This window comes from Cryptomeria japonica, chromosome 8, assembly GCF_030272615.1.
Source record: "Cryptomeria japonica chromosome 8, Sugi_1.0, whole genome shotgun sequence".
Lineage (NCBI taxonomy): Eukaryota > Viridiplantae > Streptophyta > Pinopsida > Cupressales > Cupressaceae > Cryptomeria > Cryptomeria japonica.
The window spans coordinates 328,845,878-329,134,235 of NC_081412.1; the positions used below are offsets into that span (position 1 = coordinate 328,845,878).

The window sequence follows — 288,358 nt, forward strand, 5'->3', positions numbered from 1 at the left end:
CTGTTACAACATTTCATGAGAAGGCATACAAGAATAGAAATGTTATTGCTAAAAGCTGGTTGATTAAACCTCAAAGAGGCGGTTCTCGCTTACGAAATCCTTGAATAGAGATCATGTGAAACCCTACATTAGGGATTTGATAGTTTTATTGCATAAGGTTAAGGGAGCGGCTGATTCTTATTTGTTCGTGGAATGGATGTATCATTTCATCCAAGTCATCTTAGAAGGAGCCTGCTACATTGATTGGGGAGAGGTTATTGCATAACCGCTCGGGGATCAATTGAAACAAGCTCGGTTCGGGGATAAGGATTTCTACATGTCTTCATATCTTATATATTGTCTGGTATGCACAAAAGAATGGCAAGGAGTACCTCGAGCCCCAGTGTTTTAAGGAATTCGGGTTTTTGAATTCTATCCCTGGTTTCAGAGTGAAAAGGCTTTGGAAAACTATAGGCGGGTTCATGATGTTTTACTAGAAGAATGTTTACAGAATTGACAAGAAATCTGGAAAGAAGGATTTCTAAAGGGGCTCAACTATTAATCAAAGTATATGGGAGCTACTATATTCAATATTCCCACTTCACTTACGTTCGGGTGGGTGGTTTTGAGGAGGAACCCATGAAATTGCCTTGGTATGTTTTTGATTGTTTTGTGTTAGCATAGCTTTGTAGACAATTGGCCCATGTGATTAAAAAGTATGCAGATTTAAGTGATCATGAAGCCCTCTTTCCCCTTGAATTAGGTTCTTTTTCTTGCAAGTCATTTGCAGATGTAACCAGTGTTGGAGTTGATCTAAAGAATTTCAATTTTGGTTTCTATCAAGCTAGAAATAATTTTGATAATAAACTCTTTGTTTTTCAGACCTTTAAATTAGGAAAAAGTTATGCTCCTTCTGCCCATTTGGAAGATTTTTGGGAGGACTGTAAAGATGAGTTTGAAGTCAGGTTAAGAGACTATGGCAGATTGAGGATCCAACAGTTTATTGATTCGAAGCTGGAGGTGAATGTTGAGGGGGTTACAGATCATGACGAAGACGTCCTTGATCTTGAATTTGATAGAATCAAATCAAAGCCTTTATATGAGATAAGTTGGTTTGAGTATGAAAAGGATGACATCGATGTCAGGGCAATAATCGTGATTCAAAGAACCGTACATTGGCTTTCTAGAATGAGACGATTGGATGCTCAGAGTTCAGAATCACAAATGATTAAACAAGTTGCTTCTAGGGCTCCTGATGCTAACATTTCTGAAAATATTTGTCTTGCAGAAATAGAAACAAAAACCAAGAAATCTTCTCACCATAAGAAACCCACCCCTACAACTAAAGAGGCTATCAGATTACCTGTTTCTGTTTGTGTGACTAGATCAAGGGCCAAAACTGGTATGAGCAAACTGCAGGTCGCAGAACAGTTTATTGATCTAGACCCGAGCGAAGAAGGTGAGACGGATAAGTTGCCAGAAGAAAGTAACTTGTCAAAGATGGATCACTTCGAGGATAATATTGATCTGGATTTTGTTGAAAACCTTGACACTTCTCTTGGTTTTAAAGAACAGACTCGAGAGAAGTCTTTAATCCTAAAGGATTCTGTTGTTAGTTCTCCCCAATGGCTAGTGTCTTTTGTAAACAAAAGGAAAAATATTGTTCCCATCGCCTTACCAATCGGCGATGTTGTCAGTAAGTATGTGACGAAAACACCTCAGCCAAAAAAGGCAAAGGCAATGACAAGGTTAGGGATTGATGATAAAACAGGTAAATGGATGGCAGAGGTTGCGAAGCCAAAGGTTGATGGAGAAGCATTTGAGCTTTCTGTCGATAGTTACCACATGGAGAAAGTAGAGCTTGGAGTTGCTGACAGGGATACAAATAACCATCACTTTGAAGTTTCTACGAAACACATGCTAACCCGATCACAAAAGGACGGGAAGGATAAGAAGGAGTTGAAACAGAGGATTAGAGTGCTAGCAGATTACATTGATGCGATCAGCGGTGTATCTTCTTCTTCTAAGTTGTTAGCTCAAGCTTCCCAATCTTTTGATCCCACATCACCTGCCAGTCAAAAGTTATTGAGTCGGATCCAAAGAGGAAAGGCCATCGCAACTGTTTTTGACGATTGGGTGAATGGAGTCATTAATGACGGTTGCAAATTTATTCGAGAATCCAAAAAAGTGCTTGATGAAACCTCATTGTTAATAGAAGACATTCAGTCACAGGTTAAAATGTGGGAGAGTGAAGAAACCAAATGGACGTCTGCCTCTTTACAGATTTATGAAATTCAAAGGTATGGAGTGGCTAAGTTTCTAACTGAAAAATCACTTAAAGCAGTTGATGAATCACTCATGTTCATAGGTAAGCGCAATATTGATTGGAGGAATGCAACACTCAAGACAGGATGTGTGGAATTCAGCAAGTGGGAGAAAGAATTAAAGGGAATATGTCAGAATTTGGCAACTGAATTAAGACATATTCATACCACTTATGTCTGGGGCAATGGCCAAGTAGAAAAGACCATGAATGTGTTTTTAAAACTTTTATGTGATGCTATGAACGAAGTTAAGAAGAATGCAACACCCACGAGAGTTGATTTCACAAAGGTTGCCAGAGTTGAAGTTGTATTATACATTTACATAGACCAGTTACCTAACTACGTGGATAAAATCAAGAAGATTCGGCTAGAGAAAGAGGCGTGGAAACAGAGGATGACATCTGTTAAAATTCCCAGTGTTCCATCTTTACAGGAGTTTGTCGCGACGTACAAGGAATGGAAGGTGGCGCTGAATGTGAATGTCGAGGATGGCGCAACTCAAAGATCCCCAATGCCTAGTTAGGATTTGTTTTCATTTTTGAGGACGTGTCCTCTTTTATCTCGATAAAAGACTTTTTTGGTTATTTACAGTTATATTTTCAAACTGTTTCTGCTGGTAATTGTTTGCCACAGAAAATTACTCCATAAGGGTAAAATAAACAATTGATGTTATTTAAGGAATGTTTTGAAATTGAAGAGGGGTTCGGATGTTTGGAGAAATCCAGAAGGTTTTGGGTTTATTACTATTTGTTGTATGTTTCTTTCAGAAAGATAATCATGTTGAATCGTTATTTATCTTTGAATGAATGAAGAAAACAGATATTGGTCGAAAGACTTGAATCTGTGTGTTCAATCCTGAAAAATTTGCCTCTTTGTGGGTTTAATTATCAGTGAATCATATCTGTTTATGTGAATGATTTATCTGAGAAAGAATATTATCTAGCAATATTGATTTGCCAATTCCTTGTTTATGTGAAGTCTGAAATATGTGAAATTGTGTTTTCATGATCAACGGAAATATTTGTGTATGTTATGTTCATTGCATGTTTATGAATGAATGTATTGCCTTACTACTTTCTGCTTAAAAGTGGGCACAAATTTATATTGAATAATTCATTGAATATTATATAAGGGAGTTGTACTTGTTTTTAAATTCAGAGGGAATAGAACAACTGTGTTTTTCCCAATTTGTTAGTTTACAATTGTGACTTTGTGAGGGCATGGAGTTTAATTGAATAAAAATTAAAGAAGCATAATATGTTAACTAACATATTTTTTGGCGACTCTATTGGGGAAACGAAACTGATTATTGTCTTTGCATAAGACAATCGCCTTTTACATTTCTATGAAATGCTAGAAAATGGTGTTACCTCCTGAAGGTTTCTTACCAGTGCTACAACCAAATCTTAATTGGATACAAGAAGAGCAGGGTAATATTATTTCTGAGTTAGACACATTGTCTTGGAGGAGTAGGCGTAGCCGAGCTGAGTATGTGTGGATTAGTCTATTTCTTGAAGAAGAGGAAGGACAAGCAAATCATCCAGTGTTAGTGCTTGAGAGGGTAGTGGTTCTGAGGGTCTTCTTTGTACAAAATCTTATTCTTCAGAATCAAAATCATAGACGCTTGATGCCATGAGTTCTTTTTAAGATTGATTCCTCATAGGATTTTGTTGTTTACACTAGAATCTAGACCTTATACTCATTCACATAGGAGAGAAGGTTGGGTGGATCCCATCTTTCAAGAATTACAAAACTTTCATTTTTCAAATCCCTCTCCCTTGCGTAGATCTAGGAGTACACCTACATCTCCTCCTCCAAAGCAAGCCACATCTCCAATTTTCCAAGCTTTAACCTTGCATGGTACAGTTTTGCCCGTTGTAATAAACTTTCAACAAGTAACTCACCAAATGGCTAATAATTTGTGGGGAGCTGCAGTGGGACCTTTGAATCTTGCAGCAAATAACAAACTTCCTAAAGGGGTGAGGGATGTATTACCCAAGTTTAGTGGAGATGGTAAAATTTCATTTGATGAACATTTGAATGCCTTTAATGTGGCATGTGGGATATTAGCCGTGCAACATGAGGATGTAGTTGTGAGATTGTTTGTTCAAACACTAGTTGATGGTGTAGCTGACTAGTTCTACCACTTGCCACATGGTGTAATAACAACATGGGATGATATTAAAACTCGGTTCGAAAACAAATATAGGACTGCAAAGGATGATCATACCTTGTTAGTCCAATTAACTCAAATGAAGAAATAAATACATGAACCAATGAGAATTTGTGGCCAAATACAACAAATTAATTCAGAAGATTCCTGTTGCCAAAAGACCAAATGATGAGAACCAAAAGACTTTCTTTCTGAATGCAATGCCCCCAGATATAGGTTTTCATCTTAGAAGAAGTCTCGTAGCAAATTTGACAGCGGCATAGAATGGAGCAATAAGTTTAGAGGATGACTTAATAACTACTAGAAAATGGAAGAAAGATGTACAAACTCCCAACATGCAACCATCCACATCCTCAGACCCTGTGATACAATGCCTTATGAATGATGTAATTGCTCTTAAAAGACAATTACCAAAGACTAATCCAACATACCAACAACGAGAGAGCTTCTGGAGTGCCTAGCGACTCTAGAACTTACTTCCTTGAATATGATTCAGATTCTGAACGAGGAGGTGATATATTGTTACTTTGGAGGACCCCTCTTGTGCTATTTTGACGAGGAATCAGAAGCCAACTAAGACACCGTTTAGAACGGTTTCTTCTATCGACTCAGCCCATGAAAAAGAGAAGTTGACTCAAAAGACTCTTGAGGATCCTAAGTCTTCCAATGTTAAAATTCTTCCGAGAGGTTCTTCTCCTTCTACTTCCCTGTCTTCTTCATTTGATATTGTTGAATTTTGTAAAGCATCTACTATTCAGATATCTCCTACAGAATATTTGAGATTAAATCCAAAGAAGCTAGATAAGTTGGTTAAATATGTTAGGGATGGGAGTCAGGAATACACCAATGACCAAAAACTTGTTTTAGAAAGTTATGTGAGTACTGAGTTACCTTTTCATGATTATAGTTCACAAGATGAATCCAGTTCTGCTCAGGGAATTTTAGGTGAACCTTCTCAAGCTTGTGAAGACAAACCCAATCCTTTCTATGTCTCACTACTTCTCAATGGTCATAAACTGAGCAACTATATTATTGATTCAGGTGCCTCTGATAACATTATGCCTTCATCTATAGCTAAAGCTTTATGGTTGACCTTGACTAAAAATTTTGGGAGATGCTACTCAATGGATGGTAAACATGTTCCGCTCATGGGTCAAGTTAAAGACGCTCAAGTTGTGTTGGCAATGTATCCTCATAAAAGGTTGAAATTAACAATATTAGTAGCTGATATACCCGCCAGCTGTGGTATGCTTCTTAGTAGAACATTTTGTAAAGATCTTGGAGGAGAAATTAAGATGGATTGGTCTGAGGCAGTTATCCCAGTTGGTAAAAAGCGAGTTAAGTTGGAGCCTAAGGTCAAGAACAAATTTACAGCCTTCCCTTCAGATAATCCAGAGGCTCAGATATTGTTTGAGGAGACTGAGTTTGGAAATTATCTCATTCTTTCAGCTGATGAGAAAAAGGAGAAGGAGTCAGATATTACTAATGATGGCCTATGGACCATGGAGTTTGATGGAAGTTGTGCTAGCTCCGGTTCGGGTGCAGGTGTGGTTCTGATTTCTTCACAAGGTGATATTATTTCTTTTTCTTTTGAATTGGATTTTAAGAATACCAATAATACAGCAGAATATGAAGCATTATTATTGGGTATTTCAGAGGCTAAAAATAAGGGTATTAAGTTGTGAAGAGAGAAGGGCGACGTTGAGGTAATACTGAAGCAAGTTAGAAATGTATTTTTAGTTAAGAATGAAAGATTGAAACACTACAGGAATAGGGTGTGGGATGAAATAGAATTCTTTGATGCCTTTTCAATCGAAGTCGTACCTAGGGAACAAAATACCAAAGCTGATTCTCTAGCTGTTTCCGCCTCACTTTTATTGCCTCATCCAGATTTTAAGGAAGATACATATAGGGTGGAGATGATTTACCGACCAAGTGTTCTTGACAACGTTCAGAACTGGCAAGTTTTTGAGGGAGATGCACAGATAAGGGATTTTCTGGAGTGTGCACGATCTTTTATTCACTCTTTTTTTGAAGGTTATGAGGATGTGTGTAAAGAATTTAGTCCTGATCCTAAGATTGAAGTAGACAAAGATGTTATACAGCTTAAGGGAAATAAGATCCCAAAAGGCATGGTCATTCTTGAGAGGTTTTTCTCTCAGAATGATGTGTTTATTGGTAGTAAGAAGATTCCGAATAAAGAAGATGGAAAAGGAGAATGTGAGAAAGTGAACATTGGGAGTGAGGAAGATCCGAAATGGATCACTATTGGTAAATGTTGCACTCTGGAGGAAAAATGTAAACTTATAGAACTTCTTAGGGAGTATATTGATGTATTCACCTGGCGTTATGATGACTTAAAGGAGTTTAGAAATGGGCGTTTTCGACATCAGATTCCTTTGAAGCCTGATGCTACTCCTTTTAGACAAAAGTTGAGAAATTTCAATCCAATGGTTGCTGAGGCGATTTTCAAGGAGGTTGATAAAATGCAAAAGGAAAGGATAATTTATCCTATAAATCATTCCACATGGGTGGCGAACATAGTTCTAGTAAGGAAAACGAATGGTGAGCTTAGAATTTGTGTAGATTTGAGGAACTTGAATCAAGAAGGTTTAAAGGACAATTATGCTCTGCCCAATATGGATCATATCTTGCAGACTGTTGCTGGTTCATAAATGATGTCAATGCTGGATGGGTTTTCTGGCTACAACCAGATTGGATTTGATAAACAGGAGCAACATAAGACTGCATTCATAACCCCATGGGGAACTTTTGCATACAATAGAATGCCTTTTGGTCTAATTAATGCAGGTGCAACTTTTTAAAGGGCACTGGATTCTTCTTTCAGAGATTTCAGAGACAGGGTCATAGTGATTTATTTAGATGATCTGACACTATTTTCAAAAGAAAGGAAGAATCATCTTAGAGATTTGAGAGCAGTCCTTCAACGTTACAGAGATCATGGAATTTCTTTGAACCTGAAGAAGTCAGTTTTCTGTGTTACAGAGGGAAAATTGTTGGGGCATATAGTTTCAAAAGAAGGAATTAAGATTGATCCTGAATGGGTTAAGCCGATTCAGAAGCTCAATTTTCCGTCAAACCGGAATGGGTAAGATCATTTTTCGGGCAAGTAAATTTCTTAAGAAGAATTGTTCCTGACTTCACATAAACTACTAAGCACATTGTTGGGTTGATGAGTGAAAAACATCCTTTCAAATGGACTGAAGAGGCTAGGGAAGTATTTGAAAGAGTTAAAAGTTCAGTTATTGAGGCTCCTACTCTTATCAATCCAAATTTTTAAAAAGATTTTATTGTGTATTGCTATGTATCTGAGCACACAATGTATGGGATCCTATTGCAAAAAGATGATGCAGGAGTTGAACCACCTATTGCATTTATGAGCGTTCCTCTCAAGAAATACGACCTTAATTATTCACTTTCTGAGAAGCAAGCTTTCACAGTTGTTAAGGTTGTGAAGCAATTCAAATATTACATTCAGCACTCTCATTCTATTGTATTTGTTCTAGATACTGCGGTTAAGAGCATCTTAACCCAACAAGAAGTTGGACTCAATAAGAGGGCTACATGGGTGACCAAAATTCAAGAGTATGATCTAGACATATGTCCTACAAAATTGGTGAGAGGTCAAGGATTGTGCAAATTGATTGCAGAGAACAAGGTAGAAACAGAGGAAGAATTTCGATTAACCTTATTTGTTGGTTTACAAGACACCTGGTTTTCTGATGTAGCATATTATTTGACTTATGGTAGCTGTCCAGGGCATCTCTCTGCTAAAGAGAAAAGGAATCTTAAACTTAAGGCAGAAAAATTTGTAATCTAGCAGGATATTTTGTATAAGAAGGGCTTAGATGGTACTTATTTGCGATGTGTAGATAAAGAGCAACAATAAAAGTTATTGCACGCATCTCATAATGAGGCCTGCAGTGGACATTTTTCCTCAACTGTTATTGCATTTAAAATTCTCCGAAGTTGTTTCTATTGGCCTGGCATGTTCAGGGATGCATATAGATGGGTTGCGGAATGTGAAAAATGTAAGATGTTTACTGGGAGACCTCAATTAGCGGCTCTTCCTTTGAAGCCAGTTGTTGTAGAGGAACCTTTTAAGCAATGGGGTCTTGATTTTATTGGTTCAGTGAATCTTTCGTCAAGTGCAGGGCATTCATACATATTGATAGCAACTGATTATTTTACCAAATGGGTCGAGGCTATACCAACCAAGAGAACAACCACAGAGGTGGTTTGTGATTTTCTGAAGAACAACATATTGGTTCGTTTTGGTGTGCCACAAAGAATAGTGACAGATAATGCTTCATATTTTACTTCTCAGGAGTTAATGATGTTTTGTTATGATCATGGCATATCCCTAGTACATTCATCTTATTATTATCCACAGGGAAACGGTCAGGCCGAGTCGAGTAACAAAAACTTGGTCAATATAATGAAAAAATTGGTTGATGAGAATACAAAAACCTGGCATAAACATCTCTATGAAGCTTTGTGGGCTGATCGCATAACTCCAAAGAGAGCAATTGGTATGGCATCTTTTGAATTAGTATATGGGATTGGGGCTCAAGTGGCGCTGCCATTGAAATTGGTTGCTTCCAGACTTCAGACTATGATTGAGGATCAGTTCTTCAAGGATTCTATTGAGAAGCGGATTATGTATCTCACCAAGCTAGAGGAGGAAAGAGAAGAACTAGTTGACAGAATAACTCTACATCAAGCTCGTGTCAAACAGATATTTGACAAAAAGGCAAGGCCTCGAAAGTTCATGGAGGGTGACGAGGTCCTTTTGTGGGATAAGCATAGGGAGTCGAAAGGTGCACATGGCAAATTTGATTCTCTATGGAAGGACCCCTTAAAGATTCATCACGTATTAGGCTCGAATACTTTCAAGCTCTCATATTTTGATGGTATGATCTTGCCCTTGTCATACAATGGGCAAGATCTCAAGCTTTATAGGTTCTGAAGCTATTCGTCCTTTGTATATATTTTTTGTTGTTTCGTTTTGTTTTTGTCTTGTTTTTGTGTCCGTTTATCCCTTCCTTAGTTTCAGTTATGCGGAACCAGAGTTTGGAGTTCTCTGTATTTAAGGCATGAAATCCAGTCCCCAGTCAAAGCCAATGTTGGAAAGAGTTTGCCTATATCCTAGGTTTTGTCGTCATCTTTCAATTTTTGTGTTCTAGTTCATGTCATGATCAAGGTTCATTTTGGGCAACTTAGTTCTATGGTAATTTGTATCCTCGTCTTTAAATGTAAGGTCGGCAGTTTGTAAAATGTGTACCTTATTGAACTTATGTGAACCTATTTGAACCAGCATGAACTGCCTTATACTTTTTGTTTTCTTTCAAGTCGGTTATTTCTCCTTTCTTTTCAATATATTTGGGAGTCTTTCTTGATAAATACATAAGCATGCTTGAACATGTGTGAACTGACTTGAACCTTTGTGTTCAATGGGTTCGTGGGGTTCAATAAGGGAATGTTATGATTCATTTTGAACGCCCAAGACTCTTCTTTCAAAGACAACAGCTGGCGCCGACTTTTTCAAGGTACATGATTGGATGTTTGTAATCATGGAAAGTTAAGTTAATGACATGCATCAAAACAATTGCAATGAGTGGAATGAGTGAGGTGACGGAAGTTAAGAGATTGCATTTAATGCTTGTCATATCAAAATCTTCGGCATGTGTGAGGCTAATTTGTTTCTCAATGAATTTAAATTTGATATATGGCACCATTATAATTGATGATTTTACCAACAGCTCAGTCAGTTTTTGATAAGGCGCTGGAGGTGGCGAGAGGTAAACTTTTTCTGCAAGCATAGGGATTTCAAGAATTTGTTGACACAAGGTGAGTTCCGTTCTTTTGTTTTCCTGTTGGCTTTTACTTTTGGTTTTGTTTTCCTGCTTGAGGAATTGTATTTTAATGGCTAAGTTAGTGAAAGTGAAGTCTACATTTCATTTATTCAGAAATGTTGCTAGTCAGGAATGTGTGCATCCTGAATTTAGTGACACTACCCTAAGAGATTTTGACATGGGGGACCTCTTAGAGAGGTTAAAAAGTCAAATGTCGAAACCATTCATGACTGAGATAGCAAATAGTGGTTTGGTGGAAGTTGCAGCCTTTCCTTTAGAGATCATTTGTCCTGAATTGGTGAGGGAATGCATCAATAGGTTTGATATTAGACACCAGTGTATAAGGAAAGATGATGGCCAGGTCTTCTTAACAGTGAACTGAGAAACAATCGTCTCAGTATTTAGAATTCCTAAGAGGGATGCATACTCTGAATTTACCCCTTCTCTCTCTGTTACAAGATTTCATGAGAAGGCAGACAAGCATAGAAATATTATTGCTAAAAGCTAGTTGATTAAACCTCACAGAGACGGTTCTCGCTTACCGAAATCCTTGAATAGAGATCATGTGAAACCCTACATTAGGGATTTGCTAGTTCTGTTGCATAAGGTTAAGGGAGTGGTTGATTCTTATCTGTTCGCGGAATGGATGTATCATTTCATCCAAGTCATCTTAGAAGGACCCTGCTACATTGATTGGGGAGAGGTTATTGCAGAAGCGCTCCAGGATCAATTGAAACAAGCGCGGTACGGAGAAAAGGATTTCTACATGTCTTTGTATCTTATATATTGTCTGGCATGCACAAAAGAATGGCAAGGAGTACCTCGAGCCCAAGTGTTTGAAGAATTTGGGTTTTTGAATTCTATCCTTGTTTTCAAAGTGAAAAGGCTTTGGAAAACTATAGGCGAGTTCATGATGTTTTTACTGGAGGAATGTTTGTAGAATTGACAAGAAATCTAGAAAGAAGGATTTCTGAAGAGGCTCAACAATTAATCAAAGTATACGAGAGCTACTATATTCAGTATTCCCACTTCACTTACCTTCGGGTGGGTGGTTTTCAGGAGGAACCCATGAAATTGCCTCGGTATGCTTTTGATTGTTTTGTGTTAGCAAAGCTTTGTAGACAATTGGCCTATTTGATTAAAAAGTATGCAGATTTAAGTGATCGTGAAGCCCTCTTTCCCCTTGAATTAGGTTCTTTTCTTGCAAGTCATTTGCAAATGCAGCCAGTGTTGGAGTTGATTTAAAAATTTTCAATTTTGGTTTCTATCAAGCTAGAAATAGTTTTGATAATAAACTCTTTGTTGTTCAGACCTTTAAATTAGGAAAAAGTTATGCTCATTCTGCCCATATGGAAGATTTTTGAGAGAACTGTAAAGATGAATTTGAAGTTAGGTTAAGAGACTATAGCAGATTGAGGATCCAACAAATTATTGATTGGAAGCTGGAGGTGAATGTTGAGGGGGTTACAAATCATGACGAAGACGTCCTTGATCCTAAATTTGATAGAATGAAACCAAAGCCCTTAGATGAGATAAGTTGGTTTGAGTATGAAAAGGATGACATCGATGTCAGGGCAATAACCGTGATTCAAAGAACCGTACATTGGCTTTCTAGAATGAGACGATTGGATGCTCAGAGTTCAGAATCACAAATGATTAAACAAGTTGTTTCTAGGGCTTCTGATGCTAACATTTCTGAAAATATTTGTCTTGCAGGAACAGAAAACAAAAACCAAGAAATCTTATCACCATAAGAAACCCACCTCTACAGCTAAAGAGGCTATCAAATCACCTATTTTTGTTCGTGTGACTAGATCAAGGGCCAAAACTAGTATGAGCGAACTGCAGGTCGCAGAACACTTTATTGATCTAGACCCGAGCGAAGGTGAGAAGGATAAGTTGCCAAAAGAAAGTAACTTGTCAAAGATGGATCACTTCGAGAATAATATTGATCTTGATTATGCTGAAAACCTTGACACTTCTCTTGGTTTTAAAGAACAGACTCAGGAGAAGGCTTTAACCCTAAAGGATTCTGTTGTTAGTTCTCCCCAATGGCAGATAACAATCACTTTGAAGTTTCTGCGAAATGCATGCTAGCTCGATCGCAAAAGGATGGGAAGGATAAGGAGTTGAAACAGACAATTAGAGTGCTGGCGGATTACACTGATGCGATCAGCGATGTATCTTCTTCTCCTAAGCCATTAGCTCAAGCTTCCCAATCTTTTGATCCCACATCACCTGCCAGTCAAAATTTATTGAGTTAGATCCAAAGGAGAAAGGCCATCGCAGCTTGTTTTGACGATTGGGTGAATGGAGTCATTAATGATGGTTGCAAATTTATTCGAGAATCCATAAAAGTGTTGGATGAAACCTCACTGTTAATAGCAGACGTTCGGTCACAGGTTAAAATGTGGGAGAGTGAAGAAACCAAATGGACGTCTACCTCTTTACAGATTTATGAAATTCAAAGGTATGGAGTGGCTAAGTTTCTGACTGAAAAATCACTTAAAACAATTGATGAATCACTCCTGTTCATTGGTAAGCGCAATATTTATTGGAGGAATGCAACACTCAAGACAGGATGTGTGGAATTCATCAAGTGGGAGAAAGAATTAAAGGGATTATGTCAAAATTTGGCAACTGAATTAAGACATATTCATACCACTTATGTTTGGGGCGATGGCCAAGTAGAAAAGACCATGAATGTGGGTGTAAAACTTTTATGTGATGCTATGAACGAAGTTAAGAAGAATGCAGCACCCACGACAGCTGATTTCACAAAGGTTGCCAGAGTTGAAGCTATATTATACATTTACGCAAATCAGTTACCTAACTATGTGGATAAAATCAAGAAGATCCGGCTAGAGAAAGAGGCGTGGAAACAAAGGATGACGTATGTTAAAATTCCCAGTGTTCCATCTTTACAAGAGTTCGTCGTGACGTACAAGGAATGGAAGGCGACGTTGAATGTGAATGTCGAGGATGGTGCAACTCAAAGATCCCCAACGCCTAGTTAGGATTTGTTTTCATTTCTGAGGACGTGTCCTCTTTTATCTTGCTCAAAAGACTTTTTTTGTTATTTACAATTATATTTTCAAATTGTTTCTATTGGTAATTGTTTACTACGGAAAATTACTCCGTAAGGGTAAAAAAAACAATTGATGTTATTTAAGGAATGTTTTGAAATTGAAGAGGGGTTCGGATTTTTGGAGAAATCCAGAAGGTTTTGGGTTTATTATTGTTTGTTGTATGTTTCTTTCAGAAAGATAATCATGTTGAATCGTTATTTATCTTTGAATGAATGAAGAAAACAAATATTGGTCGAAAGACTTGAATCTGTGTGTTCAATCTTGAGAATTTGCCTCTTTGTGGGTTTAATTATCACTGAATCATATCTGTTTATGTGAATGATTTATCTGAGAAAGAACATTATCTAGCAATACCGTTTGGCCAATTCCTTGTTTATGTGAAGTCTGAAATCTGTGAAACTGTGTTTTCATGATCAACGGAAATATTTACGTATGTTATGTTCATTGCATGTTTATGAATGAATGTATTGCCTTACTACTTTCTGGTTAAAAGTGGGCACAAATTTATATTGAATAATTCATTGAATATTATATAAGGGAGTTGTACTTGTTTTAAAATTCAAAGGGAAAAGAACAACTGTGTTTTTCCCAATTTGTTAGTTTACAATTGTGACTTCATGAGGGCATGGAGTTTAATTGAATAAAAATCAAAGAAGCATAATATGTTAACTAACAGTTACGAAGAGGAATGAAAAATGTTTTGTTATCCTTCCCTCTCCCCCTTCTCCTTTTGATGACTTAGAGGGCTACTAAGATTGACTTATTGAATAAGTCTCCTTAGGGCTACTACTAGTGAATGTGTCCACCAATTGTATTGTTTCTTTTGATCCATTTGAGAAGGAATCTCCCCTCCCTCCTCTAGAGATAGATTTGTAGTAGACAGATCAAGTTCCTTACCTTCCATTACTTCATTTTGCGTGTCTAGAGGATCATTTGATAGGCTCTCCATATAATGTTCAATTCTCAAGATTTTCTCCTTATCTTGATCTTGTAAAGCAATATACGTGCCACCAACAATGTCTAAAGCAATATCAAAAGACTCAAGTGGGTTATCAAAGGAGCCAGGAGCTAAGCTAATGTTGTTAATAAGGTTTTCTTTTAAATGGTTACCCTTTGACATCAATCAACTTTTTTGTTTTCTTTATTGGTTCATTAAAATGTTGGGTATAACTTTAGGATTTGTGCATTGAGTGGTGACATGTCCAAGTTTTTTATAGTTTTAATAGAAAACACTTGATTTATCATACATAATAGGTTGATTTCATTTTCTAAGCTTAGATTATAGAGTTATAAAAGTTGAGAGTTTTAAACACATCAACAGTAACACAAAATCTGGCATAAACTAACTTGGCTTTCTCCTTTGTCACTTTATTCGTGGCAATGAAGTTTTTGAAAGAATTAATTACCTAGGAAAAGATTTCCTCATCCCAAAAATCTTGCAAGAGGCCAAGCATCGTAACCCAAAAAGGTGCAACTTTGTTCAAATTTGCCTTTGGGTCAAAACCCAACTTCCATCTACAAAGAGAGGATTCTTTCCATAGAGCCACAATCCTCAAGCTAACACCTAAAGAAGGTCTTCCTAAGAAGTAAATTTGTAGAGGAACATTCCTCCTGCCATTGCACTCACAATCATGCTACTTTTGTTTCTTCCTAAGTCCTAATCATCATTTTTGATCTTGAGGAGGTTGTTTTAAGTCACCGTGATGATGGATAGAGATAAAGTATGCTAGAATGGAAAACTCAAACTCTCATTTAGCATAGTCTTTGAAATCTAAATAGAGAACCTCCAAACTTAGAATTTATGAAACCTTTGTAACTTCCAACACATGGTATGCACATGAGGGATAAAGAGGGAGAACACTTATTGCAAACTATTGCCATTTTGAGTCACTTAGTATTAATTAATCATTTTTTAATATGGTTCCAATGGTTGTTGAATTTTGGGTCTTAATCCTCTCTTTTCTTTCTTTTTTTCATGAGGTTGTTTTGAGTTGTTATGTCACATTATCCCTTATAAGGACTTGTTCATATCTAAAAGGTTAACATAGAGTTTTTCAAGGTCGAAATATGACATACAAAGGGTGCAATTTCAAGTGATGACAGATGATCACAAATACTTGGATTGTTGAGTAGCCACATTCGTCAATACATTAGATTTTCATGAGGAGGTTCTTATCAATTAGGAAAGTATTTGATGTAAATTGGAGAGATGTTCCATAGAAGTAGAGATGAAGATTTAGTAACTCATGATGTGTGATATTCTCATATTTGAGTTTGAATCTAAGTGTAAAGCCTTAGAACGAAACAATTGAGTTTTCTTTCATAGTATGGAATTTATTTTTAGATCTTGCAAATGAAAGTGACAAACTAATGAAAAATCCTAAAATACTCCATGAAGATAGTAGAGATGACTCTCATGGAGATGAAGAAGCTTATAGTCTAGGAATTACATCAACCTCTATTGAGCATCATTGGCCAACTATAGCCTTAACTCTATGCAAGAGTGATTCAGCAAAATACAAGGGACTAAACCTTGTACATCTTCGGAATTGGTTACTCCAATTGGGACAAACTTGGAGAGTGTATCCATCATTTACAATATTAGTGATCACCGACCAATACAAAACATAGTAGAATGTTGTATAATGTCTTATATAAAACTATATCGCGCTAAAGAAAAACATATGTGCACCTTACAATGGCACTCTACATATGATAGAAATGTAGTGTAGAAGGTGGAAGCACTATACAACATATACAAACCATTGCAGAAAGTAGTAGTTATCACTGCTTGTACACTTGCCATCTCTAGTTTCTCCTCATTCAACAATGCAAGGTTGCCTGCATCTCTCATTTTGCCTCTTCCATGGTTTTTTCACACTGACAAGGAATGCATGCAATATGATATTTGAGGTGATTGATGTCTCCATTAAACTTCTAGCAATAGAGAAATCTCACTATCCTAGGCCAGTCCAAGTGACATTTTTCCAAGCAATGTCATGGCTTCTAACAAGAAAACTTGCACTTACTGATGCAGAAGTAGATGCCATTGTACTAATGTGCAGCATATTTCAATACAAATAAATAATATTCAAAAGAATGATTTAAACACTAAAAATAAAGTAAAATTTACATAAAATACATTTCAGACATAATTGAATAGCAGTAAAATTACCCTAAACCGTAAACCTTACATACAAAACGCATTAAAATAAATAAATAAAGGAAAAATAAAACCAACAATTTCATTCATAAAAAACTAGCATAAATCAGCAATAAAAATTATTGAACTTGGATTCACTGCATGTAATATTGTAAATCATGTTTAGAAACCTAATATAAACAGTTTAGAAAGAATTTACATGCCTGGAAGAAGAACTAGCCTAAAAGCCTGAAATTCTTCTAATTTGCTAAAACTCACTCCAATTCACTTGAGAACATTCAAATGTTGTGAGAACTTCACAAGTGGGCATCTAGGGCTTAAAAAGAACAGCCTGTGTTTTTTCTGCGTTTTCCAAGTACTCATGTATAGAGCACATATGGCGAGTTTTTTGGCTGATTCACCCAATACTCAAGTACTCACACAATTTAGGCCCTAAAACTCATCAAAAGCTGCAACAGAAACCCAGAAACCCACAACTTTGCACTGTAGAGACTCGATGTATTAAAAACCCACACTCAGCAAGTTTTCCATCTATGATACAAACTAGACAGAAGGCCTCAACCATATGTAAGCCAACGTAAATAACTTGAAACAATTTGAAATGGCTTTGTGCAACTCTTTGTACCAATCAAATATATTATATCGTATAGTCATGAGCTTTAGCCCAACTGCATATTCTTAGTCACTTTCTGATTGCACTGGAAAAAGGCATGATTTTTTATACAAAAAATAATAGAAACAAAATTGACATTTGAATTTTTTTTAAATATAGTGCTATTGAGGGTGATGGTTTATAGTGTGGGAACTGGGAAGTAATCACGTATCTGGTATTGCCCTTTTGTAGAACCTAATAAAGCTATTGAAGTTTGTCTTTGTTTCAATGTGCTTTATGGATTCATAAATTACATTGGCAATCACAAGGCAAGGGGATCCATAGACCAGTAAAAAAAATCTATTTATGTTTTTCTCCAGAACAAGTTTCTCCACAGAAAGCAAGAAATTGTGAAACTAATTTTCAAAGAGCTGGCATGTGTACAATACTAGGACCACACGGTAACATAAATTGGATTATGCATAAATTTGGCAAATAAATGTGTACCAAAAGGAAAACTGAATTTATAAAGCTTCAACATTTAGTAATAAACTATTGACACTTGGTAACTTTATGGAAGACCTGAAAAGTTGAAAGAAACACCACAAAATCCAAGACATGCAAAAGTACGTCAACCATTACTAGGGACCTGCATAATTTCTGTTCTTTTTAACATATATCAGTCTTTCCTAAATCTAGAGATATAAATATAGAAAAATGGATAAAACACAATAAAACTCCTTCATGCCAAAATATGTATGAAATAACGTGCACATGCAGAGTCCCAGATGAAGAGAACAATCAGTTGCCAATTTCTTCTTGTATAGCATATATTGGAATAAACAGATAAAAGAGTGAAAAAACTGTAAACATAATCCAACTCCATCCAACCAAAATCTATATGAAGTTAAGTCATAATTCCATGTGGAAAGATATTATCCGTTTCCAATTCCTTAGAACTTTTATTAATTATAATGTTGCATTCCTGGATAAAACTTGAGTTTTTTCAGTTCGTGAGCATGAAGACAAAAATGAAATTTCTAACATAATTATTTAGTTCTCGATTTTTTTAAACCTAAGCCTGATTCTGCTAAACACCAGTTAATGCAACAACTTATTTTGGTGGACATTACCTCTATAAAACCAAATGATTGTATCTCTTGGGAATGTTTGTAGAAGATATTACGTACAAAATTTGAAGCAAGTGATCACATATCACAAACACAAACTGAGTCTTGCCAATGACATTATACGACTATCAATTATGGAATGTCAATATCAAGATTTGGTACAAATACTGCACCAGTGATGAGAAGTATGGCCCAGCATAAACTTAAATAGCTTTATAAGAATGGCTTATCAGCAATATCAACACTTCAAACTTCAGTTGTGCTATGACGAGAAGATGTGATCGTACAACTTTCCTTTGGATGATAGCTTACACTGGTTACCTACATGGCATAAATAGTAAGGTGCACATGTATGAAGTGACTACCTAACATCTTGCCTTCATAGAAAAGACTAAAATGCCTTGGAAATGCTTAGCATTCAACTACATAAGTTTTCACCACCTACAGAAAAATTATTGTGATAGAGCCTCTGATTTTTTTTTTTAAATCACTATAAAATAAGTGGGTGTTCAAATATAAACAAAAAGAATGTTCGTTTGTTTTCGTCTTTATATAATCTAATCACAATTCATCAACAGTTCCAATTCACTAGCATTCCACCTACCATTTAAATAGCAAAAGGTGACCCTGGTAGAGATGTGTGAAGGGTTAACTTTCCTAATAATAAACTACCAGCTACTTGACTCTGTTTGTCCCAGAATCATGATAGATGTACCTTAAAGAAAGTGAAAAATATCACAACACAGAACTGATTCTTTGCCAATAACAATAAAAGAATACCAATAGTGGAATGTCAATTTTGAGATTTGATAAAAATGCCACACCAATGCAGAGAAGTATGCCATTACTGATCAGAAGTATGGCATATCAGCAGATATCAGCATTTCCAAACTCGAATTGTGCTATCAACAGAGGATGTGATCATACAACTTTCTTTTGGATGATAGCTTACACTGGTTACCTACATGCCAGAAACAGTAAGATGCATGTGTATTAAGAGGCTGCACAATTATTGCCTTAAACCACATAAAAAGACAAAATGCCTTGGAAATCCTTAACATTCAAATACATAAGTTATCACCACTTACTGAAAAAAAATTATGATGAAGGACCTGTGGTAAAAAGACAAAGAAAATCACTACGAAATAGGTAGTTGTACTAGTAAGAACAAAAGAAAGCTGAATTGTTTTCTATTGGGCAAGTTTCTTGGTTTTTTCTTATGTGATCCATCATAATTCATCAACAGCTTAAATTCATTAGCATTACCCCTACCATTTTTCTAGCTATAGTGCCCCTGGCAGAGATTTGTAAAGGGTAACTTTCCTAATTATAAATTATCAGCTACTTGAGTCTGTCGGTTCCAGAATCATGGATAGATGTACCTTAACCTGCTTATAGTCACACAATCAAGCTTTCACTTGCATTGCTAACTTCTGGCCTGAACTAAATTTCTGAAACTCATTCATTTACCATATATTTTTTGAATTTATCCAGAAATACATTATCCCCATCACCTTTTCTCAAAAACACAAGAAATAAAGCAACAAAAGATTAGGTATGCCAATTGGTTTTGTGATGGAGAATGGCTGCAATTTTTAGTGCATAGTTTCTTTCATGTACATTCAAATCCTTAAAATTTCCATTCTGACGAGCTCTTAATACTGATTGAATTAAGTACTTCATAGAATAAAAATTGCATGTCACTAGATATTTCAACTAAGACATAGCAATTTAGATATCGCCACCACCACAGAACTTCTGTGCTATGTGATGGGGATGTCCATTGCCATTCAAATAGTCTAGGACTTTGAAACAACCATATGTTCATAGGAAATAAGCCACCAAAGAAAATAAGGATTATTATATTTATTCCTGCTTCCCCTGGCACAGTAAGCTCTATCATTGTATTTTGCCATGTTCACATTCCTCAACATCATCTTTAAGCACTAAGAAAAATGTGCCATTTAGTCTTTTCTACCTGTTTTGCACTTACCAATAAACCAAGTTTACTCTAAGAAAAGATTTTAGGAAGCATCAACCCCAGATTTTCAATTTAAATCACCAAATTTCATCTGTCGAGCTTAAGATAAACTTCTTTTTGTCAAGCCTCCTTGCTTTATTCAATTAGCTAAACATTTTTTCATATTCTGATCTATGATATTCGGAAAGCCTAAACAATGCTTGGCAGTTGGGACAAGCATCAAAACAGGAGAACAAATACATATATTTACTTCATGGTCAGAGATCATTAGAAGGTTCGATATCATAATATATCCATACTAAGATAGTCTCTGAACATTACCTGTCAAGACTATTATACTAGGATGCAAAGCTAACTGGATTATGAAAATTAACTGTCAATTGAAAAAAATAAGGATGCATACCCCAGTATAAAGAAGAAAAGAGATGTCTAAAAGGGTATGATATGTTATGTCAAAGGAGATACGAATTGCAAGCCCCATCTTCTTGAAAGAAGCATAGGAAAAGAGGATGCATATCCATAAAAGATATTTTTTCTCAAGATGTCATCTTGGTACACTCTCCATTGGATATTTCGTATCTCTATTGGCAAGTGCTTGAATAATGTCACACTTAGCTACAGATGTGAGCATTTTCCCAAATTTTATCCAATTTTGTAGAATGACATCAGCTTGGTCAATGGGGAACCCAATCCCTTTACCGCTAGTTTTTGAATTTATCAATGAAAATTGATAAATAACTTCAAATTAGTGATATTTTTATTTATGCAGCCATTTGAACAACAAAAACCATATCAACTCCAACCCACCTCCAACCAAGGGCAAGATGTACAAAGTTTCCAACAACATATGATGCCAAGTTGTCTTTACCAGCTGCATATAAATTTCGTCTAATTGAACCTGGAAGCAGTTTTTTCGCTCCCACACAGAACTAACTGGTGATTTAGGAGGATTCACAAAACAAGGCATCTAAAATAACACACAGGCCATCCTCCTGGCTTGCAGCAACTATGGAGCTACTTCTTGTGTCTGTGGTACATGAGAGCACCTCCCAAATGCTCTAAGGAACTCAAAGATCCATATCCTCTCTCCAAACATGCTCCAGCAGCACTGTAACACACCTTGCAAAGAGACAGACACTTCTATGACGAAGCTGGTTCAACCAATCAAACTATGATTTCTACTAGGGGTCCAATACACGTTATAACAAAATCACACCACCAACCCACAAATATACCTCCACATCATCTTGAGAGTGATTATGTAGACTTCGAACAAAATACTCAGTACAGCAACCAAATTGGCATCCACAATTCTTGCAGCATGCCAAGTAATCAGGAATATGTCAGCCATCGGTTACATTCAATAAAACATGATGGTAGCATTAATGTTTTGAAGCTTAGGATTGATATATACTGATTCAACCCCTCCCCATCCCTCCCCCCCTTATCCCTTTCAATATATGTGTGCATAACACTGAGAACGAAATAAATTCATCAAACTTCTATTAGCCCAACAAAGACAACTTAATTTTTGCCAAACAGCCAGACATACCCAGCATCATCATACAATTAGCAAATCCAAGGGAAAAGGGGGCGGTTCAAACTCCAAACACCAAACTATAAAACATCAAATACCTCCATACTGAAACCCCAAAATGTGAAACTCTGTTGAAGCACAATGGTAATTCTTGAATGAAATAATACCAACTCCAGCTAGGGATTGTCTTCCAAATACAAAGCTAGAAATCAAATGTGGGTTTTCATCCCCAAAACAATTTAGGAAGAAGATGGAAGTTCAATTCAATAGCATAACCATATGAAAAATCTTCAGCGTGTCTTACAAATGAGCCCACATCCTCCTTATATAGCTTTTTAAGAGCTATTTTCGGAAAAGGTGTTTTTCTTTTTTTTGTTGCTTTTTCAAAAAAAAAGTCTTTTTCTTTTCACTACTTTTGTGAAAAGTGTTTTTTCCCTTTCTGCTTTTTTGTTACTTTTTTGAAAAAGCATTTTTTGTTTTTAGCTGCTTTTCAAATAAAATGCTTTTCTAGTTTCCTTTTGGAGGGAATAAACAAATTTAAAAATATAATAATTCACTCTATTTCCCTGACAAAGACCTTTTTTGAAATAATAACATTTCATGTGCAAAGGCCCCCCTTAACTAGGGGTCTAACTTTTAAAACACTTCATTTTCTTTCCCACGAGCTATTACACCAAGTAGTCCTATTAATTCTCAACATTAGACCACATTAGTGAAATCTTAATTAATTATTCAATAACTCGCCCAAGTTGCAAAAAGCACTGAAACTGAATCAGAATAAAACTTTGATTGCATTAGGAAGATACTGAAGATATAGTATGATGATCAGGGCAACCGGGTGACTTACTTAAAAAAGGCGTACTCTCCAAGAAGTTTGAACAACCCGGGAGTCCAAAAACACTTCTAAAAGTATCATAGTGACCCATAATACCAATGGAGCTCAATGCCAAAAATAGAAACCCAGAAATACAGAACCTGTATCCTCTAAGAAGTTTGGAGTTCTCCCTAGCACACCTAGAAGCTTACGAGAAAACTCAAAAAATTGGCCCAAAGCTCACAAAACAATATTGCTAAAAATGGGCACATTACAATCTTCCCTCTCTAGAATCGCTTGCCCTCAAGCAATTGCCAACCTTAATCAACCAAAGCAGTCTTGGATCATCAAAAAAAATTCATGATTCCCAAACCAACCTAGGAGGTTTGTAACTCCTGCTTGATTTGGATCGCCATCAACGAAAAGCTCCATCACTCTTCCTACCCAAGAAGCAACAATTCTTTGCAAGTTATCGGCAAGCCCCTTGGAGATTGGCTTCTCATTACTATAATTCCATTGCACCATTTGGATAGTTTCAAGAAAAATTACTACTATCCCTTTCAATTTTAACCTCTTGAACTCCGGCATGGTAGTCACAATTGTACGGTGATCTGTTGCCCAAACCACATGCAAGCTGAAGGTAAGAAATAATGAATATTTGGTGCCTAAATTCACAACCAACCCCGAACTTGGTGATTGGAAATACTCATTCCCTTCATGTGTAACCAAAAACTGATTGTTTCAAGTGCCTGAATGGTCTACAAATGCATGAATCTACAACTGTTCAAGTCTGAAATCAGCAACTTACAATCTGATTTTTTAAAATTCATCACCCAAAAAGAACTGCTGCAACTCTAAAAATCCTCAACCAAAATGAAAAATCTGATCATTTTTGTAGCTGAAAACACCTTTTCAAGAGTCACCAACTTAGTAGAACTCCAAATTTTGCTTAAAATCTCCCTCCAATCCACTTGTAAGAACACAAATAGACTCATAAGTTGGCTATATGGAAAGGTAAAAGCAGCATTAATTTTGCATTTTTGGTCCATAACCTCCCATGGTATACCTATCATCATTTGTCTCCAATAATCCATGTTGATCCTTGACATACATACTTACCCTAAAAGTAGCTCCACCATGCTAATGCTACGCTACTCTAATCATCATATGAATTTCATCTGAAGGGCATTTTGTGATGCTTGAAGTCTCAACACTATATCTCTCCACCCCATCATCCTCTAAATCAAAAAAGTAGTCTCCTTGAGGTCAACCCACAAGGTCAACCATCATTACATCAAAGATCTTGGGTGGTTCTTTAAGCAAATCAACTAGTACCACCTCATGACTAAATACCACACCTGGATCCCATATCTTATTATTGTCATCATTTGTGTAATCAAAACAAGAAGTGCTCCATCATCCAACTCAAAGAGTGGATTATCAAAAGATGACTCTACATCGATCTCAAACAATGGGTTATCAACAAGATGAAGATCATCTTTATCCATTAACCAATCCTCTTGCTGATCTAAACTTTCATTTTCTGATTTCTTTGTAAAATATTTTAGATCAAAATCATCTTGAATTCTATCAAGTTCATCAATCACTTGTCTGATTTCCTCAGCTCTTTCTGCATTCTCTTGCTCCCTAAATTGTTTGGCAACATAAAGCTGATTTTCTGCTTCTAGGAGAGTCTTTTGGACACTTTCTAATGAGATCTTTGTGGATTTAAGCTCAATGGTGAGCTCACCAACTTCCTTCTCTTTTCTTCCCAATGCATCAAGAGTATCTTCTGCAAACTTGAAGGCATGATCCTTATTTGAAAGTAAGTGCAGATAATCTGACTTCATTGTTTCCAAAGCCTTTTTAACTGTTTGCAATTGTGCATGGCTCCTCCATCCATGCCCTTTTGTCTCTTCTTAACTTGGGCCTTCCAAATGAGATCTTCGATGAATTTGTGGTGCCATCAACTCTTGATAAAACTTGAACAACTTCCTCTTCTATAACCAGTAATTGATTCTTCAAACCCTGCATTTCTTTATGCCTTGGATTCAAATCAGCAAAGTCACTTGGCTTATCACACAATAAAGGCTCATGTGTTACTTCTTCAATTCTGAAAAGACTTCACTTTCAATTTGTTCTAAATTAAACAAACTTGAGCTAAAGCCAAAATCAGCTCATTCATCAACAATAGTCCTCTCCATTGATTCTGTTTGGAATTCATCACGGTAGATACCTAACATAGGCAGAATCCACTAAATGTCTAAACTCTCATTATTAAGTGTTGATGCATAATAGCTTCGGCAAGATAAGACATCTCTAACTATTCATGTTGTTTGTAACTAGGCAAAGATGGGTTCGGATTGCCTTAAGGCAACATCCAAACCCATATAGGACTGGGTCCTATCCTAAAGGGGTAACGTGCCCCCAAGATTGAGCCCAGCCCTATACCTCCACACCACCCTAAATACTCCATGCCACAATAAAGAAATTGGCGCCAAAAGAAGGAGGCCGACTTGGATTTAATAAAGGCTAAGGACTCATATAAATAAAGTCATCTTGCAAATACAATTCAATCATTCATGCATTCAGCGAACTAGCTCTGCAAGTAAAAGGTGCGAATTTATACAAGGATTGTGCGAACTTGTTCAAGAGGACATAGGCCTTTTTTGGTGCAGACTTGAAGTGCTTAGAAGTGCAGATCTGTCATACAAAAGAGATCAGATCTGAAAAGGAAGCTAAGTATTGTATTTGTGCTATTAAGAGAGAATATATAATCTGACCTGTGGGTCTTTAATGCTAGGTTTTTCCTCCTTGGAGGTTTTCCCAGGGTATTTGTGTTGGTCTCTTGTTTACTTGTTTCATTTCTGAGTTTACTGAATTATGGTTTACTAAAATGTTACAAATCTGATTAACAAACTAGGGCATAATTAAAAGACATAAATCTGATTACTGATCTAGGGCACAAAAACTTACATGGTATCAGAGCTAAGGTGTCACTAACTTCAGATTTTAGTAAATTATTTGTTGCATATAGCTGCTATTTGTTTTCAGATTAAAATATCAGGTTTGAGGGCTGAAGATAGACTTGATGGAGCCCTTGATTTTGCTGCTTGAAAAGTCCGTATTCTATTGATCCTTTAAGAGAATGATCTGCTGAAATTCATGGAAGAAGAAAGGCTGTCCCTTCTAGAAGATGCTGAAGAGCTGAAGCAGTTCAAGAAAGACTCCCTCAAGGCTAGGAAGATCATAATTGAATCCGTCAAGAATTATCTTGTCACTTTCATATCAAAATTTGCATCTGCCAGGGAAATGATCAAACACTTGGAAGGGATGTATGAAGTCAACAACCTCAGCAGAGCTCTTGCTCTAAGACAGCAGCTTCTTCACATGAAAATGAAAGAAGAAGACTCAATCATAGCCTACTTCATGAAGATCAATGAACTAAAGGACAAGCTAAGTACTCTTGATTGCCAAATTTCGGATAAAGATCTTGTTATGATTGCATTAAATGGTCTACCTGATGAATGGGAACCATTCATTTGTAGCATTGGTGGAAGAGCTGATCGTCCCAACTTTGAGCGTCTTCAATCTGATTGCATCGAAGAGGAATCTCGAATTGAGGTAAGAGGAAAACTCAAGAACTCTCACAAAGATAATCATGTTCTCTTAGCTAAATCTAGGAAAGGTGGACATTGGACGAAAGAAAAGAGAAGCAAAGATTTTAGATCCTCCTCCTATGATCCAAGGAAGAAGTCAAGAGATTCCTCTCACATTCGTTGCTTCCAATGTGATAAGTATGGTCACTATGCCAGAGATTGTCAGAATGATCCAAAGGAAAGGGAAGTCAATTTAAATGAAGTTGCCGAACAAAGTGAGGATTATCTTCTTATCTCTGCTCTATCCAGCAATGTTCCTACGGACAGTAATACGTGGATACTTGACAGTGGTGCCTCCAGACACATCTCAGGTTTTCGTGAGCATCTTTCAGATCTGATTGAAAAGGACACCAACCTTCATGTGGTAATCAGTGATGATGCTCGATACTCGGTAAAAGGTTCTGGTACTACCTCTTTAAAACTAGATTCTGGTATTTCCTTACAACTTTGTGATATTCTCTTTGTACCTGGTATTAAAAGAAATCTTATTTCCATTTCTGCCTTAGAAGATAAGGGTTTGCAAATAGCATTTTCTGAAGGGAAAGTACTCGCTTGGTCTAAGAAATCTAATTTCAAAACTGCTCGTGTTATTGGAAATAGATGTGATAGTTTATATAAGCTTGCAGCTAATCCAATTCAAGCTCTCATTCATGAGGCCCCTGAATCATGCGAGCTATGGCATAGAAGACTTGGACATCTACACTTTCAAGCTCTTCCCACTCTCGGTAAAATGATTAAAGGTATGCCTAAACTTAGTTTATCTCATGATGATGCTTGTAAAGGTTGTGCAATGGGTAAGAATGTAAAGAATCCTTTTCATAAAAGCGATAGTAAGGCTAAATAAAAGTTAGAACTTATTCATTCAGATTTATGTGGTCCTATGTCTGTAGCATCTCCTAGCGGTTTCCTGTATTATGTTATCTTCATAGATGATTTCTCTAGGAAAACATGGATCTACTTTCTTAAATCTAAAGAGTCTGAAGAAGTCCTAAACAGATTTAAAGAATTCAAAGCCTTAATTGAAAACACTACAGGAAATCGAATTAAATGTTTAAAGTCTGACAATGGAGGTGAATACACCTCAGGTAGTTTCTATGTCTTATGTGTTAAGGCAGGAATTAAGAGGGAGTTCTGTGTTCCCTACAATCCTTAGCAAAATGGAGTTGCTGAAAGAAAGAACAAGACCATTGTTGAAGCTGCAAGAGCCATGATCCATGATCAAGACCTGCAACCTTTTCTATGGGCGGAAGCATCCAAAACAGCAGTTTATATTCAGAATAGATGTCCTCATCGTGCCCTAAAGGATGTAACTCTTGAAGAAGCCTTTACAGGAATCAAACCTAACATCAGCCACTTAAGGATATTCGCGAGTCTGATGTATGTTCATGTGCCTAAAGAAAAACGAACCAAGTTGGATCCATCTGGAAATAAAGGCATCTTAGTGGGATACAACGAATCTTCCAAAGCCTTCGGGATCTACATTTCAGGTCAAAGGTATGTTGAGGTAAGTAGAGATGTAACTTTTGAAGAAGATATTGCTTTCAAAAGATCTAATGGTTCATTATTTGACAATAATGATATGGTTATTGAAAATCAAGATTCAATAGTTGATGCTAACCCTGAGATACAGGAGGAGTCTAATGACCTTCCGGATCAGGAAGTTCAAAATGACCCAACAGAACCCATGCACTCTACCGATATACCTCAGGATATTGTGGTCTCCAAGAAGAGACCACTTTGGGTTAGAAACACGATTCAAGATGCTAAAGGATTTGCTGCTCCCAGAGGAACCTTTAAAGATAGCAAGAGATTCCAAAATCACGCCAACTACATTTCTGTGATGTGTAATATCGAGTCTGAACCTCACAATGTCGAAGAAGCTATGTCCCATCATGCTTGGAAATCAGCCATGGATGAAGAGTATGGGTCTATCATCAAGAATGATGTCTGGGCCATTGTACCCAGACCCAAAGGTAAGTCTGTTGTTTCCTCTAAATGGTTGTTTAAAATTAAGCATAATGCTGATGGTAGTATTGAAAAATACAAAGCTAGGTTTGTAGCTCGTGGTTTTTCTCAAAAGGAAGGAATAGATTATGAAGAAACTTTTGCTCATGTTGCTAGATATACTTCTATTAGATCTATAATAGCTATTTCTACAACCAAAGGTTGAGAACTGCATCAAATGGACATTAAGACAACCTTCCTCAATGGTGTTATTGAGGAGGAAGTCTATATTGAGCAACCAGAAGGTTATGTAATCCATAAAAGAGATTCTCACGTTTGCAGGTTGAAGAAAGCCTTATATGGGCTCAAACAAGCTCCTCAGGCTTGGTACGAAAGAATTGATAAGTACTTACTAAGCTTAGGATTTCGTAAGAATGATGTTGATGCTAACATTTACTTAAAGATTTATAATGATGATATGCTTATTTTGGTTTTGTATGTGGATGATTTATTTCTCACTGGTGAAAATAAATTAATCATAAGATGTAAGAAAGAATTAGCCTCAGAATTTGAAATGAAGGATTTAGGACTAATGCATTACTTCCTAGGGTTAGAAGTATGGCAAAAATCCAATGAAATTTTTCTAAGTCAAGGAAAATATACTATTGATATTCTGAAAAGATTTAGAATGATGGATTGTAAACCCATGCATACTCCTATGGAATCTAACTTAAAGAAGTTAAGTGTTTCTGCAACTAACTCTGATTTTGCAGATCCATCTGAGTACAGGCAGCTGATTGGATCATTAATGTATCTAGTCAATACAAGGCCAGATATCTGTTATGCTGTGAATGCCCTCAGTCAGTTCATGAGCTTGCCTAAACTTGTTCACCTGGTGGCTGCCAAGCACATCCTAAGATACCTACGTCGCACTATTGGTTATGGGCTGAAGTATTCTCTTAACACTTCAATCTTCTTGGAAGGCTATTCAGATTCAGATTGGGCAGGAAGTGTCAAGGATAGGAAAAGTACTTCGGGTATCTGCTTCAACTTGGGTTCTGCAGTGATCTCTTGGGCATGTAGAAAGCAATCTTCCGTATAGCATTGAGCACCGCAGAAGCTGAGTACATTGCAGCATCTGTTGCATCCAGAGAAGCAATGTGGCTTCGCAAACTCCTTGTTGGATTATTTGGTCAAGCTAGTGGTCCTACCACCATTCATTGTGATAATCAAAGCTGTATAAAGATGTCAATAAATCCTGTGTTCCATGACCGGTCCAAACATGTGGAAACGCACTATCACTTCATTCAGGATATGGTGCAAAGAGGCGCCATTCAACTAAAGTGCATCAGCACGGATGAACAGGTTGCGGACATCCTTACCAAACCTTTATCCAGAGTGAAGTTCGAATACTTCAGAGACAGACTTGGTATTGTGGAAAACGGAACCCTGATTGAGAGGGAGCTCCAACCTCAATGACTCTATTTGCAGCACTTTGATCATTCTTTGCTTGTGTGCTAGATGGAAAATTGTAATTATGTAAAGACCCACTTGTGTATTACACTTTCTATGCTTGTGTGCTAGAACCATCCTATGCTTGTGTGCTAGGTGGAAGATGTAATTCTATGCTTGTGTGCTAGATCCATTCTATGCTTGTGTGCTAGATGGAACTCTAAAGGTTCAGATTATGTATTCTCTTCTTCCCTAGTTAAGAGGGAGTGTTGTTTGTAACTAGGCAAAGATGGGTTCGGATTGCCTTAAGGCAACATCCGAACCCATATAGGACTGGGTCCTATCCTAAAGGGGTAACGTGCCCCCAAGATTGAGCCCAGCCCTATACCTCCATGCAACAATTAAGAAATTGGCGCCAAAAGAAGGAGGCCGACTTGGATTTAATAAAGGCTAAGGACTCATAAATAAAGTCATCTTGCAAATACAATTCAATCATTCATGCATTCAGCGAACTAGCTCTGCAAGTAAAAGGTGCGAATTTATACAAGGATTGTGCGAACTTGTTCAAGAGGACATAGGCCTTTTTTGGTGCAGACTTGAAGTGCTTAGAAGTGCAGATCTGTCATACAAAAGAGATCAGATCTGAAAAGGAAGCTAAGTATTGTATTTGTGCTATTAAGAGAGAATATATAATCTGACCTGTGGGTCTTTAATGTTGGGTTTTTCCTCCTTGGAGGTTTTCCCAGGGTATTTGTGTTGGTCTCTTGTTTACTTGTTTCATTTCTGAGTTTACTGAATTATGGTTTACTAAAATGTTACAAATCTGATTAACAAACTAGGGCATAATTAAAAGACATAAATCTGATTACTCATCTAGGGCACAAAAACTTACAATTCCTTTATCTGATATTTATAAATGCTCTCCTTAATTCTGTTATAACTTCCTTCATTTATGAAACTAATTATGTACTTACTATCATCTGATAGTACCGATAATGAATCGGGGTATTTTTTGTTGTAACCCCGATCCATTATCGGGCTATCATTTGATAGTCCAGATTTGCATATGATTATCGGGCTTCATAAAGAAATGATTATCGGGCTATAACATATTTTGATTGCCACCGATTATAATCGGATTAACACATTTAGTTATCGGACTTAACACAATTGTTTATCATCGATTATAATCCGGTTACTGCATTTGTTTATCTGTCAAAACAAACTTGTTTATTACCGATTACAATCGGTTGCATCATGCATTGCCACCGATTCATTATCGGTGATTGCACATTGTTTATATTACCAACCGAATGATATCTTGCAAATGAAACCGATTAGGATCGGTTAAGAAGAGGCACCAACCAAGGGATATCTTGGTCAATCATGTCCAAAGGACATGACTGATCAAGGTATCTCTTGATCGGTCCCCCTTCATTGGTATATATACACCGATAGAACATTGTGGGAGATGCATAGAAATTCATTAATGTTCTCTCTCCATCTGCAGCAAAGCAAAATCAGAAATATTATATTGTGAATCAACAAAGAAATAATAATACATTACATTGCATATATATATAACATGTTCTTCAAATTGTAAATTGAATATACATTTACATTAAGGGGATGTAAATGTTCATTATTAATCGTTGTTTCGAAAGCAACCACATCCTCAAAATCAGCATTCTCATTTTGAAACAACCTATGTTTAGCCTCCCCTTTTGTAACAGGTGCTTCATATAGCTCTTCAATTACTCTTCCAATGGTAACAATATGAGACTCAAATCCTTCAAAAAGATCATTCTAGAGATCGTCAATACATAAGTCTTGAAATAAACTTTTATATTCTTCAAAAGAAATCTCAGAAGGTTCTTCATTTTCAATTTCAGTCTAATTTTTTTTATGCTCTACAGTCGTAATTTCTTTCTCCACCTCAAACGGAAAATAAGGTTTCAATTTTTCTTTACATTGGTTCAATCCCTTTCACCAAACTATGTGCAGCTCTAGAAGTGTTTGTTCTTGCCTCAATCCAACCAGCAAAGTAGATAAAAATTGCGCCTTAGGTCAGCTACCACAATCAAGGACATAGATATAGAGTTTCAAAGCCTTTGAAAATGAAGATACATGTGTGACCTTTCATCTCCCTTTTGGAAATGGAAGAGATATGGTGTAACTTTTCATCTCTCTTTTGTGAGTTTTCTTGGAAGGAGAGACAAAATAAGAAAAGACAAAGTAGGGCATCCACTTCTATTAGATGTTGTTTTTGTCCTCTTAACTTTCAAAGACAATAACTTTTACATACAGGCCTAAAATAGCATCCAAGAGAAGTGGATGCCCAAAAAGAGTGCAAGAATATTAAGATTTTGCTGCAAAAAAGTACAGAAAGCAGATCCATTTTCTAGATAAATTAAATGACAAGAAAATTGAATTGAATTGTTTCCATTTTAAACATTAAATAAATAGCATTACAAATTGAAGGAAAAAAAAAATTCATAGCCTAAAGAAATAAACTTAATAGCAGTAAAAAATGATCAAATAAAATCAGTGAACTGAATGGTTCGCAAACATGCTTAAACAAGTAAATGTTGTTGGCATTTGATGTTCCGGTGATGCTCCGGTGAAGATTGGTAGTCTCTGATGATTGTAGATGCTTAGGAGTTTTCATTGATGGCAACTCAGCCTGTTGATTTGATCCGGTATGAAGTTTTGGTTAACTGGTAATCTGGAGTATGTCTTCCATGATCAGTTTGCCCAGTGAAGCTCAATGTACAGGTTTGAGAGCACTTTTCTTTTTTGGTGAAGCAGATTTTGGTTTTTGTGAGCAGGGTTGATTGGTTAAGTATTAGAAGCCTGTTATCATGCAAATCTACCCTCCAGTATTGATTCTGTCACTTATTTGAAGATCCGGTATCCGGTAGAGGAGCAAAGAAGAGTATTCTTCATGTTTGATGATGCAGTGTGTGTCTGGATTGTTTAAGTTAATTCCGGTGGTTGGAATCGTGTTTGGGAGTTATGTGAGACCTATAGGAAGCATGTGATTATGTGTTTTGGGTCCGGTACCTAGATTTTTGAAAAGATTGAAGCCCACTTGCAGCTACACGTTTCATGTTGTGTGTTATGCAACTTTTGGAAGCCGACCTGTGGGAGATTAATCTTGTTGATCCATATATATATATAAGACCGATTTGGATGATGCATTTAGTGTGTGGTGTGATGTGTTAGACCATTTTGGAGCGATTGAGCACAGTTTCACGTGCACATTTTGATCTTGGTTGATCCGATGAGAAGTTGCAGAGCAGATACGCAGATCAGTTGCAACAAATCATTTTGCACTTAACCGGAACTGATTTTTGGCATAGTCAGATGCTATTTTCCAGTTCACTACTTGTTGCAACCAGTTCATAATCAATTGTAAGGCAGTGAGCCTTCCTTCGAGTTGTAGCCCTTTGTACTTGAGCAGTGAGTTCTAGGCAGTATGCCTGAATGCAAATCCATTCCCTTTATGCAATATTGTTTTTCTACTGGCCATAGTGGAATAATATTGTGGGTTCAAATCCCACTGTGGTTTTTCCCATTTGGGTTTCCACGTAAAAATTCTAGTGTTATGATTTTGTGGTTGTTTATCTTGTGTTTCTGCATTTTAGTTTTTTGCATATGCTTCTGATGGTTTGAGAGTAAGTCAGAAAATTTGTTGGCCAGTAGATCACTAATTCACCCCCCCCCCCTCCTTAGTGATCCTTGATTCCAACAATTGGTATCAAAGCCTAGTTCCTTCGAGGAAGCCTAACCACTTGAGGAACGTCCGAGAGATTGAATCAATGGATTTTGGTTTTCAGGGACAGCTTTGTGTGGCACTTGAGGATCTTGATGCAGCAAGAAATGAAATAAGTTCCTTAAAGAGAAACTTGAATGCAGCTGAAGACTTCATTAAGGATTTGAAAGATCAAGTGAACACTTCAAGAGACAAGAGAAAAGAGGTGATGGACAAACTGAAGGAAAAGGAAGAACAATGCATGGAGAATCAGGACAAAGTTGATGAATGTGACAAGCTTGCTAGAGAGAATGTTGTATTGAAGAATGAGATGCAATCCATTGTGATGAAGCTGACTAAGGAGATTGAAGACCAGAAGAAGAATGAAGAAAGTTTGACTCAATCACTGAAAGACAGATCAAATGAATGCTTCAGACTTACCTATGAGAATGATTAGCTGAAGCTTGAGTTGACACAATCAAGGAATGATGGACAAAAACTTGAAAGACAAGTTGTTGCCCTAAGGGATGAATTTGTTACTGCTAATGAATACAGAGACAAATTAAATGCTAGCTTAGCAAGGCTTGATGAGATGCTGGAAAGTCAGAGACATGGAAAAGATATGCGAGGACTTGGATATGAAAAAGGTGAATCCTCCGGTTCCGGACAGAGCAATGCAAAGCCTAAGAAGAAGAATCCTCCGGTAAGACAGCCTAATGCTCATAAATTCAATAGTAGATGTTTTACTTGTAATAAATTTGGTCATATGGCAAATCAATGCAGAAGTAGAATGAATAATGGAATGAACAATATAAACAATGGTCCTACCTTTACCAGTCAATGTTTCATATACAATAATTTTGGTCACAAGTCAAATATGTGCAGAGCAGTAATAAACAATTTTTAGAACAAGAGATGTTATGCATGTGGGATGTTTGGACATATCTCTAACCAATGCAGGATGAGACCAAATCAAATGAACTTCAGACCTGTGCAGAGAAATGTTGTTAGCTGTACATGCAACAAGACTGGTCACATTGCAAAATACTGCAGAAGCAAGAATAATGGTCCAATAAACAAAGGCAAATCAGATGAGAAAGGCAAAGCAAAAGTAGAAGAAATCAGAGATCAACATAAGAAGATGTGGATTAAGAAAGAAGATTCCAATGAACAGAATGGCTCCACACCTCCATCCGGTGATGGACCCTCATCTGGTAACTAGGGCTTTTTTTTGCCTTGGGGGGAGTTTTTCATGCAGATTCATAGAACCCCCTTTTTCAGAGATCTGTAACCGATTCCGGAAGGTTGAAGAAAGTTTAAATCATGTATGCAGATGTTATCTGGAAGATTGGATGAAGATTTGAGGCTCTGGTAAGTGATTTCATGAATATCATGGTAACCGGTTGAAGCATTTATTACAACGCAGAATTAAGTTTTCAGAGGTTAAAAGGGCACTTCAAAAGTTCATTTTTCACAATGCGACCAAGTGAATAGAGCAGTACAGCAAAGTGAAGCGATCTGGTGATCTAAACCAAGCTTACAGCGATCCGAAGGTGAATTTTTCCACCCGGTTGTGAATTAAGGTATTTATCTGTTTCACAAAGCTATCAGTTTTAAACCCTTGATTCAAATGGCATCGATATCTGGAATTGCTACCCCACTGGTTTTTGAAATTAAGGATAGAGCTAGAACAATTTTCAAGAAGCATCCTTTCAAGTCTGTCGAAGATGATCCGGAAGGAGCATTTTCTTCGGTACCCTACGACGTCCTTCACAATGAGGATGTTAGGGCATACATCCATTGTGATCTTGAGGAGCTTGGCAATGTTGATATGTTGACCTTATATAGCAAACATTTGGCGGACAATTTGGGAAATCTCAAACCAGAATATAAGGTTCTTCAGGACAAGGGTTTTTCGCAGTTCATCCATTTTCCATTGTTCGATGAAGCAGAGTGGATCCAATCTATCCTTAGTCGAGTCCATGATGAGTTCATATGGTTTGACAGGTCTCATAAGATCACTAAACAGGCAATTCAAGTTGTGACATGCCTCAGTGAAACCGATGAAGTACCCGGCCTAAGAAAGGTATCGAATAACACAGTGATAGCCACTATCAATTCCAAGTTCGACAATTGAGCAATGACTATCAGCGACATTCTGGAGCATGATGTAAGGTTTGCATCAGGTGGTTGGTTACAAAGTCTATTAATCAAGTAGACAAAACAACGTCTTCGGAACTGCCATATATACAGCATATCAGATGCTCAAGGATGATATGAGGTATGATCTGTGTACAATCCTCCTGAATGAACTGATGAGTAATTTGAAGAGAATTAAGCAAGACAAGAAGCACACCTTTAAGTATGGATCTCTTCTTATATGCCTGGCCTTATACTTCTTGAATGAGATACCCGGTGTAAAAGGAAAGGTCCAATGGGCCTATGATAGACCAGTAGCAATGCAAATCAAGGAGGGATTGTGGGGAACAGGAGATCCCACAATGAGAATATCCGCCTTGTGGGGCTATTTCAAAACCTTTCAAGCCTCCATGAAGAGCAGAGAAAGAATCCCCAAGGAGATTGTAGAGATATATGAGCAAACTATTTGTTTTATGGTTGATAAAGATCAATGTTTAATGGAAGCCGTTGAGCCAAGGACGGTGTGGATTCTTCCAATGGGCTATGTAGTTGATGCAGTCACCCTTGATGTCTATGCTCGACATTTGTTGAGCCAACCGGTTGATCGATATGAAGCGAGATTTGGTACTTTCAAGGAGAAGGACTTAAGATTACATCAGAAGTTCTCCGAACCGGCCTAGAAGAGGAAGATCCGGAAGGAAGTAGAGGTGGTGGCAGAAAAGATGGGACTGAATAAGGAAGTCGTGGAGAGGGCTAGAGCTCAGAACATTCTGAGAGAAGAGGATGTGATCAAGCCGCAATCTAAACCGGCATCCTCATCTGCTAGGCAGCTCGGCCTAGTAAGTTTGCACTTGTCTCCAGTTTGAATAAATCAGTACCTCCACCAAAGCCCAAACCAACAGTATCTACCGGTGGAGTGGATAAAAGGAAGAAGGAGAAGCCTTCTAGGCAGCATGTTGCAGAGGAAGAGACTGAGTCAGATGAAGAAGTCTAAGAGGTTAAAAAGACTGCAACCTATGCTCGTGTAGTCCGGAAGCCATCCGGTGATGCTCCACCTCCAAAGAAGTCAAAGATCCAAGGTGAGCCATCCGTAAGGTCTAGAGGGAGCAAAAAGCAAAAATCTGAGATTGATGAAGCCCTGGAATCTAGTAATGTTAAGATTATTCCTCCTAAGTCTCCAGAAGAAATAAAAGATGAAATCATTAAGGATGGTAACCTGAATAATCTCTCTTTATATTATGAAAATGGGGATGATAATGAGAGGAGAGAGTTAGAGGAACCAACTAAGATCCAACTATAATACCAAAGTACAATAAAACACTATCATGGAACCAACAACACATGACACAGTATACCGAGATATATTCATGTAACACAAATGTATATCATATTAATCTTCACTAGAATGTGTCTCCAAATGTGCTACAAGCTTACATATAAAGAGTTTGCGGTTGGTTAGGCCATCAACCGTCAGACAACCAACTACCCCGTAGTTATAACTTAATACTATTGTTTTATTTTAATACATTAACAAAAAGCCTTATTTACTAATTAACTGGCTTACATCATCCCCCCCCAAAACTTGTTCGTCTTCCAGACGAACACCACAGCAAAATAACAAGAAATATCTATTTAGAGGGACAAGAGGACGTCCCTGTTCCCGTACTGGTCCGCTCCCGGAGTATCTTCAGATCCCTTTCAGCAAGGAGTTGCTTCTCTCGAGTGGCTTTCAAAAGCCTGAGTGCATCCATGTGGTCCTTCTCAGAGGCAGCCAACTTCCGTTCCTTTTCCAGTCGCGTGGTTCTCTCTTGAACCATTTCTTGCTCTATAGTATGGATCCTTTCTTTCAGTTCACTCTCTCGCTGTAGGGCTAAGGTGTGGTCTCCTTCTATTTTGCTCGCTTTCCAGGTGATCCTTTGGAGCTGTAAGAATGTAGTACGGAAAGTCCGTTCCATAGAAGTGAGAGTTCTCCTTACTTCCTAATTACCTCCTGTATACCCACTAAGGATCTGTGGTACTCCCCATTCTGCTACTATCTCCGGAGTTTCCGTGTCGGGCCAACCATGGTTCCCAATTTTCTCTGAGAACTCCCTCTCACAGCCTTCTGTCATAAACGCCAGTAGTGCTTCCGTTGCTCTTACTATAGCAGGCATATCAAATCCTCGAGAATTCTCTATCATCCTCTCCGTAGCTGTCCTCATTACTTCCAACTGAGAAAGAAAATGTTGCGCAACCGGTTCCCACTCTCGGATCCCCTCTGCTGGTGAGGACGTACTGTGCCCTTTCCCGATTTCTTCAATCCTCAGGCTCTCCTCCTGCTGATCAGGCCCCAGCGATGGTGAAGGAGGTGGAATCTCTATGTCCATCTGGAATCTCGCTAGTAAGCTGTCTGCTTCTGTCTCCATGTCTGTTTCCTCGGTCCCCTTTCCTATGTCTCCCTTTGGTTCTTCACAGTGCATTCCCCCTTCGGTATTTCCTACCTCCATGGTTGCAAGCGGATCAGTTATTGGTGCCACTACCAATGCAACAGCTCTAGCCGCTTCCACGCCCCTGGGTGTGTTTATATGGAGGGTGTGGGCCCCAGCACTGTGTCTCCTCAAGTCTACTAACTGAGATGGGGTCCCTATGACCTCAATTACCAATTGTGCCGTGATGGGAATCTGTGCTGGTTTGAAAAGTACCTTTTTCCTTACTCCCCATCCTGGTACAGCTGGTATGCCCCTCGTACGGCTTTCTATCTCTACCTGCCGCAGACCTCCTACGTGTCCTCCTTCCTGTTCCATGCCCATTGGCTCCATACGGAATTCTCCTTCGTCTTCCTCTGGAGATGATATGTATGTCTCTTCTTCCCCTGTCCCTACCTCTTCCTCAAAGTTGTTGTCTTCTTCTCCTCCATCTTCTATGCTCCCTGCCAGTTCTTGCCTTGCTTTTTTCCTCGGTGTTGTCTCTGTGGTTACTGTAAAAGTGTCCAGGTGTAGCCAATAATACATGGCTGGCTTGTAGGGGTCCACCCGGCTTGAGACCACAAAACCTCCTCTATTTTCTAACGCCACTTGAGTTCTCAATGCTTCCAAGAAGAGGGCAATGAGGTGATGGGGCACATATAGAGTCTTGTGTTTGAGGAGCATGGCTTCCTTTACCCGGCTGGAGAGGACGCGGCCCCAATTGTAAATTTTGCCATTACTCAGTTCGTGCATGAGGCGTAGCATCCATATTGCAACATCAGATGCTCGGCTTACTGCTGTTAGCTTACTCTTCAGGATATTCCTGACGCATCTCCACTTTGGTGAGCTGAGATAGGATTTCTTCAGACCCCTTCTATTGCTATTCTGCCATAAACTGTCCCATTGCTCTTCTGTGAGTGTATTGCCACAAATGTGTTCCAATAGCCACTTCTTTTCTTCTGTAGGCATTCTTGCTGATGATTTCATAGCTGAATTGCCGCTACTAGGAATGCCGAAAACCTTGCTAAATTCCTTGGGTGCATAAGAAATGACCACTGTCTGTCCCAAATAGTCAATTACTGATCTATGTTTGTCCGGCTCATACCCATGGACCATGGCACGCAATATAGGCTCAAATTCTTTTAGATTGAAGATGGGCATAAAAATGATTTTATCAACTTCTGCTTTCTTCAGTGAACTCTTTAGATGGTGGTCCTCCTCATTGCTCTCCCACCACTTCCTGCACTCACTTCCAACAACTCCTTCAAACGCGATATTCTCCACGTTTACCTTTTCTGCTGCCCTGTCCTGGCTTTTCCTGCCGGTTCCTGGCATGGCCATTGGTTGCTTATTAGAGGTACTGGCCTTGTAGTTTATGTCATAACTTCCTGTTCTAGGGTTGCCGTGACTTCCTTTCACCATCTTGTGCCTTGCTGGCGTATGCTTTCCCCTTACTGTGCAAGCGTAGTGATGGCCCTTTTGGTAGCCTTGAGCTTTTTCACGGATCTCTATACTGTGGAGCTGATGTGGCCATTTTACCCGGTTGTTGTGTGCGCTGTGGCTGTGGCTATTGCTAAGTCGTACGTCCCCGTTGGGCACTGCGTACGCCTTGGTCTGGTGCTGCGCACGCCTACGGTGGTACTGCGTACGCCGGTGGTGCTGCGTACGCCACTGGTGCTACGTACACCACTGGTGCTGTGCACACCTACGGTGGTGTTGCATGTGCCGTTGACCCGCGTACGCCTTAGCCTACGTACGCTTGGGGCATTCTCTTCGTAGCCGTCGCCTCTGCCTCCCCACGTTCCCTTCGTGCCACCTCTCCCCTTTGTCTTTCCGCGTACGCCGCGTCTCCCCTTCGCGGCTCTGCGTATGCTCCAACCTTTCCAACGCGTAGCGTGCCCTTTCTTGGTCGTGCGTATGTGCTGCGTGGTGCGTACGGGTTGTGTGGTGCGTACGTCTCGCGTAGTGCCTTCGCAAGGGTTGCTATGCCTTCGTGCCAATTGCTCACTGTGTACGCCTTTTATACTCCTCCACGCTTCTTTGTTGCCTTTGCCAAGGTTTATGTGCTTTTGTGCCACTTGGCTCCTTTTATGTCGGGTGCTTTTTATTCTCCATTTCGTATTTTGTGAGCCACTCCCTCCTTTGTTTTGCTGGCCTCATATTAAACGCTTTATATTTATTCTGGTCTTTATTTTTCTATGGCCTTTTCTTTTCATGTGAAATATTTTTATTCGGGTTCTCTTTGCATTTAATTTTTCCTTGTTCTAAGCCCATGTTTCTAACTTTCGTGACTTAGAACCATTCTCCTTGGTCCCACTTTCTCTCCAAGCATACCCCAACATATTTATCGCAACAGTTTCTCTCTCCTCTCTCTCTTGGACAGTTCCTCTCCCCTAGATAGTTTCTCTCTCCTTGTAGATTTTGAGTTTTGAGCCATTTACGGGGTCTTTGATCGGATTGCCATCTATGGTAGATAGTTTTATAGCTCCATTTGCCCCTACTCCCTCTATTTTATAGGGTCCTAACCATCGTACCTTAAACTTCCCAAGTCGGAGTTCATTCCGGCCGTTGTATTTGAGCACCAACTGTCCCAGTGAGAATTTCATTCGTCTCAGGTGTTTGTCGTGCCAGAATTTCCTTCTTCTCTGGGCTACTTCTGTGGCCCATTGTGCCATTGTCCTACATTCCTCCATCTGAATTAATGTAGTCAATCGCTCCCTTAGGCTGTCCTCATCCCCCAACCGGTTTTGGACCGCTATTCTCAAACTTGGTATAGTGTACTCTACTGGCATTACAGCTTCCTGTCCATACATGAGCTGGAATGGGGTGTGCCCAGTAGTGGCTTTGTAAGAAGTACAATAGGCCCACAGCATCGCGCTCAACCTTTCCTCCCAGTCCTCTTGTTCTACTCCACAAGTCTTGTATAGAATGGACACCAATACTTTGTTTGTTGATTCTGCTTGTCCATTCGCCCTTGGGTAGTATGGACTCGACAGGGTGTGAAAAATTCTAAATTCTATTGTCATAGTGCGTATCACCTGATTCACAAAATGTACGCCTCTATCACTGGTGACTTGTATCAGTATGCCAAATCGAGTTACGATCTGTTCATATAGAAACTTGGCGGTACTGAGTGCCGTATTGTCTGGAAGAGCTCTAGCCTCGGCCCATTTTGTAAGGTATTCTGTGGCCACGACTATGTACCGGCATCTATGTGCTTTGCTTACCCTGAGTGGCCCTACAAAATCTAGCCCCCATCTCTCAAACAACTCCTGCGGTTGGGATGGAAAAAGAGGCATAAAGTCTCGTTTGAGTGGCTTACCCGCCCTTTGGCAAGTATCACAACTTGACACCCATTCACGCACATCTGCATAAGTGTAGGCCACCACAACCCTGCTAGTAATATTTTTCTTGCAGTAGCATCTGGGCCCACATGCCCTCCAGCTAGCCCTTCATGTGATTCCCTCAGAACCCCCGGAATTTCTTCTTCTAAGACACACCTTCATAGTACCCCATCAGGGCCCATTTTATACAAAAGGCCGTGGATCAATTGGAACGTTGTGCTTTTCAATGCCAGCTTCCTTCTTTCACTTGGGGGCATCTCCTTTGAGAACGTTGCGCTAGTAAGGTATTGTCCGAGCTTCTCATACCAAGATGGTAAGACTGCTATTTGAAACAAGTGGCCATCCGGAAAATCCTCATTTACTCCCCCTTCTGCGCGTTCCCCTGATTTTATCCTTGACAGATGATCAGCCATTACATGGCTCTTTCCTGGCCGCACCACAATGTTGAAGGTAAATTCCTGGAGTAAGATCAGCCATCGACTTACTCTCCCTTGGATGACTGGTTTGTTTACCAGATACAAGAGTGCCTAGTGATCTACGAAGAAGGTAAAGGGCGTGGCCAGGAGGTAATGACGGAATTTTTGCACTGCGTACACCATCCCCAAGGCTTCTCGTTCTGTGGTACTATAGTTTCTTTCTGCTCTCGACAGTAGGCGGCTGGCAAAGTATATAGGGTGGTCCAAGCCTGTGGCTCCTGCCTGTGCTAGGGTGGCGCCAATGGCAAAGTTGGAGGCGTCCACATGTACATGAAATTTATTATCCCAATTTGGGTATACCAGGATAGGTGCACTTACAAGTCTGGATTTGAGTTCCCTAAAGGCCTCTTCTTGCTCTTGGTGCCATACGAATGGCTCCCCCTTCCTTGTGAGTTTTTCCAGTGGGAGGGACACCTCGGCAAATCCTTTGATAAACCGTCGATAGTATCCTACATGGCCTAGGAAAGATTTTACTCCTGTAACATCTGTTGGGTCTTCCATTTCCATGATGACTCTTATCTTATCAGGGTCAGTCATCAACCCTGCTTTGCAGACTATGTGGCCAAGTAACCTTCCTTGGGGAACGAGGAACCGACATTTCTTTGGATTGAGGGCAAGTCGTGCTCAACGGCACCTTTCCATGCACTCACCTAGTATTTGCAAGTGATTTTTCTTCTCGCTGTAAACTGACCAATCGTCCAGAAATGCTTTAAAATTTCCACTTGCCATTTTGTCGAAGATATGCAGTATGATCCTCTGGAATGTGGCTGGGGCGTTGCGTAATCCGAATGGCATCCGATTATACACGTAAACTCCATCCTCCACAATAAAGGTGGTTTTCAGCCTATCCTCTTCGGCTATGCTGATCTGGTTGTAGCCCGAAAAGCCATCCATGAAGGAATAGATTTCGTGCCCCGCCACTTCTTCCAGTATACTATCAGTAAACGGTATGGGAAAGGGATCTTTCACTGTCACAGCATTTAAACATCTGAAGTCTACGCAGATGCGGATCTGATTTCCCTCTTTTTTGAGCGAAATGACAATAGGCGAGACCCATTCACTGGTTTGCAACCGGAATAAGATTCCGGCTTCTAACATTTTTTCTATTTCCTCTTGTACCTTTGCCGCGTAGTTTTTATTCATGCGGTAAGGGCGTTTCCTCACTGGCCTAGCCCCTAGTATTAATGGTATGCGATGTACGCATAGTTCTGGAGGCACTCCTTTCAAATCCTTATATGTCCATGCAAACACATCTTTGTACTCGAGAAATATTTTAAATGCTGCTGCTTTTAGTATGGGGTCCCAATCGTCCCCTACTAGTATTACTTTCGGATCCTTTTCTTCGCCGAGGTTGGTTTGTTGTACCTTGGGTTCCACATATTGTACGATCTCATTTTCTCCGAATTGGTGGCCCAGGGTCCCATCTACCTGGGCTTCCCCTTCCTGGTATTCAACAAATTGTGGTGGGTAAGTATTGCCTTCCTCAATCTCCAGGATCTCCAGCACGTTGCACGGGTGAAAGATTTCATAATCTTCCATCTGCTAGTGGAATAACCCATTGATAGAACTTGTTTCGTCCTCTCAGCAATTCCCCGCACGGAGGACTCCTCCTTCATCAGGTTCCATTTCAGCATCCTCCCCTGGTGTGCTTTTCTCGGACCCGGAATCTAAAGCCACTTCTTAACTCACTACTTGGTTTCCTAGATCAATGATATATTTCTTCCCTTCACTTTCGATTGAGAGAGTGTTTTTCTTCCAATTGTGATCCGCTTTGGCCATGATGAGCCATCCTCTTCCCAAGAGTGCATCGTATCCTTTCCTTGCTAAGGATATAACCATAAAATCTAGAAAGAATTGTTGGGTTCCAATGGTTACCTTTTGGCCCATAAGTGTGCCAAGTGGTTTTATGCCATGTTGATCTGCTCCTACGAGGTGAAAGGCAGGTGGCCAGAGCGTCGGCTTCCCCAAGGTTTTCCATGTCTCCTCGGGTAGCACGTTTACCGCGGACCCACCATCTACAATCGTGTTAGTAAGTCTGTAACCAAGAATCTCCATTTCTACTACGGCTGGTGTCCTGCCTACCCCTATTGCTATCAACATAGGGTCAGCGGTCTCCTTTGAGTGGTTCCTTCCTTCCATTTCTTCTATGCGGCCCGACGTCTTTTCCCCCTTTGTGGTCTCCTCCACTTGGTTTATTGCTATCCGTAGTTGTGGTAGTGTCTGCAGTAGATCCGCTACACGGACTGGTACGGTGGTTTGTAGCAGCTGGTTCATTATGGTAGCTTCAGAGTCGGCTCGTATGGTCCTGGTAGTTTTGTGGGGTACTGTCTTCCGCCGTCCCTCACTCATTTCCCTTTCTACTTCCTTTTGTGCCTCCTTTAGTCTTTCCTTTTCTATACCTGGTTCAGGGTAAGTTAGTTTCCTTGTATGAGACCGGGTAATGGCCAATACTTCTGGTTTTGACCGTACTACCTCCAGCATGTTCACGCCTTTCTGCCTTGGACATTCGGCATCTTCATGGTTGCCCGGACCGCACCATTTGCAGAGTAGCCCTCCTCCTCGTCCAACACCGCTCTGGCAGTCACGTGCAAAATGGCCCCATTCGTTACATCGCCGACATTGTATCATCGGTCTGCCTTTTGCATCATATTGGATGCGTCCTCGTGGTGTATTATTATTACTGTTGTTGTTACTTCCCCTCCAGTTGTTCCTATAGCCACCTGGTGATGCGTCTGAGTTTGTGTTCTTGGAGGGTGTAGTTGGTGGTGTTGATTGTTCTTGAGTATATAGTACCTGGGCACTCCTTGCCTTCAAGTTGTAGGGGCATTCCTTAATGGAATGTCCCAACACTTGGCAGATGTCACAAAAAGTTTTCTTTGGACAATTGGTTTTTGTGTGTCCCTCTAGTTTGCACTCTGTGCACCAGAGGTCCCTGCCCTCCCTACTTTCCTCCTTTTGTGTCCGTATTTCCCACATCATCCGTCTCATATCCTTCCGGAGTGCCTGTATGGTTTGTGATTCTTCCTCGCTTTCCTAATCACTACTATCCTCATCACTTGTGCGCTTCTTGCCTTTTGATGTCTTGCTCTCACTTTCAATATCCATGGCTCTATTGTAAGCATCCATGAAAGTAGATGGAGGTACTACCTTCATCTTTTTCCTCAGGGATGGTTGCAGACCCTCGATGAACCATCGCTTCTTCAACCCATCGGCTAGCGTATTGTCCATTTTTCCAATTAATTCTTTTAGTCTGCGGTAATAGGACCGTACGGTCTCAATCTTGCCATGTTTAGTGTTGTATATTTTTGCGACGATCTCGTCATCGTCCCTTAGTAGCCGAAACTCCTCCTCAAATGCTTTGGCCAGTTTTTTCCAGGTATCCTTTGCAGTGGTGGGTAGGTCTGTGTACCAGTCAATGGCAATTCCATGGAGGGTGGCCGGAAATGCTTTCAGCCAATTATCCTCATCATCCTCGCCATTGGCCTGCCATATGGTGACACACGTTTTACAGTGGCGAGCAGGGTCCTCCGATCCTAGTCCATTGAATCGGGGAAGTTTCTGTTTTTCAGGGTTATGTGCCATCTTCCTCGTACCCCCCGAGTTATTCTGGGAATTGTTGAATGACTCAGATGGCGCGATTGTTTGTTCCCAATTATCACTGCTGCCTATTACCTCTGGGCTGTTGTGACTCCTATCCCACTCTTGTGTATGTTGTCGAGGACCTTCTGCCAGGCTCCCTCTTTCTTCAACTATCCAGTAGAGTTTCAGGCGCCTCTCCAGTTGCTCCTAGATGCGCAGGGATCTTCTCACTATGTCCTCTTCGTTCCCTTCTTGTTCCTCCGAGGCTTGTCGGCTTCGATCTTTGTTAAGTGTATTTGGCATTAATTATTGGAACTGCAGTGGTTTCGTCGTTGTGTGTAGTCCCTCTGCTCTTCTTCCCTTCGGTTCCTTTCTCTATACTGTTGAAGCACTTGCTCCCTCCGTGTGTTCTCTCGTACCTCTTCACGTTCCACGAGTACACGCGCCAACAATCGTGGAAGACTACCCAGGAGATCGTGCATGGCCTGGTTCACGTTGAGTTCCGCCCGTACCGTACCAGCCGAGACAACGCTCAGTTCCGCTTCTCGCTATACGTACTGGTCCACGGAAACGTTCCACGCGTGAATCAAGTCTTGTGTCAACTGATCCTCCCTGGTTACTTCCGTATTATCTTCTACGTCACTGTCTGTCACCAGGATGCTTTGGTCGAATGGACGACCCATTATACTTCCATCCCGCCAGCTTTCCCTCCTGAGACCTGCAGATTCGACTTAGGCAGCGACGCCAAAATGTAAGTAGCCTAAGTGGACTTCGTTGTAGTATACAAAACACCAAGATCCAACTATAATACCAGAGTACAATAAAACACTATCATGGAACCAACAACACATGACACAGTATACCGAGATATATTCATGTAACACAGATGTATATCATATTAATCTTCACTAGAATGTGTCTCCAAATGTGCTACAAGCTTACATATAAAGAGTTTGCGGTTGGTTAGGCCATCAACCGTCAAACAACCAACTACCCCGTAGTTACAACTTAATACTATTGTTTTATTTTAATACATTACCAAAAAGCCTTATTTACTAATTAACTGGCTTACACAGTTGTTCATTATATGAACAACTTTTGTAGAGCCTTAATTGAATTATCATCTGAGTTACCAAAAGAATTGTATGATATTTTAGATATCCGAAGAAATACTGCCTGTTGGAAAGATGAGGAAATGCAAGAGTATGATAAGGTTAATTCTTGTTAGGATATTTCTAGAGAAGAAATCAGTAAATTACTAAAGTTGGCCAAAGAAAAGTGTAGAAGTAAGAAAAGGGTCAACTAAATTATGCTTGGTAAAATTGATGAAGTTGCCAATGAGACTGAGCAGATTATGAAAGAATTTTTGCTTGAGCAGAAATATGAGGTAAATCAACCTCAAGTTAGCACCCACCCAGAAGAAGACATTGCTAAAGACACTTCCATTCCGGAAGTACATGCAAAGGTCTCCGATGAAGCTACTCAGGACCCTTCTACGATTGAGGTAATTGCAGAAATGATATTAGAGGAGATTGCCAAAGGTGAAAAGGATGAAAGGGCAGAGGTAGAGAAGGAGAAGAGTGATGAATCTCCAAAGGAACATCCCGTATTCATTACTGCGGCCAATGTCTCTGACAAAGGTAAGTAGATTGTTATTGAGGATGACTTTTCCCACGGTCCGGTGGACTTGAGCACTCTTTCTCCTCTTCAAGCGTTGAGACTTGCCACCCAAGCTCAAATTAAGGCAAGCGAAGATCTGTTGAAATCTTAGACAGAAGAAAAGGAAGTTATTACTCTTGCCACCAAGGTTTTGGATAAATTCTTACCCAGTTTTGATCAGGATTCCGGTGCTTCTCCATCCGGAAAGCTTAAGAATTTATTAAATGTTGTTAATATCAATTTTGTATCATTAGAAAAGGTTGTGGATGAAACTGTACAAAAGAGGCTTAATGAGATGAGATTGCAGAAGAGTTTAAAAGATGTGTAGAGAGATAGAGCAAGCCTGAGAACTGCAATGAAGAGTGTAGAAGAGGTCTTGGATGAGGGCAGAAAAATCTTCACATCATGTCTGTTTTTGCCCAAATTCACTACAGACATTGATCGGCAAATAAGAGAACTTGAGGGTAAGTTAGCCAGTATAGGACAATCTTTCACACCTCAATCAATTTTCCCAAGTACCCTTGAAGCACAAATTTTGGATTACACTGCTAAAATAAAGGGTTTGAATCAAGACAAGGATAGAATTTTGAGCAGAGTTGGTGAATTGAGGAGTTTGATAACTCCCCGGATGGATACCTTGCTGGGAGCACAGCAAGATGCAATAAGTGCCTTAGCCAAACCTATTCCATCCGACCTTCCCAGTCTTGAGATTCATGCATTTATGTACAGTGCTTTAATAAATGTCTTTGATTGTTTCCTGAGAGGATGGAACGACTATTTGAATTCCTTAAAGGTGACTTACTCAGACATGTTTAAGTTTATGTAAATAAGCACATTCATTCATTCATTCTTTTGTTCATATGTGTTGGTGGATCCCCACCCTTTGCCATTGATGTCAAAGGGGGAGAGAGAGAGCAGTGAAAAATGGAGTAATCAGTTCAGGGGGAGTCAGAATTCAGATTCTTGGCGTTAGCACAATTTTGGGATACTTATCATTTTTCACCAGTGTTGCCTTCAATGCCAAAGGGGGAGATTGTTGGCATTTGATGTTCCGGTGATGCTCCGGTGAAGATTGGTAGTCTCTAATGATTGCAAATGCTTAGGAGTTGGCATTGATGGCAACTCAGTTTGTTGATTTGATTCGGTATGAAGTTTTGGTTAACCGGTAATCTGGAGTATGTCTTCTATGATTAGTTTGTCGGGTGAAGCTCAATGTACAGGTTTGAGAGCACTTTTCTATTTTGATGAAGCAGATTTTGGTTTTTGTGATCAAGGTTGATTGGTTAAGTATCAGAAGCCTGTTATCATGCAAATCTACCCTTCGGTATTGATTCTGTCATTTGTTTGAAGATCCGGTATCTGGTAGAGCAACAAAGCAGAGTATTCTTCATGTTTGATGATGCAGTGTGTCTGGATTATTTAAGTTAATTCCGGTGGTTGGAATCGTGTTTGGGAGTTATGTGAGACCTATAGGAAGCGTTTGATAATGTGTTTTGGGTCCAGTACATAGTTTTTTGAAAAGATTGAAGCCGACTTGCAGCTACACGTTTCATGTTGCGTGTTATGCAACTTTTGGAAGCCGACCTGTGGGAGATTAATCTTCTTGACCCATATATATATATAAGACCGATTTGGATGATGCATTAAGTGTGTGGTGTGATGTGTTAGACCGTTTTGGAGCGATTGAGTGCAGTTTCACATGCACATTTTGATCTTGGTTGATCTGGTGAGCAGTTGCGGAGCAGAATAGAGCAGATAAGCAGATCAGTTGCAGCGGATCATTTTGCACTTAACCGGAACTGATTTTCGGCATAGTTAGATACTATTTTCCAGTTCACTACTTGTTGTAACTAGTTCATAATCAATTGTAAGGCAGTGAGTCTTCCTTCGGGTCATAGCCCTTTGTACTTGAGCAGTGAGCTCTAGGCAGTATGCTTGAATGCAAGTGCATTCCCTTTATGTAATATTGTTTTGCTACTGGCCATAGTGGAATAATATTGTGGGTTCAAATCCCACCGTGGTTTTTCCCATTTGGGTTTCCACATAAAAGTTCTGGTGTTATGAATTTGTGTTTGTTTATCTTGTGTTTCTGCATTTTACTTTCTTGCATATGCTTTTAGTGGTTTGAGATTAAGTCAGAAAATTTGTTTGCCGGTAGATCACTGATTCACCCCCCCCCTCTCAGTGATCCTTGATTCCAACAAATGTAACATTTGTGAATTAAATAATATTTTAGAAATGCTTGGAAGAAAAAAAAATGACCTAGAACTCAAAAACTAGAGAATTTCACTTCTTGAAGTTTTGAACCAAAAACTCATTCATCAATAAGGTTGTAAATGTAGTATGATGAATGGCAGAGGATCACATTGCTTTTTGATGATCAAGAAAACTGTTTTTTGCACATTCTGCCACAGACACATTGCATGCACAATTGGCAAGTCCAAATGGTAGACTGCTAGGTACTCACAGTGAGCTTACACCACAGACTTGCCAAATAATCTCTGCAAGTAAGTTGGTGTTTTTCTCACCAATCACTTTGACTCTCGATTTTCACAGGTACTTGATGAGTTTTGATTCTATGATTCAAGTATTATATAGTTTTTTTATTTTTAGAATTACGAGTTTTTTCCAATCATGATAGCTTTAAACCTAGCTAATTAAATAACATTTTCAATATTAACAGGCCATGTCAATGTTGTGTAAATGGGAAGCTACCATGGGATTATTTGGTAGTGTGCAATTATAAGTACCAACAATAGAGAACCAAATACAAATTTAAATATATGGTCCTAGTTGTCCAAATGGAGCTGCATGATAAAATAAGTATGCGACAAGGACATCAGTGTGCATGATAAAATGTCCCCAAAGGGCCATTGATTGTTCATAACCAGTTTCATGTTTTGCTAATTGATTGGTTACTAAGTATTTACTATTTTTGCTTCACAACATTAGAGTTTTTCATCGGAGATACAAAAAGAAAAAAAATCTAATTATAGATGCTTTAACACCTTAAATAAAGTACTCTAAAGAAAAGCTGATCCAAAAAATTGATATATGACAAAATTGGCCTAGGTCTAGTATAATGTCAACTATTTAACCATGATTTCAAATTTCTGTCTCCCTTTTAATTTAATCTTATATTTTGGGGTCTAGCAAGAATGACTGAGTGGTAAAGTAGGAGTGTTAGCACAGCGATAGCTCAGCTTTAAAGCCCCCTGGAAACTGCTGGGAAGGCTCTTGTGGGTGAATGTGATACTTCCTATCCAAGGAGTGGGACCCCGTTCATGTTCCATACTTTCTATATGGGGATTAGGCCCCTTTTGTGTCCCATGTGTATGTGAAACAATTCCTCTTCAAGGGATTAAGCCCCATTTGTGGGCCAACGGCCAAGGGTTCTTCAGCACTCAGTTTACTTGAATAATGTCATGTCCCCTCTTTAGTATGACATGACACTTTACGTGGATTTGCCTATTCCAGACTCTCGTAGGCAGATGGTTGTGGTGAGAGAGTCATTTTGGCGTTTATTTGGTGAATGGATGGCTCATTATGCTCTTGGAGACATTATATTTTATTATTTGGGGCCAAGATGTTATATTTTTAAATTGAGGTGCACTTTTTATTTTATGAAGTAACTTTTTATCTAAAAAGTGCAATGAGGCTTCTAGAAGATTCTATTATGGATACTTCTAGAAAGTCATGGATACTTCTAGAAAGACTAAGAGGCTTCTAGAAGATTCTATTATGGATACTTCTAGAAAGTTATGGATACTTCTAGAAAGACTAAGAGGCTTCTAGAAGATTCTATTATGTGTATAAATAGACCCCATGGGTCTCTCATTTGGCATCCAAGTTTATTTTTTCTCTAGTGCATCTATTTGAGCATTTGTGGAGCTTGAAGGTCTACAAGTATTCAGCTGAATCATTGGGAACGATACCTCCCAAGTGATTGCATAACTGAGGAGGTGAAAGATCCTCTGAAGGGTTGCTCTTCGGAATTGGTACTCAGCCAATTCAGGTGTGCTTAATTGGAATACTATCTTGTCAGGGTTCGATTTAGAGATCAGTTGCAAACTTACATCTTTGTTCATGTATCAATGAATGTCATTGTCTATCATTAGAAAGTCTGAAATAGTGATCAGAAATTAATTGCAACAGTTGTATACTTCAAACTCCCATATTTCTGAAGCATGTATGACATCTATTTGACATAATGTCAATTCTAGAATTGATGAAAAATTGAGTTGTTCCCTTGGTAGTTAAATTGATATATGTTTCCTATATACTTTGCAAATCAGTAAAGTGCTTAGTTGTAGATTGTATGTAACTTGTTGGACAATATTCCTTGAATCAAAATCATCAATTCTTCCATACATAAGCAAGGGATACTGCAAATAAAGAAGAAAATATAGATTTAAGAGGAAATTTAAAAACATGTAAAGCCCTGCACTACAGAGATAAGCAAATCTCTAAGTTAGAAACCTTATTTGCAATTTCCTAGTTTGATATGAAGTACATATTTTCATCAAAATAGTTCTGTCAGAAAAGTGGTACCACAGATGCATGAGCTCTGAATGATGAAACAACTGAAGCCTCCACCAGATCCCAAAAATAAAGGTGACCATCCTCAGACCCACCAACAATGTGGGCATCTGTGTTTGTCAGGCAGCAATCCATTTTATATGACTGGAAATAAACAACAATCATAATTATTCTACCAAATCCAGGCATAAAAGAACAATAATATTCCATATCAGTAGCTTGCAGAATTTGCCATGTCATTCACTTCTAGACATTTTAGGGAGAAATGCATAAGACAATAGCACTTATAAAGATTACACAAAAAATGAGAATAAAATTGAAGTATTGTTTACAGATATTTCTAATAAAAATCAAATGCACAGCAAGATATGTATGCCCGAATGGCATTTTCAACAGAGATTCTTACGTAGTAATTTTCTCAATCATGATACAAATTACTCGATGGAAAATTACTTCAGAACCTAAAACAGCTAGTCAATTTTACTCTGAATGAAAGTTATCATTGTAGATCCTATTTGAAAAAGCAACATACAGATTAAACCAAAATGAAAGTTTCATCTGCCCCAGGGAAAAGATATTGAGAAAATATGTTCAGCATAAACTGTCTCTCACAGATAATCAGAAAAGAAACCTCCTCACTCACCAAATTTCACCAATTTTTTTTTTTTTTAAATTTATAGAGATTGTCCACATTTACCCCACCCTTTTAAACTGGAATAAGAAATTTAAGCATCAGGCCAGGAATTTTAGCACACAATCAAACAATCCATAAATGTCCAGAAAAAAGTGATGTAAGGACTAGGATTTATACATACTACACCAAATACATCTTGTATTGATAAATTAAAGGAGATGATTTGAAGCAGTCAAATTCTTTCAGAAATCAAGAAATTTAGAACAGCCTTGCAACTGTAAATCCACACAACCACTCTTAGAAAACAAAAAATTGTCTTACAAATATCACGCCTTCGGTCAGCTGCCACAATCAAGAAATAGTACTGAATGAAATTACAATTACAATAGATAAAAATCCACTTTCAATTATTATGATGGATCTCCATATTCAGTTTCAAAACTTTGATTCTGGCACAAACCTAAAGAGTATACAACCTTGCAGCAGATCAAAATAACAATTGAAGTTCCATCACTACCCTGAATTCCACTATTGAATATAAATTCAGATTTATTTCTGCTAATGAGAACTCATCCAGCACTCCATGTTTGACAGAAGCCGGGATAATGTTGACAAAATATCAACGTTACATCAGATGATGTTATTTGCTTTAAAAACCCCAATACTTGCCACTGTGCCCATTATGTTCAAATCCATCAATGGTTGCAGTCAGTGAGACCCAACTTCGATGAGGCCTTACATTAAACAATTTGTGTTCCTTCTATATGCATCCACGTTTTACATTCAAATCTAACAAGTCACAAACATCATATCTAACTATATCCATTTTTCACTATAACTCAATAGAGCTAGGTGCCCCATCTCACTCAGTAATTATTCTGTACAACTCTAAATTCTAACCTGGACAATGCATCTTTTGTCATAGAGAGAATAAGCTGGTATGATAAACATTCCAACATTAAGATTAATGGACGTTAGCAACAGAAAAATTCATGATAGATTGTTAGTCTCCTGCCTGGTCTCCTTAAGGAAACAGGAAGCATGCCAGATGTAACATGGACAAGCAACTTCAATCATGTTCTTAGAATTTTCTAGCAGATCCTCAATGATCTGGGACAACAAATCCTGGCTTAAAGGAAAATGTCATCTACCAGCTTCATAAAACCTAAGCAAGTGTTAGACATTGTTGAATTAGTTTGTCATTCATGTCAAATCACCCTTTAGTTTTAATCACTATTCTCTGATTGATCAGATTATGTTTCTATGATTGCTTCAGATTATATAATCTATATTCCCCACACAGTTAGAATGGGTTCAGATTGATAGATCACTGTTTACCTTCAGAATGATGATTGGCAGGAGATGATACCACATACAGAAGGTAGCCATGGAGAATGACTTTGCTTGATTTCCTTTCATTTATATCAATTGATGCATAGATCATTTACAGACTTCCGTTGTTTGCTTAAAGTTTGTTTTTTGCTTATATATAAGAAGTCCTCATTATGAAGAATGGAGAAAGCAGTTAAACTATAATTGGGAGTTGGAGGTTTGTCATAAGTTATAACTGTGTTAACTTCATATTAAAATTGTGTTAAGACTCCTCATGTTCGGTTATACATGAAGCAGTTATCAGTTATCAGTTATGCGTGAACAACATTATTTTCTTCTCTTTCAAGTTCGAACAGCATTGATTTTCTATATTCAATACAGAAAAGAAATGACAGTGTTGATAGTTTGAAATAACTATGGTTCGGCTGAAACTGTTTTCTAACTGATGACAGTTGTAACTGTCTTCTTAACCAGTGCTAATGTCTATATATTTCTTGAGTTCGAGAGTGGAAAAAAGAAAATGTTAGAAGTGTGTGAGTGCTTTGAAGAATATTTTGTGTACCTGCATCGGGTTGTTTGTTGTTGAAGAGGGTTCAGTTAGATGGTTCTTTGAAGAACTTGTGAAAAACTTCTAATGGTCTGTGCAAATCGATGAATATACTAAGCAAGTGAGAAGAAGAGAAGGATCAAAGATTGATACGTTGATTTGTTCCTTGGAGTACCGAATGAAGAGTTGTTGATAAGAAAAATATGTGTGGCATGTTTCAGATAATCAGGTTTTGAAATTACTTATTGATTCCTTCATGACAACATTGTGGCAGTCTTAACTCTTAAACTTCTTCTTTAACATTGAATCTTTGAACAGAATTTAGAGAGGCTTTATTTACTGATCATTTAATCTGATTGTGTGCTTCAATATATTCAAACATTATTTTCAGATCTGTTTCTCAGTTTTATGCAGCATACTTCAGAATACACAGGGATATATTGGCTTGCAAACTAATCTTGATCTGTGCTCAATACAAGTTTTCAGATTGGTCCTTCTATTTTGTACAGTTCTTTTTTCAATCTGTCGAAAGATATTATTCAGGCTGTCAGAGTTTAAATGTCTATTTGAATCTTTAAAATATTTGATATATTCAAAGTGATGATCAACAAGATTTTGTAATTGGGGTTGGCGCTCTAAACTGCTGAGTTGGTGTTCAGTTTGTTATGTTGAGATTTGTGTAGGGAGTTGGTGCTCTCAAAGGGGATTCGGTGATTCCTTGGGTTGGTGCCCTAAAAGTTTGTAAACTTCTTAACTGTGAGGCTCGATTAGGACAGTAGATCCTAGCAACATTTCTCGCCATGGTTTTCCCATCTTGGGTTTCCACGTAATCTCTTGTGCATTAGTTTCTTTGTGTGGTGTATCTCTTAGATTTCAGTTTGGTGCTTTCATTTCGGAATTAAGTTTATAAGCTTTGAAAAAGTTTTTCAAAAGAATTAATTGGATAAGAGTTAAAGTTTTATTTACTACTAATTCGCTCCCCTCCCCCTCCCCCCCTCTCAGCAGTAAACCTGTGTTCTACAGCAAGTTCTCTCATGAAGTGTTGTAATTAAATACATGGTATGATTAATCTTTTCCAAACAGCCTTTATTCTGTGAAAACATTTACCCCAGCTCTCGGCAACATGTATACCAGTTCATGGAAGCTGCTATGATCATTGGGTTTGTGTACTATGGGATTAGGGAAGTATCTAATTGATGCATCTCCAAAAGGAAGTACCCCGGTAAAGATCAACCAAACTTCCATTTTGGTTTTCCATAGATTAAATGCACAAAATTTTCAAGCTATCTTTTTAATAGATATGATGTCAAAGAATGGTGAATATGATGTTCAATGTTGAGGGAAAATTGAAAAGGTGGTAGCTTATGTAATTTGTTTATACATGATAAGATGGCACCTTCAATGCCATCATATTTGTAAACTGACTTAGGAAAAATTATTTATAAGATATTCAACTGAAATAAGTATTAAGATACATGAAAATGTGAACTGGAACAAAATATTAATTGAATGGAGATGGAAAGCTTGCTTTCAACAAGGATTGATGAGGTGAAAAAACTGCATGATTAGCAGAATCGGGACTATGACATGAATACTACATTTTGAGCTCCTCAATACCATTAGTGATTTATAGGGCTTTTCCAAGTTACAAATATACCAATAGGGGTATTGATTCAGATATTATATTTTTTCAGGAACCATGGGAAGACAGATCACAGATGTACGTGTAATGTCCCCTACTTGAAGCTGCTATAGTTTCAATAATTTATCAATCATTACTGAACAAATTACCAATCTATCATACTTAATAATCAATTCTATTATTCATAATCCACAATTTCTAATACAAGGTTCGATCCTTGTTACTACCCAGTCCTAAGGAAGAAGGAAATAATTATGCTGTCAAGGCGCTTAGAAACCAAACTACAATAGGCCCCCTCAAAGTTACGGATTCAGGCCCTTACCCTATCTTGGGATCATGCCCACAAGGTTTACGGAATGCTGATCCTTACCCTATCTTGGGATCACCCTATTGGTTGGATTTAGACTGCCCCTCCCTGAGAACAAATCACACCCCTTCTTCATAGGTACTGACAGAAATAACAAGAATTGAACCATATTTATATAGATTCTTCTTAACATCTACTTACTTAAGTGTTCTTTTCTGTTATGTTATCCATTATTGATACTGTTATTTGTCTGATCCATTACTTAAGAATTTATGTATCCTTCCATTTATATTTCAGTTATAATTATGAATTTACTGTGAAATGTTATCAGAATGAATTAACAGAATTGTAATAGTAAGTTTTTCAGCGTACCAGCTATAGCATAATGGCGTATTGTCTTACTGATATCTCCCACGGATATCCTTTTCTTTTTCCCCAATTCTTGACATTAGTCTAAATGCTCAGATTGAGCGATCCAAATAGGATGTATATAAAAGAGATAAAGATTTGATGCTTCTTCTCTGATCCCATTCCATGGATCCCCTTTTCTCTTGCAGATCGATCTTATATAGCTTCTAAGATAAAGCGAAGTGTCACCCCTCTTTGCAATGGATGTCATGTTTCATAGGGATGTGTCTCTTCTTAACTAATCGTGGCTTCATGACCTTAATTATATGTTGTTAACTAAATAGTTGATTGGCTGTTAGTAATTGATTGTTGTTATTTTCTTAATATCAATTATTGCTCCTCTAAGATTTAAATCGCAGATTTACAAGGGATAAAATTGCTGCTTAATAAGATCGTTGTTCCATAAATATTAACTCACTGTTCCTTAACTGATGCATGGGTAAAGTCTTAGAGTCACAGAAAATTGTGAAGTCTTAAGTAAGACAATTTTCTCAATTCATTTATTTACTTATAATGTGGCAGTGAACATTATCATTATGTCCGTTATGACATGATTGTGGTCATGACAGTATGCAAAGGAAGGAAACCAGCATTAGACCCTACATAGTTCTCATATGTTCCCAAACGTGAGGTACTCTTCCCTCAATCCTTGGCAATCCACAAATTTGATCCTGAACCCATAGCCTGCTGTTCCCAACAAAGACAGCAAAGCACAAAAAGAGCAAGGTGAAGAATGTCCTTCCATGAGTCAGTGTGGCAATCTTCCAAGTCCAATGCTACTCAATTCCCAAGAAAATGTAATGTCCCTCCCTTTCTTTGGTCCATTCCAACATCCTTGGAAACTCCAACTTTCTAGGAGGGCACCAATTTTAATGGAAAGGTATTTTGATGGTGGCAAAGAGTTCTTGGAGCCAAGATGAGTACAATGGTACATTCAGTGTGCAGATCTGACGACATTCTAGGAGCACTCCACACTTTTTGGATAAGTCTATCATCTTGAGAGAGTACCAACTTTCATATAGACTGATAAACCTATGCATTTAAGGTATTGGTGGTGTGGTCAATATTCATATTTTGGGCTATTTTAATATTTTCTATAACTTTGGTGGTTATATGGAAAATAATTTAGTTATTAAGTAGTTATATATTAAAGTTGTCAAAAAAGCAATTAAATGACAACTTATATTTAATTATTTAACAAGTTGTTTTAAGCAGTGTTAAAGACTTGGACTCGGCAAGTTGATTTTGGACTCAGACTCAAACTTGGTGTCCACTCGGCAAAGACTCAACAAAGACACAGCAAATTGAAAAATCCAAGAAATTCACAATTTTTTTTGGATTTAAAACTTGTTTCATGCACCCTTTACTAAATAAACCTTAAAGACACAATAACCCCATCAAATGGAGCATACTTTGCTCATATATACAAGTATACATCGATCAAATAACTATAAACGCAAATTTTAGCTAAAGGAAATAACAAATTTAGATATATAAATATTGTCAAATGTATACAAAACTCATGGAATATCAAATCCATGGCATCAAAACAAATGTATTTTCTAGATTTTTATGATCATGATTCATCATTGGCTTACTACTTGGTTAGAATTATAGTTTGATAGGGGTGGGGGCAACATCAAAATAGGGTTTAGGGGTAGCACCCCTCGCAAGGGTCTAGGGTCAGTGCCCCTTGTGGGATCCGAGGGTATGTCATAAACCAACAAGCATTGAAATTTTGTAAGTGTTAAAAAAAAAATGGTCAAGTCTTAAGCTTTGTACTCGCCAAGACTTGGTGAGTCTAGCGATTTCACCAGACTTGGTGAGTCTGGTGAGACTCGACGAGGGTTCCTGTGAGATACACTTACTGATTTCACCCCAAATCCTTGTAACAATATTGACAAATAGTTGCAAAATTTCTAATTCTCAGAAAATAATATTTACAGAGCATATTTGGATTGTAAGCTGCTTCTCATTTTATAAGAACTCGGAGCATTGCAACATAGTATACCTTCTTAGTTGTGTCTTCCAACATATTTGCATTCAATCTTAATCAATTAAACAAAGATATTTGCACACTGAATAGCAACTAGATCATAATAAATGAACAGCTATTACTGGACAGATTTGCAAAAATAACTTTGACAGAGAATTTCATAAATTTGAGTTTGATATAAGTATTGACCGATCTGTAATCCTATGTGCAAATGATTGATATAAATCCTTGCAAGCTTCTGACTTGGAAATGCCGCAGAATACTATGTACTTTGATAGTGAAAATTGAAATAACCATGTCCCAGTTGATAAATTCATGCATCCCACTATTACTTGGACTTGCACAAACAATATTAAGTATCCATCGAAGTTCAAGGTCTACGCTGGCTTTATCACTCCTCACGTACTTGCTGCAGGCATTCACCATTGAATATCATATTGAGATATAAATTTATTCCTCCCAGCAGTGAGGCCACTGGTCCAAAAGGAAAACACCCAGGCTGAAGCTTCAATCACACTATCATTCTCTAAATATAATAATATTTCCAATTTTCCACTCCCAAAATATAATTTTGATACACCATACAATATTCTAAATATAATAAACTTGTTTTTAAATAAGAAATAGATGCAAATATCTTTGTTTCTGAAACAAACCTTAAACCTTTACAAATTTGTTTCCAATGGAAACTTCTTAAATTTGCCCAAATGTGAACTCCATCATGAATCCACCCTTTAGGAAGAGATAGGTTTTTGTCCAACTCTTTTGTCAATCTTATGAAGGTTTTCATCCTCAGAAATCTGCTTCAAAGCTTCATAAATCCAATCATATCATATCCATAAGCCCTTACTTCACCTAGTCAACCTCCTTATAAAGAACTCCTGGAAACTTCTTGAGATTGGGAAACATCTAGAAGATAATGTTACTTTCCATATTAGGTTACATTCCATTTTTGTCACATCTGGAGAAATTTAAATACTTTCCATATTAGATTACATTCCATTTTTGTCATTGCTGGAGAAATTTAAATACTTTCTACATTAGGTTACCTTCCATTTTTGTCACAGCTAGAGAAATTTAAATTCTTTCCATATTAAGTTACATTCCATTTTTGTCACAGCTGAAATTATTTTCACTTTATTTTTTATTAAATTAATTAATTAAAGTCATTCTTTAGAAATAAAAATTATTTTGTTTGAACAGCTTAATCAAGAAATTTAATTAAGTCACTTTATACAATTTGGGGACATTACAGTGCCTCGCCTCAGACTCGCCGAATCTGGGCGAGTCAAGGCCAGTCTCGTTACTATGGTTTTAAGTGTGTAGATAAAGTGTCACTAGGCTCAAGGTGTTGAAAAGTGGTCATAAGGACACTTCATATTATTTTATTACAAAAAATGATATCTTGAAAAAAGCAACAAAAAAGAAAAAAGTGGTTTTTCAGAAAAGCAAAAAAACACATTTAAAAATAAAGAAAAAGACACCTTTTCTTAATATATTTCAAAAGATTATGAAAGGAGATTGAGTCTTGAGAAGAAGGGTTTTTGCATATTCATTTCATTTGCTTTGGTGGAAAGAACATGACTTTTCCCTATTTGCCTAAGGACAAAAACCCTTTGGTGAATCTAGTTTCCAAGACAAAAACCCTCCTAGCTAGTTGAGTGATTTCATCCAGAAATCATCATTGTGTTGAATGCTAAGTCTTTTCCAATTTATTGTTGATAATGAAGATTTTTTAGGTGTTTTGAGAGACTTTGCAATAATCAAAATCATTTCAGAGGGATTTTTTTATGCATACTAGGTCATACAACAGTATTATTATCCTACAATTAAATGGTAGTTATAGAGCGGTTTGGGATATTAAGTATGGTGGATGGAAGGCATTTCCGGACCCGAACAGTGTGATATGATAGTCTTGAGTAATATTTACTTTTAGTGACTTTGGAGGCCTCCAAGCAACATTCTACATCATCCTTCAACCCTCTTTGGCAATGTACTACAATTTACTGAGTCCACATATATGATATAACATCAACCTATGGTAGTGTGTTAATTATTTTGAATAACATTATTAGTGTGTGCAGCTAGCTTCTCTTATCAATATCATTCTCAATTGTACTTGGTGCATTCCATGCTCATATTATTGCAAGTCTGGATGGATGTACCACCAAAGAGTTGTGCATTTTTGCAATGTCCCCTTCTCAGTTCTAGACTGATGGATGGAGTCTTGACCTATTTTGGAAACCTGTAGGCTAACCAGAGACTAAATTAGGGTTTTTATCTTCAGGAAAGTTTTTGGAGAGGTGTTTGCAACAGTTCTACAGTTTGCTCTCTAGATTCTTTATGGGTTTTTCATGAGCTTTAGGATGGTATAACATGCATTCCATTCATGGAAGATTTTTGAATTTACTATTTTTAGTAAATTGCGACAAGCTTAACGGTTGTTTTCTTTATAGTGGTTTTTCTAGGTTTTTTGAGAGCTCCAGCGTGGTTTGACATGCAAATTCTTCGGAGATGATTTCCAGACTTACTATTTTTAGTAAGTCATGGCTACTGCTCAGAATGTGATGAAAATGACTTTTGACACACTTACTATTTTTAGCAATATACTATTTATAGTAAGTACTATTTTTAGCAGTGTTATTTTTGGCAGGGGATTTGTAGCTCAACTCAGTGGCTATGTCTGGCAATGTTATTTTTGGCAGGATCCTCTGTTCGAACTCAGATGACTATTTTCTGCAATGCAGTTCAGTACCTAGGCCTCAGCTCATTTTGGAAGAAAAAGTAATTTTTTATACTTTATTATTCCCCATGGCCTAGGCGTAATTTGTGTTGTGACTTCAAGGGGCCGCCATGGTGTTTTTAATTAAATTATAACTTAAGGCAAGTTGGACGATTTTCTAAGTAAGATTGCCTAAGTTATATTATTATTTATAAGTCATTGTTGAGGGCTCACTTTACACATTATTGGCAATTTTAATAAGGTGACTCTGCTATGATCTCGGACGACTTAGAAAAGGGAAATATTATTTTTATCCTAAGTCTATTTGGCAAAATATTCCACCACCATATTGAGATGCCAAAGTGCAATTTCATCAATATTATTTTATAAGCATTATATTTATCAAAGTGACGATTAAGGGTGGATGTGACTTGGGCGATTTGGTGAGGTATTGAAATGAAATGTAAATTAAAGGAAATTTGAATGCCATTGTTTAATCCCATATTGGAGGGAGAAGAAGTTCGATTTGGGGAGAAGGTTATAAATAAGTGCCTTGGCCTTCATTTGGGGGCATCCATGAAGAAATTATAACGAAGTGCTGCCGAAATTTGGAATGAAGCTTCGAGGAATGCATACCTCCTAGCTACCGCTTGATTTCTTGCTTGCAATACAGCAACTAGTCGAGCTTGTGACCTCTCTTCATTCAGAGGAGTGCATTGAAGAACATTGTTGCAAATTTATGTATCAATTTCAGATGTTTGGAGTGTTTTATGAGTGTTCTTGCTGCTGGTCGCAGAGTGTGCTGAAGTAGATTATTGGTCGCTGGTCTCGGTGTGTTATTCTCCTCGTTCTGGGTATTTCATCTATCTCTTTGTTTGGTTTAGCCGATTCATTTTGTGAGTTTGTAGAGCTTAAAATGGTGTCTTGGATTTTATTTTAGCAAATTGTCACCTTAGCTGGCCGTACCATGTGGCTGAGTGCTTTGGGATGCATGCATAATGTATTTGGGTCTGTTTGTTGTAGTTTGTTGTTCTAGAATTCGAATGAAGTTCGACAAGGAAAAAATTCGAAATGTATAAAATTTGAATTAAATGCGCCATATGTAATTTTTTAAGATATATAAATTAAATATGTTTAAATATTATTTAATTTTTATATTTAAAAATAAAAATAAACAAGTAAAATAATATTAAGTTTAAAAATATTAAATGTTAATATAAATAAAATAATATTAATTTTTTAATAAATATAAATTATTCAAATATAAAATATATGTTATAAAAAATTATAAACCATAGAAAAGTTTTAAATCAACTACATATAAGAAAATTTAAATTCTTCAAAAGAAGTCGCAACAGGAGAGAGCAGTGGGAATGAATGAAAATGACGGGAGAGAGAGAGAGCAATCATGGAATGAATGAAAGCTAAGCCAAGAACAAACACTACCAAATCTATTACCCGACAGCCATCACGATTTCGAGCAGACTGATCCCGTGGTGGCATGTCGAGTAAAACATATCCTCTCACCCACCGTTTCTTTGTTGTCGTGCCTTGAAAAAATATGTAGTGCCCTAGCCGCGAGCAGGTGGAATTTTGTTTTCAAAAAACCAAATACAAAGTGCTCCGTACGAATTTCAACGAACTTTATACATTTTTTTAATGTTCGCCGAATTTCGAACTTCAACCATGAAATTCGGCGAACTCGGTGACTAAGGTTCTAGGCTTGATTGCCTACCTCCTAGGAGTCATATGCTTTCAGTCTCATGTCATTCAGTTAAGAATTGAGAGAGTTGTAAGTGTTTTAGTGGGATTTGATGTTGCTGGTCTGTGTGTTTTCAGCATGCTGGGAGTATATCAGATTTAGAGATTTCTGAGTTTGGAGTGTTTTTTCTTGTGTGGAGAGTCCCTTGTACTTGTGGAGCTGATTGAGCAATATGTGCAACTGTGTTCAGTGATTTACCTTTGTTGCAAACATGAAAATTATTGTAATGCTGAATAGTAGTACTATCAGCAAGTTATATTTGGAATTGCTCTTCATTTCCCACTGAACAAGTGGAAGAGGCTGGCTCGCCACCTATATCTGAATTTTGTAACCTAAAGTAAGAGCGAGTGGCAAGACAAATTAGGAAATAGCCCATGTATAATCCAAAGATAGGAATGATGATCTAATAGTGGAACCTCCAATATGTGAGGACGATTGATCCCATGTTATTGATAGTTAACATGGAAAAGAAACCAGTCATGGTGCACATGAAAATACCTTGAAAGAATCTAGCTAATACAATCACTAATGGCAGATCTGACATAATTTTTCCCAAAAAATAATCAAACAAATTTTGGCAAGCCAACAATTCAACCTCAAGTGGGTGTACACCAATGGAGATCAAAGTGCTTATTGGAATTCAAACATTTTTATTAAATTTTGTGGTCATCTCATTACATATGAAAGCATACAATGCATTGTTGGGTCGAAGATGGCTAATAACAACCAAAGATCACAATTGAAAAAAATATAGTCTTCAATGAAAATAATAGCAGAAAATACATAATTGATCTAAGGAACTAGGCAATAAGTGAGGAAACAGCTTCCTTTGATTCATCAAATTTGGACTTATGAATGAGAAAGGTGGGTTGCAAAAAGGGAAGGCCCCCATAAAGCTAAATGTTGAAGGAATCCTAGACCTACAACTATGTTCTAAGGATGAAACAAATCTGTCTAGTGGTTTGTTCCAACAAAGTATTCCAGCCCAATTGTAATTTGATTGAGATAATGGAGATTGATGAGGAAGAGCAAGAAACAAAATGATAATGAGAAAGGAAAAAGTGTAAATTTGGATCCTTCTATATTGTCAAACTTAAACATTTCCTCCTCAAATTATGGAACGTAAGTTAGGGGATGGGAAGTTGTATACACCAGCTCATAAGTTTCAAGGAAGAAAAGACATAATATTAAAAACTGGCCACAATGAAGGTGAATCTCAAAAAAGAAGAAATTTTGGAGGTGATACTCATTGGAGATAATTGGAACCCTATACTAAAAGCAATGTGTGCGCTCAAGAATCATAGAATATAAATATAACTTTTCTTGGAGGTAAAAGGATTTAAAGGGAGTGCCATTGTAACTGTGTCCGTAAGATTCCCTCGGTACCAAGAGCCAAGCCAATACAAAGAACTTTTAGAATGAATCAGAACTGCTCAACAATAAGATTCCCTTCATAGTAGAGACAAGTGATTGGGTGTTACCCATAGTCATTTTACTAAAGAAATGAGCAAATAAAGATATGCATGGAGTTCCAAAGTCTAAACATAGTCACAACTAAAGACCCATTTCCCCATTTCATTCATAGACTCCATCCTCAAAGAAGTAGTAGGGCATGAAATTTAGTCATTCGTGGGAAACTTTTCTAGCTACAATCTAGTAAGCATAGTTGAGGGAGACAAGTTGAAGAGCACTTTTATAGTGGAAGATGGCATATATGCCTACAACCAAACACCATTCAGATTGTAAAATGTTTCAGCTGCATTCCAAAGGATCATTCCTCACATTTTTTGACAAGATGTCAATTGGAAATTCCTAAGCATCCCTAGATGATTGGTCAATTTATAGTGACTAAGAAACACATTTGAAGACCTTAATACACTGCATAAAATGATGCAACGCAACACATTTGGCACTAAATCCAAAGAAATGTAGATTTATGATGCCACAATGTAATATCCCCATTTTTAGCAATATTGATTTGTGAACATTTACCCAATTTATGATCCCACATGGAACTTGGTGTGTGCTGAGGAGAACTCTAAACTTCTTAGAGAGCTCTAGGTTGGTTGGCAATGACTTTGGTTCTTGGCAATGAACTCAATTAGCAGAATAGATCAATATGACACTTTTAGAAGAGATTTTCAAAACTCGCGGTGTTCTCAAAACTTACTAGAGAAGCCATCTAATTTTAGTAAGTCACACAATTGGCTCTGATCATCATCCTACATCTTCAATATCATCTCATTGTGATTAGAGTTTCACTCCGATGCAGTTTCAATGCTTTTGCAACTTGGGTGAGCTTGAATTATCATTTAATTAATTCACTTAAGTTGTCTAATGTTGGGAAATGTTAAAAGGACAACTTGGTGTACTAGCTCGTTGGAAAGTTGTTAAGTTGTATTTTAAGTTGGACATCTAGGCTTGGGGGTCTTTTCTAGTGAAAAGTAATATTAATTCTCCAAAAAAGGTTTTTGTGAGAGAAAATATGAATTATTATTAATTTATATTCATTATTTCCCTCCAAAAAGCTATATAAGGAGGTGTTGGGGCTCATTTTGAGATAGATTTGAGAATATGATGTTATTATGCTATTGGAATGAACCTAAGTTCTCCAAAAGCTTCTTGAGGACAAAAACTCTCTCAAAGTAATTAGTTTCAAAGATGAAAACTACCCTAGCTAGTTTGGTAATTCCATACAAGGATTACATTTGTGCTACAAATTGACGTCTCAATTTGGGTTATGAGATGAAGATCATTAAAGTATTTTAAAATGCAAATTTGATATTGGTTTGTTTAACTTTTTGAAGTTTTGAGTAGTTTATCTTAGGTGATTATTGGGGTTTCCTTGCTAGCCATACGATTATAGATAGGCCATACTTTTCCAACTAGGTTGTACCATTCTAGGAACTTCATGGTGAACGTTTTACTAATCTTTCCTACTGAATATTGTTTGTTAATGTTTTTGATTGAGGATCAAACAGGTTTTGAAGGGACTCAAAACCCTAATTACAAAATGTTGCAATCACCATAACAACAGTAAAAAGGCAGCCAAACAACAGCAAAAAACACAGAAAGGAAGAACCAACAAAAGAGACCTAATTAAGATTCTTTGAGGCCTTGGCAGCTTCAACTTCTAGTTGGGTCATATTCATAGCAAATTTCTTCAAATCCTGGATCTCTTGGGTAGGTTGCTCCACTACCCTCTTGAGGTTGCCATGAGTTCATTTGCATGGGCCCAAGTCCTCTTCCATCAATTGTTTACCTTTATCCTCGACGTCCACATCCACCACCCAATTCTTGCTCTGATACCTTTTCTCAAGTTTGTCAAACATAGTGTTAATTATTTCCACACTACTCCTGACAACCTTGTGGCTAGAGGAAACTAGAGTGGTAAGATAATCATTAATGTGCTTCATTTTTTTCTCCAGATCCATGATTCTGCTCTCATAATCCAATTTCATAGTCTCAATATCCTTAACAACTTTCTAAAGAGAAGCAACCAGATTTCTACCCTCATTTTCATCCCAAGGGGGCTCCCTGTTATCTTGTTTGCTGGAAATAGAGATTGAGATTGATATTCCTGATCTCATGGAACACCCACTTATTCATACGGAAAGAATCCACAGCTGCATTCCTCACAATGCCTAAAAGATCATTGGGATTTTCTTGATCCAAATTAAGCAAGGGGGATCAATATTCAAATCCCAAGGAAAAGAGGTTCTACCCTCACAGTTTGTATCAAGCATAAGATTCGCCAAATCACTATGAATAGAAGGATCCGTCTCCTTCCTGGCCAAAACAGGGGAAACCCTTTTCTTATTAACAATTTTCTTTTTGACCCTAGGGCCCTTCCCCTCCCTAACTAAAAAGACACTATAAGAATCAGCATTCGTGCTTTAGCCATCCCCTTCTGAGTACAACCTATCGGACCCCTCATCTTCAAAGCACGTAGAATCCTCAGGTGAAGTAGGGGGAATATTACTTGATGAAGAGGGCAGAGACTCAAAAATAAGAAGCATAAGCCCCTCATGAAGAACAGGGCTTTTAGGGTTCTTCCTATGGTCCTTAATACTAGAATCTAGTGAGGACCAAAGATAAAAAGGGAAAGAAATTTTGCTCTTATACCTAAAATGGTTAAGAAGAACAAAGTGATGACCATACATTTTAATGAAACGACCATCCAGAGAGAAATATTGCATGAGTACCTTTAGGATCGCCGCCCAGATCGATTTGATGGAGCTAGTGTCATGCCCACCTTTCAAACTCTTCACCAGTTTGTTCTTCTCCTTTCCTTTCAAAAAATTCATGGTAGCAACTTCAGAGAGCTTTTTGTCTTTGAAAAATTTGGCGACATCCATTGATGGGATAATCACTTCGACAATGACCTCCTCCATAATTTCAAACTTCCAACCCACCAAAGTAATATTGCCATTCTCCCAACCCTTAGCAAACAAGGCAGTGACCATAGGGTCAAAACCATGGAGTCTCTCCAGAAAGGGCGTAACAACCCCCTTGTCGAGGATTCTCCAAATGGTCACATTCTTCTTCAATTCTTCACAATTCATGGGTTCCAACAGCTTCCTGTCGCCACCCATAGTTCTAGCTCTACTCAAAACCTCTACTAACCAAAGACACCAGCGCACACAATCACAAGACCCAAGCTGACAATAACCCAAAAAAGTGTGTAAAATACTCTTCAAATTATTTATAATCTCTGCCAGAACGTTCCACTTCATCATCAATAAATGCTCCTTTAACACGAACTTAAAAGGCATTCCCATTAATGTTAAGTAAGCCTAGCAAAACACGCCTGTAGCCTGTCATAGGCTACCAGTTGACCAGCATCCTCCGGAACTCAATCACCCTCATTCCAAAAAATGATTTTGTCACTTTTAACACCATAATTAGCAAGTAAGTCAGCTACCCCATTCCCTTCTCTATAGATATGGGAAATATAACATTTTTCAACAGACCTTATGAAAGATCCCTGGCTAGAAATCTGATTCAATCTGCTGTTTGTTTACAAATTCAAATTCTTTGACCAGAGAATTGTTTACTTTAGAATTTGTTGAGGTTTTGAAATTTTGAAGTTTTGATATTTTATGCAAGAATGATAGACAATGCTTATAGGAAAATAGATGCCAAACATAAAGAATATCAAACTGAACTAAATTCAAGATTCTGATTTTTACTGCAGCTTTTAAAGAAATCAGAATAATTTACCAAATTAGAGATATTAAGCCCAATTGTCTTACCAGGAGTCCAACGCCTGCCTGGATGAGCTCCGTTTATTGACCCAAAATGCATTAACTACTGAAACGGAAGCTTTCAAAGCACTACAACAGCTCCAATGAGCTTTATTTGACTAATAATGAATTACCAAAACAAAATATGAGAGAAAAAAGCAAGTCAGCTAAGAATTCCAAAATGTTGCCAGGCAAGATTCCCAAATTGTGACCTTTTTCCCCAATGATTTGCTGCTGCTGCTCAGATCTGATATTTTCTTCCTTGCAAACCTACTGTGATCTCTTATTTAGACCCCAACAATGAAATCACAAACAATTCTAATTCTCCAAACTCTCCAATTATTTTATTTGGAACCCTAGGCTGCCCAAAATGGTACCGCAAGCTACCTAGATAGTACGGTTGTCATAAATGCACTTACTTTGCTGTAGAGACCCTCCAATCTGCTATGGTCTGTGGTTCTCACCCTATAATTCCTGTTACAATCAATAACCTCTTATTTGTGACTCCAAATGGCCAAATATGAGGTGAATTCTGAGTGTTGATGTAGTGTGAATGGCTGGGGTATCGTCCAACCAGGCCCAGATCAAAGGTTTTCGTCTCCGATCAGGTTTCCTCAAGCTGTTCCTGCAATGGCAGACTGCTGCAAGGTAAAAGATTCAATAATTTCCCAAAAGCATCCCTCCCCAATTGGCACGTACAAGCCTTATAAGTCTCCAAACCCTAGATCGAACCCTACATGGCATCTTAGAAGACTTCAAACGGAATCTTTGGGCTTCATAATGGTTCGCTCAACTTGAGCGGTCAGCTTATCATTGAATGGGGCCACTTTTTAAAATATAATTCACTTAGGAAAGTGTGCCAAGGGAGTAATATAAAGTTATTTAAAATGAACAACTTGTAACTTCACTTTTTCTATTTTTAGAAAAAGTTACTTTTATAACTTTAAATTATAAAGTTACTTTATTAACTTACCAAAGTCATAAAAATGACTAAGTGTATGATTCCCTTTGGCAAGTAAATCATCCCCAAACACTAGAATTCACCTGTGGAGATGGGTGTCAGGTAAATTCCCCATCCTGATAGATCACTCAGGAATTGGGGACATTACACCTTATGATAACTATGGAGTCCTCAATCCAATAAGAAATGGACCATGAAGGCTTTTGCTCTCCCTTTAAACATTGGATAATATTATTTGGCTCGCCCTCAATCCACACATGGGTGCAATTTAATTGTCTAGGAAGAGATTAACCATGATAAGCAGCAATAACTTCGGCAAGGTGTTTAGTTTGACTTCCCAAGGGAAGCACCACCGCCGATAATAACCTACCATCTTCATCTCTCACCACTTCCCCACAACCTGCTAGCCCAAGATTCTCTTTAGCTGCCCCGTCAAAGTTGACCTTTAGCCAACCAAAGGGAGGTGAATGCCAAACAACATTCTCTCTAGACATCTTGCAAGGATTGATAGAACAAGAAATGTCACATTGGATTTTCCAGTTACCAACCACTATAGAATCATACTCAAAGCAAGAAGTTTTACCCCAAGGATAAGATTTGGCAATCCTGACATTAAAATTCTCCATAATGGCTATGCAAATCTTAGAGGAAACAACATCAGTAGGCATAGCAAAGTCCCTAAAGACTCTATTGTTTACTTCCTTCCAAATACCCCAAGCTAAATGCAGCAACAATAATGACCACAGGAGGACCAAAGTAGAATTAGAACTAGGGGCAACCCACTGAGCTAGAAGGTCTTGAAGAGAAGACGGAAAAACACATTCCACTTGCCACTGACAAAGGAAGAAACTCCACACCTCCCAAACAAAAGAACAGCCAAGGATGAGATGGGCAGTCGATTATGAATACTTACAACACAAAAAAAATCTATTGGCCAAAGGAAAACCCCTTTTACACAAGTTATCCAACATAAAGACTTTGTTCTGAATCAAAATCGAAAAGAAAATATTAATTTTTGGAATCAACACAAAGTTCCAAAATTTAGCCGAGAAGGGAGAAGGAAAAATGTCAAGAGAGGAGACAGCCAAAGAAACAAAGAAATCCCCAGAGGAGGAAGCAGCCAGACTAACATGTCACGAGGAGCTTGAATCAGAATTTTCACAGTATTGAGGGCGCACTGAAGAGGAGATAGATCCCTATTAATCCCTCGGAGATCCTTCCAAACACCATTTGATATGTAATCAAGAACATACACCCCAAAACTATTAAGACAATCCTCCATGAAGGGTTTGAAATCTTGGCGCCTTATAAAGGGTTCACGACCAATCCAACTATCCTCCCAAAAGAGAACCTTTCTACCTAATCCCACACTCCAGGGGACCCCTTTGTCTATAATATATTTAGCACGAATCACATTGTTCCAAAGGAGAGAACCCGAGGGAAAATTTTGCATGTTGATGAACTCTCCTAAAGAACTCGAATTCTACAAATACAACTCAATTCCCCAGAAGAGTTAAATAGCCTCTAGATCCTGCTTCGCCACTTCATAAGTGGATAGATCTGCTTTTATTCAGACTAACCTTTTGGCCCGAAGCCACTTCATAAGTGGATAGAGCTTTCTTGGATTTGCTGCCTTCAACAACAAAATAATCTCCAAGGATGATGGTCTCATCCACAAATTTTTGATGTGAGCAAATAGAAGGGCTAGAAGATGGTCTTAACCCCTTCAGCAAACCTCTATTCACCAAGATAAGAACATTGTTGTTGGGAAAATTAGTATTCGTTAGTAAATGTTTAGGGGTCGGCGGTTGGTCGACGGTTGTTGATGGTTGCTACCGGAAGCCAATCGACACCCCGTGTATATATATCCGTGTACCCCAATCTCTGGATATGATTATGTTGTGTTATGTTATACTGATGTTATTTTGAAGATACATTGTAATGTTGGCATTAATGGATATACATTTCTGAGTTCTCTACATTTCGTGCATGTGTACTATTATGTTTTGCTCGCATTTTGTGGTGTTCTGAAACATACCCTACGGGGCAAAACATTTGGCGCCGTTGCCGATTCAAATGTTGGAGATCAATGGCGGCAGGCGGTAGGCACTAATGGGCCGACCATTTGATCAATAGTTGATCATTACTGACAGTGATACACACGAAGAGGAAACCCAAGCCGGAGCACGAGAGAATTAGTTGACGGAGGACTTGGTAGACTTGTGAGACGTTTCCATCACCCAATATGTGTAGAGGGAGGCTCGGGAGAGAGTCGTTCCTAAAGACATCGTACGTAGTGAACTCATGGTCAACACACCCGTATTCGATCTTCTGGGGAGCCTCTCGAGGCTGTTAACAAGAAATTTAATTGAACTTCAAGACCGAAGGGAAGAGACCAATAGTGAACGTCGTCGGCAGCAAATCCTACAGCGATTCCAGGAAAGGACTCGACGGGAAGAGGAATGTGACAAGAACCGTCGACGACAAATGATCCTCAACACATACAAAGAAAATAATTGATGCCAGTAACGTTGAATAAGGATAGGAATCATGTGCCAAAGGAGCAAGTGGACGAGCACGAGGCTGTCCAGAAAGCATTGAGGTTGGAAGAGCAAGCAGAATGAAGAAGGTGATTACGGAGAATTGCCGAAGGAGCAACCGAGGGAGACTGTGATAGCAGTGAGAGATTGGTCGGAGATGGCCAAGTAGCTGAATTGATTGAGAACACCCGGCGTCATTTGGGAGACTTGACCCTCACGTTGGAAGAGATTGGCGACGGTAGTGGAGTAGAACCATACACACTGTTTCGAAGGGATTCAAGAGGATCCAAGGTAGGAAGGACACGGAGTGAGGAGCACTCAGAGACAGAGGCGTAGGGGATACGGAAGTGGCTGAGAGTGTCGGGAGGACACTACAGCACCGTACCTAGAACGTTTTGTTTGAGTCTAGTGCACCGAACCAGGGAGCAATTCCAACCGAACCTAGCAGACAAAGTGGGTCGCAAATTCCAACCAAACCTAGTGGACATAGTGGGTCTCAGATTCCAACCGGACCGAGCACTCAAAGCGTGCCACCACAGGGAGTTACGACAATGTCGAAGCAGTAGAAATTGCCGAAGTTTACGAGGGATGGAACGGAGGACCCCGTACATCATTGTAGAACGTGCGAAACTATTTGGTCTGCCAATGGGCAGAAAAACCAAGATGAGTGGGTGACACAGTTTCCTGCTATGCTATGGGGAGTAGCGATAGATTGGTACTATGAAGTTGACAAAACCAAGGTCGGTACATGGACTGACCTAAAGAAAGTATTTCAAGCAGAATTTAAATTGCTTCGGGACGATAATGAGACCGTAGCCGAAATTTATAGTACAAAGCAGAATAAACATGAAAGTGTGAGGGCGTACAACCGGCGGCTTAAGGAGTTGTTGGGGAAGATGGAAAACCAACCAGCCGACGGATTGAAGAAGCGCTAGTTTGTAGAGGGTTTGAAATCCTCGTTGAAGAGGAAAATGAAGGTGGTCCCCCCTACGTCCTATGAAGATGCGTATAACAGGGCCATGGACATAGAGAGCGAAGACAAAACGTCCTGGAAAAAGAAAAACAAATCTGATGATGACTCATCCGAGGGGAGCAGCAGTGACGAGGAATCAAGCAAGAAGGTACAAGCCCTACAGAAAGATATGCATCGAAAGATGCAGGAATTTAAAGCTATGAAGGGAAGTAGTAGTAAAAATGAAGGGGAACTATGGTGTGTCGATTGCAAGGAAGGTCACACTAAAGGCATGTGCCCTAAAAAGGCCTTCTGCGACATTTGTCAGGTGTTGGGACACTCCACCAAGGAGTGCCCATACAACATGAAGACCAAAGGTGCACAAGTACTCCTTACCCAGGAGCAGCCATCAACGGTCGCGATAGCGTCCACCCCACAGCAGCCGACCAACACAACTGCATCATCTGGTGGCTATAAAAATAACCGAAGGGGAGGAAAAAACAACAATAATAGTCGTCGGATACAGTATGATGCCAAAGGCCGACCAATGATTCAATGTCGAGCCTGTAGCGAATGGGGACATTTTGCGAGGGATTACCCGAAGGGAGAAAGTTCGCAACACCTGTGCAGATGGTGCGGTTTAGGTGACCACGATGATGGAAACTGCCCGAAGTCTAGAGTGAACCTGTTGACCATTGACAGGACGAAGCAAGAGGAGATGCTGGCAATCACAAGGGAACGAACAAAAAAGGCTACATACTCAGACCCTCGTACGGAAAAGGAGAGGGTACGTGCAACTAAGGCCGATGTTGAAAGGGAGATGAAGAAAGAGCAAAGGGAAACAACAAATGAGGCCACCTGCACTTCTGCCGAATCCGAACAAAATATCCTCAGACAAGTGTTGCAGATAGAGGTGTCCATAAAAATCAGAGACCTTCTCAGCACTATGCCACGACTGAAGGAGGCCATTACTAGCGCCATAGATGTGCCTATCCGTACGGCAACATTCCACACGGAGATTTCGGTCAACCCTTCGGCAGACCCAATGCTACTGGTTGTGAATAGCGGAAGACACCCTACTGTAGTAGAAATAGGAATACTAGGTATGATCCTCACTGACACCATTATCGATGGAGGAAATTGGGGAAGCCGACATTGTGGTCGTCAACATTCAACCTAGTAGAGGTCGATCAGCACAGCATTAAACCAATCGGGACTCTCATGGCACAACGGGTAACCATTGGCACTCAGCCCTTCATTCAGAATTTTGTAGTTATCCCTCTTAGAAAGAAAGGTTATGATGCAATCCTTGGGAGAGGATGGCTCATCGCTGCTAGGGTAAACCACAACTGGAAGCGCAATATGCTATCCATGGAAAGTGGGGGTCGGAAATTGATGATCGACCTGAGGATGCAGATGGTGAGTGAGGAGTTGGCATCCTCCTTGGAATCTGAATCGGAAGGAGAACCTTCTGGAATCGATGAGGGCAAACAAAAGATGGAGCCCGATGATGGTGGTGTTTTAGAGTTGGAGGGTTGTTCTGAAGATGAGGTGGGCTCGTTGAACGGGCTATTCCACTGGCGGAGGGAGGATTATGAAGTCTTCCATCTTGCATGTCACATGTTGCAAATAGAAGAAGTACCAGAGGAGAAGGACATGTTCCCACCTGAGTATAGAGAATATAAGGAAGGGGTCGCTCAAGTTAATGACACCTCGGCGCACCAATTTGCTAAAGACAAACCCATAACATACAAGGACCCCAACCTAAAGGAGACGAATTTGGGGAATGAAACAAGTCCCAAGAATATTCTAGTTGGGGATGACTAGGACCCAGTGTAGGCAGCAGCCTTCAAGATTTTCATGGAGTATAAGGACGTGTTCGCATGGACCTATAAAGACCTGAAGGGAGTTCCTCCGGAGCTATGTGTCCATCGGATCCCATTGGTACTAGGAGCTCAACCAATATGGAAGAGACCGTACCGTATGAATAAAAATTATGTTGCCCGAGTGAACGAAGAGATTGAGTGGATGCTGGAGGCAGGTATCATATTCCGGGTTGAAACAAGTGAGTGGGTCTCACCGATCGCGATATCACTAAAGGAGGCCAACCAAATCCACATTTGTGTGGATTTTCGGTGTCTCAATGCAGTCACCATCGAGGACACGTTCCCGATACCCTTTACAGACAATATCCTCAAGGAGGTAGCCGGACATGAGATGTACTCATTCTTTGACGGCTTTTCAGGATACAACCAAATCTCTATAGCTGAGGAGGACAAACTGAAGACCACATTCGTGGTAGAAGACGGTGTATATGCATACAACCGAATGTCGTTCGGATTGTGCAATGCTCCTGCTACATTCCAAAGAATAGTTCTCCATATTTTCAAGGCCTTCTTGGATGATGGGTCCATCTATAGTGGACAGGACACTCACTTGGTGGCATTAAGGGAATGTATGTAACGATGTCGAAGAGCCCGACTAGCCTTGAACCCTAAGAAATGTAGGTTTATGGTGCCTCAGGGAAAACTGCTTGGCCACATTGTCTGTAAGGCCGGTTTGAAGACAGACCCGGATAAGGTAAGGATAATAATGGAGATGGAGTCTCCAACATGTGTCAAGAATCAAGTCCTTTCTCGGCCACATAGGGTACTACTAGAAGTTTATTAAAAACTTCGAGCAGATTTCGTACCCCCTTGACAAACTCACTCAGAAGGGAGAGTCGTACGTGTGGGAGACGGCACAGCCAGAAGCGTTCGAGGAACTTGTTGGAACCCTAAAATTTGCAATTTTTAGAATTCCAAATTCCAAGACAAGGAGCAAGAAAAATTCTAAATATATATATACATATATATATATATATATATATATATATATATATATATATATTGAATAGGTACAAGTAATATATTTTATATTTGTTGCACAATATGAAACTATAACATAAACACAATAATGGGCATAAAAAATGGAGTGTGAAGCACCAAAGGGGGTATTTACATCATTTAAAGACCATTTATCCATTATATACCCATAAAATAGCCTTAAAATACCTCTAATATGCCTAAACAACTTGTAAAGTGACAATTAATTACATAAACTAAGGCAATTTCGGGATTTGGAATTATTTTTATTTAAAAGGGGGGTGTCTTTTCACCCAAAGGGGTATGAAAACCATTCAAACACATATATATGTGTGGTGTAAAATGTAAAGAAAGAGAGGGAGGAGAGAGACAAAAGGTGGAGGCAATTTTGTATTTTTAAATTTTTATCAAAAATAAACAGTTGCATTTTCTTTCTCATATGTGTTGAGAGTTAACATATTTTCAGAAGGCAATTGCTTGTGATATTATCTAAAGGAGATAAGGTTATTTGTGTTCTTCCAGTGAAATTCTGTGTTTCATATTGTAGATTTGGATCAAAAAAGATTTACTTGTGAATTGTAATTGTTCCTGGTATTTCTTCCTTGGATGGTCTCTCAAAGTTAGGGTTAAATTCATTCAAGCAGTTTACAATATAGACATTGAAGTAGAGCTCATAAGAAACAGTAACTGACAGGCTCATCGAGAGGTGGTGGGATTAAAAACTGTCTCATAAGTTTACACAATAAGTCCTGAAGAAATATAAGACTCTGTAGCCCAAATAAGAGGAAAGGCACTGATCATTTGTAAACAAACCCTTTAACCATACCAGTTACCCTTTACTTTTAAGCATTAGGATTAGTAGAGTAGGTATAGTAGGTAATTTAGCCAAAGTATAACATATATACTTTTGTAAGATACATAGATCAATACACACATCTGAAGTCAGTCTGTTTAAGAAACTTATGCCAATCTGAGACTAGGAGACATCAGATTAAGACACTAAATCTGCTATAAAAAGCATTAGTTGAAGGAACAACTAGTGAGTAGGTATACCCGCCTAGGTCCTGCAGAGCCTAAAGTGAGAGAGTTAGTAACCAAATAGGTTCACTCTATAAGTTGGCCAAGTCAATTGGAGGGTTTGATTATAGGAGTTGGCATTTCCTTAGAACCTATCCAATCGGTTGATTTGAGACCCAACTGAACTAAAGACAAGGCTGGTGGCTGCACCTATTCTTGCCTACCCGAATTCGGATAGAGAATTCCACGTCCATGTGGATGCCTCTAACTATGCAATTGGTGCCACATTAGCACAAGAGGGAGGACATGGACTTGATCACCCCATTTATTTTGCTAGCCGGTTACTGTCGAAGGCAGAGAAGAATTACAGTACTATCGAGAGGGAAGCCCTCGAGATGGTTTATGCTGTGCAAAAATTTCACCATTATCTACTAGCAACCCCATTTACATTTTATGTTGATCATCAAGCTTGATGTACCTGGTGAACAAACCTATTATTCAGGGGAGGATCAGTCAGTGGCTTCTCCTACTCCAGGAGTTCACGTTCACAATTATTGTACGTCCCGGCAAGAGCCATGTCATTGCCAATCAACTATCACGGATTAAATCCGGAGAGCCACCCAACAGAGTGAATGACGATTTTCTCGATGCCCATTTATTTCAAATAGCCGCATTACCATCATGGTACGGAAGCATCAGGGAGTACTTGTCAACCTCCCAGTTTCCAGCAGACATGCTACCAAGAGAAAGAAGGAAGTTGGTCCTGAGAAGCAAGACGTTTCAATTGATTAATGGGTTACTTTACAAAATGGGCCCTGATCAGGTACTGAGAAGGTGTGTTATGGAAGAGGAGATCCCAGGAGTGCTAAGGGAAGCACATGAAGGACCTGCAGTGGTCACATGAGACCAGACACCACGGTGCGGATAGTGTTGCTTGCAGGACTATGGTGGCCTACCCCGTATAATGATGCGCGTGAATGGGTGGTGGGTTGTGATACCTGCCAGAGGGCAGGAAAACCATTGAAGAGGGACTTTATGCCCCTAAATCCTTCACATGCCCAAGAACCGTTCGAGCGATGGGGTCTAGATTTCATCGGACCATTGAAGGCCAGTCGTGCACGAAGGTGTCGGTACATTGTGGTGGCCACTGAATATTTAACAAAGTGGGCAGAGGCACAGGCACTGCCACATAACTCGGCTTTGAGTACTGCAAGGTTCATTTATGAACAAATCATTACGAGGTATGGCATTCCCATTCAATTAACAAGTGATAGAGGTGGGCACTTTGTAAACCACATAGTTAAATTGCTCACGACGGAGTTCAAGATTTTTCATTCCTTGTCGAGACTGTACTATCCCAGGGCCAACAGCCAGGCAGAGGCCACCAACAAAATATTGGTGTCGATAATCATAAATCCTGTGGGGTCAAACAAGAAGACTAGGAAGAAAAGCTACCATCCGTACTGTGGGCCTACTGGACCACGTACAAAGTAACAACAAGCCAGACACCCTTTTAGTTGAAGTACGGTCAGGAAGCCATTGTACCGACGGAATTCATGGTACCTAACCTATGGATAGCAATTGAGAACCGACTAGGAGAGATGAAGAGTCTACAGGAACGACTATACGCGCTGGGTAAGTTGGACGAATGGAGAATGATGGCTCAATGGGCCACTGAAGCAGCCCAGCAACGTCGAAAGTTTTGGCATGATAAGCATCTTAGACGTATGGACTTCCGTCCAGGCCAATGGGTGTTGAAGTACAACGGCCGAAATGAGATAAAGCTTGGGAAATTTAAAGTGAGATGGCTGGGTCCCTACAAAATTTGAGAAGTAGCGGAGAATGGAGCAATCAAGTTGTCGGCATTGGACGACCAGCCAATCAAGGAGACAGTGAACGGGTCGAAATTAAAAAAGCATCACCGCAGACAACAACGAAATGACCCAATTTGTCCAGAGGCATGGCCTAGCCGGACAATTTGAAAAGGTAATTATTTTATTTTTTAGTTAGGGAAAAAAAAACAAAGAAAAAGAAAAAAAGAGAAAGAGAACTCGTCATACGGTAAAAAAAAAAAAACGTACAATGGTTAAGGGAGAATTATAAAGCGCACCTTGAATCATACGACTTTCATCAGCATAGAATCGTACGAATAATAAAAGAACATCGTACGGTCAAAGAGCAAAATTGAAAAGAGTGAAGTGAAAATCCGTACGAAATCGCACAAGGCAAAATTCGTACAGTGGTGGCATAAGAAGATTTTTGTATGGCTGGAAGTGAATAGAATTTCATACGATTAAGAAGAGTAAAGCCAAATCCATACAGTGTGAGGCAAGCCGTACATGCTAAAAAAAAACCGTACACGTGCCAAGCATTTTGTGAGCAATTTTCCATACAAATTGACAGGTGAAATCCGTACATCAGCGGGAAACGAGATGATTCGTATAGCGGCACGACATGAAGCTTGAAATCAGTACATCTCCCAAAGGTGTCAAGTGAAGGGGTGGTACATTGGCATCCGTACAAGAGAATCCTCAGGAGTGATCACTCAAAGGAATCCATACATTGGCAACGAGGAAAACCGTACAAGTTTCAGCGTACAAGCAACCAAGGGAAAAGCCGTACCAACATAGTTGTAGCCGACAGGAGAAAAAAAAATAACGGTTTGTGAATAAGTATAAGTGTCCCACCAATTAAGAAAGATTAATTTATGGAGTCTAGGAAACTGAAACTAGACTGGAGAAAACAATTGCAGCAGTTTGAGCCTCGGGAAAAACAATTGTCCAAGAAAGGAAAAATGGCAGAATCCAGCACTGCAGCCATGGACAAAGGAAAAAGAACATTACCGTCAGGAGTGAAGGTTGCAGGCAGGACGGATACAGGCAAAGTTGGGACAGGGAAGACAATGTCGGCAAAGGTCACAGCAGATACCATCACCTTCGAAGGGTTGAGCGGCACTGTGTGTAGGACGTGGTGGTTGGAGACTCCAGACAATCACCCCATCAAGGATTCCCTTCGGCATGCACAGGTGCATTGGGCAATCCAAATGCCTGTGTTTGCCATTTGAGATTTTGAGCCATGTCTTAGGATGATGATTACCGCATATGATAGAAACGCTAGGGAATCTGTATTTACCTACCAGCAAAGTACAGTAACGGTGTCATTTACAGCGGAAGCATTTACCAATGTTCGGCATTCCTGGCGAGGGCAAGAAAGTTGACAAACACACCACAAGATGTTGGCAGAAACTTCTACAGCTAGTGTGTCGTGATGATTTGACAGCAGAAGAATGGGAAAGAGTGAATGCACCGAAGGGACGAAGGTTAAAAAAGTCTTACATTGTGCCAAGTGAATGGCAATGTCTGCTCAATGTGATGAAGAGTAGACTCACGGGAGCCAGTCGAGCCTCAAACACCATTGTACCCATGTTGGCATTGATGAACGGGTTAAGGAATGGGACAATATATGATTGGGTGTCGGTCCTTTGACTCCTTTCTGACAAGATTCACGACTTCCTCACCCTACAGCATAAGGCCTTCTACATGCCTTTTCATGCCATCGGACTCTTTTTGGACGCTATGCGAACACAGGTACCCTCCAACAAACATGTGTGGAAGCCCCAGAACCGGGTAGACCCTTCGTGGCCACCTATCTTTTATTGGACTCACCTAGATACCTTCACAGGTAGCGGGGATGTCCAACCTAGCAGGAAGCGAAGGTGCCAGCAAGTGGTGGCTTCAGAGAGGGAGCCAGAGTCGGCAGAAGAGGAGGAGAGCAGCACAAGGGAAGAGTCGGCAGATACCTCTTCCAGCAGTAGTGGAGGCAATGATGTCTTCCGTCTGGCTAGTCGAGGAGAAGTGGGAAGGAGTCCTGGAGAGGAGACGTTGGATAGTGTTGGTGGCAGTACACACACAGAAGGTGTCATGGGTACACCCTTGAGTGGTACGAGTACGATTGGAGTAGCACCATCAAGGGGGGTCAGACCTTCGAGAGAGGTGATGATCGGACGACTTATTTTTGCCCCAACCTTGTTGCAGGTGGACAGTGAAATGACTCCACTCCCTACTTTGGGGATGATCGTTGAAGCCGTACCAGTGCCAGGATTCGGCCAATTGCGACCTCCACCCACGTAGACACCCTTTAGTGTTGCTCCACCAACACACGGAGTGCTTGCGCGTTAGGAGCCCGCTACAGAGAAAGGGGTCGAGTTGGAAAGTGTGCCTGTGAGTAAGGAGCCCGCTATAGGGAAATTCTGGACCTCCTTCACCACAGCCACTAGTGCTGTCAGAGATCGTGGATTTAGATGAGGCGAGTTCTCACCAGCAGCAAGAGTCAACTATGGATGTCTTCCAGGATAGTGGGCTTGGAGAGGACTATAGGGCTGTTGAGCCCAACCAGCATGTAGCATCCACTATGCAGGGTGAGTCAGGTGCGGTGGAGCAGTTTCTCGGCAAAGATGGAGGCCAGTGCACAGAAGATGGTTGCCTTGGTAGATGTGGAGGCCAGTGCACGACGAATGGCGGCTTCAATTCAGGAACTGGCTCTTGGGCAAACTGTAGTGGAGAATCTACTTGCATTTGCCACAGGGGGATGTGCAGAGGATTTTGCCAAGTGTTTTGATTCGAAGGGATGGCTTGCAGTAGAGACGCCTGCCATGATGGAGGAGTGGAGGTGCAAGGAGTCGACTGGTGATAGTGGGACAAACTTGTTGTTGCGGCAGGTGGATCAGGCATTCCGAGACGGCTACTATGAGCTCTGACGTGCACAACATTTGGCATCTAGGGCGGAGGCAGAGTGGGTGGCAACCATCACAGCTCGGGAGGAGCTAGCCACTCGGCTGCAGACCATTGAGGAGGAGCTCCTACAACAGAGGGCTCGGGTAACAACATTGGAGGAGGAGTTGGTTCAAGCAAAGGCAGAATTGGCACAGGAGGTGGCTATGCGAGCAGCAGTAGAGACTCGCCTCACTTCAGTTTTGGAGGAGTTGGACAAGAAACATAAGGAAGTCATGGAGGCGGTGTTCATGGTGAAGACTTCGAGGGAGCGACACCTATTACTCGAAAGGGACCTCCAATATAGGACGCAGCAGGTTCGCCAATTGGCGGAGCAGTTGGCTACATCAATTCCATCGGCTCCTTCATCAGGGACACCCTCTAGAACCCCAACTCCTTGATTTCTTCTGTCTAGTTGTTTCCCCATTTTGTTGTGTGTCGTTCGGAGACGACTCTTTTTTGGGGGGGATGATGTTGTCGGGAAAATTAGTATTTGGTAGTAAACGTTTAGGGGTCGACGGTTGCTGATGGTTGGCACTGGGAGCCGATCGACACCCCGTGTATATATATCCATGTACCCCAATCTTTGGATATGATTATGCTATGTTATGTTATACTAATGTTATTCTGAAGATACATTGTAATGTTGGCATTAATGGATATACATTTCTGAGTTCTCTACATTTCGTGCATATGTGTACTATTTTGTTTTGCTCGCATTCTATGGTGTTCTAAAACATACCCTACGGGGCGAAACAAACATATCTTCCAAGGAACTCAACCATGATAATGAAGAGGAGAGGGGATATAGGATCCCCTTGTCTTAGGCCTCTAGAGTTACTAAAGAAACTGGAAGGAGAACCATTGATAATGATCGAGATCTTGGTGGTAGAAATGAACTAAGGCAGCCACTGGAAATAAAGATACTAGATGAATATGACTATTTAGGAGCAGCTACATCCCATGAGTAGGTGTACCTTCTGTTCTTTCCAAAAACTCGAACATGTCAACATGTCCGATCTCTGTGTCTCGGATCTCATTAATAAGAGAGACCACTTGTGTAGGAGCAACCTCATTCTGATACTTATCATATTTATAATTCATCTTCCTGTTTGGAGGTGAGGTTGGCTCTCCTGACATTGAACAAGAGTCTGCACTACTGTGATGAAGACTCAAAAAGGTAAGAACATCTTATGCTGCAACCGGGGATTCCATTTCACGTTTTGAAAACTAATGCTCACACAACAACTTGGGAAGGATTTTAATTGCTTGGGACTAACTCAACAAACGCTTTATAGATGAGCTTGGAAAGCGATGGGAGGAAAATCGGATCTCAAGAGGGTGATTGCAAGAAGAAAAACTTACACAGTTCGTACTTGTAATCGGGTCTTAGAGACCCGACTGCAAGTGGAATTGTGAAAATTGAAGGCAAGTGATGACGCATACTTGAAAATGGAAGCTTGAGACCCGATTGCAAGGAGATAATACATGACATAATGTTTTGAAAAGCATCTTTGCATGACTGCAAGTGATATAGTAAAGTAGAAATAATCATTTTTGTACTTGCAGTCGAGTTTTGGGGACCCAATTGCAAGTAAACATGAAGGGTAAAACAATGTATCTCACTTGTAGTCAGGTCTCCAAGTCCCGACTGCAAGTAAATAGTACTTATTAGTTTTCAAACATATGAAATGTAATAGATTATCTCTGCAACAAGAACTTTATGGGGAAAAACAATATGCATATGGTATATATAGGAGAGACGCAACTTAGAGTGTGGCAACCCTTTACTTGTAGTCAGGTCTTGGGGACCCGATTACAAGTAAATAGACAAAAGCTTGAAACACAACTTGCAATCTTATACTTGAAAACTGATTTCGTACTTATGGGGGAAAATAAGATGTAAAGGCATACTTGTAGTCGGGTCTCCAAGACCCGACTACAAGTAAAACAGGTCTTTACATATTTGCACTTGTAGTTGAAAGAGTCGAACGCACTTAAAATACCTACTTGCATTTGACACCAAACTTGCACGCAAAGATGAAAGATCCGAATGCATGAAGTGAAGGGAGGAAAGAAGCTTGTGATCGGGTATATAAAACCCAATTGCAAGTCAAACACGTCTTTCAAAGCAAAGCGACATACTCACAACTTGAAAGAGATTTGGAAAGACGCAAGGATGAACTTCACACTACAACAAATGCTTAAAGAAGAATGAAAGAAATGATTACGTTCAAAACTTAAACTAAAATGCAAAACCTAAATATAATCAAAGAAAGAGCAAACGAAATGACCAAACCTGGAAAGAGGAAGCCGCTCAAAACACCCCAAGAATAACACGACTTTGCAAAAGCAACGAATTCTTTGAAGAGCTTTGCAAGAATAAATCTCACACCTATAGGCGGAATGGATGAGAGAGTCCTCTTTGAATACAATCACTTCTGCATTAAGTGAATTCCTCCAAAATCGTAGGGAAAGATCAAGGGAAACGAACTCGTGGAGAATATTTCAAACTTGCAAATGAGCTAAAATGACCCGACCACAAAAGCTTAAAAAGAGCAAAAAAGACTTGTAGTCGGGTTATTTTGACCCGATTACAAGTAACTTTAAAAACAAAACACCCCAAACTTGTAATTGGGTCAAAATAACTCGACTACAAGTAACTCTAAAAACAAAACAAACTTAGAAACTTGTAATCAGGTTTCTCATACCCGATTACAAGTAAAAAAAAAAGTGACTTGTATTAAAATAACACCATATACTTGTAGTCGAGTCTCCAAGACCCGACTGCAAGTAATGTTTTCACTTGTAATGCAAGTTAGAAAACCCCCAACTTGCAAAGCAGCCTCTGAAACCCGATTTTTCTTTGAAAGTGCAAAAAAGAAGATTAAAAACAATTGACAATTAACCAGAGAAGACTGAAAAGAGGTACATACCCAAAATTGGCAAGATTTGAAACAAATTTCAACCTTGGGGAGCATGCAACAAGACTCAAAAGACAATCAAATAAAAGTTAAAAAGAGGGTTGCCCTCATTTTTTAATTACAAAAAAGAGGACAACAAAATTCTTTTAAGATCTTCTTGGACCCAAAAAATTCCTTCATGGCATCCCCAATATCAAACCCAACAATGTCCCAAAAAGTTTGGGAAAAAAAATAGGAAACCCATCCGGACCTAGCACTTTGTTCCCTTCAAAAGAAAAGACCGCTCTCTTAATCTCTTCCAAAGAAGGAATCGCCACCAACGATTTATTAGTGCTCTCATTGATAATGCTGGGAATAACCTCTAGAAGATCCTGCTGACAATTAGCATCCAGCAGTCCTTCCGCAGATTGGAGATTAGAAAAACAAGTGAACAGCTTCATGCATGATATCCTCCTTGTCAATTTTATTCCCATTGAACATAATATGAGAGATCCTTTTCAACGTCCTATATTTAAGAGTAGTCATATGAAAGTAACAGGTGTTCCTATCACCAGAAGACAACCGTAAGGCCCTAGATCTTTGTTTTCAAAACTCTTCCTCTTTAGATATAACATCATGCAGTTGAGTAAGGATAGCATTCTCTTGGGAAAGAGAAACATCCAAATAACCATCCTTTTGAATTCTTTCCTGGATAGTCTGAAGCTCAAGCTGCAAGGCAGACTTAGTGGCGAAAATATGACCAAAGGAATCTTTGTTCCATCTCCTCACCTTAGATTTGATAAACCCAAGCTTCTTAGCAACACGAAACATAGCTATCCCTCTGACATCCACATTCCACTATTCACTAATCTTGAGTTTCAGCTGAGGATGCAAAAGCCACATCTTTTTGAATCTGAAGGGGAAGTTCTTTTTAACAGATAAGGAATCCACCAAAAAGCTAATGGGGAAGTGATCCAGCCCAATTCTAGACAGCGCTGAAAGAGAACACATGTAATGAATAAACCATTCGGAAGAAACAAGGGCCCAATCCAGCTTGACCTAGATGAGATCCTCTCCCATAAATCTGTCAGTCCACAAATAAGAGGCTCCATTAAGATCCAGGCCATGAAGAGCTTGATTATGAATAAAATCCATTAAATCAGACCGACTATCCAGCTGAATTTGAGAGCCTCCAAACTTCTCCTCTTCCTTCAAAGGCGTATTAAAGTCACCAATGACAATCTAGTTCTCTTCCAGATGAAGCAGTCTAAAATCAGGCAAAGCCTTCCAAAATCTTCTCCTAGAAACTTTATTATTGGGGGTATAAATACTAGAGATAATCCGAGGAAACCCATCTCTAATATGAGTAAATTTAGTAGCAAAATGGTTAGCATCTTCCCAAATAGTAGAACCAGAGATATACTTCTGATTCCAAAATGTAGCAATACCACTTGATGCACCATCCGCACTATTTATTTTGGTGCTGTTGGTACAATTTGTGAGCAAATTTTAGTTTTTCGCGAGATCGTACAACTTGCTTTGCTGTGGCCATACCTGCTAGGTTGGGCGAGAGGATCTTAGGCTAAGGGATTTGAGATTTTGAGGTGTTTCCTTCCTCTTGGATGGTGTTGGGACCTTACAACTCCTTTCATGACTCTTGGCACTGAACTTTGGTGATTTTGAAGGTGCTATGATAAATTCAATGCCGTTGTACCTACTGTTACAGTGTCATTTCAGACCTGTACCTATCTGAATACAATTACCAGACTAAAGTATACTCTTTTCCAAGTGATTGGATGAAGTTTGAGTGTATCGGAAGTGATGTTTCAGTGTATGTTCATTATTGGAGTGTTGTTTATGTGAAAGCCCTTTCCAGTGTTACCAGTGCTGCAAGTTTATTTCAAACCTGTTCTAATTACTGTTTCAGTGTCTTAGCATACCTGCAAGTGTCTGAAATTCAGTTTCCGGTCAGATGTATACTCTTTCCAAGTGTTGAAATGAAGTTTGAATGAGTTGGGAGTTAATCTTGCAGCCAATGTTCATTCTTGGCATGCTGGGTATGGCATGCTGGGTATGGCATGCTGGGTATGTGTTGGTTATAATTTCTGGATGTTATATTTGCTGTTCAGACCTGTAGCAGCGTGTTATCAGTGCATTTGTAGACCTAATCGAGCTTTCTCATTCATCTATTCAAGGTATCTCACTGTTATCAAATTGTTGGGATGTCAAATACATGTTAATTGGCAACATTTTTGGGGTATAACAGCAATTTGTTTACATCAACTCTTCTCATCGGCAACAAATTCTCTTATACTGATGTTTATGATGCAAATATACTAACATCATAATGTTTCGGATGGTCATACCATCGTCAGTTATCTTTTCACACATTTTAAATCATAACACCAGATGGTAGTACCACCAGTGAGTTGCTCTTGCATTTTGCTGATACATACCCCACTGAATAAGTGGTTTGTTGTAAATGCCCTATATATGTTCCCTATATAAAACATTAGTAAGGACTGCATAAGAATGGATATAATATAATAGTGTTTTTTGTTGAAAACAATTACAAGTGAATCTGCTTGCATGTGTTTTGTGCTGTTTAAAACTTTAAAGTAAATTGTAACAACAGCAGCCAATACATTTTAAAAAGCAATTACCACAGGAACATGAGGAAGGGCCTCCTTGCTGAAATGTGCTTATTGGTGATCATCTGTTTATTCATTTGTTGTTGAATGTTTTTATTTATTCAGGAATTTGCAGTTGATGTGAAGTAATCTAGTTTGCAGCTATTCAAACAATTATAATTTTATAATTATGTGATAAGTACAAGCTGTGGAAATCGATCTACTTGTTTTTATTCTCATTATTGCTTTAGCAATAGTCATTTTACCATGTTATGAATTGTTTTTACAATTAATCCTATCGACAATAGTATTTGATTATTTTTTGTTTCTTGTAGTTAGTTCTATTTTTTGTTACTTCCTGAAGCTTAGTATAAATCATTTCTGTAGACAGCTACGTTTGTTATTTCATATAGCATATTACCTACTACCTTTGTAGCCAGCATTACCTTTATCAATCTTTCTTTTATAGAATAGCTGCATCTATACCCACTGAACCTCATTACCTGCATCCCTTGCACACATTGCCACTATGCCTTTTGCAAGCTTACACTCCCAGTTTGGCAAAGGATTAAACTGAAGTTTTTTCTTTCAAACTCATTGAAATTGAATTTTAACATTAGATCTATTCCTTCCATACATCTGTCCCATAACTGTCCAATCAATTATGATGGATGAAACCGAAACGAAAGTAGGGTAGAAAAGCATTGAAATTAAGAAAAAAATATACCATGGACTTGTAATAAACTACAAATTTTGCCCAATGACCCAACTAAACATTCTGAAAGATATTTTATTCGTTAGTACACCCACTACACTTTAATGTGCCTGCTCGAATCAGGAACAAATTTGTTGTATGTATATTTGTCCACAACTCAACATTAATAATTTATAATTATTAGTGCTAACCTTGCATACATGACCCTTGTATTCTTGCAGAAGCTCACCGGTTGATCTGCATTTAGTATTTATATCAGTTACTACAATGCATAAAACTGTAAATAGTTTATAGATACTTGAGAAAAAGGACCAAACATAAAATACCTGTCAAGAAGGCGAATAGTTGAATCCAGACAGCTAGCTAGAATGCAATTATTATCATTTGAAACTGAGATACAATTAACTGATTGACCCAAGTGATCCACTATTTCTCTGAAATTTGATTTCCATCAAGGAAGTGAGGACAGAAGGTTAAAACATCAGTAAAATATTGATAGGAACGTTACCATAAAACAAGACCTGGAGTAAAACTTCAATTAAGGCTATCAAAAGCATGCAAGTGCATAAAATCCTAACAGAGTTCCAAATTGCTTAGAGAATTAAGAATCTTGATTCATTAGGATAAGCTGTGTTGCAATAGCACTTACCGTCCCATACGAATATCAAATGTGCGTATAGTGCCATCTACACTTCCTGCTATAATTTCAGTTTTTGTTAAACAGACTGACATCACACTGTCTGAAAATGTGTCTATTGTCTGCCATCCAAAAGTAGGAGCTTTATAATTGGAAGTTGGAAGAAAACAAGTAGCTGTTATAATCAAAGAAGTTTGGGTCCATGTTGGAGAAAGAAAAGAAAAGATAATACCTGAATAGGCTCTGTGCTATGGGACCTACAATCCCATGCCCTAAGTGTACGATCATACCCAGCTGATATAATTGTTGTGGAATACTCATTGAATTTTACTGAGTTGACCTGCATATCAGCTACCTTAGAATTTGAATTTAAGCTATCAAGAATGAATATGTACAAAATTATTCTTGAACACATAAATACTGCATAGAAATGTATTTTAAGGCAATAACATACTTTGTTTACATCTATTTCTTGTAACTAGCATGATAATTATGTTGACAAAATAATATATTCTTGTACATGTATGCATTAGGAGAATAATACTTTAGTTACTAAAGGCTTATAAAAAGAGAAATGTGCATGAATAACAGAACAGAATATGAGGTTTGCAGCTGAGTTTTTGTAATACTAATACAATCCTTGCCATTAGCTCTCGGTAACCTGGTAATGAAATCCATCGAGATACTTTCCCATTTCTGATTGGGAATAGGTAGAGGTTGCAACAAACCAGCTGGGTGAGTGTGCTCATTTTTGTTCATCTGGCAAGTGTGACACCCCTTGATGTAGCTCAACACTTCATTTTTCAAGCCCTTCCAAGAGATCCTCTCACGAATCTGCCTATAAGTCTTGAAATATCCTTGATGACCAGCAAGAGGAATGTCATGGAAAGACTGTAAAATCTTCTTCTTGAGCTTAGACTCAGGTAACAGAAAGATTCTACCCTTGTAGAGTATCAACCCATCAACCACCTTGTACCTTTCATAATGAAAAGTACCCTCAATAATGCTGGTTGCAAACTGATTTTTGGCATAATCAGCAAGCAACAAGTCCCTACAATCAACAGTAAGCTCACACAAGGAGCTCAAGTGCGGCCTTCTGGAAAGTGCATCTGCCACAATGTTGTTTTTGCCTTTGACATACTCGATGTCAAAATCATAAGCTTGTAGCTTACTTACCCACTTCTGCTGCCTTTCATTTAAATCCTTCTAATGCATGAAGTGTTTGAGACTATTATGATCTATCTTGACAACAAATTTGCTCCCCACCAAGTATTGCCTAAACTTGGCCAATGCGTGCATGATTGCAAGCATCTCCTTGTCATAGATTGAATAATTTCTCTCAACTCCCTTAGTTTTCTACTCTCAAACACAATCGGATGTTTCTCTTGCATTAGGACAGCACCAATACCTTCTCCAAATGCATCACATTGCAACTCAAAGGGCTTAGAGAAATCCGGTATAGCCAAAACAGGACACGAGCTCATGATCTTCTTGAATTTGTCAAACACACTTTGTGCCTTTTTTGACCAAACAAAGGCTCCCTTCTTAGTGAGATCTGTGAGAGGAGCAGCCATCTAAAAGTAGCCCTTCACAAATCTCCTGTAGAAGCCACATAGACCCAAGAACCCCTTCAAATGCATCAAGTTCTCAGGTGGAGGCCAATCAACTATGGCCTTGATCTTCTCAAGATCAACCTTATATGACCAAGGTAAAGCAACTCCTTCATCCCAATTCACACTTAGACTCTTTAGCAAACAATGACTCAGGCTCCAGAATGTTGAGTACTTCATCCAAGTGCTCCAAATGCTCCTTCCATGACTTACTGAAAATGAGGATGTCATCAAAGAAGATAAGCACAAACTTCCTCAATTGTTTCTGGAAGATCCTGTTCATACAGAATTGAAAGGTAGCAGGAGCATTAGTCAAGTCAAAGGGCATGACTAGAAACTCAAAATGCCCAAAGTGGCATCTGAAGGTTGTCTTCTCAATATCAGATTCCCTCATTCTAATCTGATGATAGCCGGATCTGAGATCAATATTGGAAAAGAAAACAGCACCATGTAGCTCATCAATCCTAGGAATAGGATACCGATTCTTGATGGCCTTCTGATTGAGAGCTCGGTAATACACGCACATGTGCATGGTTCCATCCTTCTTCTTCACTAACACCACTGCTAAAGCAAAGGGACTCTTACTCGGCCAGATGTATCCCATATCCAAAAGTTCTTTTATAGCTTTTTCTATCTCATCCCTCTACTTCTTTGGATACCGGTATGGAGTGGTGATGATCAGTTTAGCTACTAGTTCAATGCTGTGCTCGGTTCCTCTCTCAGGAGGTCTCCCAGGGGGTGGGTTTTCAAAGACCTTACTCCTCTTGGTGATCAATTATTGGATATCGGGAGGATAGTGTCTATTTTCTTCTATTGGATTGGGTGGCATGATCATGCATTCCGCTGCCCACTCCACTTGATCATGACGGATCAGCCTCTCCATCCTCTTCAATGACACAATTTGAGGGCCTCCATTAGACATCCCTCTTAACACCACTTTCTTCCCTTCGGACATGAACTTCAACTCCATTGTTTGCAGATTGAGAGTGATCTCACCAAGAGATCGCAGCCATTGTATGCCAAGCACTGCATCATCAGTTCCTCCAATGCTAACCACAAAGAAGTCATCCTTGACTTCATAATTTCCCAACTTCAAAGACATATTAGAGTCCATTCGGTTGCAAGAGATTGTAGAACCATCTGCCACCATTACTTTGAATCCTTCAACCTCATCAATTACAAGGCCTCTCTTCAAACCAATCCTTTCATCTATGAAGTTGTGAGTTGCTCCTATGTCAGTAAGAGCAATAACTCGATGCTCTCCAAGCACTCCCCAAACTCTAAATGATTCATTTTTGTGAAGACTAGATAGTTGAGCAACTACACCCCTATCTTCGTGGCCATCATCAATCTCTTTTGGAACCTCCTTATACTCACTTTCCCCTGTTTCAGTCTATTGTTCTGAATTTCAGAATCTGATCCATCAGCAAAATAGGCTTCCATATAGTGCGCATTGCCCTTTCCATAACACTTGTGACCCGGGGCCCATGGTTCCTTGCAAGAGTAGAACAGATTCTTCCTCCGGAACTCTCTTCGCAGCTCATCATCCATCCTAGAGGAAAACTTCTTGGACTGATTTGGAAATTTATTTTTATCCTTTCGATAGGGGAAAGACTTGGACTGAAATTTAGACTTAGGGGCAGCCAACTCCATACTCCTTGACTTTTTGATAGCTTCATTCAGAGTTGGTGGATCAAACACTTTCACCCAACCCCTCAATGGCTCTTCCAATCCTTCAGTAAAGAGGACCACAAGTGTCTTCTCAGTAATGTTTGGCACCATCACAACCAATCTTTGGAAATCAGCTATGTAGGTGTCTAATGATCCTTGCTGCCTCAACTGTGCAAGTTCACGGAACTTCACCTCAGGATCCTTGGTATCGAACCTCTCAATGAGCTTGTTAGTGAACTCATTGTAGGTCACAATAAGGCCATGGCCAAGAGTGACCAAACCATGGTACCACCACTCGTGAGCAGCCCCGTCCAAATGCAAAGTGGCGAACTTGATTGCATCTTCCTCCGACATCAGTCTCAAGGACAAATAATTGTCCAACTTTTGAACCCACACTCTAGCGGAACACTTATCACTCCCATCAAAATGTGCTAGAGTCACCTTTCCAAGAAATTGTTGATAGTCTCTCGGAGCATAGGAGCAGTTATCATATCTTCCACTTCTCTTCTTTTGGTTCATGAACTAGTCCAGAGTGAGGATATTCCGAATCTCAGCAGGAAGGGAAGCATACTCCATGTAACTATTCCTTATCTCATCAATTATTGGGATCTCCACTTCAGGTTGTGGTACTTCTCTAGGTAAGAAAACAAGTTGTAAAGGTCTTGAAACTGAACCTCCAAGTGTTCCCCCATTATTGCTCCCACAGTTACTTCTATTTCCATTCCCCCCAAAGTTATTAGAGGTGTTGGCATCATGTCCATTAGTGGGTTGATTAAAAATTCCAACCAATATTTTGATTAAGTTTTGCCAACAACTGGGACATCATGTCCATCATAGTGTCAAATTTTATTTCTGCAGACTCAGTCTGCTCTGCCATGGTATCAACTGCTCTCTTTGTTTCTCAAAACCTCTGAAAAAGTCTCTTCAACCAGCACTACTGGAATCTGATACTATTGTCTTCTTTGCTCTCTATTGTAGTACCGGACTTCTCTATTGCTCATGGAGATCTCTAGTCAATCTGACACACAGGCTGGCAGAAAAACCAGCTCTAATACCGTTGAAATATCGCCTTACTTTATTTTTCAATTATTTCCAATTACAAACATCACAAAGCTCTCGTTATAGTTAGAAAAGATAATCAAAACACTGCTGAAAGGTAACCCTTCCACTTTCTGATAACCAAGAGCCCGGTGTGGGAAGGTGAGAGCATACGATGATTAGGGAATCGTTAGCTTCAATAATCCACTGGAAATTACAATGTTGGGCAGCAAGCCAACCCCTTCCACTTGTCCAGCGGGTAATAGAATTTTAACAACAATTTGGCGATGTAACTAGCCAACTACAATCCAAAGAGTCTGAAGTAAACAACAATCATTCAACCACTTATTCAGTGGGAAGACTGAAAATGAAAATAACAATCCACTCAACCGCTTATTCAACGAGAGGACAGCATTACAATAAGATGAGATAGGCGGCAAAGCCAACCTCTTCCACTTATTCAGTGAGTCTTGTAATACAATTCAGAACAAGATAGTTGTTAGTACTACTAATCAACTTTACATTACATAGCATGAATTTTCAGATTAGATAATATCACTATCCAACGCTGCAAATGATGTATTATGCACTCCCAAAGCTACAAAGACTAACTACTCTCAAAAACACACTACACACTTCAATTTTCAAAATCTGATATGCAAGAACAGCAAGCTGGAAAAAGCAAACCAGTAACTAAACCACATTAAAATGCTCACAACTCAATCAATACTCCACGGACTGACTCAAAATTGATTGCAAATGAAAGCTAGGAGGTAGGCGATCATGCTAAGACCCACAAAATGCAACATACTCACACAAACATATTTTGAATGCATCCCAAGACAGCTCCAGCATGGTACAACTAGGGCAGAAAGTACGATTTGCAATATAAAAATCAAGACCCCAAATTAAGAGCTGAAAACTGACATGAAGAATCGCCTAGGGCATAGGGAAAGGTTGAGCGAATACCCAGAACCATTGGAGAACCACGCAGAGACTTATGAATTAAACACACCTATAGCCACACTGAAAACCAGCAACCTGCAACACACACGCTTCACACCAAAAATCACGAAACATCCAACATAAACTTCTCAATGAACTCCATCTATTCTCCTGAGTGAAGAATAGTCCCACAATCTCAACTAGTCGCTATCTTTCAAGCGAGAAGCTAAGCATTCAACTAGGAGGTAAGCATTCCTCTAAGCATTCAATCGAAATTCCGGCAACACTTTGTTGCAATATTCATGGATACCCCAAAATGATGGATACCCCAAAATGAGAGCCCAAGGCCTTTACTTATAATCTTCTCCCCAAATCGAACTTCTTTCCCTCCAATATGGGATTAAACATTGACATTCAAATTTCTTTCAATTTGCCTTTCATTCCATCTCCTTCCCAAATCGCCCAAGTGCATAAATGAGTCACTTTATTAAAAATGCCAATAATACATAAAGTGAGCGCTCAACATAAACTTAGGGAAATGATTTTTTTAAATATTAATATAACTTAAGCAATCCTATTAGAAAATCGTCCAACTTGCCTTAAGTTATAATTTAATTAAAAACACCATTTTTTCATCAAATATTGAGCTTGCCAAAACAAGCTCCAAGGATATGGGGAAACAAACTGGGAGAATTGCCCTGCCGAAAATAGCCACTGAACTGAGTTGCACAACCCCTACCAAAAAAAGCACTACTATAAATAGCACTTACTAAAAATAGCATACTGCTAAAAATATTAAGTGTGTCCAAAGTGATTTTAACCCCAATCTGAGCAGCTGTCGTACTTACTAAAATAGTAAGTCTAGAAAAGGTCTTCAGATTCATTTGCATGTTACACCATCGCAAAGCTCTCTGAAAACCTAGAAAAACCCAGAGAAATAAGTTGCCTTCATCTCCACTTACTAAAAATAGTAAGTTTGACAACCTTTGTTGCTTGCTATGCATGTACCATCAGTGCAAAGCTTTCTGAAAACCCAGAAGGAATCCAGAACCAACCCTAATTTCTACTTCCGACTAGCCTACGAGTCTCCGGGATAGGCTAACGGTCAACTAAGCTGATTACTATTGTGAAGGGAACATTACATCATGCTTTTTGGTAGGCATTGACACCTTGTAAAGGTAACTTATGTTTTTTAGTTAATGTTTACTAGTTGTACTTTCTTGCCATCATAACTAGTCTTGTCGTGATGTTTAACTTTAAACGGCATTGCCACATGAAAGGTTAAATTTAGAACTTATCACTTGACTCCTTATGCTGGACGTAGTTTTGTGCAAAGTTTGCAGACTTGGACTCAAAGAGTACTTGACAAGCCAAAAAATTCCTACTTGGTGAGAACTCAACAAAAGCTGAACAACTAAAAAAAACACTTAATTTTTAAAAAAACATATATTTTATGCAAAATATCACAACAAAATGTATCAAATGAGTTTAGTGGGGGTAAAAAAGTTTAAAGTGTTTAGCATGGTCGAGTTGGGCTATCAAAGGCACCGAGTCTTTACAACATCCCTTCCCAGCTTTATGCACATTTTTGGCAACAGTGATAAAAGATGTTGGGCTCACCAAGTTTTTGGTAAGTTTTCCAAAAAGCTCGGGACAAAGCCTTAGTGAGTTAATGTGACAAAAACTCAGGACACAGCCTCAGCGAGTTAATGAGACAAAAAATCGGAAGCAAAAAAAACTTGTAAGTACTCGGCAACTCACTTGAGTACTTGCTGAGTTGGCAAACTATGGACTTTTGTGGATGAATTGCCAACTTAGTCACCACCTTTAAGTGGTAATGCCATTGAGGAAATCTGATTTTCACTTAACCTCTTCCAATTGGTCACTTCTATATCCACCACTGAAACTATGGTCACACTTTTAGAGTGGCTTCACCACTTTAAATGTGTGAAATTCACTTAAGTTTATTTCCCCTTTGCCCTCTTCACAAATTTCCAACCGCTTAGCCATCCTAGTTGCACTCTTTCTCTACTTAAGCCACTTAAAATGAGCAAAATTTTCTTCACACTTGAATTCTTTTATGCTGGTCGCACATTTTTGCCATCATTGCCCTTGGAATCACCATTTTGCTTGGCTCATCTATTGAAAAGGTGCGAAATTCACTTATTTGCTTCATCCTTTCCTTCTTGTCACACTTTTCTTTCATCTTAGTCACTCGAATCACTCTTTTATCTTAGCATTACCTTTTCCTCCTAATCTGTATTGAGATAACATCTGCAATTTCACTCTAGAGTCTTCTATTTCACCATGGATTCTTCAAATATCAAATTCTTGAATAAACATTTTTTGGCATTCCTCATCCATAAATGATCTATGAACATGGTTAGTAACCAACATGGGCCAGAGCCTAACTTTGACAAATTGACAAGGAGGATCCCTTTACTAACCTTGACTATCATATCAAGAATACTAACTGTAAATCAGACATCAATGCAAGGCTTCATAGGGGCCAGTTTTGGTACCAACAGACTTGCTAATTTATCAAGATAAATTGAGTAAATATGATGCAGTAAATCATAATAAAGTGAATAATGATATCATAATGAATCAGATGATGACATCTTCCATTGTGTCCAAACTCAAACTGTTTTCTTATGTATGTCTTGAAAGTGAAACTATTCCCTAATAATGAAGAGATGTAATTAATGGATTCCTCATGGAATGAAGGCTTATTTTCAGTTGTAATAGCACAGAGCACCCACACCCTTCAACATACAACCGACTTGTCATCCTCCATAAATATAGCCATTTATAGCAAATGGTTGAACTTTTGCAAGTTGCTTCTTATTTGGGTATATCTCACAATTCAATGAGATATTCTTTGAGTTCATTGTGCCTTAATTTATTTGATCTTTGCTCTTAGATTCTTCCTTGGTCATATGTCTTCTATTTCTTCATTGTCAACATCCGAGTAAAGGATTCTAGCATACCTGACAATGCTTTGTTTAGGAAGCTTCCATGAAACACTGGATGTATTTTTAATTTTGGAATGGCAGTTCCAATTTATGTCACTCCATTGTTTTTTCCTAAAATTATTAAGTGGCCTCAGTATTTAACGGATAATTTAGTCACTTTATTTCCTATCAAAGTTCCCAAGCTCGGACTCGGCTCGGACTCGGCAAGGCCGACTCGACTCGTGACTCGGCTATGACTCGGCAACGACTCGGCAATGACTCGACAAAATAAAAAACCCTTGAAATTTAGAGATTTATAACGATTTAAAACTTGTTTCATGCACCCATTATTGAATAAAGCTTAAAGACACTATAACATCATCAAATAGAAGCTAATTTGATCACATACATAAACATACATCCATCACATGCGTAGAAATGTAAATTGTAGCTGAAGGAAATAGAAAACATAGATATATAGAGTTATAAATGTTGTCAAATGTATATAAAATCCATGACATCAAATGTTCCCAAACATATATATAACTGTAAACAAAAACAAGCCTATGGCTCAGGCTCTAGCTCATCCTCAGCCTCAGAGTAGTCTGTCTGCCTCCTACAAATGCGTCTAAGGTAGGTCTTGGATGACTGAGAAGCCATAGTCTCCGCCTGTGAGGTGCCTGTGCCGGATCGTGCTCTATCCTCCTCCTCTGCCATAGCCATAGCCTCAACCTCTCTGTCTGCCTGGTCAACCCACTCATGGTCCTCCTCAGTGAAGACGGGATCGGTAGACTCAGTGATCCACTCAGACTCTGGATCGATCTCCGCTAAAGTGATCGGAGAGGAGTCAGTGTCCAAAATTTGTCTGGTCCTAAGACGGAGGTTGTAATGAACAAAAACAAGATCATTCAACCTCTCCACAGACAATCTATTACGCCTCTTCGAGTGGATGTGCTCGAACATGGACCAATTGCGCTCACATCCAGAAGCGCTGCATGGCTGACTCAAAATACGGATGGCAATTTTTTGAAGGTTTGGGGTTGAGGGCCCAAACATTTGCCACCATCTATCTGAAATAACGAAAAAGAAAAAAAAATCAAACTCATTTCCAACTTTAAGGCTAGATTATAAAATCAAAAATTAATATGCATAAGCCATAAACTTAAGAATCTTAAGTTTACGTATATTTCTACCTGGCTGCAATTGTGTTCGAGCCTCTATGCACATGCTGCTTGCGAAGATTGCCCCTTCTCGATTATTATATTTATCCAGCTGGACCATTGTACTTGAGGTTGTGCCATCAGTACACAACTTCTGAACCACTGTATACAGGCCACTAAGAACCTCCTCATCCGCCTTGAAGTCATCACGGAATTGAAATGCGGGATTGAGGTAATAGGCTGCTGCATGGATGGGCCTGTGAAGCTGGTTCTGCCATCTCCTATCAATAATCTCCCAAATGGGGCCATACTTATCCTCATCTCCTGCATATATGGACCTAATGGCCTCCTTGGCCCTATCCATACCCTCATATATATAGCCCATAGAGGGCTTCTCCCCATCAACAACTCGTAGGAGAACTACAAGGGGCTCAGTGACCTACACATAATGTTAAACAAAAACAATTAAGTCACAAATTAGATTAAAAAAAAAAGAAAAATTGCAAAGTTAAATTGTTAATAAATTAAAATTAAGTTACTAAATAGTAGATACTAGATAGTAGATACTAAATGTTAAATTGTAATAAATTTACCTGCATGGTTTCTCCACAGGGGGTCCAAAAACCTGGCTCATCAAAAAAGCAATTTACCACATCTATTCCTGTAGTGGTCGTAGCATAGGATGAGGAAGTCCACTCCTCACCAACAAACATACGCCTCAAAGCCGCCTTTGATTTTATCAAGGATTTCAGTGTGAGGAAGTTTGAGGCAAACCTCGTGATACCAGGACGAGCCAACTCCTTTTGCCCCGTGTATTGCCTCATAATGCTAAGGACCAATGCATGATTGTAGATAAACTTGCTGATATTTTTGGCCCTTTCAACTATTGATTTCACCCATTCAAGCTTACCAATATCCTCCAACATGAGGTCAAGGCAATGGGCCGCACAAGGAGACCAAAAACTTTTTGGGTGCCTCTCCATCAAAAGTTTACCTGCAGCAATTTTAAGTTAATTAGAAATTTTGATGTGTTAAGAAAATTTTAAATAATCATAGATCTCTCTCCATCAAGACTTGAAAAGTTCAAAATTTACCTGCAGCAACATAACTTGCTGCATTATCTGTCACCACCTGCACCACATTTTCTTCCCCCACCTCTTGTATGACTTCCTCAATAGCCTCACATGAGTATGTGGCATTTTTCACATGTGAGGAAGCATCAATAGACTTCAAGAACATGGTGGATCCTGAAAATAGAGTTTCAAACTTTCAACAAATCAAAATTTAATTTATTCAATGCATTTAGGGAAGTACAAATTAGAATGAATCATGATCAATCACCTCCGCAGGAAACAAGAAAATTTAGGAGTGTTCTATTCCTCCTATCCGTCCAACCATCTGTCATGATGGTGCAACCCTTTTGGCTCCAAGACTGTCGGTGGTCCTCTAGCTCAACTTTCATATCCTCAACCATTTGTAACAAGAGGGGGCCACTTAACTCAGCATCGGTAGGGGCTTTAAACCCCGCACCACAAATGGTTATGGAATCTACCATGCCTTGCCAATAAGGAGACCTGTCACAAATAGATTATGATTAGACAAAGTAGAGTTCAACTTCAAACTATAAATTTACTTTTAAACTTAAAGCAATCAAATCAAAAAGAATTACCTGGCTGCAATAAATGGAATGTTGCAAAAGTACCAAAACTTGCAAATTTGTTTTTTTGCAGCATCATGAACCTCCTTGTTCCAACCCATGCTCTCAAGCGAGGGTTGTGCCCCAGGAGTACTACGTGGCACAAAATAACTATCCAACCTGGATTTCCGAACTCTAGGGCCAAAGGTAATAGTGCCACTAGGAGGAGTAGAAGTAGAAGCACTAGCACTAGCAGAAGCACTAGGGCGAAAGGGAGGCATGGAAGAACCCTCTCCAACACAGCCTACGGATGTGGATGCGGATGCGGATGCAGATGCAGATGCGGATGTGGGTGCATGGGAGCCAATAGCACTTAACTCAACCAATTGCCTCTTCTTAGTTAACTTTTCTTGTTCATGTGTTTCTAATTGGACATAACAGAAACGTTTTGCCTCAAGAGTTTGTAATTTGCATACCTCAATATCATGGCCAGGTATGCCGGCAATATGGTATTTAAATCTATTGATGCCACCAAAATTAATTTCTTTACAAAAAAAACATTTTGTTTGATTTTTTTGTCTGCCAATAAAGTCTTCAGTATATTTCCAAGCCTCATCCTTTTTAGGCATTGTGAAAAATGAATGTTTTTTAAACGTGAAGGGTGCTGCAATAAGAAAATTTAATAAAGTTATAAACTAATAGAAAAAATCAGCAAACCCTACTTTTTAAAAAAATAAAATTGTAAATACATGTTTACAATTTTTTTCTAAAAAAATGTAGGGTTTGCACTTTGCTATTACTCTACTTCTCTCATTGAAATTAAGCTAAAAAAATAAAAACATTCAAGATTTGGAAAGTTAACTGTTAAACTAAAAAAAAATTAACAAACAAATGAAAAAAATCCATTAACATATCTAAAAAAACCAGCAAAATCTACCTTACCTCATTCAAATGAGTTGAGAAGTCTTGCTTCGGACTCCTTGATGCTCTCAATGCAAGCCTATGGCCTCCCCAATGTGATTTGTGGTCTCCTTGATGCTCTTCTTCCTTGCTGGTTGCAAACCTATGGCCTCTTGTTTTCCTTCCTCTCTCTCACTTTTCCTCTCTTCTTCTCACAACTAACAATTAGAAGACCTTTTAGGGTTATATGAAAGAGAGAGTTAAAAAAAAACAAATGAAAATGCTTTTATTTTTTTTGTTTTTTAAAATCGAAATTGCCCATTCGCGCGGCCGAGTCCGAGCCACGAGTCAACAAAACTCGCCGAGCTTGGCTCGACTCGCCAACTCGGCGAACTCGCATGACTCGCGGCGAGTCTGGGAACTCTGTTTCCTACTGTGAATAATAGTGGTGTCTCATGTTTGTCCTGATAGAGTTTAGGATCACTCCATATTTCATTCACATTACTTTAGTTCCACAATTCTTGTAACATTTGTTGTGAAATCCTAGTTTTTTTTATTTGCAACTGTGTGGTAGTAAAGTGTATGGTGTGTGGGTTTCAAAACTGCACATTACTTTGACGCAGCTCTATCATAAAAAATCACTTTAGAATGGATAGTTTTTTTCCATTGTGTTCTCATTACTTTAACATATTTTCCACAATTTACACTAGCCTTTGAGTTTGTCCATCAAATTGTGGCTGGTTGCAGGTAGTGAAATTTAATTCCTGAATGCTTAAAGATGTCTTTCCATTAATTTTCTTTAAATTGTCTCTATCATATCCTTTTGTGGTTGTATCATCATTTTGTTTAGACTGAACAGGGTCAGTATGCAATAAAATCCAAGGAATCCTTTCCTCCCTCCTTATTTGAAAAAAAAAATCATTTCCAAAATGTATTATCCATTCCCCACTTCAAGTAACTCAGGATCAGCATACAGACCCATTTTATAATAAGGAAACAAATATTACACCATTTCAGTCATTAAGACAAATTTAATTTTCATATCAAAAGTAAAAATAAACATAAATCACTTGAGAATACCGAGAAGAGTCATTTATAAAATGATAATCACATAAGAATGCATAAGACAAAGCTCAACCAAAAAATTTTAATGGATATCATTGTGAACCTCATTGTCATGGCCACGAAATTTTCGGATCACACGTCCAGTTGATACATCCCAAAAGAAAATGTTTCTATCACCTCCACAAGAACATATCTTAGAATTGTCTCTGAAACAAAGATCAAACAATTACTTGTCAATTATCTCAATTTTCCGCACATCTAATCATGAATCAGTGTATCTAGTTTCAAAATGCAAAACATTCTACAAAATAATTTTCTAGACAAATTCAATTAGGTACAAGCATCTCTATAAACGATAAGCATAGACTTATTCTTCCATAACAGTTGAACATATGACCCTCCATAACAAGAAAAAAAATATCATACAAAGGACCTCTTTTAAAATGATTGAGAACAAAAACCAACAATAAATGGCAACCCCTAACACCTTTGTTAATTAAATTTTCCGATGGCCTCTAGGGAAAACCCAAAGGTTGTGTTGAGGATTTTGTAGGAAGGTTAAATCAAAGTTCAAAGTTTGTCTTGAAAGAAAACTACACCACAACCTTATCCTTGAAGGTAACCAAAGAGATATGACCAGCACAGTAAAAGATGGTGATGAGGGAAAAGCCAAATAAAATATTAGATATAAGATTCATTGTGGCATGCTAGCTTACTGGATATTTTAAATCAGGTACATTTAAATATATAAGGAGATTTGCAGAAAGGCATCAATTCCAAGTCTATAGAAATTTATGACAGATTAAAACAATAAAGTGAAATATAGTGAAAATCATGCAGAAGTAAAGAAATTCATACAACCTTTGGAATTCAAAGGGAAAAGTGCCACCTGAGAAACTGATCAAATTATTAGAATGCGATAATTTTATTTGTAACTGTTTTTGAAAATGCTTCTGTTTAGAACTGGATATTTTTGCAATTGAACTTAAACCCTTTTTCAATTAACTTGTTTATTTTTATTTTTCGACACATTTCCTATCCATGCAATAATTGTATCAAAAACAAATTGCATGAGCATACAAATACTTTAGAAACTTAACGAATAAGTGCACTGAACTTAAAATCTTTAATGTAAAATTTGTTACATTTGATGCAAATCTTTGTCATTCAACATTTTGTTATTTTCGATTGAATGGTGAAAAAGGGTTATGCTCAATGTACTTTTCCACCATTCGAATTCATTTTTAGTCATTCTGTGTGCAACTTCTGTAAATTAGATAGAAGTTAGTGGTGATATAATGCTTTGTACTGGGTTCACTACTTAGAATAGTATTTAATCATCACTCTGCTATTTGTTTTTAATTATGGGTAGAAGCAAGTTTTGAAGGGACCTAAAATCCTGAAGCATCCAGTAAAACTTCAGCTAAATAAAGAGAACAGTAGCAAAGCATAAACAGATAAACAAAACATATAACAGAATAGCAGAGCAAAGCTTAAACTTTCATAACAAGTAGGAAATTAAAGTCTTTTTAAAGATACTGGAGCCTCTAGTTCTCCTTTATAGAAGCTCTCATGTAGGTCTCCGAACTCCTGGAACTCCTTTTTCTCCTCTACACGAGCTTTCTTTTTTATGCTTCTTGTTGTAGAGCTTGGACTAGCTGCAATCTCTTTACCATCTACCTAGATTTAAGCAATTCGGATGCCCAAGTTCTCAATCAAATTCTTCAATTTCTCATTGAGGATCTTAAGGCATATAGCAGTGTTTTTTATTGTGCATTTACTGACCTCAATGATCTTAATATTATTTAATAGTTTTTGTCATCTTATAGGGCTGCAATTGTATTGTTGTGATTGTCCTTACCCTACCAAAGCTCATCCTCAAGACATGAAATTTTTTCTGTTCCGACCAATCAGAAATCAGACCATTTACCTCGGGTATTAAATTCCACGTTTGGAAGATTCTTTCATCATCTTCAGAGGGTACCTATGTTTCCCCTTTAGCTTCTTGTCCATAATAGGCAATTTAATATTTAGTCTATTCATCTCAACAAAGAACCATTTAGTAAGGTTATGTTGCACATCAGAAGCTTCGTGAAGAGTTCCCAACTTCTGTGAATTATATTATTAATCACTTCCACCAAATCCTCTAGGGATTCTGGATTGTTAAGGGGTATGGAAGAAAACTGGGGGGGCGAGGGCAGAAGTCTTAAATACCAGGGAAGGTAACACCAACCAAAGGTCCAGGAAAGGCCTTGGCCTTGGCCTTCTCTTTAAATCTTTACAAGGGAGGAGTATTGAGCAAAAAGATGCAAATTTTTGCCCCAAAGCATCTCATAGTTGTATAAGATTAGTTTTAGTTCCTTTGCTTCCAAGATCGAGGCTTCACCAACCACTATGGTGCCGTCCACAAATTGCTCGTGAGAAATGGGATCACTAGTAGAATCAGGTTTGGCACCTCTTAGCTTGCCCTTGAAAACCAGTTAGCGAAGACTTCTTCCCAAGGCTTCCTGTAATGGCCCTACTAGGAGTAAGCTAGTCTGTCATAATCGAACCATGTATCACTACACTTATCATACCTTCAAACAGATTATTAAAACTAGAGAACAATTAAATTACTCATAATACAATAAATAATTATTATTTTTAGGCCCCATCCTTACTTCTTTCCTAACACTAATGGAGGATGGGGATTTACTGTCATAGGGCGCTTGGAAACCAATCTACAAGTAGGCTCCCTCAAGGTTTCAAGACTCTGTCCATACCGCATCTTGGGCTTACCTATCTTGTGAAGATTTACTCTGCCTCTCCCTACACACACCAGCCTATCCTCTCAAAGGCAATAGCGAATGAGTAAAGACTAGACCGTTAATATAATAGTCTTTCATATATTATGAATGCATATAATATACATACATAAAAGAAATTAAGTACAAATCTGATCTCCCTATTATTAACAAATGCAAATCTTATTGACAATACTTCTTTATATGCATTCATAACCAAATAAATATAATAATTTATATTACAGTTATATATATTTGCTCATTATTCCTGATAGAATGCAGACATAACATAACATAAATGTAAACAAGCATATGATCATAAGTAACATACAGCATACCAATCTGCTGTTCTGATAATGATAGTATTTAATTCTGATTTCTTCTTTGATGCAGACTTAACGTCTTTTTCCCTTATCTCCTTTGATGCCATAGACATTTAGTCTTCATAGCAAACTATTGGTACAATGTGTAACGACTGTATATCTTAAGGTCTGATCCCTTATATCAGATTCTGTTCTCTTGGTTGATGATTTTTCCTATATTCCTCCATTTGTAATTTATATATATACTTATCAAAGAATCATACCGTTTCAGCATTGATGAGACGTGTCTTCTCATTGCATCCCTTTTCTTAACTTAAACCACACCTTATAAGAAGCATTGCTAATTATAATTAAATCGCAGCTATTGATAAATACACTAAAATCGCATCATTTGGTGATCGCTCCCAGTAAGATCACACTTCTTCTTAATAGTCCAACACTATATTATATCCGCTGCTTAGCACTCATTCTAATGAAGTCAAATGATGTATTGCAGTCACTGCCTTATAATGATCTCTACCACTGTCTCTTTTAAATGTGTTTGCTGCCTTCATCAATCATCATAATTAATGTGTATTCGTTGGACTTGCACACCATTATCATCGTCAATTAACATGTACTTGTATCAACATTAATAGATTCATTAGTTATCTTGCAAAGGGGGTCGAGTTCGGTTTCAGAAGATTGTGAAGTCTTGTTCCAAGACAATCTTCTCTTATTAACTATGGCACAGGTATAGGTGTCATGGCGAGGATATGACAGTCCACCCTTCCCAAAATTGCTTGTCCGCAAGCAATTATCTCAATGCGAAGATTTCTACTAACCCTTGAAGGTTTCTAATCTGAAAACAAGGTTTTCTATCATCAATTGTAATTGTAAGAACTGTGTTTGGTTGTTTCTACAGACATCTCTTTGAGACAAAAACCAAGGCGAACTTTCCGTATATTGAGGAAAGGATTAAAAGCATGACACATATCTTATGGACTTAAGTGCACTGCTTTTTTTTCAAGAAATGAATTTAAATCTTTGGTCTACTTTCGTTATTTCATCAAAGTTTCTCTTTATCATTCATAAAATTGCTATGATGGTACGAGTAGAGATCTAAAGATATGTAAATGTTTGTGGGATAATTATGTTTGAGTCAATAGTTAAGAGATCTTATGGCAATAGGTGAGATGTATTTCTCAAAAATGCATAGAGGCTGAATCATTTACAGAACATAAAAGATGTTGGGTCTAATTTCATTATCATCTAACTCAGAGACTGAGATGTCAAGCTATGAAAAAGAGATCCAAATTGCATTAGGAACCTCATGCCACAAGGGTTTGGAAATACCCAGTAAACTTCTTTGTATGCATGATGACAACAAGTTTTATAAGTTTACCAAGCTATGTACTTGAACTTTGGCCAATAAGGATTCAATCAGGTGATTTCAAAAAGAGGACTATTGATGCTTATAATAGCATTTGTATTCTCACACATTCTTCCTTCCTATTTTTAGGCATACACCCTGTTGTTATGTTCAACAGTCCCTATGTTATTTAGTATCTTACCCATGTTATTTGTGAGACTCACATTCACAGCGAGAAGGGTCTTGTTAATTAAAAGATGCTCTCTATTTTAATATGAATGTAAGAATATGACTCTTGAAACCTTCATAAGTACTCATGGAATACTCTTGTTCAAACACGTCAAACGTGATGTGAAGCATAAGACATGCATTAGGTAGGTATACACGCATGAAGTAATTATGCTGAAAACAAGATAGACATGGAAGCATGCATACAAGACACAGAATATGTGGAGTATACATGCTGGAAACACATCAGACATATAAATATGCATAAGATACGAAGCGCACACCTAAATACTCATAAGGCATGAACCATATAAAGCATACACGCCATACACCTAAATACTCATGAGGTATCAAACCATGTAAATACATGCAAGACATAAAGTATACATGAATGTAGTCGGCATAAAATGCCTATGGTTATATTTGATAATATTTAATCTGCCAATGTATTAATTGTTTGTATTAAGTGGGTTGTCACTCTCGGGTAGTTAATGTGTCGGTTGGTTGACGGTTGTGTTCCTCTCGGCAACTATCGGGTCCTTTAAATATGTTGTGTACTGCCAAGGAAGGTAGTACGGTATAGTCGAGTGAATTGTGATTCTTGGCCAACCATCTCTAGTTTTCTTCTCTATAATAATTGCATGTGTGAATAAAGATATAGTTTACTGCCGTGTCTGGTATGCATTATCATTTGTATTATTATTTCATGTACTTGTTAATTTTTGTTTACTCCTAGTAGTCTGAGAAACCACACCGTAGGAAGTAAACATTTTGGCATCATTGCCTTAAAAGAAATCGGGTCAGCCTTGAGTGATTCATGTCCATAGAACCCAGTAATGGTGAGAACAGGCCACAAGGTGGTCAAGACCAAGCTATTAGGTGATTCCCCGACCCTCAGCCAGACGGCACACAAGGACGAGTCAAAGCCTGGAAGTACCCAGAGTGTTGGGACGCTAGAGGTGGACGTGTACAAGACATGCGTGTGGCCAAGAGTCCAAGGAAAGCACTGGAACGTGGTGGTCAGAACAGTCCACCCAAGTCCGGCACACCTGGAAGTACCCGAAGAATTGGGAACGTTGGAGGTGGGCGTGTAGAGGATGCGTGCATGGCCGAGAGTGCAAAGAAAACACCGAAACGTAGCGATCGAAACAGTCCCCCAGGTTCGGCACACAAGGGGGTAAGCAAGCGAGAAACCAGTTTGCGGGAACTTGTCCCTTGCCGAGGAACAGAGAATAAGGGGACCTGAGCCGAAGACTCTTTCGGTACCTTTCAAGTGAAAACAATGATGAACACCCAAGAGAAACAAAAACTCCCTAAATTTATAGGGGATGGACGAAAGGATCCCATACGGCATTGTAAGACATGTATAACGATATGGGAGGCGAGTGCCAAGATGAGCACAATTATTGGCTGAAGGCATTTCCCGCCACCCTTCGGGGAATTGCTATTGACTGGTACACAGACCTAGATGCTAAGGACAAGGCCGAGTGGAGTGAACTGAAGAAGGCATTCGAAGAGGAGTTCAAACTCCTGAGGGATGACAACGAGATCGTGGCCGATATCTATAATACCAAGCAAGGGAAAAATGAGAGTGTACGTGCTTACAACCGTAGGCTCAAAGAACTATTGAACAAGGTGGAGAACCAACCAGCCGACGGGTTGAAGAAGAGGTGGTTCACTGAGGGATTGATACCCTGTAATGTCCCCACTTGGGATTTCCCTTAATTTAAACTTGAGACATCCATTCTAACCTCAAATTAGAATAGTAATATATTAATAAATACAATTTTATCAGAATTAGATATAATTTACTATAAAATTCTGAGATTAATTTGAATAATGGAACTTATCTTGATCAGCTTTCCGGATTTTGACAATTGAGGATATGTTATGACTAATAGAGTTAATGATACCAGCAGTTCTGAAGGTGTCATTCATTGATATGAGTATGCAATTTGTGTCTATGACTGATTTTGTAATGGCAATTGTACTGTCGTGGTTTGTGTTGTAGTTCTTTGTCACTATGTTGTGTATATACTGTCATCCCTGACACCAGTCCATGTATTCATGCGATCTGGTTTACTGACTATGTGCATATAGAACCACCCAATTGGGCAATGATGGTGGTGTTCTTCCGGCTTTCTATCCATAACTATATATAACCACTTTATGCCAAAATGTGAATGAACAACTCAGCTCATCCCCATGCATACCACTAAGAACAAAGATGTTACTGCATGTAACATAATAACAGTTCTGATCTTACAAATCCATGGTGATGTTATTGGATGCTTTGATTCCTTTCCTTTATATCTCTCAATGTGAGGGAGAGGTCACACCACTTCATCATGTATACCCTTTGGCAAGAGACACGCCCTTTCACCATTAGCACCCTTTGAAAGAGTGCAGCTCTTCATTATTTCTGCCCTTTGAAAGGAACACAACCTCTCATAATCCAATCTGCACTTATTATTAAATCAGATCTGCACTTCTCATTTTCAAATTATTCCCCCTCTCAAATGAGGTTCTCTTCTCCCTTTTATATCTCATTGTTGAGGGAGTCACAACTTTTCCTTTCATGTCTTTTGACTTTTCATTAACTTAATTAATTTTTAATTAATCATATTTAATTATATTATTTTATATTTTAAATTAATTTTATTATTATCATTTATTATTAAATTTTATTTCAAAGTGGGGATATTACATACCCTCGCTACGTAAGAAGATGAAAGTAGTGCCTCCGTCCTCGTACACTGATGCTTACAATTGGGTGATGGACATCAAGAGTGAAAACAAAACCTCATTCCGAGGGAAGAGGAAGATCGATGATGATGAGAGCACCGAAGGTAGCAGTGATGAAGAATCCAAAACCATATAGGCCCTTCAATGAGATATGTTAAGAATGATGAAATAATTGAAGGCCAAGAAAGGAACCAATAAAGAATATAATGAACTATGGTGTACTGAGTGCAAAATTGAGGGGCACACAAAAAGTAATTGTCCTAAAAAGATGTTTTGTGAGATTTGCTAAGTGATGGGTCATTCAATAAAGGAGTGTCCATATAATTTGAAGACTACAAGATGCAAGTACTCTTCACACAGGGATAGTCTAGCCCATCGAAACCACAAAATGTATCGCCTGGCAACAATGGACATCAACGAGGGCGAAACAAAATACAATACGACTCTAGGGGACGTCCTATCATATAGTGTTGACAATGTAGTGAATGGGGACACTTTGCGAGAGACTGCCAAAATAAGAAAGACAACATACAACTATTGTGCAAATGGTGTGGACCCGAGAATCATGAAGACACCGACTGCCCGAAGCGAAAGGGTATTAATATGTTGGATGTAGAGGAACAAGACGAGACAGTTTTGGCAATCGTGAGAGCACAAATGAAGAAGGCGATGTACCCGGATACATATATGGAGAAGGAACGGCTCCGACAAACTAGAGCCGAAGTAGAACAAGTGCTGGTGAAGGAACAAGTAACCTCGAATGGAACTGCAAGTACGTCATTGCGGGAGTCAAAGAAGAACATTGTCCGACGGGTGCTCCAGACAACCATACCCATCAAGGTGGGAGACCCTCTTCAAACTATACCACAATTGAGAATGGCAATTGCCAACACAGTCAATTACGACACATTCATCTAGAAACAATCTAAGCCACAAGAGGAGGAACTGACAGGAAAACCACCACCCAAAGGGAATGAGGCTAGTGATCCAATGTTGTTGACGAGCATCGGGAGGAAGCCAATGGTTGTCGAGATGGAAATAATGGGGAAGAAGTTGACAAACACAATTGTCGATGGAGGCTACGGAGTAAATGTATAGCCAAAAGACACCTAGAAATGTCTAGGGAAGCCGACGCTCTGGCCGCCAACCTTCCACTTGGTAGGTGCCGACCAACGTGACATCCAGCCGTTGGGAACATTGATGGCACAAAAAGTAATGATTGGGACACAACAATTTTTTTGGACTTTGTAGTCATCCCGTTACAAAAGAAGGCGTACAATGCACTCCTTAGGAAGGGATGGTTGATTACTACCAAGGCAAATCATAATTGAAAGCAGAACACACTCTCGATCGAGAGTGATGGGAGGAAGCATGTCATTGACTTGAGGAACTAGGTGGTGAGTGAAGAATTAACATCCTCTAACTCAAAGTGCAAGGGTGGGGATTTTGGGATGGAGGGAGGACGAGAAACGATGAAACCTAATGACGAAGGGGTGCTCAAACTGGAAGATTGCTTTGAGGATGAGACGAGTTCTCTGAACAGATTATTTCACTGACAGATGGAGGATTAAGAAGTCTTCCACCCTGACTGTAACATGCTACAAATCGGCAAAATTGAGGAAGTGCAAAGTCCGTACACAGGCCAAGTCCGACCATTACGTACAGGAATAGGCTCAAGGATATTGTATGGGCTTAGGCCGTATGAGAAGGAGAAGAGAAGTTAGAGGAAGTTGTACGAGAGTGGAGGTGAGTTGTACGGACGAGGGAAGGCAAGACCGTACATAAGCAACATCAAAATATCGTATAAAGGGGAACCCTATGAGTTGAAGTTGTATCCCATAGATGTTCGTAGGGAAACTTGCAGTTTGTACAAGGAATGGTCGTACGAGATGGGTAAGAAATCATCAAGACCATATGGAGAAAAGGTGTCAAGACCGTACAAGAACATTACACTGTATGAGGAGCAGATTGGAAGGTCGTATGACAAGAAGAAAATGAAACTGTACAAGGAAAGAAGGAAGTTGTATGGACGAGGATGAGTTGAGATCAGACCATACGCTGAAGGGATCGAGCAACTTGCCAAACCTACCAACCTGTACAAAGGGATACAAAAGTTTGAATCGACAGAAGTGTCAAACACTCTGTATGTAAGGAAGTCATATGAGAGAAGGGTATTCTACGGAGGGGTGACATCGTATGTAAGGAAAATATTTCAGCCGAATAGCGAGAACACCATGTTGTATGAACAGAAATATACCCAAGCCATACGTGGAACCAAATATGTTGTGCCTACATCCTACCAAACCATACAAAAGACAACCGTACGAAAGACAGGAGGGTGGGAGAACCCGTACAAGATGAGGAGTGGATGGTTGTACTTGAGCACCATCAACCCGTACATGAACATAGCCATACGGACATGGGCACAGGTGGAAGGTGGTCCTTATGTCAAGGGGATCAAGCCATACAGAACCGTACGTGAGCAGCATCAAACCCTGTGAAGAGTGCATCCAGATTTGGTCGTACGTAAGCACAAGCCTAGGTCGTACGGGTCAGCCATTGAACCATACAGGCACCTAGGTGTGCAGGCCATACATGGCAAAGAGCAGACCGTACGTGTTTAGTTTCAGACCGTACATAATTTGTATTAGACCGTATGTGATGAATATGAAGTCGTATTTGACATGCAGGAAGTCGTACGTGGTCAAAAGCTGCCCCGGGACCTGTTGTGACATTTTCACACATCACCCCATTGCAAATGGGGACCCCCTTCTTTTTAGGCCCTCCCGGTCTTTTGGCTTGCGTTTTTGTGGTCTTTTTGTAGCAGTTTCGTCAATCTCTCTACTTTGCAAGTGTTTGGGGGTCATATTGATTAAATTTGCTTTTTGTTTGAGCGAATTCGGTTAAGTCTAGGACTCCTTTTGTGAATTTTAGGGTTTTTGCCTTCTGTCCTAGATTTTGGGGGTTTCTGTTAGGGTTTTGGAAAAACTGAACATACAACTGGAATCAGGACCCTTCAAGGAACCTCCCAGTAAAATTTGAGCCAAAACGGAGCAACTTTCTATTTTTAGAAAGTCCCTATTTTTTAGGGATTTTTCCAAGTCCCAGAATGTCACCATTTTGCCAAAAATCAAACTTACTATTTTTAGTAAGTTCTATTTTTAGTAAGTGCTTTTCTGACCTATTTTGCCCAAACCTTGACATTTTGAAACACTTACTATTTCGAAAAATCTATTTTTGGCAAGATCTTCACAGGAAAACACTGGAAGCTGAATATCTCCGAAGACACTAAATTATGAACGTTCCTGAAGACCATTTCTAAATCCGGAAAAGTCAGAAGGCAGACAAGTTGGATCAAAATGGTTAAGTTTGGAACTCCTATTCCAGAAGAGGAAAGCATGCAAAATCATCCAAGTCCAGAAATTCACATCAATCCACCAATGTCATCCTGATCCGAAAATGGCCTGAAATTTGACTAAGTCTGGAAATTTGGAAGATCTTCCAAAATCCAGAATTTGCATTATGATTCCTATGGACCTGAAACCACTCTCAAACATCCTGACAATATATATGAAATATAACTTAAAGAATAAGTGGTATACTTAAATGTTATATTTCATATCTATATCCTGACGAAGAGCCTGGAACTTGTGAAAAAATTCCACCTCTCCATGGACACCTCCAAAATGCGCCCAGGTCAGCGCTAGGGCGCTGAATTGAGAAATGCATTCACAAGTGGAAAATTCCACCTCTCCATGGACACCTCCAAAATGCGCCCAAGTCAGGGCTGGGGCGCTGAATTGAGAAATGCATTCACAAGTGGAAAATTCCACCTCTCCATGGACATCTCTAAAATGCGCCCAGGTCTGGGCTGGGGCACCAAAACCAGAAATGCATTCACAAGTGGAAAATTCCACCTCTCCATGGACATGTTGAAAATGCGCCCAGGTCTGGGTTGGGGCACTGAATTGAGAAAGCCATTCACAAAGGGAAAATTTCATGAATCCTTGGCATGGTAAAAAATTTCACTCAAGCAAAAAATTTGAAATTTTGCCTAAGGCACGAAATCCAAGGAGTCAGGGAAAAAAAAAATTCCCCTCGACAAATTTTTGAATTTGCTATTTTTAGACACCGAATCTCAACAGAGTGTGGAAAATTTTATAGATTCGGAATCGTGGCAAAATTCTCCATCCAATGAACTGACTCCTAAATTTTAGGAGGATCCCTAAAAAATAGGGATGTTGAAAAGGAGACATGGACAATTCACAAAGTAATGGAAATTCCTTCCTTCAGGACATAATTCCAGGAAAGGTGAAAAATTGACTAAGTGTTGGAAATTCCTTCCTTCATGACAGAGTTCCTGAAAAAGGTGAAAATTTGGCTAAGTGTTGGAAATTCCTTCCTTCAGGACAGAATTCCAGGAAAGATGAAAATTTGGCAAAGTAATGGAAATTCCTTCCTTCAGAACAGAATTCCAGGAAAGATGAAAATTTGGCTAAGTATTGGAAATTCCTTCCTTCGGGACATAATTCCAGGAAAGGTGAAAAATTGAATAAGTGTTGGAAATTCCTTCCTTCATGACAGAGTTCCTGAAAAAGGTGAAAATTTGGCTAAGTGTTGGAAATTCCTTCCTTCAGGACAGAATTCCAGGAAAGATGAAAATTTGGCTAAGTATTGGAAATTCCTTCCTTCGGGACAAAATTCCAAGCAAGGAAGAAATACACCCAAGGATGAATTGAACATAAAATTTCTAAGGCAAGGAAGGAATCAGGGATGAACTGAACAAGAAATTTCCCCCCAGGGAAAAATTTGAAAAATCCATTCTTGGGCATCAAATCACATCCAAATTTCAAAAGTTTTATAGATTTGGATTCATAGGAGAATTTTCTCTCTCCTGGACCGCAGAACCCTAATATGAAAATTTTCCTAAAAAATAGGAAATGTGCAGAATTGATGAAAAAACCTTCTCTGAGCAAGGAAAGTTGAAGAGACTTCAGGGAAACTCTTCCTGAATCGAATTTTCCCTCTCCAACAATTCCAGATGTGCAGGAGCGGATATACGACGGCGGGGTCCACTTGCATGGCGAGGATCTATTGAACATGTGGCAGTAGAGTGGCGCATTCATTACCGGAATATTTGACCAAATGGCGACCTGGTCATTGCATGTTGAATTTATGGCAGATTCCTCTTGCATGCAGCCGCCGCATGTGGAAATGATGGATCATTTATGACATAATGGGGTGATTTTTGCATGGATGAATATTCAACGCATGTTGGGCGAATTTGAAGGAGGTGGTGCATTTAATGCGCAATGGATGCTATTTTGGGTACTTTTGAATTAATTGTATATGGGCATGATGGGTTATTAATTGGAGATTCCCACCTTGTTGCATCTTGAGTGGAGAATCTTTTAGGGAAAACCCTAATTAGGGTTTTGCATGTAGCCAGGGCTTGAAGCCTATATAAGGGATGACCCCCCTCATTTGTAAAGGAGGGAGCTTTGTATGAAATTGTTGCGATAAGTTTTTGAGAAAATAATAGTGAAACATTGTTCTCTGATGGTGTCCACTTGAGTTATTTTTTCAAAACTTGCATGGTTTCACCTTCCTCACTTAGATTAGAAGTAGTAAAGTGCTTTGATTTCAATGGAGAATGTAATGGTGTCTGATGAATTTCCATGGTTCATACTTTTTGTATCTTGCTGATTGTAAGTTGCAGTGTAAAGTTAGCCTGAGCCACTAAACTTGTGCTAAGTTCAGTTGTGGACAGTCGTTTGGATGGCGCCGTTTTGGGTATTCAAATGCACTTTCTCAATTTGAAAATCCTTCAATATCCTCAGAAGATTGCACCGATTCTTGCGGAGTTGTAGTTGAACTTGGCGAAGCAGAGCTTGGTTTATTTGAAATTTGTCCACCAGAGCACTATTCGTTGTTATCACTGCCCTTAGGAGTAGATTTAGATCCTTCTGAACCCTTTCCCTTTTCTTTCAGTTCATTTTAGTCCGTTCGAAGTAGCAGCATCGCAAAATTGTCATATCTGATGATGTAGTTCCAGCCACAACAAAGAAGTGAAAGAATGATGCAAACGTAAGGCCCCTTGGATTACAAGCAAACACATCAGCCAACTGAGTCACGTCCACGCATTGAAGGAACCTTGGAGTCGATTGTTTGAACTTCTTGCAATCTTAGCATACAATCGTACCTTGATCAAGAGAGAGTGAAGTGACCGTTAGGCAACTTTATTCTGTGTTCGACGCGGTCATAAAAAACACGTCAACAGGACCCCACGAGGAGCACTACCCCTTGACCTTGCTGCGGGCGCTGCCCCTTAACCTCAGTGGGGGCATTGCCCCCAAACCCCCATTTGATTTGGTAGGTACACTACAAGTTGGGGTTGTCCAATACAAGTCATTGCCTACACTCTTGTCACTAGTCTTTCCAGATATTACTTGATGTTTCCTTGTCATCTGGAAGATGACTTTTTCTTTTGGGGGGGATGATGTAGTTGACATAAAATGCTTATGGTTATATTTGATAATATTTGTTATCTGCCAATATATTAATTGTTTGTATTAAGTGGGTTGTGTTGTGACATTTTCACACATCGTCCGATTGCAAATGGGGACCCCCACTCTTTTTTGCTTTCTAAGTTAGTTGTCTTAGCTTGGCCGTCGGTAGTTGTCGTGTCTTTGCTATTAGCCTCTCGCATGTAGTTGCTCAGGGCATGATCAAGTCTCTCTCTAGGATGAAATGAGGTTCAACGCTACTTTGCCCTCTATAGCTTCCCTAGGATTAGACTCCAAATGAGGAATGTTGTAAATCTTAGTAGCTAATTCATGAGTTAAAAGGTGTGTGGAAGGATTGAGACCATTGAGGTCGTCTAGGTCAGTTGGGGTTTGAATGAAGATTTGTCTCAATTGTGTTAAAGCATCAAGACCTAGTGCAAAGGAGCCTTGCATAGCCCAAGGATGAAATATTGAATCAAGATTTGAAAATTTGCCAAACAGTCTCAAAATCATGATGAAACTTTGGATGCAAATCAATTGGAAAAGTCACTTGATTGGTTGACTAATGAAGTGAATTACAAACCTAACACAAGATGGTTGATCAATGTATCAAGTTGTGAAGGTGGATGAGAAATTTGATCAAGCAATGACACGGAAAAGACCCCCAAAATCCGCAATAAGGTCATTGTGGCAATACTACCTCAAAATTCCGACTTGATGCTCGACTGGCAAAGCTACCTCAATTTACCGCCTAAGTGTTTGAAGGGTAAAGGTCTCTCAAAATTCCAACCTTGAGTCTTGATGGCAAAGATCATTACAAATTCCGCCTCTTAGCAATAGTGGCAGAGGTACTTCAAAATGCTGCCAAGGTAATGACTGGCAAAGGTCATAGGAAAATTCCGACTTGGTGCTTGAGTGGCAATGCCAACTCAAAATTTTGCCTTGATTCATAGTGACAAAGGCCATGAGAAATTCCGCCTTTAGCAATGGTGGCAATGCTACCTCAGAAATCCAACTCAGTTCTTTGATGGCAAAGGTCATAGGAAAATCCGATTGAGTCTTTGAATGGCAAAGCCTCCTTAATCAGCCGATCTAATGTTTGAAGGGCAAAGCCTCCTCAAAATTCTGCCTTGATCTTGACATGGCAAAGATCATTGCAAAATCCACCATAGTGTCAAGAGGCAAAGATATTGTTAAAAAACCGATCATACCAAATGAGGGCAATGGTCTTTAAAACCCCAACTTGATCTTGACATAGCAAAGCTCCCTTGAAAATCCGATGTAGTAATGAATGGCAAAGGTCATCAAAATTTCTGCCACCAAGCAATGATGGCGAAGCTATTCTCAAATACAACCTAAGGTCTTGATGACAAAGCCACCCCAAAATTCCGATCATGTTAAGTGTGCAAAGGGGTCTCCAATATCCACCTAAGTGCTAACTTGCATTCAAGTGGCAAAGCTACTCTAAAATCCTGCCAATACGTTAACTTGGCAAAGGCTTTCCAAATTGCCGCCCAAGCTTTGATGGCAAAGCTATCTCCAAATGCCGCCATGATCAAAGAGTGGCAAAGGTCCTTCTAAAAGCCGCCCATGATGCTGACCTGCAAAGCTACTCAAAATCACCGATTTATGATGAAAAATGGTAACTCTTACACATTCAATACGTATATGAAGGAGGTTATCTCAACATCATTCGATATATGATTTTGATCAGATCTAAATCAGTCTTTAATCTGAGATAAGATATCATTTGATTAGATGAATCAAAGCACATAAGAGATGAAAGACAGGTAAAATTAAGTATGAGTTATATATATTTTGATGCCTTTTTGTTTGTTTTGCAGGTGGTCAAGTAAAGAATCAAGATCAAGCTCAAGTCATGCAAAGCAGGGATCACAATCAAGGTCCTGAAGCATAGAGGAGACCACTTATTTGACGAAGAAATGTTGAATTCTTTTCGAGAATCCAAGAATCAAAGTCAGGACATTAAGGAGTTAACCCCAACCAATTGCACCATTCATCAACTGTGTCATGAACAAGGGAGGATCAATCTACATCGAACATGATCAAAGAAACAGATTGTTTCGGAAGAGTTAATCAACACAATGGTTCTCATCATCATCACATTGAGCAAACTAGATAACGTTGAGTATCAAGAGACATTGCTCAATATTCCTTCATGGTGATGAATCAAGTCTACAAGTAGATTGAGGTGGCATCCTAGTCATCATCTCACCAATCGGAGGAGTTCCACCTCAGCATGTCCAAATGCAATGCACCAAGCTCATCCATGAGGGCACAAATTTTAAGATACCTACCCTCGTTTTCTATTGGCCAGGATAAAGTTTGTTGTACCAAACCCTAATTAGGGTTTCATTGTAAAATCTTGGCCATTGATGGACATTCAATCCTGGCCACTCATTGTAATGAGCTCTCTATATAAAGCTCATGCTCTTCATTTGTAAAGGCTAGTAGTAATAGTAAATAGTAATAGAATAGTTTAGTAAAAGTTAGAAGTTAGAATAGATTAGGAGAAGAAGAAATTGTTGCTAAGGCTTGTAAATAGAAGTACTCTTTTCATTGAAGATATGGTGAAATGCATTATTTCAACAAGCTACATGGTTTCTACTTCTCATTTGCTTTCATGTTGGCTAGATTAAATGGAGGAATTCATTGAATGCATTTGTGTGGAATCCGTTTAGTCCATACCACTATCCATACCACTAGCCTCTTGCTGATTGTAAGTGCGCCTTGTGTGGTCAACTGGAATACTTGAATGAGCTTAAGTTCGATTGTTATTCAATCATTGATATGCATTCAATTGATGGTGTCTATGCTTGATAATGATTTGAAAATCATCTAGTTTCCTTAGAAGATCGCACTAAGCTTTGTGGAGTTGTTGATTTGCATGTCAAAGCAAGGCTTAGGGGAGTTCCCAAAAGATCATTCATTGTTTCTTGCATTCTTAGGAGTAGCGTTGTCTCCCTAAACCCATGTCTTTTGCCATTTTTTTAATTCTCCGAGCAAGTAGTTAGAGTGTAAGTTCCAGCAATTCAAGCATTCAGCAATTCAACGTAAGGCCCCTTGATGATACAGCAAACACAATGACCAACTGTGCTTATCCACATGTTGTGACCCAACATACAAGAACCTTGGAGTTGTCTCATTTGATCACGAAGCATAGCATTTGAGAGACTTTGTTCAAGAGAGGATAAGATACTTTTGGGTATTTTATTTTGTGTTTGCATGTGCATAAAAAACACATCGACGGAATTTGCGCTAGAAGGAGGGCATGACAGCGAATGCAAACTCTTGAATAGGTGAATCCAAGGAAGATCAGTGGAGAATCATCATCAATGCTCAACAGAATTTGTACAAAGAAAGAAGGTGATCGTTGGATCATCAATTGGACTTGCGAAAGGAAGGGAACACTTCACACAGCTGGAACCAGTTGAGCTTTCAAGTTGAATTTTGAGATTTGCAGGATCTCTCTTATTCCAAAAATCAAAAAAAAAAGTGAAAAACCAGAAAGATCCAAAAAAAAAATCAAAAAAAGAAAGATTTCTCAATGGAGCAATGGCATCACCAAGATGGGCAACAAGTTGATATTCCTCAACTCTGGTGGAGATTGAATGCACAACTATACCCATGCCGCTTGTCTGAGTTTGCATTGCCAGGGCAATGTAGAATCCATGAAACAAATAAACATGATGAAATGCATTGCTCAACATATCTATCAAGAATGGAATCAGCAACACAAGGAAAAATCTTCTTTTGGCATGTTCCTAAACCAGAAACAGAAGGAGACAATTTCAGTTTCCCAATGAGTAATAATCCTTTTTCAAGCTTCTTAGGGATTATTGAAAGTCAGCTCATCTTGCATGGTGAAATGCGTTTAGAAGGCATATTGCTACCATTGTGGTGTAGGATTCATAATGCACCCCACTTCGAATTTACTTGCCCATTGTGCGAAATGGCTATCAACCAAGTCAGATATCAGTTTGGATTGCCAGCCTTATCTGAGGAAGAGTGTATTGTGAAAAGATCTTGGAGTGCACACCTTGCAGCCGAATTTAGAAGAAGATATGAACAAGACATTGCTACACCACCAGACAATGAAGAAAGTTAGTTGCAAGCCGAAAATACAAGTTCACTTGATGATCAATGTATTGCAGTGAGAAGCTCGCCATTCCTTGCACCTGAAGAGGAGTACCATGGAATAAAAGTTGAAGAAATAATTGGCGATGCTCAAGTAGTGACAAGTGGTGATCAAAGTGCTGAGCAAGTAATCAAAGAAGAAGACGATTCATTCTCTGAAGAATTTTCATTCCTACTACAAAAGGAGATCCTTGAGAGTGAATTGCAGGAGATTTCAAGTAGCACCCTTGAAGAGGACAATCATATAGAAATGTTGAATGAAGAAATACAAATCATCATAAGTGAGCTCAAGTATGAAGAACAATTTGAAGAGGTGCTTAAAGACATCATCACCATCATGCTATTCGAGGGGGCGCTAAAAGATCTCATGGAGGAAGTACAAATAGAATCACTCTCAAAGAAATTTCAAGACAAACAAGTTATGGTGAGTGATGTGATTCATCATCAACTCCGGCCTCCTGAGACAATGCTTGAGGATGAAATACCACCAAAGATTGTATTTGATCAACCACTAGAGGAAATTTTTTAAGCTCAATCTATCAAGGAGTCCCTAATTTTTGAGGATATGTTGATGGAATTTCATGAAGATGCGTGGTTTATGCATATAGATGAGCAAGATGTAGCTATGAAAGTAAAGAAAGTTGAGCTATTCAAAGGGGCGCTAAGTTTATTTCAACAAGAGCTCGCAAGTGAGGATCAACATGTTGTGAACGCTCGTAGGATGATTCATCACCAATGGCGACCTCCTGAAGCAGCTGATGATCTCGCTTTCGACAATGCACTGAATGGCGAGCAAACACTTATGTTCGAGCAAGCACTTCCATTCGAGCACGAACGACACCAGGTTGTCTCTTTCCCTGCTCTCAATTTTGAATGCTATGAATTTGATTATAGGGGGTTAGGAAAAACAACTTGCATTTGGATAGATCACGGTCCTAATGAGTTGCCTCAGTTGATAATCTTACATGAAACCTTGCTTGAATATGAGAGATGCATGGTGAGAGCTTGCTTTTCCGTATTTAAAGATGAATTTGCTCGACTGCGAACTATCACTTTTGCCATGCTCAAGTTGCATACCTTGAGGAATCATGTGAATTCATGTGCATACATCGCTTCTTTGAGTCGTGTCAAGTCTAGGAGTCTTGTATATAACTTTAGAGTAGATTTTCCTTTCGTGTGTTTTAGTTAGGGGTCTTATTGAGCCTTGTTCTTAATTTGCCTTGAGTCATTTGACTCATGATCTTGAGTGGCTCAAAGAGTTAGTTGTTTGTTTTCTTTAGTTCGTTTGCTTTTGATTCACCTTAGTTTGGTTTGTTTTTGTGTGCTTTAGCTTAGTTTGCTTTGGGTTTAGTTTGCTTTTGAGTCGGTTAGTTTGCTTAGCTTAGGTGTCCTAAGTGGGAACCTTCATTTGAGAGAAGGGTGTTTGTGTTGTTTTCGCACGCACTAGCAACATTTTGGATCTTATGTTTGGTTCACTTCTTGGATATCTATTCATGAAATGCTTTGAATCCAAGGTTATTCCTCTCCGACTTCATCATTTGGTTAAGACTTGTACTTGACTTGGAAGAGAATCACTTTCTATGTCTTGATATCAACATCTTTTGATTACTATATCTATACACACTAATAAACTCCGAGCCATTATGGTTTTCAAGCGAAGCCATGATTACTGAAAAATCCAAAGTCTTGCTTCAGTGCCGCTGTAATCGTCAAACCCAATTGAGCTTCATTGCTTACGAGCCAAAGGAATTGACGAAATATGAAAGCAATATCAAAAGAGAAAAAATGAGAAGAAAAAGAAAAAATCAAGAAAAGGGAAATCAATGAAAATGAAATATCAAAATTGGCTATGGGAACATGCAAGTAACTCCATCGGAGCTAAGGACGCCCGACTGGCAATAGAGCAATATTCGTGAGATTCAGCGATAACCTCATCGGGGCTATAGACGTTTGACTACCAACAAGGCTCTATCCAGGATACTTACGAAATTTAGACAAACTACGTAGCTAATCATGATTGAACATGGAAGTTATGATTGTCTTGTTGAGAAGGAACGAATCCATTTGCAAACACGTAGGTAATCAAAGACTAGGTGCCTTGTCCGGTTCGGGATTCTTCTTCCACCTTGAGTATGTTTCCTAATCTCTTGATAAGTTGGGATGAATTTTCCAGAGGTTCTAAGTGTGGATTGAGTCTTTATCTTTGAAATGTTAAAGAACATTTATTAGAGGTGCCGCTAGATGTTGTGACGTTTTCACACATCGCCCCATTGCAAATGGGGACCTCCACTCTTTTACGCTTTCTAAGTTAGTTGGTTATATCAACATCATTCAAAAAAAGATTTTGATCAGATCTAAATCAGTCTTTAATCTGAACTAAGATATCATTTGATTAGATGAATCAGAACACATAATAGATGAAAGATAGGTAAAATTAAGTATTTATATATATTTTGATGCAGTCTTGTTTGTTTTGCAGGTGATCAAGTAAAGAATCAAGATCAAGCTCAAGTCATGCAAAGCAGGGATCAAAGTCAAGGTCCTGAAGCATAGAGGAGACCACTTATTTGACGAAGAAATGTTGAATTATTTTCGAGAATCCAAGAATCAAAGTCAGGACATTAAGGAGTTAACCCCAACCAATTGCACCATTCATCAAGTGTATCATGAACAAGGGAGGATCAATCTACATCAAACATCATCAAAGAAATAGATAGTTTCAGAAGAGTTAATCAAAACAATGGTTCTCATCATCATCACATTGAGCAAATTGGATAACGTTGAGTATCAAGAGACATTGCTCAAGATTCCTTCATGGTGATGAATCAAGTCTACAAGCAGATTGAGGTGGCGTCCTAGTCATCATCCCACAAATCGGAGGAGTTCCACCTCAGCATGTCAAGATGCAATGCACCAAGCTCATCCATGAGAGCACAAATTTCAAGATACCTACCCCCGTTTTCTATTGGCCAGGATAAAGTTCGTTGTAACAAACCCTAATTAGGATTTCATTGTAAAATCTTGGCCATTGATGGACATTCAATCTTGGCCACTCATTGTAATGAGCTCTCTATATAAAGCTCATGCTCTTCATTTGTAAAGGCTAGTAGTAATAGTAAATAGTAATAGAATAGTTACCAGTTCAAGAATAGTTTAGTAGAAGTTAGAAGTTAGAATAGATTAGGAGAAGAAGAAACCGTTGCTAAGGCTTGTAAATAGAAGTACTCTTTTCATTGAAGATATGGTGAAATGCATTATTTCAACAAGCTACGTGATTTCTACTTCTCATTTGCTTTCATGTTGGTTAGATTAAATGGAGGAATTCGTTGAATGCATTTGTGTGGAATCCGTTTAGTCATTACCACTAGCCTCTTGCTGATTGTAAGTGCGCCTTGTGTGGTCAAGTGGAATACCTAAATGAGCTTAAGTTCAATTGTTATTCAATCATTGATATGCATTCAATTGACGGTGTCTATTCTTGATAATGATTTGAAAATCATCTAGTTTCCTTAGAAGATCGCACTAAGCTTTGTGGAACTGTTGCTTCGCATGTCAAAGCAAGGCTTAGGGGAGTTCCCAAAAGATCATTCATTGTTTCTTCCATTCTTAGGAGTAGTGTAGTCTCCCTAAACTCATGTCTTTTGCCATTTTTTTTATTCTCCAAGCAAGTCGTTAGAGTCTAAGTTCCAGCAGTTCAAGCATTCAACAATTCAACGTAAGGCCCCTTGATGAAACGGCAATCACAACGACCAACTAGGCTTATCCACACATCGTGACCCGACATGCAAGAACCTTGGAGTTGTCTCATTTGATCATGAATCATAGCATTTGAGAGACTTTGTTCAAGAGAGGATAAGATACTTTTGGGTATTTTATTTTGTGTTTGCATGTGCATAAAAAACACATCAACAGGTTGTATGTCGGTTGGTTGACGGTTGTGTTCCCTCTCGCCAACTGTCGGGTCCTTTAAATATGTTGTGTACTGCCAACGAAGGTAGTAGGGTATTGTCGGGTGAATTGTAATCCTTGGCCGACCATCTCTGGTCTTCTTCTCTTAATAATTGCATGTGAGAATGAAGATATATTTTACTATCATGTTTCGTATATATTATCATTTGTATTATTAGTTCATGTACTTGTTAATTTTTGTTTACTTTTGGTAGTCTGAGAAACCACACCATAGGGAGTAAACAATGAAGTATACACACAAATACACATAAGGCATGTATCATACATATGAATATATGTAAGGCGTATATCACACATGAAGTATACATGAATACATATAAGTATACACATAAATACACTTGAGGAATTAAGCATTAATGTGAATACACGTAGCACATAAATCATGAAGCATATACATGAATACACGTAGCACATAAAGCGTGAAGTATACACATGAATACACATAGCACACAAGGCACAAGGCACAAGGCATCCACATGAATCCACTTAAATCATGTAGCATACACTTAAATATACGTAGAGCATGAATTCACTTGAATCATGAAGCATATGCGTGATTACACGCAAGGCATGAAGCATCCACGTAAGACATGAAGTACTACACATTAATACACATAAGGCATGAAGCATAGATGTAAAATATGAAGTAGTACAAAAATACAAAAAGGCATGTGTAAGACACAAAGCAACACATAAACACACGTAAGGTACAAAGCATATATGAGAAAGGCACTTAGGGAGTGGACATGCTGAAGACACATCAGTACTGAGGCAACACTTGAGTGCACATTAGATACAAGGCATACATGCTAAAAACATATCAAATATGAAGCAAACACAAGGTATGCATGAGAAAAGCACCCATACATACATGAGAAAAGCACCCATATATACATGAGCTAAGCATGTTCAACACACCTTAGACAAGAAGTAGCAATAGGCGTACACATAGATATTCGATGTTGGCCTATTTAAGAGGAGAGTTAAATAGTTAACCGTAATTGAATGGCAGTTAAAGTAGGTTCATCTTGTAGGTTGGCTAGAACAGTGCTCTAAAATAATTTGTAATGTCCCCTATTATGAGTAAGCCAGTCTGCAATAATTAAACCATGTATAACTACATTTATCATGCCTTCAATAAGATTATTAAAACTAGAGAACAATTAAATTATTCATAATGCAATCAATAATTATTACATTTAGGCCCCATCCTTACTTCTTTCCTAACCCTAATGGAGGGTGAGGATTTACTGTCATAGGGCACTTGGAAACCAGTCTACAAGTAGGCTCCCTCAAGGTTTCAAGACTCCATCCATACCACATCTTGGGCTTACCTATCTTGTGAGTATTTACTCTGCCTCTCCCTACACACACCAACCTATCCTCTCGAAGGCAATAGCGAATGATTATAGACTAGACCCTTAATATAATAGTCTTTCATATATTATGAATGCATATGCTATACATACATAAAAGAAATTAAGTACAAATCTGATCTCCCTATTATTAACAAATGCAAATCTTATTGACAATACTTCTTTATATGCATTCATGCACGAATAAATATAATAATTTATATTACAGTTCTATATATTTGCTCATTATTCCTCATAGAATGCAGACATAACATAACATAAATGTAAACAAGCATATGATCATAAGTAAGATACAGCATACCAATCTGCTGTTCTGGTCATAATAGTATTTGATTCTGATTTCTTCTTTGATGCAGACTTAATGTCTTTTTACCTGATCTCCTTCGATGCCATAGACATTTAGTCTTCATACCAAACTATCGGTACAATGTGTAATGACTGTATATCTTAAAGTCTGATCCTTTATATCAGATTCTGTTCTCTTGGTTAATGATTTTTTCTATATTCCTCCATTTGTAATTTATATACATACTTATGAAAGAGCCATACCCTTTGAGCATCGATGAGACATGTCTTATCATTGCATCCCTTTCCTTATCTTAAACCACACCTTATAGGAAGCATTACTAATTATAATTAAATCGCAGCTATGATAAATACAATAAAATGGCATCATTTGGTGATTATAATAAAATCGCTCCCAGTAAGATCACACTTGTTCTTAATAGTCCAACATTGTAATATACTAGCTGTATAGAACTCTTTCTAATGAAGTCAAACGACGTATTACAGTCGCTGATGGCATGTTGGCATAAGTGATAGAGATGATGATATACTGGTAAAGGATGATGTTGATATGAGGAGATTGATGGACCATTGGTGATTATATATTGATGAATTGTTGTGTTGTGCATTGTGCACACCTTGCCCCTTTGCTTTATAGGAGACCCCCAATTTTTGTTGTCTACCAGTTTGAAAGTGAGAAAGAGATGGATCTGTGAAAATGACCTTCCAAGCCGAAATTGGCAAAATGATCCTCCAGGCCGAAATTGGCAAAATGGCCTTCCAGGCCGAAATTGGCAAAATCACTTTCCAGGCCGAAATTGGCAAAATCACCTTCCAGGCTGAAATTAGCAAAATGACCCTCCAGGTTGAAATTGGCAAAACCACCTTCCAGACCGAAATTGGCAAAATGACCCTCCTGGCTGAACTTCAATAATTCAAAATGGCATTCCAAGCCAAAAATCGCTAATGAATGGAGGGGCATTTTTCATTAAGTTTGCAAAACATGACTTTGGCCCGAAAATACCAATATGAGAAAGGGGCGTTAAACTAGAACTTTACAAAAGTGCCTTCTAGGCCAAAAATTGCAAATATCAGGGAAGGCGCCGTTCTCTCCAACCTTTTCAAAATGGCATTTTGACTCGAAGATCGCGAAAAATGAATGGAAGGGCGTTTTAACTTAAAACGTTCCAAGGTGACACAATTAGATAAATCGCGGAGGTAAAGGTAAAACTTATAAGATAAAATCCACCGCAGTTTGGTGTAAATACCCAAGTTCGGCTAAAGAGACATAAAGCATTTAAAAGAAGTAAATCTTTCGCAGTTCACCTCTTAGGCCAAATTTTGTCTAAATAGGAGAGCGAATCAAGAAGACAGATCGAACTTCATATAAGAAGTGGGAGATTCAAAAGATACATCTCACAAAGAGCTTCTCGAGGCCCGAACCCCACAAGACGAAGCCAAACGTTAAAATTTAATATTTGTTAAATTAAATTATTTAATTTTTCAAATTAATTTATTGAAGTGAAATCAATTGATTGTTCGCAGGACGTCATCAGAAGAACCAAGAGAAAGCCTGAAATGACAAAGTCAGGCGTTGAGTTGAAGAGGAAGATGCAGGAACGTGCTGCAAGAGCGCGAGATCTAAACCGGGCATTGGGAACCGTGTCGCTGAACAAAGATGAAGTCCACCACCGGGACCAAAGAACACTCCGAATGCGGCAAGTCTATGCATTCTTAGGAAAAGTGCACAGCAAGGATTTAATTCCAGAAGTTCAGTTTCTGAAAACTGAAATTGTTTTATTGTAAAACTGTCTGTGGGCCCCACTCAGATATTTTGAAAGAAAGGGGAAACAAGTCAGTTGTGGACAACTATTCCCAACCACCAAGAGGAGCAAATTAATGCCAAACAGTTGTAGGCAGCTGAGGATGGTGGTTGGATAGATGACTAAGAGTTTAATAGGCATGGGTTAAGGCTGCCAGTTTCTAGAAGGCAAATCAGGACCCTTGGATGCAATTAATCCTGCCCTTCGATTCAAAATTGTAAATTCTATAAAGGCAGAGATCTTTCTTTTGTAAAAGGTTAGAATTTTGTAGTTAGATTTTAGAGTTAGAATAGGTTAGATTGTAGGCATAGCATAGAGATGCTGCAGAAATTGTTGTAATTGCAGCTGAAGCAAATATATGAACATTGAAATATGGTGTTTGTTGTCTTTGTTTTTGTCTATTTGCATGGTTTCTTTCAGCTAGTTAATTTTAGAGTGCAGGGATTTTAATGGTGAAATTTGATGCATTTCTGGTTCACACCATTGGGGGTCTACTGATTGTAGGTCATCGTGCATGGTTAGTCTAAACCCAAACTGTGCTTAGTTCAATTGCAGGTGTTCGTCTTAGGCTGTGCCAGAATTGGGTGCCTAAAACGAGTGTCTCTAGTCTGAAAATCCTTCATCCCTTGGAGCTTGCATCATTTTTGTCTAGTTGTGAGGGTATCTCTGGCAAAACAAGAACTGGTTTATCGAAATCTGTCTACCCGCTGCATTAGCTGTTATCATCCTTGTCCTTAGGCTTCCTGAACCCTTCCCCTTTGATTTTATTTCGTAGTCTGAGAATCATAGCAGACCACCTTGTTGCAAAACGTAAGTCCCCTTGTGCTCCCAACAAAACACATCAAACTGCTAAGCTATCCCACACTCAAGACCTGACAACCGAAACATTGAGGTAATCCCCATTGATCAATTAAAAACAGCACTAGGGATTTCCTTATTTCAAGAGAGGATAGGATTCTTAGTATTCTATTCTGCGTTGGCCGGATGGGACCGTAGTAATGCGATTTCAGACACGTCAACAGAATTGACGCTAGAAGGAGGGCCTTACCAAGAGAACAATTTTCTAAACAGTTGGACTTGAGATCATACTAATTCATACTCGTGAGCAATTACCCAGAGCTTTATCGCTAACAAATCCTGAGCAGCTGAAGTTAACTATTTTGGATAATAGATATGATGCAGTATGGTATTGCCGCATGAATTCCCGTTCGATCTACCTCTTGAACAACCTGGACAAGGACTGAATCAATCATACATTGCAGATCAGTTACGAACACTTGCTTGAAAATCAAAAATAAATTATTCTCAATTCGGACAAGTCACACTATTGCTAAGGAAGACGAAAAAGGTCGGCAAATAGAGACTGTGATCAAGGAGAATCTAGACAGACAAAGGATTTCTACCCTTCACAAGCAAGTTCTTAAAGAAATCCAACAATTTTCTTTCCAGTCCACTAACATGGTAAGAGATGGGTCTGCCCATCACTCCTCCCGAACCAGGAAGAGACCCCGAACCAGTGATGCAGCCAGACTTGAGCTTCAACAACGAACAAGAGAACATCATCACTGAGATTACATAGCTTGACCTGGTCTGTGAAAAGAAATTATCCTGACTAAAGTCGAATGTGCTTCATCCTCGAAGAAGAAGAAGAGATTGCTAACCGCATCAACGCACAAAATCAGAGAGAATAGGAGGAAGTTAATCCAACTCCTGAACCCACTCCCGCACTACGTCAACAGAATTGGCGCTAGAAGGAGGGCCCATGTCAGGATCCTTGCAGCAAATTGAGTCCATTAGGACCTTTTAAATGCTATACTTGGGATATGCAAGATCCCTGTTAAACCAAAAAAGCCAAAAAATCAGAAAATCTGAAAATACCAAAAATATTTCTGAGTCAGTATGTTGAGTCAGTCGCTTTATGAAGGTTGTTCGCAGTCCGAAATTTTTCAGATCCAGCAGAGGCTGAGTCTGCAGCTATATCCCAAGCGGTTGTTCGAATTTGCATCTGCAGCTCACTGCAGAATTCATGGCACCACAACGCACAATGAACTGAATTGCTTGACATTTTTGTTAAGGGTCGAGCTCGCATTGCAGGGGCAAATATTCTTTTGGGATATCCCCAAACCGGAGAAGTTAGCACAGCCGGATATTCCCAATCCTCCGTCCAGCATTGATGAGTTTACACGTTTTAAAGATCGGATTGAGAACCAGTTTGGTCTCGATGAGGAATTACACTTGGAGAACATGCTATCACCTTGGTGGTGCAAAATTCACCGTACCCCACACTCAGAATTCACCTGCTCATTATGCATGGAGGCAGTCAGTCAAGTCAAAGCCTGGTTTGGACTGCCGAAATATCTAGAGGAGAGCATCACCAGCAAAGTGTGGAGTGCCTACCTTGCTGCAGACGAGTATAGACGATCGCAAAATCAATGCAGCGCCGCACTCCCTGATGATGAAAGGATGGAGTTGCCAATTGCTAAGCAAGATGAACCGGTCAATCAGACCAAGGCAGCAGATGAATTTATTATCCCTGCAACTGATGAGGAAAGTGTTCAGAAGGACGATCAAGTGAGCTTTGTGGATCAGCAACAGGTTGAAGAGCAGTTTGCAACAGGTTGAAGAGCAGTTTGCAACAGCCTCACCAATGGATGATGCAGTCCAAGAGTCCGTCGAGGATGTTTTTGAGGGCCAATCAATCGAACGGTCCCTGTTGTTTGAAGACGTGCTGGCAGAGATGCCTAAGGCTGCATTGTTCACACAATATGAAGATGCACCAGTAGATGATGCACCCCTCTTTCCTGAGTTTGAGTTCGGTTTTGAGATCAACTGTCAGTCTAGGCCACCCGATGAAAAATATGATGCTGATTTTCACACTTTGAATGCTACTGAGATGTTGCACCACCAATGGCAACCTCCTGATACAACTATTGAAGCCTTCCCGCCGCACAACCCACCCTACAATACTCTGCATGACTCAGAATCGTACCAGGTTGTTTCTTTCCCTCCTGCTGTTACTTCTGAAAATTTTCAATTTAATTTTGAATATTTTGCAAAAGCAACCTGTAAATGGATTAATCAAGGACCTAATGAACTTCCCCAATTGATAATTTTGCCTGAGGTATGGTTAAACCTGAGAGTGGCCAACTGAAAATTTTCTTTTTAGAGTATAAAGACAAACCAGCCAAACTGAGAACTGTTCCCACTGCCCTGTTACTGTTGCACATACTGAAAAATCATCCTGGGTCGGGAACGCATGCATATAGTCTGCATTTTGTACAATCTGTCTCTTCTTGTACATAGTTAGTTAAGGTTTTTGTTTTCTATTTTTTTTGTTCGTTTTCTGTTTTTAGCTTAGATTTCTTGTTTTCTGCTTTAGTTTAGTTTGCTTTCCGTAGTGTAGGTGTCCTTTCGGAAGGGGCTGTCTCCCTGTCAGTTTTTGAAGGGGTTTGTTTGCTTTTCCTAGCATTGGTGTGCGAAGTCGGAAAGTTTTTTCTGGCTCATTTCTTGGATGCCAACTTTGGTAGAGCACCTAATTGACGATTGCCCCCATAGTCAGTCCATTTTGGTTTAAGGCTTAGTCATTCTAAAAATTTAGTTGCTTACTGCGTCTTGTTGCCAACGTTGTGATCACTGCACTTTTAAACGCTTAAAATCGCTTAAGTCTGTCGTTTTATCAAAGGGAAGTCATTGCAAGTGAAAAATCTAAAGCTCTGCTTCAACGACCACTGTAACGCTCAATCCCACGTAGGCTTCACTACTTACCAGCCAAGGTGAAAAAGTGAAAATAAAAGAGAAAAAATCAAAAGAAAAGAAATTGAAAACCAAAGAAATATCAAAATGCTTGGCTTTGGAAATGCAAACACCTCTGCCGATTTTCAATAAGAAAAATTATCGAAAACAGAGCAATCTCTGTGAGGTTACAGGCGATAACCTCGTCGGGGCTATGGACGCTCGTTGGCAGCGAGGCAATATCCAAGTTGCTTTTGAAGTATGAGTCTACAAGGTAGCTTGCATTAACTAAACGATGATATCTCAACTTTCTCTAAGCTAGAGTGAATTTCACTGCACACACTTGATTCTCAAGGTTGGTGACTTGATTCAGTTTCCGACCTCATTTTTACCTTGAATCTGTCTCTTGTCATTTGGATTGTTTTGTGGGGTATATACCAGAGATTCTGGGGTTCGATCCGAATAGTCATCCTTGAAATGTTCAAGAACATTTCCCAGCTGAGTCGCCATTTATTGTGCATTGCGCACACCTCGCCCCTTTGCTTTACAGGGGACCCCCATTTTTTGTTGTCTGCCCGTTTGAAAGTGAGAAAGAGATGGGCCTGTGAAAATAAACTTCCAGGCCGAAATTGGCAAAATGATCCTCCAGGCCGAAATTGGCAAAATCACTTTCCAAGCCGAAATTGGCAAAATGACCTTCCAAGCCGAAATTGGCAAAATGAACTTCGAGGCCGAAATTGGCAAAATCACCTTCCAGGCCGAAATTGGCAAAATCACCTTCCAGGCTGAAATTGGCAAAATGACCCTCCAGGCTGAAATTGGCAAAATGACCCTCCAGGTCGAAATTGGCAAAATGACCCTTCTGGACGAACTTCAATAATTCAAAATGGCATTCCAAGCCGAAAATCGCTAATGAATGGAGGGGCATTTTTCATTAAGTTTGCAAAAAATGACTTTGGCCCAAAAATACCAATATGAGAAAGGGGAATTAAACTAGAACTTTTCAAAAGTACCTTCTAGGCCGAAAATCGCAAATATGAGGAAAGGCGTCATTCTCTCCAACCTTTTCAAAATGGCATTTTGACTCGAAGATCGCGAAAAATGAATGGAAGGGTGTTTTCACTTAAAACGTTCCAAGGTGACACAATTAGATAAATCACGGAGGTAAATGTAAAACTTATAAGATAAAATCCCGCGCAGTTTGGTGTAAATACCCAAGTTCGGCTAAAGAGACAAAGCATTTAAAAGAAGTAAATCTTTCGCAGTTCACCTCTCAAGCCAAATCTTGTCTAAATAGGAGAGCGAATCAAGAAGATAGATCGAACTTCATATAAGAATTGGGAGATTCAAAAGATACATCTCACAAAGAGCTTATCAAGGCCCGAACCCCACAAGACGAAGCCAGACATTAAAATTTAATATTTGTTAAATTAAATTATTTAATTTTTCAAATTAATTTATTGAAGTGAAATCAATTGATTGTTCGGAAGACATCATCAGAAGAACCAAGAGAAAGCCTAAAATGACAAAGCCAGGCGCTGAGTTGAAGAGGAAGATGCAGGAACGTGCTGCAAGAGCACGAGATCTGAACCGGACATTGGGAACCGTGCCACTGAACAAAGATGAAGTCCACCACCAGGACCAAAGACCAAAGAACACTCTGAATGCGGCAAGTCTATGCATTCTCACGAAAAGTGCACAGCAAGGATTTAATTCCAAAAGTTCAGTTTCTGAAAACTGAAATTGTTTTATTGCATAACTGCTTGTGGGCCCCACTCAGATATTTTGAAAGAAAGGGGAAACAAGTCAGTTGTGGACAACTATTCCCAACCACCAAGAGGACCAAATTAATGCCAAACAGTTGTAGGCAGCTGAAGATGGTGGTTGGATAGATGACTAAGAGTTTAATGGGCATGGGTTAAGGCTGCCAGTTTCTAGAAGGCAGATCAGGACCCTTGGATGCAGTTAATCCTGCCCTTCGATTCAAAATTTTAAATTCTGTAAAAGGCAGAGGCCTTTCTTTTGTAAAGGGCTAGAATTTTGTAGTTAGATTTTAGAGTTAGAATAGGTTAGATTTTAGGCATAGCATATAGATGCTGCAGAAATTGTTGTAATGGCAGCTGAAGCAAATATATGAACATTGAAATATGGTGTTTGTTGTCTTTGTTTTAGTCTGTTTGCATGGTTTCTTTCAGCTGGTTAATTTTAAAGTGCAGGGATTTTAATGGTGAAGTGTGGAGGGGTATTTGATGCATTTCTGGTTCATACCATTGGGGGTCTGCTGATTGTAGGTCATCGTACATGGTTAGTCTGAACCCAAACTGTGCTTAGTTCAACTGCAGGTGTTCGTCTTAGGCTGTGCCAAAATTGGGTGCCTAAAACAAGCGTCTCCGGTCTGAAAATCCTTCATCCCTTGGAGCTTGCACCATTTTTGTCTAGTTGTGAGGGTATCTTTGGCGAAACAAGAACTGGTTTATCGAAATCTATCTACCCGCTGCATCAGCTGTTATCATCCTTGTCCTTAGGCTTCCTGAACCCTTCCCTTTTGATTTTATTTCGTAGTCTGAGAATCATAGCAGACCACCTTGTTGCAAAACGTAAGTCCCCTTGTGCTCCCAGCAAAACACATCAAACCGCTAAGCTATCCCGAACTCAAGACTTGACAACCAAAACATTGAGGTAATCCCCATTGATCAATTAAAAACAGCACTAGGGATTTCCTTATTTCAAGAGGATAGGATTCTTAGTATTCTATTCTGCATTGGCCGGATGGGACCGTAGTAATGCGATTTCAGACACGTCAACATGTTGGTGATGATATAATTGTGATATGATGCTTTATGATCAGTTATTTGTCTTGTCATTGATGGCAACCATGTTTGTTTATGTTTGGTATATCATCTAAGTTATCTAAGTATAGCCTAACAGATAATGGATTGAGTTGGACAGCAAAACTGTTAAGTTGTAGTCAACCAGTAAGCAAGAACAGAGAAAGAGATGGTTGCGGTAGAGATTCGTGTTGAGTTAGGTGTTGCGGTTTGGAATGTATGCTTATGACATTATAACGAGTCTATGACTGGAACCGCATCATGTTTGGAGAACCGGAAGTCATGTTTGTAATTGACTGTTGTATATTTAGTGTAGAGTTTGAGAACCGGTGTCAAGATCTTTAACCGGTGATGATTTATGGTTTGGCGGTGTATCTTATCATGTTCATTAGTTAGTGATGACATGTCAGAATCCATGTGAATGGATAAGATGTTGTTTGAGCGCGATCAAGGAGCGAATTTCTTGGGAAGCAACGGAGTGCTTAGCAGAATGTGTTAAGGGTTTGACAGCTTATTAGATCGATGTGCGGTGATGTGTTATGATCATTTAACGGCTATAATTGTCTTGAAATTTGTTATAATGATCTGTAATTATTTGTAATGATCTGATATGATCTGTGATGTAAATTCAATGTATTTTGAATTTGGTTAGGGTTATGCAACCGACCCAATTGTAAAGTGTATTTAGGTCAAGTTTGAGAAGAGATTTTGTGTCAATGATTAGAGGAGAGTGTGCCGAACCAGATTGAGTTGTCTGCATGTGTGAAGTAGATTGGAGCTGAAATGGATCTGTACTAGCAAGCAGAGAGTGTTGTGATTGGGTCATTTACCTGTTGTTCCCTAACAGTTACAGCAAGATTAAAATCCCTTAACCGGGTAGGTCCTAACAGGCCTGATATTGTAAATCCCTTCACCGAGTGGCTCATTAACTTGAGTTTAAATCCTTAGCAAGGTTAGTCCTAACAGGGTACAACTCCTAACTGGGCTGAGGTTAAAATCCCTTCACCAGGTGACTCCTAACAGGGTCTGCTCTTAACCGGGCATTACTGGAAAGCTCCTAACCAAGCTAGGTCTTTAACAAGGCACATTCCGAAAGAGTGCAAATTTTGTGGGTACCAATTCCCACCATGGTTTTTCCCATTTGGGTTTCCACATGAAAAATCTCAGTGTTCATATGGTGGTTGATTTGTTTATGTGTGGATTTGATATCATTACATTGCTTACATGTTGATGAACACATGAATGAGTAGTTTGGTAAATCTGCTTTAAGTGATGGATTGAGTAGTTACCGGTACTGGTTATGAACTGTTTTTGAGAAGTATTTTCAGATTGTTAAAAGATTTCAGTTTATTGTTATTACTGATTCACCCCCCTCCCCCTCTCAGTAATAACCGGATCCTCACAATAACAATTGGTATCAGAGCACTAGGTCCTCTTTGTGCAGAAGCTTAACCGCTTGAGGAAAAGATTCGAGAAAATGATGGAGGGTCCCAAATTCACTAAGGACAACTACAGAATATGGAGTGATAGAATGAAGATTTACGTCAAAGGTATGGGTGCTTAATTCTGGCAGCATGTTGTTACTGAGTATGTACCTCCTACCGGTCCTCTGACTGCAGATCAGGTTAAGGAATAGAAGGAAAACATTCAAGCATTGGAAGCCATTGTAAGTACAGTTTCTGATACTGAATATATTGATGTCCATGGTTTAGAAACTGCTTTTGAAGTTTGGGAGAAGTTAGAATTAATCTATGGTGGTGATAAGCATGCTCAAAAGGCTAAAGAAGAGAGCCTTAGAGGAAAGTTTGATGATATGAGAATGATGGAAAGAGAAAATATCACTCAGTATGGATAGAGGATAAAAGAAGTTGTCGGCGGAATCAAAAGTGTTGGTGGTACTATAGAAGAAGACACTGTGGTGAGTAAAATGCTTAGAACCCTATTGCCTGCCTATGCCATTAGAGTGTCTACTATTCAAGAGTTGAGGTCAGTCAGTAATGATAAGGTTACTGTTGATTCTTTGATTGGTAAGCTCACTACTTTTGAGTTGAATAGTTTTGATAACAATGTACCTAAGACAGAATCTGCTTTCAAAGCATCTGTATCTAGTGTACCGGTGAGAAAAGGGAAAGATGTTTGTCATAGTCATGAATACAGGTCAAGTCATCATGGCGGTAGTAAAGCTGATGTGGATGATGAAGATAATCTGATGGAATTTGAAGCTCTATTGGCAAAAGGACTCCCTAGAGGCACTAGAAAGTACAAAGGCAAGCTTCCTCTTAAGTGTTTCTCTTGTAACAAGATAGGACATATAGCTGCAAACTGTCCTAATAGTGATCAAAACGAAATGTTTAGAAAATATAAGAAAAAAGGAAAGAAACAGTGCTATGTTGCATTGATGGAGTTACTGATGAAGAATCTGAGGATGAAGACAATGAGGAGATTGTTTTTGTTGTTGTTAAGGAAGATCTGTGTGATAAGAAGACTTTAGTATCTCACATTGACAACAGTGATGAATGGATTATTGACAGTGGTTGCTCACACCACATGACCAGTGATAAGAACAAGTTTATTTCTCTTGAAGAATTTGATGGTGGTGTAGTAAGATTTGGGAACAATTCACCTTGTATGGTAAAAGGTAAAGGTTCTATCTCTTTGAGTGGTAAAAGTAATGTTGATGATGTATATTGGGTTGAAGGTTTGAAACATAACTTGTTGAGTGTTGGTCAGTGGAATGACGAAGGTTATCATCTTGAGTTTAAGAATGCAGTGTGCAGGATCTTAGGATGCAAAGGAGAATTAATTGCTATTGGTAAACAAACTAAAGGTGACTTATTCCATCTGAATGCTAGTGTAAACAGTTGTTTGGTTGCTAAGGTTGAAGATAGTTGGTTATGGCATAGAAGGTTTTGTCATGTGAAATTTGATAATATGGTTAAGGTCAGCAAGTCTAGTATGGTGAGAGGTATGCCACAGCTTGTTAAACCAGACAATGTGATGTGTAAAGAATGTCAGTTGGGTAAGATGACTACATCTTTTAAGAGTAAATTTTTTTCTTCTGAGCATATTCTAGATTTGGTGCACACTAACTTATGTGGTCCTATGAGGACTAAAAGTTTTTATGGTGACAAGTATTTCATGTTATTTACTGATTATTTTTCAAGGAGGATGCAGGTTACTTTTCTGAAGGAAAAGTTAGAAGCTTTCAGAAAGTTCAAGGCATTCAAGGCCTTAGTAGAAAAGAAACCAGTAAGAATCTTAAGTGCCTGAGACCTGACCAGGGTGGAGAGTTTACATCAGATGAGTTTGTGAGATATTGTGATGAAAATGGAATAAAGAGGCAATTATCTGCTCCAAGGACACCACAACAAAATGGAATTGCAGAAAGGAGAAACAAAACAATTGTTGAAGCAAGGACTATGTTGATACATGGAGATGTACCTAAGATGTTTTTGAGAGAAGTAGTCAGCACTACAGTATACACATTGAACCGGGTACTGGTGAAGAAAGGTAATGACAAGACACGCTATGAGTTATGGTATGGTAAAACTCCTAATGTTAGTTATTTCAAAGTCTTTGGAAGCAGGTGTTTTATAAAAAGAGATGAATATACTGGTAAATTTGACCCTAAAAGTGATGAAGGAACATTCCTTGGCTACTCTACTAAGAGCAAAGCTTTCAAGTGTTTTAACAAAAGGACAAAGAAGATTGTGGAGAGTGTGAATGTAAAAGTTGATGAGTTCTCTGATAAACATGATGATACTAGCAAATCTGATCCAGCAAATAATGAACAAAACTTGTGATTATTGAACCAGAAGTGCAGAAAGATGTAGAGCAGAACAGTGCAGAGGAAGATGCACAACCGGTAGAAGATGAAGAAGATGAAGAACAAGAAAAGGTTACTGCATCGGAACAGGTTATACCTAGCTATGTAAGGTTAAATCATTTTGAAGACTAGATAATAGGTGACAAGAATGCTAGAGTGCAAACTAGAAGAAAAATCAGAGAAAACTCTTGTTTGATTTCCACAATTGAACCTAAGATAGTGAGAGAAGCTCTTAAGGATGATTATTGGTTAAAGGCAATGAATGAAGAGCTTGATCAGATTGAGATAAAACAACACTTGGTCACTTGTTCCTAGACTTGGTGATTAAAATGTGATTGGTACTAAGTGGGTATTTAGAAACAAGCTGAATGAAGAAGGAGAAGTTGTTAGAAACAAGGCAATACTAGTTTGCAAAGGGTATATACAAGAAGAAGTTGAAGATTATGGAGAAACCTTTGCACCGGTTGCTAGTTTTGAAGGAGTTAGAATGCTACTTGCATTCGCAGCATTTAAAGGTTTTAAAGTTTACCAAATGGATGTAAAGTCAGCATTTCTGAATGGTATTCTTGAAGAAGAGGTGTATATTGAACAACCGGATGGGTTTGCACTGTCAGAAGATAAGGATATGGTATGCAAACTGCATAAAGCATTATATGGATTAAAGCAAGCACCAAGGGCATGGTATGAAAGACTTCATGCACATCTGATAAAGATAGGATTTCAAAGAACCAGTGAGGACAGCAATATTTATTTGAAGACTAAAAGAGACAAGATGTTGATTGCAGAAGTATTTGTTGATGACATCATTTTTGGAGGAAATGATGATATGTGTATGACTTTTGCAGATGAGATGAAGGAAGAGTTTGAGATGTCTCTGATAGGTGAGATAAAAAATTTCATTGGTTTGCAGGTCCAACAGCTGGAAGGTGGATTTTTTATCAGTCAGTCCAAGTATGTGAAGGAAATGTTAAAGACCTTTGGAATGGAAGACTGTAAACTAGTTAGAACACCTATGGTTACGGGTTGCAAATTGTCAAAAGAAGATGATTCACCCTCAGTGGATGAGAAGGAATACAGATCTATGATTGGGAAACTTCATTATGTTGTTCATAGCAAACCAGATATTGCCCATGCAGATGGTTTAGTAGCAAGATTTCAAAAGAGCCCTACGGAGACACATATGACAGCAGTGAAGAGAATATTCAAATATCTTAGAGGGACAGTTGATTATGGAATATGGTATCTATACAAAGGAAATTTTTCTTTTCAGGTATTCACTGATGCAGATTGGGCACGAAACGTGGATGACCGCAAAAGCACAACAGGTGGAGCATTCTTTCTAGTTGGTAGACTGGTATCTTGGACCCGTAAGAAACAAAGTTGTATTTCTCAGTCTATAGCAGAAGCAAAGTATGTTGCTGCATCCATGAATTGTACACATGCAATATGGATGAGACATGTCTTGGAAGAATTCAAGGAGGATATGACAGAACCGGGGATCATATACTGTGATAACACAAGTGCAATAAACATCTCAAAGAATCCGGTATTGCATGCTAGGACTAAACATATTGAATTAAAGTATCACTATATGAGAGAAAGAGTGCAGAAAAAGAAAGTGAGATTGGAGAATGTGTCAAGTAAGGAGCAGCTGGCAGATATATTCACTAAGCCATTACCTAAGGCAACCTTTAAATATCTCAGAGGCAAGTTAGGGGTTATACCCCTACACAAGATCAACTAGGATGCCAATGATGCATCAATCCACTGGACTTCTTGAATATCTTTCACTATGGATTGATGAGAAGTGGACTACTCCCTAGGGGGAGCAGCAGAGATGAAGCAACAAAAATGAAGACAAAAGATACCTTTGCACCTTTGGCATTGTTGTCAAAGGGGGAGAAGAACAATGACAGGGAGAAGTAAGGCAAAGGAGGAGAAGATAAAGTAAAGCGCAGATCAGTACAACATGACATGATGAGTTCTTAGTATTTGTCATAAGTTGATTGTTTTGGTGTTGCATTCTTTTAGTGTTGTCGTCAATGCCAAGGGGGGAGAATGATGGCATGTTGGCATAACTGATAGAGATGATGATGTACCGGTAAAGGATGATGTTGATATGAGGAGATTGATGGACTGTTGGTGATGATATATTGATGGATTGTTGGTGATGATATAATTGTGATATGATGCTTTATGATCAGTTATTTGTGTTGTCATTGATGGCAACCATGTTTGTTTATGTTTGGTATATCATCTAAGTTATCTAAGTATAGCCTAACTGGTAATGGATTGAGTTGGACAGCAAAACTGCTAAGTTGCAGTCAATCGGTAAGCAAGAACAGAGAAGGAGATGGTTGCGGTAGAGATCCGTGTTGAGTTAGGTGTTGCGGTTTGGAATGTATGCTTATGACATTATAATGAGTCTATGACTGGAACCGCATCATGTTTGGAGAGCCGGAAGTCATGTTTGTAATTGACTGTTGTATATTCAGTGTAGAGTTTGAGAACCGGTGTCAAGATCTTTAACCGATGATGATTTATGGTTTGGCAGTGGATCTTATCATGTTCATAAGTTAGTGATGACGTAATGTTGTCCAATGCTGATAAATAAAGAAGTAATGTTGTCCAATGCTGATAAATATCTTCAAACAGTTACTAACTCCCAAAAGATCCTTCAACATGAAATTATGAAATCCTAGGATCAATAACACGCAGACCAGCAACTTCAAGAAACTATGAAATGCTCTTTTCTCTCTCCAAACTCACCCAAATTGCCCCAAATCGCACCCAAAACAACTAATCCACTCACACTACAGAGGGCACGCCCAAACACCAACTTCTAGAAATCTGTAATTTTATGACAACAAGCTGAAATGCATAACCAGCAACACCAAGACACTAAAATGCATAAAACTCACTCACTACTCACAGCTAACATCCCCAAAGACTCCCAAACTGCTCATATATCGAAAAATGACCAATTACAATCAGAGAAGAGACCTCCATATACCCCATTTACCACATCTTGTTTCCAAAATGCCCACACAAGAAAGACGCCTAGGCTGGGAAGTACGATTTGCAAAATAAAAATGATTACTCAAAGATTAGTGCTAAAAACTTACAAATGCCATCGCCTAGGACATAGAAATCCACAGAGCAAATACCAAGAATGATTGAATCGCCTGGTCAAGAGGTATGAGCAAAATATGGTTTCAGCAACTCCGTGACCAGCAACAAGAAAACACTCCAATCCCACACAAAACACTCCACAATCTACAAAACTCTCACTGACAGCACTAGAATTACAAGAACACTGCTAGGTACTATCTTTCAAGTACAAAACTGAGACTTAGCTAGGAAGCCACACTTCGAAGCTCAGATTCAATCGTCAAACCGGCAGCATAACGATGCAATTTCATAAGATACCAAATGAGAGGCCAAGCACCTGTATTTATAGATTTTTCCCTCTAAAATTCAAATGCAAATGGCCCCAAAAACAATTGAGATTCAGTTTCATTTCATGTCATAGCCTCCCCTAGACATGGCGTTAATTTTCCCAATCTCCCTAGGCAAAGTTCAAACTTTTTCCTGGGTGACAACTTTGGAATATAAAATAATATAAACATGAAATATTTCATCTTTCTCAACGCCACCTTCTTAATGCCACTGACTTAGGAAAATAACAATATTGTTGGCAGATAGATATTTTTCCTAAGTCGCCCATAACACAATTAATCAGTAATAAAAATAATTGAATATTAAACCTTAGGATGAAGCTGTGCGATCAAGACCACTGAACTGTGCTGAGTCAGAACCCTGTCCGAGACTGCCAAAAATAGAAATGCTCAACACAGCCACTTACTAAAAATAGTAAGTCAAGAAATACTGCTCTGAAAAACATAATCTTCGCACCCAGAGAAAGAGCTTGGAAAGCTCAGTAGAACTGCATCATCCAAACAGCCAAACCCTAACTTACTAAAAATAGTAAGTTTTGACTTCACCAAAGAATCAAATGCATGTTATGCCACCCTGGAGTTCATGGAAAACATAGAAGGAAACCATAAGCAGAACTGAAGAATTCCCTCCTGACAAACACTAAAAAGCTCGTGTCGAACTCCAAAAACGTTGGAAACCCTAATTCTCCTTTCCAAATAGCCTACGGGTCTCCGGAATAGGCCAATGGACCATTGAATGCACATCACTGAGAAGGGGACAATACACCTACTTAGTAAGATGTTGGTCTTACTTTCCTATCCATGCCTTATCTTTTGTGTTGCTACCAATTTATCCAAGTAGGTCCAGTAGGGGGGAATGTAGTGGAATTCTCAACTTAACCAAACTAAGCCCAAGAGCTTAACATTGAGCCTCTTGGCCTTGATGGCAGAATTTGGGCATCCAACAAGGTGGCCTACTTAGTTGGCAGCCTTAACCCTCTTCCTACATCCCTCATCCTTCTCTCCACGCTGAGTTTAAATATGTAATATCCAAGCACTAATATTAAATCAGAATGGGCACTAGATTCTATTCATATGAAACTAATATGCATAATACATGGTAAGTGAGAAAATAAATGAAAGGCCAATATAATATGATCATTATAGTTTTGTCAATGACTAATACTGATCATATACTGATAAACTGTTAGAATGCTCAAATTGTAACAGATTGATCGTTTCTATGTAACCTTATTATTTGTATTTGTTCTTTCTTTATGGTACAAGACTATGGTTGTACTTGTGAATGATTATAATTATTAAATTGTTTGAATGAGAGATTCGATATATTTCAAAGTCATAAAATATTGAGAGTGGATTACATCTGTTAAGTTTTGATCACATCATAATAGGTAGGTATATTAAATTTTAATTGAACTTTAATCTCTGATTGAGGTCAATTCAAACTATGCACAGTGGAAATCCAATCTGCAGAAGATATATTGCATTCACGGGAAGTGAGTATCACAAACTAATGTATGTATATGTCATAACTGTTGTATATTAATTTCCACGATCTATAGGTGTACTCCAATCTGCAGGGCGAATACTTAATTCGATCTAGATGATTATCTTCTGATGTATGTATATTATTGACGATTACCAACAACAATATCATCCGTTCCAAAGGAATTTGTTTCATACTATACATGACACCAGATGACTTCCTAAGAAGTCCTAACTCTACACCAAGAGACGTGAAGGCAAACGAACACAAGCCGATTCATAATTGTAATCGGGTTTACTTCCAAACCGATTCAATTATAATCGGTTATGTATAATCGATTTAGTTAATATGATAACAAATCAATTAATAACAGATCAACTATCAATCAATGTAATAACAGATATGATATTAAACGATCATTGATTGTGTAATGTAAATCGATAATCGGATACATACATCTATGGTAAACATAACACGGTAAATGGTAATCACAACTGATCTCCGATAGGAAGTTAAAATACGAATCATACTTAACTGAAGCAAGTAGAATCACCAAATGTCTAAGTCAGATAAGCCAATTAGACATTTGGATTAGCTAGGTTGGTCAGATGAATCCAATCGTAGCTATAATATCTTCAACACTCCCTCTTAGCTAGGGAGGAATTCTTCTATCCTTCAAATAAGTTATATTACATATTGTGAACACAATAGCTTCATTTATTGTGTGAGAGAAAGATATCACCTCACTGTGATATCACGAGTTATGGCATATCCACAGATATCACGTCACATGACATCCACCATAAATCTTTTATTGTAATATCCACCATTATGGCTTGTCCACGGATATCACGTCTCATGATATCCACCATCATGGTATATCTAAAGATATTACTTCATGGCATGTCCACGGATTTCACATCACATGAAATCCACCATGAAAATCTCTTTATGTAATATCCACCATTATGGCTTATCCATGGATATCACGTCTCTTGATATCCACCATTATGGCTTATCCATAGATATTACTATTTAGAGATATAAACCATTATGACATATCCATAGATATCACGTCCAATAATATCCATCATGATGGTATGATCAATCAATATCATAAGATCGTCACCTTACGATAAGGATCAGATGTACAAGTGTTCATTATTGAGAGATCGTCACCTCATAATAATATTCACATGGGATTATCAAGTATTGAACCAATGTTGTCATGGAGTCACACACATGACACTAATCATGAACCATATCAGATTAATAAGATTACATTAATAAGAGTTTACACTTTAAACATCTTAGAGAATACATTAGACTCAATCTCAGCTAGAGCTACATTTTCTACCATACCAAGCATACCTCGAAAGTATGCAAACTTTATTCTAGCAAGAGGCTTGGTGAGAATGTTTGTCGTCAATTCATTAGTACTAATGTTTCTTAACTGAATAACATACCTTTCCACTTGACCTCCACATGCTTAGACCTTTCATGAAATACAAGGTTGGAGTCTACATCACTCTTGGTGTATTCCAAGCTCATCAAGTATTCATCTATCCAGAAATATCATGACTTAGGAGTCAGCATAAAGGGCCTCTTAGTCTACATGGGACTCCATCCCATGAATCATAATCTTTTGACTGATCACTAGAGAAATCATCTCGACATAATCCACTCCCTCTGAATCAATATGACCAAGATTCTTGGATACCAATCGAAGCATATCTTCTTAGTTTCTCCCTCTGTCACGGAAGCATCCCTTGCTCACATGGACTCAATAATAGAAGATATCTTGCTTCAAGAAACTCTCATTTTCTAGTATGATCCTCATATGTCTGAGAGTGCAAGATCCAAAATCACAATGGAACTGTTGTCATAAGATCAAGCCCTAGACAAGAATATGACCAACCTGAGATTTAGAACAAAATCCCCTAGCAGTATGCTCCCTCTCACTTGGAGAGCCCTCTTGTCTCAACTTTGCTTTGTAACCCTAGATGTCATCATCCCTTGTACTAATGCCTCAATAATTACCTCCAATGGACTATTGCACTTTAGCAGGTAAATATAAAAATGGAAATGTAAAATCTCAGAAACTCCACTAAAGTCCTTTGTATATTCATCCTAAATTTCAATCTCTTCATCACAATTTGAACTTCAAAACTCTATAACCTAAAAGGCAACAGGCTGTGATTCTAAAGATGTCCTGTATGTAAGGGACAAGTTTCTCATGGTAAATTGAAGAAATTTAAAAAAACGAGATATCCAAAAGCAGCTTGTCGTAAGCGGACATCTGTTGATAATGTTGTTTCACAAATAACACGCATAATGTAATTGCATGAATTAATAACTACATATGAAAATCATGAACATTATTCAATCATAAAAAAACTTATCTCTTTCAAGTCAGAATATGAATCCATCTGAATCCTTTTGAGGAAGAGTTTCACCAACATCTACAATGGAAGCTTGAGGCATAGTCCTGGTAGGACATTGCATTGCATAGTGACCATATTTGTCACATCTAAAGCATTGGATTTCTAAAATATCCTTCCTTCTTTTGAATGTAGGAGCACCATTAGATTCCTTATCTTTCTTCCTTTTGAAATGTCCTTTCTTACCTTTCATCTTTGTGGAGTGGGAGGCAAGAACATGAATATCTTCATTTATGGAGCTTTGGCCAATGCCTCTGACAGCCAAACTAGACTCTTCTTGAATGCAATCTTGCTTTAATCGATCAAACTTAGGAAGTTTTGATCTTGAATAAATGCCTCCCAAGAGGAGGGGAGACCATTTAGTGCCAGCATGGTTAACTCTTTGCTCCCTATTGTGTGACCAATAGTAGAGAGTTGATCTTTCAATTCAGTAATCCTCATGAAGTATGAGGTGATAAATCCGCCTTTTGTCATTTTGACATTATGGAGTTGTTGCTTAGAGCAACAACTCGGCTTGTGGTGTTTATCTCATACATGTTCTCTAGAGATTTGAACATGCCATAGGCAGTCTCCATCTTGGAGATAGTTGGCACAAAATGATCTTTCACTGAGTCAACTAACATCTTCATGGCTTTATTGTTCTTTCTCATCCATTGAAGCTTTTCATCATCTTCTTCTGGTTCTGGTATTGCTTTCTTCACAAATCCATCTAATTTGTTTTCACTTAAAGCAAGCATGATCCTAAACTTCCAAGATACAAAGTTGGAAGCTCCTTCAAGACGATCCTCAAATCTAACACCATTCACCATTTTGATGTATAGAAGGGAGTTGAGAAATTCGAGGATATATGGAGAGTAGTCTTGCGGCTCGCCTATATAAATCTGATCTGATCTTTTCCTTATGTTGGCTCTGATACCATGTTAAGTTTTGATCAGATTATAATAGGTAGGTAATTTAAATTTTATTTGAACTTTAATCTCTGATTGAGGTCAATTCAAACTATGCACGGTGGAAATCCAATCTGCTGAATATATATTGCATTCACGAGAAGTGAGTATCACAAACTAATGTATGTATATGTCATAGACTGCTGTATATTAATTGCCACGATCTATAGGTGTACTCCGATCTGCAGGGTGAATACTTAATTCGATCTGGATGATTATCTTCTGCTGTATGTATATTATTGACGATTACCAACAACGATATCATCCATTCCAAAGGAATTTGTATCATACTTATATATGATACCAAATGACTTCCTAAGAAGTCGTAACTCTACACCAAGAGACGTGAAGGCAAAGGGACACAAGCCGATTCATAATTGTAATCGATTATTTATAATCGATTTAGTTAATATGATAACAAAATCAATTAATAACAGATAGACTATCAATCAATGTCATAACAGATAAGATATTAACCGATGATCAATTGTGTAATGTAAATAGATAATCGGATACATACATCTATGGTAAACATAACATGGTAAATCGTAATCACAACTGATCTCCGATAGCAAGTTAAAATATGAATCATACTTAACTGAAGCAAGTAAGTAGAATCACCAAATGTCTAAGCCAATAGGCCAATTAGACATTTGGATTAGCTAGGTTGGTCAGATGAATCTGACCGTAGCTTTAATATCTTCAACAACATCATACCAGTCCCCGAATACCATCGTTGGCTTTTCTTGATTTCTGAGTGTTGTGTTAATCTCCAGCCCATTCCTTTCTTTTTCTTAATCCTCATGGATACCACCAAGAACAAGGATGTTACTGCCTGTAACTTAGTAAGAGTTCTGATCTGATCTGATCGATGGTGCTCCCACTAGATGCTTGGATTCCTTTCCTTTATATCTCTCATTGTGAGGGAGAGATCACACCTCTTCATCATGTATGCCCTTTGGCAAGAGACACACCCTTTCACCATGAGCACCCTTTGAAAGAGTGCAACTCTTCATTATTTCTGCCCTTTGACACAACCTTTCATAATCAGATCTGCACTTCTCATTTCCGGAAATTATTCTCCTCTCAAATGAGGTTCTCTACTCCCTTTTATATCTCATTGTTGACGGAGTCACAACTTTACCTTTCATGTCTTATGAATTTTCATTAACTTAATTAATTTTTAATTAATCATATTTAATTATATTTAATTATGTTATTTAATTTTTCATATTTTAATTTTATTATTATCATTTATTATTAAATTCTATTTCAGAGTGGGGACATTACAGTCTGCCCCACCCAAGATTGCTTGTACTCAAGCAATGATCATGGAGTGTTCAAAATGACCCCCAATATGAAACAGTATTGGAAACACACATGCAATAAAAATGCTGGAAACATATCGAGCATGAACCAAACATGGAGCATATACATGGATATATACAAACACGGAGCATATAGACAAATACATGTATCGTTAGATTCCTTCTTATTCACTAGAATGATTAATTGATTTGTTTTTACCCTGCAGAATGGCAGGATCAAGGCTCTAATACCATTGTAATATCCCCTACTCTAATTGCCTCAAATTAAAAGCTACAAACGCAAATTCAGGAGATTAGGGTTAAGGGAATTACTTGTAATAAGTATATTTCCAACAACTTCTTGACTTTAAGCCCTACAATCATCACATATAAAACACAAGTGCATATATATATACACACAAATTAAGCTATTAATGCTGTCAATTAGAACATGTGAATCAATATTCTACTTAACTATAATCATATTAAACCTATTCTAGGTTTGGGATAGGACATGATAAGACTGACCCAGCCAAACCTTACTAAGCCCAAGAGCGGAACATTGACCCTCTCAACCTTGGTTGCGGATCTTAGGCCTCATCCAAGGTGGCCTACTTAGCAGGATGTTGTTCTTACTTTCCTATCCATGCCTTATCTTTTGTGTTGCCACCAGCTTATCAAGGTAGGTCCGGTAGGGGGGAATGTAGTGAAATTCTCAGCTTAACCAAACTAAGCCCAAGAGCAGAACATTGACCCTCTTGACCTTGATGGCAGAACTTAGGCATCCAACAAGGTGGCCTACTTAGTTGGCAGCCTTAACCCCCTTCCTACATCCCTCATCCTTCTCTCCATGATGAGTTTGATTATGTAATATCCACGCACTAATATTAAATCAGAATGGGCACTAGATTCTATTCATATGAAACTGATATGCATAATACATGGTAAGTGAGAAAATACATGAAAGGCCAATATAATATTTTCATTATAGTTCTGTCAATGACTAATGCTGATCATATACTGATACACTGTTAGAATGCTGAAATTATAACAGATTGATCATTTCTCTGTAACCATATTACTTGTCTTTATTCCTTCTTTCTGGTACAAGACTATGGTTGTACTTGTGATTGATTATAATTATTAAATTGTTTGAATGGGAGATTCGATATATTTCAGAGTCATAAAATATTGAGAGCGGATTATATCATATCAGTCCCTGAATACCTTCGTTGCCTTTTCTTGATTTTTGAGTGCCATGTTAATCTCCAGCCCATTCCTTTCTTTTTCTTGATCCCCATGAATACCACCAAGAACTAGGATGTTACTGCCTTACACTTAATAACAATTCTGATCTGATCCGATTGATGGTGCTCCCACTAGATGTTTTTGATTCCTTTCCTTTATATCTCTCAATGTGAGGGAGAGGTCACACCTCTTCATCATGTATGCCCTTTGGCAAGAGACACACCCTTTCACCATTAGCACCCTTTGAAAGAGTGCAACTCTTCATTATTTCTGCCCTTTGAAAGGGACACAACCTTTCATAATCAGATCTACACTTCTCATTTCCAAAAATTGTCCCCCTCTCAAATGAAGTTCTCTTCTCCCTTTTATATCTCATTGTTGAGGGAGTCACAATCTTTCCTTTCAAGTCTTTTGACTTTTCATTAACTTAATTAATTTTTAATTAATCATATGTAATTATATTTAATTATATTATTTTATATTTTTATTTAATTTTTAATATTTTAAACTTATTATTATCATTTATTGTTAAATTCTATTTCAAAGTGGGGACATTACACCAACATAAAATAAATTAGCAAGGTATCTTATCCTCTCTTGAGCAAAATCCCGTGTATGCTAAGATTGCGAAAGATCATACAGGTGACTCTAGGGTTCTTCTCTATCAGGTCTTGACGTGGATAAGCTCAATGGTCCTTGTGATATGCTGCTAACACAAAGGGACTTACATTTGAATCATTCTTTCACTTCTTCTACAATGGTTGGAACTTCATCATCAGATATAGCACTTATGTGATGCTTTTGCTTCGAACGAACTGAACTAGAATTAAAGGGGGAAAAGGTTAGAGAAACCTAATTCTAATCCTAAGGACAACGATATCAGTGGATAACAAGAAAGTTCGTTTGTTAAAAAAACGAACAAAAAAAACTAAAAACTTCAAAAAACCTATCTCTTTTAAAGAAATCTTCCTCTACAATTTCTATGACAACAACCCAATACTTGCAAATGCATAAGAATAGCACAACAAACAGCTTGGAGCATTCAGTGATCAATCTTCAACTCTATTCATGCAATGGCAAGCAAAAATATAAGTCCAACAATGAAGCAAAATATTTTTGTTTTTCATTCACAACAGTAAAAATGAGATAGGTTTTGCCTTTTAAATGTTTGTATGGCAAAAATTAGGGTTAGGGGGGTGAATTCACCTTTTGCATTAAAAACAATTTAAAAAGTCAAAAAAAAATGATTTTTGCCAAATTTAGCTGACCCAATAGTTTAGGGATGAAATTTGTCCTAGGTTCGGCAAGGCCAGACCCACATGCTATGGTTTGAACCATGTCTGAATCCACAGCGAGACGACCTGTTGATGAGTGTTTTATGATCACACCAACACAGATAAATACCAAGGTATCTTATCCTCTCTTGAGCAAAATCCCCCGTGTGTTAAGATTGCAAAAGATCATACAGGTGACTCCAAGGTTGTTCTCTATCAGGTCCTGATGTGTTGATAAGCTCAATGGTAGTTGTGATGTGCTGGTAACACAAAGGGACTTACGTTTGAATCATTCTTTCACTTCTTCTGCAATGGCTAGAACTTCATCATCGGATATAGCAATTTTGTGATGGTTTTGCTTCAAACGAACTGAACTAGAATGAACTAAAATTAAAGGGAGAAGGGTTACAGAAACCTAATTCTAATCATAAGGACAACGCTATCAATGGGCAATGCTCCAATGGATAAATTCCAAATAAACCAAGTTCTGCTTTGCCAAGCTCAACAACAACTCCATAGGACCGATGCAATCTTCCAAGGGTTATGCAAAGAATTTTCATATCATAATGAGCATCATCATAACAAACAATGTACATTCAATAATCGAAGTTAAGCATCCATATAAAAAAGACTTAGGCTAACTTTACACTGCAAATAGAAATCATCTAAGTGCAAATAGTATGAAGCATTGAAATTCATCAAACATTGTCACATTCTCCATTAACATTAATGCACTTCTAACAATTTGAGAAATCAAAGGAACGCCATGCTTAGACAAGAATCCACCATAACTTCAATGTAATCAAGTTTTATTTCGCGAGTCATATGCAACAATGTCTTCTCCTCCTACTCTACTTCTCTAAGGAGCAAGAGCTCTCTACTTCTAATGAGCTAACTATCTAATGAATTACAAGTGAGAAGGAAGGGCCTTTTATAGAGATCCTCCAACAAATGAATGGCCAAGGTTGATTTAGAATCAAGGGCCAAGATTACAAGATGGAACCCTAATTAGGGTTTGACCCAAAAATGACCTATGTGGCACCAAGTAGTGGGTCTCAGTCAATAATGAAGCATTATGCCCACTATGCATTTAATAGCCCATCACTTAGAATAGCACGCTCACTAAGCATTTGATAGCTCATTGCCCAAAATAGGGCACCCACTATCCCTTTCCTTGGCAACAAATGCAATGAATCTGGTCATGACAGTTGGGAGACATTTGATTGGCCAGAGAAGGTGACGGGGCACCACCTTAGCATGTTGGATGCCATGTGGACCTAGTAACTCATTACGAAGAATATTCCATTTTGACTAATTGTGATGGAGTATATTCCCAAATTGCATCATCTGGACCAAGGTTCTAACTTTGATCAACTCCTCTGAAATTATCCTTCCTTGATCAGTTTCTTCTTTCCACGTACTTGGGTTTGGGAATTCACCTGCTTGGAATATCTTTCCTTGTCAACAATTGTCATTCCTTGAGTCTTTTCCTTCTGACTTTTGATGTTGGATTTCTGAAGGAAATTCAAGATGTTGGAAATTCTTCTTCTCACTTGCAATCGAAGTTTGGATCCTTGGGGTCTAGAACTAGATTGCCTTGAAGCCTGAATGTTTGGAGTTTGAATGTACTCCTCAACGTTTGGAACTAGAATTCTTCCTCCTTGTTATTTCCTAACTAGGATCCTGGATTTCCGGAAGGAATTCAAGATAGTTGTAAATTCTTCTCATTTGTACTTGCTTGAATCTTGAGGTCTTTGAACTAGCATTCTCTGGAACTGGAATTCCTTTATGCTTTTCGAACTTCCTTGTAATGATGCCCTTGAACTGGATTGTCTTGAATTAGACTTCTTCACACTGGGTCTCCATGCTTCCTGATGTCTTGATGTTGTCTTTGGATTGGATAGATGAATCCTTGATGTTTTATCATTTTTTGACTTACCAAGAATATCGTTTTATTCAAATCTCCTTGGTAACTTCAATTTTATGTCTCCAATCACTCCTTTTCCATGGGCGCACCTTAGACATGGAGAAGGATTTTCTCCAGACTTAGTCAAATTTCATCATTTCCTGCCATTTTGGAGATGGGTGCATTTGGAGCATGGAGAAATACTTAGTCAAATTTTTGAGTTTCCATGCCTTGAGAATGCTTGGGTGCATTTGGAGCTTGGAGAAGGAATTTCTCCATACTTACTCATATTTTTGAGTTTCCATGCCTTGAAAATGCTTGGGCACACATGCGATGGCATGGAGGATATTTCCAACACTTAGTCACATTTTCAGTTTCCATACCTTCTGGAATGCTTGAGCGCATAATCGGCTTGGAGGAGGAATTTTCAAACACTTACCCAAATTTTCAATTTCCATGACTTCATGAATGCTTGGGCGCACTTGGAAGGGGAAGAAGGAATTTTCCCATACAATGTCAAAAATTTTGCCATTTCCAAGACTTGGATGCCTTTCGGGTCCAGAGGAGGAAATTTCCAATACTTGGTCGTTTTTCACACTTTCCAAGACTCATGGCATGCTTGGGCACATTCTGGACCCAGAGAAGGATTTTTGGATTTTAGGAAAATTCCTCAAAGAAGGATTTTTGGATTTTTTTGGAAAATTCCTCATATAAGGATTTTTGGATTTTTTGGAAAATTCCTCAGATAAGGATTTTTGGATTTTTGGAAAAATTTCTCAAAGAAGGATTTTTGGATTTTTGGAAAATCCCTCAAAGAAGAATTTTTGGATTTTTGGAAAATTCCTCAAAGAAGGATTTCTGGATTTTTGGAAAATTCTTTAAAGAAGGATTTTCGGAATTCTAGAAAATTCCTCCACCTCTTGGGAATTGCACCCTCCAAGCTATCCTAGGCGCATTTTAGAGGCAAAGAAGGATTTTTAAAATTGTGGAAATTTCCTCATGTTCTTGGGAATTACACCCAAGAATAGATCTCTCATGCTTTGTCCTTTCGAGGAGGATTTCCAGACGGTCGAAATTTGATCACCTGCTTGCTCTTCTACTTTTTCTGGTTTAAAATTGGATGCTTAGGATCATCCTACAGTCAGTGCTTCACCAGTTGCCTAGGGTAGACCTTCCAAAAATAGACTTATTAAAAATAGTAAGTTCTTCCAAACACAGAATTAGGGCAAACCAAGACATAGTGAAACTTACTATATATAGAAATACTAAAAATAGACATTGCTAAAAATAGTAAGTTTGTTTAAACTCATAATTAGGCCAATCCAGGCCACAGTGAAACTTACTAATAATAGACTTACTAAAAATAGTAAGTTCTCAGAAAATGCTCAAATTTCACTAGTAGCTTCCTTAAAAGATTTCCTTTTCAACACTTAGCTCAAATCTCACTATGCCCTTGATTGCTAACTTCTTTTCTAAGTTTGCAAGATAGAAACCCTAAAAATAGACAATGCTAGCTTCCAGACTTAGCACAAAATTATCAACATTGAATTCCTTGATCTGGAGCGCATTTTCACCCCTGGGGAGGAATTTTTCTGGACTTAGCCAAATTTTGGTTGTTGCTCTTTCATTTCTTCATATCAGTTCTCACGATTATCTTGACACTTAGACAAATATCCATCATTCCATTCCTCTACCTGTGCATTCTTTGTTCTATCATTGCAATCGCTTCCTTGGACAATGATATCATCCACTTAATGAAGTCCTCTTTTTAGCATCCAAAGTCTTGCTCCCCATAATGTACCTGAAAAAGACAAGGAAAAGTTGTGATGTACAAGTATCAATCAAGTCATAGTTAGCAAAATGCAAAGTTTGAAGGATAAAGCAATAAGCACAATGCATTTCTCAATACATCAAAACTCTAATTCTCAACTTGATGACAATATTAAGACTGTATCCTATCTAGGTTGTATATTACTTAAGCATCCATTCCCTACTTAGGCATTTCATCACCTCCAAAGGTCAAAATCCAAACCGACAAGACCTTACAACTCATTCCTTAGGGTCGGGAGATGACACAAACTGCAAAAGACTTGGTTTATTCAACGAAAAGAGGGGATCCCCATTTGCAATGGGGCGATGTGTGAAAACGTCACAACACAACCTAGGACCCCGAACTAGGTTCAAACTAGACCAGGACCTGGGTTCAATTCCTAGCGAACCGATAACATAGCTTTAGCCAAATCACAATCACTCCCCTTTGGCCTCATGTGGACCCTGCCATACATATGAGGTAGCATGCCTAGAGGTGACCCCGAGACCATTCTCCCTATTGCAATCCTTCATCTCCCAACCATGGCTGATTACAATAATCAGACCAAATACACATATATACATATAAAACATCATATTATATCACATATCCCATGTTAAATAGCCATAAGGAATCACTTAGTATGAATCGGAAATGAGCAGATTGGAGATAACATGCAGTATACTATATTGAATAATCATAACAGCGATCTGCTATCAATAGTAGTATGCAGAAAGTATTATCAAAAATATGCACAGAAACCTCATACCAGAGTATCGTCTTATCTTAATGATAGTTGCAGATTCGATCTTTCCTTTTATGCTCTCTTCTTCTAGGATTATTTGATCCTATTAATGCAATGATGGAAAGTACTTACAGTTTGCTTACCCTTTTATGTGTTTCGGTTTTGCTGGAGTATTCTTCCCTTCTTCGATTCTTATCCCTTCAGGCTTGAGTGCAGATTCCTTCTCCGTGTTCTCTCTTCAAATGATTGGGGCTATTTATTCCCCTCCCTCCATGGTGGAAGGCCACCAATCAGTGGTCATGACTTTTTTAGTGATAGCGACCCCTTTGAAAGGTTACTACCTTTCCTTTTATCGATGTTGCTTAGCCTTGTCAATCATCATTGATATTTTGTTTTGAGGATCCTATCATTAATTTAACTAATCTTTCTTCAATCTGATTGTCCCTCCCTTAAGGCAGCAATATCCTTAATTTACAATTATTATTGGTTGCTCATTATTAAATGCGAATATCAATAATTAATTCAAGGCTCCTCCTATTAGTCTTTCATCAAGTATGACACCAAGAACAAGGATGTTACAGCCTGTAACTTAATAACAGCTCTGATCTGATCTTATCTGATCAATGGTGATGTCACCTAGATGCTTTGATTACTTTCCTTTATATCTCTCAATGTGAGGGAGAGGTCACACCTCTTCATCATGTATGCCCTTTGGCAAGAGACACACCCTTTCACCATTAGCTCCCTTTGAAAGAGTGCAACTCTTCATTATTACTGTCCTTTAAAAGGGACACAACCTTTCACAATCAGATCTGCACTTTTTATTAAATCAGATGTGCACTTCTGATTCCAAAAATTATCCCCTCTCAAATGATGTACTCTTCTCCCTTTTATATCTCATGTTTGAGTGAGTCACAATTTTACATTCCGTGTCTTTTGACCATTCATTAACTTAATTAAATTTTAATTATATTCTTTTATATTTTTATTTTATTATTATTATTATTTGTCGTTAAATTTTATTTCAAAGTGGGGACATTACAGATTCATAAAAGAGAAGATTTTCTTTCGAGAACATGTTTGAACATCACGATGTATTCATAAAAAAGAAGAATGATTCCAAATCAAAACCTTCTCAGGATAAAAGCATATTGATATTGGAATTTCTAAAGAACCAAGATTGATAGGGAGATGTGTTCTCCTAAAGAGAGATGAAGATTTGAGACCCTCTCCATAAACTAGAAAGGTGAATGTGCACGGTCATACAAGGATCTCAAAGCATTCACCCCCGAAGAAGTGTGTCACACAATTCTTCTGAGGTTACATTCAGAGCCATTCAGAAAAAAATAGCACCATTGTGACCCTTCCATAGCAGGAACCATAAACGATGAAATCCAGAAGATGTTGGCTACAAGGATAATCTTCCCCAGCCATCATCGAACTTGGGTGACTAACATAGTACCCATGATAAAGAAAAATGGTAAAATCAAAATTTGCATTGATATCCAAAACCTGAATTAAGTGTTTCTTAAAGATATTTATCCATTATCAGTCATGGACATGTGCAGCAAACAGTCATTGCCTAAGTGATGACACCTTTACTTGGTAGATTTTCAAGTTATAACCAGGCTTAAATTGCCCTAGAAGATCAACATAAAACAGCTTTAACCACACTATGAGGAACATTTGCCTACGAGAAAATGCCTTTTGAGTTTATTTGTAGGTGCCACATTCCAAAGTGCTATAGATGTAGCCTTTGGTAATTTAAAAGTTAAAGTGATAACCGTCTACCTTACAATCTTCCATTCTTTCCCAAGTAGAGAGGCGACCATCTAGGACATCAAACAGTGGTCTTTGACAGATGTAGGTCCCATGGAATTTCTCTAGACCCGAAGAAGTCAATCGTTTCAGTAGCTAAAGGTAAGATCCTTGGCCATGCTGTATACAAGGAAGGAATGAAGATCAACCCAAAACAAAAATCTGTCACTCCTACCAACATACCAAGAGTCCACTCTTTCTTCAAAAAGATCAAAGTCTTAAGGTAATTTTTCCCAAATTTTGTTGAGGTAACTAGAATATCACAACAAAAATGAAGACATCATCAACATTCGAAGCAAGTGAAGAAGGAAAGAAAGCGAATTCAACATCAAAGAAGCTATTGGAGAGCTCCAGTACTTGTACATAGAAATTTAAGGTAGAGTTCATGATTTATAGTTATGACACTGAGTATGGGTGTCAGCCATCTAAAATCAGATGAACAAGGAAAGTGTGGAATCCATTATAGCATTCATTAATCACAGATCATGAATTGAAGTTAAACTTGAAAAGCACACTTACAGAATGATGAAACCTATCAATTGCTTTTGGTTCTATTGTAATGTCCCCTACTAGGTTTAGGCATGTTTTAACCATAATTAATCCATATCAACATTTTTATGACTTAAACTAAGTTGATTAGGAGACAAAACTATCTTAACATGAATTCAATCAGTGATAACATAATCTTCTTTCTGATATTGAATTGATAATTCAATCTGATTTATAATCTCAGACTTACTTGTTCATTCAAGTTACTATTTCTATATATATATTTATATACTTTTATTTGTTAAAGATGATAGCTTCGGTTAAATAAATATGATCATGAATGAGACTTATATCATTAGAATAGTTCATATATGTATACCAATATACATAGTAATAATCATTGAGTTTTTTATTACTATGTATATCAATATACATACATATTCTTTTCATGAATAAACTAAATCTGATTAAATGATCTAATGGTTGATCATATATCGATCGTCATCTTCCAAGTGTAAAATCTGTGATCATGCATGATCCATACCCTGTCGATAGAGTGTATCGACTATCTTCTTCAATCCACCATAAATCGATAATGTGTATCGATTTACCTTAATCGATAATGTATATCGATTAACTGATTCTTCAGTTTAACATACCGATTGGGAATCAGTTGTGTTAACTGAATAGTTAACCACCGATTATGAATCGGTATTTGTTTATAATAACAAACGGTTTGTTAATGCCACTGATTATGAATCGGTATTGGTAATATTAAATGGACAGACATATCGGTGGCGAGATATGTCTCCACACGTGTGGAGACATGTCTATCCATCGATGTGCCTCCCCATTTAAATATATATATTTCACAAATAGATCAATGAAGGTTGTACCGCAATCTATCAGTGCAAACCTTGGAAGATCGATCTCATTCTCAACACAGCGATATTTGTGATATAATCAGCAGCACTTGAAGCATTGTCAAAACTTAGGAAATCAATATAGTTTGTGGACATACTATCTCCCTTCATACTTGCAGCAACTTGCAAGATTCATAGGTTAGTGAGATCATCAATTGTGAGATAATAAAATTAAAAGATACCTCTGTTTTATCCACTAAGAAATTTAATCTACTTTAACAATATTTATTTTCAGATTGTATTATACTATATATTTTACTGCAGAATAGTCCTTATAAAAATATTATAGTAATAATTATAATCATTATATTATTTTCTATAATTATATTATTATTAAGTTCTATATAAGAACATCATTGTGCTTCCCCCCTTTCCATCTGCTCTTAATTCCCCCCTTTTCATCTGCTCTTAATTCCCCCTTTATGTTTCCTTAATTTAAATAGTACATCTAGATTTATTTAATATTCTTATGTCTCTTATATGAATTTAGAATTCATTGTTAATGACTGTTATTTCAGTTGTATTAATAATAATATTAAATTGTATCATTAGTTTTAATTGTATTAAATTGTATTCATAATATTGATTGTATTAACAATGTTAAATTATATTAACATTATTAAACTGCATCGAATGATATTATTAGCAGCCCTTATATTCATAACCGTAGAGTTCGCAGTCAACATGAATGCTGACCTCTTCTTCCTCCCGTATTTTCCTCTCTTACCCCATTTCTTTCTTATTTTTCCCCCCCTTTATTTATTGATGTGTCTTCCTCTTATATCTTTTTTCCTTATATGAAAAGAGGTCTCCTTTTGAATAGAGGCGTCTCTCTAAATAGACATGTTTTTTTATTAATTAACTTTCCTTTGTTAACTACTTGATTGCTTTCTTTATTAAATGCTATCCTTATTTAATTAAGCGATGTTTTTCAAAAATAAGTGTTTTCTTTCATTGCTTTTAATCGCTGCTTCTATGTCCTGTACTTTATGACATGGATTGCTGTCCGTTCTTATCACAACCGCTCCGTATAATAATTAAATCATTCCTTAATAAAATCAATGCACCGAATGAATGATAATCATTGTTTTCTTTTTACTAATTGCCGCTTTATATTCTTTTCACTAATCGCTGCCTTGCTGCTCTGTAAATTAACATCTGCACACCAATATGAAACGTTGTATACCAATGTACATACATTTGCCTCCCAGCATCATTCATTCTTTTCTAATCATATGTATGCCTTTGTATTGGGCACAAAACATGAAACAAGTTGTAATATAAATATTAATGTTTATAATATAATATTAATTTATATTTATTTGAATATTTCAAGAATATTATTAGTAATTAATATTAATAATACTATTTAATAAATAAATAAATTTCAAATAATCATTCATTGAAAATTATTATATTAATTAATAATAATCTAGGTTACCGGGTTCGCCCCTGGGCCCCCCAGTGAAACTTATACCCTAAAAGTGACTTCTAAAACATTATATTCACTCATTTCACCTCATTTGTGTTGCAAACAAAAGTTTTATGAGAGCAAGTTGAAGAAAGGGTGAACAAAATTTGGCTTCCAAGATCAAAGAGGAGGAGTTGAAGACTGATTTTTGAAGCTTCAACGAGTGTTGCAGCATCATTTCCATACATTTTCAAGCTTCCATTGGCTGCAAGAGGTAGGTTTTTAAACATTTTTTTTCAACTATTTTTGTTTCACAAATTGTCAAACATGAAACTTGAATTTTTTTTCATTATTTAATTTTTGTTTTTGAATATGTTTATATTATTTCTTGCCATAGGAACTAGAATGGCATCTACATCTTCCTCCATTGGCAATGAACAAATAATTGCAAAACAAAGAAATGATCCAAATTCTCCCTTATGGAAATATGTTGATATTATAAAACAACTTCCGGGAGGTGGGGGATTCCGTTGGAGATGCCATGGATGTGATATTGAACGTAATAGTTCATATTATCGGGTGGTAGGCCATTTGTGTGGACTAAAAGGAAGAGGTATCAAAAAATGCCCTGAAAAAGATGGTAAACCCATACCAAATCAGACAGTGATGAAATATATTAGGGAGCATGAGGCGGCAGAAGAGAGAGAAGCCCGTAGATTGAACCAAACCGCATCAAAGCAAACAAAGGGAATGCAAGGCCCTTCTAATCCCAGTATTGTAGTAGAAGACCACCCCTTCTTTGCCACAAATGAACCTCAAAGTGAAACACCCTTGACACATAAAAGAACAAAGAGGCCTTTAGAAACCGCATTCCAAAATGAGAGTAGAGACAATGCTGACGAAGATATAGTAAGGTGCATTTATGCAAATGGGTTGTCTTTCAATGTTGTTCGCTCCCCATATTGGAAGCAAATGATAAAGAGTGTTAATGAGGCTCCAAGAGGGTATAAGGGCCCCGGTTATGAGAAGGTACGTGGAACATTATTGGAGAAAGAGGTGAAGAGGGTTGAAGATGCATTGAAACCCATAAGAGATTCATGGGTTGAGACAGGTGTAACAATTGTTTCAGATGGGTGGAAAGATGCTAAAAACCGTCCCTTGATCAATGTCATAGCGGTGTCCCCTAAAGGGGCAATGTTTTTGAAAGTTGTGGATTGTGAGGGCCAAATAAAAGATGGCCAATTTATTGCAGAAATTATCATCTCCGCCATTGAGTCTGTGGGACCCCGCAATGTTGTCTAAGTCATAACGGACAATGCAAGAAATTGTAGAGCTGCTGGTTTGTTGGTTGAGCAACGCTATGATCACATCTTTTGGACACCTTGTGCGGTACATTCACTCAATCTTATGCAGCAAAGGATTGGGCAAAAAATAAAATGGATCAGAGATGTGTATGCAAAGGCTGAGGACATCCAGATGTTCATCACAAACCACCACGTCTCAAAGGATTTTTAGAACCTATTCGAATTTGGAGCTATTGAAGGTAAGTGAAATAGTAATTTAATTTTACATTTTCTGATTTTTTTTAATTTTCAATGTTCATAACATCATTGTGTAAGCTATATTGTGTATTCTTCTTTAAATTTTGGCTTTATTTTTTAATCATTTGGCATTAATTCAATAATTTGTGTTATAGGTTGCTGAGACCCGTTTTGCATCAAACACAATCGTCTTAAGACGACTTGTGAAAGTTAGAGTGGCACTATGCAATATGATGATCAGCGCCAATTGGACTGTATAGAAGCAGAGTAACACTGAGAGGGCAGAAAAAATTAGGGATAGAATATTGAATGAGAAATGGTGGGATCTTGTTACATATCTCCTAAGTATCACTGAGCCCATCATGAGCATGATTCCCTATACAGACATGGATACGCCTTGTATAGGTGAGATTTATGATGGCATTGACTCTGCTTGAAAAAATAAAGGTCACTATAAATGAAAAAGAGAATGACCCCCAGGAGAAATTCTTCAAAGAACTGGAAGTAATTATTGTAGAAAGGTGGAATAAGATGACCACTCCTTTGCATCTTCTTGCCTATGCCTTGACACCTAAGTACTATAGCAATTAGTTTCTTAATAAACCAGGAAGGATTCCACCATGGAGAGATCTAGAAGTATCTGATGGGTACAAGGCAGCATTTCTTAGACTATATCCCGATGATGATTTGCGAGATGTTGTTACAAATGAGTTCATAGAATTCACAAATGGGAATGGTCTAAGTGTTGATGCACTTCGTCATAGATCCAAGAAGGATGATCATAGCTAGTGGTACTTCCAACACCTACAACCCCTCGCTATAAAATTTTTATCACAAGTAAGTTTAATAAATTAAAATTTTAAATTTACAAGTTTTAGTTTATTTATAGTTTACTTTGTCTTCATAGGTTGCTAGTAATTTTATTTTTATTAATGTATAACTTTAATTGTTTACTTTGTCTTCATAGGTTGCTAGTTCATCTGCTTCAGAAAGAAATTGGAGCACATACTCTTTCATCCACTCAGTAAAGCGCAATAGGCTGCTATCAAAAAGAGCGGAGAATTTAGTATATGTGCATTCCAACCTACGTCTTCTTTCACACAAACAACATGACTACATACAAGGGGAAACGAAGATGTGGGATATAGAGCCAAAGCATACTGATTTGGATGCTCCTGCTTCTCAACTTCTTGCATTGATACTTGATGACTCGGAAATTGAGCCAACTTATAGTGCAAGTCAAGTGGCATTGGCTCATCTAATGTCAATGTCAATAAGGAGGAGGAGGAGGAGGAGGATGAATTAGTTGATCCATTTGATGATTAAACTTTATATTGTTGAAAGTTGAAACAATGATACTTGAATATTTTGTCATTTTGATATTAAACTTGATGTATATGATGCTATTATGGTATCATCATGATGCTATGATTAAAAGCTTATGTTTGTTTTGTTGTTTATATGATGCTATGTGACATGCAAATTTTAATTCATGCTTATAGGCTTCACAAATATCAAAATATATATATATATATAAAAAAAAATTACATGTTTTTGTACTAACGAACCCAAACCCCTTTTCAAAATTTTGCCGTACCGGCATACCGGGTTCTTTGAACCCGAACCGATAACTTAGATAATAATAATTGTTTCATTTAGGATATATATAACGCTCAAGGAGGGGACATGACATTTATATCCAGAATTCTAACACTATTGGCATGGTTCCAAATGCAATTGTTAAATACATCCTAACATGACAAGAGTTGGGACCAAATAGGGGCAACTGGATTGCAAAGGTTCAAGAATACAATCTAGAGATAAGGTGCTTGTTCGTAGAAAAGGGCTATGTCAGCTAATTGCAAAAGGTAACGATATTGTGAAAACAACTCAGAGAATCAATACGAATTTGATATATGATTAGTACTGTTCACAGTTTCAATAAATGAATGGTATACAGATATTGCATTCTACCTGACTCATGAAAATTATCCCAACCATCTGAATAACAAGCACCAAAGATAAATTAGAAAGCAACAATACATCTCTATTGAATATTTTTGGATTCCCGCTCTGCAAGTTTTCAAATTTCAAACCCCTGTCGTTCATGGTGGACTCTGCTGGTGGGGATCTTCCCCCACCGCCTACGGACCCCGTTTTGGACTCTGCAATGCTGACATTGTCCATCACATCCTCTCCTAGTCCCACAGTGGATCCTCCCTCCGGTCTGGCTGTGATTCAACTTGACGGTTCTTCTTCGGAGAGCTCTCTGGCCACACCCGTCGTTTCTGATCCTATACCCGACGTGTCGGTTGTTCATGATAAACAAAATATCACGGAACCTCCTACTATTAACGCTAATCTCAAAGGTTGGAAAAACGTGTTGGTCGGAAAAACTGAGACTATGGACCCCAACATTGTCCCCATCTACTCGCAAACTGAGGGAACGTCTTTAAAGCTCCTCGACGTTGTTTTGGACCGCATTTTGCAGAACATGGCTAATACTCTGGTGGGAAAATTCTTCTCCCTCCACCCCACGGTCAAGGACAAATGGAAACTGAAAGGGAGTGTTTATGTTAGTGCCATGCCTGGAACCCTCTTCCTCTTCAAATTCACTGTTGAGGAGGATGTCGCTCTTGTCCTCTATGGCTGTTGGTCCTATGGCCGATACAATCTTTCCCTTTGTCGTTGGAAGGTTGGTTTTGACCCAGCGTCTGACTTACAGAAAACTGCTCCGGTATGGGGTTAGGCTCTCGAGGCTCCCCCTTGAATACTGGGATGAGTCCATCTTTAAATGGATTGGGAATTCTTTTCGTCATTTTGTTGGTGTTGATGAAATCACCAGAACCAAATCACACCTGGTCTATGCTCATTTATGTGTTCAAGCTACTGTAAGCATGAATCTCCCCAACTTTATAACCCTCAAATTCAGGCTTGGTTGCTGGACTCAAGCCCTTATTTATGAAAATGCCACCCTTTTTCTGCCAGAAATACCGCAAAACTAGGCATATTATTTCTCAATGTAAAGCTCTGGCTCCCTTGCCTCTTAAGCTTAAGGGCCCAGCCCTGGTTGAAGGCCCTGTGCCAAACGTTCCTCCTATTCATCAAGATCCGATTGTGGGGCTTGTTGTGATTCCTACTCCTGGCCCGGACCTGCCTCCCCCTGCAGTCGAGGACCCGGTTATGGAAGAATACCCCTTTGTTGAGAGTATTGTTGACCTTCTCAAATCTCCTGCAAAGCATGTGGACGAAGCCTCTAAATCGGCCCTAAAGAAACGGTGCATCTCCCCAACGGCCAGCTCGGTTTCACTGGTTGATCAACTAGAAGATGGCGAGATTGTGAGGGACCCCACTCTCGCCCCGAAGACAGCTCGCTCCCCGATGGTGTTTCCCACTCCAAACGAAGGTATCCTCTCCCCTAGTACTCCTGGTGCGTCATCCAACGGTTGCATGACTCCTGTTGACGAGGGCTAGATTACTCAAAGACGCAAGACCAGGAACACAAAACCTGATGTGGGGACGGACCTTAAAGCGGGCCGGCCATCGCAGAGACTATCGAGACAAAAGGAAGCAGCAAGGGATATTGCCAATGGCAGGCAACGGACCTTGGATACGTCCATAAAAGGTAAGAAATGAAGGTCCTCTCATGGAACATGAGGGACCTCAACAACCCCCCAAAGAAATATGCTCTTAAGAAGTGTATTTTTGAAAATAAAATTATGGTCCTTCTCCAAGAAGTTAAGATGTCTATGTCTTCCTTTTCCCTTGTTGCTGGGAAAATTTGGCCTGGTGCTAAGTTTGTTATCAGTGATGCTACTGGAGCCTCCGGTGGCTTGGTTACCATGTGGGACCCCTCCAATTTTTCTGGCAGTCTTCTCTCCTACTCGGCCAACCTTTTGGTCTCTGAACTCTTTTCCCCGATGGACTCCTACCTCCTCGCTAATGTTTATGCCCCCAATGTCAGATCGGGTAGACTAAATCTTTGGAACGACATAACTGCTCTAATACAAAATAATGCCAATGCCCACTGGTTGATTGCGGGTGATTTCAACTCTCCTTTGATCCCCTCTGAGAAGTTGGGGGGCCTCCCAGAGTACTCTGACAGCATGACTGATCTTGCCGACTTCATTGGTAGGAATGGGTTGATGGATGTGGAATTAACGGGGCAAAAATTCACTTGGTCCAATCTTAGAAAGGGAAAGGATCTTATTCAGGTCAGACTTGACAAATTTATCATCTCGTGCAATTGGGGAATTGGTCCCTCCTTGAAGCTCACTGCCCTCCCCAGAACAATCTCCAACCACAACCCCCTGCTCCTTTGTAATACCACAAATGCTGCAAGGAAAAATCATCCTTTTCGGCATGAAATTATGTGGAACTCTCATCCGGAGTTCAAGGATTGCATTAAAAGATGGTGGAGCACCTGCATCCCTGGCACACCTATGTTCCGGATTACCCAGAAGCTTGATTTGGTCAAAAGGAACGTCTAGGGTTGGAATAAATATACCTTCGGAGATATCTTCAGGCAAAAAAAGGAGCTCAATAGTAAACTAACTGCTATCCAAGAGCGCATTGATCAAGGTAACTCCCTTGAAGCTACCCATATGGAGGAGGCTGCTCTCCGCAAAAAATGGAAGGAAAACTCCCACAAAGAAGAACTCTACTGGAAACAGAAATCCAGGGTTCAATGGCTCAAAGAGGGTGACAAGAATACGACTTTCTTTCACAAATCTGCTATTATCTACAGGCGTAGAAACCACATCTCCTCCCTCTTGGATGATAACAATCAAGAGGTCAATGATGAGGATAGTTTGAGCAGACTGACTACCAACTATTTTGCCACTTTGTTTAGGGAAGATAGTGACTTTAGGGCCCCTATTGGGGAGGATCTTCTCAACTGCCTCCCACCACCCCTCTCGGTGGAAGATAACCACCTCATTTTGGCCCCTGTTTCGAAGGAGGAAGTCAAGTCCGTTGTTTTTGCTATGGGTTCCTTCAAAGCCCCGGGCTCTGATGGTTTCCCCCCGGCTTTTTTCCAAGATTTTTGGGATGTGGTGGGCCCTGATGTTGTTCTGGCCACTAGGGATTTTTTCAGATCTGGAAGGCTTCTCAACAAGCTCAATTACACCTTCATTGCCCTTGTCCCTAAAACTCAGGAGGCGTCTAGTCTCAAGGACTTTCGTCCTATCAATCTCTACAACACTATTTATAAAATCTTTAGCAAAGTTCTTGTTAATAGGCTCAAAACTTTCTTGGATCCTCTGATTAGCCCTTCCCAGAAGGGTATTGTCCCGGGTAGACAGATTCTTGATGCGGTCATCTCTACTCATGAGATTATTCACTCCATGGATAAGTGTCATCAGCCGAGGATGGTGCTCAAGCTTGACATCTCCAAGGCTTATGATAGAGTCAACTGGAACTTCCTTTTCAAAGTTCTCAAAGCTATGGGTTTTAGAGATAAACTCATCAAACTTATTGGGGAATGCATATCTACGGTCACCTACTCTGTGCTTCTCAATGGGAGCCCCCTGGAGAAGTTCAGGGCCTCCAAAGGTCTGCGACAAGGGGATCCTCTCTCCCCTTACCTTTTCATCATCCTTGCTGAAGTGTTGGCTTCTAACTTGAACTCCATGGTTCGCAGGGGAGCTCTCTTGGGCATCAAACCTCCCTCTACGGCGCCTCCTAATGTTCTACAGCAGTTCGTCGATGACACTATTCTTTTTGGTATCTCCTCTGTGTGGGAAGCTAAGGCTTGGAAATCCTTTCTCAACTCCTATGCTCTGGCCACCGGCCAACACATTAACTATGAGAAGAGCAGCATTTACTTCTTTCACACTCATGTCCAACTCCAAGATAAAGTCTGTTGAATCCTTGGTTGTCAAAGGGCCTCCCTCCCTGGCACCTACCTAGGCCTCCCCTTGACTGTTAAAAATGTCTCTAATTCCTTTTGGATCTCTATCCTCGAAAGAATGCAGAAGAAGTTGCCTGGTTGGAAAGGTAGATTCCTCAGTAGTGCTAGGAAATTGCAGCTGCTCTCCTCCTCCCTCTAGGGGATCCCTGTGTACTTCCTCTCCCTTTTTAAGATTTATGCGGCTATGGCTGCTAAGTTGGAGAATATCCAAAAGACTTTCCTTTGGACGGGAATGGAAGAAAAGAAGAGGCTCGCCTTGGTGGGCTGGGACAGAGTTTGTCTTCCGAAGGCCATGGGCGGGTTGGGAACCCGCAAGATCTCAAGGTTCAATAAGGCCCTTATGACCAAAATTGCCTAGAAGCTTTTGAATAAGGATACGGATTGGAGCAGGATCATCAGGGCCAAATACCTGGGTAATGGGGACTTTTCCTCTGTTCTGAAAGAGGAGGGCCTTCCTAGGGGTTCCAAAATTTGGAATAACATATTGAGCTGCAGGGACCCTTTATATCATGGCTTGAGGTGGCTTAGTGGAAATGGAAGGAATATTCTCTTCTGTGAGGACTGTTGGTTGGGAGAGAAACCCCTTGCTTCTTCCCCATCCCTTAGAAGGCTCCAGGATGCTACCAAAAGCATCTTTGGAGAAAGGGTCAGTGATTATTTCAACAACTACACTTGGAGGGCCTTAGAGGACTGCTGCATTGATCATCCCTTCCTCCTCCATGCTGCTAGAGAGCTCCAGAAGCTTTTGGCCGGTACGTTCCTCCCCCTTTTTCCTAGGGAAGATAGATTCATTTGGAAGTGGGACCCTTCTGGAGACTTCTTTGTCAGAACTGCCTACACCAGCTTGCTAAGAGAACCTGTTTACACCTCTATCTAAAAAGAGGTCTATAATCCCCAACTCATCCCCAAGGTTAATTTCTTTTGGTGGACTGCTCTCCTCAACAAAATTTTGACCCAAGACAATTTGGTCAAGCGGGGATTCCAATTCCCTAACAGATGCATCCTCTGCAAAAATGATGAGGAAAGTCCTACTCATATCTTCCTCCACTGTGCCTTAAATCGGGAGCTCTGGGGGATGGTCTATAGCAAGCTCAATATCTGTTGGATTGTGAATGATAATTTGTTAAATTTTTCTCAGGAGTTTTGGGGCCCCTCTTCCAACCCCCTTATCCAACAACTATGGAAGCAGATCCCCCCTCATGTGAGCTGGAGTATCTGGAAGAAAAGGAATGACAGGATATTCAGAGACAAAGAGGCCTCTGTGGAAACTATGTTTGCTCGATTCCTTAAGTTGATTCTTGAAAATATCTCTATTTCTAAAACCTGGATGGCGTCCAAGCCCCCCTCTACCTGGGACTGGGAAATTGCTAGATGTTGGAACATCCCCCCCTCGTTCTCTCTTGTTGACTGCTCTAAGAGACTCCTAAGGCAAAGCATGGTCTGGTCCCGTCCGGCTATACATTTCAAACTCAATTTTGATGGGGCTGCTGGGGGGGGTCTGGCTACTGGTGGAGGGGTTATCAGATCCCATTTGGGGGCCCTTGTTGCTGCTTATGCGGGTAACCTGAATGGGCATTCCTCTAATCAGGCTGAAGCTATGGCCTTAGCCTGGGGAATTCGTCTTGCCCTCACCATGGGAATCAGGATTATGGACATTGAGGGTGACTCCAAGCCCATCATTGATGCTATCAAAGGGCGGAATAAGCTTAATTGGACCATTGAGGGAACCATCAGGGACACCCTGAGGCTCATCTCTGAACTAGACTCGTTTAAAATCATGCATGTTTTTCAGGTAAGGCAACAAAGTGGCGGATGCCCTAGCGGCCATTGGACTAAATCTCTCAGGCTTGAGATGTTGGAGGAGTCACAATTCCCTCCCGCACCATGTTAACTTCCTTCTTCAGGAAGAGAAATCCAAAATTCTTACTAATGATTGAGTTGCTGCCAAGTGTTTTCCTTACTCTCCTCTCTTCCCTTGGGGTAGTCTGGAGGTGTTGGTTTCATAATTCAAATTATGAGAATATCCCTTCGATCTTTTCTGATGTGGTGGTGACTCGTTCAGCCAGGCTGGCAGTGATGGACGTGCTGCTTTGTTGGCAATTCCTTTGGGCTTACAACGTCATGATGAGGTACGATTGGATTGGTAACGTGTTGGTTGTCGTCGATGTTTGCTAGCTCTTCATGCCTCGTAACCAAGAAATCATTTCTAAAAGTGATTTCAATTTTCCCATGCGCCCAACTTCATGTCTCATTTATTGACGTCGGGCTCGCACACTTCCCATTATCTTTTCTCGGCTTGCTTCTCGAAGGGTTTCTACAACTTTCTCTGCAAAAAAAATTTCATGACTAAAGAAGCTCTGTTGGCAGAGGATATGGGGGCCGACAGAGTTAGATACGAACCAGATAATCCGAATGATTTCAAAAATGACCCCCTGGTCTGGAATGTCTGCGTTGAAGGAGGGGTTGCCGATTTTTTGGAATGTCTGCAGGGCCACGATGAGCAGCTCTCGGTTGCTTTTGCCTCCTCCTGGTCTGGGAGGCGTGTCTCAGTGGGCGGCATTTCCTTTGATGTCTTTGAGGAGACTATTAACCAGGTGTTGTGACCATTTCACACATCGCCCCATTTAAATGGGGACCCCCTCTTTTTGTTTTTGTTTTGCCTGTTCTTCTCTCTGCTTTTAGGGTTTTGAGTGAGTGAGTGAGTTGTCTGGGCTAGGGCTAAGCCTTAGGGGTTTCTTTTGGATATTTTCAAGCCGAGTCCAATCAAATTTTGAAAGTTATTACGCATCCTCCCGAAGATTGAGGTTTTTGAAGTAGGGTAAGCTTGTCAGGAAGGTCAGGTATGTCTCAGGTTAGGTCTAGTCAGGGTTCTTTTGGGAAAATTCAAATTTTGTCTAAGTGTTAGCATTTTGAAGATAAAATTGTACATTTTCGCCTAGGTAAATTTTGATCAAATTTTGGAGGCAAGATGATGCCTGAAACAAAGAAAGTGCTCCTGTCCCTCCCTGAAGCACCATACCACTTTTTCAAGATAATTGATTCCTGGCCTTAAAGATGACCTAATTATGCCTTGTGAAATGATTGAAGACCTAAATTGTGGGTATTTTAGCTTAGAAAGGTGAAATCGCTCCTGTCCCTCTCCCAGGGACCAAGGCGAAAATGTTATTTAGTGCATATTTGTCTCTGACTTTTTTTAAAAATTGTTTGTGCAGGGCCTCCAGGGGAGCTAATTGGACGTGACTTGATGATTTTAAGGATTTTGAAGGTTTGAAAATGATGAAATTTGAAGGATTAAGATAAATTCGCCCCTGTCCCTCCCCAAAGGACCAGAGCGATTTTCTTTATACATACCTTTTTGGACCTTTCTCGAACTTGAGCTCTCGTTCATGGCTTGTAAAAGGGTGATATCTTCCCCAGCAAAGGATTTTCGAGATGAAAAGTGAAACGATTTGGCCTAGAGGGCAAAATTCGCCCCTGTCCCTCACTGAAGGACCGGAGCTTGAATTTCAAATTTGCATTTTCCTTGCAAGATTAAAGTGATTTTACGATTTGAAGAGGCCAAGGGAAGTGTGTTCTGTCCGTTGAATATAACTTGAGTGGGCCACAAGGGAGGGAATCAACCCAAAAGACAACAATCGCTCCTGTACCTCACCAAAGAACCAGAGCGATTTTCTAACAAGGCAAATTTCTTGAAAAGGTAAGGCAAGTTTCGTATTTGAAATGAATGAAAGAGGGCGTAATTGGTCCATTGAAGATAATTTCGAAGGCTAGCAAAGCACAGGTAAGTTCATAATTGCAAAATCGCTCCTGTCCCTCTCCAGGGGACCAGGGCGAAAAACCTAAAAGACTATCTCTTCTCTCCAAATTGGGACGAACCTAGGCCAAGGCACAAGTTTGGAATGATACTTGAAGTGCTTCGGGGTGAAATAGAGTTGCAAGGACCACAAACTTCGACAACAATTGGCTAAAGCGCTCATGTCCTTCACTGGAGGACCAGGGCGAAATCTCCAAATAGGCCTATTTGCCTAGCATTTTGAAATGCTATCTCTTGTTTCCAGGACTCAAGAAGGAGTGGGGAATGATGTTTTAGGCCTTGAGGGTAATTGGAGGTTGATGAGGTCAAGAGTTTGTGTAATGAACTAGAAGGCGCTCCTGTCCTTCACTGGAGGACCAGGGCGAAAATCTTGGGAGAGTCTATTTTGCCTTGAAGAAACGAGTTAAGCATGCATAGAATGGGCGAAGGAGATCATTGCTTACCCCACAACATGAATTGGCAATTTGGAAGATAAAGATCAAGGACAAAAGACAAAAATCGCTCCTGTCCCTCACCAAGGGACCAGGGCGAAAATGTCCTAAGGTACGCTCCTCCTAAGGATTGAGTAAATTAAACTCAAAGTTCCGAATGAAAATCCCATTTTGGACGCCAAGGAGGAGATTTTGAACATGAAAGCAAGGAATGCAAGGCTTAAAATGAAAGAGCGCTCCTGTCCCTCTCCAAGGGACCAGAGCGAGGTTATTAACATTCATTGTTTTACCATGCTTGAGCGTCAATATCCTCCCAATCGCATTAGATGCCAAATTCGCTAAAAACTTCAAAATATTTTAAAAATTTCAATTAAATTGGCATTTAATAAAAGCGCATAGCATTTAATAATTAATTTTTGAGCCTTAGAAAAATCGAAATTTTAATTATAAAGGCATTTAAAATTAATTTTTATTAAATTAAAATTGAAAATGGAGCGCTTTGAGGTATTATTTTTATCCATTTTATTAGGTCGGCCTCTTGTTTTTGCAAATTTATTTATTTTTTGGCCTATTTTGCCAAGTCGGCCTATGGAAAATGAAATGGTGAGCGCCCTATATAATGGGGGTATTTTGAGCAATTTTAATCATCATTCATTCATTATTTCAAGTGCGATTTGAGGAGCAAGGAAGAAGTGCGAAATCTGGTTTAGCTGGAGCGAGTTGTCCTAAGTGTTGAAGACTAGAGGTGGTGGAATTGATGCTCGTGAGGACTAGAAGAAGGCGCATTTTGCTAAAGGGAGGACTTCAATCTACATTTTGCCTAGCGAATTCTCCTTATTTTTGCATCGTTTTTTAGAATTAATTCTCAAGTGGAGGTATGGCGAGATCATCCTAGTCCCAATGTTGAAATTTTGAATTTCGAACTTCAAGTTTTTGAAAATTGCGTAGTTAAATTAGGAAATGATAACTTAAAGATTTATCATGAGGTTTCCTAATTAAAAGCTTAAATCTTCCTTTCTACTCTATATTCCTACGTTGCAAAATATATTGCTCATTATGAAATGTTGTGTAGGTGTCAAGATGGCGACCCCAAAAGCAGGAGCATCCACTAGTCGTCCAGCTCTCATGAAGGAAGATCAAAGGAATGAAGAATTGGAGACCAAGATCGTGTCAAAGTGAAGCAACATTGGAGATACCAACTTGGGAAACTTCAGTGTGAAGAAGTTTCGAGAGGTCCCTTACATTGGAAAACCATCACCTGTCGCAAAGAGAATAATTGAAAGTGGCATCATCAAGGCGGCCGGTTTCCCTCCAGCGGTCCAGTGCCATGAGCTGATGATCGAGTGTGCTCACCATTATGACCCACAATCAAGATCAATCGTGTCCAAGGAAGGGAACACTTTGGCTTACCTTTCAAAAGAGGCTATAAGTGAGGCTCTCCATCTTCCAGAACATAAAGATATGATTTACAAAAGCTTAGAAGGAGCTAGGTCCATGTATGAAGATGATCCAGACACTTGCTTGAGCATCATCAATAAGAATTGGTTACTCAAAAGTCGTCCTCGCCTGAGCAAGATTCCCAACACACCACATAGGATCGACTTCCAGGAGGAGTACAGAGATTTGATAACTTTGCTCAATCGAGTTACAGGGGCTCCTCAAGCCTTCTATTTTGAGAAGTGGATGTTCTACTTCATCCAAGTGATAGTTCAAGGAAAAGGAACAATTCATTGGGCTAGAATTATTAGCCATTGCTTGGACGTGCAGTTGAGAAGACTAAAGGCTACCAAGTCATTCCACATGAGCTCGTACATCATATATGCCTTGATTAGGAGTTTCGAATATGCAGGACTACCTCAGAGGAGTGATCGGAAGAGGGCTCGGGGAAGTCAGAGTTTGTGACTCTTATGTTCATTTGCATCATCCACCTGGAAGTGACTACAAGTTAGTCAATGATACCTTCACGATGAATATCACCAGGATATTGCAAGGCGGGATTCACAATCGGCTATCTCAAGATGCACAAGAGCTTGTAAAGAGGTATGGTGCTTGGTTCATCCAATTCCAAAAGTTTACATATATTAGAGTTCATGGGTGTCCTTCACCTCCCTATATGTTGCCGAGATATCCAACAGACAGGATAGTGCTACTTGAGGTGACTAGGCAGTTGGCGGCTTATGCGAAGGCATTCAGACACAGGCATGGAAATGGAATTCCTGTGCCTATCATACTAGGGAATTCAGTTGAGGTATGTCCTAATGCTCTAGCCTTGGATGATGCAGAAAGGGAGTTGGCCTTATATTCATTTTCATTCTTTGCCTTGAGGGAGAATTTTGATCCTTATGGGTATATAGAAGAGACAGTTGGTAGAAAGTACAGGCATGAATGTCAGGTAGAAGACTTTTGGATGAATCTCTCAAGTGATCTAGAAGTAAAAAGAAAGATGCATTCCAGATTGCCTTTAGATTTCATTAGGAAATGCAAAGTTTACAGAGTGGCCGATCAAGCTCAGGACAGTGGCAGACATCTCCAATCATCTTATGACCGAGAAGACAAAGCAGTGAGGATAGATTGGAACGAGCCTGAGGTTTTGGACTTAAAAGCTTTGATGGCTCCAGTTTTGTCATATACTCGCAAATGGGTAGATATACAACATCAAAAGTTGAGAGATCAAAATGTACCAATAACTTTTACTTTGGAGGAAAGGCCAAGAGAAGGAGGAGCAAGCGCAAGTGAAGGCAATCCTCATCCCAGAAGCGCAAGTGAAGGCAATCCTCATCCTAGAGGCGCGAAGAGGAAAGAAAGACCTGAGAAAAGGGAACCCTCCAAGAAGAAGCAAGAGGCCAATCGAGATCGCTCATCCGGTACATCTTCTCGACATGAAAAAAGGACGAGTCAGGTTGTAGGACAAGAGAAGAGGGTACCTGTTGACGTGTATTTTCTACATCATCATACACAGAATAAAATACCGACAGGCATCTTATCCTCTCTTGAGAAAATAGTCTCTAACTGCTGAAGATCTGCAAAAGGATCAGTTAGATGGACTCCAAGGTTCTTTTAGTGGGGTCTCCACGTGTGGACAAGCTTTTTTAGTGGTATGATGTGATTTGCTGTTTCCTCCAAGGCGTCTTACGGATTCAAAGGTTCGAAGATTTTACTAATCTAAAAAGGAACTTTCAAAAAATGGCAAAAGGACAGGGTTTAAGGAAGTCTAATCTAGCCTAACCCTATGAATGACTTAGCGTGAATGAGATTTGGCAAGACTCAACTAACTTCAATTTTGCCATAAGATAACAACTCAATTGAAATTAGTGCGATCTTCTAAGGTAATAATGGTGTTCAATGCATCAAAGACCAAGGACACTACTATGAAGGTACATATCCTAGATACGAAAATGCTTGAAGGTTAAGGACTCAAAATGTTTTCCAGTCGACCACGCAAGGCGTTCTTTCAATCAGCAAGAAGCTAGTGGTTTGGATTGCGAATCCTACCAAATATCAAATCTCACACTTAGTCTTTCAAATTAACAAACTACTTTGATTGAGCGTGATTCAAGTACATCCAACAACCATGAAGATAACTTAAGAAATTTGCAACAAAACACCATAACTTCAATATTTTATTGATTTCCAAGTCATCATATACAACAATTGCTTGAATTTCTCTCTTCAAGACTCAATCTTGCTACAAAATAAAATTGCTTACAACTCTAATCTCTCTATTTCACTCTTATCTGACTATTCACTATTAACTATTATCAAATGAAATGAAAAATGAGGGTATAAATAGCATCCCCAGTTACAATGAAAGGTCCAGATTGAAAATAAATCAATGGACAAGATCATGACACCTAAACCCTAATTAGGGTTTGTTACAAATGACCTCCTTTTTACTGAACAATATTAAATACATAGCCAAATATTAAATTTGGCACAAAAATCTAGGAGGTATCAACCAATGAGAAATAAGATGTCATGTCATCTGTAACAACCTTTCATCTAGAATCCTATTCCCTTTCCAACTCTCTTTCTTAGCATATGCAATGAGTTTTGTCACGATTCCTTCGATTTCTGTGCTTGGAATCTCGGGAAGATTCTTGATACTCTCTTCTAAGTGGATAACCTGATCAAATGCATCTAGAAGAGCTGTGTCCCAAGTAGGTTCAAGTTCCTTTGTTCTATCAATCAGGAGCATGGTGGCATACATCTGATCATACTGCTCATCTGCAACATCTGCGTCCTTGCGAAAGATGATCGTGATTCTATCCTCAAATTCTTGTAAATCCACATCTGTCTCGACCTCGATCCTTCTACCAAGAATGGTACGAAGTACCTCAAATACTCTGTCCTGGATCGGATTGATCACCTCCTCAACTTGACCACATCTAACACTGATGTCCTCGAAGAGAACACTCTTTATATGGAGTAAGGTTGACCACTGAAACAAACTGTGAGAATCACCTTCCAAGATCCTCTCCTGCGCTAAAATTCTTCTGGATGTGTGTCTTATAACTTTCAAGACAGGGATGACAACGTCCTTGGTATGGGCAAATGCAGCTACTGTTGCCATCAATCTGTGAATAATCTCAAAAACTTGGATAGCCTGATGGGTGATCTTCGACATCCTTGTAACAAACTCAATGGCCACCGTGTGAGATCTATCCATCCAACCACATGTACGCTGGACCAGGTTCCTAAATCTTTCTGCTTCATTGATTGATTGAAGGGGTAATGCCTGCAATGGTGATCTAACTGGATCCTGACGTCCCAAAGGTTCATTGATGTGACTGAAATATGTCCTCCATGCACCGACCTCTCTCTCAAGCTTTCTATTCTTTTCTACTTCTTCTCTAAGCTTGTCCTTCAATGCCTCAAATGTGTCGGTGGCATCATCTAAAGTCTGCTCTGCTGTGGATGGTCCTAACTCAATAGTCTGTATATGATAGTCCTCTGCTAGGATCTCACCCTCATATTTGTCTGCTGCCGGTGTAGCTATCTGCAGTTTTCTAGATCCAGTCTCATCTCGAATCATCTTGGACATTTTTGTAGCCTTCTTCTTCTCTGTTGTCATATGTGAACGTCCCACGAGGCTCTCTAAATCAATTGCACTGTCCTCGTCCTCAATTACGATCACCTTAGTCAATCTTTCCTTCAACCAATCTGGGATATTTGATCTTGTCTCTTGAACTTGAATTTCTTTATGTACTATTTCTTCTTGTCTGGGAGGAGATGTTACTTCGTTATCATTATCTAAATCATAGTCTTGGAGAGATCCATCGGATGAAACATGTTGTGCCTGTCCTTCCTCCTGTCTGTCATTCTGTACCATCGATTCCATGGACTCTTCCACTCGAACTGTTCTATCTTCTGGTCTGGAAGAAGTACCTGGTGCTGGATCTTTGTTGGCACCTTTCTTTTTCTTGGAAGACTCTTTCTTTTCTGATCTTTCTTTTCTCTTCGAACCTCTCGAATGGAGATTGCCCTCACTGGCACATCGAAGGTTAACTTCACTTGAATTCCTAGGATTAGGATTGCCTTCACTAACACTGGCTCCACCTTCGGCTGGCTTTTCTTCCAAAGTAAAAGACATAGCTATGCCTTGTTCTCTCAACTTCTGATGCTGAACGTCTACCCATCTGCGAGTACAAGACAAGATTGGTGCCATCAAATCATCTAAATCCACGGCCTCAGGCTCATTCCAATTCAAACTTATTGTTTTGCTTTCTCTATCATATGAAGATTGGATGTGCCTGCCGTTGTCCTGGGCTTGGTCGGCTACTCTGTAAATCTTACATTTCCTGATGAAATCCAAAGGCAATCTAGAATGTATCTTTCGTTTCACTTCGAGATCATCTAGGAGATTCATCATAAAATCTTCAATTTGGTACTCATGTCTAAATCTTCTACCGACCGTCTTCTCTAAATGTCCATGTGGATCAAAACTATTCCTCCAAGCAAAAGATGAAAAAGGATACAAGGCTAACTCCTTCTCTGCGTCATCCATGGCTAAGACATTAGGACATACCTCAACTGAATTACCCAAAATAATAGGTACCTGAACTCCATTCTGATGTCTGTGTCTGAATGCCTTCACATATGCTGCCAACTGCCTTGTTACTTCAAGTAACACAATTCTATCTGTCGGGTACCTCGGCAACATGTATGGAGGTAAAGGACATCCATGCACTCTAATGTAAGTGAACTTGGGAAACTGAATGAACCAAGCACCGTACCTCTTGATGAACTCCTGGGCATCCTGAGATAATCTGTTGTGAATCCCTCCTTGCAACGTCCTTGTGATGTTCATCGTGAAAGTATCATTGATTATCTTGTAGTTCTTCCCTGGTGGATGATGCAAGTAGGTATAGGATTCACAAACTCTGACCTCGCCGGGTCCTCTTCCAATCACTCCTCTGTGAGGTAGTCCTGCGTACTCAACGCTCCTGATTAAGGCATAGATGACGTATGAACTCATGTGGAAGGACTTAGTAGCCCTGAGTCTTCTCAACTGTACGTCTAAGCAATGGCTAATTATCCTAGCCCGATGTATTGTACCCTTTCCTTGAACAATCACCTGGATGAAGTAAAACATCCATTTCTCAAAATAGAAGGCATGAGGTGCTCCTGTAACTCTGTTGAGCATGGTAATCAAATCTCTGTACTCCTCCTGGAAATCAATCCTGTGTGGTGTGTTCGGTACTTTGCTCAGACGGGGACGACTCTTGAGTAACCAGTTCTTGTTGATTATGCTTAGGCAAGCATCCGGATCATCATCGTACACTGATCTGGCTCCTTCAATGCTCTTGTATATCATGTCCCTATGCTCTGGAAGATGGAAGGCTTCACTTATAGCTTCCTCTGAAAGGTACGCCAAAGTGTTTCCCTCGTTGGACACAATTGTCCTGGACTGTGGATTGTAATGACGGGCACACTCGAGCATCAATTCGTGGCACTGAATAGCTGGAGGAAAGCCGGCCACCTTAATGATGCCACTCTCTATTATTCTCCGGGCGACAGGTGATGGCTTGCCGATGTAAGGGACCTCCCGGAACTTCTTCGTGCTAAAGTTCCCCAAGTTTGTATCTCCAATGTTGCTCCACTTTGACACGATCTTGGTCTCCACTTCTTCGGTCTTCTGATCTTCTTTCATGAGAGCCGAGCGGCTGGTGGATGCTCCCGCCTTTGGGGTCGCCATACCTACACAACATTCCATTATAAGAAATAGATTTTGCAATAAATAACGTAAATAAGAGAGATAAATTTTAGGAAACCTCATGATAAGTCTCTAGAGTTATCATTTCCTAAAAAACAACGATCGAGCCAAGAGATTCAAAATTCAAAATTTCAAAATTTGAAATATGACGATGAATGAATAAAGCAATAATAATTAAATCGCCATACCTCGATAGAGAGCTAACTCTAGAATGCAAAAACAAAATTTGCCTAGGCAAAATTGAGGTATAAAGTAATCTTCAATATGATCTCCTCAAAATTGACTTCGCCACCTCTGGAGAGAACGTGATCTTCAATTATCGCCTTGGACGTGGTCTCAAATGGATCTTCAAGTTCGCACAAATAAATCTCCAAGTCTTTAGCAAATTCGCCTTAGGCGTGGTCTTCAAATTCGCACCAACTTTGGTCTTCAACGCAATTCGCACTCCACGCAAGATGATATTAGCGCCACCTTTGGTCTTCAATGCAATTCGCACTCCACACTTCAAGCACGCTTCGCACCACCTTTGGAATGTCTACGCCACCTTGGATAATATTCGCACTATCCTTACTTCTTCTCAATTCGCATGAAGGAAGGTAAAATAATAATGTAGAAAATAATAATTCCACTCCCCTTATATAGCGCATTCATCCTTCACCCCTTAGGCCGACTTGATAAAAATAAAACCATTTTTTTTAAATGATTTGCAATGAAATGACAAGGCCGACCTCCTTAAATGAGCGCTCAAATCGATTTTTTATTAATTAAATAATTAATTATTAATGCCTTGCGTTTTTTAATTTGCAAATTTCGATTTTAATAAAGGCAAAATAATTAATAAATGTTTAACGCCATATTAAATGCCAATTTAAATAGGATTTTCAATTTTTAAATCGATTTAGCATTTAAGGAAATTTGAATTGTTTAATTTGGCGCCAAAAATATGAAAATAAAGGGACGTACCTCATCGCTCTGGTCCCTTGGAGAGGGACAGGAGCGATCCATGATTTTGGTCTTGATTCTTGCATTTTCAACATTCAACTCCTTCATCTCCATATTCCAAGTCGATCATCTGGTGGTCCTTCGAATTTGAATTTCTTTCTTGTGCGAGCAAGTGTATCTCATGACCATTATCGCCCTGGTCCCTTGGAGAGGGACAGGAGCGATCCTAAGGTTTTTGCTTGAAATTCTCCATTTTGGTACGATCCTTTCCTTGTATCATCTTCCAGATGCCATTTAAAACCCTGTGCGTCCATGTCTTAACGTGATTTTCAAAGAATATCATGTGTTTTGTCTAACATCGCCCTTGTCCCTTGGAGAGGGACAGGAGCGATCTCCATTTTTTCCTTGATCTTGGCGACTTTTAAACTTCGATCCCCTTTGCGATGTCCTTCAAACGTCGTCCTTCGCACTTCCTAACCTCGCTTTGACCTTGAAGGAACGTGAGTGTTTTGATAGTATCGCCTTGGTCCTTGTCCAAAGGACAGGAGCGATATGGGGCTTTTACACTATTTGGCGATGTTTGGACGTTCAAACCCTTGCGAATTATCTTCAAACGATGCCTTGGAGCATATGTTATCTTAGGGCGTCTTGACTTAGCTTGATCTTGAAGCAAAACAAGGAATCCAAAGCAAATCGCCCTGGTCCCTTGGAGAGGGACAGGAGCGATATGATCCCTAGGTCCATTTTGGTGATTATTTAACGTTTGAAATCTTCATGCATCACCCTTCTACCTTTCCGTGGACCCTCTAAGACCTTGCGAAATCTTGTCCTTACGTAAATCTTGCTCAAAATGATCAATACATCTAACATCGCTCTGGTCCCTTCCTGAGGGACAGGAGCGAAGTTCATCATTATGTGCTTGTTCTTGTTTGTACCAACTTGCAATCATCTTCATTACGTGAAATGATGTCCTTTCGACCCTCTTGGTAACTTAATATTTGCTTGTCCTTTGAAATCGATGCCTTAATGGAAATATCGCTCTGGTCCCTTGGAGAGGGACAGGAGCGATATGGGTCTTAGAGTGCACATTCCTTCCATGTGATGACCTTTACAACCTTGCGCTTGATGGAAATGCCCTAAAATGTCTTCGCCACCCTTCGTCTTGACTTGGATCGGTTTAAACATGAACAAGAAGCAATACAATCATTGTATCGCCCTGGTCCCTTGGAGAGGGACAGGAGCGAACTTGCTCTTGTGGCCTTCATTTCACTTTGTCACCTCCCAAATTTATATTCAACGGACTCGTCCTTCTTCACTCTATTCGTCCATGCCTCGACATCATTTGTAACTTTGCAAGAAAAGCAATTATATCAAAAATCGCTCTGGTCCCTTCCTGAGGGACAGGAGCGAACTAGGCATTTAACACTGGTATGGACGTCCCAAAAATCTTCAATTTATATTCAATGCGCTCATCTCATGTTCTCCTTTGTTTTTGAACGTAAACTTGCCTTGACCCTTGTCTGGATTTTGCAAAATGAAGGAAATCGCTCTGGTCCCTGGGAGAGGGACGAGAGCTACAAGGTACCTCGCCCTGGTCCCTTGGAGAGGGACAGGAGCGATTTGGTCAATATAGGTCATTCTCCTTCGTTTTTGCATCTCAAATTATATTCATTTGGCAAAGTATCTTCCTTTGGACGTCCTCAAATTGCTAAGTCATCAAAATCTTGCAAGGACAAGGCGAAATTTGATTTGTAGCTCCGGTCCTTCACTGAGGGACAGGAGCGATTTTCTTCCTGGAGGCATTTCTGTGCTCATGAAAATCTTCAATTTATATTCAATGGAAAGATCTCGTCGTTCTCCATCACTTCAAACGTAAAATTTGTCTGGACTCTGCAAGGATGATGAGATATTTGAAAATGAGCTCCCGTCCTTCACTGAGGGACAGGAGCGATTTTGCTCCTACAAGCCAAAATAACAAGATTTTTCACATTTTAACACTTCACGAGGCGAAAACAAATCAATTCCAATGCCCAGGATCAAAATTCAAAAAAGTCAAAATTTGGTCAAAATATTCAATCAGACAAAAATTCACATTGACGGCCAACACTTAGACAAATTTAAGCTCTGCATGAACATTCCAATTGAAAATTAGACCATTTTGGCGAATTTATTGCATTCAAAATTTGCATTCTAGAAAAGGAAGCTCAAAAGCTCTCTCAAAAACGACTGGATTATGGCTTAAAAAGGCAAAATTTAAAACCCTAAGGATTGGCCCTAAATCCAGACAACTAACTAACTAACAAAACCCTAAAAAAAAAGCGAAAACGAGCGAAAAACAAGCAAAAAGAGGGGGTCCCCATTTGCATTCTAGAAAAGGAAGCTCAAAAGCTCTCTCAAAAACGACTGGATTATGGCTTAAAAAGGCAAAATTTAAAACCCTAAGGCTTGGCCCTAAATCCAGACAACTAACTAACTAACAAAACCCTAAAAAAAAAGCGAAAACGAGCGAAAAACAAGCAAAAAGAGGGGGTCCCCATTTGCAATGGGGCGATGTGTGAAATGGTCACAACAGTACCTGAAGTCGAGGAATCTATGGAATCAATGGTACAGAATGATAAACACGAAGAAGGGCAGGCATCTCAACGTTCATCAAGTCAATCTCCCCAAGTCAATGAGCTACATGAAGACAAGAATGATGATGAAGTGACATCTCCTCTCCGAGAAGAAGAACCATTGCCTAAAGAGATACAAGTTAGAGAGACAAGATCTGCCATTCCAGATTGGTTGAAGGAGAGACTAACAAGGGTGATTGTGATCGAGGATGAAGATAATGTGATTGACTTAGAGAGCCTTGTAGGAAATTCTCAGGGAGTGACAGAGAAGAGGAAGGCCACCAAGATGTCCAAGATGATCAGAGATGAGACAGGGTCCAGGAAGTTGCAGATAGCTACACCAACAGTGGACAAATATGAAGGCGAAATCCTTGCAGAGGAGTATGATGTAGAAACATTTGAACTTGGTCCACTCATCGCTGAGCAGACACTGGATGAGGCAACCGATTCATTTGAGGCACTTAAAGACAAGCTTAAAGAAGAAATGGAAAAGAATAGAAAGCTTGAGCGAGAGGTCAATGCTTGGAGAGGCTACTTTAGCCATCTCAATCAGCCCTTGGGACGTCAGGATCCAGCAGTGTCTCCCGTGCAAGCACTTCCCCTTGAATCAGTTGGCGAGGCAGAAAGAGTTAAGAGCTTGGTTCAGCTTATGAGCTCTTGGATTGACAAATCCCACACAGTTGCCGTTGAATTTGCAACAAGAATGATGCAGACAATCCATCGAGCTATCCAGGTCCTTGAGATCATCCACAACCTAATGATAACAGTAGCCGCCTTTGCCCACACTAGAGATGTTATCATTCCTATTCTACAAGTAATCAGGCAAACACCAAGAAAAATCCTAGCACAAGAAAAGATAACGGATGGAGGAGCTCATAATTTACTCCAGTGGTCAACTCTACTCCAGATGAAGGAAGTTCTTTTCGAAGACATCAGCACCAAATGCAATCAAGTTGAAGAGGTCATCCATCCAATTCAGGACAAGGTGTTTGGGGTGTTATGTTCTATTCTTGGCAGGAGGATTGAAGATGAGACAGATGTGGATCTTCAAGAGTTGGAAGAAAAGGTCAAGGTCATCTTTTGCAAAGATGAGAATGTTATCACAGATGAGCAAAGGGATCAAATGTTCGCTACTATGCTCCTGATTGAGAAAATCAAAGAACTCGAACCTGGATGGGATGCGGCTCTTCTCAAGGCCTTCGATCAAGTTATCCACTTGGAAGAACGAATGAGGAATGTTCCCGAGATTCCTATTGCTGAGATTGAAGGAATTGTGTCCAGATTCAATGCATATGCTAAGAAAGAGCATTGGAAAGGGAACAAGGTTCTAGAAGAGAGGTTGTTGTAGATGATGTGGCACCTTAATTATCATTGGTCTATGTTTCCTAGATTTTTGTGCCAATTAAATATTTGGCTATGCATTTAATATTGTTCAAAAAAGGGGGAACTTTTTGTAATAAACCCTAATTAGGGTTTAGGTGTCAGAATCTCAGCCGTTGATCTTCTTTTGATCTGGGTCGTTCATTGTAATTAAGGATGCTATATATACCCTCACTCATTTTTATTTTGTCATTAGAGATTAAAAAGGAGAATTAGATATTAGAGTCAGATAGTTAGAAGTTATTTTGTAGCAAGATTGAGCATTGAAGAGAGAATTTCAAGCAATTATTGTCTATTTTGGCTTTGAGATCAATAAAATATTGAAGTTATGGTGTTTTATTGCAATTCTTGTGGCTACTCTCATGGTTGCTTACTTTCTTGAATCATTCTTGGTCGAAGTAGTATTTAAATTTGAAGGACTAAGTGTTGAGCTTGATCTTTGGTGAGATTCACGTTCCAAACCACTAGCTTCTTGCTGACTGTAAGGACGCCTTGTGTGGTCAACTGGAGATATTTGGATTGCTTAAACCTTCAATCATTATTGAACTATTGATATGTACCTTCATGGTAGTGTTTATGATTCTTGATGAATTGAAAAATCATTAGTCACCTTAGAAGATCGCATCAATTTCAATAGAGTTGTTATTCCTTGGCAATACTGAAATTGGTAGAGTCTTACCAAGTCTAGCCTACATTGAATCATTCTTAGGATTAGATTAGAATTCATCTCTTGCAAACTCTACCTTTTGATCTTTTTGAGAACTTGTTAGTTTTAGGAAATTTTGTTCCTACAATTCGGAAACGTAAGGCCCCTTGATGAAACAGCATTCACAACGACCACTGGTGCTTATCCACACGTAGAGACCCTACATCGAAGAACCTTGGAGTCATCCTGATTGATCCTTTTTTGCGACATCTTCAGCAATCAGAGGCTTTATTCAAGAGAGGATAAGGTACCCTTGGGTATTTTATTCTGTGTTTGATTGTGTATAAAATACACGTCAACACCAGGCTACGAAGCTGACCCTTGACCGCCGACGCTGAAAGCGTACCAGCCATGTTGCCAATAGCAAAGGTTTGAAACGATTCTTCCGCAACCGCAAAGAACCTGTCAAACTCCAGGGTGGGTTTTCTCGGGAGGAGCTCAAACACCCGTGGAACATGATCTGCCTCATGATCTGCCTTATGATCATGAAGTACTTCACTCTCGAGGGCAGGCACAAGGTATTCTACTACTATCATTTGCCCCTTCTCAATCATTTCCGCAATAATGATTTGCTCTGTCTACCCTTTTATTTACTGCATTCTATTGAAAGTTTTGTTAAAGACACTATGGATCCCAAGCATGGGGATAAGCCGCCCTACCTCCTTTACTAGGGCCTCATTCACAGGCTGTATAAATTCCATGAGGCCATTTGCCCCCCCCCCCTGAAACCTCTCGCTCTCTCAGCCCCCCATGCCTACTCCTTAGCAGCTTGTTGCCCTGTCTATGGCTTTCCCCAGATTTTTCCAGTATCCTCATGAAGGCTTTGCTACGGCCACCATGTCTCTGCCTGCTTATGCCTCTGTTGTTCCCTTATCTGCGGTCTCCCCCAGTTTGAATCTATCAGCCTCTCCCAATGCTTCCCACTCCCTGTCCAAGGGCAAAGGCAAAACCCCTGTTAAACGCAAACATATTGTCTTTGATGACAATTCGACCTCTGAGGATGCTGGGAATGACAATCCTTCCCCTGATTCTAAGGTTAAAAGGAGATCCTCCAGATTGGCTTCCAAAAGCCGTAAGAAGAAGACACCGGTGATCGAAAATATTGACTCGGAGGAGGACCCCATTGGGGACCAGGAGGGAGAGAACCCTAATACCACTATGGGGGCCCCTGATGAGGATGTTGTGGATGTGGATATGACTAGGGACCACATGGTTCTGACCACTGTTGGTGCCGCTGACACGGGCAATTTTGAAATGCAAACCCAGGACCCTATTGATGTTAAGCATACGGCTCCTATGAAGATGGGCACTGAGGGTGTCATGGGTGAGGAAATTTCTGATAACAAAGCCCTGGACTCTAGTAACTTGGACCCGGATTTAAAGATGGCGGAACAGGTGATGCAATCTCTCCCCCTGATGGGCCTAGGTAATGATATTAACAGCCCCCCTGCTGAAGATGTGCCCAAGGAGATGGAAAAGACTACGGATGACATGGCTGCTGTGAACCCCCAGGGTGTCCCTACTCTGCAGCAAATGGAAAAGCTTCGCACGGATATGTTGGACATCACGCAGAGGATTAAGAACCTGGGCCCTGTGCTTGAATTGCAGGCTATCATGGACGATGTCAATCGGCTCAAGAGCAAGATGGAGGCCTGGGATGCCCAAATGGCGAGCCTTAACAAATTTCATTTGCAGGTTTTACACAGCTCGACGCTCACAGAGGGAACGTACTACGGACACGGAGGAGGATAAGCAAGAGGCTAGGGACCTATACAAGTTCATGTCCAATGAATGGAACAATGCCATGGATGCCACTGGGGTGCGAAAGGCACCCCTGTAGTTTGTTTTTGTGTTCTCTTCTGTTGTTTCTGATTTCTAAAGACTTGGTCTCTTTTTGCTATTAGTTGTTGTTAATGCTGTTATAGTGTTGTTTTTGCACTGTGGTCTCGTTAATAGTTATGCTATGTAAAGGGTCAGTGCCCTTGTTCTCACTGCTCTATTAATCAAAAACAAGCACCAAAGAGGACTAAAATTAAAAGCAATTTGATATATTTTATGGAAAGATGTTCTCTACAAGAGAAATATAGATGGGAACTTCCTGAGATGTGTCAATTAAAACAGCTTGTGAAGGTAACTTTTCTTCAAAAATCATCACATTCAAGAAACTTAGAGCATGGTACTATTGACTGGCAATGTTTGGAGATGGTAATGACTAGGCCCAAAGATGCAACGAATGCCAACAATTTGTGGAAAAAGTTATAATTGCAGCAATTCTTCTCAAAGCAGTAATATTAGACACCCCCTTTCAGCAATGAGGACTAATTTTTAACATATCCTAAATCAAAATCCATATGTTTTCTCGTCAAAAGGTCCACATCTAAAAGTGGTATGTGTTTTCCTAAAAGTATCTTCTCTCACTTTGGTGCACCCCACCCTTGAAAATTGTCACTAACAATGCCTCCAGTTTCTCATCTTAAGAATTGCTAGAGTTTTATTACAAATATGGTATCACATTGTCTTAGTCATCAACCTATTATCCATAGGGAAAATGACCAAGCAAATCATCCAAAAATAATATTAAAAAATTGTTTGCAAACTGATGGCCTTAAACCAAAGGAATTGGCATAAAAGTTGTACAATTCTTTGTGGGTAAATGAATTACTCCAAAACAAATGATTGGCACCTCTCTATTCATCATTATGTATAGGACAAACACAGAGTTACCAATATCATTGGAGCTCTCAGCACTTAATTTGGCATCATCGGTCCAAAATGAAGAGTTCAAGGATCCAACTTTAAAAAGTAACATTTACATGTAAACATTGGAGTAAGATCAACAAAAGCTTGATGATCATATAACTTTGCATCAAGACGGATGAAGCAGATTTTTGAGAAAAAAGCACACCAATGAAACTTAAAAGTGGGATATTTGGTTCTTCTCTAAGAAAAACATTATGAGCCAAAAGGAACGCATGGCAAGTTTGATTTTTTGTGATTGAAACTCTTAAGGTACAAAGAAATTTTTGATAAAAAAGAACACCAATGAGACTTCAAAGTGGGAGATTTGGTTCTTTTCTAAGAAAAACATTATGAACCAAAAGGAATGAATGGCAAGTTTGATTCCTTGTGGTTGGAACCCTTCAAGGTACATCATTTATGTCGTGATAATATCTATTATTTGGCTTACATGGATGATACTCACCTTTTGTTGTCCTGCAATGGGCAATGCTTGAAGCATTGCATTTCATAACAGTCTGCAGACAGTTTCCCTACAATTTTGAATATAAATTAGGTTTCCAACCTCACCTTGTGAAGTTCATTAGTCTTGTTATCTTTCCCCCTTATTTCTTATTTGTTTGTTTGTAAAGTTTATTATGTGTTTTAAAGAGATACTTCCTAAAATCTTTGTCCAATGGATATGATAGTGGCCATGCACTTTCAAAGAGATTCCGGAATTTCTCCTTGTCCCTCAGAGTTTGCATCACTAGACATAGCAAATTGTTGAACCCCTACATAATTTTTTAGCAAAGACGAATACCTCTGTAAAAACTATCATCTTTTGCCAACCATGGATTGTGTCCCGCACACACAAGCTGCCCCAACTTTTCAAAATCATTTTTCATCGGTTGCTCTTCACCGAGAGTCACAGCTTCAAGAAAATTACAAGTCAACATGATTATAACTCTAGGATCCTTCCATTGTTCAACTCTATCAAACCCATATCATGCTTCTTTGTCCATTTTTTTTCAAAGTCCAAATCATAGGAAGCTACTTCACTCACAACTTGGTTCTTTAAATCAATTACATACTTCTAACCCTTGTTTTCAATGGGGATTATATTCTTTGTCCAATTGTGATCAGCTTTGGCTGCTATCAACCAATCCTGACCCAAAAATGCATTGTACGCTCTTTTCCTTAATGAATGACCAAAAAGTTTAACAAAATTCTTGGGTTCCAAAAATTACCTTTTGTCCTATTAAAACTCCACGTACCTTAATACCTTGTTGATCTGCACCCACCGATTGAAAATTTGGCAGCCAAATGGTCAGATTGTCAAGATTTCTCCTAGTGTCTTCAAGAAGTACATTCATGCGAGACCTACCATCAAATTGTATTGGTGAGATTCCTTCCAAGGATCTTTGTATTCACCACTGCTAATTTCTTTGTCGTGTTAACTATTAATAACATTGGATCAATCACTTGGTCACCCAATAGCAAAGGATCAATTATTGGAATTTCATTCTCACCATATTCGAATTGAGTCATTGCATGCACTGTCTCATTCTCCCTTGATACAATATCTTTTTGAATTTCAAGAAAACTTTGTAAAAAATCCACTACTTTAAATGGTATGATAGTTTGAAGTACTTGTCTTGTAAATTTTTTCTTAGATTGTATTTGATTTGTTACCGTACTTGCATTTGCATTTGAGTGGTGGCATTTGTTATCCATAGCATTCTCCACTTCAACCCTCTCCTCACAAAGCCTTTCCCTTTTTGTACATGGGTCCAAGTACATAGCCTTCTTTGCTTGGACACAAGTAATGGCTAGTACTTCATTTTCCATGTCAACATCGATTATGTTGAAAATAGCCTTTTGTTTCGAACATACATTGTCTTCATGGTCTCTAGGTCCACACCATTTGCACAATAATTGCATTGTCCTGCTTTCTCTAGTAGTCTCGCTCAAAGTGAACCCATTGCTACATTGTCGACATTGTATGATTGTAAGTCCTTTGGGGTTGTAGTGCATTTGATTTCGACCTCCTCTTTAATTTCAATAACCACCTAGAAATGCATTGTGTGGCTTTGATGGAGTGGACTGCTCTCCCTACATATAAAGAACTTGTGTACTCCTAGTCTTCAAATTGTATCCAACACTCCTTTATTGAATGACCCATAACTTGGAAAATTTCACAAAACATCTTTCTAGGACAATAACCTTTTGCATGGCCCTCAATTTTGCACTAAATACACCATATTTCATTAATTCCTTTGTTGGTTTCTTTCTTCGCCTTCAATTCTTTCATCATTTGAAGCATGTCCCTCTAAAGAACTTGTATAGTTCCCAATTCATTATCGCCTAGGTTGCCGATTTGGGTTCGGGCACCGGTTTAGGTTCGAAGAAACGATACGCCGGTACGGCAAAATTTTGAAAAGGGGTTTGGATTCGTTTGGGTTCATTAGTACAAAAACATGTAAATTATATATATATTAATATTTGAGCAGCCTATAAGCATGAATTAAGATTAGCATGTCACATAGCATCATATAAACAACAAAACAAACATAAACTTGTAATCATAGCATCATGATCATACCATAATAGCATCATATACATCAAGTTTAATATCAAAATGACAAAATATTCAAGTATCATTGTTTCAACTTTCAACAATTTAAAGTTTATATCATCAAATGGATTCTCTAAATTTCTAATTCATCATCCTCCTCCTCCTCATCCTCATCCTCCTCATCATTGACATTGACATTAGATGAGCCAATGCCACTTGCAGTTGCACTATAAGTTTGCTCGGTATACGAGTCATCAAGTGTTAATGCAAGAAGCTGAGAAGCGGGAGCATCCAAATCAGTATGCTCTGGCTCTATATCCCACATCTTTGTTTCCCCTTGGGTGTAATCACGTTGTTTGAGTGAAAGAAAACGTAGGTTGGAATGCACATATACTAAATTCTCCACTCTTTTTGATAGCAACCTATTGCGCTTTACTGAGTGGATGAAAGAATATGTGCTCCAATTTCTTTCTGAAGCAGATGAACTAGCAACCTATGAAGACAAAGTAAACAATTAAAGTTATACATTTATAACATTAAAATTAAAAATTACTAGCAACCTATGAAGACAAAGTAAACTATAAATAAACTTTTGATAAATTTTAATTAATTAAACTTACTTGTGATAAAACTTTGACAGCAAGGGGTTGTAGGTGTTGGAAGCATGCGCCATGGAAGTACCACCAACTATGAGCATCCTTTTTGGATCTATGGTGAAGAGCATCAACACTTAGACCATTCCCATTTGCAAATTCTATGAACTCATTTGTAACAGTATCTCGCATATCATCATCGGGATATAATCTAAGAAATGTTGCCTTGTACCCATCAGATACTTCTAGATCTCTCCATGGTGGAATCCTTCCTGGTTTATCACGAAATTGATTGCTATAATACTTTGGTCTCAAGGCATAGGCAAGAAGATGCAAACGAGTGGTCATCTTATTCCACCTTTCAACAACAATTGCTTCCACTTCTTTGAAGAATTTCTCATTGGGGTCTTTCTCTCTTGCATTTATAGTGCACTTCATTTTTTCAAGCATTGAGTCAATGCCATCATAAATCTCACCAATGCAAGGCCTATCCATGTCGGTATAGCAAATCATGCTCATAATGGGCTCAGTGATACTAAGGATATATGTCACAAGATCCCACCAGGTCTCATTCAATATTTGGTCCCTAATTTTTGCTGCCCTCTCACTGCTACTCTGCTTCGATAAAGTCCATTTGGTGTTGATCACCATATTGCATAGTGCCACTCTAACTTTCACAAGTCGTCTTAAGACGATTGTGTTTGATGCAAAACGGATCTCAGCAACCTATAACATAAATTAATGCCAAAATGATTAAAAAATAAAGCCAAACTTTAAAGAAGAATACACAATATAACTTACACAATGATATTATGAACATTGAAAATTTTAAAAATCAGAAAATGTATAATTAAATTACTATTTCACTTACCTTCAATAGCTCCAAATTCGAAAAGGATCTAAAAATCCCTTGAGACATGTGGTGGTTTGTGATGAACATCTGGGTGTACTCAGCCTCTGCATACACATCTCTGATCCATTTTATTTTAGTCCCAATCCTTTGTAGCATAAGATTGAGTGAATTTACCGCACAAGGTGTCCAAAAGATGTGATCATAGCGTTCCTTAACCAACAAACCAATAGCTCTACAATTTTTCGCATTGTCCATTATGACTTGGACAGCATTGCGGGGTCCCACTAACTCAATGGCGGAGATGAGAATATCTGCAATAAATTGGCCATCTTTTACTTGGCCCTCACAATCCACAACTTTCAAAAACATTGCCCCTTTAGGGGACACCGCTATGACATTAATCAAGGCACGATTTTTAGAATCTTTCCACCCATCTGAAACAATTGATACACCAATCTCGACCCATGAATCCCTTATGGGTTTCAATGCATCTTCAACCCCCTTCACCTCTTTCTCCAATAATGTTCCACGTACCTTCTTATAACCTGGGCCCTTATACCCTCTTGGAGCTTCATTAACACTTTTCAACATTTGCTTCCAATATGGGGAGCGAACAACATTGAAAGCCAGCCCATTTGCATATATGCACCTTGCTACATCTTGGTCAGCAATGTCTCTACTCTCATTTTGAAATGCGGTTTCTAAAGGCCCCTTTGTTCTTTTGCGTGTCAAGGGTGGTTCACTTTCAGGTTCATTTGTGGAAAAGAAGGGGTGGTCTTCTACTACAACATCGGGATTAGATGGGGCTTGCATTCCCCTTGTTTTCTTTGGTGCAGTTTGATTCAATCTACGGGCTTCTCTCTCTTCTGCCTCCTCATGCTCCCTAATATATTTCATCACTGTCTCATCTAGTATAGGTTTACCATCTTTTCCAGGGCATTTTTTGATGCCTCTTCCTTTTATTCCACACAAATGGCCTACCACCCGATAATATGAACTATTACGTTCAATGCCACATCCTTGGCATCTCCAACGGAATCCCCAATCCCCCACCTCCTGGAAGTGGTTTTATAATGTCAACATACTTCCATAAGGGAGAATTTGGATCATTTATTTGTTTTGTAATTGTTTGTTCATTGCCAATGGAGGAAGAGGTAGATGACATTCTAGTTCCTGTGGCAAGAAATAACATAAACATATTCAAAAACAAAAACAAAATAATGAAAAACACTTAATGTTTCATGTTTGACAATTTGTGAAACAAAAATAGTTGGAAAACAATGTTAAAAAACCTACCTCTTGTAGCCAATGGGAGCTTGCAAATGTATGGAAATGATGCTGCAACACTTGTTGAAGCTTCAAAAATCAGTCTTCAACTCCTATTTGATCTTGAAAGCCAAACTTTGTTCACCCTTTCTTCAACCTGTTGTCAAAAAACTTTTGTTTGCAACACAAATGAGGAGAAATGAGCCAAGATTATGTTTTAAAAGTCACTTTTAGGGTATAAAATTCACTTTTTACCTGACGGATTCCAAAAAAAAAAAAATTGCATAGTATATTGCTTTTTGGGCCGCCTGGGATCGACCTGGGTCCGCCCGGGCTCGACCGGGTTCGATCTTGGTCCGCCCGGGTTTGAGCCAAGTTGAACCACCTCTAAGAAATTCGAACCCTGGTCGAACCAAGGCTGGACCAGACCTAAACCAGGAACCCGGACCGGACCAGACCAGTACCAAGGGTGTCTAGGGGCAAACCCAGTAAGCTAGATTATCACTATTGTCATCTGAATTTCCATCTTCTTATGTTTTTCTTTTACTATGCGAGGGCATTTTATCTTCACTTCCTATGTCCATTGCTGATTATAGGCTTTGGGATAGGATGAGGGTGCTAGTACCTTCATCTTTTTTCTTAATGACAAAAGTAGACCTTCAACGAACCACCACTTTTTTAGACCATCAACTAGTTTTGTTTCAAATTTTATCAGCAATTCTTTAAGTTTGCAAATATAAGCTCATACATTTTGTGCTCACCTTGTTTTGTATTGTAAATTTCTACTACTATTTAATTATCATCACGAAGCAGTTTAAACTCTTCTTTGAAGGCTTTCTTTAATCTCTCCCATGTATTTCGAGAGGATTCGTCAATTTTTGTATACCAGTCAATTGCTACAACTCCAAGGTTGCTAGAAAAGATTGTAGACAAAATGCTTTATCAACCTACCCATTTGTTGTACAAATTGTTTCGAAAGTCTTACGATGCCAAAAGAGATCCTCTAATCCATTGCCCTTGAACTTGGGTAACTTTTTCTTTTCACCACTATGCCTTACCATGATTTTATTGTAATGCAAACCTAGCACCTAGAATCTTCTTATTGTGGAGATGTGATTTGAACATTCTGTTGCTTCTCTTAAACTCTCAACACCAAAAGAATCATCAAGTCTTCCCTCAGCTTCAACCTTCCATGCACTTGTTTTGCCTTCAAATTTTCTTTTGTACACCTTTGCCTCGCCTTCTTCTCGATCGATTCAGAACCTCTCAATGCCTCAAAGGCTGCTCTCTTACAATTCTATGAAGAAGCATGACTTCATCTCCCAACTTCCCTTGTCTAGAGAAGGTTGCCTTGACTTTCCCAGGAGGGTCTCTGACTTGGAAATTGTATGATTGTATTTGCATCAAGTGTTTCTCGTAATCTTCTCCTTCGTTCCCTTAGTTTGATGATCCTTAAAGATTGCCTAATCTCATGGGATTGACCACCTTCTGGTGTCTTCTCTCCTTTATTGGGATTTCAGGGCATACATTGCTCAAATCTAACTAAATTTCTTTTGAGGTGATGTTGATGGAGGAAATGTAGCACTTTTGTCAATGCAAAATAAAATGCACTTAATCCTACTCTCTCTTAAATAAGGAAATCATGTATGCCTTCCAATTGTCCAAACAAGATAACCTCAAGGTTTCTAACGTCAAGTCGTGACTAACCTCAAGATAACTCAAAGCTGATGCAATTTGCTGGTAATCTCAAGGGGACTTATGCATCTAACAAACTGGCCCGCATCTGGTATGGCTATTAATGATGTTTTACTCCTCAAACTGGTTGAAATAAGAACAAAGGGATAGGGTTTAGAGATCCTAGGGACTATGATGGTAATGGTTGTTGTTGCAGATAGACAGATTTTGAATAAAACTAGTTCCTGCTCAGCCAAAGATAAACCCACAACTCCACAGGAATAGTGCAAGCTCCAAAGGGAAATAAAAGATTTTCAAAACATGAACATTCATTTGGATACCCAATTCTAACGCAATCAAAACAAACATTCACAATTGAACTAAGAACAACAATAGGCTCAGACGAACAATGCACAAAGACCTACAATCAGCAAGCCTCCAATGGTATGAATATGAAATCTATCACATATCCTCACACTTTACCATCAAAACCACTGAACATCGACTAATCTTTCTGAAGAGAAACCATGCAAACAGGTGAAAACAATTGGAAAAACACCATGCTTCAATGCTTTATTCACTTGCTTCAACTGCCATTACAACAATTTTTGTCCAACAATTCCTACTCTATTCTAATTCTACTTCTAACTACTGCTACTTCTAACCTGCTAACTTTTCTAAAATCCTAACTATCTAACCCCTTACAATAAGAGAGGCACTAGCCTTTTATAGATTTTACATTTTGAATCAATGACCAAGATTCAATTCATCGATGGCCCAGATCTGCCTTCTAGAAACCCTAACAGTCTTCAATTAATGACCCCAACAACTTACAACCGCCTTTCCAACTACTTTCAACTGCCTTCAATTGATCCCACTAGAGGACAAAAGTGCATAGGGCACGAGACACAAAAAGACAAGCCTAGTGGCTGGGTGAACAACTAACTTTTGCCCCTCCTCTTGAATTGCATTAAATAGGGCCCAAAAGTAGCCATTTTACAATAAAGTAATGGCTATTACAATAAAGTATGGCTATTACAATAAATTCAAATTCTGGTCATCTCCAACTGTTCATTTTTCATTTTTGCATACTCCTGTAGCACTGTGTGTCTGCCACTGTCTTCCAGGGTCTTGGGAATAGCATCGTTTGACCATGCAGCACATTACTCTATGATCCTTCCCTCAATCTTATGCCCTAGCTTTTCCTCCATCCTTTGGCTCCGTTGGTGGTCTTCATCTTCCCGATTCTTTCATTTCTCTGACTCCCTTTGGGTGTCATCCATCCTGCGTAGACAAGAAAATCAAAGATCAATTGCATTTTCATTTATTCATTCACTGATTACTCCTATCTTGACTACATTCATTGGAGACTTGTTCCCTGCACTATTTAGTCTTATTGAACAGAATCATGTCCCATGAATTAGGACCTAGAAGGTCATCTTGGCCTTGTCATTTGGAAGAGTTTTGGGAGTAAAGGGCTTAGTCTGACTTGGAGAGCCATCACCACATGGAGTGTCTCCCTTGAAACTTGGACTTAAGACTGCTGCAAACGGAGAATTTTCTGATTCAAACTCCTAAGTTGGGAGAAGGCTGCAAATTTGGTATGGTGAAACTTACTGAGGAATAAAGGCATGTTGTTCTTTGATTGCTGATACCGAACCTAGAGGAAGGAAAACCGCAGCTTAAAAAAAGGTTCAGTGTAAAACTTGATGATGCGAACATACCTTGGAAGGGGGCTAATCTGATTTTCAATGAAAACATCAAGTCTACAGCAGGGATGGTGAAATTCAGCTTCAACTTCAGTACTAAGACACCCCTTTGGAATAAGTCCTAATCCCTCTTTATGTGTTACCACCGAACTTGGTGATGAAAAGAGAAAGTTCAGAGTAAACCTAAGACTTTGGAACACCTTTAGGATCAAGTCATATTCCAAAATCCCATGCAAGCACCGAATTTTGTGAAGGTTTTGGAAGAATTCAGGCTTAAGTTCGATATTGGGAAGAAGTCTAGGAATAGAAGCTGTTCCAAATCCTAGTGCAACCAATGAAATCTGCAGGGTGGAAGAGGAAGTTCAGTGAAAAACTTCGGGGTTAGGAAGACCAAAAGGATTAAGGCCTATTCCCTTTTTTACTGTTGTAAGGTGTTGGATGAAATTCGGCAAAAACTTCGGGCATTAGGAATACTTTTGGGAACAAGGCTTAATCCCATTTCTTGTGCAAATACCGAGTTTCCACGATGGAACTCAATATTTTAGGGGAAATTTCGGTATTGAAAATGCTATTTGGAACAAGGCTTTAGTCTAATATCTGATGCAACCACCAAGTTTGAGGGAGAGCTTCAAATTTCAGTCTAAAGTCCAGTTTTGGCCAATGCTTTGAGCTACCACAACCTTGTTCATTGTCCCTCTTCAGACCTGATTGGTGCCTAATGCTCTCCACCTTCATTTGACCCCCTATACCAATCTGAATCCCTGATTTTTCAAGCTCCCGAAAACTCCTAGGTTCTCAAGCCCCTAGGCTGCAAGGCAAATTCAGGCTTATGGACTTGGATTCCTGATGCACTTCTGCATTTCTCATCTCTTTATCCCTCTCTCATGCTAGCGAGGTAAAAAAGAAGAGAAGGTCCCTGTCAGAGACAGTCAGAGACAGGGAGTGTGTGCACAGCACAACAAGTGACAGTGCCAAATGCTTACTTCTCTATCTGATAAAATGAATTAATAATAGAGACGACAACGCATACCAGATAAAAAGTAAAATGTATCTTTACTCGCACAAAAAATTATTATAAAAGAAAACTTGAGATTGCCAGCCAAGGATCATAGTCGATCCGACTAGATCATACTGCTTTCCTTGATGATACACAATCTATTTAAATGACTCAACAATTGCCAAGAGGAACAAAACTGTCAACCAATCGATGCTTATAACAACTAATACATAGTCTAATAACCAATATTATCGAAACATAATAATAGGCCTTGTACACTAGCTACAACAATTTCATATTTCCCCTTTCTAACTGTGCATCTTCTCCTCAAGTGTGCACTTTTAGCTTGCAATTCTTGTTTGAAAATTGCACCATGACTCAAAGCACACACCTTTGAACAAGGTGTTTGAACCTTGTTTTCAAAATAAATTTGATTCCGATATGAGGTGTGTACCCTTATCCCAACCACACACCTTTAAACAAAATTGAAACATCCTTTACCAAAGTGCATTTGCCCATTCCAACCACATAACTTTGTTTGCAAGCTAGACTTGAGTTGAAGCAACACAATCTCCTTTATGAGGTGCATGCCATGACTCCTCACACGTGCCTAACAATGGTCTTTCAAATTCTAACTTTCTAAGTGCACACATCCTCTTCAAACACACACTTTGAGTCTTGAAATTGAACACGCCATTGTGACATGAAGTTTCAAAGTTTCTGATGCAGCCTTCACAACTATATATCTTCTAATAATTTGACTGCTGTAAAGGCAGACAGTTCTGACGTGGTCTGCCACTAGCTTTCTTCTACTTTGTAAACGAATTGCCTCTCATTGCAATGGATACATTTATCTGAACTCGTCTTAGGACAGCATGGAAAAATGTAACTAAGGTGGGGACATGACAGGTTTTCAAACAATAATAGAACTCAAGATTTATTGCTACATTCACTATATACAACATGGAGTACCAAGTCCAACTTTTCGAGTCTCCTTCCAGATTTTGTCAAACTACTCCTTAATGTGGAATTGGACTTGCAACACATTTAGTGTAATATAGTTAGTATATGCTATATAGACAAGTAAGAGAATGTGTTGGTGAAAATCCCCCATTCATGATAAGCTCTTTGAGACACAACTACTTCCAAAACTTGATAAGCTTGCTCTCCATCAACAGCTTGGTGAAGATATCTGCCAATTGATCCTTTGTTCCAACATAGCCAATAACATCTTCTAAAGCTCCAACAATTCATGAACCTCCTGATATTTGATCTTAATATTCTTAGTCCTCACATGAAAGATGGGATTCTTGGCGATTTGAAGAGAACTTTGATTGTGAGAATGAATCATTGGCATATCTTTTGAAACGTGCAAGTGATCTAGCATCTTGCATAGCCACATTGCTTCAATGAATGAGCTAATCCAATGTACTCTGCCTCAGCTATTGAGTCTAATTTTGCTTCTTGGAAGACCGTGGTAGTAAAGAACCTCCCAGCATGAAGCCATAACCTAAAATGGACCTTTCATCAGGATTTCCTACCTAATCTAAATCTATCTAGACATTCAGAATGTCTTCACCTCCTCTCTTTAAGTTTTTAACTCAAGTCCACAAAATCTTGATTACCCTTCACATTCTCAAGAATCATGTAATGTCCTCAATTTTTAAAGTGATAATTAATTAAATTAATTTTTATTAAGTTGTCAACAAAATATATAAATGATGACTAAATATTAATTAATTTAATTAAATAATAATAAAGTAATAAAATATTATTATAATATCACTTTATAAAATATATTTCTCCATCAAGTTGGCCTATCTTCTAGATTCTTCCTAGAGATCTTTATAAGGGGGGGGGGGGGGGGGGGGGGTGATGATGTTTTGGGTATGCTTATGATTTGATAAACGATTATTGATTTTCTGGAGACGAAAACCTTCAGGAGTGTCAGAAGAGCTGGACGAAACCCTAGTTCTTCCAAAAGGGGGGAATTTGTGACGGAGTCCTCAGCTGTGCCAAATTTGTAAAGTCTCCTGTGGAGACAAATTTGCAGGGGTCCCAGTAATAAAGGTTATATTAGGGGAAGTTCGATATTGTGTTTCCTGTGGCCATTTGATTTATATCATGAAGTGTTAATTCTGCAGAGATTATTAAAAAGGCCGACTCAATTAAGAGGGATGTTAAGGTGTCAGGCTACTCTCATTTGGTAAGGGCAAATACTGGTATCAGGTGGGAAGTATTGCCGGAGTAAATAATATAATTGGCTCCCTTATATCAGCCGTTGTTCCTGAAGTTTTGCCAAGACAATAAAGATATCTTCTTCGTGTGAGGAAGGAATCTGATGGTATTTAGTTTCGTTCGCATTGGTCTACATTGGGCAATCCTGGCACAGAACTGTATTCATCCGATAGGGGATTGTTATTTGAGATTCGGGTTGCGCAGCAGACCTTTCATATCGAGGACTTGTGACAACGATCATAGCGCTGACATTATCTGCAGCAAGCCACACTTATAATTGGAACTGGGCTATTCATGAGACTAGAATCATATTAAAGGTGTTACAGCTTCATCGTGGTCAATCGAAGGGTGCTCAGAAGTGAAGCTTAATATCGTGGGACAGCTCCAGGTTGATTGGCGACTTCCAACGCCAATGAATCGCTCTGTACTTCGTAGTCAATACTAGCAGACCAAATATGAGATCTGTAATGTTGTATCGCTGTAAGTTGTTTATATCTGAAAAGTCAGTATAGCTGAATCTTATTGATAATAAATGTTTGGTGTTCAATCTGAATGAGATTCAAGGTAAAATGTTTTTCCCTTTTGATCTAATTTTGATGCATGAAAGTACAACAATTTTGGAAAGCACAGAAAATTATATTTAGAGTGTGTCAGGGATATTTCAAATCACTTTGCAACTTTCATGTGACTAACCTTTGCTTCCTATATAAACTTGGCCACCAATCCAACAACAAAAGAGATATCAGGCTAAGCGTGAGTCATATACAACAAACTCTCCACTAGACTCCAATTTCTATAGGATCCACTTCTTCTGCCCTATATACTTTTTCAACTCTATACTAATATCACATGGAATTTCCATAACTTTCACAGCCTCCATCTTGAATGTCATCAGCAAGTATTTGGCAAACTTTGACGGTAAGACATGAAACTTATCTAGCTACTACCAGACTTGTAAAGCCAAAAAGTAGTGAAGCAACCCTAAATCTATTGTCTCAAACTATAAAGTTAACTACTTATTCATTTCAGTAATCAAATCAGCATTGTTCCCTATTAGAATCAAATCATTCACATAGAGAACAATAATGAGAATTTCTTGATCAAGCTTCTTAATGTACAAATTGGGCTCTTCTTCAAAGATTTTGAAACCGAACTTTTGAAGTTATCGACCAATCTTCCAATACCACACACAAAGTGCTTACTTCAAGTCATACAAGTACTTCTTCAATCTACAAACCAAATGTTTCTCTCCTTTCTTCATGAATCCAAGAGGTCGATGCATGAATATCTCTTCCTTACCATTAAGAAATCGATTTTTGACATCCAACAGATGCACTTGCCACTTATACTTCATTGCAACTGCAAGAACTGTCCTCACCATGGTGAACCTTGCAACTAGAGGAAACATCTCATTATACTTTATAGTCAATACCTTCAATCTGTTAGTACCCCTTGTCTACAAGTTTAGATTGTATTTCCCAACTTCCTCTTGTAGGGTGAATTTGGTATTTTTTAGAATGATATCTAGTAGGGAATTGTTTTCAAGATTATTAAATAATAAAGTTTCAAACCCTGCTTACGAAATGTTTACTTCATACCATTGTCAGTCAAAATAAAAAACCTGTGTGGTGTACACATTTTCAAGAGTTTTTATTAACAACTTAACATTAAAATACAGAAGACCAGCTTTACAGGGAACATAATCTCCAACTTATGCAGCTTCTTGTGTGTCATAATCATAACCAATGTGATGAAATCTTATGGAAATCATAACTGGAAAACATAGTCATATCCCACAAAGATTAAAAATCTGATAATTTCAACTTTACTTAAACTAAATTAATTTTATTATAGACAAATATATGTGTTATCCCAGACATTTTTGCACACCTAATGTTATCCTCAAGAAGAGTATAATAAAAACAGAAAAATTAAGTTCATCTCCTAGTTCTCAGTAATCAATAAAAACAATTTTTGTTTTAAGTTTGTATCTCTTTAAAAAAGGATTGTAGTTAAGTATTTGTGATGAAGTAATGGAAAGACGAGAAAAGAGAAACATACCGGGTAACATGAACGTCCCTGACATCTCTGGCATGAGCTTTGTATGTCTTAATGAGAATACCACGGTGGGGATTCCAGAGGCGAATGGTCCTGTCTTTGCCGCAGCTCAGGCAGTAATTGCCGTCCGAATTAAAGCGGGCAGCCAACACTGCCCCTTCGTGTCCTTTCAGAGTGTTCACCTCCTTGCTTGGCAAACTACAATTCATTTTCCTTGACCATTACCATTGACCCCTGCAATCTCAGTTTATGTTTTAACTACTGTCATTTTTATTTTTCCCTCTTTTCTGTGCAGACGTGATGGGACGAAATCATCCTATATTTATGTTCTTTTTCTTTATGGTTTCTCATAAAAAAAAAATTTAAAAAAAGTGTTTTTTTTCAATCTATTAAACATTAAATATTTAAATGTTATAAATTTAACTTAGTAAAATCCTGCCCCGCGGGGGAAATGGATGAGATGAAGAATCGTATATATAATTTGTTTAAAGCGTGGATTTTAATTTCTATTTTTATGTGTGAGTAATTTTGTTATATTTTTTAATGTGATAGAAAAAATTGTATAATTTGTCAATGGTTTTTTGATTTAATGGTGAAATTGAATAGTTTAAAATGAGTCTATCATGGATTAAGTTTTGTTGAATACAAGGTCTTAACATGGTAAGTGATGAAGTTAGGATCGTGTCTCGAATGAGTTTGATCTTAAAAAATGAATATAAAATGAATATATAATCTTTGGTTCCCAGGCAAAGAGATTTCAACCTAAGGTTGGTGCTCCCAAATTGAGTTACTAAACAATTATTTATAAGTTTGATATAAAACTCTCCAACAAAAGAAAATTATATATTTTCTTTTTTCTTTTTTTCTTAATTTATTTTGATATGTTTTAATGTAATGATTAGTGTACAAATTATTAGTATATGCTTTAAAATGCAAAAGGAAAAATTACCTTGTGCTCTCTTTGTTGTCTTGGGCTTACTTTCCTATTATTTATATTTGGTTAGAGAATTTCTCTAATGGGTCCCCTTCATCAATTTGTGTTTGATGTTATGTTCTACCTCCCCTTATATCCTTGTCAAGTGCCTAAATACTAACATTAAAAAAAAATAAGTGTCAAGGTCTTTGAATTATTTTTTTGCCTTAGGTGAAGTTTTTAGACTACCCTTACTTCAATATCATTTTCTTAGGGACCTCATTCCCTAAACCCTTGTCAAATTTTTGAGCTTCTACATATGAGCATCCCTTCCATTTAACCCTTAAATTCTCATGCCTCCATGCTTTCTATTTTGTTTCTTATGGACTTTCGATGTTCTCCTTGATCTATATGCATCTTCCCCAAGTTCCATATGTCCTTGACTTCCACTAGCCTTCTATGTATTCAAATATAGACCATCAAGAATTTAGTAACTTTTGTACCACGTAAACAATACTCCCAACTCATGATTCCACTCCCTTATCATCTCCTTCTGTCTTTGCACTTTGATATCTGAGAACTTGTCATCAAAAAATCTCAATCTCCATCCTATTGTAGCTCCCAAGCTTTTCTACACCTTCATACTTGAAGGATGTCATATCATGGAACCTCAAACCCCAAGCCTCTAAAAGATTTCAATTCTTTATTTTTCTTAACAAGATAGTATTTGGTATCCTCAAGTCACAATCCCCACTTAACTTTATAACGACCATTTGTGACCCTCAAACATTTTTTTCCACTCCCAAGTGGCACTTGGTTTGCCATTTTCCTAACCCCTTTTTTTCTCATACATTCCTCACAAACCTTCAATATTTTTTTATGGCAACATACCTCTTGCAAAATCTTTTTTTATGATTTTGATCTTCATTATCCCACCATTATTCCTTCTTACCTTTGTCTTCCCTTGCATATTGCATTCTCACACCCTAACTTGCACTTTCTTAATACATCTAGCAATTACACACTATTATGGCATAAAAATTAGAAGAACATCATTATATGAAGAGATAATCCCACCTACTCCTCTACACATTTCAAGAGTTGTTAATGCCTAGAATTGACTATGATGGAGTTGTATAACTTTCTAAATCCTACCAAAGTCTCATTAAAATTCATAAAGGCACCTATCCACATTTAAAGTCATGTGTTATCAATGAAAATGGGTATGGACGATCTAAAATTCCATTAACGTAAACCCTACTCACAAGTACCCAAGATTAGGTACTTCTTTGAGTATGGGAAGATGTTTTTGTTGCTTCAAGAAGTTAAGTAATGGATTGAATGAAGAATTTTGTGTAATTTGTTGAACTTTTATATTTCATACATTAACTTGCACATGACCATTGAAGACCCTACCTAGGAAAATAGAGTGTGTGGTAATTGAATGTTACATATACAAGATAAATAGATGTAATAAGGGATAATCATTTACTAGTCTCCTTGATTGTAAGTGTTTAAGAGAAATCTAGGGTTTTAACTTCTACAAGTTTATTTTGTAAGCCAAAAGATTATTTTTGTGAATCGCATAAAGCATTTTCAAATAGCAAATATTTTTGTAATTGAATGTACCTAAGTATTTTGTAATTATTTGGAGAATTTTTTAACCTAGTTGTGAATTCCTTCTTGCTACATTTGTTAATAGGAATGTAACAAAGGTTAGCTGAAAGTGTGAGAGCGTTTTAAATTATTTCAAATATTTAATGGTGGTCTTCCTTTATCTCATGCATTTTTTTGTAGCATTAGTATTGTAACGTTATATTGCACATCATGCAATTCCACGTCACATACTGCCTTCGCCTTAGCCAAATTAGAGATGATGATAAGGCTTACACCTAACTTGCTCACTCAAACCACTTTGCCATATGTCTTTCCCGATTTCCTGACAATATGGATTGAATCATTCGTAGACACATGCACATTACAGAGACATATGTGTGCTACGCATTCATCCTGTGAATATACAAATCGAAGGTGGTTTTTGAGACATTACACCTGCTAATTTTGGAATTGCAATGCTTCCTTCTTTGCCCACTGATGTTAGGACACTTCTATCACCTCTTTAACATGACATTTTCATCTATCTTCACTCTCTTGGGCTCTTCTTCTTGCTCTCTTGAAATTTATTGCAACTTCAACATCTAGTTATACTTCAACATTCTTGATTTATTGCATTCACCACCACCATTCAACTGTCATTGTTGTGCATAGCAAAGCTTCGTCAATCTAGAGGGTTTTCCTTTTCTCTCATCTCAACAAGCTCTTAGCTTCTTAATGTTGAAGGGAAGTTCTTCCCTCCTAGTTTATTGTTTCATTCATATTGTTATCTTTAATTTATCGTATCACTTGTTATATTTCACTTATTGCATTTCTATTATCATTTTATCTATCTATCAATTTATCTTGGTTGTATGTGGAGGTGGAAACATCGAAGTGGGAGTTTGACTGTGGCAAACCTCTAATTCATAGCCCCAACATTTTTGTCTATGTTTGTTTGTGTGTAGGCTTGGCTAGGAAAGGTGTAGCATTGGTTGGAGCTTCATTGTTGGACCTATTGTGGATTTATTCTTCCTTTCTTTGTATTTTTGTTATTTTATTTCAATTAATCATTAGTTTCTTATTTTCATTTCTATTATATTTAGTGTCTAGAATATATGCCTGGTTGCTTTTTTACCCTTTAGTATGATCTTTATGTCTCATACATACAGGATGTGTGTATGTTGTGTTGTTGTCCTCAACCCATGCATGTGTCTTGGATAGAGAGCATACAAAGCTTACTAGGTGATCTTAGTAACCTTCAATTTCAGTTCCCATAGTTAGAATATTTTTATCTTTTAGCATCATAGAGTTTCACACACTTTTCAATCCTAATGAGAAAACTTCAAGGTCAAAGAACCCTAAAGGTTTTCTCATAGTGGAGAGAAGGTTGTTGAGTCCTCGAGGGCTTTGACCACCCTTCACAATGGTTCAATTTTCCTAGTCTACATTTTGGTGAACCCAACGCGAACTCGCCTCTTTATTTTAAAACTTGTTAAAGCTTTTGCAAACTTTTCACAAAAAACAATCAATGCTTGTGTCGAGTTTCTCTCTTGCATATTCTTAAGGTTGTCAGAATTTTGTGAGGCTTGTCTATGAGCTTTATGACCCAAATTACTTTAGGGGTCGTACTGGGGACTTCTAGACCTAGCATTCCTCCTAATCAATATTGTCCATCACAACTTGCCCCAATGTTATTGAGAACTATGGATCCAAATGATCATTTGGCTTCTCAGCCTCTTATTGTAGGTCTTGGTTTGAGTGGCTCTACTACATCTAGTTCTCAACCTAACTCTCAAAATATTACTCCAACAAATACCCTTCTAACTTCTCCTCCTCCTATGGATCATGAATCTACCATGAAATTTTGTTCAATCAAATTCAATCCCTTGAGGAGAATCTAAGGGATTTTGAAGGTTTCTTAAATCAAGAGAATATCATCCCTTAGGCCAATTCTATTGTTAGCAAGCTAAGAGAAATGCTAATATCACACCATAGGGACCTTGAGTTGCTTAGAGCATTAATAATAAATTGTGGAAACTCGTGTACCTCATGTTATACCTAAGCCTCAAGATAGTCAATCTAACATCAATGGTCCCCAAATTGGTGTTGCTATGCTTGGGGTGTCAGTCCACGTGGTGGATATAGGTCCTAATATCAATTCTTGAATTGCCAATACCCTTTCAAGCATCAATGTCTCTCAAATTTCCTTAGGGTATGCCATGCCTCTACCTAACTCTACTACTACACTCACCACTCATGCTTTAAGTTTCAACACTAGGCTTGAAGTTGGTGTTGGTATCGGTGCTAGTGTTGGTGTTGGTGTTGGTGTTGGTGTTGGTGTTGGTGTTGGTGTCGGTGTTAACATCTCTATCGACACGAAAAAATCCATCTATTAACTATGTGCTTAATACCATATTGTAAAACATGGGATAGCTTCAACAACAACTTGCTAATATTTCAAATGCTACTAATCATCCCTCACTTCCACCTTAATATCATAGTCCACTCGCTTTATATATCCTTAACTCCAACCTTCTCCAATGGGTTGAGAATTTGAAATTTGATCAATATAATGGTGAAGGAGATCCTCATTTGCACATTGATTCTTTCTTTACCTCATAAAATGATTATGATAATCAAGATCATATTCTGCTTAAGCCATACTCGCGATCTCTCAAAGGAATTGTGTTAGAATGGTATAAATCTTTATCGGATTATTTAATTCAATTTTTTGATCAATTGATGGATGCATTTCTCAAATGTTTCCAAGCTAACATTGTGAGCAAGGTCACCATTGCCAACCTTGTTCATTGCAAACAAAGATTGAATGAGAAAATAATTGATTTTATCTCGCAATATCAATCTATATCTAATAAATTCCCTTATTCCCCACCAAATGGCGATCTCCAAATAATGTTTATTGGTAATATGCAACCAACATTGAGGGAAAATATTTCCTTGAATAGATATGAATTTCACCAATCTTTGCTCTACACTCACTAATTATCAACATATGATGAGTCAATTTGAAGATTCTACTTTGAATTATCATGTTGATATCTTTGGAGGTACCTAATATGCTATTTGATTATTACTTAAGTGTAATGCAAAAATTAGTAAAGGATAATCTAGTGACCCTCCCCAAGATTAGATCACTTTTGAATAATAGATCATACCCTTGTTGGTATGAAGGTTCAAAGTTTTTCAAATATCGTCATGTGCCTAGACATGATATTGAACATTATATGCATCTACAACATATCATCCAACACCATATATAATGGTACTATTTGTGTTAGAGATAAAAATAAAAAAACTAATAAGTTTGATGATAAAAATAAATAGTGAATTGCAAATCTACACCAATCTGTTTCTTTTGTATTCTTCAAATTTTATTTTTGCATCATTGTTTCCTACATTAAGTGATTGTCCTTATGTTAATATGGTCAAATGTATCACTTTGATTTCTCCCCCGAGCCAGAGGATGAGGAGTATGGATATATCATTCACACCTCTAGACTTTCCATATAGCACAAAGTCTGCTCCTCTCTACATCCCAGTTATAATCAATGGTAACATTGTTATAGGTGTTGTGGTTGACCCATCATGTAGAGTCGATGTCATTATGGAGGAGGTTCATTTTATTAATGGTCTTCATCAGACAAAAGATGATGAGTGTCATGCTACTATATGAATGCATGATGGAATTTATGTTCCACCCATGGGGTGCACCACCTTGATGGTCCTCGTGGAAACTAAGGTGGTATCATTTGTTGTTATCCCTGAGTCCGACCTATTTTGTGTACATATGGGTATTCCTTGGTTGGTTGATATGGATGCATTCCCCTTAATGGTACACACATGTCTCAAGTTTCCTCATGAGGTTTTTCGTGCACTCTATCCAAGATACTAGATGTGTCGACTTGAATTTCATCTTCGGAATACTACCTGCAACATATTAGCTTCACAAAATACAAAGGAAATACTATAGGAAATCCAAACTCAACCAATGAAACTACATGAAATGAATATAAAATGAAAACATTATTACCTTCATGATTTAAGTCTCATTGTGTCCTAACTCCATTGTTCTTGGTTGTAGATGATTTGCTCTCAGACAAGCCCTGGTAGCTTCCAAGATGGCATATGAAGAATGGACTGATAGTTAACTGATACTATGATAATGCAAATGATATTAAGCTAAAATGCTATGAAAATGATTTATGCTCAAAACTCTAAAATGCTATTTGCTTCAAACTCAAACTCACGAATGTAAAATGAAGACTCCTAGATGACTGTATGATTAGCTATTAGTCTATTAGTTTCAAAATGGCTTAGGAGACCTCTTTTTATAGATTTTTTAGTGCATGAGCTTAGGTGGCAAAGATCAACGGTCGTGATCAAATCTTGCAGATTGGATGGCTATGAGCAAGAAGCTGAAGGTTGAGAGAAAGAGGGAAGGAGAAGACAAGTGTCACTCATCTCACCTTGACTGAGGATAAGACTTGAAAGAATATAAGATAGTTGGAGAAGATGTAGGAATGAGAGGACAAGTGGACTCAAGTCCTCCTAAGATATAGGGATGTTGGAGAGAATATAGAAGAAGGTTAGGAAATATGTGTACGTACACAATATTTTATTTATTTTGGAAGTTGGAGATAAGTGGCTAATAAATGTTTTATTTATTTTAACTTTGTTGAATTAATCTAGCCACATGATGGATGAGTTGGCAAAGGAAAGATGAAGTGGAGATGGAAGGTGAGTTGGAAAAGGGGTTAAATAATTAAGAAATTATTTAATTAATGAGACTATAGGATAGGAGAATAATCATTAAATATTAGATATTTAATTGATTGATTAGAGGAATAATTAAATATTATATATTTAATTAATTGATTAGAGAAATAATTAAATATTAGATATTTAATTAATTGATTAGACGAATCAGATAAATGAATTAATTAATAAAATATTTCAATTAAATTAATTAATAGAAGGACATGAAATGAATTAAATAAATCAATCTTTTCAAATTAACTATTTAATAGAAGAATAATTATTAAATAAATATAAAATATTTATTTAATTGCTCATAGCCATTTTTATGTGTATACATTTTGCCCCTCTTTGAAGAAATGAGACAACATTGTTTCAAAGATTAAATCAAGTCTCGATAATGCGCCTGATGGAGATAAAAATCCTGATTGTGTGCCCCCTCGGGAGATTGTTTGTGAAATTATTGAAAAATTTGGATTGAGCGATTGATCTCACAATAATTGAAAAGGTCCTTCAATTAAATTTATTTGTGAAAAATAAATAAAATTGCCCCACTTAAAAGCATTAATTACCCTTTCAAATGGTAATTATAAAATTAACCTAGGTTAATTTTATCCTCATTTGCATCCTTGTCAGCTTGTGGAGTGAAAAGAATTGTCTTGCTAAGCTGGCAAAATGGTGATTCCATTCGAGAACCATCAATTTGAGTGTGTACGATGTTATCAGTGACCTCCTGAGTATGGTTATGTGGTATGTACCTTATCCCAAGCTTGTTTGCAACTTTTTGTACCAATTTCGTTGGTTTTTAGCACGTTTTATGGTTTGTTTTTAATTTTCCGATTTTTGATTTTGCGTTTTAGCGCTTTTGCTCTGTAGGTTTGCGCATTTGCTAAAAAAGTTTTCGCTTTTGTTAATTTAGTGCATTTGAATGTTTGATTGCCGCTTTTGTTTTGAATGTTAGTGCTTTAAAGATTTCTCTCTTTTGATCCAAGTGTTCGTGCATATGTGAAAAAGGTTAGTGCTTTTGAATGATTTAACGCTTTTGACTTGTGTGTTAGTGCATATGTTGAAAAGGTTAGCGCTTTTGAAAGATTTAGCGCTTGTGGTCAATAGAATAGCGCTTTTGTCTTGAAGAATAGCGCATTTGCTTTAGATGAATTTGTTTGATTTTATCCATGTTAAAATTCATTGAGATGATTTGATTTAGGCATTTTGATGTGCAAATGTGATTGATAAGTATTCAATTGATGTCTTGATTGATATAAAAATTGATAATTTTGATTGATAGGATAAACGATTGATTGATTTGATTGGTAGATTGATAGATTAGCTCTAAGAGACTGATTCAGTTTCTGATGAAGAGCATAACAAAGTTTGATTGAGCTCATTGATTGATAGAAAACCATGATTGATAGTTTTAGGTTGATTTTGATAGCCTGATTTGCTTGGTTGAAAAGATTTACCAATTGTTGATGTGATAGATCATTTGTTTGGTAGATTGATAGATTAGCGATCTCTTTGATTTGATAGATAGATGATTGATAGAGATCAAATTCTCTTGTTAAACAGGAGAAACTCGATGTTCTCCAATGTCGAGAGAAATTCCCGGCAATGCATCATTTAGTGCCAGAGCTTACATAGACTAAGATTAGACATATAGATGCATGCAGATTACTCCATTTATTATACATGCTTGATATTACTCATAATAGGGGATTGTTGACTGCCTTAGCAGAGAGATGGCATAGCGAGCATAACACTTTCCACCTGCCCACTATTGAGATTAGTGTGACACTTGAGGCTGTCTACAGGATTCTCCACATCCCTGTGATTGGTGAGTTAGTCCAATATGATTTTTCAGGATCTTGGAGGGATAGAGGCTTGCAGAGCCATATTTGGTGATGAGAGCATTTCGAGAGGAGAGATTCGATGGGAAGATATGATCATGTACTACAAGACTCTCCTAGTGATTCTTGCAGGTTTGATTGGCGGATTTATCTATTCAAACAGGAGATCTCGAGGTTTCGTTGTTGGTTGGGGTGAGATTCTATAGAGCATGATGCAGCATCGTACTCGATATGCATGGGGTGTTTGCATGCTTGCTCATTTGTATCATGATCTTCATCAGGTTGTTTTTGATGACAGTGTTAGTCTGTCTACAGGATGCACGCTTTTACAAATCTGGTGTTGGGAGCACATTGCTATTACTCGGCCTACCTATCATAGAGTTTGTGGTGAGAGGTAGTCGTATGTTTATTTATATGTAGGTATCCTTACTCAGCATAAGCTAGGTAAGATGGAGTATTGGTGTTGGGTTCTGGATTCACTGGATAGCATCATTTGGAGACCCTATACCGATTGTGAGCCATGGATGGATAATGCACGAACATTACCATTTATTCTGCAGAGTAGATATCTGATTGGTCGTAATCCATACATTGTTGAGCAATAGTTGATGAGTCATATTTTGAGATAGTTTGGTATCATTCAGCACATGCCTACTGGTGTAACTATATATGCACGGTGGTACAAGGATAAGTGAGATTGAGGACCTTATTTGTCTTTTGAGATAGCACGCACAGAGTTTTTGGCTACTCCTAGGGTAGCTTATGATTTGAGATTACACATTCTAGATCCTAGGGTGACTGTGGATTATGCTCAGTACATGCTTGCACACCCTTTTCCTTGGATTACCAATCCAACAAACCCTACTCCCAGCTCAAGAGATGAGGAGGATGATTCAGATGATCCCATCATTAGGAGACAGAGATGAAGATGAGAGCTTAGAGTTGCTTGAGAGGCCGAAGGTGAGGGAGATGAGGAACACGATGGAGGCGGAGGCGGTAGGAGACCCGGACGGAGAGGAAGTCGATTGAGAGTCCGTGGAGGACCTTTTGGACCAGTTGGAAAGGTTGGGAGACCACTTCCCATGAGAGGGAGAGATGCAGGACGGATTGGGAGGGATACTGGTAGGACAGGTGTGAGATCAGTGAGAGGATTACCCTCTACAAGAGGAGGCAGGAGCATTGGATTGGATGGGGGTTGCAGGAGAGGCATTGATTTTGGTCATATTCAGCCAGACCCTAGGGTTATTGCAGCTCATGGTGGAGAGGAGGAGGATTCAGAGGAACATGTTCCTCTCATTAGATGATGGGTTCTGAGGGCTACTCGGGTTGAGATTCCAGTAGGTGGAGATGGAGATGGAGATGAGGGGATTTAGGATCATGTTCCTCAACAGGATGTGCCAGAGCAGGAGACCTTGGATAATCTTATAGCACAGATAGATCATCTTAGGGCATAGGTGCAAACACTCATGACAGAGAGAGACAGGGTTGTTAGGAGACAACAGGATACTCAAGGTCTTCTTGATCACATTCAACAAGTTGGATTTGGCACTCTCTCAATCGATACCATTAGAGCACTATTTCGGGTCGGGAAGGAGACAACACACTGGCGATGATTATATGAGGATTTAGTCGCAGAGAGTCAGAGGACAAGTATCTATCATACTACTGTGAGGATGGATACGAGCAACGGTGGAGTCATGGGACCTCCTCAGAGAAGTGGTGATCGAGGGGGACAACCATCTGGAGGATCTTCTCGCCCACAGCCACAGAGACGGACAAAGTCAGGTGGTAGTGGCACAAGACAACCTTGACTTGATTTATATTGATGAGGTACTTGTATTTTATTATTGATCTGATATCATTGTATACTTGGATTTTTTATTGTTTTATGATGATCTATATGCAGACATGGACTCTATATGTTGATCTTTGGTTTATTATGCGTGTTACTCTATATGATGATGATCTATATGCTTCATTATTCATGTATGCAGTGATTAGATGGATGATGTTATGATGATCTTTTCCTTTATTCTCGTGATGATGATGCTCTATATGATGCAATGATGATGATATGCAAAATGAAATTGATTTTTTTTTTTTGTATTTTGATGATCATGGATGCAAATGAAAATGATCACTAACTTAAATGGCATGCTTTAGTTAAATGATGCAAATGCAATGATCTATATGGGAATGATTCTATTTATTTTTTATTTTTTATTTTTAAAGTGTATGCTTATAATGATTGGAAATGCAAATGATCTATATGAAATGTTTTTGATTTCTTATATGTAATTCTTTATAATGATTATGATGAACGAATCTAAATGCAAAGATGCAACTAAATGACTTGAATGCTAAAAAATGAACTTAAAATGATAATGATCCTAATGCAAATAATAATTATAATATACTACATGATTATGAAATGCACTTAATGGAATGCAAACTGATGCAACGATTGAAATGCAACTAAATGAAATGAATGATGATTGAAATGATTCTAAACATAAATGCACCTACAATGATCAAATGCAAATTGTTTTTGTTTGTCCAAGTATACTCAATATTTATTTAAGATTGTTGATCTCTAAATGGAATTAAATGCTTATAATGCAACTGACAATGAGTGCTTATAATGCAGACGAATTAATGAGCTAATCTAAAAATGATCTAACTAAAATGATACTTCCATTCTTCATATGATGTCTTATAACAGTGCTTGATTTCATCATTGAGATTTAAAACATGTTGTAAGAAAATACAAGCAACTTGACACAATGATTCAAACTGACCTGAGTATTTCTTACATGGATTTATAGCAAGTTAAAACAAGCAACTTGATATAATGAATCAAGTTGACCTGAGTATTTCTTGCAAAACAGACAAGGATTATCTCCTTTCATGCATGACTTAGAACGTCCTCCTTGATCTTTTGACGATCATATCCTTAGACAAGTACATACCTTAATAAGAGATAAACCACATACAACAAACAAAGAAAATAATCATACCCCATCATAGCTTCTATAGTTATGGACATCCTCAAGAGTCGCATAGAGTACATGATTAGAAATAAATCAAGATATAAACACTAAATCTTGTATGTCATTCACATGTTCTCATGGTCATTAACTAATATAATCATCTTGATGAATGATCATTGATAATCCTTTATTACTTGTTGGTTGATTCTTTGTTTTTTGAGTTTCACGATTCAGTTGTTACAAAATGCCTTGATCTATGTTGCCTTGTTGCTCGTTATCTGTTTCAAAACCCTAGGTATTTTTGGTTTTTCTAAGTTATTCGAATGTTTTGGATTTTCAAAGATTTAAAAGATCAACTTAGCAAAAGGAATTAGGATTTTACCCCCAGCGGAAATAAAACTTTATTATGGATGTATGAATTGATCAAGATCCCAACCATGGCGGGATATAATGCAGATATGATTGACTCTGATAAAATCTAAGACAATGACTATGATAAGTATGTCAAAGATTGATAATTGTTGTAAGTTACATATTTCCTGCTGGTGGTTCAGAGAAATGAATGTGAAAGATGAAATGGATAGGCTCGGATAGATGGAAGCAATAGATGCGATTGGATGGAGTGGATAGGTGTGCGAAGCGATCTCATAGATGGAAGAACTCACTTTTTAGATAGCGTCTATTTACCAGGTTTTCACTATCTAAATTTATTACATTTTTTCCATATTCGATTTTTTATTCTTTTGTTTTCACTGTTTTATGCTTTTTAGGGATTTTCTGCTTTTCTGATTTTTATTGATTTCTTCAGGACTTTATATGCTTTTTACTGATTTTTTTCAGGACTTTATATCTCAAGCATAGAATTTCGTGAGATGGATGGAATTGATAGGTTCATCAAACCAATCACCTTTAGGGGTAGATAAGTTGTATGCTCCCGAGCCATATGTTGCTACCATGACAAAAAGGACCTAACCAATTTGGTTCAAATTTACCCTTATTTTCTCGGTCTTGTTGATTTCTCAGATTCTCCCTTAGAACTATTTCTCCAATCTGAAAAATTTGTGGCTTGACTCTGTGATTATAACTTCTTGCCATTCTCTATTTATATGCCTTCAAATGATCTATTGCATTTTGGCGACATTCCTGAATCAGCTCAAGTTCTTGAAGTCTAGAGACTCATTCTTCTTCTTCTGGTACAAGACCTTTAAAGGAAACTCATAGAGAAGGTATCTCTACTTCTATTGGTAATATGGCTTCTAATCCATAGACTAAGCAATATGGAGTTTCCCTCATTAGTGTGTGGATGCTAGTTCGATGTGCCCAAAGAGCATGATTTAGCTGAATGGGCCAATCTTTTCTAGCTTCATTAACTATTTTCTTCAAGATTTTGAAGATAGTCTTGTATGATGCCTCAACTTGACCATTTCCTTGTGGATAATATGGAGTATAAAACCTATGTTGGATATGGAATCACTCACATAGTTCCTTCACATCTTGATTCTTAAATGGTCGTCCATTATTAGTGATAATGGTCATAGGAACTCCATAGCGACAGATTATATAATTCAAGATGAATGATGATATTTGTTTTCTTGTCACTTTTGTCAAAGGTGTTGCTTCAATCCATTTAGTGAAATATTTAGTAGCAATCAAAATGAACTTATGTCCATTATAGGATGAAGGATTTATCTTACCTACCAAATCAAGACCCCATTGGGAGAATGGCCATGATCCTGCCATAGGATGCAATTCTTGTGTTGGTGCGTGGATGTGATTCCCATGGATGTGGCATTGCTTGCCTTTCTTAGCATATGTGAATGAATCTCTCTCCATAGTAGGCCAATAGTAACCCATATGAATAATTTTCTTAGCCAACATTAATCCACTTCAGTGTGTACCACAAATACCTACATGAACTTCATTAATAACTTTCTCAGATTTCGCTTGTTTTAGACATCTCAATAAAGTGCTATCTAGACCTTGCCTATATAAGGTATCAACAATAATATTATAGCGAGATGACTGATGGATAAAATTTCTTCTCTGATTGCGGGATAGGTCAAGAGGAAGGATATTCTCTTTTAAGTATTGATAAGTTTGGCCATATAAGAATTGATCGGTTCCAGATATATGACAAATCATGTGGGTATGTTGGGATTCAATGGTAGGTTTCAAGATATCTTCCACCAAGAATTCATAATGTTGTTGATTCTCCTAATTCTGTAAGAGAGATGCTATTGTATCCATTGCATCTGCTACTTTATTCTCATTTCTTGGGATTTGAGTGAATGACACTTCTTCAAAGTGTTCTTTAAACTCTTCTACCAACTGTTTGTAGGGCATGAACTTGTCATCCTTAGTTTGATAATCATCATTTATTTGGTTGATTATAAGTTGTGAATCACCATAAACATGTAATTCCTTAATGTTCCATTCAATAGCCATTTTGAGCCCAATAGTCGATGCTTCATATTCTACAATATTGTTTGTGCATGGAAACTGTAGTCTATATGATTTTGGAATTGTTTGTCCCTGAGGTGTGATGAACAAAATTCCCATGCCTAATCCATATTTTATATAAGAACCATCAAAGTAAAACTCGCAAAATTTTGTACTTATTGTCAGAATGTTTGCATCAGGAAATTCAATATTCAATGGTAAGTCATCTTATAAGGGTGCTTCAACTAATTGATCAACAATGACCTATCCTTTGATAGCTTTTTGATCAACATATTTTATATCAAACTCACTTAGTACCATAACCCATTTTGCCAGTCTGTGTATCAAAGTTGACTTGTTTAGCAAATAATTTAGTGGATCTATTTTTGCTATCAGTTTCACAGAATGAGTCAACATATAATGTCGCAGTTTCTGAGTTGCAAATACAACTGCTAGACATGTCTTCTCTACTGATGCATAGCTCAATTCATAGCCTACAAGTGTTCTACTGATATAATACATTGCTATTTCTTTACCTTCTTCATCAAGTTGTGTTAAAAGAGCTCCTAATGATACATTTGTCACTGAGATATAAAGCAACAATGGTTTCCCTTTGATTGGTGATACAAGTATTGGAGGATTCATCATATATTCTTTAATTTGCATAAAAGCTTCTTCACACTTATGATCCCATTTGAATGGAACATTCTTATGTAAAAGATGAGTGAATGGATGCCATCTATTTGCTAATTGAGAGAAAAATCTTCCGATTGATTGCAATCTTCCTTGTAGAGAATGCAATTGACTTATGTTTCTAGGAGACTCCATTTCCATGATATCTTTGACCTTTTTTGGATCTACTTCAATTCCATGAGTTGATATAATGTACCCAAGAAGTTTTCTAGAGGTCGCTCCAAATGCATATTTCTTTGGATTCAATCTTAATTGATATTGTTCGAGCCTATCAAAGATCTTGCCCAAATATTCAAATGTTCTTTCCTTGTATGATATTTTGCAAGTATATCATCTACATAATCTTCCATAAATGTATGCATCATATCATGGAAAATGGTTGTCATGTCTCTTTGATAAGTTTCTCCTGCATTCTTAAGCCCAAATGGCATAACATTCCACCAGTAAGTACCCCATGCATAGGTGAATGTTGTCTTTTCTTGATCTTCAGGGGCAATTCTTATTTGATTGTACCCCGAGAATCCATCCATTAATGAAAACATCTCATGTCCTACTGACAAGTCCACAATTATATCAATGTTGGGTAGTAGGAAATCATCTTTGGGACATGCCTTGTTCAAATCTTTGAAATCAGTGCAGACTCTTATTCTTTTATTTGGCTTTGACACTGGCACAATGCTTGAAACCTATTCTGGATAGGCAACAGGTCTTATGAAACCCACATCCAATAGTTTCTTTAGCTCAACTTTTACAAGGAGAGCGATGTGTGGATGCATTTTCCTTAGCTTTTGTTTAACTGGTTTTGCTTTTAGATCCACGTTGAGATGATGCATGCTAAGATCTAGATCAAGTCCTGACATGTCTGCATAGGACCAAGCAAAATTTACCTATCTTCATCTGAATAATTCTATGTATTCTTTCCTTTCTTCATCTGATAATGATGCAATAGGATGAAGTATCTTGGGATCCTTTGGTGTGCCAATGTTTATTTTTTTTGTTGGCTCTATTAGAATAGTAGATCTCTGCTGAAAATATGTAGGGAGGATGTCAAATTTTCCATCTTTTGGTGCCTCAAAGAGGTTTTCACTGTCAGATACGTCCTTTATTTTTCCTCTTGATTAATCTAGTGTTGCCATGAAATGGTTTTCAATACTAGGTCTTTTTCCTTGTTTAATTTCAATTTTGCGTATGGAAAGTTTGGCATTCTCCTGACTGCAAGAAACGTTACTTGATTCTGTGATGGAAGACATCTTAGGTATTATGGGTTCGAGAGCATTAAGATATACAACTAAGTCATGGTCATTGGAGAAGACATCCAATTCAGGGTTTTGTAGGTTATCCCAATCAATTAATTCTGGAGGAAGAAGGGGTAAGTCATAGTCATCGTCATTGTTAGGTGCTTCAAGGTTCATGACATAATAGTCATAATTTGGCGTAGAGTAGGTAATGTCATAGATAGAACTCTCTTGAGGATAATCTCTCCCAAGTGTTCTCCAATCAGTTCTAACAAAATCAGTATTGGTATTTTGTGGTTCACAATCAAGTGACTCTTCATTTGACATTTGTCCCTCAAACGAATCTATTATATCAACACATACATCTTTAATATTCCAAGTTCCTTCTTGATTAATTTCAATAGATTCATTTGTATTTTGAAGTTGACATACTTGTGTGCATGACATAGAGGATTCTTTTGTTATCTTTTGTCTTCTCTCTGTATACACATAAAAATGGCTATGAGCGATTAAATAAATATTTTATATTTATTTAATTCATTTCATGTTTTTCTATTAATTAATTTAATTGAAACATTTTATTAATTAATTCATTTATCCTTTTCTTCTAATCAATTAATTAAATATCTAGTATTTAATTATCCCTCTAAATCAATTAAATATCTAATATTTAATGGTTATTCTTCTATCCTATAGTCTCAAATATTAAATGATTTATTAAATTATTTAATTTCATTTCCAACTCACCTTCCATCTCCACTTCATCTTTCCTTTGCCAACTCATCCATCATGTGGCTAAATTAAGTCAACAAAATTAAAATAAATAAAACATTTATTAGCCACTTATCTTCAACTTCCCAAAATAAATGAAATATTGTGTACGTACACATATTTCTTAACCTTCTTCTATATTCTCTCTAGCATCCCTACATCTTAGGAAGGACTTGAGTCTACTTGTCCTCTCATGCCTAAATCTTCTCCAACCATCCCTAGATTCCCTCAGTCAACAACTTAATCAAGGTGAGATGAGTGACACTTGTATTCTCCTTCCGCCTTTCTCTCAACCTTCACCTTTGCTCACAACCATCAAATCTATAGATCTGATCATGACCATTGATCCAGGACACATCATCTTATCCTCTCAAAGTCTATACATATGGGAGTTTGAGTTGAGAAAAATTTAGTCTTCAAGTGAGTTTTCAAGTTAACAATTTGTGAAAACTTATGCATCTGTGAGTTTTAATCTTGAATCAATTTAGCATAATCATTTAACTTTAAATCATTTGCATTGCATATCATAGTATCAGTTAACTATCAGTTATCAATCCATTCTTCATATACCATCTTGGAAGCTATTGGTGCTTGTCTGAGAGCACATCATCTGCAACCAGGAACAGTGGAGTTAGGACACAATGAGACTTAAATCATGAAGGTAAAAATAATGTTTTTATTTTAATATTCATTTCATGTAGTTTCATTGGTTGAGTTTGGATTTCCTGTAGCATTTCCTTTGTATTTTATGAAACTAACATGTTGCAGGTAGTATTCTGATGATGAAATTCAAGTCGATACATTTTGGCGCCCATCATGGGGCTGGAGCCTCGCATATATCTTTCTAATATCCTGTCTAGTTCTCGCAAACACAAGTTTAACACATTTGTAATCCAGATTCATGCTTGTGTGAGTTGTGCCAACGCTTTTATTTAATAGATTAGCATTTTTTTCTTGCAGGTTAGCGCATTTGGCATTTAGTTTAGCGCTTTTGTCTGCAAATCAACGCATTTAATCCTTAGATTGGCTCTTTTGTCTCACAGGTTAACGCATGTGTCATTTTGGTTAGCGCTTTTGTCAGTGAATTCTCACTTTTTAATCCGCAGAGCAACGCTTTTGTATCACAGGTTCACGCTTTTGTCCTCTTGGTTAGTGCTTTTGAGGTGAAAGATAGCGCATTTGTTAGAATAGAACTTTTATTTGCAACTAACAAACTTATTTTGCAGGTCCGAATGTCCAAGAATTAAAATTTTCAAACTACTGACATATCTATGTGCTGGATTGTTTTTAAGCAAATTTCATGCATTTCCTCACGTAGTTAATTAAGAGTTTTATTTTGAAAAGTAACACATCATATCTTGCTCATTTAGCTTAACTAAGGGGATAAATTGACAGCATGCAACTTACATTTTGGGTGACTTCTTTAAAGTAGTTGCATATAGATTATAGAGGGCTAAAATAAACTTGTGTTTTCCATGCTTGATGAAGTGGTAGGTAAGTATGCTCTCACCCTCATATGGTGATTAGAAACCAGACCTACTTTCTTTTATGTGTAACCTTTAGAGGGCCTTCCTTCTCAAGCTGCCTTGAGGGGGCCAATGAGAAGGGAAAGACCCAAAGTGGAAATGGGCTAATACCGAGTCCTTCCGATCCACTCTAAATAAATCATGTTTGTGACGAAAGTCACAAGAAACATGTGCTGATAAGTTCATACCGACACTATGTTTCCCCAGAAACCCTATGGAGCGTAACCTCTATAGGCTGGGAACCTTCTGTATTTACAAAGTTGAAAGTGTTGCATGTATGGCCACATGTCTGGAAGCCTTTAGTAAAAACCACTTGTACTAGTTGCCAAAATCCTTCTAATTTTTGGAGTAGGAGGTCAGATCTCTGAAGCAGCTCACACACATACGGTTCTTAGTAGAGATATAAAGTTTGCCATGAGGATTTTTCATGGAAACTGGTGCTTGGCTGCCCCGGAGAAGTGAATACCAAGGGTGGAGCTAGTGGGGTCAAGCATCTAAATATCTGCTCTGAATAGCGTAGCCTCGGGGGAAACCCCATGTGAGATTCAACAATTATTGTCTCAGCCTGCCATAATATTTTTACTTGCTTGTGCATTTTTGTTTTCCAAACATTGTGTCTTCTATGTCTATAACATGCTCAGAATGGTAAAAAATTGAAGAAAGTCATCATCTAAAAATGAGCAAAAATCCAACAACTTGCTGGAAAAATTGAAAAGAAAAAAAAATCCTCGAAACATAGTTAGAGCAGCGCTTTCAAGCAACAAAATAGCGCATTAGCACTTTTGACCAAAAGTTAGCACAAATGCTTTCTCACATCTGAGGCAAAGCATGATATCAAACCAAAATTTCAAAGTCAGTATCAAAACACTTCTTGAGTAGATTTGTCTTTAAACTATCACACATTTTCAAGCTAGTTCGATAATTGGGTTACTAATCCAATAGGCTATTTCCAAAAGGTTTCTATAAGCATAAAATATTCAACAAGCTAGTGATTCAAACATCTTAAGTGCAAAAATCAACATCATTATTAGTTTCTCATCGAGATATATCAAATCCTCTATCATGAAACTTGATCAATCTATCTTGTGTTCATTATTTTGGATATATCTTTCCTATTTTGAACCTAAGTTATATCAAAATCAGAATTGCACTCACATTGGAATCAAGCAAACTTGTAAACTATCATATTCTTATATGAATTTTAAGTATCGCCTTAAGAAAAGAAAGCCCAGTTATAAAGCTTCTCAGAAGAGGATAAGATTCTTGTATATCAATCGCAAGATCTTGCTAAAACATAGGACATTCCTACACCATTTTTGTCACTATTTATGTGGTTGCGGGACATAATTTGACGGAGAAATTTTGCAAGGACGTGCTTTTCAACAAAGAGACGCTTTATCACAATGAACCAACAATAGTGGTAAAATCAACAAAGCATACCTTCCTAAACCAATAATCACCTATTGAGTTATCTTTAGAAGGTCAAAAACTTCAAAAAATTTGAAACAATCACATGCCAGTTTGGACTAGAGCTCAATACGAACAACTCAGAAAACAACAAAAACAAATGGAAGAAGAAGATAATTCAATGTTCCAAACTTTTGGGTATACGGTTGTTGATGAAGAAGCAGTCAATAACACCATTAGAGACCTTGAGCAAGATTTCAAATTTGATAGAATAATGGAAAAATTATTAGCAAAGCAAAAGGAAAAATATCTCTTGATGTTGGCAAAGTTAGGAGCTGAATTGCCACAAGACTTTAACATGGAAGGCTTGAAACAAGATGCAGAGACAAGTAACACTCAAAACACAGATGGTCCAAATAATGAATATATAAACAAACAAAGCCATTAAGAAACAAGAAAAGAACACGATGACACAAGAAGAGAACGTAGTGATATAAGAACTTATGAAGAGACAAGTAGAAACCGTATGGATAATACTTTGTTAAATCTCACTCGCCAAATGCAAACTCTACAACAACAAATATAAGATATGCAGAATGGAACAAGTTCCAAGAAGTATTCATTGGAATATATATGCCCATATCCTTTTGATAAAAGTTTAAATATGATACCATTTTCACAACATTGCAAGATCCCTAAATATGATAAATACGATGGGAAATCTGATCCTCAAGATCACATTAGGGAGTTTTGTACTATGAGTATGGAATTTGCACATGACAAAACTTACCCGATGTGTCTATTCCCTCAGACTTTAACTGGACAATCAATGGAATGGTTCTCAAGATTATCATCTGGAATCAAATATTTTGAAGAACTCGTGAATAGATTTATTTCACGATACTCCTACAATGTAATGAATGAGATAACAATGCTCGATTTATGCAATGTTAAACAAAAGAATGGTGAATCTTTCATGATCTTCTTGCAACGATGGAAACAAATATTTAATAGGTATTCAAAGATCTACCGAATCAAGAAAATATGGACATATTCATTGATAATCTTATTAGTTAAATGAGTTATTGTCTAAAAATGCAATGTCCTTCTTTTGCTAAGATGATTGAGAATGGTCTAAAAATAGAAGACACAATGGTAAAGAAAGGAGAGCTAAAGCTTTACAATAATTCTTACAACAACAACTACAACAACAACCACAACAATAACAACAATAACAACAACAACAACAACAACAACAACAACAACAACAACAACAACAACAACAACAACAATGACAAACCCAAGTTCTTGTCAAAGAATAGGAATGTCATGAATGGAGGAAATGACAACAATAATGCTATGAAACAACAACCAATCTTTAATTTATCGAGTTAAATCCCAAGCAATAACAATCAAGAAAACAATAAATCCAAGTCTTTCTTCTCCAATCCTCGCAGGAAATTCACAAACATTGGAGAACCCTTGGAATCAACTTTGAAAACTCTTCTTACAAATAAACTGATTATTTTACCAGAAGTAAGAAGTTATGAACCATAAGTCAAACCTAATTAGTGGAACGACAATCATTTTTGCAATTACCATCGAAATAAAGGACACCAAACTAATGATTGTCAAAGATTGAAACACCTTATCCAAGATTTAATCAATAATGGAACTATCATAGTGGGTAGTCATAAGACAAACGAATCCCACCTAGCATTCAAAACTCTGCTTCCAAACTATAAAATAGGTGAACAATCTAAATTAAAAGATGACAAAGGCAAAGCCAAAGTGAACTACACTTATACATATGATGATGTGGTAAATATCATCATCGTTAAAGATAACACACCTTCAGAACCAATCATTGTCATTACAAGAAGCAAAGCGAAGTTCACATTTCTAGGTATAACAAATGAATCAACCTCCACTTCACAATAATATAACTTAGTGGAACAATTACAAATAATACCCGCTCAAATATCAATTTTAGAGCTTCTCAAAGTTTCACCTATGCATAAGGAAATTTTGGAAAAAGCTCTAACGAAAACAATAGTTTCAAAAGACCTGGATGTAGATCAATTCCAAAACATGGTGGGATACCTTATATCCCCTCATTTCTTATCATTTTTTGAAAATGATGACGCATCCTTGCAATATGCTCACAATGCTCCCTTACATGTTGAAGTCATCATTAATAAAACTCGTGTCAAACGTGTACTCATAGATGGTGGAGCTCACTTAAATATTTGTGCATTAAGTTTAATAAAGGCTTTGGGATATTCAGAAAATGCAATAGATCCAATGAAGAAAATAACCATTAAGGCTTATGATGAAGAGGAGCGTTCTTCTAAAGGAACTATGGTGTTACCAATCAAAATAGGACCTGTGGAAAGGAATACATTATGTCAGGTTTTAGATTTGAACCTCTCTTATAAGATTCTTCTGGGAAGGCCATGGATTCACAACATGCAAGTAGTTTCTTCTACATATCACCAATGTGTAAAGTTTCTTCATGAGGTACAATAGGTCACTATAATTGTGGACTATAGACAATATTGCAATAATCTGAAGCCAACACAAGATACAAGAGTTCCACATAACAGAGAATCGGTATATCCTACCAAAGAAATTCAAGAAAAGTTATGGGAAACCTTCAAGAAAAATCTCAAATTAAATGTTGAAGGAATGGGAAAATATTCGTTGCATAATTTTTCACTTTCACCTAAATCATATGGAAAGCCTACAAATATCCAACCACTGATCTCATAAAAAACAAAAGAAATGTTTAATGGAGCATTTGTTAGAGCTAGAACACTTGTAGAAGAAACTGAAGACAAGGACATTCTTGGTTGGTTGTAAAAAGATGAAAATGAAACTATAGCAACAACTGCAGAAGTCAATATTCCCATAGAGCAATATGGTAATGGTTATAGGATCATGCAAAAAATGGGATATGAAGGAAAAAGACCAATTGGTAAGCGACATCAAGGTATTTCAGAACCTATTTGTCCTCACTCACAATCTAAAGAAGATAAATCAGGACTTGGATATTCAAAACCAAATCAAAAGCAACATAGTTATCAACAACCAAAGTGGTGAAAGAAATCAGTCCCTAAAGAAGAACAGTGGCAAGAAAAGCTACATCAAGCAGCAAAAATAGTAGCCAATAAGTAAAAACAAGAAGAATATGAGAAACAACAAGAAGAACTTGCAATCAAAAGAGAAGAAGAATCTTGTAAACAAGTTCAAGGAATACGAGCAAATGCTAAATCTGAACAAGATATTCCAGAAGCAGTAAAAGAAGAGATGGCCAAAATTAGAGAACTATTTACACCATACAATATTCCTGAATGCTACAATGGTGTAATCCTAGACAATGATTCTGAGATAGATTCAAATGACTATGAATGGGGTTCAGATGTATCATCTAGTGTATCAAGTGAAAAAAAGAATGAAGAGCAAGCAACTATTACAAATGAAGACTTGTCTTTTACAAAACAAAGGATAGAGTTAGAAATAAGACAAGAAGAACTCGAAATCTAGAGAAAAGAGGCATATACAAGACAACAAAAGAAAGAGGATGAAAAAGACCAAGAAGTAACGCCATAAGAAGCACAAACAGATATTGATCAAGCATCGGGAAATATAAGATTTCTATCAAATGAGGAGCAAAATGTACCGAGGTATGGAAGAACCATAGAAGAACTAAGAGATAGTCAAGTAGGATTGACTATTAGTCCAGAAGAAGGTGAGTTCGAGAGAAGACAAAAGATAGCAAAAGAATTCTCTATATCATGTGCACAAGTATGTCAACTTCAAAATACAAATGATTCTATTGAAATTAATCAAGAAGGAACTTGCAGTATTAATGATGTGTGTGTTGATATAATCCATTCGTTTGAGGGACAAACATCAGATGAAGAGTCACTTGAGTGTGAACTACAAAATACTAATACTGATTTTGTTAGAACTGATTGGAGAACACTTGGGAGAGACTATACTCAAAATCATTCTATCTATGACATTACCTACTGTACACCAAATTATGACTATTATGTCATGAACCTATTAGTTTGGATACTTAATGTAAAGAGCTGATGCCAATAGCTAACAAGATGAGAGGGGGGGGGGTGAATCATACAAACTTAAACTTCCATAAAATCAACAGATTCAACCTCAGTAACTTATACTTCAACAACTTAACCAAAAACTGCTAAACCTGCAAACTTATGAACACATAATCATAATAACACTCATAACACCAAATTTAACGTGGAAACCTAAATAGGGAAAAACCACTGTGGGATTTTGGACCCACTAAGAAATATACTCTTTTAGAGTATGCTCGGCTAAAAGCAAATCCTGTTAAAGATTACAAACACATTGCTAGATGTGAACCGGTTAAGGGATTTCCCTCAGATCTGTTAGGATCTTCACTTTGTTAGAAGTGACCTTGTTAAAGGATTTCAAACACTCACTTAGAATGTTACCTTGCTAGAGGGTTTACATATAAGACTGTTAAGTCCACTCGGTTAAGAGATTTTCTATCACTTACAAAATAACAGTAATAAAAATCTATCTGCAACTTCACATCTAAAATGCTAAAGCAGATTCCTTTTTGCTCAAAAAAATCTAGTCATAGGACTTATCTTGTCCCTCTGCTGGGCTTTCTACTCTGTTATTCAAACAGGTCTTCAAGCTTCTGTGCTCGGTAATCACTATGTAGCATCCCTATGCATACACTTGCCCGCATACATTGTTTATTAACAATTTCTTATTTATAAACAATTGCTAACCGCTAAATCTCCTTGATCACATTTCCCATGATCAATCTTAGCCATCAGATCTTCAAACTTGACCAGGTTCAATGTATCCTTCCGATCTGAAAACGTTTTACCTTACCTCAGGACTTGCATTCCCTTCTTGGAACTTGCATAAGGTTATTGCGGTTCAATCTGCGCTATAGATCTTCCGGCCGATTTTCCTTTGCCATAAATCCTTAACAAACTTCATGCACGACATACCAATCATTATACATCTCCAGCTAATCATTGTCCTTCATTAAATAATGCTTTTATCCATCCCATGCGCACTGTCATAACTCGGTTGCAACTCGGTAAATACTAAACTTTACTTGGTAGACATTTCACCTTCATTAACTGATATCGATAACCTTAAGGTTTACTGACTAGGTTCCTTAGGGTTTACCAACTAGGTTCATTGCTCGGTTGCATAGTATAGTATTAACCTTACAATCAACAACATATGTAGGATATCAAAACAATCTAAACATCATGATCTCATCATTGTCTAACTCGGTAATAGTTTCCCATTGAATAACTTATTCCTCCCTTTATTCATCACATTCTTTTTGTGTCTTTTACCGACATCTTAATTCTCTTCTAATCAATCTTCTCAAGATATGGCAACATCATACTGAATCAGATATTCAATTTCTTGACATCAATGACAAAATAATGTTATAAAGATAGTTATCATCCTTCTTCAGTTATATCAATAATCTTCAACAACCTTCTCAATATCCTTATTGAATATCAACAATCTTTCTTATTGTAATGCCAACAAAACCTTGAAGCACCTAACAATGATAATGACCATGACTTACCCCTTCTTCATCCAGAACTAATTGATTGGGATAACCTAGAAAACGTTGAATTGGATGTCTTTTCCAATGACCATGACTTAGTTGTATATCTTAATGCTCTCGAACCCATAACAACTAAGATATCTTCCATCACAGAATCAAGTAACATCTCTTGCATTCAGGAGAATGCCAAACTTTCGAGACACAAAATTGAAATAAAAAAAGGAAAAATACCTAGTGCTGAAAACCATTTCATGGCAACACTAGATCAATCAAGAGGAAAAATAAAGGGTGTATCTAATGGTGAAAACCTCTTTGAGGTGCTAGAAGATGGAAAATTCGACATCTTTCCTGCATATTTTTAGGAGAGATCTACTATTCTAATAGAGCTAATAGAAGCAATAAACATTGGCACACTAAAGGATCCCAAGATATTCATCCTGTTGCATCATTATCAGATGAAGAAATGAAAGAATACATAGAATTCTTTAGACAAAGATAGGTAAATTTTGCTTGGTCCTATGCAGACATGCCAGGACTTGATCCAGATCTTATCATGCATTATCTCAATGTGGATTTAAAAGCAAAACCAATTAAACAAAAGCTAAGGAAAATGCATCCACACATCGCTCCTTGTAAAAGATGAGCTAAAGAAACTTTTGGATGTGGGTTTCATAAGACCTTTTGCCTATCTAGAATGGGTTTCAAGTATTGTTCCAGTGTCAAAGCCAGATAAAAGCATAAGAGTCTGCACTGATTTCAGAGATTTGAACAAGGCATGTCCCAAAGATGATTTCCCACTACCCAACATTGATATAATTGTGGACTTATGAGCAGGACATGAGATGTTTTCATTAATGAATGGATTCTTGGGGTACAATCAAATAGGAATCATCCTTGAAGATCAAGAAAAGATAGCATTCACCTGTGCATGGGGTACTTACTGCTAGAATGTTATGCCATTTGGGATTAAGAATGCAGGAGCAACTTATCAAAGAGCTATGACAACAATTTTTTATGATATGATGCATAAATTTATGGAAGATTATGTAGATGATATACTTGAAAAATATCATACAAGAAAAGAACATTTGAACATCTTTGGCAAGATCTTTGATAGGATTGAAAGATATCAATTAAGATTAAATCCAAAGAAATGTGCATTTGGAGTAACCTCTGGAAAACTTCTTGGGTACATTATATCAGCTTGTGGAATTGAAGTAGATCCAGAAAAGGTCAAAGTTATCATGGAAATAGAGTCACCTAGGAACGTAAGTCAATTGTGTTCTTTACAAGGAAGATTGCAATCAATCAAAAGATTTGTCTCTCAATTAGCAGATAGATGTCATCCATTCACTCATCTTTTACATAAGAACGTTCCATTTAAATGAGATCAGAAGTGTGAAGAGGCTTTTCTGCAAATCAAAGAATATCTCATGAATCCTCTAGTACTTGTATCACCGAGATCAAAGGGAAACCATTGTTACTTTATATCTCAGTGACAAATGTATCATTAGGAGCTCTCCTAGCACAACATGATGAAGAAGGAAAAGAAAAATCAGTGTATTACATCAGTAGAACACTTGTTGGCTATGAATTGAATTATACATCAATAGAGAAGAGATGCCTAGCAGTTGTATTTGCAACTCAAAAGCTGTGACATTATATGCTGACTCATTCTATGAAACTGATAGCAAAAATAGATCCACTAAAGTATTTGTTGAACAAGTCAACTTTGACAGACATACTGGCAAAGTGGGTTATGGTACTAAGTGAGTTTGATATAGAAAATGTTGATCAAAAAGCTATCAAAGGACATGTCATTGATGATCAATTAGCTGAAGCACCTTTACAAGATGACATACCATTGCACATTGAATTTCCTAATGCAGACATTCTAATAATAAGTACAACATTTTGGGAGTTGTACTTTGATGGTTCTTATACACAATATGGATCAGGCACAGGAATTTTGTTCATCACACCTCAGGGACACACATTTCCAAAATCATATAAATCGTGGTTTCCATGCACAAACAATACTGCAGAATATGAAGCATTGACTATTGGTCTCAAAATGGCTATTGAATGGAATATCAAGGAATTACATGTCTATGGTGATTCACAACTTATCATCAACCAAATAAATGATGATTATCAAACTAAGGATGACAAGCTCATGCCCTACAAACAGTTGGTAGAAGAGTTTAAAGAATACTTTGAAGAAGTATCATTCACTTAGATCCCAAGAAATGAGAATAAAGCAATAGATGCAATGGCTACAATAGCATCTCTCTTGCAGAATCAGGAGAATCAATAGCATTATGAATTCTTGGTGGAAGATATATTAACCCCTACCATTCAATCCCAACATACCTACATGATTTGGCATATATCTAGAACCAGTCAATCCTTATACGACCAAACTTATGAATACATAAAAGAGAATATCCTTCCTCCCGACCTATCCCATAATCAGAGAAGAAATTTTATCTGTCAGTCATCCCACTATACTATTATTGTTGATACCTTATATAGGTGAGGTCTAGATAACACTTTATTGAGATGTCTCAAACAAGAAGAATCTGGGAAAGTACTTAACAAATTTTGCACTGGTATTTGTGGCACACACTCAAGTGGATTAACGTTGGCTAATAAACTTATTCGTATGGGTTACTATTGGCCTACTATGGAGAGATATTCATTCACATATGCCAATAAATGCAAACAATGTTAGATCCATGGGATTATCATCCATGCACCAACACAAGAATTACATCCTATAGCAGGATGATGGTCATTTGCTCAATGGGGCCTTGATTTAGTAGGTAAGATAAATCCTTCATCCTCTAATGGACATAAGTTCATTCTGATTGCTACTGAATATTTCACTAAATGGATTGAAGCAATACCTTTGACAAAAGTGACAGGAAAACAAATATCATCATTCATCTTGAATTATATAATCTGTCGCTATGGAGTTCCTATGACCATTATCACTAATAATGGACGACCATTTAAGAATCAAGATGTGAAGGAACTATGTGAGTGATTCCATATCCAACATAGGTTTTCTACTCCATATTATCCACAAGGAAATGGTCAAGCTAAGGCATCATACAAGACTATCTTGAAAATCTTGAAGAAAACAGTTAATGAAGCTGAAAAGGATTGGCACATTCAGCTAAATCGTGCTCTTTGGGCATATCAAACTAGCATCCACACACCAATGAGGGAAACTCCATATTGCTTAGTCTATGGATCAGAAGCCATATTACCAATAGAAGTAGAGATACCTTCTCTATGAGTTTCCTTGAAAGGTCTTATACCAGAAGAAGAAGAACGAGTCTCTAAACTTCAAGAACTTGAGCTGATTCAAGAATGTGGCCAAAATGCAATAGATCATTTGAAGGTATATCAACAGAGAATTTCAAGAAGTTATAATCATAGAGTCAAGCCACACATTTTTCAGATTGGAGATATAGTTCTAAGGGAGAATCTAAGAAATCAGCAAGACCGAGAAAAGAAGGGTAAATTTGAACCAAATTGGTTAGGTCCTTTTGTCATAGTAGTAGCTTATGGCTTAGGATCATACAAGTTATCTACCCCTGAAGGTGATTTGTTTGATGAACCTATCAATTCTATCCATCTCAAGAAATTTTATGCTTGAGATGTAAAGTCCTAAAAAAAAAAAGCATATAAAGTCCTGAAGAAATCAATAAAAATCAGAAAATTAGAAAATCCCTAAAAAGCATAAAACAACGAAAACAGAAAAGAAGAAAAAAATAAAAAAATGGAAAAAATGCAATAAATTTAGACAGTGAAAACCTGGTAAATAGGCGCTATCTAAAAAAGTGAGTTCTTCCATCTATGAGATCGCTTTGCACACCTATCCAGTCCATCTTATGGCATCTATATCTTCCATCGATCCTAGCTCATCCATTTCATCTTTCACATCCATTGCGTTGAACCATCTAGTAGGAAATATGCAACTTACCAACAATTATCAATCTTTGACATACTTATCGTAGTCACTATCTTTGAATTTATCATAATCAATCATATATGCATTATATCCCGCCATGGTTTGGATCTTGATCATTATTTGTACATCCATAATAAAGTTTTGTTTCTGCTGGGGGGAAAATCCTAATCCCTTTTGCTAAGGTGATCTTTTGAATCTTTGAAAATCCAAAACATTCGGAAAACTTAGAAAAACTAAAAAATCTAGGATTTTGAAACAGATAACGAGCAACAAGGCAACAACGAAGATCTAGGCATTTTATGACAATTGAATCGTCAAACTCAGGAAATGAACAATCAACCAACAAGTAATAAAGGATTATCAATGATCATTCATCAAGATGATTATATCAGTTAATGACCATGAGAACATGTGAATGACCTACAAGATTCAGTGTTTATATCTTGATTTTATTGCTAATCATGTACTCTATGCGACTCAAGGATGTCCATGACTAGAGAAGCTATGATGGGGCATGATTATTTTCTTTTGATTTTTGTCTGTGGTTTATCTCTTATTAAGGTATGTACTTGTCTAAGGATATGATCGACAAAAGATCAAGGAGGATGTTCTGAGTCGTGCATGAAAGGAGATAATCCTTGTTTGTTTTGCAAGAAATACTCAGGTCAACTTGATTCATTATATTAAGTTGCTTGTATAAACTTTCTATATCAAAATCCATGTAAAAAATACCCAGGTCAACTTGGATCTTTATGTCAAGTTGCTTGTATTTTCTTATAACACTTTAAATCTCAATGATGAAATCAAGCACTGTTACAAGACAACATATGAAGAATGGAAGTATCATTTTAGTTAAATCATTTTAGATCATTATTCATCTACATTATAAGCATTCATTGTCAGTTGCATTATAAGCATTTCATTTCATTTTAGAGCAACGGTCATAAATAAAAATTGAGTATACTTGGACAAACAAAAAAAATTGCATTTGATCATTGTAGGTGCATTTATCTTAGAATCATTTAAATTATCATCATTCAATCATTTGTATTGTTTTGCATTCCATTAAGTGCATTTCATAATCATGTAGTATATCATCATTATTATTTGCATTAGGATCATTATCAATGTAGTTCTTAATGATGAATAATGATGAACAGTAAATACCCAACAGATACTGAGAGGGGGGGGGGGGTGAATCAGTATGGACAAAAACTTCTTCAACAACTTAAACTGCAAAGACTGCACTAATTGGTAAACAATATCACCGATCTAAATCAAGGCACTACCGGTCAAACACAATATGACTGTAAAAGACATAAACCGGTAACATCTAGATCTTCTCAAAACCTAATATCTCATCTCAACTTCACCCATATGCTTAAGCAAGTAATACATCAGAAATATAATGACCACTGGATCAACTTGCATTACCACTTAACAGAAAACACTAAAACATCACATGAAAAAACATCACACATGACACACTTATTTTTCACATGGAAACCCAACTGGGAAAAACCACGGTGGGGATGAATACCCATAGGTTGTTCTTAAACTCTTCTAAAGTTCACTCTGTTAGGAGCCTAGTCCAGTTAAAGACTTTACAACAGGTTCTGCTAGGAACCGATCCTGCTAGGGATCACCCGGTTAAGGGATGGCTAAATACCTAGTTAGAGGTTAAACCCTGTTAAAGGTTACCTTGTAAGAGGATTTTAAGAACTCAATGATTTTGAGTCACCCTGTTAAAGGATTTAAAAAAAGCTTGTTAAAGATACCCGGTAAAGGGATTTTCCATCTGCTGAAATGGTTAGAAGTCAATAGGTAATACACTGATCTGATAACAACACTTAATGCCAAGGCAGATCCACTTCAGTTCCTTTACATCTACAATTACACTCTGTAGGTATCTACTCACTTCTCTGGTCTGGCAAGAATCACCTCACATACAATCATTTGCCAACAACTTCAAATGAGAATCATCATCAACCTTATAGACAATGATTAGGTTGGTAGCCAAAACCTAAAACCCTAAGCATCTAGGTTAACAATATAGTCGGTCTAATCCTGGCCATTTAAACACATTACATAGGGTAAAACAATCTTGAACAAATCTCAAGACGTTCTCCATCGTCCGTTCTTCACTGCTTCTGGAAGCTGAAAACCCATCACGCGCTCTCCACCGTTTACTAAGATTTTGCTCATTCCCGAGGTGGATAGAATCAATCTTCTTCATGCAAGATCCTCAAGAAGATCCTTCACGCACATAAGGCTGACGTGGCAACGCAATCTAATCTTCATTTCAATGCTAACTTATCACAGGATGTCGTCGGTCGAATCACACAAACTTGGAATGCATCAACCAGAAACCCTGAAGCTGAGACTACCAACAGGTAGTCATATCAAATGAAACCCTAATACAAAATTTGCATATACCGGTTCACATTCCAACATACCAGTTCACTTTTTGTATATACCGGTTCATACCATCATACCGATTCACTTGTGAGTTTGCTTTCTTCAATATACCGGTTCACACTTCAACATATTGACATCAATGACAACATACAATCCCAGCATGTCATCAAACTCTACACATATGCCAACACTTAAGGTCATTTAGTTTCAGCTTTGCACTTAGATTCATTTATCATTATAACCATTACATATAAGAATAAAAAACATTTCATATCGATCATTTGCATTTCAAATCATTATATGCATACACATTAAAGTCATCAAATAAAACCAACATTCATTTGCATGTGTAATCATTAGAAGCATTCCCATATAGATCATTGCATTTGCATCATTTAAGTAAAGCATATCATTTAAGTTAGTAATCATTTTTCATTTGCATCCATGATCATCAAAATAAAAAAAAAAAAAAAAATCAATTGCATTTTGCATTGCATCATCATATAGAACATCATCATCATGAAAATAAAGGAAACCAAAAGATCATCATGACATCATCCATGTTATCAATGCATATAGATCATCATCATATAGAGTAACATGCATAACAAATCATCAATCATCAACATCATATAGGGTCCATGTCTGCATATCACCATAAAACAATAAAAAGTCCAAGTATACAATGGCGACGAGCGATTAAATATATATTTTATATTTGTTTATGGTAAAAATGGAATAACAATATTGAAAAACTCAAATAGATTCAACCACAAAAACCTAGCCTAACAACAACAAAGATCCACCATAACATATGAAGATTACCTAAGATAATGCAAATTAACAAATCAGAAAGATTATACCATCACATGTCCAATAGGGTTTGGATCTCCATTCTTCCTATCTCCATTGATCTTGCTTGATATATTTGCTCTCAGATTTTATGTGTGCACAAGAGCTCAATAAAGAATGGAAATGTGGTTGCAAGTAGGCTTGATCGCATATGAAAGTCTGAATGCTAGAATGCTTGAAGGATTGATTAGGGTTGATAATGAAGGAAGCATCTCCTTATATAGAAGACACTATAAGAAATGGAGGGATAAGATTGAGAGGTGTAAAAGATAAATGGTCGGCTAGGATTAGAGGGTAGGTAAAAGAAATACGAAAATAATGAGAGGGTAGGTAGTGTAGGAATTAAGAGATAAATGACATGTGTCATGGATAGAAAAAGGATAATGAATTAATTAAATAAATAAAGATTCATTTAATTAATAGAAGAAGTGGGATAATTAAATACATAAAAGTATTTATTTAATCTAGGAAAAGGATAATGTAAATAAGTATTTATTTAATCTAGGAAAAGGATAATGTAAATAAATAAATACATTAATTTAAATGAGAAATAAGGCTAGAAAAGGGTAAATGAATGAATTAAATAAATAAAGATTTATTCAATAAATAGAAGGATTAGACTTAAAATAATTAAATAAATAAAAATATTTATTTAATTAGATAGGACAATTTTAGGTGTCAACATTTTGCCCCTCTTTGAGACAATGCAGCTTGTCGTGTTGTTTCAAAGAAGATAAGAAGAGTTGATACAAAGTTGCCCCAAGATGGGAATGATATGCCCCCTCAAGAGATTAGATGAAAATTTCTGAAAAGATCACAGACAATCTCTCGATAAGAAAGAAAGGCTAGAAATGACTGACAAGATAGGATAGAGTGACAGAGTCACGAGATAAAGAAGACTGACTTAGGAAACTAGGGCTAGGGTAGTCTATAAGATAGACTAGGAGGGAAAACATCCTCATTGTTATCCACAAACTTAAGAGATCAGAGTGTAGAGAGAGCGAGGAGCAGTCAGCAGCGATGGCATTGGTGCACAGATTTTATCGCGTTCACCGATATCAGAGGCCAATAGATGTAGGAGAGCCAGTAAGTACCACAAAACCTCCTTGTACCTTCGTGCATTAATTGGTGTCATAAATGCATGTCCGATAGTGTAATAAATGCACTTTAGGTATGTTGAAAAAAAAGTCAAGCAGGGGGGAAAACGCCAAGGTGCGTCTGCATTGGTGCTAGGCGCATTTGCGTTGGTGCCAAGCACATCTATGATTTCAGTAGCGTTTGTGTCCAATACGAGCGGGTCTATGTCTTGTAGGTGCGTTTGTGCAGGACAGGTGCGTCTGTGAAGAATAGAGGCACGTCTGTGTGATGCAGACGCATCTGTGCCGTAAATGTGCATTTATGTCTTCAAGGTCGAATTGACAGTTCTGTGATAAACATATGTTGTCAATTGGATAAGCTATCGAGAGGATACACTCAAGCAGGTCCTCTAGGGAAGACTAGGGTAGCAGATGGGGCTAGGATTGACAATTATGTGATAGAACATACATTGCCAATCATGAAACTACTCAAGAGGATACACTCAAGCAGAGGCCCTAGGATAGGATAGAGTGAGGCACTTTGTGATGAGCAGGGAGTACCATAGAAATTGACAATTCTGTGATAGAACATATGTTGCTAATTGGATTAGGCTGAAATTGACAATTCTATGATAGAACATATGTTGCCAATTGGATAAGCTACTCAAGAGGATACACTCAAGTAGGTGCCCTAAAAGATAAAGGCAACACTTTGTGATGAATAGGGAATGCTACTAGGATAGAGTGCCATATGATAGATATAAGCACTAGGATAAAAAGTAGCACTTTGCAATGAACAGGGAGTACCACTAGGATAGAGTTCCATATGATAGATATACGCACTAAGATAAAAAGAAGCACTTTGTGATGAACAGGGAGTACCACTAGGGCTGACAGAGGTGATTGGATTGACTATAGAAGGACCTATCGATGCTGGAGTCATGGGAGAGATTCCCTTCGACTCAAAGTTTATGACCAGAGCTGACATTCGAGGAAAGAGAAATAGTGGAGGATATGGGCTTGCGATATATTATGTATGTGCCTGAGTTTCGGGTGAACATGGGGTTGTTGACTGCTTTAGCTGAGAGATGGCACTCAGAGACATGTACATTTCATTTGCAGATGGGTGAGATGACAGTCACCTTAGAGGTTGTGTACAGGATACTGAGGATACCGATCGATGGGGAGTTAGTTCCTTACGATCGAGACAGAGACAGGGATGCATTGAGATGAGTGTTTCAGGATCTAGGACTGTAGATGAGGGCTGGACATGTGGCATGGGGCACTATGACACAGACATGATTGGCACTACCAACAGTATTGGCAGGAGTGATCAGTGGGTCCCTATGTTCAAATAGGGCGACACGAGGGTTGGCTGTGGGATGGGGGAGGACTCTAGAGACATTGGTTACTGAGCACACCAGGTTTGCATGGGGGTTGTGTCTGCTGGCACACTTGTATTATGAGCTGCATGAGTTTGTGTATCACAGATTAGTAGGATTGGGATGCAGAGTGATACTGTTGCAGGTATGGGCATATGAGCATCTGTCGGTTACACAAATGATACACTTTAGAGGCATGGGACATGGGTGTAACTATGTGCACCTGTATGATATGATTACGTCACAACCACAGATTGGGAGGTTGGAGTTTTGGCATCGGGTTATGGACGAGATAGACAGTGTGATATGGAGGCCTTAGACTGTGAGGAGTGGGAGGATGATGTAGTGGAGCTTCCATATGTATTCAGGAGTAGGTATCTGATTGGGCAGACACCATATGTCATTGAGTGACAGTTGATAGATAGAGTGTGTAGGTAGTTCAATAGGATACATCGGATGCCACGGGGGTCGGGGATGTATGCACGAATGGTGAGGGATCAGGTGCATTTAGGGCCATTATTATCGTATGATCAAGCTATGACATAGATGCTGGAGATGCTTCCCATGCCTTGGGACATATGGGCAGATGTAGAGGATGCAGGGATGGATGCAGAGTATACTGCATATTAGGGAGAGCATTTGTTTCCATGTCTAACTGATCCAGGGGAGCCGATAGAAGGAGACGGTGGAGGTGATAGTGATGATAGTGGGGATGGTGGAGGTAGAGGCCGACGACGGAGGTGGGGCGTAGTGGTAGAGAGGAGAGTGGCTCAGAGGAGAGAGGGTGGAGAGGAGAGATAGATGCATGTAGTGAGGGGTAGAGGTGGATTGCCGTTATAGGTGCCAGCAACACAGGTTCCCAAACAAGTACAGGGATGGGGACAGGGATAAAAGCAACCACAAGAGAAAACACAGGGACAAGATGAGGGGAGAGAGGAGGATGAGCTACTATCCTTGAGGGAGATCTTCCAGGGATAGTTAGATGAGATCCAAGATCAGGAGAGGGATATAACGAGGCTTAGGAGACAACCGAGGGACACTGAGCGGGATAGGTATCAGGATATTCAGCGCTATACAGAGGCTGAGATAGCACTGAGAGCAGGGAGGCAGGCAACAGAGGAAATAGGGGCCAGATACGCCTATCATCTGCGGGCAGGGGAGGAGATATCCTACTAGAGAGACCTATACTATGGAGTGGTGCCACCAGATCAGTGGGCTAGGAGCTTCTAGAGACCATCATGGACTATGACGACCACTGGAGGAGACACAGGAGACAGGCGTCTAGTGGTGGGGTCATGGGTCCTCCACCACCACTAGATAGAGGGGGCAGGAGAGATGATCCCGGGGTGGGTCCTTCTAAGGCTTAGACTCCATCAAGGCCAACCGGCTCTGAGGGAGGGAGTTCATCATAGCCTTAGAGGGCTCCCTATGTATCAGTTTTGTACCATTTTGTATGACGATGTAGACACCTTCGGGTGATTTTGTAGTCATATGATTTTGACATCATTGTATCATGACACTTATGATTTTGATATATATATGAGATGATTCATCCTTGCGGAAGCTATATGCATTTGTACCTATGTGATGTTGCTTCGATGTGATGCATGTTTCTTATGTGTTGCTTATGATATGGATGTAAATATGTACATGACGCAATGCAATATTTTTGTTCTTTTTCTGGGTTTATATGTTATGCAAATGTGAATGTGAATGTATGAAATGTAAATGAATATGATGAGGATGTAAAATGTGCTAACATGTGTTGTGTGCAAGATATGGTGCAATTGTGATATCTATATGCATGTATGAAATGTTAATATATGGTAATGTAGGTGCAAACTACATGAAATGCAAATATTTTTGGTGTATCATTATACTCAGTCATGTGATAGCAGGCTACATGAACTCAAGAAAGGTGATGGAGGTCAATCAAGAAAGGGGGATGAAAGATGGAAGATATAGAAGTGAAAGATCTTCTTGTACTATTATCATCATTGAGCTTTATTATAGAAAATAGGTTATGCCAATCGAGGCATATGTTTGACCCAAAAAGCCATTGTACCCATTTGCATGGAGATCAGACAGTCACAAACAAGGAATGCCCCAGTTCACGCTAGACTCACACTATCCTCATATCCTTGGACAAGTCATAACATTACTAAGAGAAAATCCACAAACAACAAAGAAAAATAGGTGACGATACCCCATCCTCATCTTTCTAGTCAAAGACATCCTGAAGATAAAATCTCTAGTCAGAGACATCTTGGAAAAGCTAAAAGACATGTCACCAAAAGATAAAATCAAAAGAAAATCAAGACTCGACACCAACATCCACTATAGTCCTCAAGTTTAGTGTCTCTTATCACTTGTATAAGTCTTATTTGATTGTGGTCACAATGTTTACTTTCACAAAAGGATAGATAGCATTGAACCATAATGTTGTTTGAGTCTGTTGAAAGATTTGATTTGTTGAAGCCCATTGTTACTGCCATGTCTCATCTGAAACTGACTAATTCCATGAAACTGATACTTTATTGTGGAGAAGATGAAACTTTATTATGGATCTATGATGCAAGTGTTGCTTTATTGTGGATTGTGTGCGGATAGACTGAATAAAACTGTACTCCTCGGAACGTGTGATGCTCTCAGTTCCACACCAATCACTAGACGTAGGATTTGCCTTAGCCACAAATAGGAGTTGATTTATTATGGATGGGGAGGGGTGAAAAGGAAGGATTGAAATGGAATGGCTAACCAATCTTAGGTAGATCAATAACAAGCCGTGATGGGAATGGGTAAGTTTATCATGAATGGATAGGCTGTGAGTGTGTACAAAGTGAAAGGAGGAAATGGAATCCTGAAGGAGGGAGAAGCAATGTCTCTACACATGGTGCTAATGACCCAGTTTTCACCATGGTACTTGCCCAGGGTGCCACCGAAGTGGTTTTCATCGTTGCACGAATTTATTCCTTGTTACTTTTTTTGATTTTTTTTTTTTTTTTTGTATTTTTAATAATTTTTTGTATTTTTTGATTTTTTTGTATTTTTGATAATTTTTTTATTTTTTTTGTATTTTTGGATTAGGATATTTTGAAGAGCTATGTGTAAAACCTGCGAAGGTGCATGTTGTTGATAGGATCCTCCAAAGGTTCGCCCTCTGGGGTTGAGAGCTGATATGCACCAGATCCATAGGCTGCTATAATGATGTGAGGACCAAGCCATTTTGGTTCGAACTTGCCCTTCTTCTCTCAGTCTTGCTGATTTTTAGGATTTTCTTTGAGAACTAAGTCACCTACCTCAAATGTGCAAGGTTTTACCTTGTGATTATAACTGCAACTCATTCATTGTTGGTAATCCTTGAGATGATTAAAAGCAGTTTGTCTTCGTTATCCAATACTTCTAGTTCTTGTAAGCAAGAGACCTTGTAGTCTTCATTATTGATAATGTTGTGCAGAGAGACTCGTAAAGATGGTAACTTGACCTCAATAGGCAAGATAGCTTCAACACCATAAACAAGTGAATAAGGTGTGGCTCCTGTAGGTGTGCGAACACTTGTGCGATAAGCCCAAAGTGCGGGATTAAGTTGGATATGCCAATTTCAGCCAACGTCATCGACTCTCTTTTTGAGGATTTTAAGAATCATTTTATTAGATGCCTCATCTTGACCATTACCTTGGGGATAATAGGGAGTGGAGAAATGATGGGTAATATGGAATCGATCACAAAGTTCACGAACATCCTGATTTTTGAAGGGATGTTCATTGTCGGTGATGATGGAAAGAAGAATACCGTATCGACAAATGATATAGTTGAGGATGAATGTAGCAATTTGTTTTCCAGTGACTTGTGTAAGAGGCATGACTTCAATCCATTTTATGAAATACTCTGTAGTAGTGATAATGAATTTGTGGCCATTGGAGGAAGGAGGGTGAATCTTGCCTATGAGATCGAGTCCCCACTGACAAAAGGGCCAAGGAGTTGCAATCGGTTGAAGCTCTTGTGCTAGCACATGAATAAGGTCTCCATGAATTTGACATTGCTTACATTTCTTGACAAATTGATATGAATCTTTTTCCATATTGGGCCAGTAATATCCAGTCCTGATGAGTTTATTGGCTAAGGTAGGACCACTAGAATGTGGACCACATATTCCTTCATGAACTTCGCGTAATGCAATATGAGCTTCGTCCCTTTCATAACATCTAAGGAGAGTGCCATCAAAACCTCGATGGTATAGGATATCGGCTAAAATGACGTATCGGGAAGATTGGCGAAAGAAAGTGCGGCGTTGGTTGTTGGATAAGTTAGGAGGAAGGGTATTGTTACGAAGGTATGTGAAAATGGAACCGTATAACTAGGAATCAAGACCAACGATACATATCATCTCAGTAGGAGTGATCTCATATGAGGGAACCAAAAGGTTATCCACCAAGAACTCATAGCGGGTTTCATTTTGCGGTAGATCAATCAGTGAGGCAATAGTAGCCATGGCATCCGTGGCTTGATTCTGCTCTCTTGGTATCTATTCAAAGGTTAACTTCATGAAATATTGTTTGAAGTCATCTACCATTTTCTTGTAAGGCATTAATTTTTGATCCTTTGTTTGGTAGTCATCAGTTGCTTGACGAATTACTAGTTGAGAGTCCCCAAAAACATGAAGTTCATGGATCTTTCACTAAACTGCAATTTGTAATCCTGTTGTTAATGCCTCGTATTCTGCTATGTTATTAGTGCAAGGAAATGACAATCGATATGATTTTGGAATGGAATCCCCTTGAGGTGTGATAAAGAGGATGCCAACTCTTGCACCATGTTGCATGTATGAGCTGTCAAAGTACAATTGCCAGGGCTTCGTGTGTGATACCGCCAGGATGGATTCATTTGGAAATTTTAAAAATAGAGGAGCATCATCTATCATGGGTGCATCTGCTAACTGATCTGCAATAGCTTGTCCCTTTATTGCTTTTCTGTCCACATATTCAATGTCAAATTCACTCAAGAGCATTACCCATTTGGCTAGTCTGCTGGTAAGCGTCACCTTATTGAGAAGGTACTTTAATGGATCGATCCTCACGACCAACTTAGTTTTATAAGTTAGCATGTAATGTCATAATTTGTGGGAAGCAAAAACCACAATGAGACACACACGCTCAATTAGTGTGTAGTTTAGCTCATAACCAACCAGAGTATGATTGATGTAGTATACTACCTTTTCTTTGCCCTCAACATCTTGTTGTGCTAGGAGTGCCCCTAGTGCTGTTGATGTAGCTAATATGTAGAGTAATAAGGATTGTTCTGGGACTGGTGGATGCATAAGATAATCTTTGAGTATCTAAAAAGCCTGCTGACAGTTATCATCCCATTTGAATTTGATGTTTTTGTGTAGCAAGTGCTGACAAGGATGACATTTATCTGCAAGTTGTGCTATGAACCATCATATGGACTAGAGTCTTCCTTGTAAAGATCAAAGTTGACTGATATTTCTTAGTGGTGGCATTTCTAGGATCGCTTTGACTTTTGTTGGATCGACTTCAATCCCTTTTTTGGAAACAATGAATCCTAGGAGCTTCCCGGAGGTTACCTCAAAGACACATTTCTTGGGGTTTAGTCTTAGTTTGTATTTTTCCAACAGTGCAAAAACGACTAAAAGAATGTCTGAATATGTATTTCTGTCTATTGATTTTCCCAAGAGGTCATCAACATAATCTTCTACAGTTACGTGCATGAGATCATGAAAGATAGTATTCATGGCTCGTTGGTATGTAGCGCTTGCATTCTTTAGCTCGAAGGGCATGACATTCTAGTAGAAAGTTCCCCAGGGACAAGTAAATGCTATTTTGTGTTGATCCTCGGATGTGATTTTTATTTGATTGTAGCCAAATAATCTGTCCATCAAAGATAACATTGCATGACCTATTGTGAGATCTATGATTAGGTCGATATTTAGAAATGGAAAGTCATCCTTAGGACAAGCTTTGTTGATGTCTCTAAAACCTGTGCATATTCTGATGCTATGATCCGACTTACTGACTGGTACCAAGTTGGAGATCCATTCAGGATAATCAATTGGGCATATGAATCCGACATCCAATAATTTTTCAAGTTGTGCCTTGACTAATAATGCTACTTGTGGATGCATCTTTCTTAATTTTTGTTTCACTGGCTTTGCCCCCGGTTTAACTGTCAAATGATGTATCACTAAATCTAGATCCAGTCCAGGCATATTGGCATATGACCATGCAAAATTGATTTGTCGCTCTGTGAAGAAACTTATGAACTTCGACCTTTCTCTCTCTGTCAGAGATTGTGCCAGGAATATGTTATGTGGAATTTCTTCTCTACCAATGTTTGTTTTGATGGTCTCCTCTACTAACATAGATGATTTTGCTTCATATGATGCCGGGAGAATGTCGATCCTTCCATCTTTGGGCACCTCAAAGAGGTTTTCACCCTCATATACGTCCTTTCTTTTTACTTTTTTGGGGTCAGACAGTGCCACAATGTGGTTTTCATCATAAAACCCATGATTTGTTTTTATTTTTTACATTTTTGCGACTGGAAGGCCCAACACCCTCACACAAATATGCCATGTTGTTGAGTTCTATAGTGTATCCCACCTTATGGTCCCCAAGCGGAAGATCATCTCGTATGCCTAAATAGTCAATAAAGGCTTCATCATTTTGGAATGTGCTGAATTGTATAGGTCCTTCATGTTCCCTGTCAATAAGTTGGTGGTGAACAAGGGGAAGGCCTTCAATGTTTTTGAAGTCAATGGGTGTTAGGTTGCAGATACAGTTATATTCAGGCATGTCAAGGTAGTTGTCGAGGTCATCATTAGCACTCTCCTCATCTGTCTCGATCGTGAACATGTCCAAATTATCATTACTAAAAGTGCATTTCAGAACTAGTGTCCTCATCCGTCGTGATTTCAACCTAGAACGTACAGACAAAGACTGTGTGGGATCCTCAGGGGTTGTTTCTTGACCATCTTTGAATTTTCTATGAAATTTATCTTCTTCTGTGGGTTCACTTGGTTCTCAGAATGTCTCGGTGAGTTCATAATCACTAGAGGATTTGTTTGAATTCCATTCCCATCCATTAGAGTCAGTGGAATGGTGGCTCTCTTATTGATCATTGGAAATCATGATTTGCAATGCTTCTTCTAATTTGTGAGTGTTTACCCTGGAAGAGATGAAACCAAGCCCTTTCAAGCACTGATTTTTAAATGTCAATTCTGGTTGCAAAGGTTGAGTGATACCTTCTTTTCTTAAGCCAATAGGACTTTTACCATCATACCCAAATTTTTGTAGGATCTTGAATCCTTTGCCATATTTTTCACATGGTATCTTGATGTGATCTTGTGTACCATCTTTAGGGTCTTTGTAAAGCATTTTGTATAAGTCTTCTTCTTCCATTTCACCCCACTTTTGGAATATAGTAGGATCCCATTTTAGTGTAATGATATATACCCATTTAGAAGGATGTGGTCCTCCATATTATTTTGGTGAACTCATAACTTTCCGTAAGCACATGGTTTGATTTAGAGTGTATTTACCCATGCCTTTGTCCTGATATTTCCCTTTAAGGTCACCTTGCTTTGATGTTGAAGCTTTTAATGATTTAGGGTCAATATATGCAGGAGATGGGATAGCCTCTCTATTAATTAGAATTATTGTCTCTTCTTTTGGGCTGAAATTATTTTAGTATATAAATGGATTATGAACGCCATTAACTATTACTTCAACTCCATTATGAGGAAACTTAATGCATTGATGGTATGTAGATGGGACTTCTCTCATCTCATGAATCCATGGACATCCTAGCAATATGTTGTATGTGAGACCCAAGTTTAGGACTTGACAAACCACATCCTTTGTAACTGGCCCAACCCTGAGAGGTAAAGTGACTGTGCCCTTGGATGAATGCTCTTCATCGTCATATGCCTTGATGGTAATTTTGTTTGTAGAATTCACAACTTTATCTGAATATCCCAATTGTATTATTGTGTTCAAAGTACAAATATTGAGACCTGCTCCTCCATCTATCAAGACTCATTTTATTCAATTTTTGTGTAGGAAGGCCTCAATGTGTAAAGGTGCATTATGCGGTTGGCTTACAGAGGTGTCATCAGCTTCAGTGAATGTAAGAGAGTGTGGAACGAAAAGTTATCCCACCATGGCTTGAAACTGGTCCACGTTTAGATCAGTGGGGATGGAAGTGTCTCTCAAAGTTTTGTCAAGAATAGCCTTATGTGCGGGGGATATGCGTAAAAGCTCAAGGATGGAGATAAGGGCAGGTGTCCTCCCTAACTGCTCTACCAGATCATACTCAAGTTTGGTTGATGAGGAAGCGGTGGTTTTATCTAGGGCACCTTGCAAAGTGACCTTACCTCGACAGGTTGTGACATTACATTTGGAGGTAGATTCAAAAGAAGGTCCAATCCCTTTTAGGACAACTTTGGGTAGAATTTTTAGGTGTTTTGTCCTTATGATAATGGTAGAGACATAGATGTCATCGAAATGTAATTAATAGTTGAATCATAGTTATAGGATGCTCTTGTATAGTTGGTCTACTCATCTGTAGCTTTGGCTTTTCCCTTGTCATGTTTAGGGAATGGTTCCTTAAACATCTCATGTTCTTGATTGGATGAATTTCCTTCGATCTCAATGTCACCTCTATCAATAAGATCTTGTATGATGTTCTTCAGCCGATGACAATTTCCTGTTTTATGTCCCTTGCTCTTGTGATATTCATAGTTTTCATCATCATTCCACCAATTTGGTTTGACTTTTGGCTCATATGGAGGATAGTATAGAATTGTTATTATCTTGTTTGCCACTAGCTTCTTGAAAGCTGACACAAGTGGTTCTCCCAATGGGGTGTATTTCCTTCATGGTTTGGAAGTTATTTAAGTATTCACTTGGTTGTTTGTAGAACTTGATCCAGAAAGAATGATTTTGGGTCTGACTGTGTTAGCATCAACAACACCATCATTTACTGTGTTCTTGTTCTTGTTCCAAAATCGTGGCTTGTCTTTTCCTTTAAAGTCCTCTTTGTTTTCTTTGAATATCTTAACGACTCCTTGCTCAATTAAGACCTTCTCTATTGCTAAGCCTTTCTCAATGACATCCTTGAAAGTGGACAAGCAAGCTTTCCTTAGATCATAACAAATGTCTTTGTTGACATTCTGTGTGAACATCTCTACCATTTGTTTTTGTGGAATTTAACAAGAGCATCTGCTGGCTAAATTCCTCCATCTTTGTAAGAATGATGAAAATGGATCCCCATCCTTTTGCTTGGTGTTACACAAAGTGGTGACTGATATGTCCATCTCTATGTTGTATGAGAAATGTTGGATAAAAGCTTATGCTAGATCACCCCAAGACTTAGTTCTAGGCGGAAGTTGGGAGAACCATTCCATAGCTTGATCACCTAAGCTTTATGGGAATAGTCTCATCGAGTAGGTTTCTTCTGATGCTACCTCAATACAAGTAGTGAAAAACTATCTTATATGTGCCTTAGGGTCTCCTTTGCCTCTATACTTATCAAACTTAGGTGTCATGAAATGTGTAGGAAAAGGAGGCATTGGAATGCTTTTGTCAAATGGATAGTGACATATGTCTCTCATTGTGTAAGTTGGCTTCAGTGTATTTATGTCCTCTATTTTCTTTTGTAAGTCATTTATTTGTTGTTTCAAATTGTTCTTAGGTGGAGACCGACTTCTTGGACCATATCCCATGCCTGAGCTACTAGGTGGAGGAGGAGCATACTGCATGTATGGATGGTATTGATCATACACATGTTTATATGGAGGAGGTCTATAATGATGTTGCGTATAGGAACCACCTGGTATAGAGTTATAATGAGGAATGGAATACCTGCTTTATCCATGTATATCATATTCTACATGCATGTCATGAGTTTGTTCTAGTGTGTTTCCCCCAAATTTGACACGGGGTTTTATTGTGTCCAAATTTTGAGCATGCCTCTGGATATCCAATTGTTTTGGAGGTTGGTCCTTAGAATTGGTATGCAATTGAGTGTATTTATCTGCATAAGACTTCCATAACAGTCTGCGTAGACGGAGTTGTTCATGAGATGCTCTTTCATGAGTATCATAAGCTTGACCGTGTTTATTTGGGACCTCAGGTTTTTGAAAGAAAGATGATGGAGACTCAGGAACAAAACGTGGTCCTCTAGTACCTCCACTATTAGGTCTCCTTTGATCCATGTTGAGTTGAGTTTCTTTCATATGTCGATTTTCCATTATTTGAGACATGTCAAAATCATGAGGTTTTTTAGCTCCACTTTGTACCATCACTTGTACGAAATATTGTCTATCTCTTCTCATGATTTAATCAACCAATCTATTAAAATGGGGATCCATGATAGAGTCTTCCACTTCTGCTGAATGTACATAAAAGTTGTTTGTATTGTCATTGTGCATATAATTGTTGTTTGTGTTATCCATGTTCTCAACATTTTGAGTGTTTCTATAAGTGTCCATGTCAGGTAATGTGGTATGATTAGAATTGAAGAAACTATCATTGTCATACTCATAGGCACTCATGTTTGCGAACTCTTGAGCCTCTTTAGCTTCTCTCCTAGATTTTTGGGAATGAGTTTCAACCATGAACTAGGTCTTGACCAAGATGTGTGAGACTAGATGAAAATGGAAAGAGTATGGAAGATCAAGAGTTGGATGGAATGTAAATGAATCTGAGGTTTACTTGTAATGTCCAAAGTGTAAGACCAAGTATGTATGTAGTAGAGTAGGTGTGGCTTCCAAAGAGATGATAGTTTCTCTTGACGAGGTAAGTTGACCTTGACTCTAAGTAAGATCAAACCCAAAGGTGATAGACCTTGATGAGGGACCACTTAGCAAAATGTTGTTGTATGTAGTGTGTTGACAAAGTAAGATGAGGACAAGCAAGTGACTCTTGGACTCAAGTTTAGACAAATGTGAATGTAATGCAAGGTGTAAAGCAATGATGAACTTTGTGAGACCCAGGAATAGGCTAAATGCTAGATGAAAACCCAGAGAAATGATCTAGGAAGCTCAATGAGTTTGAAACTGACTGCTCTTGTTTGCTGGACTGTAAGGTTTTTTTCAATTCTGAACATAGACATGCCTGTATGCTTCACAGATGCGGTTTTCCGTCACAAATGTTTTTTAACACTGCACATACACATTTCTAAGATTTTCTAAATGTAGTTTTTTTTGTGATAGCACAGATGCGACTAAATGACACAAATTCTATCATAGACGTTTTTGAACACTGCACAGATGCGTTTCTGAGATTTTGTAAATGCAGTTTTGCTTGTGATAACACAGACGGGTTTTTATCCTGCACAGACACGGCTAAATGACACAGACGTTGTTGAACACTGCACATATGTGTTTCTAGAAACTAAGTGCAATTTTTTCAATTTTGTAAAGTTGTTGTTGTGACCAAATTTGAATTTTTGACTTTTTTTTGTGACAAGAGGACACAATGTTGATGAGGACTCAATGTTTGCAAGTGTTTGGACTCAAAATGACTCAAAGAATTTTTTTTTGTTTGATGTAAAAATATTTTGCATACACTTGAAGACACAAAAGACACAATGTTTTGATGTTTGATCTTGAATGTTTGAATGTTCAAAAGAAGACAAGCATCATTCTTATGGCTGGCCAGGACAATAGTTGTTGATCCCACAAGGGGTTTCCCTCGAGGATACGCTATTCAGAGCGGATAATTAGATGTTTGACCCCACTGTCTCCATCCTCGACACTCACTTCTCTGGGGCAGCCAAGCATCAGTCCCCACAAAAACTCCCCATGGCGAACTTTGTATCTCTACTAAGAACTGTATGTGTGTGGGCCGCTCTAGAGGCCCAACCTCCTGCCCCAACAACTAGAAAGATTTTGGATTTCTAAAACAAAAAGGTGCTAATAAGGGCATCCGCTCGTGTGGCCATACATGCGACACTTTTAGCTGTGTAAATACAGAAGGCTCCTAGCCAGTAGGGGTTACGCCCTATAACTGATCAAATAAATTTGATCAAACAGGTTTATGGGGAGACATATTGTTGGTATGAACTAATCAACACACGTTACCCATGGCTTTTACCATGGATACAGTTATTTATAATGGTTCAAAAGAGGTGGATTTTCCTCGCTACCACTTGGATATTCTCTTCTAACTAGTAGTCCTAATGACCACACGGGGAGACATGCCCTCTAGAGATTAAACAAAAAGAGCCTATTGCTCAAGACACAAAAGACACTAGTTCAATTTTAGTGCACCAAATGAAGTGTTTGCTAGTCTATGAAAAACAAAGCACATAATGAAGATCAAAAGAAAACCCTTGCCAAAATTTTGCAAGAAAGATTTGTTAGTAGTTTTGCAATAATACCCCTCCTACAAGAACACAAGTGAGGTAAATTTTAGATCCAAAAGACTGTGAAAAAGGGGCCTTCGACAAGACGTGTTGCTTCAAGGACAAGCTACACCAATTTGTTAGCTAGATCACAAGATGTTAGCCCGAATAAACCAGATCTGAAATCCAAATGACAAAATAAAGCCTTAAAACTGGAACAAAAACCGAAAAATGTGAAATCAGAAACACATACGCGATAAAACCTAATGCAAATATGGTTAAAGATCACAAACGTGCCTAAAACCCTCACAAATGCGCCTAGACAAAACAAACGCGGTTCTAGAACATAGACGCGACCAAAAGATGCGCATACACGATTCAGAAACATAGACACAACCTTGCAATCTGTAAAAAAAAGTAAAATAATGTCGAATGCAGACGCGATTACAAAGGTCACAAACATGATAGAAAATAAAAAAACGTGATTCCGATATGTGCAGACGCGAAAATGTTGAAATTTTGTTGGAAAATGTCAAATCTACAACTTCAAAAACACAAAATTTGCGACAAAAGATGTTAAATGCAAAAGGACAAGAGTCCCACCGGGCATGCCAAAATATTTATGGTAAAAATGGAATAAAAATATTGAAAGACTCAAATAGATTCAACCACAAAACCCTAGCCTAACAACAACAAAGATCCACCATAACATATGAAGATTACCTAAGACAATGCAAATCAACAAATCCGAAAGATTATACCATCACATGTCCAATAGGGTTTGGATCTCCATTCTTCCTATCTCCATTGATCTTGCTTGATATATTTGCTCTCAGATTTTATGTGTGCATAAGAGCTCAACAAAGAACGAAAATGTGGTTGCAAGTAGGCTTGATCGCATATGAAAGTCCGAATGCTAGAATGCTTGAAGGATTGATTAGGGTTGATAATGAAGGAAGCATCTCCTTATATATAAGACACTATAAGAAATGAAGGGATAAGATTGAGAGGTGTAAAAGATAAATGGTCGGCTAGGATTATAGGGTAGGTAAAAGAATAAGAAAATAATGAGAGGGTAGGTAGTGTAGAAATTAAGAGATAAATGACATGTGTCATGGATAGAAAAAAGATAATGAATTAATTAAATAAATAAAGATTCATTTAATTAATAGAAGAAGTGGGATAATTAAATAAATAAAAGTATTTATTTAATTTAGGAAAAGGATAATTTAAATAAATAAATGTATTTATTTAAATGAGAAATAAGGTTAGAAAAGGGTAAATAAATTAATTAAATAAATAAAGATTTATTCAATTAATAGAAGAATTAGGCTTAAAATAATTAAATAAATACAAATATTTATTTAATTAGATAGGACAATTTTAGGTGTCTACAATATTTATTTAATATTTATTCTTCTATTAAATAGTTAATTTGAAAAGATTAATTTATTTAATTCATTTCGTGTCTTTCTATTAATTAATTTAATTGAAATATTTTATTAATCAATTCATTTATCCTTTTCTTCTAATCAATTAATTAAATATCTAATATTTAATTATCCCTCTAAATCAATTAAATATCTAATATTTAATGGTTATTCTTCTATCCTATAATCTCAAATATTAAATGATTTCTTAACTTATTTAATTTCATTTCCAACTCACCTTTGATCTCCACTTCATCTTTCCTTTGCCAACTCATCCATCATGTGGCTAAATTAATTTAAAAAAATTAAAATAATAAAACATTTACTAGCCACTTATCTTCAACTTCTCAAAATAAATGAAATATTGTGTACGCACACATATTTCTTAACCTTCTTCTATATTCTCTCCAACATCCCTACATCTTAGGAAGGACTTGAGTCCACTTGTCCTCTCCTGCCTAAATCTTCTCCAACCATCCCTAGATTCCCTTAGTCAGCAACCTAGTCAAGGTGAGATGAGTGACACTTGTGTTCTCCTTCCCCCTTTTTCTCAACGTTCACCTTTGCTCACAACCATCCAAATCTGCAGATTTGATCATGACCGTTGATCTAGGACACATCATCTTATCCTCTCAAAGTCTATAAATATGGGAGTTTGAGTTGAGAAAAAGTTAGTCTTCAAGTGAGTTTTCAAGTTAACAATTTGTGAAAATTTATGCATCAGTGAGCTTTAATCTTGAAGCAATTTAGCATAATCATTTAGCTTTAAATCATTTGAATTGCATATCATAGTATCAGTTAACTATCAGTTATTAGTCTATTCTTCATATGCCATCTTGGAAGCTATGAGTGCTTGTCTGAGAGCACATCATCTGCAACCAGGAATAGTGGAGTTAGGACACAATGAGACTTAAATCATGAAGGTAAAAATAATGTTTTTATTTTAATATTCATTTCATGTAGTTTCATTGGTTGAGTTTGGATTTCCTGTAGAATTTCCTTTGTATTTTGTGAAACTAACACGTTGCAGGTAGTATTCTGATGATGAAATTCAAGTCGACACACTCTCGAACTCAGCTTCTTCTGGACTAATAGTCAATCCTTCTTGACTATCTATTAGTTCTTCCATGGTTCTTCCATACCTTGGTATGTCTTGCTCAATATTTGATAAAAATCTGATATTTCTTGATACTTGATCAATAACTATTTGTGTTCCTTGTGGTGTTACTTCTTGTTCTTTTTCATCCATTTTCTTTTGTTTTTTTGTATATGCCTCTTTCCTCTAAATTCTAAGTTCTTCTTGTCTTCTTTTTAACTCTATCCTTTATTTTGTGAAAGATGAGTCTTCATTTGTAATAGTTGCTTGTTCTTCATCCTTTTCTTCACTTGTTACACTAGATGATAAATCTGAACTCCATTCATTTTCATATGAATCTATCTCTGAACCATTGTCTAGGATTATACCACTATACCATACAGGAATATTGTATCGTGCAAATATTTCTCTGATTTTGGCCATCTCTTCTTTCACTACTTTTGGAATATCTTGCTTAGATTCAACACTTGTTTGTATTCCTTGAACTTGTTTGCAAGATTCTTCTTCTCTTTTGATTGCAAGTTCTTCCTATTGTTTCTCATATTCTTGTTGTTTTTGTTTATAGGCTACTATTTCTGCTGCTTGGTGTATCTTTTCTTGCCATGGTTCTTCTTTAGGGATTGCTTTCTTTCTCCACCTTGGCTGTTGATAATTATGCTGTTTTTTATTTGATTTTGGATATCCAAGTCCTAATTTATCTTCTTTAGATTGTGAGTGAGGACAAATAGAATTTGAAATACCTTCTTGTTGCTTACTAATTGGTCCTTTTCCTTCATATCCCATTTTTTGCATGATCTTATAACCATTTCCATATTGCTCTATGAGAATATTGACTTTTGCAGTTGTTGCTATAGTTTCATTTTCATCTTTGTACAACCAACTAAGAATGTCCTTGTCTTCAGTTTCTTTTGCAAGTGTTCCAGCTCTAACAAATTCTCCATCAAACATTTCTACTGATTTTTCTGAGATATGTGGTTGAACATTTGTAGGCTTTCCATATGATTTAGGTGAAAGTGGCAAGCTATGTAAAGAATATTTTTCCATTCCTTCATCATTTAATTTGAGCTTTTTCTCAAAGGTTTCCCATAATTTTTCTTGAATTTATTTGATGGGATAGACTGATTCTCTGTTATGTGGAACTCTTTCATCTTGTGTTGGCTTCAGATTATTGCAATATTGGCCGAAGTCTACAATTATAGTGACTTCTTGTCCCTCATGAGGAAACTTTACACATTGGTGATATGTACAACAAATTGGTTGCATGTTGTGAATCCATGGTCTTCCTAGAAGAATTTATAAGATAGATTCAAATCTAAAACCTGGCATAATGTATTCCTTTCCAAAGGTTCTATTTTGATTGGTAACACCGCAGTTTCTTTAGAAGAACGCTCTTCTTCATCATAAGCCTTAATGGTTATTTTCTTCTTTGGATATACTATATTTTTTGAATATCCCAAAGCCTTTATTAAACTTAATGCACAAATGTTTAAGCCAGGTCCACCATCTATGAGTACGCGTTTGACATGAGTTTTATGAATGGTGTTTTCAACATGTAAGGGAGCATTGTGAGGATGTTGCAAGGATGTGTCATCATTTTCAGAAAATGATAAGCAATGAGGGGCTATAAGGTGTCCCACCTGTTTTGGAACTGATCTACATCCAGGTGTTTTGAAACTATTGTTTCCATTAGAGCTTTTTCCAAAATTTCCTTATGCATAGGTGAAACTTTGAGGATCTCTAAAATTGATATTTGAGGAGATATTATTTGCAATTGTTCCACTAAGTTGTATTATCATGAAGTGTATGTTGATTCATTTGTTATACCTAGAAATGTAACCTTCGCTTTGCTTCTCGTAATGACGTTGATTGGTTCTGAAGGTGTGTTATCTTTAACGATGATTACATTTTCCACATCATCATATGTATAAGTGTAGTTCACTTTAGCTTTGCCTTTTTCATCTTTTGATTTAGATTGTTCACCTTTTTCATAGTTTGGAAGCGGAATTTTGAAGGCTAGATGTGATTTGTTCATCTTATGACTATCCACTGTGATAGTTCCATTATCGATTAAATCTTGGATAAGGTGCTTCAATCTTTGACAATCATTAGTTTGGAGTCCTTTGTTTCGATTGTAATTGCAAAAATGATTGTCATTCCACCAATTAGGTTTGAATCGTGGTTCATAATTTCTTGGTTCTAGTAAAGTAATCAGTTTATTTGCAAGAAGAGTTTCAAAGTTGATTCCAAGGGTTCTCCAATATTTGTGAATTTCTTGTGAATATTGGAGAAGAAAGACTTGGATTTAATGTTCTCTTGATTGTTATTGTTTGTGATTTGACTTGATAGATTAAAGATTGGTTTCTGTTTTGTAGCATTATTATCGTCATTTTCTCCGTTGATAACATTCCTATTCTTTGACTAAAATTTAGGTTTGTCATTGTTATTGTTGTTGTTGTTGTGATTGTTATTGTAGGAATTATTGTAAAGCTTTAGCTCTCCTTTCTTTACCATTGCATCTTCTATTTTTAGACTATTTTCAATCATTTTTGCAAAAGAAGGAGGACATTGCATTTTTAGAAGGTAACTCATTTCATTGATAAGGTTGTCAATGAATATGTCCATTTTCTCTTGATCAAGTACATCTCTTGGATACCTATTAAACATTCGTTTCCACCACTGTAAGAAGGTCATGAAAGATTCACCATTCTTTTGCTTAACATTGCATAAATCCAGCATTGTTATCTCATTTCTTACATTGTAGGAGTATTGTGAGATAAATCTATTCATAAGTTCTTCAAAAGATTTGATTCCAGATGGTAGTCTTGAGAACCATTCCATCGATTGTCCATATAAACTCCTAGGGAATAGATTTATCAGGTAAGTTTCATTGTGTGGAAATTTCATACTCATAGTGCAAAATTCCCTAATGTGACCTTGAGGATCAGATTTCCCATCGTATTTATCATATTTAGGGATTTCACAATGTTGTGGGAATGGTATCATACTTAAAATTTTGTCAAAAAGATATGGGCATATATCCTCCAATGAATACTTCTTGGAACTAGTTCCATTCTGCATATCCTATATTTGTTGTTGTAAGGTTTGCATTTGCTAAGCGAGAGTTAACAAAGGATTATCCACACGAATTCTCCTTGTATCCTCATAAGTTCTTCTATCACTACACTCTCTTGTTGTATCATCATGGTATTTTCTTATTTTATCTCCCCTTGTTTCCTCATGGCTTACTTTATTTATATCCTTATTATTTGGATCATCTATGTTTGGATTATTACTCATCTCTGCATCTTGTTTCAAGCTTTCTACGTTAAAGTCTTGTGGCAATTTAGCTCTTGATTTTGCCAACATTTAAAGGTATTTTTCTTTTTGTTTCTCTAATAACTTTTCCATTAGTTTGTAAAATTTGAAATGTTGCTCAAGGTCTCTAATGGTGTTATTGACTGCTTCTTCATCAACAACCATATACCCAAAAGTTTGGAACATTGAATTATCTTCTTCCATTTATTTTCGTTATTTTTTGAATTGCTCGTATTGAGCTCTAGTCCAAACTGGCATGTGATTGTCTCGAAAAATTTCTCAAATTTTGACCTTCTAAAAACAATTTGATATGTGATTATTGGTTTAGGAAGGTAGGCTTTGTTGATTTTACCACTGTTATTGGTTCGTTGTGATAAAGCGTCTTTTTGTTGAAAAGCACGTCCTTGCAAAAGTTCGTCAAAAACTATCCCATAGCCACATAAATAGTGACGAAAATGGTGTAGAAATGTCCTATGTTTTAACAAGATCTTGCAATTGATATACAAGAATCTTATCCTCTTCTGAATAGCTTTATAATTGGGTTTTCTTTTCTTAAGGCAATATTTAAAATTAATATAAGCATATGATAGTTTACAAGTTTGCTTGATTCCAATGTGAGTGCAATTCTGATTTTGATATAACTTAGGTTCAAAATAGGAAAGATATATCCAAAATAATGAACACAAGATAGATTGATCAAGTTTCATGATAGAGGATTTGATATATCTCGATGAGAAACTAATAATGATGTTGATTTTTGCACTTAAGATGTTTGAATCACTAGCTTGTTGAATATTTTATGCTTATGGAAACCTTTTGGAAATATCCTGTTGGATTGGTAACCCAATTATCAAACTAGTTTGAAGATCTGTGATTGTTTAAAGACAACTCTACTCAAGAAGGGTTTTTTGATACTGACTTTGAAATTTTGGTTTGATATGCTCTGTCTCATATGCGAGAAAGAATTTGTGCTATCTTTTTGGTCAAAAGCGCTAACTTATGGGACAAATGCACTACTTTGTCGGTTGAAAGCATTGCTTTGTGACACTAAAAGCGAAAAACTATGTTATAAAAGCGTGGTTTCATGTTTAAAAGCGCTAATTCACTGATCAAATGCATGAACATATGAAATAAAAAGTGTTGTACTATTGTTTAAATGCGTTGTTTTGCATAATAAATGTGTGGTTCTACACCTTAAAAGCGTTGTTCTGACTGTGATACAAGGATTTTTTAATTTTTCCAGCAAGTTGCTAGATTTTTGCTCATTTTTAGATGACGATTTTCTTCAATTTTTGACCATTTAGAGCACGTTATAAACATAGAAGACACAATGTTTGAAAAATAAAAAATGCACAAGCAAGCACGAATCCTATGGCAGGTTGAGAGAATAATTGTTGAATCTCACATGGGGTTTACCCTGAGGCTACGCTATTCAAAGTGGATATTTAGATGCTTGACCCCACTATCTCCACCCTTGACACTCACTTCTCCGGGGCAGCCAAGCACCAATTTTCATGAAATCTCCCCATGACAAACTTTATATCTCTACTAAGAACCATATGTGTGTGAGCCGCTTTAGAGGTCCGACCTCCTGCGCCAATAATTAGAAGGATTTTGGCAACTGGTACAAGTGTTTTTTTAGTAAAGGCTTCTGATTATGTGGCCATACATGCGGCACTTTCAGCTCTATAAATACAAAAGGTTCCCAACCTATAGAGGTTAAGCTCCATAGGGTTTATGGGGAAACATAGTGTCGATATGAACTTATCAGCACATGTTGTTTATGACTTTCATCACAAACACGAGTTATTTAGAGTGGATCAGAAGGACTCGGTATTAGCTCGTTTCCACTTGGGTCATTCCCCTCTCACCAGGCCCCTCAAGATAGCTCGGGAAGGCAAGCCATCTAAAGATTACACATAAAAGAGAGTAGGTCTGGTTTTTTTATCACCGTATGAGGGTGAGAGCATACTTACCTACTACTTTATCAAGCATAGAATACACAAGTTTATTTTAGCCTTCTACAATCTATGTGCAACTAATTTAAAGAAGTCACTCAAAATGCAAGTTGCATGTTGTCAATTGTCCCCCTAGTTAAGCTAAATAAGAAAGATATGATGTATTACTCTCCAAAATAAAACTCCTAATTAACTATGTGAGGAAATGCATGAAATTTGCTTTTAAAATAACCCTACATACATATATGTTAGTAGTTTGAAACTTTCAGTTCTTGGACATTTGGACTTGTAGAAAAGTTTATTAGTTGAGAATAAAAGCGCATCTTAGCAAATGCACTGTCTTCCACCTCAAAAGCGCCGACCTAGGTGACGAAACTGTGAACCTGCGATACAAAAGCGCTGCTCTGTGGACTAAATGCGTGAATACACAGACAAAAGCGCTAACCTAAATGTCACATACGTTAACCTGTGAGACAAAAATGCTATTTTAATCTGAGGATTAAATACGTTGATTTGTAGACAAAAGTGCTAACCTAAATTCCAAATGTGCTAACCTGCAAGACAAAAGCACAAATCTATTAAATGAATGCGCTGTCAAAATTCACACAGGCGTGAATATGGATTACAAATAAATTGAACTTACGTTTACGAGAACTAGACATGATATTAGAAAGATAAATGCGAGGCTCCAACCCCACGGTGGGCACCAAAATGTGTCGAATTGAATTTCATCTTCAGAATACTACCTACAACATATTAGCTTCACGCAATATAAAGGAAATACTACAGTAAATACAAACTCAACCAATGAAACTACATGAAATGAATATAAAATAAAAACATTATTACCTTCATGATTTAAGTCTTATTGTGTGCTAACTCCACTATTCCTGGTTGCAGATGATTTTTTCTTAGACAAGCACTGGTAGCTTCCAAGATGGCATATGAAGAATGGACTGATAGTTAACTGATACTATGATAATGCAAATGATATTAAGATAAAATGCTATGAAAATGATTTATGCTCAAAACTCTAAAATGTTATTTGCTTCAAACTCAAACTCACAGATGCAAAATGAAGACTCCTAGATGACTGTATGATTAGCTATTAGTCTATTTTTATATTAGTCTATTAGTTTCAAAATGGCTTAGGAGACCTCCTTTTATAGATTTTTGAGTGCATGAGATTAGGTGGCAGAGATCAGCGGTCATGATCAAATCTTGCAGATTGGATGGCTAAGAGCAAGAAGCTGAAGGTTGAGAGAAAGGGGGAAGGAGAAGACAAGTGTCACTCATCTCACCTTAACTGAGGGGAAGACTTGAGAGAATATAGGATAGTTGGAGAAGATGTAGGAATGAGAGGACAAGTGGACTCAAGTCCTCTTAAGATATAGGGATGTTGGAGAGAATATAGAAGAAGGTTAGTAAATATGTGTACGTACACAATATTTCATTTATTTTGGAAGTTGGAGATAAGTGGCTAATAAATGTTTTATTTATTTTAATTTTGTTGAATTAATTTAGCCACATGATGGATGAGCTGGCAAAGGAAAGATGAAGTGGAGATGGAAGGTGAGTTGGAAAAGGGGTTAAATAATTAAGAAATTATTTAATTAATGAGAGTATAGGATAAAAGAATAACCATTAAATATTAGATATTTAATTGATTGATTAGAGGAATAATTAAATATTAGATATTTAATTAATTGATTAGAGGAATAATTAGATATTAGATATTTAATTAATTGTTTAGAGGAATAAGATAAATGAATTAATTAATAAAAAAGTTCAATTAAATTAATTAATAGAAAGACATGAAATGAATTAAATAAATTAATCTTTTTAAATTAACTATTTAATAGAAGAATAATTATTAAATAAATATAAAATATTTATTTAATTGCTCATAGCCATTTTTATGTGTATACACTAGATATTAGCCACTAGTATTCCATGGGGACTTCTCTCTTGATCATTTTTTTCCTGCTCTAGTTGGACCTATGCTTCCTCACAATGATCTATTATATAAGGCTTATTATAAGTATAAAATTGGAGAAATAACATTAAGATTGGTTCAGCCTGGTGTGTCTTTGGCTCCCCCTACATCTATCTCTACTCCTCCATCATTGTCTACTCGCATATTGTAGTGTGTTGTGTCTTCCACTCCCTCTTCATCAGGAGTTAAGGGAAAACTCATTTCTTAGGGCAAACCTCCTCATCTGCCAAGGACCATGCAACCTCTAGCAGTGTCTTTTATTTCTATGATTGTGCCTAGCACAAACAAGGGAAAGGTACCCATGTTGCCAAAGTCTAAGGCTTGACCCCATTTGAGCTATAAATCATTGCATAAATCACTGACCCTACTCTATATGGAAAGGGTTAAGTGTTTGCCCCATGCTCACCCTTCTCCTCTAAATCTTGTATCTCAACCTCGAGGGTACCTCTTATTCCTTTAATTGCTCCTACAAAAAAAAGGGGAAAGATGTCCGTAGTTGAGTCTACAGTGCCTACTCCAGTGGCACCTCCTACTTCGTCAATTGGGCCTTCCACTCTACTGACAATGGAACCTACAACCTCTCCTACGGAGCATGATGTTATAATGTCCTCTTAGGCTTCTCTTCTTGGTCCCCATCTACATCGAATCTATTGAATACTACAAGGTGCTGAGAAAGGGGGATGAATCAATAAATACTAAAACTCAATCAAATTAAAACACTAAACCATAATCTTGATTCAAATGATGTGTGTGTAAGTAAAGAACAAGAACAAAAAAAGCATCCACACAAGAACACTAGGATCTTTACATGGAAAACCCAAACTATGAGAAACCACAGTGATATTCCAACACAATATTATAACAATTATTTGCAATGATTTAGGCCATAGGCCAGTGAGTTCACCACTCTGGACTTGCAGACTAAGAGACTCAACCTTAGGCAAGATACAAAAGAAAAATTTGAACAATTGAAGAGCACTTCTTAAGGGAAAGATATAGATCATCTATCCAAATACAACAGGAAGAAGAAATTTGAACTATTAAAAGAACAACATCTACCAACATGCAAATAATAGTTCATAGCTTAATACGTATCTGATCCATCTCTACTCGGTAACACATTTAGACCTCCTCTTTACTCCAAACACACATCACGTTTGCATAATATATCTTACTATGTTATCTCCATGCTCATACCATCTATCTATATATCCATCTGTGAGGTAGGAAAATAGGTAAACCATCAAAGCCTAAGTTATGCAACCACAAAACATAACAAGCTAAGACATTTATCCTATCACATCCAATAAAGATATGAAGACAAAGCACCTAAAACAAATATGCAAACCATAACAAAGTGCTTCTTCCATGATTCTCCATTGTTATTTGTTCACCTCCAAATTATGTGGGTTTCACCCACAAGTGCAAAGCGTGATTGAAAGCAAAGTTGCAAAGTGAAAGTGATAGCATGAGGGTACTCGAATTGTCGTTGTTCAAATGATTAAAAAATTAAATCAATTTATAGAGAAAATTGTCTCCAAAATGACATGAGAAAATCAAGGCAAATGGAAGAGGCAAATTGATTCAAAAATGGCATAATTGATATGACAAAATATGACAAACTATGACACATTGAAGAGAGATTTATGCTTCATGATTTATGACAAATTGGCCTTAAAATTTGCTCACTAATTTATGATAGCTTGAGCACAAGATAGCGTCATGATTTGAGCAAAAGGTGGGAGAAAATATAGGAAATGAGAAGCATGAAATTAGGAATGACAAATTATGACAAAATTAGGAGAAAATTAAGGGAGAGAAATGTGGGAATAATTAATAATTTCTCATTTATTAGTTAGCCCACAAAAGGGAAATTAGCCAATTAAATAAAATATTTAATTGTGACACAAGACATAGAGTAAATGAATAAATTCATTTATCCTAAGAGAAATATTAGAAAAGGATTAATAATTAAAGAATTAATAAACCTAGAAAGGAGAAAAGGAATGAAATAGGTCAAAACAATGTCATGACACAATTAATCCGATAAATGAATGATGATGATGATGATCAAGAAGATAATTGACAAGGACCAAAATTTTATTAAATTGATAATGGCAGAGACCAATGACAAATTGATCAAAATGTACAATATTGATTTGATAAAGGATGACTGATGATTGACAGGGATCGATGTTAAATCGATCAATATTGATAGAAATTGATAATGATTGAAATTGATAAATGATGATTGATTAACATTAAAAGTCGATCATGATCTGAAATGACAATTGAGATTGACATTGATAACTTAAATTGAAACAACTGAAGGAGAGAGAGTAGAAGAATGGCACAATGTTGACAAATGATAAAGACCAAATGTGCAATATAGAGGAAGTGTTAGTAAAATGCAAAAACCCAAAAAATTAGGTCACACAGATATGTTAAAGTATGAAACCGTAAGAGTTGACCATTTTTTAGTGCCTAAATTTTGCCTCTCTTTGAGACAATGCGATTTTGAGTGTTGTTTCAAAGAACAATAAAAAAATATACCCTAGACAACAATTAGGATATATGTATGCCCCCTTGAGGAATTGGCCTGAAAAATCTAGAATAATGCCAATTTGTCAAAAATAATGCCAGGACCAACCCAAGATGACTTCAAGGATTGACGAAAGAAATGTTAGTAAGAAAAAATTAGACGAACAATAGTTAGTGGTGGAGAAAAACTTTCTTTCACAAATGCACAAATGTAGGTGAGAGCCTTTATTTAATATGGCAAAACGGATGTAGCGCACCATGGTAATGAAGGCCACGGTGAAAATGCAATCCATTTGTGTAAAGGAGACATGTCGCAGACAAGGAATGAGTCAAAATATCCTAAAATTACGTGTGTCAAGGGTTGAGGTATGTGCAACATTAACAAAGCGAACGTACTTATCACAGACACCCAAGACATACTTGCCCCAAAATGCTAGAAACACTCCACAAACATAAGACAAAAACAAAAATGACCATGAACCATCCCGACCACTCTAAATCACTCAGTGACATCATCGAGCAACATAGGAACATGGTCAAAGTTAAATCAATAAAAAGATAAGACACAAATTCAAACAAGTCAAACAAACGTTCTAACCTTCGTTGCCAAAGTGATAATGTTGTGATGGTAGGACAATCATGCATTCTAGTTTCAGGGAATTCAATACCCTGTATAAGACCCATGATAATGTTGACGAAAGGACTGATAATGTTGATGTTGTTCGATTAATGTGACAACCTCAATCATTTTGAATGCTTGGTTTGCTAAATAGTTCATTTGTTGATGCATGATTTGTTAAGTGCATTATTTAATGTGTTTCCATTTGACACTTACTAAAATGTCTATCTATGTATAAAAGGGACAGTTTATTGGTGAAATGAAATGAAAACAATTGTTTTTGGATTTTTTCCAATTTTTAGGGTTTTTGTGAATTTTTATTTTTTTGTGCTTTTTCCAAGACATTTTACAATTTAAAAAAAAAATTTTAGGACATTTTTTCAATTTTTTTGGATTATTTAAGGACATTTTATGATTTTTTTTTGAATTTATTTCAAGATCATATTTGATTTTTAGGGTTTTTTTTCAGGATTTTTCCCCCAATGTCTAGCAAGGCAAGGAGTATGATAGATGGATAAACAAACTTTCTAAAATGTTGGTGGATAGAGGGAAGATAAAGGCCATTTTATTATGGAGACAGGGCAGATTCAATTCCCAAGGGCTATCATGCGATGGAATAAGGGACTAGATATGACAATGTAAAGCAATGAAAGGGCATGAGGGACATGTCAAGAGGTTTTTTAAACCATGTTTGCATTTTACGTCCTTATTTTGGATCAAGATCAAGGGACAAAAAAGAGTGTATGGATAATGATAGGATTATGAATAGGATAAGCAAGATAAAAAATGAATAAGGGACATGGACTGAAGGTTGTGATAGGAAAATGAATAGTGACAAAAGGTTGCAATAAGCCAAGGAATATGGACGAAAGGTTGTAATAAGCCAATGGATAAAGACCCAAAGTTATGATAGACTGAAAGCTATCAATTAGATGCATGACATTCTTGAAGATCCTCATCCTTGTCAAGATCATAGGTGGAAAATAGAATATGGGCATGAGGGATGATAGGATAATTAAGGATATGATAGGGGTATTATAAAATAATGAAGGGCAATAGGACATGATAGGATAATGCAAGATAATAGGATATGATACGACACCACAAATGAAACCTGCCCCCAAGTATGGTATGCAAGAAGATGAAAGATTATGCATGATGTCTGTTTGCCAGGTTTTCATCATGGTACTTTCCCAAGGTGCCTATTTGCCAGGTTTTCACTAGAGGATGAATGATTTTTCTTTACTTTACTTTCTTTTTTAATTTTAATTTTTATCACTTGTTTTCTTTTTGACTTTTGACTTTTTTTGCTTTTTTCACATTTTTTTACTTTGTTGACTTTTCAGAAGAAAATGGACACATGATAAGGGATGGAAGGACTCAAGCATCTTGTTATCTGGATGGTATCTTTGAAAATGGACCATGACATTTAAAATTATTCTCAAAGATGTTGGTTGGATAATGACATGGAAATGAGATGGGACTAAGGCAAGGATTTATGCAAAGGATTGGATAGGATGGAAGGAAGGATGGAAAATATGCATTGGATAATGGATAGGATATTGGAATGTTTGGGCTTGAGTGGATGGGAATGGTGGCAAGATCAACATTGGCACACACCTTGAGGGGTGGACTAATGGAGGAAAAATGGATTTTGGATATTGAGATTTTGATGGATGAAAGGATAGGGTTTTTGGGATATAAAGATCCAAAATGGATGAAGGAGGTGATGGAGGAATAGGTTTTGAAGGTTTGGATAGAGGAATAGCAATTTTGGATGCCAATTTTGATGCTTCTTTAAGATATTGTTCTTCAAGGAGCTAAATAGGAATCCACATGGTTTTTGATTTTTCATGCTTTTGTGGTTCCTTGGAACGCATTGCTTGCACAAGGGATTTAGGAACCCATATAGATTTCTAATTGACTCTATTTTGCTTAGTGGGCCTTTGCGACCTTTTGGATTTTTCTTTTTCTTTTTGGATCATATTTTTCTTTTTTTTGACATGTCAATTAGATTGGACATGTTGATCCTTGAATACATGTGGATTGTTGGACTTATGACATTTATAATTGACATCCAAATTGCTTGGATGGGGAAAGGAATGTGTGTGTGGATAGGAATGAAATAGAGATCTTTTGGATAGGTGGAAGGTACTCAAAGATGTGTGCCTTTGTTGACCTTAAACAAAGGATGAAGGAATATAAGGACCTAAAATTGATGGAAGGGATGAAGGGAAAGGCATATGTTTGGATTTAGGTGGAGGAACACCAACATCTTGAAGATTTTCACTGTGGCCATGACCATTAATAATTTATTTAATATGGAGGGGTTGTTTCTCACGAAGGTCTACCCCTTTTCCTTTATGAATATTTTGACTTGTATGATACTCTTTTCTCTGGGAAGAAGACGTGAGTCCATTATGAGGTGGATATGACATGATGGGATCATGAAGTGAATCAAAATGGACCAAAGTGGAGGAACCCATTGTGTATTTAGGGGGTTCATGAACATCTTGCACCAACATGTTAGAATCATGAGGGGGACTAGGATCAAAGACAAGCTCTGCATGAGATGGAATGGGAGGAATAATGGGATCATCAAAATAAATGAGATCTTGGAGTGTATGTGGAGGATTAGGACATGGAGATGGAGGAATGACAAAATATTGTGATCGACATGAAGCTAAAAGGATACTCTGACCTTGACAAGGAAGAAGATCATTGGATTCCTCTTTAAAGGTGATTTTATCTTGACTGTAAATGAGATTATTAAGAAGAATGGAGGGGACATCTTAATCTTTCTTAACGAGTGGAATACCAATAGGACTTGAAAAGGCATTGTGTTCTTGGATAGGAATAGGGGGATCATCCAAGGAAATGAGATTTAGGTCAAATATAGTATGCAATGGAAAAGTTTTAGGGTCTTGATCTTGATCCATTTCAAGACTTATTTCTTCATGTTCTGAATCATCCTCTTGACATAGGGTTTGACTTTAGACATGCGTGGGGGATTTTGGCAAGGAATAAATTCTTTGACATGAGAGGGATGGACTTTGTATGAGACTCTCTAAAAGAGAAGCATCTAGTGGCATTGAATTTTGCATTTCTAAAGAGTACAAGGGATTTGTATAAAGATATAAATTAACATGTATTTCTATTGCAAACAATTCTTGGGAGGATTCATTATTTGATATATCATTTGGAGGTGATGGTGGAAATTTCTCTTGCGAAGATTTAGGAGATGATATGGCAGGTTCTTGCGAAGATTCAAAAGGTGTAGGAATAGATGCCACTGGAGAGTCAATTTGTTTATGTGGGAATGAGCCATTGCTAGACATAGGTGTATGATTTTGATCTTTCTCAGAAAATTCACTTAGGGCTCTCTTTAAGAGCTTTGTAATAGAAATACCCTTCTTTGGAGACACATTTGAACTCTTGCATGGTTTTGACATGGTTAGGTTTTGATTTTGGGCTTGACTTATTTGAACTTGTTGTGGGACACAATTTGCTTGCTCACATGCAAAGACCCATTGTAGGTGTGTGTTAGTTATGAAAGATCGATGCTCAGGACTTGAGGTCAGGTCTCTTATAATGCGTGGAAAGTATTTTTGAGGATTGCTTAAGATTTCTTGGTCCAAAATTTCCACAAACTTGGGATTATTCATTGCCTCAATAACTTCAAAATTTGTGTATGATTCGTCATCTGAATCTGCCTCTTCTTGGGAATCTGGTAATGATTGAACTCAAATATAACCATAATTTGGATGAAAGATGTATTCACCATCTACCAAGGGTATTTGTAGGTAGGGACCTTGACTTAACTGATTTGAATGAAAAATTGGCGACACATTTGTTGGTGGCATTGGTGAAGCATTACCACATCCTAGTTGCATTGACATAAAAATTGATTAAAAATGTGATGGTGGTCCTAATTGAACGATTCCATACTCTCGTGGCATGTTTGCAGGCAGACCAACGTTTGGATTAAAGTTTGGTTGTATTGTATTGCCTTGTCGTTGGGTTGGATAGAACTGTGATTGCATTGGATTAAAACTTGATTGCATTGTGTTATTCATTGACCAATCATCGATTGATATGTCAAACTTTGTTGCATCATAGGATGTTGGAACCTTGTTTCAATAGACATGTCAATGCAATGCAATATTCACCTATTCTTGAAAACACCAAATCAATATACATATAACTCTATAACATTAATTTTATAGAAATATATCATATCATCAATGTTAGCCATCCAAAAAGCTTAGAGATAGTTAACATAACACATTCAACTATTCTTGTTAAAACACAAAATCAATCTGCCTATAACTTTGTATCATATTACCAATAGATAGACATCCGGGCCACATCCAGACCAGCTACCAAACACAACCAATCATCGAGGATTTCTAGAAAAAAATTGCCAAACCATACACTTCACCATATACTTCTATATTACATCACTTCTAGACCAACATCACCAACATCCTAGACCACAACAATAGATTTGACATCAATGACAACAAAGACTCATATGTGCAACAATCTCTCCCTTTGTCATTGATGACAAAACAAAAATGTTATTTTCCTAAAACTTCTCCCATGATAGAATACTTCTCCCCCTTTGACATCAAAGACAAAGGGCAACTATACTTGCCAAAAACAAACAAAAACAATCATAATAGTAACTCCCCCTATCAAAAATCTTTGAAATAGAAAAGTAACAAACTGAGTACAAATACCTTATGTCATACATTGCCAGGTCAAGTATCCTTAAATTATTTCTTAAAACCCACAATAGAAGAGTTTCATGTACTAATAGTAGTAGAAAGAATTTTATTGTCTCTCACATTCAAGTTATAAATTTACTGCAATATCAAAAATATCTAAATTTATCACAATTTGTTTTACCTATTCAGGATCAACTAGCAATTTGATGAAAGAGAACATTCGTAATTCCATTGCATCCTTAAGACCACATAACAGTTTCATACTCATATCTTTGTCTCTATTGTAGGGATAACTGATAGTGAAAATATTGAACCTTAGATCTCATAGCACCATTACCATCCTTGTAGATATCAAATGAGGGAGCCAACTCAGTAAGTTGACACTCAATGAAGTCTATCTCATCCTTGAATTTCTTTGTAGCAACAAACCACCTTAAGCAATACTAATATAATAATGCAACATTATCTATCATTTTCTTAAAACCAATCAAATTAAGTTTAAGATTCTAATGAGCCCTTGGACATTTCTCTATAATCTTGTTTGCCAAGTTCATCTCTGTACATGATTCATCTAAATCACTATCATCATTCCCAACTGAATCCATATGCTCAGTCAACACTTCTACTAGCACTTCCGAAAGTAAAAAACATTAGTAGGTGTATACACCTAAAAATGGTTTTAAGATAATTAATTAAATAAGCAATTATTTAATTAATCCCCCTTCCTAATTTAATTGAATTCATTAGCAATTTGATTAAATCCCTTTCATCTACTTATTAATAAATCTAAGGATTTATTTAATAGGTTCATTTCAATAGTCCCCTTTGATTAATTAATCTGAATTAATTAATCCTCCTCCCCCCATTTAATTCATTCCTTCTAATCCCCTAATTAATTAAAATAAATAAATTTATGACTTATTGAAAGTTAATTAGCCTTTTCCTATTATTTGAATTTTTAAAATCAAATTACCCACATGCCTCCTACCTTCTAATTGCCTACCTAACCACCTGCTAACCTAACCCATTCCACCTAACCCTCAGTTTAACTAACCCTATCCTATCTTGCACATCCTAACCTCCTTATCCTAACCTTTTATGGGTTGGATATTCTCCCCTTGAGACACATGACACTTATGCCACATGTCTCCTCCCTTGGACACTTACCCTCTTATGAGCAAGGCTCCTTAACACTTATCACCACAAAGATGACAAGTGTCCCTTCCTACAACCTCTTCTCCAGCCTCCTCCAATTTGACCCTTGATATCTTTAGACTCAATCTTGACCGTTGATTCCTGCCACCTCACCCCTGACCTTGAAAATCCTATAAATATCCCCCATTTTGGAGCACAAAGGATCCCATCTCATATCATTTTAGGCATTGTTACTATAGGCATATCCATTTTAGCATATCATTTAAGAATTGTTATTATAGGCAATTGCATCTTAGATCTAGTTTAATTTTGATCATTTTCTAGTATAATTGTTGAATCATGTAGCTTAATCAATCTCTTTTCTAGCTTAATTGCATCATCATCATAGCTTAACCATGCATATCATTAGCTTAATTAGCCTCTTGGATCAATCTATCATAATCAATCTCATCTAGCTTGCATATCATAATCATTTTAAATCCTTTGTCTAGGTGTAGTCAAGTCACTGGGATTGCTTATCCAGATCTGAGAGCAAATCCACACTCGCATCTCTTAGGAGGCGATAGGTCGCTTTGTCATGGTTTATATTCCATTTGATTTCAATTTGTTAACCATGCTTGTAATGATCTATTGAGTGGTTGTGTTGCAGCTATAGGTACCCAACTTCACACACATGACATTTTTGGCGCCCACCGTGGGGCCGAAAATCTAATTTCTTGGCCTGTCTCATCATCAAATCTTCAATCTCATGAGTTTCTGGCCAGGCCTATTTCAGAATCTTGTACGAGTACCTTTATAGTACCGTATGAGTTTCTTTGTGCACTCATACGGGTATGTGAGAATACTCGTACGAGAAGGTGAGAATACTCGTACGAGTTTCTGCTTCTGTGTTTTCAAAAGAGGTTGCATTTTAGGGTTTTTATGCTTCAATTTGGCTATTACTAATGCTAACCCTGGTCTGTTTGTGATTTTTCTAGTAGCCTAACTGGTTTTTGCAGAACGATTGTCAAAAAAAATGCTTGCCAAAGCTTCATTTCATCAAAACAACATGACTACTAACGCATCTATTTTGCAGGTTGCCTAAGGAAAATCAATAAGACTTTGTGTATTCTTAAATTTTCTAGGCACACTTATTTTGCTAATAGTAAATGAACATCTCATTTTCTATGCTTGAGAAGTTGTCTAAAAGGTAAGAGAGTATGCTCTTGTCCATTTGGACAATAAGAAATCCTGACCCTTGAAGTGATTTTATGTTTGAGATTTGATTACCTTTAGCGGGCCTGTCACAGTGGGAAAAAGTAATCACCGTGTGAGAATGACCCAAGTGAGTACAACTAGACCTAAGATTTCCGACTTACTCTAAAAAATAGGCCTCTCGGGATTAAAGTGTCGGAGGATGGGATTATTTGAGTTTTATCTTTTGAGATCTCTCATATCGTACATTTAGTAGGGCCTCGTGGTCTCAATCATGCTTGTGTGACTACTTCTTATTTCAGTACCTTGTTGGGATATAGGCCTCAATTGTGCTTGCATGACTGCAAGGGGTAATTTCAAATGGAAACCCTTACTATGAACCCTAAGATAGAAGCTACCTGATTCACCTCCGAAAGGGGGATAATCTTTGTACAAGAGAGATAGTAACTCTCCCAAGACACTTGCCATAATGTTCCCCCATTAACATTTGGAGTTAGATAATACGGTGTTGAGAATCCATTGCATGAGACTCAATGATCATATTCTAATTAGCTATTGGGTGTGTACCCAAGTTTGCAAGCAAAGGTTTTCTCTCTCAGCCAACTTCCTTAGGATTTAGCATGCTGGGCTTGAGGTCACTTGTCATATCACGTGTTTGCTGTGTTTTCATCCCTGAAACAAAAAATTAGACATCTAAAACTGGAAAACAAAATTAAAACATCAAACTTCATTGATAAAAAATCTATCCAAATAATTTTTTTGTCTTTGTTCTGTCCTCAGTCGTACAAGCTTTCTAGTTTATTGTCTGGTTCTGTGGAAATTCTCGTATGAGTCAGTTTAGCAAAATCTTTTTTGTTATCTTTTGTCATCTGGTTCTGTGGTAAGTGTTGCACAAGTTTAGGCCTTTGTCATGTGAGATTTCTAGTTTATCATATGGATCTGTCTAAATTGTCATCTAGGATTGTATAAAGTGTCGTACAAATTTATGTCTCTATCAGTCTAGAGCTATCTTCTTGCATGTCTTTTTCAAATCTGTCATGTTTGCTTGGTCAATTTATAGTAAGCATAAACACCTGATATCTATCATTCTGTGCTTAGATTATTTTCTTGGTTCACTTGGTCAAGTAATCTTCTGTCAAATTGGATTCTAGAATTAGAAACCTCAAGATTTTCAAGTATCCACCTTTAACAAGTTCAAGATCTAAACATCTCAAAGTGCATTATCACCCTCTTTGATAAACTGATCACTCAAAACATAGTTTCTCATCAGGATCTATCATCATCTATCACGAAACTACAACATTTGGTCAGGATAAACTTGTCCCACATCGTAGGATATATCGTTCCAATTGGACTAGGTTTTATCAAAATCATCATCATTGCACTCCAAAAACCGAAGATCGAAAAAACTTGCAAACTTTCAAACACTTGAATTATCTTTTCATGTCATATCACTCTATCATATCTACGTTGACAGTTGGTCATTTATCGAAACACTTTCTAGACAATCGAATCCTTGCACAATAATCAACACACGTGTATGCTCATTTTAACCAGAGCACAGAGATGAAAGATCGCAGAAACAGAAATCGAAACATTTGAAATAAATGAAGATTATAGGAACATGGAACATGAAAATGAAATAAAAGAAGGAAATAACAAAACATCTCAGAGAAATCAAAGAAGATCATAAATTCGATAAATTTATGGAGAAAATATTGGAGGGAGAAAAAGAAAAATACTTCCTAATGTTAGCAAAATATGGTGTTACACTCCCCCAAGATTTTGATGTGAGCAAATTAGGACAAAAGAGAAGTGACCCTTTCCATGATAATGAATGACATGAGGAGATTTTCGGTCACAAAAAGTATGATGTATCAATTCCCGATAACACAAGAAATAAAGAGGAAACTTCCATTCCCAGAAGGGATGATATAAAAATTCTCAACAAAGCTAAATCTAATGAGGACACAAGAAAGAGTCGAGATGATACAAGAAGAGATAAAGATCATACTAGAATACAAAATGATAGTTATAAAAGGATAAATAATGTTGATAATCCTATCACAACTCTTACACAACAAATACAAACACTACAAACATATATTCAAGATATGCAGAGAGGAACTATTAGAAGATACTCGCTTGAAGAAATCTATCCTTACCCATTCGACAAAAATCTAAACATGATACCATTTCCTACTGGTTGTGAAACTCCTCGATATGATAAATATAAGGGAAGCATTGATCCCCAGGATCATATATGAGAATTTTGCACGATGAGTATGGAGTTTTCATACAAGGATACATACCTGATGAGATTATTTCCAAATAACTTAAGTGGACTAGCTATGGAATGGTTCTCCAAACTTCCACCTTGAATTAGATCATTCATAGAATTGGTGGATAAGTTTGTTTCACAATACTCTTATGACATTCAACATGAGGTCACAATGCTAGACCTATGCAATACTAAAAAAAAGAGTGGAGAACCTTTCATGACATTTCTACAGAGATGGAGATGGTTAGCTTCACGATATCCTTGAACGGTGCCGAAATATGAGAAAATAGATATATTCATAGACAACCTAAATGGACAAATGAGCTTGTTACCAAATTTTTGCACATGCTAAATTTGGTGGCCTAATGAGGCCTTGCTTTCATTCATATTGAAAAGTGTCAAGCACATCAACAAATATCAGGTCAAATCATCAACAAGAAATTAGATATGCATTGTTTTTTTTAACTTGTTTGCTTCATGTGTAGATACAAGAAAAATAAAATACAACATTGTGGGTTAAAATGTGGCTCCCACGAGGGTTGAGCCCATCATGCTGATGGAGATGGGTGTTACAAAGATAAATAGATCATAAAGATATCCATGCTCCATCGCACTTTCAAGAATGGCATGGCTTATCAAACCTTCAGGTAAATGCATTATTGCCAGGCGTAAAACCAACACAACTCTTGCCAAATCCTCCCTACTGCATGATGAAATGGCATTTTGAAGGCTCATAAGTTTTCAAACAAAGGCTCAAGCGTAGAACACATGCAACAACAGGGGATGTGTAAAAAAAATTATCCCACATTTGTGGTGGGGAGGAGAGTTTTAATATTTAAATACAAAGCCCCACGCATATCAAGTGTCAAAGCTTAAAGGATTTTGACAAGGCTAGCTCAACGTTGGTGGCCCCCCCCAGCGCGCATCTCAAAGCACCCAAATTTTGTAGCTTGGGCAAATTAACCAGTGAGCAAGCCGGGCAGATCAACGGTGATCACAGATGATTCGACGGTGGTCGCTATACCATGATAGAAAGATGCCCATCGAATACTCATCGTGACTTGGCGACAAAGCACGTACCGAAAAGGGGTGGTTAAAGGGGATGCAGGTTTGAGGAGGATCAACGGTGGTTGCTAATCTTCTATGTGAAGATGATCACCTGTTACCCATTGCAGATCAGTGATTGATGAGATGGCATCTAGTGGCTGACACGTGGTGCCACGCGGCAGAAGGGAGCAGATCAACCAAGGTAAAGGTTGAGTAGATCAAGGAAGATGGGTCGATGATGCAAAAGATCCAACGGTCATTGCTATATCACGAGATGAAGATGCTCAATAGTTATCCCTCGCAACATAGCAACTGGTGAGGTGGCAGTTGAGGTGGCTGTCCAGGTGGGCTCAGAACAAATCAGGATGTGCCAAGTGGCAAAGTGTAAAAGAAGAACCAAGGTGGGCCCAAGTCCAGTGGCAGGTCCAAGTGGTGATTAGGTGGATATGTGGGCGAACCAGGAAGTGACACATGGCAGGCTCGACAGATGAGGTGAGTGGCCTAGGTGAGATAAGGGTCATGCAAATCGAGAAGATCCAATGGAAGATTTGAGGAGGATCAACGGTGGAGTAAAATTCTGGGACTACCAGTGGCTGTCACTGTACCCAGGTTGTGAGGTGCTCAAAATGAATATCCATTGTAGACCAGCGACAAGGAAGAGAAAAGGAAGTGGTGGGTCTGACCGTGCTCAAGTGGTGGCCACAGACAAGCCAGGAAGTGACACGCGACAAAAGTAAGTAGCTTAGTCAAGGTAAAGGTTGAGAAGGTCTGAGAAAGATCGAGAAAGTCCAAGATGATCCAACGACTGTCACTATGTTGCGATGAGAAATAGTTCACCGGGTTATCCATCGCGACTTAGTGACAAGGTGAGCCCAGGAAGAGGTGGGTCCGGTCTAAAGTGCTAAGGTGAAGTGGCGATCCAGTGGCTGGCAAGGTAGTGTCCAGGTGGACTCAACGCGAAATAAGGAGAAGTCATCAAGTAGTTTGGGGTCCGATTTAAGCTTGAGAGCAAGTTTACATGAGTTTTTCTCATGATTTTGAGAGGACAAGGCTTAATTTTGAGCGCCACATGGGTCAACCTTTAGTTGACTAAGAGTTTGAACTGAATTACCCACTTTTTTTTTTGCATGTTTTGAAGCCTATTTTGGTGGCTTTTTATTTCTACTCGAGGATCAGTCTTCAGAAAAGATATTTTTAGTGGGAGTTCATCTTCAGTCATTCTGGAGTCATCTTTCCTCTACTTTTTGGAAGGTTTTTGTATAAAGTGAAAAAGTTTTATCTTTCTTCACTAGTTCTTGATCATTCTCTTGCTGGTTTTAGCAGAGAATATATCCTTGTAGCTCTTGTGTAGTTTTATAACAGAATACTAAATAAAATTATCAACTTATGCCTTATATTTTTGAGTTCATTTTCTTATTCACGATTGAGAGCTAGTTTATTGTTTCATTGTCTAGATAACCTTTAAATTTTCTGTCTCATTTGTAAGTCACAGGTTGTGCATTATGATAAATTGGTTCATTTGATTGATTGTGAAAGTTTTTTCTTTCCTTTCAATTTCTTGAAGTTTAAATCCTTTGCATGAAATATTTATGTGCTATGAATTGGTGTTTTTAGGAGTTTATTTCTGTTATTTTGAGATATCATATTAATTCTTCACCTTAGTTTACCATTCACAAAGTCATTCTATTTTCATCTTTAGTTTCCTATCCCTTTTTTTGGTAAAGAATTTAGAGTTATTTACAGGGAACCAACCCTTCATCTAGAGGTTAATTCTCACTATAGGCAACCCACAGGCCTGAGAATTATCCCATGTGTCACCAAATTGCTTGAGCTTCCAGCTTGTGCATTACAGGTGCAATTTGAGTGACAACAGAGCTATCATCTAAAAATACAATACCATCAAAATTTTGAAAAGATAATTGATAATGGAATCAGAATGGAAGAAGCTATGGTAACAAAGGGTGAGTTGAAACTATACAAAGGAGTTAATCCTCCTAACAACAATGTTAGCAACAACAACAATGATAAGCCTCAATTTTAGAATAGAAATCTGAATATCGTCAATGATGGGATAGTGGATAACAACAATGTAAAACCAAAGCAACCGATTTTTAATTTATCCAGTCACTCAGCAACAACTCAACAAAACAACAATCACCAAAAATCAACTTTCAACAATTTCTTTTGAAGGAAATTTACAAACATTGGTGAACCACTTGGGTCAACATTAAATATGCTTCTCGCAAACAAATTGATTACTTTTCCAGAAGGAAGAAACTTTGAACCTCAAGTGAAACCCTCTTGGTGGAACAACAACCATTATTGCGATTTTCATTGAAACAAAGGACATCACATAGATAATTGTCAGCGGTTGAAACATGTTATCCAAGATTTGATTGATAATAGAGTAATAACTATGAATGGACATACGATAAATGAATCTCATAGAACTTTCAAAACTCCGCTTCCAAACTATGAGAAGGGTGAATCATCAGCAACACATAATGGTAAGGGTAAAGCAAAGGCAAACTATGCTCATGCATATGATAATGTGGTAAATGTGATTGTGGTTAAAGAGAAACAATATCAAGAACCTGGTCATGCTATCACAAGAAGCAAAGCTAAAGTTTTTTTGCCGTGTCCTACCACTAACATGTCATCCACTGCAAAATAATATAGTCTAGTGGATCAATTACAAAAAACTTCTGCGCAGTTATCCATCTTAGAACTTTTAAAGCTTTCACCTGCACACAAAGAAATTCTTGAAAGAGCATTACTAGATACAATAGCGTCTAAAGATCTTGATATAGATCAATTCCAAACCATGGTGGGACCTCTCACAACCCCTCACTGCTTATCATTCACTAAAGAAGATGATATGTCCTTGCAACATTCCAATAATTCTCCCTTGCACATCGAAGTCCTCATTCATAAGACACATGTGAAACATGTCCTAATAGATGGGGGAGATGGCTTAAACATTTGCTCATTGAGTCTGGTTCGTGCTCTAGGTTATTCAAAAGATGCATTTGATCCCCAGAAAAAGATCACCATCAAAGCATGTGATGAAGAAGAGTGTTCCTCTAAGGAATTGTGATATTACCCATCAGAGTGGAACCTTTGCAGAAAGACACAACATGCCAAGTTCTAGACTTGGACTTATCATACAACATACTCTTGGGAAGACCTTGGATACATGTTATACAAGTTGTTCCATCAGCCTATCATCAGTGCCTAAAATTTCCCTACAATGGGCAGGAAATCAAGATCTTCATAGAGTCAAATCCATTTTAGAACTGTAGTAATCTAAAACCAGCTTAAGAGGTCATTATTCCTCATAATAGGGAGTCATTGTCTTCAAACACACAATCCAAAGAAAAATCATTTGCCTCAATTTTGTCAAGTATAGAAAACTGTAGTTAAGAGATCAAGGTAACTGAGAATACTCACTATCACAACTACCACTTTCTCCTAAATCCTATGGAAAACTATCAAACTCTAAACAACAACCAATTGTGAAATGTCTTCCAATATTTGATGGAGAATTTTTTATTGCTGGGACATTATAAGAGGAAACATAAGACAAAGATGTGCTACAATGGATATACAAGAATGAAGAAGTCCAACAAAAGATCAACAATGTCAGAATACCCACTGCAAAATATGTAAAAGGATTTAACATTCTTCAAAAAATGGGATACACTAGAATAGGTCCTGTATGAAAAAGAAAAGAGGGTATCTCGAAACCTATCCAACCTCATACTTAGCAGGTTACAAACAAATTAGGCTTAAGGTATGGACAATTTACTCTACCAGAAGACACATCTTCTAGCCAACAACAAGAGGAATATGAAAACAAACAAGAGCAACTTGCAATTGAAAGGGAAGAAACAACTGCCGAGCAACGAGAACAAACAAAAATGAAATGGAAAAAGAAACAAGCTTCTGATCAACAAGAAAAATAAACTAAAGGCACCTCCCAAGCAACATTAAATCTCAATCAAAACAAGCAAGAGCCTAGTACAAATCAAGGAGAGCTGATAGAAAGGTTGACAAAACTCAATCTCAGTCCAGAAGAAGATGAATATGAAAGAAGAAAAGATATAGCAAGAAAAATAGAAGAAAGAAATTAAATGCTATATGAATAAATCTGTAGATTGCAAGCTGCAAATGAGACAAATTATAATGAATGGGAATGGGATTCCTATCATTTTGAAGAATCAGCTAAAGAAAATTTCTTTGAAGAAGATTTAGGAGTCGATGTAGTTCACATGTATGTAGGGCAAACGTTAGGAACTAGCCCACTTGAATTAGAATCACATTCGGCTGACTTGGACTTAATCGAGGATGATCGAGAGCTCCTTACGTAAGATCATTCTAACAAGAGTACTATTCTAGACATTGAGATACATATCAAAAACTGTGACATCTCTATCATGACCCTTAATACCCTCGAAGCATCTCAACTCAAGGACCCCTTACCTCTAATCCACCCCGAACTTATTGATTGGGAAGATAAAAGACATACTACCATTGATACCTTCCCTAATGACCATGCCATATCCTTATATCTTAATGTAATCAAACCCACAACAAATTTCACCAGGAATCTCAACAACACATCTTCCAGTCAAGTGGGTGCCAAATCTCCCAGTCGCAAAAGTAAAAATAAAGAAAACAATATCAAGTCTAATGCTGAAAACTAGTCATTGGCAACATTAGATCGTGAAAAAGTAAAAAGAAAGGACACATCTAACGGTGAAAACCTCCTCGAGGCGCCAAAAGATGGGAGATTTGACACTTTAGCTAAGCACTATCAAGAAAGGTCATCCATTTTGATCGAACCAATAGAGAAAATTAACATTGGCACAACAGAGCAACCAAAGATTCTATATCCAGTAACTTCTCTATCAGAGCAAGAAATGCAACAATATATGGAATTCTTCAAATGATGCCAAATCAACTTTGCCTGGTCATATGAAAACATGATAGGGTTGGATCCAGATCTTATTATGCATCACTTAAATGTCATTCCAGGAGCCAAACCAGTTAAACAAAAATTAAGAAAGATGCATCCTCATATTGCTCTTCTGGTCAAAGCAAAACTAAAGATATTACTAGATGTAGGATTCATCAGACCTGTAGCATATCCTCAATGGGTATCAAACATCATTCCTATTTCCAAACCAGATAAAAGTATTAGAATATGTACAAACTTTAGAGATCTCATTAATGCATGTCCGAAGGATGACTTTCATTTGCCTAACATTGACATCATTGTGGATTTAACTACTAGACACTCCATGTTTTCTCTAATGGATGGTTTCTCTGGATACAACAAGATTAAAATAGCACCCATAGATCAAGAAAAGACAACTTTCACATGTCAATGGGGTACTTTCTGCTGGAACGTCATGCCTTTTGGATTAAAGAACGCAGGTGCTACATATCAGAGAGCTATGACAATAATATTCCATATCATGATGCATACATTTATGGAAGATTATGTGGATGACATATTGGCCAAATCATACAACAGAGAAGACCATATAGGAATACTAGAAAAGATCTTTGACCGGTTAGAAAAATATAAGCTACGACTCAATCCCAAGAAATGTGCCTTTAGTGTTACTTCCGACAAGCTATTGGGATACATTGTTTCAGCTAGGGGTATCGAAGTAGATCCTGCCAAGGCCAAAGCAATCATGGAAATGGCATCTCCCTGAAATATCAGTCAACTAAGATCACTCTAAGGAAGACTACAGTCAATTAGAAGATTTGTTGCTCAGCTAGCAGATAAATGCCAACCATTTACTCATCTATTGCACAAAAATATTAATTTCAGGTGGGACCATCAATGTGAGGACGCATTCAACAAAATCAAGACCTATCTCATGCAACCACCCTTCCTAATGTCACCAATTCCATGAAAGTCATTGTTACTTTATGTATCAACCACCAAAGTATTATTAGGAGTTCTTCTCACTGAACATGATAATAAAGGAAAAGAACACGCCATCTACTACATCGACCGAACATTAGTGGGATACAAGATCAACTATTCACCAACAGAAAAAGCATGCTTAGCGGTAGTTTTTGCATTTCAAAAATTAAGACACTATCTACTATCTCACTCCATCAAGTTGATTGCTAAAATCGATCCATTTAAGTATTTGCTCAGCAAGGCAACATTGATAGGAAGACTAGCAAAATGGGTCATGATCCTGAGTGAGTTTGATATTGAGTATGTGGAAAAAAAAGCTATCAAGGGGCAAGTCATTTCCGACCAGCTAGCAGAGGCACCACTTCAAGATGATCATCCCTTACATATTGAGTTCCCCAATGCTGATATCCTAATGGCCACCACAAAGACATGGCAATTATGTTTTGATGGTTCAAATATGTAGCATGGGTCAGCAATAGACATTCTATTCATCACACCATAAGGTCATACAATTCCAAAAGCATGCAAATTAAGCTTTCCATGCACCAATAACACAACAAAATATGAAGCTTTGGTTTCAGGAATCAAAATGGCTATAGAATGGAACATTACACAACTACAGGTCTTTGGAGACTCTCAGCTCGCCATTAATCAAATCAATGATGATTATCAAACAAAGGATGAAAAGCTCATGCATTATAAGAAGATGGTTGATGATGCCAAGAAATAATTTGTCGAAATGAATTTTCAGCAGATTCCAAGGAATGATAACAAAAAAATAGATACCATGTCAACATTTGCTTCTCTACTTCAGACACAGGAAAATCAAGAACATTACGAATTCTTGGTGGAGTTGTTTTACCCTCCTCATAATTGTCCTGATTCCCAAACTATATGTCACCTTGTTGGGCATGATTCCTCTCGCTATGGCCAAACTTACACATACCTAGAAGATAATATCCTCCCTCCTGACTTGTCAAAGAACCAAAAGAGAGACTTTATTCGCCAATCCTCCCATTATACTCTTGTCGTGGATACCCTTTTTAATTGAAGTCTTGATGGTACTCTTTTAAGATGTGTTGAGCAAGAAGAATCCGAGAAGACCTTAAATGAAGTCCATAACGTAATTTGTGGCACTCATTCAAGTGGTCTTACCCTTTCAAAAAAACTTATACGCTTGTGTTACTACTTATCATATTGCCATTAGTTTTATGTCAAAGTTATACTATATACTCTAGTTGGTTATCTATTACCGAGATATTCAGTCGGTATGCACAGTCTAGTCGGTTACAGAAGAAAGTAGTCACATAATGCGGTATACACTGAGCTGTCTACTGAGTATCTTTACATGTCTACCGAGTAGCAAAGATGACACACCAAGTTGATATACACTGAGTGAAACATGTTACCGGATTCATTGAACCTAGACATGCATATGAAAACATGTTACAAGATCGAGGCACATCTAACCATTATCATATTGGAAATTGCACTTAAAGATTGTGTATGATTTTGATGTCATCCAACCAATGAAATAATTTGCATGGTTATTCATTCAATAAATCGTGTTTACAAGATTGAAGCAATGAATTGGATCACTGTCATAAGAGATCTATTTATACAACATGAGTTAAGAGTTAAAGAGGTGTATGCATGAGTGTAAGAAGACTGTTACAGAGACATAGAGGTCACCAAGAAGGTTTTCAGAGAACAGTCAAAGAACAGAGTAAACAGAAGGGTTTATCGAGTTACTATATGGGTTACCGAGGTATGCTATATGCAAGGTAACTTATTCTAAGCACATAGAATCTGCTATAACATTCCAGATGTAAAGTTGCAGATATTTGTAATAATTTTATTGTAATATTTTGAAGTTGTAAGAGAAACCTTTATCAGGGTAAAAGACTCTAATCAAGTCTATAAATTGTAAAGCCTCTAACTAGGTGCAACATTTAGATGAAGTGTTGTAAAATCCTTTAGCAAGTTAGATCTAATAGATCTTGTTACTCCTAACAGGGTATGCTATCAGAAATAGCTAAACATGTAGCTCTAACCGAGCACTCTTTATTATTGCAGTAGTGAAGTTGTGGGTGCCATCCCCACCGCAGTTTTTCTCTTTAACCAAGAGTTTCTACGTAACCAAAATATATGTGTTATGGAGTGAATCATGTATGATTGTTATCTATTTGTTTAGCTTTATATTACGTTACTGCACTATTCGGTTTATGCATAATAGCAAAGTTAGTATTCAAGAAAAGTTTTGAAGTACTGATTCACCCCTCCCCTCTCAGTACATTAGCTTTCCATATTGGGCCTAACAGATTGGGCTATTTTTAGCCAACTATGGAACAAGATTCTTTTCAGATAGCTAAAACATGCAAACAATGTCAGATCCATGGGAATTTGATTCATGCACCAGCACAAGAACTTCATGCTTTGGCAACATCTTGGCCTTTCTGCCAATGGGGTATTGATCTAGTAGGAAATATACATCCTCCTTCATCCAATGGTCAAAAATTAATTCTTGTAGCTACAAAATATTTTACAAAATGGATTGAGGAAATACCTCTCATCAATATTACAAGAAAACAAATTGCTGCATTTACCTTGAACTACATCATATGTCGTTATGGCATACCCATGACAATTATTATTGATAATGGGTGACTGTTCAAGAGGCAAGATGTACAGGAGCTATGTGAGAAATTCAAGATCCAACATAGTTTCTCTACACCCTACTATCCACAAGAGAATGGGAAAGAAGAAGCATCAAACAAAACTACTCTAAAAATCCTCAAAAAGATAGTGAATGATGCTGGCAGAGATTGGCATATTCAATTGAACCCTTCTTTATGGGCCTACCATACCAGTATCCACACACCAACAGGTGCCACACCTTTCTCTCTTGTCTATGGATTAGAAGCAATACTGCCAATAGAAGTAGAGATACCTTCTCTACGAGTATCATTAAAAGGTCTTATCCCAGATGAAGAACAATGATTATCTAGATTGAAAGAGTTAGAATTGATCCATGAACGAAGACAAAATGCCTTTGATCATTTGAAGGTATATCAACAAAGAATGTGCCACAGTTACAATCACAAGGTCAAACCGAGAGCATTTCAAGTTGGAGAACTAGTACTAAAGGAAAATCCACGCAACCAGGTAGATCAAGAAAAGAAAGGGAAGTTTGACAAAGCAAAAAATTCAAAAATAGTGAAAAAACAGAAAATCCAAAAATAGTGAAAAAGCAGAAAATCCAAAAACAATGAAAAAGCAGAAAATTCGAAAATAGTGAAAAATCAGAAAATCCCAAAACAATGAAAAAGCAAAAAATCCAAAAAAAAAGGTGCAAAAGCAGAAAATCCAAAAACAATGGAAAATCAGAAAATGCAAAAACAACAAAAACAGTGAAAAAAAAAAAAAAAATCAAATATGGAAAAAAGTTTAATAATAACAGATGGTGAAAACCTAGCAACAAGGGCTATCTGTCAGCTAGCTCTTCCATCTATTAGCTCATGCATCCTTCCACTTGCATTTCATTTTCCATCAGTGTTGTTCATATCCATAATAAGCCTTTGTACATATGTAGGCATCACAACTGGTTTCTCACCATGGTTTGGATCATTGGGTATATCATAATAAGTTTGTTTCTAGGCTTGTGGCAAAATCCTACACCTAGCTAGGGGCAAAATTTTTGATCGTTTTGATCTTAATAAAATAGGTAGAACAATAGTTAGGCAACTCTTGTCAAGTGAAAAATGAGACACATCCAATCTCAAACACAAGATCACATTGTCATCCATCAAACTGTCACATGTCATTCTAAGCACATCACATACTTTTCAATGAATGATATCTTTTGGATAATGCTTTTAACACTTTGGTTCAACTTTTATATCTTGATTTTCGCTATCATGATTTCTGAGTGACTCCAGGATGTCTTTGACTAGAGGAACAAGGAAGGAACATGATATTTTTGTTGTCTATTATTTGTAAATTAATCATTAATATGTGCAAATTTGTCTCTGGACATGATCATTGGAGGATCATCAAAGACATTTCCAATTTGCATATAGAAACGATTAATACTGCCTATTTTACGCATGCAGCACTCACGTCATCTTGGTTCAATTATACCTTGATGCTTGTGCTACCTTGCAATATCAAAATCCAGGAAAGTAGTGCTCAGGTCATCATGGTTTAATTATACCATCGATGTTTGCACTCACTTCCCACATTTTAAAAAGCTCAATGATGACAAAACGTAATAACCCAGTGACTGGTCTGATCATAGCTTTATGTTACTCCCTCAAATATGCCAAAATTAGAACATCTCCACTTTCCAGCAACATGATATCAACAAAATGCCAGTTCTTAATCCAATCTACCTTATCAATTCTATCAATTAATTGCATTTGATCTATTCTATCATGTCTTATACATGATGTATCTTTCTCGGAACTAGACATTCTGATCAAGTCTTATACAGGATATATCATTCTTGAAACCAGACGCTTTGATTATCTTTGTCTTATACAAGAGGTGTCATCCTTGAAACCAGACTATCTCTCGATCTCATCAATCTTGTCAAATTCAATCAACCTCTATCAATCATCACATAGAGAACCACATCATCATGATAAAAAACCTCATACTTTCATCAATCAGCGTTGTAGATATCAAATCATTTCTAATCGGGAAATCAATTTCGCAACGATCCAACCACTCCAAAGGTCAATTATCTCAATTGATCTCTCGAGGGGGCATCATCGTACTACAATTTATCAATCAATGTTTGGGGCATCCTATCGAACCAATATTGCATCATCATCATCAAAATGAGATTATTCTTTGAATCAACACGTCATCACACCTCACTTCAAAGAGGGGCAAAATGTATACACCTAAAAATGGTCTGAAGATAATTAATTAAATAAGCAATTATTTAATTAATCCCCCTTCCTAATTTAATTTAATTCATTAGCAATTTGATTAAATCCCTTTCATCTACTTATTAATAAATCTAAGGATTTATTTAATAGGTTCATTTCAATAGTCCCCTTTGATTAATTAATCTGAATTAATTAATCATGCTCCCCCCATTTAATTCATTCCTTCTAATCCCCTAATTAATTAAAACAAATCAATTTATGACTTGTTGAAAGTTAATTAGCCTTTTCCTATAATTTGATATTTTAAATTCAAATTACCCACATGCCTCCTAAGATCTAACCAACTAACATAACCACCTTCTAACCTAACCTATTCCGCCTAACCCTGGGTTTAACTAACCCTATCCTATCTTGCACATCCTAACCTCCTTATCCTAACCTCCTATGGGGTGGATATTCTCCCCTTGAGACACATGGCACTTATGCCACATGTCTCCTCCCTTGGACACTTACCCTCTTATGAGCAAGGCTCCTTGACACTTGTCACCACAGAGATGACAAGTGTCCCTTCCTCCAACCTATTCTCCAACATCATCCAATTTGACCATTGATATATTTAGACTTAATCTTGACCATTGATTCCTGCCACCTCCCCCCTGGCCTTGGAAATCCTATTAATATCCCCCATTTTGGAGCACAAAGGATCCCATCTCATATCATTTTAGGCATTGTTAGTATAGGCATATCCATTTTAGCATATCATTTAAGAATTGTTATTATAGGCAATTGCATCTTAGATCTAGTTTAATTTGATCATTTTCTAATATAATTGTTGAATCATGTACCTTAATCAATCTCTTTTCTAGCTTAATTGCATCATCATCATAGCTTAATCATGCATATCATTAGCTTAATTAGCCTCTTGGATCAATCTATCATAATCAATCTCATCTAGCTTGCATATCATAATCATTTTAAATCCTTTGTCTAGGTGTAGTCAATTCACTAGGATTGCTAATCCAGATCTGAGAGCAAATCCACACTCGCATCTCTTAGGTGGCGATAGGTTGCTGTCATGGTTTATATTCCATTTGATTTCAATTTGCTAACCATGCTTGTAATGATCTATTGAGTGTTGGTGTTGCACCTACAGGTACCCTACTTCTCACACACGACAATAAGAACAAGATTGTTCTGGACCAGATATGTCACAAAGGCTTGCTCAATGATCTCTTGATCATACGTAGGAATAATAAGATATAAGTCACCAACATTATTTAGACCATTTGATCGACCAATAAAATAAAGTACTTTATCAACATCAAAAGAGTTTTCCTCACAAGGAATAGGGTAACCAATTAAGTTTTCTGCTTTCTCATCATCCTTTTGTATATTGACCTTTCTCAGTTCTTCTTCATCACTTTTCACAATTACAGCTTCTGCATATTCTCTCTTTTCTGAACTCATACGCTTAGATTTTAATGCTTTAGAAATAGATGAAGAGACCTTTGTAGTGACTTGCTAGACCTTTTAGGTTTTGATACACTTCCAACATTACTAACTTTCTCTCCACCAAATTTTCTTGCAATCTCATCAAATTCTCTAAATCTTTCTACACTCAAATATTTAGGTAATTTAAGAAGTATCTCTGCAATACTTATGCACTCATCTTCAAACACCTCAAATGGAAGCTTTAACACCCAATAAGTTCTCAAAATTACTGCTTCCATAAAAAAATTATCCTTATCTACCACAAAGGTAATCTCATCCTTATACCAATTCATAACATTTGATGGAATCTGGTTCCTCATAACCATCTCCTTTATGAGAGCCATAAATAACTTGTAACAAGGAGCATCACTATCATTAAAACTATCCAAATACTCCTCAATTTGAGCACCAACAGACACATTATTTATGCACACAATATTATTCATTCTAGGCAAGGCATTAACAAAATAGAATACTAAGCAAACAATAAGAGAGTTGTACTAAAAGGGGTACATTTAATCTGTTATCATCCAGAGATTGTCCAATATCCGACACCTCAAAAGCACACATAGATCATAATCCTAATTCTTCTTCACCATCTAATAGGCCACGTAGATTGTCTTAGGGGAAGATGATCCTTCTCAATTCTTGAAATATACCTTGAACAAAATTCCTATAGTTGCATACCTTACACCCAAATAAACAATGATCTCAATTCAAAGAGATCTCTTATCAGATACCACTCAAAATAGCTCATTCACTTCTTCATTCTTTACTAACTTCAAAGAGGGTACCTTTCTAGTAGAACACAAACCAGTCACATTCCTTAAGGCTTCCTTGGAAATCAAGTATGGTTGATCCAACCATAAAAAATATTCATGAATCTTACTTAACATAAGCTTTATTATTTCTTCATCACAAAACATATTGAAATTGGTCCATGTATCTAACCCCATATGCCTTAGACTGTCATAATTAGATTTATACCTCTGCAAATCAGTGACTAGATGAGTTCTCTTCAAATCACTGATCTTGCCATGATTATATTCTTCCATAAAAACATGTATGTAATAGTGGATACCTTCATTATATATAACCTTGTCATGAACAACAAAAAAAGAACATATAGGACTATTTACCATAGTAACAAACAGATGATTCTTGAAAACAAGTCGGGTCTCATCATGAACACTGATCATTCTAGAATTTCCATTTAAAGTACAATTTGAAATAAATACCTTTAATAAACTACATTATTGCCCCAACTCTCCTTCACATTCACTAGCTCTTCAATCACAATTATATAAAATGATGTTTGAAACACAATATATATTCCCCACTTTCCTCAAAAGCTGACACACTACACACCACAGACCATGAAAAAGTTTCAGATCACCAAATCCACTCAAAAACTACTGGAATCACTTTCCAAAATTTTGCCATGCTGAGAGCAACCCAACATTCAATCACAAGGGGGAACAAGATATCTGTGTTAAGTTCTCCCCCTTAGATAATGTTGTCTGACTTAGTTTTCAGAAGAAGGGTTGACATGCACAATAGGTGTGGACCCATCTTCAATCTTTTCTTCATTTTTATCTTCAAATTTCTTTACCCATGTCATCTTCATCTTCTTCTCTTTATTCATCTCAATTTTCTTTTCCGGATAATTTATCTTCATATTCCTTCTTTTGTGGTGTTTTGCAATATGTCCCATTTTATTACACCTATAGCATACCAAACCTTGTTATGATGTTCTTCCTTTCATTTTGTCATTTTCACTTCTTCCATAATTCCTATTTAATCTCCATTCAACAACTTTGTGCCCATATACATTGAAAACATAAAAATATCCATTGAAATATTGAACACCTCTCCCAAAACCTAAATTACTACTATTCTAATTCAACCTACTTATGCACTCACTTTCTCTATGTCCAAACTTATTACAATAGTGACATTTTTCATTAAAGGATTGATTTGTGATCTAACTTCTGTATTCACTAGCTCTACATGTCCAAATCTATTGCATGAAAAATAGTTACCATTAAAAGATGAATACCAGAAAAAAATGAGAGGAGGTTTCCTAACATTCTCTGAGTTTCGAAAAGCTCTCCTCTACAATGTGATTCTTCTAATCTTTATTAGAGTTCTTCAAATCATCCTTGACCTTTTCTTTTCCTTTATCCTTTTTCCTAGATGACTTGGAACATTCACCATCTTCAAAACCCATTCCACCTTTATCTTTACTTTGTTTTTGAACACTTAGCATAGCATCAAGTACTTCACTCCCACCTTTGAGTTTCATCCCATTATCATTTTGATCCTTAGCACCTATTAGTTCCTTATTTAGTCTAATTACTTCTTCCTCAATTCTTGAACATTCTTTAGTCTTCTCATCAAGATTTATTTAAAAATCATCAATAACTTTCTTTCCTTTATCAAGTAAGCTTCTTAAATAAGGAATCTTTTCAACCGCCTTCTTATGTTTTTCTCCGATTTCATCCAAAACTGCCAATGTAGATCTCAACTCTCCTTCCATGACAACAACACCATCAACATCATCTCAAGCATCCATGTCATTCAATTTTTTATCCAAATAATTTTCAAAATCCTAGATCTACCTCAACTGTTAAGCTATCTCTTTAGGAACTAAAGCTCTGATACCAATTGTTAAACATTACCATGTGTTGAGAGGGGGGTGAATAGAAAAATACTAAAACTCAATCAAATTAAAACACTTAATCACAATATTCATTCAAATAATGTGTGTGAAAGTAAAGAATTGGAACAACAAAAGTATCCACATAAGAACACCATGATTTTTATGTGGAAAACCCAAACTTGGAAAAACCATGGTGAGATTTAGACTCAATATATATGACAACTATTTACAATGATTCAAGCCATAGGCTAGGGAGCTCACTGCTCCAAAATTCCAGACTAAGGCACACAACCTTAGGCAAGATACAAAATAGAGACTTGCACAACTGAAGAGAACTTTAGGAAAAGATACAAATCAACTATTCAGATACAATAAGAATAAGAAATTTGAACTATAGAAGGAATAACATCTACCAACATGCAAATAACAGTTCACAACTTAATACTCATCTGATATATCTCTACTCTGTAACACATTCAGAACTCTGCTTTACTCCAAACATGCATCACATTCATGTAATGCCCCACTAGGAACCCTAGGGAAAATAACACAACTAGGCAACAAAAGGGTGAAATAATTTTTTTTTGTTAAAGACTAAGTGCACTAACTAAAACCATTGCACGTTTAACAACACAACGAAAGTCTATCATATGTTTTCCTAAGGGTAACCAACGAAGATTAATTTTGTAGATTATATTAACACCACAGTTAATCCATTTAATTAGATAAATTGAATACTTAAGTTTAAAACTACACATACATCCAAATTTCATAATAAAGAAATAAAAGTATTCCAATGCATCCAATTTCCATAAACCATTTGAACATAAGATCAAAACAATAACATTCATTTCACTGACATAATAATATTACAATATCCATAAATACATGGCTTCCAATAATACCACTGATTACAAGGATACCATATCAAGGTTACATAAGAGTCTGATACAATAACCACAAGGTCTCAACTGAACAATGATCTCGAACAAGAGCTGGTACATAAACCATGAACTAAGAAACACCAGCAAAGCCTTTCCTCGCCTGAAGATACAATCCAGAACATCTGATGGGAAGTGGCACTACCACCCCACCGTGCTAGGAGATAGTAGAAAACCCTCAAGCAAGCAAAGTAAGACAAGTACGAAAGGACTACAAGACTCTGCAAACATCCATGTGACTCAACTCACAAAACACTAGTGACTCTAAGAAGAGAGTGTCATCGCATAGCTTGATGGTTACCATGGTATAACCTCCATAGGTCCCGGCCCCCATCCTCGGGTTTCTCCTGGTAACCTCTCTCGAGCCTCTGGTTCCAACTAAGTCTCATGCGGACCCTACCAATCCTTTCGTGAAGACAAGGTGATAAGTTTGCCATTCCAGGCCTTCTCGTAACATTATGAGCCCTGTACTAGCACTCACCTATGCACGAGGTACATTTATCTTAATTAATATTTAATCTACCCACCCCCTAATCAATTATTAGGTTATCACTTTTTAACTAACTTTCGACGGGTTATCCTGTCATCCACTTCGGGCACGACCCCCACTCGAAATCCACTCTCTCTCCTAGTACATTAACATGAAATGTTTCTCTCTACGAGAACTCTATAGCGAATCAGACAACCATAAACAATCCTGACAAGCACAGGTGAAGGATACACAAATACCAACCCAAGATTGACCATTTGGACAAAAACACACAATGGCTCATATCAAATAGGTTATACAACAACACCTGGTCTAGGAAAAATAATAACATAGGACACAATGACAATTCAACCAGAATACCAATGAAATTTAAGCTTGACTGAAAACACCATTTACACAAGATCCTAATACAAGCAATCTTTTCTTAAAACAGCCAAAGCATAAATTATTTGCGAATAAAGATTTTTCTAATAATAATATACCACTATTTAAAAAAAACATCCTTCTTGTCATTTGTCCAAAAAGATTTAAAATAAAAATAATTCTCCTAATGTATTTTCAACATTTTTATAAAAATTATAAGCTCTATTCCTGAAACATTCCAAACTATAATTAAATAATATTTAAAATACATTTAAAATATTATAATAACTACCATAAGAAAAACATATCTAATATATATATATATATATATATATATATATATATATATATATATATATATATATATATATATATATATATATATATATATATATATATATATATATATATATATATATATATATATATATATATATATATATAAACACATATATGAATACACATATATCTATTTATATACATAATAAATTTTATTTATCCAACCCCTAGGGACGAAACCCGAAACAGTCATACCGCAGTATGCACAGGGGTTGTAAATTAATTTAAAAAAAATTAAAAACACTTTAAAATTTGTTTTAAAGTCTTTAGCACGGTAGCCTAAGCTACCGCCAGTAACTAGTACTACCGTCCGGTAGCACTGCTACTGTAGATAGCAGCTGCTATCGCCGGTAG

At 37.8% G+C, this 288,358-nt stretch overlaps 1 protein-coding gene across 4 annotated transcripts; it reads right to left on the reverse strand.

Moving 5' to 3' along the window:
* Nucleotides 1–18,781: 18,781 nt before the first annotated feature.
* Nucleotides 18,782–199,964, reverse strand: LOC131061516 (uncharacterized). 4 transcript variants are annotated; one of them, XM_057995241.2, is made up of 11 exons: nucleotides 100,188–101,213; nucleotides 99,279–99,909; nucleotides 98,951–99,183; nucleotides 98,704–98,856; nucleotides 98,203–98,603; nucleotides 88,464–88,571; nucleotides 88,244–88,353; nucleotides 87,921–88,028; nucleotides 87,786–87,831; nucleotides 51,660–51,757; nucleotides 18,782–19,287 (listed from the first exon to the last, which is right to left on the reverse strand). In XM_057995241.2, the coding sequence occupies exons 2-11, from the start codon at nucleotides 99,872–99,874 to the stop codon at nucleotides 19,284–19,286; spliced, it is 1,857 nt and encodes a 618-aa protein (XP_057851224.1). In that variant the 5' UTR covers nucleotides 99,875–99,909; nucleotides 100,188–101,213; the 3' UTR covers nucleotides 18,782–19,283. The 4 variants fall into 4 exon arrangements, with proteins under 4 accessions (XP_057851224.1, XP_057851223.1, XP_057851227.1 ...); XM_057995240.2 differs by having other exon boundaries at nucleotides 51,660–51,791; nucleotides 100,188–101,197; XM_057995244.2 differs by lacking the exons at nucleotides 98,203–98,603; nucleotides 98,704–98,856; nucleotides 98,951–99,183; nucleotides 99,279–99,909; nucleotides 100,188–101,213 and adding exons at nucleotides 101,314–101,416; nucleotides 199,641–199,964 and having other exon boundaries at nucleotides 18,843–19,287; nucleotides 51,660–51,791.
* Between the last annotated feature and the right edge of the window lie 88,394 nt (nucleotides 199,965–288,358).

Excerpts from the sequence above, each read along its gene's own strand:
- LOC131061516 (XM_057995239.2), bottom strand. The coding sequence starts at position 99,874 with ATGCCTAAAAAGGATGAGGCTTGGAAATATACTGAAGACTTTATTGGC. Across the intron at positions 98,857-98,950 it reads TTTTCTTGTTTCCTGCGGAG|GATCCACCATGTTCTTGAAG; the intron begins GTGATTGATCAT and ends CTCTATTTTCAG. Across the intron at positions 98,604-98,703 it reads AGCAAGTTATGTTGCTGCAG|GTAAACTTTTGATGGAGAGG; the intron begins GTAAATTTTGAA and ends AAATTGCTGCAG.